At 48.3% G+C, this 256,800-nt stretch overlaps 10 protein-coding genes and 2 long non-coding RNA genes across 26 annotated transcripts; 6 read left to right on the plus strand and 6 right to left on the minus strand.

Moving 5' to 3' along the window:
- Positions 1-2,350: 2,350 nt before the first annotated feature.
- Positions 2,351-7,334, minus strand: PIGM (phosphatidylinositol glycan anchor biosynthesis class M). Its single transcript, XM_004002659.6, has one exon. The coding sequence runs from the start codon at positions 7,208-7,210 to the stop codon at positions 5,939-5,941; it is 1,272 nt and encodes a 423-aa protein (XP_004002708.1). The 5' UTR covers positions 7,211-7,334; the 3' UTR covers positions 2,351-5,938.
- Positions 7,335-7,487: 153 nt separating this feature from the next.
- LOC121820658 (uncharacterized) lies at positions 7,488-32,881 on the plus strand. 3 transcript variants are annotated; one of them, XR_006061312.2, is made up of 4 exons: positions 7,488-7,764; positions 12,117-12,366; positions 12,900-12,926; positions 32,591-32,881. It is a non-coding gene; the product is annotated as an uncharacterized LOC121820658 (long non-coding RNA). The 3 variants fall into 3 exon arrangements; XR_006061313.2 differs by lacking the exon at positions 32,591-32,881 and having other exon boundaries at positions 12,900-15,787; XR_009600562.1 differs by lacking the exon at positions 32,591-32,881 and having other exon boundaries at positions 7,488-7,735; positions 12,900-15,787.
- On the minus strand, positions 13,863-49,985 carry KCNJ10 (potassium inwardly rectifying channel subfamily J member 10). Its single transcript, XM_004002660.5, has 2 exons — positions 49,855-49,985; positions 13,863-18,959 (listed from the first exon to the last, which is right to left on the minus strand). Exon 2 carries the CDS (start codon positions 18,957-18,959, stop codon positions 17,820-17,822), a length of 1,140 nt encoding a protein of 379 aa, XP_004002709.1. The 5' UTR covers positions 49,855-49,985; the 3' UTR covers positions 13,863-17,819.
- Positions 49,986-59,624: 9,639 nt separating this feature from the next.
- On the plus strand, positions 59,625-68,879 carry KCNJ9 (potassium inwardly rectifying channel subfamily J member 9). Its single transcript, XM_027976976.3, has 3 exons — positions 59,625-59,790; positions 62,105-63,018; positions 65,879-68,879. The coding sequence occupies exons 2-3, from the start codon at positions 62,163-62,165 to the stop codon at positions 66,244-66,246; spliced, it is 1,224 nt and encodes a 407-aa protein (XP_027832777.2). The 5' UTR covers positions 59,625-59,790; positions 62,105-62,162; the 3' UTR covers positions 66,247-68,879.
- A 615-nt stretch (positions 68,880-69,494) lies between these two features.
- Positions 69,495-76,508, minus strand: IGSF8 (immunoglobulin superfamily member 8). Its single transcript, XM_027976987.2, has 7 exons — positions 76,297-76,508; positions 72,960-73,337; positions 71,702-72,163; positions 70,994-71,401; positions 70,376-70,789; positions 69,914-70,044; positions 69,495-69,750 (listed from the first exon to the last, which is right to left on the minus strand). Exons 1-6 carry the CDS (start codon positions 76,349-76,351, stop codon positions 69,929-69,931), a joined length of 1,833 nt encoding a protein of 610 aa, XP_027832788.1. The 5' UTR covers positions 76,352-76,508; the 3' UTR covers positions 69,495-69,750; positions 69,914-69,928.
- Positions 76,509-102,639: 26,131 nt separating this feature from the next.
- Positions 102,640-127,752, plus strand: LOC101118148 (sodium/potassium-transporting ATPase subunit alpha-2). Of its 2 annotated transcripts, XM_004002661.5 has the most exons (23): positions 102,640-102,757; positions 107,950-108,054; positions 108,239-108,298; positions 109,720-109,923; positions 110,625-110,738; positions 110,988-111,122; positions 111,811-111,928; positions 113,898-114,166; positions 115,041-115,239; positions 115,365-115,474; positions 115,602-115,736; positions 116,800-116,989; positions 117,105-117,280; positions 120,382-120,518; positions 120,966-121,116; positions 121,194-121,362; positions 121,593-121,747; positions 122,016-122,139; positions 122,343-122,488; positions 122,690-122,820; positions 124,559-124,660; positions 124,755-124,846; positions 125,795-127,752. In XM_004002661.5, exons 1-23 carry the CDS (start codon positions 102,746-102,748, stop codon positions 125,821-125,823), a joined length of 3,063 nt encoding a protein of 1,020 aa, XP_004002710.2. In that variant the 5' UTR covers positions 102,640-102,745; the 3' UTR covers positions 125,824-127,752. The 2 variants fall into 2 exon arrangements, with proteins under 2 accessions (XP_004002710.2, XP_060271165.1); XM_060415182.1 differs by having other exon boundaries at positions 124,755-127,752.
- LOC101118398 (sodium/potassium-transporting ATPase subunit alpha-4) lies at positions 125,861-167,233 on the plus strand. The gene is made up of 22 exons (XM_015092330.4): positions 125,861-134,107; positions 134,291-134,350; positions 136,510-136,713; positions 137,462-137,575; positions 139,741-139,875; positions 140,137-140,254; positions 141,733-142,001; positions 143,460-143,658; positions 143,901-144,010; positions 144,190-144,324; positions 149,233-149,422; positions 149,563-149,735; positions 155,641-155,777; positions 156,135-156,285; positions 156,572-156,740; positions 158,341-158,495; positions 158,650-158,773; positions 160,000-160,145; positions 163,641-163,771; positions 163,865-163,966; positions 166,541-166,632; positions 166,916-167,233. Exons 1-22 carry the CDS (start codon positions 133,958-133,960, stop codon positions 166,942-166,944), a joined length of 3,093 nt encoding a protein of 1,030 aa, XP_014947816.1. The 5' UTR covers positions 125,861-133,957; the 3' UTR covers positions 166,945-167,233.
- Positions 146,857-182,763, minus strand: LOC105612162 (uncharacterized). Of its 2 annotated transcripts, XR_009600577.1 has the most exons (4): positions 182,578-182,763; positions 181,896-182,047; positions 181,627-181,724; positions 146,857-151,629 (listed from the first exon to the last, which is right to left on the minus strand). It is a non-coding gene; the product is annotated as an uncharacterized LOC105612162 (long non-coding RNA). The 2 variants fall into 2 exon arrangements; XR_009600578.1 differs by lacking the exons at positions 181,627-181,724; positions 181,896-182,047; positions 182,578-182,763 and adding an exon at positions 169,701-169,878.
- Positions 170,718-179,910, plus strand: CASQ1 (calsequestrin 1). Its single transcript, XM_004002663.5, has 11 exons — positions 170,718-171,164; positions 173,501-173,585; positions 174,346-174,446; positions 174,653-174,764; positions 175,106-175,179; positions 175,545-175,675; positions 176,737-176,782; positions 177,143-177,197; positions 177,418-177,518; positions 178,317-178,391; positions 179,330-179,910. Exons 1-11 carry the CDS (start codon positions 170,886-170,888, stop codon positions 179,459-179,461), a joined length of 1,191 nt encoding a protein of 396 aa, XP_004002712.1. The 5' UTR covers positions 170,718-170,885; the 3' UTR covers positions 179,462-179,910.
- A 72-nt stretch (positions 182,764-182,835) lies between the features above and the next one.
- PEA15 (proliferation and apoptosis adaptor protein 15) lies at positions 182,836-193,111 on the plus strand. The gene is made up of 4 exons (XM_027977051.2): positions 182,836-183,024; positions 189,247-189,420; positions 190,731-190,886; positions 191,034-193,111. Exons 2-4 carry the CDS (start codon positions 189,249-189,251, stop codon positions 191,096-191,098), a joined length of 393 nt encoding a protein of 130 aa, XP_027832852.1. The 5' UTR covers positions 182,836-183,024; positions 189,247-189,248; the 3' UTR covers positions 191,099-193,111.
- A 351-nt stretch (positions 193,112-193,462) lies between these two features.
- Positions 193,463-233,534, minus strand: DCAF8 (DDB1 and CUL4 associated factor 8). Of its 11 annotated transcripts, none has more exons than XR_006061319.1 (15): positions 233,322-233,534; positions 232,345-232,417; positions 219,751-219,825; positions 216,606-217,267; positions 215,504-215,644; positions 214,360-214,454; positions 209,764-209,874; positions 202,830-202,902; positions 202,298-202,355; positions 201,678-201,785; positions 200,177-200,307; positions 196,642-196,761; positions 196,116-196,232; positions 194,958-195,438; positions 193,463-194,905 (listed from the first exon to the last, which is right to left on the minus strand). XR_006061319.1 is itself a non-coding variant. In XM_027977041.2 (15 exons), the coding sequence occupies exons 4-15, from the start codon at positions 219,797-219,799 to the stop codon at positions 195,322-195,324; spliced, it is 1,782 nt and encodes a 593-aa protein (XP_027832842.1). In that variant the 5' UTR covers positions 219,800-219,825; positions 220,923-221,078; positions 232,345-232,417; positions 233,496-233,534; the 3' UTR covers positions 193,463-195,321. The 11 variants fall into 11 exon arrangements, 10 of the variants coding, with proteins under 10 accessions (XP_027832842.1, XP_027832839.1, XP_042112353.1 ...); XM_027977041.2 differs by adding an exon at positions 220,923-221,078 and having other exon boundaries at positions 193,463-195,438; positions 233,496-233,534; XM_027977038.2 differs by adding an exon at positions 220,923-221,078 and having other exon boundaries at positions 193,463-195,438.
- Positions 233,535-245,301: 11,767 nt separating this feature from the next.
- On the minus strand, positions 245,302-252,134 carry PEX19 (peroxisomal biogenesis factor 19). Its single transcript, XM_027977056.3, has 8 exons — positions 252,053-252,134; positions 250,553-250,662; positions 249,958-250,123; positions 249,412-249,497; positions 249,041-249,202; positions 248,138-248,314; positions 247,928-247,972; positions 245,302-247,759 (listed from the first exon to the last, which is right to left on the minus strand). The coding sequence occupies exons 1-8, from the start codon at positions 252,120-252,122 to the stop codon at positions 247,676-247,678; spliced, it is 900 nt and encodes a 299-aa protein (XP_027832857.1). The 5' UTR covers positions 252,123-252,134; the 3' UTR covers positions 245,302-247,675.
- Positions 252,135-256,800: the final 4,666 nt, after the last annotated feature.

Here is a 256,800-nt window from a genome sequence, read left to right on the forward strand (position 1 = left end):
TCACCAAATTATTGTGGAACTTAATGAGGTCTCCTATAGAATTTATTATATTAATGTTTGTCTTTACTGTTAACTCTTCAAGAGTATGGACCCTGTCTTACTCATCTATTATTAGACTTGGCATAGGCCTGGATCTATAAATAATCACCAAAAGGATGGAGAGCAAAGGTTAAAAACTCCCTTTGTGAAATCACTGAGCTTCAAATATTCACACTACAAATTATCTTTAAATAGTCACTATGTCATTTCGTCTTATATAGCAGACATAACAATTAGCAAAGTGTCTGAGCAGCTAGAAATATTCCCATTTTGTCTGGTTTTTGTTCAGGGTAATGAATATGAATGCTTGTTTTGACTAAATGAATGGTTCTCCTGGATCAGCACTGAATAAATGCTTGCGCTATTATTCTGATGATTCTCAGCTAGACAGAGGACATGTGCTTCCATCAACATAACACCAACCCTTGAATGACCCCTCAACACAATGGAGAAAAGAAGTGCTGTGTAACTTAGGGGCTAGAGCCAAATCGCCAATGTGTAGTGTCAGCCAAGGTATGACACGAATGCACAAATACAAAACTGTCAGGTCAGAACCAGAAATCTGAAAAACCTGTGCATACATTCTCACACATAACTACTATCTTCTCAGAGAACCAGATCAAAATTAGAAGGAATATAGCTTATATTAACAGATAGACTCATTGGAAAAGACTCTGATGCTGGGAGGGATTGGAGGCAGGAGGAGAAGGGGACAACAGAGGATGAGATGGCTGGATGGCATCACTGACTCGATGGATGTGAGTCTGAGTGAACTCCGGGAGTTGGTGATGGACAGGGAGGCCTGGCGTGCTGCAATTCATGGGGTCACAAAGAGTCGGAAACGACTGAGCAACTGAACTGAACTGAACTGAACTGAAAACAATTATTTAATACAAATCCAGGTTCTTTTCCTATATTCTAGTAAATTGGGAGAAAAAGACAAGTCTAGATTCTAAAAAGAGTTCCTTCTTTAAAGGCTTGTAAACAGATGTGAAACCTGGGGAGGTGATGGGGAACAGCTTGTCCTAGGCGGGCATAAGCACTTTGGGTATATTAACTCATTTAATTCTTACAAACAATTCTATGAAGATTATATTATCATCCCCAATTCACAGATGGAAAACTAATTTATCTAGATAGAAGAAATCTGTCCAAAGTTACACACTGGGATTTGAACCTAAACTATATAAATCTGTGTTTTCTTTTGTTATACCCTTAGTATAGGACATGAGTTTTAACCATATGAATGCACTCTGCAGAAGGTACATTGTAGAACAAGAGGAATTTAACAATAATTTGGAAATCTTTGATTTATAAATAGAAGACTAACATGTGGCTCAGCAAATCAACTTCTTAGACCAGGCTATGGAGGGAAAGGACATTACAAAGTCAGCAGTAACAAAGAAATTATACAATTTGGTGAGAGGGTTTGGATGTGGGAAGGGGTTATTAAATGTCTGGAATTACTAAAGTTGGGGAATGACATAAACTTTTGCCAACTGCAAGAGAACTGCCCCTCAAGCAAATAAAAGAGTAAGGACAAATTGATTGGCAAGGCAATTGTTGAGAGTAGTGCTGAGTTTCATTTATTTTGCCAGAATCTCCACCTGTTGCATCTAGACACTTTGGAAAATCCCAAAGCCTAATATAGTGGAAAGGTTATGACATGTAGTCTGGCAAAATGTGCTTCAAATTCTAGCCCTGTAATTTATTTCTAAGCCATTTAATCTTTGAGCTTCTTCATTCATCTATAAGATGGAAGCACAAATATCAATTCTAAAGTGTTGCTGTGAAAATTAAATGAAACCACATATGGCAGCAAAGGTACCCCGAATCATTTAGCCATGAAAAGCCAGAACTTATCATCAAGATATAAAATCAGTTAATCACTTGTTGGAAGAGAGAAGTAGATATCAAGAATCTACACACGGGTAATTCCTGGCGGCCTAGTGGTTAGGATTCTGTTTCACTGTCGTGATCCAGGTGCAATCTCTGATCAGGGAACTGAGATCCCTCAAGGCTCATGGCCCAGCCAAAAAAATCTAAACATGTAATCTTTTATTTGGAAAACTTAGGGATGATTACTGCCCTGCATTTTCTTAGGAGGAAGACAGAAAGATCTGCACAAAAGAATTGTTCGGTCGACTTTGATAGAAGGTAAATCCCTTAGTTTACACTTTGCTTTCAAGAACAGGGAAAGATCCAAACTTCCTAATTATGGATTATTTCTCATCTCTTTCAGAGAATCTTTGAGATCCAAGAATGTCTATTCTTTAAAATTAAACACAAAATAATTGGAGAAACTTGAAAATGGACAGGATGCAAAATTATATTAGGTAACAATATAATAGTTTTACAGGAAGAGTATTTTTACGCAATGCATGCTGATGTACTTAGTGGTAAAGTTCAATGATGTTTTCAACTTTGTGTGGTTCAGGAAAAAATTGTATGTAAATAAAGCAAGCATGGCAAAAGTTGTTGAACTTAAATATGGTAGGCATATGGATAATGTTTAAAACTGTTCATGGTAAAGCACTGGGTATGAGGAGGGGGGAAACAAACAAGAAATTGCTTTTAAGGTCTGTCCCACATGAAGGTTTCCATCTTTTCCATTTCTACTCATTGCACAGATGGTTGAGGTAAGGGTGGTACAACAGAAAACAGCTGGAGAAGTAATATATTCAGTAATATATTCAACAAGTGAATTAACTAAAAGACAAGTACTGCAAAGCTTTTGAAACCATGTTGTCACTCAGAGTCATTCAGCAAGGTGATGAGAAGTCAGTAACTGAAGAATATGGTTTTAAGAAAGAGGTCCTTTCCAATGGACCTAATTCAGGGACTTTAGGGATATTTAGGGACCACATTTTGAAGACATTAAGGCAAACACAGAAGAAAATAAGTCATGCAGTCCCTCTGTTTAGAACACACACCATCTTGAGAAGCATCCTTCACATGTTAATAATTAATGTTTATCTATAAATGGGTATATTGATCTTAAAGGGTGGCATAAGAACAAAAAGTATTATATAGGAAAAAATCCAAAGTGCTGTTCAATTTTAAAGTGTTATAATAGGATTAACAATGAAACCAAAGGACTTCATATGAGAAGACAAGAAATTTTACAAAACCAAAAAACAAAAACAAATGAAAAAAATTTAAAAGCCCAAGAGATCAAATAAGATCTTTTCTTGAGTTAATTTACTAAATGACTTGTAGCATAAAAGAACACTTTCAGCATCTTCTAAGAAATTCCTGTAGTTCTTTGGTAGAGAATTTCTTGTAAGGCAGGATTTGCTGATGAAATTCCCTCCAAAATCCCAACAGAACCCCACTGATTTCTAAGAATGTTAAGGTAATTTAAAATGTGGAAAGTTTACTCTTATGATGCATTTATAATGTGAACATTCATATGATAGAGTATTATTTAGCAATTTCAATGTAAATATGAAGAGTAAGGCACAACAAAGAATGTTAAAGTAAAAAAGAAATGAATAAGTAAATACACTTGTGACTATTAAACATACCAAAAAACCAATTATATTGAGATGTTGGAAATCTATTTCTGATACCCTTTCCCTCCCAGTTCTACCAGGAAAAAAAATTTTTTTTAATTATTATTATAAAAGGATGAAGAAAAAAAAAATTAAGACTGCTATGGCTGGAAGGCCACTATTGAACAGTCATATACAAACGTTAATGTTGCATATGAGACTGTTACAAGAAAGGTCTCTGTCCTCAACAATTAATTCTCTCCACTACTTTCATCCAAACAGCAGCCCATGCAAAGTCACCCATTCTCCCCTTCTTCTTCTTTTTTTAATATTTATTTGGCTCCATTCTGCCAGGTCTTAGTTTCAGCACATGGGACCTTTAGTTGCGGCATGTGGGATCTAGCTCCCTGGCCAGGGATGGAACTCAGCCCTGCATTTGAAGGACAGAGTCTTATCCACTGAACCACCAGAGAAGTACTCTTTCTTTTTAATGGTGGGTTGTAAAAGGTATCTATTTAAGAAGTGCTGCCAATAATAGCATTCTTAATTATGACCTGTCTACAGACATCTTATTTTCAGACATTTTTAGGCTTGAACTGACATGAAATATACTACTTCCTCTGCAGTTTTTTGGTTTTAGTGAAAGAACAATGTTGTCACATTACTCATCTTTTACTATCAAAATCATAAAACCAAACTCACTCATTGCTAATACATTTAGAGTGTTAGGGAGTCCCCAGTCTAGATGGGTTGTTTTTTTTTAGCTTGCTTGTTTGAAACTCACAAAGCATTTTTTTCCTAGAAAATTAAGAGTAATAAGGAAAGTGCATCTGGCTAAAGCCCATTTTCACAATCTCTCAGTCAATTTCCTGGTCTAAAAGACTAATGGCTATTAGAATGCTTCTTATACTTTTTAGGAGCCTCCTATGCAGGTCTGCATTTCTATCATAAAATTTTCATAAGTGAGGTATTTTTAAGCTGGTAAATGCCTATTAATGATTTTTTTATCACCTAAAATCTCTAATCATTTTAACAACACTGATAATACTTGATTAACTTATATTCTGTATCAAAAGTCTTTTCTAGCAATTAGAAAATTAAAAACAGAGACAAAAGAGAGTTCTAAAATGTCATAACAGTATGTGACCTCAAACATCAAAAGCAAGATGCTATTTTAAAACGTTGAGAAGTTTAAAGATGAATGAATTTATCTTTTTAAAAATATATATTTATTTATATTTATTTGGCCGCACGGGGTCTTATTTGCAGCATGCGAGATCTTCATTCTTTTGTTGTGGCACATGGGCTTAATTGCTCCGTGGCATGTGGGATCTCAGTTCCCTAACCAGGGATCAAACCCAAGTCCCCTGCATTACAAAGTGGATTCTTTACCACTGGACTACCAGGGAAGTGCCAAGATGGATGAATTTAAATTTAATCCTTTTTGTATAAAACCAAACAGTAAATTAATACCACTAGAATTAAGTGCTGAAAAACTAAGTTATAAAACAAATACATGAAACATAACTATAATTTAAATTCTTCCATTCTTTATCTTCTAAGCCCCCACTTTTAATACAGAATTAACTTTCCCAACCTCAGTAGTATTACTTAACACTTTATATCTAAAAGCTATACTTTAGGAACATTTTGAGTTTTCACAGTTATCAGGAAAGCCTTAGAACAAAAAAGTGGGGGATAAAAGACAGTTTCAGACAGTACCACAGTATAACTGTAAAAAATACTGGCTTAGATTTCATATCTTGACTGTATTCCTCTATCCTTTCTACAAAAACCTTTTAGTATCTGATTATTTCATTAGCCCTTCCATTTTCAAACAAGAGGACTGCAAGGAGATCCAACCAGTCCATTCTAAAGGAGATCAGTCCTGGGTGTTCTTTAGAAGGACTGATGCTAAAGCTGAAACTCCAATACTTTGGCCACCTCATGCGAAGAGTTGACTCATTGGAAAAGACCCTGATGCTGGGAGGGATTGGGGGCAGGAGGAGAAGGGGACGACAGAGGATGAGATGGCTGGATGACATCACAGACTCAATGGACATGAGTTTGGGTGAATTTTGGTGATGTACAGGGAGGCCTGGTGTGCTGCAATTCATGGGGTCGCAAAGAGTTGGACACGACTGAGCGACTGAACTAAACTGAACTGAACCTTTACTTCCCATCATGTCCCGGATGAATGAGTCCTGAGATTTCCCAAAGGGTAAAACTCAATCATTGAGCCCTCTATAAGTAAGCAAACATTCATTAAAATTTGTTGGAATAGTTTTATGCTCCAAACTGAACTTTCACTAGAGTGCTTAGGATGTTCAAAAAAAATTTCTCCAAAGCTCTCTCTGATCCATTCAGAACAATCAGAATCCAAGTCGCAGAAGGATTGGAGCATATCAGTCATATTTGGTTCTGTCTGTCAGGGGTTCCTCCTTGTAATGGGAAATGATTTGAACGAGGATGGAACAGTTGATAAGGAGGAAGAACAAACCGGCTAACCAGATAAACAGAAAGGTGTTCTTTCCTTGAAACTCAAGAACATAAGCAGGAGCCAGCCACAAGGCCTGCCCGATGAACCATAACATCAGGAGAACCACAGCTCTTCTCCAAGGTATTCTCACTAGTGGCATCACAAGAGGCAGGAGGCAGAGGTACCAAAGAAAGTACTGGGAGGTGCAGACTTTGTTAAATGTCACAAAAATTGATGTATGAAGAAAACAGCAAAAGACAAGGTCTCTGTAATAGGCGAAAGACACTGCTGAAAGTAAGATGAACTGCGGCAGGAATGCGGCAATTCCCAAGGAAAAACTCCATTTGCTCTCTGCGGTCAAATAAAGCATGTAGAAGTACGGAGAGAAGTTGTGTCGGATATCCCGCCTGGTCAGGTGATAAAGGTAGGCGTGCTCCAAAAACTCCCAACCATATCTGTAATAAAAACCGAAGCTCAGGGCAAAAAACGTGAGTCCAGCAACTGCTACGAAGAGCAGCACAGCCCGATGACACAACCTTTTCAGGAATTCGTACAAACGAGCCTGGAAAGAATATCGGGATTGACGGAGACCTTCATCACTGTCGCGCTCCGGAAGCAAGTGGAGGGCAATGGGAAGGATATAGGTCACCGGATACATCTTCAGGTGCACTGCGAAACCATAGGATACAGCGGCACACGCGACGAGTCTTTTTTCTATTAGGTACAGGGTCATAAGCACCAGGGAGGCGACAATCGAGTCCGCATTGCCTCGGCTGGACACCGCCATAGGTAGGGGATTAAGAAGCCAAAAGACACAGTACCCGCAAGCCTGGCGGCGACCCAGCCCCTTAAGAAGCAGTAGCCGGTATAGGAGGAAGGCGGTGAGGAGGTCGAAGCTGATGAAGAGAAACTTTCCAAACAGTTCATTGAGATAGATGTTGGGAGTGAGTAGCCACCCCAACAGAGGAGTGTACCGGTATGTCGCCCTGAGGTAGGGGGAGCGCCCCTCCGTGACGAAACGCGCGGCGTCCGTGAAAACCTGGTAGTCGATGTCTGTATACCTCACTAGCAGGGTCCGGTCCTGGAAGACCCCATAGAAAATCAGGGCCACTCGGGCAAGGAAGGCCACAACAAATACCCCAGCGGGGGGAACCCGCAGATTCAGGAACTTATCTCCCCAGTGTGTGGTCGGGCTCATGATCTGACGGCACCACAGCAGCTCAGTTGCCAGCACTCAAACTGCCCGGGAATGTTTAATCCTCGCTTCGGTTCCTCGCTTCAGAATGCCTGCACATCTATCAGCTAGGCGGCCAATCGAAAACAACTTCCGGCAGGAAGATCCGCCCCCGTCCTGCTTCCGGCCACATACCAGGGGCTGGATTCTCAGCGGCCCCTGCGGCAGAACTACCTTCTGCAGTGGCTGTCTCGCTTCCGGTCCTTCTCCGGCGAAGGCGGGATTTCCGGTCTTTGGGATTAGGCGACTTTCGCTTGCCGGGCCGGCTGGCTCAGGGTGGACTTCTACAGAGCTGGAAGTGTGTTATTTGTCGGTGGCCGTGTACTTCCCCCGCCTCAACTCCAGTTGGGAGAGACTGACTCCTAGAGCGGAGCAAACTTCTAGCCACATCCCTCTGGCCTGGGCGGGAGACCCGAGAGTGAAAAAAATAGGAGTGAAGGAAAAGTAAACCTGTGATGATTTCTCACGCTTTACGTCTCCTGCTCGAGGGTAATTCGGAGGCCGGGGGCGGAAATGAGGTGGGTTGTGGGCTACCAGAGAGCCGAGCTGGGATGAATTGAAAGGCCCAACGTGTGTGCAATATTTGGGACATAGTTATATTTTGAAAGTATTGTTTATCTAAATTTGAATTGAACTGGTCAGCCTGTATATTATCCGACAGCGCTTGGTGGAGGAACGGGAAGGGAGAACGGGAAGCTTCGTAGGGTTCCTAAAATATGTCATGCCCTCGTACTTCAGTGTCACTGTATTTGCTGTTCTTTCTGTCAACGTTGCCGTCTCCTCTTCAGTCACTACGTAACCCTTCAAGCTTCGGCTCACCTGTTAACTCCTGAAAGCATATCCTGGCTCTCAGCTCACTTTTTCATCAGGCACTGTGATTTAGATGCCATTCCGCTAAGGGACTTCCCTGGTGGCTCAGACGGTTAAGCGTCTGTCCACAATGTGGGAGACCCGGGTTCGATCCCTGGGTCGGGAAGATCCCCTGGAGAAGGAAATGGCAATCCACTCCATTACTATTGCCTGGAAAATCCCATGGACTGAGAAGCCTGATAGGCTACAGTCCATGGGGTCGCAAAGAGTCGGACACGACTGAGTGCCTTCACTTTCACTTTTCTTTCTTTTCGATGAGGATGTACAGACAGAGGCCAGGGGCCTCTAAGTTCTAGAAAATCATTCACACAGAAGCTCCTGTGTCCAGTGCCTGCTGTCCCGTTGCTCTAAAATTCCCTTTTGAAATCACTATCCCTGTAATGTACCATTTGTCAGTGATAACTGTTTTTTGGTTTCATTTTCCTAGTTTTCTGTCAGGACACTTTGAGTTCTTTGAGAACAGAGATGATCTTGTTCTCTGTACCTCAGCGAATATCGCATTACCAGACTTAGGGCATTCGGTTCACGTTGAATTGATTTTCCAGGTTACTCATAGCAGAACCTCTGGAATGTCATCTTTGGGGATGCTTCCAACTCCCAGTCCTTTTGTCTTTGAAATATCCGTTATTTCAAGTTCTACCCCGTTTACTCATCCCACTCCAAAACCCTGTTCCCATGAATTTCTCACCAAGGACTCTAACCCATGATCTCTTGCCCTTCTGTGGGCACTTATTGAACTTATAGTCTGCACTTTGGAATTTCATCATTTATTTTATATTGTATTCATAACCCTTTCAATGAGATTGTAGGGTTTTTGAGGCCAGGGGTTATATCTTATCCTTATTTTTTTTAATTACTTGTAACTTATTACAGTCTTAGGCACATGGTACATGTTCAGTAAATGCTGACTTTCTTGACTTTACAGATTGATCCTACTTCCTAGGGGAAGTCTCCTATACTAACATAAGGAAAGTAAATGACTCCATCTCGTCTGAACATGCAGCTCCCAGGACTACCCTCCATGCATCCCTCATACAATTTACATTTATTCTTTGGATGAACTGTCTTACTCTCACACAGCCTGTATTCATATTCTGATATCTCTTTGTCATTATCTGTGCCTTGCTGCTGCTGCTGCTAAGTCACATCAGTCGTGTCCGACTCTGTGCGACCCCATGGACGGCAGCCCACCAGGCTCCCCTGTCCCTGGGATTCTCCAGGCAAGAACACTGGAGTGGGTTGCCATTTCCTTCTCCAATGCATGAAAGTGAAAAGTTAAAGTGAAGTCACTCAGTGGTGTCCGAGTCTTCGCGACCCCATGGACTGCAGCCTATCAGGCTCCTCTGTCAATGGGAGTTTCCAGGCAAGAGTACTGGAGTGGGGTGCCATTGCCTTCTCCAATCTGTGCCTTAGTATAAATATATACCTTATATTAATAGTTACTTCAATTTTTTTGGCTCTGCTGGGTCTTCGTTGCTGCGGGAGCTTTTCTCCAGTTGTGGAGAGCAGCAGCTACTCTAGTTGCAGTGTGCAGGCTTCTCATTGTGATGGCTTCTCTTGTTGCAGAGCGCAGGCTCTAGGGCACATGAACTTCATTCAGTATTTGCGGGATCTTCCCAGATCAGGGATGGAACCTGTGTCTTCTGTGTTGGTAGGCAGGTTGTTTGCCACTGAGCCACCAGGGAAGTCCCAATAATTACTTTTAACCTTTTTTTTTTCCTTGCAGTTAAGTTTCTTGCATCATTCAAATGATGATGATGATGACGATTTCTAATAGCCAGCTTTGCTGACAACTTATTTGCAGTATGTCCATCGTCACAATAAATGCTTAACCATGTAAGATAGTCCCACATTCACAAATGAAGAAATCAAGGCTTATGGAGGTTAAGTAATGTTGCTCAGTCACATAGTCAGCTAGTGGCAGAGCTGGAACTCAAAAGCAGATGGCCCAGAGTATGCAAATAGAATGTTGATTATGACATCTAATTTCCCCCTCTCCCTCCCTTCATCAATCTCTTGTTTGAATCTTTCTGATATTTTCTCTCACTGTGATTTATCTCTGATATTCTTTTCCTCTGCTAGTGATAGATAAGTGAGGGCTGGTCCCAGAAGGTAGAGGATATGGGAGGTAGATGTCTGAGTATTAACTTAGTTAATCCCCCAGAGGGAGAAAGGGGTTCCTTTGGTTGGATTGGTTTAGATAGTGTGGCAGAAAAGCCTCAACCAGTTTGTCCCTATAGAGCTTAACCTAGTAAACATAAAACACATCAAATCTGGGAAATTAAGGAAACAGTAAACAGCTAATCAAAAGAAACAAGTTTGGCTCAAAGTGAGATGTAGATAGTGTTTGTGGGACTTAAGAAGGGAGTAGATTAGGGAAGGCAATTCTAGGCAACATTCCTATTTCTAGGTGAGACAGAAGTATCACGGCACTGAGGGCCCCATATTGAGCTTTTTGCATTGGGCATAGGAGTTGTGTCTTCTCACTTCTCCCTGAAAAAGCTACATTTTTTCAAATGCTCCACTGTTTGTTACCTCTTGAACTATTACTTAAAATCCTTCCTAATTCTCCCTCTCATTGTCTGTCTCTTGCTTTCCAGTTTTTTAGAACGAGTGGCTAGGGAAAACACACAGACACGCATACCTAAGCCCCGGCATCGTTAGTGAGGACCTTGGCCTTGGTTACTGCGCTGTGTGTGCCCTCATTTGCTTTTTAGGTCCACTCTGTCTATTCGTCCCTGTTCTTTCAGCGTCACACAGTTTCCCTGGCCCCCTGATTTCTCATTAGAATAGGCCAGTGGCAGGCATTAGCAGGACTTTGGCAGTGGCATGAGTTCCTCTACCTAAGGCCAAGGCTCCTGCTGAAATTATAGCCCTCTCCCTTGGCTACAACTCGCACCAGGTTTCAATGGCAGTCCCTTCAGATTTAAGGCTAGTAAAGCTTCCTTAGAGAAGGGCATGGCAACCCATTCCAATATTCTTGCCTAGAGAATGCCATGGACAGAGAAGCCTGGTGGGGTACAGTCCATAGGGTCACAAAGAGACATAACTGAAGCGACTTAGCAGGCACACACACGAAGTCTTCCTACTGTTCCAAGTCCCTGGGTGCTTCACCAGCCCTGAGCCTCCCCATACCTCTGCAGATAATCGCTTCATTAAATCATGTCCAGTTAGCCCTTTGAGTATAAGCATCTGCTTCCTGCTGATGCCCTAATTCAATCCCCTTCTTTTTTTGTCTGGATCTTGCTTATATTTCCTGCTTTGTAATTTCTTTTGAGTCTGTCCCTAATTCTTTTTGTGCTCAGCATCCTTCACCTTAGTCCAGACTTCAACAGCTCAATTTGATAACAGTATTGACACTTGTATTACACTAGGATCTGTGGCAGTTGCCTTTCCCCTAAGGTTTTGCCAGTCTCGAACTGGTTCAGTGTCTCCTGGTTCTCAATTCTGCAGCCAGATTGTTATTCATAAACAGTATTTTAATTAGATGCTTTCTTTTCTCAAACATCTTCAATAGCTCCCAAGCCTGTAGAAAAAAATAGTAAACTATTTAACCTGATATTAAATCCTTCCATTATCTTGTGTTTTAAACTTATTCACCGAGAAAGCCCTCTATTCTAGGGTGTTTTTTATAATATAATTTTTATTTTATATTGGGGTGCAGTTAATTTACAGTGTTGTGGTAGTTCCAAGTGTACAGCAAAGTGGTTCATTTATACACACATATATTTTTTTTCATTCTTTTTCAGATTCTTTTTCCATGTAAGTTATTTCAGAATATTGAGTGCAGTTCCTTGTGCTATGCATTAGGTCCTTGTTGATTATATCTTAGGTTTATTAACCATTCCTTAAATATACCTTTTGCCTTTTTAACTGTGATACTTTTTTTCATGCTGTCCTACCTACAAAGGTTACTGTTTCTCCTCATTTATCTATTACTTGTCTTTCAGTATAAGAACAGACTTGTCTCCCTCTTTTCTTTCCATCCTTCGTTCTGCAGTTCTGAGCATCGCACCTGCAGGTGGGCTTCCCAGGTGGCACTAGTGGTGAAGAACCCACCTGCCAATGCAGGAGATGCAGGAGACGTGAGTTCAATCTCTGGGTCAGGAAGATCCCCTGGAAAAGGAATGCAACCCCCTCCAGGATTCCTACCTGGAGAACCCCAGGGACAGAGGCGCCTAGAGGGCTACGGTCCACGGGGTCGCACAGAGTTGGACATGACTGAAGCAACTTGGCACGCGTGCCTGCAGGTGCATGCTAGATGCCCAGCTGTACTGGCGACCCAGCACTGACAAGAATCGCACTTAAAGTCACACGGCACTCAAAGTCTAGTGAGTGAGGCAGATCTTAGATAACGGACCAGTAGCAAAATTGCAGCTGTGACAAGTGTAATGAAAGGAGTACATGATGCAGTCACAGCTTTTAACAGGGTTCTGTCTACTGAGAGTTAACATGGGAGTTTGAAAGCAGTACGGAGAGTTCCCCAGAAGGAATAGCAGGTATAAAGTCAGAAAAAACTGTGTGCACCTTGATGGTATGTTTCGTGTCTTGTTTGTCTCTTGAATGGTCCATTTCTTGTAATAGGAACTCAGTTTTTGCTGATTTTTCTTGAATCCTATGTCAGATGTGCTCTAACCACACCTCTTAGATTGATACCATCCCTTGCCTAGTGCCCATCCTTGGGGAACGTTTCCCACAGAGATCTCACTGTTTAGAATATACTGTTAATGGTGTATCTGGCCCTAGTGTATGCTACATTTATTTTATCTTTTTTTCTTCACAGGTTGACAAGTTTCTTCAAATGTTATGGGTCTGTATATTTCATATATAAGATATATGAAAACCTGTTTTATGTGTGCATGCATGAAATCACTTCAGTTGTGTCTGACTCTTTGTGACCCTGTGGACCATAGCCCACCAGACTGCTCTGTCCATGGGATTCTCCAGAAAAAAATACTGGAGTGAGTTGCCATGCCCTCCTCCAGGGGATCTTCCCAACCCCAGGGATCAAATCAGTCTCCTACGTCCCCTGCACTGCAGGCTGGTTCTTTACTTCTAGTACCACCTGGGAAGCCCCATGTCCCATGACTCATCCCTAAAACCTAGTGTTTCCCAAATGTTGTAGATAAGTATTTATTGATGATGGTAAGAGACCCAGTCTTCTCCCTCTGTCCTTCCTTTTCTGGGGAACAAGAGTCAGTAACCATGGGGGTCTGTTTTTTCAATTCAGGACTGGGTATTAACAACCAAGCCTTTTTCAGGCTATTAATAGATAAGCATAGAAGAGAAACCCACTTCTTTGAGAATTGGGGCAAGAAATACCTAATGATTAAATGCATGGGCATATAGAGCCTTGAGGACATATAAGGAACTACTCCATGGTAGCGTGGGAGGGAAGTTGCATTCGTGATCGCTGGCTAAAAGGGGCAATGCCTGGGTTCCAAAGCAACTTGACTTTCCTGGATTAAGCTGAGACAGTTTTCAGATTTCTCATTCTTAACTTTTTTGTAATCCTTTTAAAACTGAGTGTAAAAGGTATTTGCTAGAGGGTCCTAAAGTTAATGAGGGGAGGTGTGGGAAAGGAGTTGGGGGACTGATGATAACACTAAAGGAGAAAGACCTGACCATGTTGTCAGTGGCTCCTCCAGCACAGCCTGGTTCCACCCTCCTTTCCCAAAGGAAGGCCAGTGAGTTTAGGCCTTAATAACAGGATTGGTTTTGAGTTCTAAAAGAAGCTGGAGCGAAGAACAGAGATTCAGCCATTTTATTTAGTAATAGTAACTTGTTCTGAACAGACAAAAATAAACAACAACAAAAAAACAACCCCACATATTTTTCCTAGGTACGTTTGACCTGGTTTAGTCTTTAATGCAGTGAATGGAAAAACCATCCCTAGATATTTCTGCTTTCAATAGAGTTGGCCATGACTGAGCCCGAAGCCCAGGCTAACTTTACAGCAAAGATAGTGTGTTATGTTATGTTACAAATAAGCTAGGTTAACTAGCAAGGGTAAAGGAGCAGGGTAGCAGCCTTGGGAGGGGGCAGTGTCCTTGACTAGTAGCAGTAGTATAACCGGCTTCTTTTCTCTGCTCAGGTCTCAGAGAGAAATCCCTGATGGTCTTACTAGCTGACGCTGGGTTAGGGGGTTAGGCGGGTAGGCGGGTAATGAGGTAAAGCACAGAGTGGGGATTTCAGAAGCCTCTCCCATCAAAGCTAAAGCACCACGCCCTGCCCCATGCCCAGGTGCTGGAATTGGGACTCTTCCAGCACAGAAGGCATTCTCTTTGGGCTGCTTGCAGCCACACAGAAAGCTAGGCCTCTGCCTTGAGAATATCTTGGGTCCAGCAGCTCTTTAGTCCTGGCATTTAGATTCTAGGCTTGAGGCTTCCCTTTAGTACCTCTGACACACCAAAGTGCTCAGCTTCTCAGTTTAATAGCCATCACCTCCTGGGGCTGGAGCTGCAGTTGCCCCACCCCATGACAGCAGGGAAATAGAGAGGGGAACGGGATTCTTAAGTCCCACAGGGACAGGACATTGGGTGTGCAAGCACGCCGGCCACGCGGTAGGCCGTCCTAGATTTCCATGGATGGAGTGTCTCCCCTCCTCCTGGTCCTGTCAGCAGCACAGGGTTTATCAGAAGCCTCAGTGGACACCTCTTTATTCTGAAGAGCAACTTCCACCCCTCCCTTTCCCATCATCAAACCTGAAAGCCTTTGTCAGGCTTTGCATGTTGACATCAGGATCACTGGCTGTAAGTTCTGGGAACCTGGGAGTCCTACCTCCCAAACGAGAGCATGATACCTGCCCCCATGCTGAGCTCTCTGAATACTTTCTTTCTGTACATTCTGTATATTTGGTCCTATGTACATCTATATTACATCTCTCTATATATGTGTGTGTATGTGTATATATATATATATATATATTATCTCTGTTTCTTTCTTAGATAAACCTTTCATTTATTTATCATAGCTTAATTCCCCGAGCCTCCAGCTACTTCTTGTCTGCTAGCCCAAGTAAGACTCAAGGGTTTCATCGATTTCACTAGGTCCCCCCAGTACCACCCTTTCTCATCTTTGCACCGAGTATCCTCCCACATGAGTCATGTTGCCCATCCTCTGAAATCTCCTCCCTTAAGATCTGTGCCCAGTGCTCTCCCGACAGTCCAGGTCCATCGTTGGTGTGGTCAGGGATCCCATTGCTCACCAGACCTGGCTGCTTCTAAAGCTTGCCTGATAGCCGGAAAGATGATTTCAGCTCAGAAGAGATGGGGGCTGTAGGCTAGAAAACCACTTAGGGTTGAGGGCAAGGGAGTGTTGTTCTCTGATGGGGCTTATAAGCCAGGTTGTATCAAAAGGATGGTATGATTTAAAGTGCAATTTAGAGCAAAGTCAGGGATTGTGCAGGAGAATGAAAAAGGGTAAGTCAGAAAGTGTTCATTTTGTTATCCAAGAATCTGAGGAGTCTGGAGGCTTGGAATAGACAGCGAGGGAATGGGAAGAGCATTTCTCTCAGGAGGGAAGCCGCTGTGCAGAAGAAACTAGATGGAGGATAATTTGCAAATAGATAAGAAGATACACACACATGTACACACAGCGCAATGCTCTTTGCCCTTACACATGGAAAGAAATCAGGTGAGCCAAACATTGAATAAAGTGTAGAGCCCAGAAGGTGACTCTTTGCCTTGTTTTCTGTCTCAGATTTTCAAGTTGTTCTGGTTCTTGTTTGCTTGAGAGCTAGGGAATAACAGCGGGGTTTACAGTAAGTGGAGAATGAAGGGTTAGTTGAGTTCAAGGAGAGATCAATATAAGAGGATCTTGGGCAGTTGTAGTAAATGATAACCATGGGTCCACTCTCCAGATTTTGTGGGTTTCTCTGTAAGGCTCATCTTTACACAGATGCAAATACACATTCTGTATAAGTGTGTAACTTATAACAAGTGTGTGTGTGTGTGTGTGTGTGTGTGTGCATTAGTTGCTATAGCCCACCAGGCTCCTCTGTCCATAGGATTCTTCAAGCAGGAATACTAGAATGGGTTGCCAGTTCCTTCTCTAGCTCTTCCTGACCCAGGGATCAAACCTGGGTCTCCCAGATTGCAGGCAGATTCTTTACCATCTAGGCCACCAGGGAAACCCATAATAATTGGCTGGTCTACCTTAAATAATTTGCCACTTGATTCATATATTGACTCTATGCGAATCCATCTGGGGTTGGGGAGAGTGTTCCTTGGTACCTAAATGAGAACAGGGAGCATTCTTGGGATTTGGAGCTTTTGAGAAAGTTCTGGCATCCATACAGCCTTCATGACCTCATACCACAGTCCCCATCAGGGAACAAGGAACGGCCTGAGTCTGATCTTGTAAAATATGCCTTTTAACTTGCCTGAAACTGGCTTCATGGCAGAGGAGAGAAGAGAGAAGACTGATCCTCATTTTATAATGTCTTGGGAATGGCTGAGGGAGACCATAGTTATTTGAACAGGAGGTGTAATTTCCTCCCCTCCCAGCACTGCCTAACAGAATAGCTGGCACTTTTCAGAAGGGCACTGGGAGGGGTAACAGTGAATAGTGTCTGCCAGCCACAGAGTTCTGCCTCTGCTCAAACCTTAAAGCCATGCCGATTCCCAGAAGCTGTCTACAGCAGTCTGGAAATCTGAGAATGTACTACTTGGATTTGGTGGGTTGGTTTAACTTTCCTGCGACTCTGTGCCCTGTGAGTCTAGTTTTAGTCAAGCATCAGTGTTAAGAGAGGAAGGCCGTTGCATTTTCCATCCCTTCCTTCAGAGCTGGGGTTAAGGGGAGAGTGGGCTAGGAAGGAAAGAATCAGGGAAGCCAGGGACAGAGTGATCAGGAACACTATTTCCAGACCTTTCCCTGGGGCCTGGGCATTGGACTTTTTCTAGGGGAATGAATTGGGGAGGGTCATCACTTTATGGGACACAGGGAAACAGGGCTACCTGGAGGACAGGTTCAAGGTTTGAAATAGTAGCTCTGCGTTAGTCACCCCACAGTGAAGAATTCAGTATTCAGGCTGGGTACAGGTGTGGTGGTTGTGTCTTTATGCTTTATATTCCCTGGGAGTAGAGGACATCTGTGTAGGAGCTGGGTATCCAAAGAGAGAGTCCAGTTTAGAAACTAGAAAGGAGAACAGTGGGGACCAAGATCCTAGGTTAGAGTCAGGAGTTGCCAACAGAAAGTAAACTACACCATGAAAAGCCCTGGCTTCTCTCCACAGGTTTCGGTGGGGAAACATTATTCTGCAGACTATATTTCTGAGGGCATATACCCCATCAGAGAGAGTCTTGCCTTAGGTAACATGGTGAGTGGGAAGATAGGGAGGGGGCTCCAGCCTCAAAGTACCAGACATTGGTGGTAGTGGGAGGTGGGGGGGAGTCTATTCATCCAGCCGCACGGTCCTTCTAATGGGAGTCTCCAAGCATGGCTGAGGCCTTCTAAGCCACTTCAGCCTAATCTTCCCTCTCCTTCCCCATCCTGGCTTAAGGGAGTTGTGCATCTTGGGCCCAAAGTGGGGTGAGGTGAAGGGAGGAAAACGTGGACTCCAGGTGGCCTCTGGGTTAAAGAAGAAGAAGTGGAGAAGGATGTTCCTGGGGCTCCCCAGTAAGCCTGGGTAACAAACATCCCTCACCCAGGAGCCACAAGAAGAAGAGAAACCAGAGGGATGGGGAGGTGGGACTCCAAGCCGTCAGACATTGCTGATGCGCACGCTAACAGCACTGCCCTCCTTCTCAGCCTGCTCCCTTAATGACTCCTCCAATTTGAGCTTTTCGGGGTCTCCATAGCGTACAGTGCTGTCACGGAGGCCGCTTGGAGAGGCTACTTTCACCACTTGGTCAAAAAGGCTGAAGTCTGCTATGTATTTGCCACTGGCTGACAGCGAGATGGCGGGTATGAACTCATAGCCCCAAAGGATCTCCTCCGGCAGGTAGGAAGTGCGCACCTGGCAGGTGGCACTGGTGGATTCCACTGTCCCACTTAGGATGAGCACCAGCTCGAAGTCGCCCTCACCACTGCGGAGGGGGAGGTCTTTTAAGGGACTGGTCTCATCTACCACGTGGTAGAAAGTAAGGGGGAGGATGAGGAAGGGGCTGTCAGAGGCTGTATCCACTTGGAAAGTCACATTGACCTGGTTGAGGCGGATGTTCTCCCCCTCCTTGGTCTGGTGGGTCTGAAGCAGTTTGCCTGTCACCTGGCAGCCAATGAGGAGGCTCTTCCGCATGTTGGCCACTCGGATCATAAGGCAGGGCTTCCCATTGTGGGCGGCTACGACCGCATGCTGGCTGAAACGGATGGTCTCCGCCCGCTTCTTGGGCCGGGCAATCTTTGCCAGGAAGGTACCTGTGATGAAGATTTCCAGGATGGTGGTGAGCACCAGCTGGGCAATAAGAAGCACAATGGCCAGTGGGCACTCCTCACTGATGTAGCGGAAGCCATAGCCAATGGTGGTCTGGGACTCGAGGGAGAAGAGGAAGGCCCCGGTGAGCGTGTGCACCTGGACCACGCAGGGGGTGTGGTTGGCCGGGGGACCCAGCTCCAGCAGGTCCCCATGGGCCACGGCCACCAGATACCACACCACACCAAAGAGGAACCAGGTGCCTGCGAAGGTGGCAGAGAAGAGCAGGAGCTTGTAGCGCCACTGCATGTCAATGAAGGTGGTCCACAGGTCCTTGAGGTAGAGGAAGCGCTTGTCAGCGATGTGCTCCATTCTCACGTTGCTTCGACCATCTTTAGTGAGGACTCTCCTCCTCCGGATCCCTGGGCCCATTAGGGGCCGGCTTTCCGTCTGAGTGGTCTGGCTGTAATACACCTTGGCAACCGAAGTCATCTGCAGAGAGCAAGACAGCATAATGAGAGTTACTGCTGAAATCCAGCCAACTCCCAGCCACCCCCTTCCCAACGGGAAGGAAGAAGAAGTATTCATTTCAGTGCCACTGATCTGTCTCTTATTAGCAAATGTTTACTGAGCACTTGCAACATGCCAGGCCCTGTAGTGCAAGATGCTGGAAAGTCAAAAATGAATCTGACAGCTGACAGCAACCTTGCTCTCCAAGAATTCACAGCCTAGTGAGAAAGATACTTGTTCAACAAAGCGAACAATTGCAATGTAGTCTGATATTTTTAATTATTAGGAAAAGCAGAGAAGAAAATACGTTCCCAGTTCCTTGAAGGTGGCAGTGGGACTAAAGAGGGCTCTACTGGTCTCCTTTCACCACAAAACTGGTTCTGTGAAGATCCCTAATTCTGAAATAGGATCCCTCCCTACCGTCTTGAATGACACTGGCAAGGAATACTATCCTGTTGTTATCCTTCCAAGTCAGTCCCCCTGAACACACATATGCCCTTAATTTCTCCATTCTGTCCTCAACCTCCACATCAGTGCTCACTGGTGATACTAAGATACTCTTCTAGCTGAGAAGATAGCAGAAACTACCCATTCTTCTACCCCTCAAGATGTTCTCTAAGCACCCAGCCAGTTTCACTATTTATTATTGTCATTATCATTATTATCATCATCTTTTTTCATTATCTAGGTTGGGGTCTGGAGTGGTGTCAGAAAGAGCATAGACAGAACTGAGTAAAAGTAAACAAGCGATGGTGTAGGAAAAACATCAAACTGAAGCCTTCTGGCAGCACTGGGCCATTTTCCCAAGGACTGGGAGAGATGCCAGATTGTAGTGGCAAAATTGTCTTGACTGAGTGAAGTAGAGAGTGGGGAGTGTATATTAGCTTGTGCCTATGTGTGCTCAAGTTCAGATTCAGGAATGCTGTTTGTCCTGATAGTAGAAAGTGGGACAAGTCTCTGAAATAGGAGACAACTCATTTAATACAAGGTGCTTGGCACCTCTGCCCAAGGAATAACTTGGTTTTTTCCTGCAGAGAAAGAATTATAATAAATTGAGCCTTTGGACTTGAGATCTGCCAGCCAGACCTTCTGGGAAGGAGCAGGTGATCTCTGGGGAGTTTGTCTCTTCTTGGAGAACACAGAGAGGCTCATCACCTTCTTCATTCTCAGAAGTCTGTCCCATTGCATTTTATCCTTCTGCACATTGCCCCTTAGCCTGTGTTTCCATGGCCTTATTGCTAGAAAACTCTAAACTATCTAGGTCCATTCATATATTCACCCGGTCAATCAGTTCAGTTGCTCCATTGTGTCCAACTCTGCGACCCCATGGATTACAGCAAACCAGGCTTCCCTGTGCATTACCAACTCCCGGAGCTTGCTCAAACTCGAGTTTGAGTCAGTGATGCCATCCAACCATTTCATCCTCTGTCATCCCCTTGTCCTCCTACTTTCAGTCTTTCCCAGCATCAGAGTCTTTTCCAATGAGTCAGTTCTTTGCATCAGGTGGCCAAAGTATTGGAGCTTCACCCAAGTAGACACAAAATTGGAGATCACCAACAGACAAGAATCCAAGAATATTCAGAGACAACCAGCAGCGCATTTTACACTGCCCACTTGGAACTCATCCACATGAGACTCCTCAGCCAGACATGGCTATTTTGGAGAAGGAGACCCTATAATTCTGAAGTTTGAAAAAATCTTATTTAGGGCCCAAGTAAAGCCCCACTCAGTACTCAGTAGTAATATTAATAAAAGAAACAATCACCACAAAACTTGCATCTGTGTGCCATTCACAGTTTACGTGTTAGCATGCTTCTCATTTGACCATGAAACTTGAAAGAAGTGAAACTTCTATAGAAGATTTTGAAGAACAGGGGAATCTAAAACAGGCATGCTAGAAAGTTGTGGATGAGTGAGCATGATTTTAATTTTCAAAAAGAAAATTTAAGTGCATTTCACAAATTACAAAGAGGGAGACCATAGACAAGACTCTAGAATGGAATGTTAAGATAGTGAATACTTGGACAGGGTTGGGGAAAGGCAGTTATCAGTAGGACCCAGCATGGCGTTACTAAGAACAAGTCAAATGACACTAACCTAATTTTCTTCTTTGACAAGGTTACTAATTTGGCACATCAGAGAAATGCAATAGAGAAAGTGCATCTAAGCAAGATTTTTTTTTTTAAGATCTCTCATTATGTCCTTGGGGATAGAGACAAATGAACAAAATGCATCTCTAATTGGTGGCTTAAAAATAAAAAATCAGTGTTACTGGTGAGTGGATCATGAGAGCCTGAAATAAGCTTTCTAATGATGTGCCAGAGAGCTTTATCTTTGGTCTTGCCCTCAGTCAATGTTCTTAACACTAATTTTACTCAAAAATATAGAACACATGGCCATCGATTATGCAGATGACACAGAGCTGGGACAGATCAAAAAGAAGTCAGATGAGTGGGCCAAATATAACAAAAAGGATAAACACTGGATTACATATTTGGGTCTAAAAATTACCTGAGCAAGTTCTGCAATTAGAAAGGTGTGATTTCATAAGCAGAACCATGAAAGTAAATGTAAGCATTTTAGCAGAAAGTAATCCAATGTGAGTTACTTACGTGTTTTGGTTGCCAAAAAAGCAGTGCAATTTTAAGTTCCTTGAGTTGAACTAAAGTATCTAAGGATTCAGTTGAGTCTGCTCTGTTCATCTGCAGTATTGAGTCTCAAGGAACAATTGGGACATGAGGGTCTTCGGAACCAAATCACATGAGAAGTGGTTGAAGGTAATGGAGAAGTTTACTTGAATGCACTGCCATGTGAATAGAAGTTTGAATTTGAGCTCCAAGAGGAACAACCGGGACCACTGAGTTTAAACCATCAAGAAAAAGATTCCAGATTGATATGAAGAGCACTGTAACAAATGTAGAAAGAGCGTCTCAAAAGGTAGAGAGTACCCTGTCCCTGGAAGTGTTCAATGCCGGGTAGGATGAGAATTTTACAGAGATTCTATAGAGGAGACTAGAGCTTTGGATGGGAGATTTAAAGACTGTCTTTAAGTTTCTGACTACATTCATAGAAGATCAAGATGCCTGCCTCCTCCCCGTCTCTATCCCCTCACTTTATACCCTGACATCCAGAGATCCTGCGCTGAAGTCCTAACTTTGTGTTGAGGAGAGACCCCGTCTGGGGAAATGGAAGCTCTTGGGGCTCAAGGAAAGTCTTGCTTATTGTTCCCAACGTAATAGCCTATGATTATATGTCATTTGGGGGCTTCCCTAGTGGCTTAGTTGGTAAATAATCCGCCTGCATTGTGGGAGACCTGGGTTCGATCTCTGGGTTGGGAAGATCCCCCGGAGAAGGGAAAGGCTACCCACTCCAGTATTCTGGCCTAAAGAATTCCAAGGACTGTATAGTCCACAGGGTTGCAAAGAGTCAGACACAACTGAGCGACTTTCACTTTACTTCACTTCTATATCATTTTACAGTTTATGAGACATATAATTTGACCCCCACACCATGAGGTAAGTAGGAAACGCATCATTAAAAACTAAGGTTCAGAGACGTTTACTCCAAGTGGATTTGGAGCCAGAACCCGTCTTCTGGCTCCAGGACTTTTAAATTATAGCAGCTGCTTCCGTATATCCCAAGTTCATTCTCACCATCTCATGTTCTCAGGAGGCACCTCTGTGGTCTCCTGTATAGAGAAGCACAGCCGAGACAGAGAAGACAGGGCCCAGAGCTTCTAGAGGCCAGTGTTAAGGCTACAGTTTCTTGGGCAGTGGAGGTTTTGGCTACTGGCTAGTGGTGACTGACGCCTCCAACTGTGGGCCTGCTGCTGCCAGCCTTTGTATCTGCCTGCTCCAGCTGTTATATGCTGCTCCCAGCTATTGCGCTACCTCCCACCGCCAGGCAGCTTTGTTCTCCACAGTAGTAAGAATCAGAAGCGTATAAACAAATCTGCTACACTCCACCCCCAGGGCTGGCTGGGCCCCGGAGAAGGGGGCAGCATAGAGTTCTGGAAATGATTTGTTGCTGCCCCACCTGAAACATACATGACTGTCTCCTCTAGAGGGTGCTGTTTCCCCAGAACAGTCCCAGCAAGATACCAGGGACAGTAGCTGAAGAATTCTGAAAACAAAAGCAGCCTCTCAGCAGTCAGACACAATCACCTTCTTTCTACTCCAAAAATTAAGCTAATGAGTCCCTAAAACAAAGGCCAGTCATACCTACAATGATGTCTGGCATGTTCCCTTAGCAAACAGGTCTCCCTCCTGATTCACACCTGCAGATGGATCTAAGCTTTATTTCTTTATCTAAGAGCTCATGAGTCATTTACCCTCCAGAATGGATTTATCAGAGCCTTTCTTGAGTACCAGACTGCTCTGCAGTATGCACACTCCTCCTGTGATTAAAACTGATTCCTGGCTCCCCACTGCTCTGAGCACAACATTCAAGGCTCTTCGTGATCTGGTCCTTGCCTCCTCCTTGGCTTTGGTCTGGCCACATTTCTGCTCATATCCTAGACTCCAGCTCCATAAAGCCGCTCACATCTACCTTTACCTCTGGATCTGCTTTCGCTCTGCCCCGCTCCTTGCCCACCAGGAGGATGACCTTCAGCTTATCTTTCAAAATTCACTCAAGTGTTATTTGCACCCTTGGAAGCCTGCCTGACCATCGAAGAAAGAGTTCCTCTCCACCCCCCGCCTCCAGCAAGAGTTTACTAAGCATAGTTTGTACACATTCCTATTTTCAAACATCATGGTGTTTTGCAACGGTTTACAATTGTTTGCCATCTGTGAGTTCTGAATTTAAGGTCACAGACTGTGCACATCACCTGTTTCACTAGTACTGAGTGCAGTTTGTTAAGAAAGTCTGAGTAAAAGGAAGACTAGAACCCTGATTTGGACAAACAGAGGCCAGGTCTACCCCACAAGGACCCAAGTTTACACGTGCACAGATGTTTACAAATTCTTTTTTCAAAAGGTGGGATAGAGCAAGCCCCAGGCACAGGTCCCAGCTCCCTCTGGATCTGCAGTTCCCTTTCCAAGAGGATGAAGGAGGAGAACATGCCTATACACAGCTGTGGGCATTGGGGAGGACTCTGCCAAACGGCATGACCAGAAAGGATGCTTCAGCCCCCTCCCTGAGGCAGTGGAGGAGGGGCAGGTTAGAAATGTGTGCCTGTCAGGCTGGGAGTGGGGTGGGCGGGGAAGCAGCCCTGAGCAAAGAGCTTTATCTGTCCTCTCTGGCAAGAGCAAGCCTAATGAAGAAGCTTTGGGATACGAATCCTAAATGCATCCATTTCCACGTGTTAATGGATTCTCTTTCTTCTACTTCTGCCCCTCTTTCGTTTCCTAAATAGTTAACAGTGCCAGGACTTCCCTGGTGGTCCAATGGTTAAGACTTCGTGCTCCAGTAAAGGAAACCCTCAGAATGGGAGAAAATCATTGCAGATGAAACAACTGACAAAGGATTAATCTCCAAAATATACAAGCAGCTTATGTAGCTCAATACCAGGAAAACAAACAACCCAATCAAAAAAAAAAAAAAAAGGGTGGAAGACCTAAACAGACATTTCTCCAAAGTAGACATACAGATGGCTAACAAACACATGAAAAGATGCTCAACATCACTCATTATCAGAGAGATGCAAATACAAGCTACAATAAGGTATCACCTCATGCCAATCAGAATGGCCATCATTTAAAAATCTACAAACAAATGCTGGAGAGGATGTGGAGGAAAGCAAACCTTCTTGCATGGTTGGTGGGAAAGTAAATTGATACGGCCGCTAAGGAACAACATGAAGATTCCTTAAAAAAACAAAAAGCAAAACTAGGAACAGAACTACCATATGACCCAGCAATCCCTCTACTGGCCACATATCCTGTGAAAATCGTAGCTGAACGGGGCACGTGTATCCCAATGTTCGCTGCGCACTTTTTTACAGTAGTTAGGACATGGAAGCAGCCTAGATGTCAATCAACAGTTGAATGAATACAGAAATTGTGGTACATATATACAATGGAATGTTACTCAGCTTTTAAAAAGTATGCATTTGAGTCAGTCCTAATAGGTGGATGAACCTATAGCCTATTGTACAGACTGAAGTAAGTCAGAAAGACAAATACTGTATATTAAGCATATATATGGAATCTATAAAGATGGTACTGATGGACCTATTTGCAGGGCATCAGTGGAGATGCAGGTATAGGGACCAGACTTGTGGACACGGTGTGGGGGAGAGAGGATGAGACAAATTGAGAGAGTAGCATGGAAACATACATTACCACATGTAAACTAGATACCCATGGGAATTGGCTGTGTGACACAGGGAGCTCAACCCAGTGCTCCATGACAACCGAGAAGGGCTGGCTGGGGAGGGAGCTGGCAGGGAGGTCCAAGAGGGAGAGGATGTATGTATACCTGTGGCTGACTCATGTTGATGTATGGCAGAAACCAGCACAATATTGTAAAGCAAATACCTTGCAATGAAAAATATTTTAAAAAGACTCTGTACTTCCAGTGTAAGTGGCACAGGTTTGATTCCCTGGTCAGGGAATTAAGATCCTGCATGAATGGTGCAGCCAAAGATTGTTTAAATAGTTAACAGTGCCATGACCTCCAAGTTAACTGCATTGAAAATGTTTGATAACATCTCAAACTCTGCTCCCTCCTCATCCCAATATTCATCAGGCGCCACATGCTGTGGATTTGTTACTTATGTCTCTTCCCCCTCATTTCATTGTCTGAGTTCAGGTCCTTAATACCTTTTGGCTGAATCATCAACCTCCTACTCATCGCCTGTCTCTACTCTTTCTCTCCCCAAATGCTTCCTACACTGCTGCTGGATCACTCTTCCTAAGCTGCGCCTCTGATCACGAACCAGTGCACTCACATCAGTACTTCACATAGCACGTCTGCTCTCATGGCATTCCTGTGAGGTATGGAGGTTACGATCCTTTATGAATGAGGAAACTGAAGCTAAGGGAGAGGATGTGATCGGTAAATCGAGGTCTTTGGCCTCCCAAACCTTTCTGCCTCCAAACTCCATTTGTCATTGTCCTGTAACTCTCTCAGATCCTTCCCCAGCTCAATCCCTTCTACTCTTGGTGTAGGTTTGACAGATGATGTGTCCACTACGTATCAAAGAGAGGCCAAACTCAGTCTGGAGCATTAGCAGAGTCTGCTTCTGTACCTTCTTTCCAGCCTTATTTCCTGCCTCTTCTGTCCTTGGCAAACTTCAGACAAACCAGCAGTCCCCTGCTCCCTATTGCACAAACCCAGGTTTTCCTGCCTTCAAAGGATTGTTCATGCTCCTGTATCTTTCTGGTCTCCCTTTCTCCTTGTCTTCGTATAGCCAAGATATCTTTCAGAGCCCATTTCAAATGATTCCTCTTCCATGAGGACTTCTCTGACCCCCATAGCCTTACGTAAAGCCTCTGGAAAAAAAAAAAAAAAAATATATATATATATATGTGTGTGTATTTTTATATTCCATCTATATCTTCTATTGCACATCTACTTGGTATAACATGTATCTTCTACTACCAAGGAGCTTATTGAAATAAGGATCCAGGTACGGCATATTTCGATTAGCCTGACATATGATTAATACAATGTTTGACACACAGTAGGTACTCAAGAAGTAGTTTCAGTCAGTTCAGTCACTCAGTCGTGTCCGACTCTTTGCGACCCCATGAATCACAGCACACCAGGCCTCCCTGTCCATCACCAACTCCCGGAGTCCACTCAAACTCATGTCCATCGAGTCGGTGATGCCATCCAGCCATCTCATCCTCTGTCGTCCCCTTCTCCTCCTGCCCCCAATCCCTCCCAGCATCAGGGTCTTCTCCAATGAGTCAACTCTTCACATGAGGTGGCCAAAATATTGGAGTTTCAGCATCAGTCCCTCCAATGAACACCCAGGACTGATCTCCTTTAGGATGGACTGGTTGGATCTCCTTGCAGCCCAAGGGACTCTCAAGAGTCTTCTCCAGCACCACAGTTCAAAGCATCAATTCTTCAGTGCTCAGCTTTCTTCACAGTCCAACTCTCACATCCATACATGACCACTGGAAAAACCATAGCCTTGACTAGATAGATCTTTGTTGGCAAAGTAATATCTCTGCTTTTCAATATGCTATCTAGGTTGGTCATAACTTTCCTTCCAAGGAGTAAGCGTCTTTTAATTTCATGGCTGCAATCACCATCTACATTGATTTTGGAGCCCCCCAAAAATAAAGTCTGACACTGTTTCCACTGTTTCCCCATCTACCTGCCATGAAGTAATAGGACCAGATGCCATGATCTTATTTTTCTGAATGTTGAGCTTTAAGCCAACTTTTTCACTCCCCTCTTTCACTTTCATCAAGAGGCTTTTTAGCTCCTCTTAATTTTCTGCCATAAGGGTGGTGCCATCTGCGTATCTGAGGTTATTGATATTTTTCCTGGCAATCTTGATTCCAACTTGTGCTTCTTCCAGCCCAGCATTTCTCATGATGTACTCTGCATATAAATTAAATAATCAGGGTGACAATATACAGCCTTGATGTACTCCTCTTCCTATTTGGAACCAGTTAGTTGTTCCATGTCCAGTTCTAACTGTTGCTTTCTGACCTGCATATAGGTTTCTCAAGAGGCAGGTCAGGTGGTCTGGTATTCCCATCTCTTTCAGAATTTTCCACAGTTGATTGTGATCCACATAGTCAAAGGCTTTGGCATAGTCAATAGAGCAGAAATAGATGTTTTTCTGGAACTCTCTTGATTTTTCGATGATCTAGCGGATGTTGGCAATTTGATCTCTGGTTCCTCTGCCTTTTCTAAATCCAGCTTGAACATCTGAAAGTTCACTATTCACGTACTGCTGAAGCCTGGCTTGGAGAATTTTGAGCATTACTTTACTAGCATGTGAGATGAGTGCAATTGTGCAGTAGTTTGAGCATTCTTTGGCATTGCCTTTCTTTGGGATTGGAATGAAAACTGACCTTTTCCAGTCCTGTGGCCACTGCTGAGTTTCCCAAATTTGCTGGCATATTGAGTACAGCACTTTCACAGCATCATCTTTCAGGATTTGAAATAGCTCAACTGGAATTCCATCACCTCCACTAGCTTTGTTCATAGTGATGCCTTCTAAGGCCCACTTGACTTCACATTCCAGGATGTCTGGCTCTAGGTGAGTGATCACATCATCATGATTATCTGGGTCGTGAAGATCATTTTTGTACAGTTCTTCTGTGTATTCTTGCCACCTTTTCTTAATATCTTCTGCTTCTGTTAGGTCCATACCATTTCTGTCCTTTATTAAGCCCATCTTTGCATGAAATATTCCCTTGGTATCTCTAATTTTCTTAAAGAGATCTCTAGTCTTTCCCATTCTGTTATTTTCCTCTATTTCTTTGCATTGATCGCTGAGGAAGGCTTTCTTATCTCTTCTTGCTATTCTTTGGAACTCTGCATTCAGATGCTTATATCTTTCCTTTTCTCCTTTGCTTTTTGCATCTCTTCTTTTCACAGCTATTTGTAAGGCCTCCTCAGACAGCTGTTTAGCTTTTTTGCATTTCTTTTCCATGGGGATGGTCTTGATCCCTGTCTCCTGTACAATGTCACGAACCTCTGTCCATAGTTCATCAGGCACTCTGTCAATCAGATCTAGTCCCTTAAATCTATTTCTCACTTCCACTGTATAATCATAAGGGATTTGATTTAGGTCATACCTGAATGGTCTAGTGGTTTTCCCACTTTCTTCAATTTAAGTCTGAATTTGGCAAGAAGGAGTTCATGATCTGAGCTACAGTCAGCTCCCGGTCTCATTTTTCCTGACTGTATAGAGCTTCTCCATCTTTGGCTGCAAAGAATATAATCAATCTGATTTTGGTGTTGACCATCTGGTGATGTCCATGTGTAGAGTCTTGTTTATCAAGAAGTAGTTTATGAGTGAATAAATGAGGAGGAGGGTACTCCCAAGTCACTCCAGCCACAGGGGCCAATGTAAGCATATTGAGAATCCTCCTCCATGAGGACTGAGGGCATATGGAAGCTCTTGGCCTGGGGACAACAGATAGAACTTCACTCTGGTTCAGGGTCTCTCTTCTTCTGGGGCCTTCCCACTCCCCATTCTCGTTTGTATCTTCTTTTGATTTTTTCTTATGATGATTTTTCTCTTTCCTGTATCCACTGAAATGCCAATAACTAATTATCAGCACTATTAGATATGCAAACAAACCAAACATCCTCATCTGTAATGATGCACCCGCTGCATAGGCATATTTATGCAGTTTCAGGTGTGTGTTCGTGCATTTATACAATGAACATTTACTAGGTGCCAGATTCTGAATAGGACACTGAAATTATGGAGGTAAGTTGGGTATAGACTCTAGCCTTGAGGATCTTACAATCAAAGGAGGCAACCACAAAGCAGGCAAGCTGTGATAAGTGCCACGGGGTGAGAGGAAGATTCCTGAAGTCCTGGGGGACTTTGCAGAGGGAAAGGTGACATCTAGCTCAAGGTGATGGGGCTGGAAAGACAACCAATATGTATTGATGGAGCACCTATTAAGTGCTAGGCACTGGGCTAAGTTGTGGGGGATATTTTAACGTTATGTAAGTGCTATTATCCTAATTTTTTTTACCAGGAAACATAATCAGTAAGTAACAAGCAAGAGTTGAGATTTTTCTCCACACCTGACTGTTTCACCCAGGGGAGATTATGTTAGAGAAAGGTGGCACAGGGACTGAGCCTGAAGGCAAGATTTGGACCCTTAGAGATTGGAGTTTTGGGGTGGGGTCAAAGAGAAGGCCCCTCAGGGAAGGGAGCAGTAGGAACAAAAAGTATAGCGCTGAGGCAATCCAGGGCCAGCAGGGGAGAGGAGCCAGTCATTTTGGGAGACGTGTTGAGAGCACATGAGACTTAATGGGACAAATGGGAAAACAGCGATGGGCTCTGATCCCATAACACCCTCCTGCCTTGGGGTCAGCTTCATGGATTTGAAGGCCGGGCTGTTAGAATGAGGGGCAAGAGCCGCATGGCCTGGGCATGGAGCCCGGCGCCCCCCACAGGGGTCAGATGCGGGGGCCTGGCCCCTCCCTGTAGTGCACACCCATTCAGAGCCCCCGGGAGCCTCCTTCAGGGAAACAGGAGAGAGAATGAGGGCCACTGTCATTTCCTGAATGCCTCCTTTAGGCCAGCACATCACATTTCATCCTCCCAGCAATTTGGGAACAGAGTTTTGTTTTTTTCTTTTTTTTTAAGGGTGTTTTTTTTTTTTTTTGATGTGGACCATTTTTAAAGTCTTTATTGAATTTGTTACAATATTGCTTCTGTTTTATGTCTTGGTTTTTTGGCCACAAAGCACGTGGAATCTAAACTCCCCAACCAGGGATCAAACACACACCGCCTGTGTTGGAAGGCGAAATCGTAACCACTGGACTGCCCAGGATGTCCCAGGCAGAATTTCCACTCTTCAGTTCCTTATGGAACCGGGGTTCAAGGAGCCCCAGTATATAAGTAGCAGAGCTGAGATTAGTATCTAGTTCTGGCTGCAGTACAAAGTTCTCTCCACTATAGCTTCAGGTTAATATTACAGTGACCCTGCCTTTGCTGAGCAGATTTCACACTCAACCAGCGAAGATGGGCACCTGGAGCAGGATGGCGGCTCGCAGGAGCCAGCCAGGTGTGAAGAATGCGCAGCAATCACCCAGGGTGCGTCTGAGGGTTGGTGGTCATGCTCTCTGTTGTGTGACCGCTCCACCCTAGTGTTCCTTCTAGGTTCGCGTGACAGGTCTTTATCCTCCCCGTTCCTTCCCTTGCACTCTGCTCCCAGCTCTCTTCTCATCTCTTCTATCATCTGCACTGCCCTGCTCATATTTCATACTGGCTGTTTTACCAAAACGTGTCTCCCCTTATCTGTCCTCCTTTTCACTTTCCTCTCTGTCTTTTCACTCCCCCGACATCTGTCTGGCCCATCCCTTCTTCTCCTCCACCTTTCTTCTGCCTCCTGTCTTGCAACCTGGACATGTGATTTTGGAAGATGGTGATATGGAGGAATACTGTGTGTGTGTGTGAGTCGCTCAGTCGTGTCCCACTCTTTGCCACCCCATGGACTATAGCCCACCAGGCTTCTCTGTCCACGGGATTCTCCAGGCAAGAGTACTGGAGTGGTTAGCCATTCCCTTAACCAGGGGATCTTCCTGACCCAGAGATCAAACCCAGGTCTCCTGCATTGCAGGTGGATTCTTTACTGTCTGAGCCACCAGGGAAGCCCGAAGGAATACTGTGCTGTCCATCAAATCACAGCTCTGACCTCCAAAATCTGTCACACTATATCCCCACCCACATCCCCAAGCCAAGGTGCCCATGTTAGTAGAGGCATTCTAAGCCCCACAAACTCCCGTTCACCCTGTTTCTTCCCTCCAGAGATGGCTTCCTGATGCAGGGATTTGGAAGTGGGATCAGAAAGGTAGGCAGTTTCTAGGAAGATAGGAAGAGTTCCCACTATCCAATTATTCTACATTTGAAGGTACAGGAATACCTGAACCAATCACAGTGGGGTATAGATAAATGAATGGGGGGCTAGAAACAGGAAGTCATAGTGCCAGCTCACTCTGTCCCAACAACTGCCCATCATGCTCAGGTGCTGTGTGCTGGGAGAGCCCTGTGCACAAACAGTGGGGTTGTGAGCATGATCAGGCTCAGAGCTGGAGGCTGGGTGGGTCTCCAAGCCCATACACATCTTAGACAGCTGAGTTAGGTGTGTGTCTGAGCCTATGTCCTGGAGACGGAGCCAGGTATCAGGAACTCATAGGTAGGCAGTGGGCTGGACTGGGAATAAGAGCTTTCAGTACCTGCCTCAACTCTGCCTCTAACTAACAGTGATCTTGAGTAAGTTTTTAAACTTCTTCGGCCATTATTTCCTTAATTGTGGAAAAAAGGGCATCAGATTACCTCCATACTTCTCAAACTAGGGTGCCAGGAGGTGCTCAAAGCCACAGGATTAAATTTAAGATACCTTCCTAAGATATCAATTTCACTCAAGGATTCTGAGGGGAAATCTTATTTTACCATTAAACATAGTTAATATTACAGTTAAGTGTTAGTCGCTCAGTCGTGTCCAACTCTCCAACCCATCGACTGTAGTCCGCCAGCCTCCTCTGTCCATGGGATTCTCCAGGCAAGAATACCGGAGAAGGTCCCTTCTCCAGGGGATTTTCCCAACCCAGGGATCGAAGCCAGGTCTCCTGCATTACAGGCAGATTCTTTACTGTCTGAGCCACCAGGGAAGCCCCAGTATTCAACAAATGATGTAAAATGGAGTGAAAATTTTATGGAATTTAAGAGACAAAACAGATTTCAAGGATATCCAGGGTGTGGGAGCTTATGACCCACCCCTGTATCTTCTGGGATAAAATTCCTTCTGCCTTTTAGAACCTGTTGCTGGGTCAATTTGGGATGCACTGTGCTTGAGAGTTATCAAGGTCACATCCTGCTTTAAAAGTCCATGTCTAGCCTGAGACCCTCCCCGTGCAGATGGGTCCCATCCCTCCCACTGGCCTTGGTGGAGACAGGAGACTACTACTTAGCCTCCTCTCACCAACCGTATTATCTCTGTTTTGGATACCAGCTCCAACCTGAATAGCGACCTTGGAGGCCTCCAGGAGGAGATCAGCTGCACAGTGGGGACTGAAAAGAAGCATTTCTAGGCTTCCAAGTGTTCCAAATGCGAGTGAGGGGAAGAGAAGAGAAAGGAGACGGTGTCAAGGAAGGCCTGGAAGAAAAGCACTGCAGGATTATGTAAGCCCTCGAGGTTGGGAGAGGAATGGAGCTGGGTTTGGGGTTCTTTTGAAAGTTGACATCTTTGTTCATTTATCTTCCTCCTGTCCTGCCCCAAAGAAAATAAACAAATAGAAACCCAGCCAGATGCACACAAATCTTGAGGTGGGGAAAAAAGGGCCGTGTGTGTGTCCGGGGCCTGCCTTGCCAGCTGAGTCACCGCAGGCTCTGCCTCCCACCCTCCTGTCTCCTTCCCCTTCCCTCCCATCCTCTAGCCTCGGCCTGACACAAGGCCCTGGCCCAAGGAAGAATAGGCTTTTCTTCCCTTGTGTCAACGTTTGGAAAGTTCTCATAGTCTGATCAAAAGAAGGGATAAAAGCCTTCAAAGCATTTCCTGGGAGCCTGTGACCTCCATCTGGCCCTTCTGACCCTCTTGTGCTTTCCGGTCAGAAGAGGGAGGAACACAGGGGTGGATCCCTGTCAGATGTTCTCCTCTGTCCAGACGCCACCCCAGTCAGTGTGGGCTGATTAGGGCCACAGCCCCTTCCTCCACCCCAATTCCCTGGCAGTGACTTCTGTCCCATACGAGAAGAGAGCAGCGTTCCTGCAAAGAACTACCGGGGCGGGGGGAGGGGTGTGGTTCCTGGGGGACCTCCATCCCCCAGCTGGAGAGGGAGAAGACTTCCTGGCATGTGCAGCTGGTGACGACTGCCTCTTTGATGCACCTGCCTCCCCTTGCCCCCAGCGTGCGCTCCCTCTGTGAGTCACCACCCGGCCACAGCGTCTGCCCCTACCCATTGTTTGGGGCCGCAGGGCTGCACATCCTGGTCCTGTGTGAGGAGCTTGGCACCATCCAGAGTTCAGCTGAGGACAAAGGACGCGCCAGTGCCTCCTCAGCCCCAGCTCCAGCCATCCCGGGAGCCTCCTGGCCTGGGTTCTCACCTCAGAAGAAGGTCTCAGAGATATTAACCCACCCCTCCTCACCTCGACTGAAGAACCGGAAAAAGCAGGCGCTAAGACACAGCTGAGGCGCTGAGAAGCAATAGCATTAATACAAATAAGATCTGTTTTCATTGTTATTCTGTTGTCTTTGGTAAGATCTGAGACACCGAAGAGGTCGCCACGGACACTGGGGGAGGTTTCAGAGGAGCTGGGCTGGCGATGACCAACGGGTTGGTTCAAGACCTCGTGTTCATGTGTCAGCCTGCCTGGACTCTTTAATCAGGCACCACCTGGCCTGGGTTCCTGAGATTGTCCATAGAACCCAACTGATCCCCAGTGGTACTAGTTGAGAGGATCACCCTAGTTTGGAAGTTAGAAGTATTCTTCCAGACAGAGCCCCGCTGGGAGAGTTCACCCCCACGCCCAGCTGCACTTAGCATAGAGGGTGCTGGCAAGATTACAGATGGCTGGAGGGGCAGAAGAGAGGACTCCACGAATTCAAGCTTCACCAGGTTACCTGCCCCCCACACTCTGCCCCCTGGTCTGTGCTGAAGCTCACCTTCCCACCACCAGGGGGCAGGGCACCCCAGCCCCAGGAGCCTGCCTGTGCCCAGGGCGGCTGGAGTCTCCCCATTCAGTGCCCTAGCCGCCCTACCGCCACCCCAGCCCACTCCTTTTACGATTAGGTTAAAGCATACGAAATTACCCATTTTTTTAAATGTCAGCAATCTCAAGTGGTCCAAGCCATTAATATTTAATAACAATAAAAACAAGAGAACCAGTCTCCTTCAAACTACCAGGGTCTGCGTTCTGCAAAGCATGTTAGAAGCAATTTCACTTGATCCTCACAGCCAGCTGGGTGGCAGCTAGAGCTCCAAGAAGCTCTCTCCAAGGTCTGAACTTCCAGTCATCACATCCAAGGGCGTTTTGTCAGCCCTTGACCCCAGCCGTCTCTCTGCATCATGTGAGACTGATGACCAGGCTCTCCGTTCTGGACACTCTCTCCTTTGACTGCCCTTTGACTCTTAACTGTGATGTGATGGGGACCCACTGATCTGGAGACCTTGATTAGCTCTTAGTAGCTCTGCCACGTCTAGGCTTTGGGATTTGGGAAAAATCACTTAAACTCTTTGAGTTTCCTTTTCCTTTATCTGCAAAAAAAGAAGGGTCTAATGATGACTACCTCACCAGGGTGTTGGGAGAGTTAGATAAGCACACAGATGTACCAAGAGCACTGGGTGGGCCAGTACAGATGGTGTGGAGGGTCTCAGCATCACTCTCTGAGTTGCTCCTCCAGGCTTTCTCCTCCCTCTCTCTTTTCTTTTTTTTTTTTTTTTAAATTTTTGGCTGCACAACACAGCTTGTGGCATCTTAGTTCCCCGACCAGGGATTAAACCTACATGCCCTGCATTGGAAGCGCAGAGTCTTAACCACTGGACCACCAGGGAAATCCCATCTCCCTGTCTCTTAACATTTGGCCCGTCTCTCTTGCTGTGGCCTCTCGCTGACGCTGAATTACTGATGATTCTCAGGGATCCTCCTTGGCTCTCATCTCTAACCTCTCTGCTCTCACTTCCTCAGCTGTTTCAGCCACTCCCACGATCTCCCCTCACCTCTGCCCCCTAGGTCCAACCCTTACAGGCTCCCTCTAACTGGAGGTAACAGTTTTACCATGTTCAGACTCACGCACTATCCTCAAAAGGGAGCCTTCTGTGCTTCCCCTCTTGTACGCAGAATCACCCCCCCCCACATTCAGCACCCAAGCTGCAACCTTAGAGTCACCCTCCGTTTCTCTCTTGCCCCTCATCCAGCGGCTCACTAGGTCTTATCAATTCTGCCTTTGTGGGCTTCTCTCCGTCTCCTTTGAGGCTGCCCAAGTTCTCTTTCACCTGAAACACTGCAGTGATCTTCTGTTTCCCCGCCCCCATCCTCGCCTCCCTCACCTCCACCTCCTCAGCCGAAGCAGCGCCTTTCAACAACACAGTTACATCCCATCACTCTGGCTTTCCATCCTCAAGGAGTTCCAGAGCTTCTGCAATAAAACCCAAACATCTAGACATAGCATTCTGAATCCTTCCCCATCTGATGCCACCCTGATTTTCACAGCCTCTCCCTCTGGTTCTTTTCCCCTTCGGGCCTCATATTCTAGCCATACAGAACTGCCATTGGCTCTTCAAATGCAGCCTGCAGCCCCACTTGCATGGTCCCCAAGCTTTATCAAGCAGGCCCCTCCACCTAGAATGCCCTCTAGATGCCCTCTACATTCCTGGACGTTTTACCACGTCATCAATTTAGCACTCCTCTGTCCTTGAGAGATGGTGAGCTCTTTGAAGGCAGAGGCTATATCTTAGTTCTCTTTTAAGCAGGTGCCTTTGAACCTAACCTAATTGATTAGTATAGGGAAAGGACTTAGACATGAAGTCCTGGTCTGACTCCTGGCTGGGGATGCCAACCATACTGCAGGTGGGCCACCACTTACTCCACCTCCCGCCCTTCAAAGATATCACCAGTTCATCACAGTCCTTTTTTTTTTCTTACTGAGCCTGAATCTTTCTCAACATGGTGATACAGAGAGCCATTTTCCAATGCAGTTAGCCTTACACAGGAAACCTGTTTATTATCTTGGCAGGTCTGAGTCACAGCCAGAGGTCCCTATCTATTCTTCTTTTCCACTATTTGCCATCCTGGTCTGTGCCATTTACCAGGCACGGGAACTCCAATCAATCTTTTCATCTCTCTAGGGCTCCATTTCCTCACCTAAGGAGGCAATAAAACCTTCCATTGTGTGGTTGGGATTACAGAAGTTAACGTTTGAGAAATCTCTATGGCCCTTATGTAAATATAAGGTATTATTATTAGCCTACTTTGCAGATGAAAGAAAAATATCTACCAAATTAGAGAAACCAAGGCTCCGAGAGGTAACGTAACTTGCTAATGTTTATATAATGGCAAAGCTGCACCCTCTGTTCTCCAAGCCCAGTGGATCTTTACTCATGGTGCCTCTGCACACCTCCTCGGGCTTGATGGTGCTCCAGCTCCCCGTCTTATTTTTCCTTTCTCCAGGGTAACAGTGCTTCATGAAGTAAGACTTACTGTAGCCCTGGAATTGGGAGGCTTTCAGCCCACCTCCTTCATGCTACTTCCCTATAATTCCCAAGGCAAAGCTCCCTCCAAACCATTCACCCTACCAAACGGTAGGAAAGGTGTTCAGTGAGGGATGCCCAATAGAATCCAGTTCCTCCATCATGCCCTGCAGCCCTTTGCCCTCCTGCTCCCCCCACCCCCCACCTTGATGGCTCCAGGCAGCTGGCAGGCTGTTCAAAGCCCAGGATGAGGGGTAAAGCACAGAGCTGTTTCAAAATGCATCTCTGAAGAGAGCACACTGGATTTCAGTTAAGTTCCTTATGTCTTCACCTGAAATTGCTACCTTCTCGCAGGGGCAAATGAAATACCGGGCTCTACCAAAACCTATAAGGACTACAAAGTGTGGCCGGGGGAAGTCTTGATAGGAACTGAGAATTCTCCTGGTGTGCAGGCTACAGATGAGCAGGAAGTTGTCAAGAAGGGTATGCAGATCCTTGTGATTGGCCAGGGGGTGACTGAGGCCTGGAAGGTACCCCCATTAACCGTGGAGCACCTCAGGAAACAAGGCACTGATGTGCAGGTCCAAAGGACGAAAATGCCTTGCTTACCTAAGGTGTCAGGGCGGAAATGGTCTTCCATTCCCCCTCCTGATGGAGCCTTAAAAGAATAAATCACTAAGCAATGATCAAACAAATTTTGTTTAAAACTGTACGGAGCCCAGGATGCCAGGCCCCAGGAGATAAGGTTTCTGGGGTGGAGGCCAGGGAGCCATTGAGCTATCACCAGGTCTGCCACCAGAACCTGGGAGACCAGAGGCCAGGTTGATGGGACTGGCGCCTTAGGGTCCTGGGGCCAGTGTGACTTCCCACCTGAGAGAGAAAAGGGAGGCTGACTACCTCCTGGCTGAGGGGCTCCTTCTCTATCCCCTTTCTTGTCTGGGACCTTAGACATTGTGTGGCTAGTCGGTGGAGGCTCCAAGAGGCAACGTAGGCAGCGGAGGAGGCATGAGCGTTACCCCCAGTGTGGAAGCACCCTCAGAAGCTGCCACAGGGGGCCTTTTATCTGTTCCACTTCTTCCAGGAAGGATCATGCAACCCTTCCCAAGCAGGAGGATCGTTTCTTTTATCCTAAATTATTTATTTATTTGGAAGCTCTGGGTCTTAGCTGCAGCATGTGGGATCTAGTTCCAGACAAAGGATGGAACCCGGGCCTCCCTGCACTGGGAGCGTGGAGTCTGAGCCACTAGACCATCGAGAAAACCCCAGGAGAATCATTTCTGAACTGCTTCCTGACCAGTGCAGTGTTCACCTTTGTAACCTCCTCAGTGCCTAGTACAGAGCTTTCGCTAAGTAGTTTTTGGCTTTAAAAGAACCCATAGGATTGATATTGTACGTCTCTTTTCCCTCCCTCAGGCCCCCTTTCTGGCGTGTGACCTGCTTCATCCTTGGGAAGCCTTTCCTCCAAGTTTCCCATGACAGTGCCAGTCTTTGAACAGCGGAGGGCGCTGACTCGGTCTCCCCATCAGCCTTTACTCCAGGCTGAAGACCTGTCTTCCTCTGGTTTCCCTCCGTGCTCACTCCGCACTGCCCTCAGCCCACCTCCACCAACACTCTCACGCCTCTATATCATGAGGGGGCAGTGCGGCAGCCAGGGTCCACAGTGGGTACACAGGGAGCCTCAATGCCAGAAATCCAGAGTCTTCAGCAGAAAGCAGATCTTTCTTTAATGGTGGGAAAGGGGAGAGGCAGAAAACTCCAGACCTGGACCCCAGACTGGGCCCAAGTCAGACGACTGGGGCCCAGAGCTCCTCCCGGGACCACCCAGGTCCTCTTGGGGAGCCCAGTGCTTCCCTGTACCCATATGACCAAAGGCAAGGGGACTGAGCTTGGGGAAAAGAAAAGTAGGAAAAGGAAGATGCGGTAGAAGTGGAGGCGCCCAGCTCTCAAGCTCCTAGGGTTACAGGCAGCACAGACTGTGCAATAAGCTGCCCTCCGCTGCCCTCTCCAGCATCAATGTTCTCGGCCCTCCACGTGCCCCTCACACACGGCCTCCGTCCTCCAGCCACACTAAGCTGCTCCCAGCGCCTGAACGGGCCACGCTTTCTCTCACCAACAGTTCTCGGCAAACAGCGGGGCCTCTTCTGTGAAGCTCCCTTCCTCTCCCCACTCTCCTAGGTCGATCTCTACCCCTCCTTCAAGCCTCAGTGTGGATGTCAGTTTCTCTGGGAAGCCCTTCTGGATGCCCACAGCCTCGTCGTGAGCTGCTGCCCCTCCTCCGTGTCCCCGTATACCGTGGACTTCCCTGCCCCGGTTCTTACAATGAGCCAGGCCGAGTGCTGCGTGTTTGCACACTGCATCATCCTATATCCTCCCTGGGAGCTAGGTGATGCCATTGCCCTCATATGAAAGGGGGAACCACCCTCGCCCAGGAGGACTACTAGTGAGGAGGAGGTGACTGCAAGGTGAACCCAGGCCCGCTGAAACCGAGGTCGGTGCTTTTCCTCTGACCGCCCTATCGTCATGGCGCGTCGGCACTGGGAGGCCCCCATGGTCATCTTGTCCAATCCCCTCATCCCACCGAAGGGGAAGCCAAGTCCCAAAAAAGCTGAGTAACTTTCCCACAGTCACAGAGCTGGCTTGTAGCACAGAATCAGAATGACCCTGGCTTGCTTCTTCATCCCAGCCTCTCTCTTCCTACAAGATCCTGTCTTGATCCTCGGGTGCTGAAGGGCCAACCTGAGAGCATTCGCCACTGAGGTCTTCCCCTCCAACTACAGCCCCAGCCCAGGGTGTGCAGTGTGCCCCGCCCATCAGCAGGCCTCAGGAATCTAACCCAAACCCTAACCCGCCCTCCCACAACAGCAGCTGGGCCAGAGATAGACCCAGAGGAGCTGGAAGGAACAGCAGATAGGGGGCCCATTAGGAGAGGGCAGATACAATGACACTCTCTGTGGGGTTTGTGAAGCTGATCAAGAGAGTTTCTCTGAGACAGCTGGAAATCACGCGGCCCACAGGGGCTCTGAGCCCCTTTGGAACTGTCTCCTAGATGACCCCCCCCCCGCCCCACCCCACCACCTCTGTTCAATAGGAGACTTAACCAGGCCTCTCTTTCTCCTCAAGGGGAGTGGGTTGCCCACCTCTCTCCATCCTTCCCCTTTGCCTGGTAATCCCTTACACCCAGGAAGTGCTTCCCATTAAGACAAAATTGACATGCTGCTGCCTAAGCGATTTCCTCTTATTTTTACCCTTGATGGAGATGGAAACCCATAGGTACCCTGTGCTTCTGATGTGTATTCAGGACACTGATCCACCTTCCCTAACCCGTGTCCTCGTCACTCCCTTTCCTTCTCAGGTTTCACGCATGAGAAACAATCCCTGACCCTCATACAGAGAAACCCAGGGAAGGCCTCCTGTCGCCCTGGGAGGGAATCTCTCCGTCCTTCCCCAGCTGTCCACTTATTCCTCATCCACAGTCCTTGTTTGAGTAGAAGTTTGGGGGCAGGGTGGCATGAAGATACTGACTAGATGCAGAACTAGATTCAGAGGTGGCTTCCCCCTATCCCTCCTCTGAGCCAGAGTGCTGCTGGAGGGGCTGAAGATTTTGGCCAGGCCCCCTTCTCCAACGGGGAGCACTGGAAGGGGCACTTGGAGACGGAAGAACCAGAGAATAATAAAGACTGGGGCAGAGGGTTCATGCATGGAGGAAGAGGGATGAATCATGCAGCTGAAGCTGAATCTGGTAGCGAGCCGGGGAGCATCCAAGAGGAGCAGTGGCGTAAGCAATAGAAGGGGCCTACTGGTAAAGATTTCGCCAGCAATGCAGGAGACCTGGGTATGGTCCCAGGTCTGAGCCACCACGGAAGCCCATGAATACTGGAGTGGGTAGACAATCCCTTCTCCAGGGGATTTTCCTGACCCAGGAATCAAACCGGGGTCTCCTGCATTGCAGGCAGATTCTCTACCAGCTGAGCTACCAGGAAAGCCCATAGATCCTTATACAGACATAGGATATTAACAGGGAAGGTCAGAATCAGGTGTCATGGACTTAAAATCAATACAGATCTCAATCCCTAAACCCTAGCCCGGAAGGCCATGTGGCTTCTCTCTCCAGTGATCCCGTCAGCAGCAGGGAGTGGGGCTCATGGGAAGGCAGGAAATGAAAGGAGGTAGACTCACTCTGCCCAGAGGCAGTCAGAGGTCAAGGTGACCTTTCAAAGTTCTTTCTAGACTGAGAATCCCATTCAGGCTTTTTTCCCCCCTCTACCACCCATCCCAATATGCCCTGACTCTTCCCAACAAAGATGGGCAAAAGATAGCTCTGATAAAATTCCACATGGAGTAGGTCATCTGAGGAAGTCAAGAGGCAGAGACTGCGTGTGTGTGTGTGTGTGTGTGTGTGTGTGTGTGTGTGTACTCAGCCCCTTCAGTCATTTCCAACTCTGCGACCCTATGGACTGTAGCCTGCCAGACTCCTCAGTCCATGGGATTTTCCAAGCAAGAATACTGGAGTGGGTTGCCATGCCCTCCTCCAGGGAATCTTCCTGCCGCAGGGATCGAACCCGAGTCTCCTGGGTCTCCTGCATTGCAGGTGGATTCTTTACCACCAAGCCAACCAGAAAGCCCCTAGGCAGACAGTGATCAACACCCCCGGCCGCCCACCGAAAAAAAAACCAACAGAAAAACATCAAGCAGCGAGAAACCCCCATTCCAGAATAGAGTCCAGTCTTGCCAACTGGATATATCATGTCAGCTGGTCAGAGCCTTCCCGTAAAATGGGAACATAGTAACGCTGCCGTCTACCTCACAGGGTTGTAAGAGGCTGTGACCCGGAGTGCACTGGGCGGGTGCAGAGGTGGTCGCCCTGGGGCTGGGCTGGGGTGGCTTGGGGTTCATCTTCCCCACACTCTCCATTCAGTATCTGGCTGAGCCCTGGGGCCGGGGGTCCTGGGCCCACAACACCTCTCTGTGGGCGGTGAGACGGGGCGGAGGGGGGGGGAGCGGCGAGGGGGAGCCTGGTCAGAGTTCAGCGGAGGCGGTGTCTGTGGTTAACAGGTAAGCAGGAGCGGTCTGGAGCAGTGGGACATTTCCCGCCTCAGGGCTACATTCTTGAAGTCACAAGTGCAAACTTGTTATAACCTGTGTTGGAGCAGCAGGGGGCAGCGAGGGCATGGTGGGGGGCGGGGGCACCGGCGCTGAGCTGCCCGAGGCTGGTGGAAGGGGCGCAAAGGGGGTGGAGGGCAGGTGTGCAGGTGCATATATGCAAGTGAGGGGTGGGTCGGTGCGCCTGAGTTGGCCTGCTGGGTCCAGGCACCTCCTCCGCTCAGACGTGCGGACGAGAGCGTGTGTGGGGCCGCATACAAGAGCGTGCGCCTGTGTGTCTCTGCATATATGAACCTTGTGGTGGGAGGGGGAGGAGAGGCGGGCAGCCACCGGCCGCGGTGGCTGAGCCTGTGGAGCCAAGGAGTGGGCAGGCTGCGTGCCCCTTCCCCTGGCCGGCCTCATGGAACCTGAATTCCAAGTCGGTCCACAGACTGCCCGGCCCCGCCCCACTGGGAGCCGGGGCCACTCCCTGCCGGGTGCCCATCTCCCCAGCCTGCCCAGAGAAGGGGGGGTTGCCTCCTGCCCGTCCCCCTGGCCTTGGGCTCATTCCCCCGCCCTCACTGGGCCCTCTGGACACTGGGGTGGGTGGGGGTGGTGGGGGGAGGCTCTGAAAGCAGGTGACTGTTTGGGGGAACTCGGGGACAGAGCCCCCATTGTGCCCGCCCCGGAGCCGCCTCAATGGAGCTCCCGGGCACAAAGGGGCTTTGACAATGGGCAGGACATTAGTATGCAGGGCCAGCCCCTCGGCCCTCTCCCTGTCCCACAGCCCAGGGGAGGCAGGGGGAGGAGGGGCGCTGCTGCCAGCCTCGTGGGTGGAGGCAGGGGATGGGGCAGGGCTGAGGCTGTAGAGATCTTAGCCCCCAAGGGCTCCCCTGGGGGCACTGCCCAGGAGACAGGGAAGGAGACTAGACCAGGGCCCCCAAACATGCCACTTGTCAGGGCTCTCCAAGTGGAAAAAGCCAGGGGGACTGGGAGGAGGAGGGGCAGTGCTGTGGGAGACCAGGCTCCTTCCTCCCAGGCTGGACTCCTGAAGAAGCACGTGGGCTGTCTGAGCCCACCCACTTTTTGGCCTCAGTTTTCCCATCTATTCAAGGGAACTGTGTGGGTGGGAGAGGCAAAACCAAGCAATAGGGAGCAAGGTCTCAAACCTCAGCCTGCCATGTCTCAGAGTCGCCAGGCTGCATGTGGGTCCTGACCGTCCAGAATCCTTCTGCTCAGGGTGTGTGCCTGGAGTTCGGGGTGTTTAGGCTTCAGACAAGGTAGTGCCTGCGGCTCAGCCCAGGGGGATTTGGCTGATAGACGAAGAGCCGGAACTAGCTCCCCTCAACCCCTGCCCACCCCCACCATATGTTTGTGTGTCTCCCCCATCTGCCTCATCCCCTTCCCCAGGCTGTGGGAAGAGGCTTCTCCTCCTGGCTAGGGACCCCCACCCCCATCCCTCCTCCACCTCAACTAGCACCTTCAGGACCACCCCTGCCTTCCCAAGGTGCACTGCCTGTGGCACCACAGGACAAAGGGCAGGGTTGGAGCAACACGGAAAGGCACCCCAGGGCTGGGAGACTGAGAGGGAGTGATGCTCGAGAAAGGGCTGCAGGCAGACAGCAGGGAAGGGACAGGAAAGGGACCACGGAGAAGCAGTGTTGCTGGTTACAGACATCCTCTGCCCTGGGTCAGGAACCCACAGGAGAGAGGTTTGGGCCCACTTTACAGAAGTGCTTCCCGCAAGGAACAGTGGAAAACCTGAGCTGAGGAATGTCTTCTCCTGGCTTGCTTTCTCCTTTTGCAGTTGCTGTTGATGTCAGGAGGTCCTCCCTGCTACCCACCTTCTGCTCTGCCCTTAGCCATGGATGGCACACTTGGGATTGCTGGGGGAAAGGTAAGGTCTGTTCCCCTCTCTGAGCATCTTGAGTTTTTTCCCTCCACTGAAACAGTCTGATGGGGAGCGTGCAGGACTAAGAATTAGGACTCCTGGGTTCAGGCCCAACAACCCTATTAACTTTTTCTAGGACCTCGCACAAATCACTTTTTCTGTCTGGTTCAAGAAGCCCACATCTGCAACATGGGAAAGGCCAATTCTGCATCACCCTGCCTTCTGGGCCCATGGGCGGGGGATTCAGGGACAAGGCTCTGGGATTTACCAAGAGCTCATATTATTCAGCACTATGTTAGGCCCTTTTCTAGCCTTACATCATCTAATTCTCAACAATTCTAAAAACTAGACAGTATTTAAAAGTTCCATTTTATAGACAAGACAACTGAAGCCCAGAGATGTTAATAATTTGCCCAGGCTTGTACAACTAGCAAGTGGTAGAACTGAGATTCAAGCTCAAGCAGGTAGTCTGTCTCCAGAGCCCACATGATGAATCATTACCCCATGCAGCCTCCCTAGTGAAAATATTCAGAAGACCATGGGCAGCTGGGAGCAATCAGCCAGGATATTCAGATCACTGAGGGCTTTTCCAAACCTATCTTCATAATAATGCTAATATGTCATTTGCTTTTTATTTTTTCACTTTCATTTTCTCCTGGGTGTTCAGTAGAATTTTCCAGAATCAATGTGATATTGTAACATATTGAATGCAGAAGCAGATATGAGATACCAACTGTCTTCTGTTAAGCCAGATATCACACAGATTTGAGATAGTGAGACAGTGCCACTGACTAAATTTTGTTTTTAAATATAGCTATCTTTCATTAAAAATATGTCATTAAAGTTGACATCCAAAACAGGTTGATTGTTATTTTTGAATGAATTAATACATATTTTAAGTTTGCTTTCCTTTCTAACCTATCAGCAGATATAATCCACGTGAACAAAACTCAATAAATTTTAAGATGTGAAGGGAGTCCTGAGATCAACAAGTGTGAGAGCCACTGTTTTAGACTCAGACATCCTTACCTTCTCCTCTTGCTGTTGCCTGTGGCTTTCTTTCTTTTTTTTTAAGCAGATCAACTAGGGAGATTTGGATGTGGGGAAAAGGTCTTGGGGTTGGAACTAGGATGAGGGCTGAAGCTGAGTATATAATGCTAAAAGGTCAGGCCTACCCCTACTTGAGAACTATCTCCACATGTCTCCTAACCTGCAAGCTCCCGCCCAGAAGTATGCTCAAGACCACGGGCCTGTCTCAGGCTGGACTCTGGTCTCCGCCCCTTTCACAATCCAGATACCCGCTGACAAGTCCAGCATCAGGCAGGGGCAGACCTTCCTGGTGAGGAGAGAAAATTTCTATGGATACCCGTGTGGATTTTTGTGTTTGGGCCAGCAATGCTTAATCTGCTTCCTGTAATCTTAGGATGAAACTGTCTCCACAGAATGGGGAGCTTGGTAGGAGATAAATGTCTCTGGCAGTTCCCAGGAGAATTGGATAATAGGGCCTTATGTATACCCTAGTCTGGGCTTCCCAGGTGGCATTCGTGGATAGAACCTGCCTGCCAATGCAGGAGATATAAGAAATGCAGGTTCGATCCCTAGGTCAGGAAGATCTCCTGGAGGAGGGCATGGCAACCCACTCTAGTATTCTTGACAGAGTTGGACATGACTGAAGTGACTTAGCATGCACAAATGTGCACCCTAGTCTAGGACACTCCTAAGTTTCTAAAGCCTTAAAAGTCAAGATCCTTCCCCAGAATTAGCAACCAGAAAGACTTTTTCCCTAGAATCAAGCTGGTCAGTAGGCACTCTGTGCCCTGGGGTAGAGGGATTCAGGGAGGGAAAAGATGCGCTTGCTTCAGGGAGTCCACAGTCTGACAGGGGTGTAGGCCCCTCCCTAGAAGAGCCCCCGTTATTGAAGGAGACAGGATGTCCCCTCCAATATTACCACTGCCCAGGTTGTCCTGGGCAAAGTCACAGACACAAAGGACAAGGGACAGGCAGGATGCTGACAAGAAGGGGCACAAGATGATAGAGCAGATAGGGAAATAGGAGGATGGAGATTTGCAGGAGGTGCAAGGTTAAGATCCATAGGCCTGTGTGAGGGCCCAGGGTAGAAGGGTGTGGCTCAGGAATTGCCGTGGGATATGCTCCCCCAGTACAAAGTCTGAATAGATTGGGGTCCCTAAAGAGGGGGTGCTGGAGGGGATAGGAGAATGGCTTATATAAAGCAGCTTGAAGACTGTGATTGGGAACTTTAGTCTGAAAACCGATAGAGATGTCTGGGTAGGAAAGGGGCAAGGTAAAACTGATGCTTCATGATGACAATTCCAGTGCTGAGTCCATGAAGTAAAGGGAGAGAATCAAAGAGAAAGAAAGGCGGGAGTCAGGACAGTCCTAAGGAGGCTGCTATGGGCACCCAGGCTAATGGGATGGACAGGCTGATCAGGGGGCAGGGAAGAGGCTGGCTCACACACCTGGAAGGAATTATGGGGGGTGGGGGGAAATGGGCAGGGAGGGGACAGGCAGGGCCATGGAGGGACCAGGGTGAGATGTGGGGACAGAAAGAAGCTGCCATCTTTGGCTGGAAGAAATAAGTTGCCCAGAATGGGGAAAGACACTCTTTTAGGGAAGCTCACCAGCTCAGGTACATTTGTCATATCTGAGCTGAACACAAGACATCTGCTGGGTGGAAACTTATGGAGTGAAAGGGCCAGGAACATGGAGACCCAGGCTCTGGCTGTGGCCAGACTGTTGGAATGAAGACAGGAAGTTCATCTTAAACAACTTGATAATTCTCCCACCCTTCCAAAGTCTAGAAGGGTGGAGAGATAGAGACCCAGGACAGACCTCAGAAAAAGCCCAGGGAAGGGCTGTGGCAGGCCCAGGAGCCAGGCAAGATGATGGAGCAGAAAGAGTCACGTATGGGGGGGAACCAGGACAGCCAACAATGCACTTTTTAGTTTTCACTTGCTGAGCACCATTCCAAGCCCTTTACAAATACTGACTCTGTTAATCCATAACTATAGCTTTTAGCCCCATTGTAAGGATGAGGGAATGTGCAGCTACGAAGCTGCAGAAGATAGATTGTAAACCCAGGAAGTCCGACTCCAAGGCTGTGTTCCTAACTGCTATGCCTCTGCCTCTCAGGCAACAGAAATGCACCCTGGGATGCACTGCGGGTCGCACCTTCCTTCCAGAAGAGGCCTCTTGACCTGTTATAGTAATCCGTGCATTTCTCTGAGTTTCCCAGCTCCCCTCACAAGCCTTAATGATGGGCTTTTTTTGTTTGTTTCGGAGCTTTTTTTGTTTTTGCTAGAGTCCACAGGGTGATCTCCCCCTCTTTTCCAAACTCCATTTCAGATCTCTTTCCTTCTATGGACATGCTTCCTGAAATCTAGCCTAAGTCCTTCAAGTTGCAGCCCCAACCCTTTCCCCAGGTCTTCTGCCATTGGCCACATCCACTCCTTCAATACTACACCTTTTCAGGGACCTGAAGTGCTAATTAAGCCCTCTCAAGCCCATGCTTCTCCAGGCTCCTTCTCCAGGCCACCATTTCAGTTCTCACTTCCCTCCTGCATTCCACAGCCAACCCCTCCCTTCTCCCCACCACCTCAAATCCAGCTTCCAGCTGGCTGACACCCACGGGAGGGTTTTTCCCATAATCCCTTTCTCTCTGCCCTTTCAAGGTTCTGATGGGAGGAGGGGATGAAGAGGGACCACGCAGATCCACAGTCTCCATGAAAATGGAGGCACCACCTATAATAAGCTTGGATGAAGGGAGAAAAGCATTGAACTCAGCCTGTGGAAGAGAAGGGGTGATGTGATAAACTCAGAAAGCTCTGATTCCCAAGAGGTGCCCCTTCCAACCACCCTTCACTGGGTGCTAAAACAGTTGGATTCCAGATCTCCCATCTTTCTAATCTTTCTGCAGTTTCATCTTAACAGTGTGCCTTGGACTCTCCCTTCTCTCTGCCCCTTCCAGGGCCTCACCACCATCCTGGACAGCTTGGCCTCAACCCGGACCGTAGCACTGACCAGTCAGGCAAGAGAAGAATCTAGGCTGGCTGGGGAGGGGATTGAGAGTGGAAGTTTCTTCATTCTGTCCTAAATAACCCTTGGCAGGAAACCTGAGGGGCTCTATGGCCCAACATCTCTTTTCCTCCCCACCAATGCCAGGGGGTTCAGCCTACCTTCCATCTTGTGTGCAGAAACCAAACATTTTACTAAAAGGTGCAAGAGGCCATTTCTCCTTTTTGTAGAAGTGGGTCTTTCTGCCTGACTCACTCCCCCACCCAGAGCCCTAAACCCCTTATTCCATCAATCCCAGCATGGCCCCAGAGGACTTCATTTAAGCTCACCCAGATCCAAGTGTCCTGGCCTTTCTGGTCCCTAGGGAGGACTGGGGAAGGAGGCCCCTGGGTCTTATGCCGTGCCCTTCCCTTCTAGCCCAAACCAGTGTGCACAGAGGTACAGGTGCAGAGATGGGGCACCCGCCATCCAGTGGGGCACAGGGACGAGGTGGGAGATGCCAAGGGCCTGACAACTAACCCTCCCACACAAGCAGACATGTCCACAGACTGCATGTGGGGCAATGTTGGGGAGACAGATTTTTTCCCCCAGAGTAGGGGGCAGCAGTGGGATTTCGCATTGAACCACACAAGGGATGAGACCATAACCCTGCCCCCCAGCTCCCCCTGTCACTGCCATTTGATATCCACTGAGACAAGTTGGCTGCTCTGCTCAGGGTGGAGGGTGGGGGGATGACTCAGAAAACAGCAGCTCCTTTCAGGACCTAGGTTGGCAAGGGCTTTGGGAGGCTGGACTGGCCCAGATCACCCCCAACACCCCCTCTCTCCCTCCCGCGCCACCACCACCAAAGGACTGGAGGACGGTGAAAAGGAGTTGGCACTGCCTGGGCCATGCCTATTGCCTCTGTGGACCAGCCCTGGCCCCCCTCCTTGGCATGATGCCTTCCCTCCCCTCCTCCCTCATTTCCTCCTCCCTGAAGAACTAACTATAAACCAGGACACCTGGTTCCTTCTACACTTTGTCCCTAGTACCCAGCTTATACTCTGCGGAATTAATAAGCCTGCTCCTCAGCACAGGATGGTGCCCACCATCATGCCAGGAACATAGAACAGAAATCCTTGGAGATTAGGGAGACAGTTTCAAGATGAAACTAAATGGAACTCAGTGGTAGCTGCTGGTCTCTCCTCAAACCGGTTTCCTGATAGCCACCCCAAGCCCCCCCACCTCATTCCTAAACAAGCGTCACTCCTCACAGGACACCAAATCTCTCACCATCTCCTTCCCACCCAGAAATGCCTAAAGCAGTCCTGGTGGGGAAAAAAAATTCAAGCACCACAACCAAGGCAGACAGGCTAAAAATCTTTAGCCAGAATGTGTATTGATAAGCAACAGCACCAGGCTTTAAGTCTAGGCCTCCTTGGGGTCCAAAGTTGTATTGGCTTCTTCACCACCCCACTTTCCCAACTGTCTCACCTTGCAGTGGGGAGGGGGTTATTAATGGGGAGGCATGTCTTGAAATGGGAGGCAAGTTGGAGTGGAGGGAAGACATTAAGTGGGCAGGGGGGTCCCAGTTATACCAAGCTACTACATCTCCCTAATCTGAGCTGAATAATACGAGTAGTAGTTACACATACAGCTTTCTTCCCCTGTGTGAATTATGTGTGGGTGTCACTATGTGTCACAGCATGGGGAGGGGGAAAGGGGCTGGGCATGGGAGTGGGAGTAACCTGATGATCCTGGGAAAAGGGGGCGCTGTCTGGAGTGCCTGTGGGGCGTGCATGGTTATCTGCGGTAGTTACTGCATTAGTTGGAAAGCTGTGATGCAACTGCAGGTCTGCCCAATAGGAAGGGGTATTGGGAAAGCCCCTTCCTGGGCTGAAAGCGCTGAGGTGACCAGCTTAGGTAAATTTCCCTTCTTGGAGAGCCCTTCCCAGACGCCCAAGGTGGAAGGCTAAGGAATAGGACCGTACCACTGAGGCCAGTCAGGGTAGGGACCCAGGGACTGGGGGCCCCGGTATCTCTGAAGAGTGAGGTAAACAGGACCCCGGCCTAGGCGGCAGCACTCTTTCATTAGGGCCAGGGTCTTACCTTGGGTCCAGGGTGGAGTGGCCCCTCGGATGGGCAGCGGGACAGACGGACGGATGGGGCGGGCAGGCGTGAGGAACGGAGCTGTGCGACCGGCAGGGCCAGGACTCTTAAACCCGGAGCTGGGATCAGATAAGGGCTGGTCCAGGGGCCGGGGCTGGGGTCGGGCCGGCCGGGGGCAGAGCTGGGCCGGGCCGGGCCGCCCCCTCCCTCCGCAGCGCAGAGCCAAACTTTGCGTGAATGGAGGGACCTGGAGGGGCCGGGCGGGCGGGGGCGGGGGGCTCCGGACAGGCCAATGGGAACGTGGAGCGCCAGGCCCGAGCCGCCGGGATTGGAGGGGCCTGGGCAGGGGGCGGGGCGTGTGGAGCAACGAAGCGGAGCCCCAGACAGCTGCAGGAACGGGGCAGAGAGCAACATCCAAAGACAGAGACCCAGACAGACTCAGGAGAAAGAGAGGGAGACACGATAGGCGAAGCGATAGAAGCCGAGCTGGCAAGGTGACAGAGGAAAAGAGAAGGAAGAAAAAGGAGGCGGTCGTGTCAGGGATGGGGAATAGAAGCGGGAGCTGGCGGGGGCGGGCCTGGGGCCGAGTTAATGAGGTGGAAATGAATTCAGCACCCGCCCAGTGGCCCGACAGGCAGCGCCGAAGGGGCGGGCTCCGGGGGCTCCGGGGTTATATCCCTCGGCACCATTTCCACGCTGTTTGCCGTTTTCTAAGCTCTGAGTGAGGTCCTGCGAACTGCGCAGACATCATTCCCACCTGCAGTGGCTTGGTTTGAGAGAGGGCAGAACACGCAGCCCTAGTGCCTGGGAGGTGCTAGAAGCTGCAGAAAGGGAAAGAGCACTCTACTTAGGTCTTAGGTGGGAGGACAGACTTCCGATAAGGACCCTAAAGAATGCAGAGGATTCAGGTACTGGGAGATGATGGGGAGGGAATTTAAGGCAGAGACAACTGCATTCAACAGTTCTGGGAGGACAGGAAAATGCCAGTAGGCTTGGGAAAGAAACAGCAGCAAAGTGGTCCATTGGACTGGAATATAGAGCGGTGGTTCTCAACCTTATCATCACAAGGGACTTACTTGATTATCTGAATCCATGTTTTGAGAGGTTTTTCTCCACAATCTACCATTCTAAGCATGTATTAAGAAAGAAAACATTTACTTCCCTGTTTCTATACATCATAGATATTTAACTGCTACTGCTACTGCTGCTAAGTCGCTTCAGTCGTGTCCGACTCTGTGTGACCCCATAGACGGAAGCCCACTAGGCTCCTCTGTCTCTGGGATTCTCCAGGCAAGAATACTGGAGTGGGGTGCCATTGCCTTCTCCAATGCATGAAAGTGAAAAGTGAAAGTGAAGTCGCTCAGTCGTGCCGATTCTTAGCGACCCCATGGACTGCAGCCTACCAGGCTCCTCCGTCCATGGGACTTTCCAGGCAAGAGTACTGCAGTGGGGTGCCATTGCCTTCTCCGAGATATTTAACTACTAATCAGTAAACTGTATTATCATATTGAGTTGATAAACATCTTGGGGGGAGGAAAGGAAAGAAACTTGAAATTTTAGCTTAGTTCAACTGCTAAACGCCCTATGATGGATAAATGTCCATTCAAACAGCACCCGTGGGGCAGGGCGCGGGGGCAGAGGGGGTTGTACTGGGCTGAAGGTAAGCGCCACAGGTATAGTGATTGTGGTGAGGGAAGACCTGGACCAAATATAGAGCTGTGCCCATTCACGGTCAGCTCTGAAGGCGATGGAGAGCTATGAAGGTGTCTTGAGCAGGGGGGAGACAAAGCTAGAGCAGAATTTTAGGGAGGTTGATCTGGACGTGAGCAGGATGGTGATTCAAGAGGGAATCTGGCAGCAATCCTAGACTCCTCCTGAGCAAAAAGGTGGGTCAGGAGGGAAGCTGGCAACAATTCTAGGCTTTTCCTGAACAAAAAGGTGACTCAAGATGAAACCTGGCAGCAATCCTAGACTCTTTCTTCACCTCCCTTATCTAAGCACTGCATCTACTTTCTAAATCCCCTAAATCCCGCTCCCTTCCTCCCTAGCGCATCATCCTGCCAGTGGTCCAGGACCCCATCACCTCTCACAGGATGACTGCAGCAGCCTTCCAACACCTACCTTTAGTCACTCTCCACTCTAATAATCCTTCGAATCATGAAGTCTTTCTTTTAAAAAGAAACACCAGTGCCTCTGAAACACAAATCTGACTGTTTCACTTCCCAATTTAAGTTTTCAATGACTGCCCATTGTCTACAAATCAAGTCCAAATTCATAACCATGGAACAGAAGGCCTCTGGTGACCTGGACCACTCCAGTCTCATCTTCTTCCACTGCCCCTACATCCCAACCTACAGTTTCCTCCTCAGACACTCAAGGTTTAATCTTATGTTCTCTTTCCCTGTCCTGCCGCTGGAGCTTTCATGGCGTACATGGCTTAAATGTTTCCTGAGTTATACCCAGATCTCTGTCTTCAGTCTTAGGCTGAAGGGTTACCTCCACAATTCCAGTTCCTTGCTGGGGATTTCCACTCTTAACTGGACAGGCACCAAATTGAACACATCATCTTCCACCCCAAGTGTGACACTCCTCATGACTTCTCATGGCTTACTCTGTGTTTCTCCCAGTCAATCAGATTAAAAAGTTAGAAGTCATCTTCATTCTCACCCTTACCCTGTGCTCCATCCATCGGCACGTCAACTAAATTCTGTCATGTCTCCCTTTGGCCTGTTTCTCTAGGATATTCTTTTTCATTCCATGGCCACTTTTAGGGTCAGGACGATCCCTAGCAGCCCAGGACCTTGACCCGCTCTTCACCTTTCCCTCCAGTCTCAAAGGAAGAGGCAGCCTGTATTCACCATGTCACTCCTTGTGTCCTTGGATCAAAACTCCAAACTGGTGGCCCTTGCTAACAGGTCACAACCCAAACTCGCTAGCTTGACGCTTAGAGTACTCCTCTGAGGAGTAGGGGGCGGAAGAATCAAAGGGCAGAAGCAGAAAGAGATACCTAGTGGTGAAGACGTCTCTGGAGAAGTTCCTTACAAAAGGTCTTCACGTCTGTGTCATTCAGAAAAGTCATTCACGGAAACTCAAGGTGTGGCAGGACAGGACAGTTAGAAGCACTTAGATGTTCTAGAAGAGCAGATGTGTGGAGACTGTAGAAAGTGCGCAGATAACCTGAATGGCATTGTTAAGTTTTCCATTTTAAAATAGTGATTTAAATAAAAGTTTTGTTCTTTCTATGTTTTATACAATTATAGAGATATCTATTATGTATATTGCTTTTTGCATGGTCAGTTTTTAATTTTTGTCTTGTTACAAAAGAGAAGTCTCAAAACAGTCACTAGGAGACCAATATGGAATCAATAGTACAGGCATAGGAAATTCATATGTGTGAGTGTTCGCTATGCAAGATACACATATTACTTGAGATGGGAAAACGGAGAGGTTCGGCAGCTCACCTATGGTAACAGAGCAGAAAGTGTTAGATTTGGAGTCTGAATCCACGTATGTTGGACTCCAAAGTTTGTCTCAAGGTAATACTAGAGTGAATTTGCGTGGTTGAAACATAAAGTCGTCATTATGAGCACACGTTGGTATGAAAAATTTGCCAGGGTTGCAATGTCCAGTGTTTCCCAATTTGGGGAACCGCCATCCTTTGAGGACCTCCCCCCACCCCATTCCTCACTTTAGCAAATTCTATCTTTCTTATTTTCAGTGACTCCTTTCCGACTCACTCCTTCCAACTTTGGCCTCATCTCTTCCTTTATCTCATCCGTAGTAGGGCAGGGGCTTCCTCAGAGCACAGAGCGCAGCAGAGATGAGAAACCTGTTTGGGGAGGAGAGTCCACAAGTGGGCAGCAGTATGAGGGGCTCCTGCTGGGAAAGGCCAGTGGACACAGGACAGGGAACCTTTGGGTCGGGAGGCATGAGGAGGCTCAGAGCAGACAACACTTCACAGTCAGGGGTGCCACCTAGAAATAGCAGAGACATTGACAATGCTCACCACAGGATGCCAAGGGGCACTTTAGTGTTCAGGCCCCATAAGGCTGAACAATTTCCATTAGTAGCAGGGTGCCTACTAGCTGGATAATTCAGACCACAGAGGAGAAAGCCAAGAGAGGGACTGAGCCTTCCCCCTGCCCACCGCCCCCCCACTCCGCAGTCACGAATGGATCCATTATTTAAGATATACCACTTCCTTTCAGTAAATGAGATATCCACAAACTCACACTTATAAGACATAAGTTACGGGATGCTTAATCACACTACCGAAGTGTTCGTCCCAGAATTTCTGTAACTAGGCGGTTCCTCTTGTGTGGCTCAGTCGTTGAGTTGTGTCTTGACTCTGCGGCACCGTGGACTGCAGCACTCCAGGCTCCTCTGTCCTCCGCTGACTCCTGGAATGTATTCAAACTCCTGTCCATTGAGTCAGTGACGCTATCTAGCCATCTCATCCTCTGCCACTCCCCTCTCCTTTTGCCTTCAATCTTTCCTAACATCAGGGTCTTTTCCAACGAGTTGGCTCTTCACATCAGGTGGCCAAAGTATTGGAGCTTTGACTTCAGCATCAGTCCTTCCAATGAATATTCAGGATTGATTTCCTTTAGGAATGACTGGTTTCATCTCCTTGCTGTCCAGGGGACTCTCAAGAGTCCTCTACAGCACCACAGTTTGAAAGCATGAAGTCTTCAACACTCAACCTTCTTTATGGTCCAACTCACATCCATACATGACTACTGGAAAAACCATAGCTTTGACTATACAGACCTTTGTTGGCAAAGTGATGTCTCTACTTTTTAATACACTGTCTAGGTTTGTTGTAGCTTTCCCTACTAAGGAGCGAGAGTCTTTTAATTTCATGTATGCAATCACCATTCACAATGGAAACAGTAGAAGACTTTATTTTCTTGGGCTCCAAAATCACTGCAGATGGTGACTGCAGCCATGAAATTAAAAGATGCTTGCTCCTTGGAAGAAAAGCTATGACCAACCTAGACAGCATATTAAAAAGCAGAGACATTACTTTGCCGACAAAGGTCCATCTAATCAAAGCTATGATTTTTCCAGTAGTCATGCATGGAGGTGAGAGTTGGACCATAAAGAAGGCTGAGTGCAGAAGAATTGATGCTTTGGAACTATGGGGTTGGAGAAGATTCTTGAGAGTCCCTTGGACAGCAAGGAGATCAAACCAGTCAATCTTAAAAGAAATTAATCCTGAATATTCATTAGAAGGACTGATGCTGAAACTGAAGCTCCAATACTTTGGCCACCTGATGCAAACAGCTAACTTATTGGAAAAGACCGTGATGCTGGGAAAGATTGAAACCAGTAGGAGAAGGGGATGACAGAGGATGAGATGTTTGGATGGCATCACTGATTCAATGGACATGAGTTTGAGCCAGCTCTGGGAGATGGTGAAGGACAGGGAAGCCTGGCGTGCTGCAGTCCAGGGGGTCGCAAAGAGTCGGACACGACTGAGCAACTGAATGACAACAATCACCATCCTCAGTGATTTTGGAGCCCCAAAAAATAAATCTGTCACTAGTACTTTTTTTTTTTAAATTAGGACCTTTCTAACTGATCCAATGGACAGAAATTCTATTAACACCCAATGTACTGCAGTAGGAGGGAGGTAACAGGGAATACATGAACAACAAGGGACCAGGAGCCAGGCAGCCCGGATCTCAGTCCTGTCTATTCTCTTGGGACCCATCTCTTACCTGTGAAGTGAGGACTAATTCTGGACTACCTCTAAATGCCTTGACTTTTCAATCCTGGCCTACTTCCAGCCAGTCCTATAAAGCAAGATAGACCTGTGTATGAGAAGGCTCTGATCCTCTTGCTCTCCTGAACTCAGCCAGAGGACAGCAAAGCCCTCAGCTTCAGAAGCCCGCTGGGGCTCCGTGTGCCTGGATCTGTGCTCCACTTCTCCCCACTGCATCCTAATCTCCAGCCACATGCACTCCGGCAAACATAAGCTCCCTCTCCTCTGAATTTTCTAGGGCCTCATCTCCCTTGAATCTATAGAAATTGTTATGATCTATCTGATTGGCCTCCTTGCTCCATTAAGCTCAGATCCTCAACCATCTCCTGACTCCATCATGCTTCTTCTCCCACTTCCAGCCTTTTATGATATTGCTCAAGGAAACCTTCCCAGATTGGTTGATCCCAAGGCTGCCACATACAGTTGCACGGTTTGTGGACTGCACAAAGGCACCTGCTGAGGGGGCAACCCGAGGACTGCGGTTCAGTTTGTCTTTTGTTGCACCATAGCTCAGAGCAGTGTTTACTGGAGGGACTCCCGTTTTTACTTTTTTAACCCCAAAGTACCACTTGCTACATGCCATAAGGAGTACATCTGCCCAGAGAGGGTTCCTTTTTGCTATTTTGTACTGTTTCTTTATAGACCAGCAATGTGGCCCCAGCTGTGACTCTCTTGCCCTCAATATTTTCCAGTTCCAAACCCAATCTCCCATCATCACACTGTACTGACATATTTAATTGGTTCCTTGTAAAGTTGCTTTCTTTATCCCGTAATACTGACAGCTGGGATCTTGCCTATGTTTCTGTCTCCTGGTACCTAAGAAAATGTTTTTTTCCCTCGCTCTGTTCAAGTTCAATGATAAACAAAGAGCTGAGGTTAGATACCAGGTAAAATCCAGGACCAGAAGGATCTGCAAAGCAGGGCAGGGGGTTGTGGGCTTCTTCTTTGTCAGCAAGGCTATGCTCAAGGCAGCCTAGACTGAGGCAGGGGGCTGGCTGATACAGCTTCTGGGGGGCCCTGTCAGCCCTGCCATCTCCCCCTCCAGGAAATGGGGCCAGTCCTATGCAAATACGTTCTTGCCCAGGAGTTTGGTTTCTTCTCCCTGGGCTCCTGGCACAGTGGCACCAACGTGAGTGGCTGCTTGGCAGGACAGAGAAGGGCGGGCTAGCAGTCCTGAGGCTCAGGTGACAAGGCTGGGCCCAGGAGACAGGGATGCTGACGGGGCTCTAGCTGCCCTCCTGATGCCAATCTCAGGCTGAAAACTCGATATTTCCACTTAGAACAAGAAACACAGGCGAGAAGGCTAGGAGAGGAGGGCAGTGTACCAGGAGTGCCCCCTGCAGGTCTCACTAGGTGGCACTAGAACAGGAGAAGGTGGCATTGGGTGGGCAGGGATTTCAGGAGGTGCCTGAGCGGAGGATAATGAGAAGGAAGACCATAGCTAGCATCTCCAGGTGGCGCTAGTGGTAAAGAACCCGCCTGCCAATGCAGGAGACATAAAGGCCGCAGGTTTTTCCCTGGGTCAGGAAGATCCCCTGGAGGAGGGCATGGCAACCAACTCCAGTATTCTTGCCTGGAGAATCCCACGGACAGAGGAGCCTGGTGGGCTACAGCCCATGGGGTGGCAAAGAGTCAGACACGACTGAGGCCACCTAGCACACACACACGCACCGAGTGCTTGCAACACACCAGTCCCTGCCTCGTGTAATCCTCACGACAACATCCCCAGAGATGAACAATACAGGTGTTCTCAGTTCTTAGATGAAGAAACTGTTCACAGAGTTTAAGTAGCTTGCTCAGAGTGACCCAGCTCCTAAGGGACAGCATTGGGACCTGAACCCAGGACTCTGCCTCCTGAGACTACATTACTCAGCGCTCCCTTTTCCACCTTGCCAAGCCATTTCAGGAACTTCTAACTGGCCAGTATCCATTTCTACATCTTCCCACTCCTTTAGCTCACTGTTCCAACTTTAACACAGCTGGAGAATTGATCAACACATAGGCTATAATAATACTGATGTCGTCCACCACTCTGTGCTTTTCATTATTTCCCTGGGGAAAGTGAACATTCAAGTATTTCCATTCCTCCAATTTTTTTTCTTGATTTTTTTTATCAGTGCTCCTAAAGCTATGTCTTTACAGTTATGATCAGTGAATAAGAATACTTTTGGGATTCCCTGGTGGTCCAGTGGTTAGGAGTCCACACTTCCATTGCCCAGGGCACTGATTTGATCCCTAGTTGGGCTTCCCTGGTGGTTCAGACGATAAACAATCTGCCTGCAATGCGGGAGACCTGGGTTCAATTCCTGGGTTGGGAAGATCTGGAGGAGGACATGGCAACCCACTCCAGTATTCTTGCCTGGAGAATCCCCACGAACAGAGAAGCCTGGCGGGCTACAGTCCATGGGGTCGCAAACAGTCAGACACGACTGACCAACTAAGCACAGCACAGGGCACTACGATCCTACCAGCTGAGTTGGTGGCCAAAAAAAAAGAGAATACTTCCATGTTCTGGTTTTTATGTAGCAGTGTGCCAACATGCGTGTTTACATACAAACATCATAACTGCTTATACTGCTTTGCCATAGATGTTGCATTGCCAAGGGAGTGGGGCATTGGGATGTGAGTGGGACCACTTCTCTGCCAATATCCAACTCTGTGACATTCAGTAAACCATTTAACCTTTCTCAGCTTTAGTTTTCTCATCCATAAATGGAGAAAATAGTACTTATCTCATAGGGTATCACCCAGGGTTTTTAAATGAGGTGTGTCTAGCTCAGAGCTGATACTCAAAGAATCCTTAATAGTAGCGTCAGTATTTGGAGAAGGCAATGTCACCCCACTCCAGTACTCTTGCCTGGAAAATCCCATGGATGGAGGAGCCTGGTGGGCTGCAGTCCATGGGGTCGCTAAGAGTCGGACACGACTGAGTGACTTCACTTTCACTTTTCTCTTTCCTGCATTGGAGAAGGAAATGGCAACCCACTCCAGTGTTCTTGCCTGGAGAATCCCAGGGACGGCGGAGCCTGGTAGGCTGCCATCTATGGGGTCGCACAGACTTGGACACGACTGAAGCGACTCAGCAGCAGCAGCAGTGTCAGAATTCTGTGCTAATGCGTCTTTCTCCCGAGCAACCATGTGCTTCTGGTGGGCAGGGACTTATTTCTGTAACTGCTTCCACCCAGCACATTACCTGGCACTTGGGCTCCACGAGAGTTTGTTGAATGAAGAGTTATAAGCCCTAACCTAGCCTTTTCTGTTGGACATCTGGGCTGTTTCTAGACCTTTCACTGTTAACAAACTAGACTCCAGAGCCCTTCTATTCACATTGCCTCATTCAGTCTGCACACCCTGTGAAGTAGGTGGCAAGAGGCTATTTGCACATATCCACGTCCTGGGAAAGATGGAGCAACTGCGGCTGACTGAAATGGGTCACCTCGCAAATCAGTGACAAAGGTTAGAACCCCTGACCCTACCTCCCTTCCTTGGGTGGATCTCTTTTCTCTCTGACTACCTTCCTCTGGATCAGAGTGGCCTCCCCAAAATGAAGACTGTGATGGCGGGCCTGACCAAGAGCCTGACTTGAACCCAGGAAACTGCCTCATGAGATCCTATTACTCAGCACCGCCTTTTCCATCTTGCCAGGCCATTCCAGGAACTTCAAACCTTCCAGCACCCAGAAGCCCGACTGGAGGTGAATCCCCGGGAAACCAAATGCCTAATTCCCAAACACATCAGGGCTTGTATTTTCTCAGAGCAAGGAGCTTCTTAGGAAAGAGCCAGCATGCCAGCTTTTCTTCTTTTTTTTTTTCCTGAGGGGGTGAGGAGGCGAGCATTGAGTTGTCCAGGAGGAGGGACTTTGGCTAAAAATAGCCGTGGCGTGTGGATCAGCCTCTAGTGGTACCCAGGACTGGGGAGGGGAGGGGGATGCTCTAGAGCTGTCGCCAGACCGGTTGCTGTGGAAACAAGAGAGGAGCAGGGGAGCCTGGGAAGTGGGGATGACACAGATAGCGAGTCCTAGTCAGAGCTGCCGCTACATTTAGGGGAAACAGCAGTGCTCGCGGCTCCCACCCTCCAGGGGTGCTTGGGGTGAGGGGGAGGCGGTGTCAGGGGCATGGACGCTACCCCCCAGGGGTCTCTGCTGCCGGCTACTCTCCTCTCCACACGCTGTGAGTTGAGTTGCGGGGGACTTGGGTTTGGGCCCCTATTTCCAAAGCAAGTGGGGATTTGGGAAGAGCTGGTTCCTGAGGGAGTTTTCATCAGATCCCCTTCCAACAAATAAGCCCCCTTGCAGGCCAGCACTCTCAAGTGGGAGAAAGGGAGATTCAGCAGAACGCAGCACTGGGGTCTTCTGAAAAGGGGCACAGCATGCACATGAAATAAGGAGGAACAGGCTGGAGGAACAGGACTCTTTGGAGGGAAGCTGCAGAAATTGAGTCTTTGCTCCTGGGATGGAGGCAACCATTTCACACCTTTCCTGCCCCACTGAGGAAAATGCAGCCCCCACTTAAGGAAGATGGGAGACAGAACACAGTCAAAGTGAGGCTCACCTAGATCCCCAGGGCAATGGAGGGCGAGAGAGTTCTGGGGACTCTGACTCTGGGGTTTCTTCCTCACACATGGCAGAGAAATCTGTCTAAGCAGGCAGACTGGGGGTCAGATGACCTAAGACCTCAAGAGAACATCTGAAAGCCCACCTGGACGGAAGCTGGAATATGTGGGCTCAGGCTCTTTTCTGCAGGACCTGTGATCTCTAAGCCGATCAGTGCTTGGAGATCACTTCTCAAGGATATCCTGGGCTGCGGGGAGAGAAAGGGATGCTCACCACTGGGGGAGGGGAAGACCCTAACCTGCCGTTGCACTGGGACTCGTGGACGTGTCCCCGATTCCTCCTGAAAAATAAATATAGGGGTGCCCCCAAGCTCCAAGCCCTCTTGTTTTGGTTTTTCCTCCTGCCCTCTACCCCAGCAACACACACAAACCACACATACACCCACACCCACACCCACACAACCTCCAAAGATCTACAGAACACCTCACTCCAGAACTTAAATTCAAGAGTGCTGGGTTTGGAGTTACATATCCAGGCAGCGTCTCCCCAGGACCTGGTCAAATGTCCAGACCATCTGTGGTCCTTATGTCACATCTTCCCATCCACCACTCTACTACAACCAGTCCAGGATTCCTTGGAGTGGGAGAAGAGGATGATTCCCAGGAAGAAGCGAAGGTTGAAAAGCCTTGAATCTTTATTCTTAACCTTTCCTTGTATGGGCTATACCTCCTAGGGGTCCCTAGATGCCTACGGAAGGACTCTGGGTCTCTCTCTCTCAGGGCAGATTGCAGTCCAGAGAGCTGCTCACAGGGAAGAATTTAAAGCAAAATCGGGTAGGCTTCTCTTGGAATGTGAGATCTGGGACATATGGAGGGGGTGCTGTTGTCAGGATAGTCAAGGGAGGTGGGAGGCTGGGGCGGGGAGAGAACTGAAGGGAGGAGAGAGGTAAATGCGGGTGCTTCGATCACTTATCTGAGTTAAAGGCTCATTAGCTCAGGCTCAAACTCTGAGTTAAAGAGTAGGTTGCTAGAGGGTTACAAGCCTAATCCTGATGACCTTTGTGCTTCTTTTACCCTGGCTGTCCGTGTTGATCTCACATCCTCCGACCCTCCTGCCCACTTGCAGGCTGTCTCCACTGTGGAAATAACCCAGGGGAAATGGGGCTAACACTACAGCTGCAATGACCAGCGTCAGTCCTCAGGGAGAATTCTCAGTGGGAATTTCCTAAGGTGGGAATGTTCAACCTTTGCCCACTGGAGATTTTTCACTCGCTTTCCACCACTTTCACTTCTTCTTTGTAAGCTTCTTGAGAGGAAGAAGGTGTGCGGGGAGGGGAGCTGGGGGTAGAGTAAGCAAGGTCCAAAAAGGGAGGAATGGGAAAGACTTTCTGTGTCAGTCTCCTGGTGAATGGTAAAACAGCCTAGTTAGCCGGCAGGCTGAATGCGGAGATCAGGGATAAGGGGACTGCCTGACTTTAGCCTGGGTTGGGTGGAAGCGGGAGACCTTTGGGCAGGGAGGGCTCTGCACTGGCGAGGAAGATGAACCACCACCTGCTTTCAAGAAGCTCACAGTGCACAGATCTCAGGAAACTCCCTTCTTGCCCAGGGCCTTCTGCCTGGGGGTGGCCGTGAGGTGCTGCACAGCCCAGTTAGAGGCGGTGGGACCAATATCTCTGTTACCACGCCCCGCCCTTTCCTTCTAAAATAATCAGTCATGCAGAGTGCGATCCAGTTCATACACCCTATCCCACTGGATCCTCATGATTTTGTGAGCTGCGGGTGGGGCCAGCTAGGGCTGTGTGTATCGTTCCCATTCTACCGATGCGGCAAGCCGTGGCAGCGAGGGACTCGCACAGGGCCACCCGGCCCCTGGGCGCAGGCCCGGACGTCTCGGCCTCTCCGGCGGGTCGGCTAATACAGCCCACCTCTCAGCCCCTCCAGGCCCCGCGCCGCCGCCCGGGCAGTGACCTCGCCGCCCGCGGCCACGGCCATGGCCATGGCGCAGGAGAACGCCGCCTTCTCGCCGGGCCCGGAGGAGCCGCCGCGGCGCCGCGGCCGCCAGCGCTACGTGGAAAAGGACGGGCGCTGCAACGTGCAGCAGGGCAACGTGCGCGAGACGTACCGCTACCTGACCGACCTGTTCACCACGCTCGTGGACCTGCAGTGGCGCCTGAGCCTGCTCTTCTTCGTGCTGGCCTACGCGCTCACCTGGCTCTTCTTCGGCGCCATCTGGTGGCTGATCGCCTACGGCCGCGGCGACCTGGAGCACCTGGAGGACACGGCGTGGACCCCGTGCGTCAACAACCTCAACGGCTTCGTGGCCGCCTTCCTCTTCTCCATCGAGACGGAGACCACCATCGGCTACGGGCACCGCGTCATCACCGACCAGTGCCCCGAGGGCATCGTGCTGCTGCTGCTGCAGGCCATCCTGGGCTCCATGGTGAACGCCTTCATGGTGGGCTGCATGTTCGTCAAGATCTCGCAGCCCAACAAGCGCGCCGCCACGCTCGTCTTCTCCTCGCACGCCGTGGTGTCGCTGCGCGACGGCCGCCTCTGCCTCATGTTCCGGGTGGGCGACCTGCGATCTTCGCACATCGTCGAGGCCTCCATCCGCGCCAAGCTCATCCGCTCGCGCCAGACGCTGGAGGGCGAGTTCATCCCGCTGCACCAGACCGACCTCAGCGTGGGCTTCGACACGGGCGACGACCGCCTCTTCCTCGTCTCGCCTCTGGTCATCAGCCACGAGATCGACGCCGCCAGTCCCTTCTGGGAGGCGTCGCGCCGCGCCCTCGAGAGGGACGACTTCGAGATCGTGGTCATCCTCGAGGGCATGGTGGAAGCCACGGGTGCGGGCGGACCCGAGGAGGAGGAACAGGGGAGGCGAGCGGGTGGGCGGAAAACTGGACCTAGAGGAGCCAGGGCAGGCGAAGCAGGGGATGAGGATGGATGGAGGGACGAGTAGAGAATGGATGGAGAGGCTGGTAGAGGATGAGAGAGGCTGAGGTGAGATTCGGGACCTGGGTTGGGAGAGGTGTGTGAACAGAGTGATTCCGCAGAGAGCCGAGAAAAAGCAGGACTCCTCCGAAGTAGCCTGGCCGGGTCCCTGGCTCAGAAGTGGAAACAGGGCAGAGTAATGACAGTAGCCAACCCAGTGCTTACTCCGTGCCCTGCACCGTTCCAAAGCACCTTGCCCTCTGAGCTCATTTAATCCAAGCCCCATGAAGGACCCCGCTGAGGTTATTTCTCATTTTGGGGCTCATTTTTCAGGGAGCAGAATGCCCCAGTGAGAAGTTAAGTTGTCCACAGTCATAAGCTAAATAAGCAGTGGACACAGGCAGTCTGGCTTCAGTGTTTAGGGTGCAGAGTAGGAGGGAAGGTTTAGGTTTGCAATCTTTCTCAGTACTGAGAGGTCCAGGCTTCTGGAATTTGATGGTGAGGGTTTTTCCATGACCTGAATTATTCCTAGCCTGGACCTTAAGGAGAGGTTGATAGCTGCTCGCAGCTCTGCCTGGGTTTCCCAATCCATCAAAAGGCTCAGTTTCCACTGACAAAGGAAACAGATGACCTGAACATTTCGAGCCCCTTTCCAGAAAGAATTGGCAATGTACCTGTAATGTCAGAACTTCCAACTCAGGCCTCCACAGTGAAAGGTTTTGGGAGCAAGTCCCTGGTGGCTCAGACGGTAAAGTGTCTGTCTACAATATGGGAGACCCGGGTTCGATCCCTGGGTTGGGAAGATCCCCTGGAGAAGGAAATGGCAAACCACTCCAGTACTATTGCCTGGAAAATCCCATGGATGGAGGAGTGTGGTAGGCTATAGTCCATGGGGTCTCCAAGAGTCGGACACGACTGAGCGACTTCACTTCACAGGACAAGACCAGTGTAGCAGGACCAGCAAATGAGTCCTTTGATACTTGAGATCCAGAAGAGGGTACTTCCCTGGCAGTTCAGCAGTTGAGACTCTGAGCTGCCAGTGCAGGAGGTGGGGCTGGATCCCTGGTCCGGGGACTAAGATCCTGTATGCTTTGGTGGGGCCCAAAACAATTTTTTTTTTTTTAATGGGGATAGAAATGGGAGGAGAAGATTGCAAGTGGATAACCAAAGGCCCACCAGGTGGCCCTGTGGCTCCTGCCTGTGTTGTCCCCTGCTGGCTTATCCTAGGTTGGTGCCAGCAAACACGCTTCACTCTGAGCCTGTACCACTGTCTGCCTCAGTGTTCCTCACTCCTTCCCCCACATCGTACCCCCCCCCCCCCACTCACCCTGTTTCCTTTCCTCTCATCTCACCAGCTGGCACTCTTGCTGGTACCTGGGAAATCCCTGCCCAACCCTCTTCTCATGTATCGCCAACCCTCACCCTCTTCCTCGAGCCCTCTCTCTCCAGGGTCACTTTTGCTTCCTCTGCCCCTCCTCTCCTGGACATTCCCTCTGCCAGTCAAAGGAACAGAGAATGCCAACGTCCCCACACTGGCTCGAGGTGGGGCTTTCAGTGCTAAGAGCCGGGCTCTGATCAGCTAGTGTTCACGCTTCTGTTCCCCTTTGTTCAAAGGTAGATATGAGTTGAGGGGGATGCGAGAGTCCCCAAATAGAGGAGAAGCATTTGCTGCAGTGGCTGTGGCCACCTCACAGGAAAAACAGGACACACGGCCATGGCAAGGAGTACGGGGGAAGGGTAGGTGAAGGAGAGAGGGAGGGGAGCTTATCGGATTTTTCTAGAGAGACAAAGTTGGAAAGGATGGTATTTTGGGTGAGAGAGTCAGTATCCAAAATGCTTCTGAAAAACAAGTATAATGAGCCAAAAATCCAACAAGATGACATTTAAAAGGAATAAATATAAAGTTCTAGATTTAGGCTTAAAAAAAAATCACTTATGTAAGCACAGCATGGAAGAGCTCTGGTGAAAAAAGAACTGGGGGTTTTAGTTGGCCACAGGCAATGTGATACAGCTTCCCAAAATGTTTATATAATGTGATCTTGGGCCCTATTAGCTAAAGAATCATGGGCAGAAGGAGAGGCAGTGAGCCCTCTCTTATGCATGCATCAGGCCACGGTTGGAGTATTTATCACATCCAAAGTGCTTAAAGCATCCTTTGGCCATTCTGGTTTGCAGTCAAGAAAGTAAAATTTTTGGAAGCCAGGTCACAGGAATGGTGAAGGGAGACAGATATTCAGTCTGAAAGAGAGAAGACATGATGAAACCAGAGACTCCTGCTTCCAGTTACTTGAAGGGGTATCATCAAGCAGAGGAATGAGACTAAGGGAAGCAGATTTTGGCTCTGTACAAAGAACAACTCAAATAGTAGCGCTATTACACAAAAGAGGGGATTCCTTGTGAGGTGGTGAGTTCTTAATCCTAGGAGGTAATCAAGTGCACGCTAAATGCGCATGATTGGGAATGCTCCAGTGGGGGACCCTGCATGGAAAGGCAAGTTGGGCTAGATGATCCCCAAGGTCAGTCTCAAGGTTAAGCTTGTCTGGTTGGCATCTCCAATGGAGGGGAAGGGAGAATGTGGGCCAGAGAGGAAGGGTTGGGATAAATGGAGGAGAGGAGGGGTACAAAAATTGGGAAGGAAGAGAAAGTGGACCAAAGGGGGTTGCGGGCCCTTGAGGAGGGCTACAGGCAAGAGTTTTAGGAATAGGGTTGTGGAATGACACAGGAGAGGTAAGGCTCTGCTGGGATCCCCTTGACCTATGCCCCTCCCCCCAGGAATGACATGCCAAGCTCGGAGCTCCTACCTGGTGGATGAGGTGCTATGGGGCCACCGCTTCACCTCAGTGCTGACCCTGGAGGATGGCTTCTATGAAGTAGACTATGCCAGCTTCCACGAGACCTTTGAGGTGCCCACACCTTCATGCAGTGCCCGGGAGCTGGCCGAGGCCGCGGCCCGACTGGACGCCCATCTCTACTGGTCCATCCCCAGCCGGCTGGACGAGAAGGTGGAGGAGGAGGGGGCTGGAGAGGGGGCTGGAGAGGAGGCGGGAGAGGAGGCGGGAGAGGGGGCGGGCGAAGGGGCTGGGGTTGACAAAGAGCAGAATGGCTGCCTGCCACCCCCAGAGAGTGAGTCCAAGGTATGACCAGATTCCTCCAGACCCCTGTGGCAGGGCCAGACACAGGTACCTGGGCAGCTGAATGTCGTAGGTGGAGAAAGAGTCCGGCAAGGTCCCTATGAATGCACCAAAGCTGGAGAGCCCCCTCAGAATCTCGGGTCTGGGATCCAACTTGGACAGGAGAGATCCTGATTTCAGGAGAATGGAGGGTGAGGATGGGTGAACTTACCCAGCCTGTCTGTGTTTGACCTTCCTGTCTGCTCATAGTTGGATATGTGGACAGAAGGATGGGCCTGTGTGAGCCGGATGAGAAGATGGAAGCAGAGAGAGACAGCCAGTAGATAGATAAATGGGCTGACAAGCTGGTGGAGCGCTCAGGGCTGCCGCTAACTCACAGAGCATCTTTGTGCAAATTCTAAAAAGGCACCCTTTTCCTCTAGACTGACACCACCCTAAACCAGGGTGCACGGCTTGGGGAGCAGATGTGGGCTGCATTTTAGTCTCCACTCTTCTCCTCAGCCAGCCTCCCCGAGTCTGGCCCATCTTGTCTCACTGGATGCAGCAGCCGGAGCTAGCCAGGGCAGAGAAAGCTGGAAGGAGGCAGGCAAAGAGGGAGAGGCTGTCCTCCCACCTCCACCCCCACCACCGTGACAGGCTGGGGGCAGGCTGAGAGGCTGGCGGGGGCAGCTCAGTAGGGTGTGAAGGACCTCATCCATGATGGAGGGAAACCAACTGTAGGGGAGATGCCAGAGCTGGGGCCCTAGGGCCCTGGGGCTGGGCCTGGACAAGGCAAGCTGAGGACGACCATCTTCTAACAGAGAAGGGAGACCTCAGAAGTGCCACTGCAGAGGCGGGAGGGGAGAGCAGGGTTGAGAAGAGAGGAACCAGGGGAGACACGGAGCTCGTGAGTTCACTAGAGCTGGGACACAGGGCCCTCGGGAAACAAGACTCAGTCTTGGGGTACAGTGAGAGGGAGTCATTCACGTGGCTCACTGGGTGCCAGCTGGGTCCGGAGCGCTGACCCGGGCATGTGTGGGGAAGATGGCCAGAGATCCGATTCCTATTCCAGGAATACAGCACGTGCATGTGGGAAAGACAGGGACATATGCCTTTGGCAACTGTTTCAAACCAAGAACCTGGGCAATCTCTCTGAGTAGGGGTGGGAGTGCTCGGTGATCAGAAAGCCGAGGACTGAGTCAGACCTAGAGAGAGAGTGACTTGAGCCAGCAGTTGTGAACTGGGGTGGGCATCACCCCAGTTGGGTGGGCATCAGGGTCAACCTGGAGGGCTCGAGGACACAGATGGTTGAACTGCACTCCCAGAGTTTTGGACACAGTAGGGCTGGGGCAGAGACCAAAACTCTGCATTTCTAACGCGTCAGGTCCTGATGCCAGAACAGGGACCACGCTTTGAGAAGCCCTCCCCGAAGCAGACTGGGGGTTCTGTCAGGAAGTGGGCATCAAGCTGAGGAGGCGCTGAGGATCCTTGGGAAGGAGACTGAAATATAATGGGTGGAGAATTGTGGTGGGGGGAAAGGGGACCCTGAAACCCAGTCTGAAGAGTTTAACTCTGGACTCAGGGACTCACCTGTCAGTGAAAATAGGGTAGCGACAAGCTAGAGATGGGGTTTGGTGAAGATGAGTAGGCATAATAGATAGAGCAAAGCAGCTGGGAGGGCTTCGGGGGGGTCCTGGAGAAGCAATGGGAGCTGGAGGAGGAAGGGCATCAGTGACAGAGGATGGAATCCCACCTGGGACTTGACGTAGGCTCAAACGTGGGAGAAGGTTGAGAGAGAAGCCAGAGTCCAAATATCTGCATGTGGCTGTGGCCTGCCGTTTGCCCAGCTGGGACAGGAGCCCCTGGAGACATGTTCCCATGCCACGTGCATCCCCTTCCTGGCCTCATCCCAGTCACCAGCGAGACCCTCCATCCCAGGATGATGAAGGGAGAGCAACAGCGAGTCAAGAAGGGGCAGAGATGGGGGAGCCTGCGGCTGGGAGAGACGTGTACACACGCACAAGCGCACCGTCCCCAGCGGCGACCTCCAGCCCTTGGCCCTGGCCACATCCCACTCCCGAACGTTTAATAAAAGTCTGAACTCCTTGGGGGGGAGCACCCCACTGTGCTGCATTCCAGGCTGCGCAGCTGGGGTCCTATGAGACGCTGTACCTCCTGGAAGCAGGAAGGAGCCATGCCAGCTCAGAGAGGACGTCTTTGCCTCAGATCAGGGTCATCTGGGCACCATCAGTCAAAGATGAGGTCCCTGCACCCTGGCATCAACTGTTCGCAAAAAAAAAATGTTTGGGGGTGGGGTGGGGTGTACTTTTGGTTCAATTTGCTGAGACGGCTGGAGTTGGATAGACGGGAGGGGGCTGCTGGTGCCCACACTTGCTCCTGTGGTAGTTCACCCACTGCAGAGAACTGAGGCTGGACGGGAGGCCTGAGACCCTGCCGCCCCTCTCCTCACGCTCAGCCACCTCTCAGGGCCCCGCTGTGTGCGGCGCAGGGAGTCTGGAGACCCAGGTTCGAGTCCTGACACTGCCACTACTTAGTTCTATGACTCTGGGCAAGTCGCGTCACTTCTCTGAGCCTCGGTTGCCCCATCTGTAAAAACAACACTTGGCAAACTGGTAATGCTCAATAAATGTTTAAATCACTGAGCTGAAAGAGATCAGAGAATCCTTAGGCAGAGACAAATTCCGGGAGCCCCAAGGGCACGGGAGGGGATGGGGGGCAGCCAGGAGGAGCAGGGGCTTTGTAGGGGCTCCTCTGAGTGCTGTCCGCCCGCCACCCAGGCGGCTGTGTTCTGGGGCTTCCATTCTGCTGCTGTCAGACCGAATAATGAAGATCAGGAGGGAAAGGCTGAGGCCCCAGGGCCTGGGGGGAGGAGTCAGGTCCAAGATCAGCCTGATCAAGAGGCTGAGATTGTAGAGTAGCACAGGAACTCAGAAAGGGGGGTGCTGGGCCCTGGAAGCCCCTGCCCTGCAACCTGGGAGAAGTCTTGAGGCGAAGGCTTGCTCAGCTGGAACTCACCCCCCTTCCCCCCTTCCCGCCCCAAGCAAGAATCCCTACAGGAATCAGCTCTGCACTGACAGCTCGGACAGCAGATGGGACCCAGGTGTCCCTCCTGGGGTGGGTGGCATGGCCCACGGAGGCCAGATGGTGTTTGTAGGGGGAAGAGCGACCCGGGTTGTCCAGAAGAGGCCGTCAGCCCCCAGCAGCCTCCCTGCCACCCGTCCCAGCCTCCACGGCAGGGAAGACACAGCCAGCCCGGATTTTATAAAACAAGTTTATTCACATTTTAGAAAAACTAATTCTAGGACAGGGAACTGCCTCTCTTTGGGCTGGGTATGAGATCATGAACAGAAGGCCAGAGGGAGGAGCTTGGGAAGGAAGGCGTGGGGGATGGGGGGGTCACGTCTCCCACTCTGGGTGGGAGTCGGTCAAATAAATTAAAGGAAGGGCAGGCAGAGGGAGAGGGTATTCAGACACCAAAGGCAGGCTTGCGGCTGGGCTGGAAGACAGTCACATCTGCAGGAACAGGAGAGCAGGCTGTGAGGGGGCTAGGGAGAGCGTGACTCCCTCCTGGCCCTTGCCAGGGTCCCGCAGAGCTGAGAGCGGCTGGGTAGGGCCAGGGAGGGAGCCGTTCATCTCAGGACTGGGGAGGACAGGGCTGGGGGTTCTCACCCCTCACCTGGGGTGGGAGGAATCACCGTTTCCGCAGCCGCTTCATGAAACAGCAGGTGATGGAGCCGAGGATGGTGGCTCCGACAACTAGCGCAACCCCCGCGCCCACCAGCAGGGGCACAAACAGAGTGTCCAGGGCTGGGCGAGAGAGGATGGCTCTGCTCAGCCTGGGGTGTCCCTGCTCTCCACCCACAGTCCCACCCATCTGCCAGCACCTTCTGTCAAGCTGTCCACACCACCTCCCCCACACACACAGTCTTCTGCCGGCTCCCTGCCTTCTCTGCACTCAAGCCAGTACCCACCACCAGGACACTGGAGCAGCTGGGTGGCGAACGGCCGAAAGCTGGACTTTGGGAGGAGAAAGAGGGACCAGAGGGACAGCTAGTGGGAGGATCAGATGCAAAGGAGAGAACAAGAGCGGGGGATGGGGGGAGGCCTGAGCAAGGAGGAGAGGGCGGGCGTCACTCACCATGCGTGTATGGGTAGACTGTGACAGGCCCCGAGCGGGCACTGCCCGCCTGGTACCAGCTGTAGTCAGCGTGCTGCACCCAGGCGCTGGGGGCACAGTGGTACACGCCTTCGTCCTCAGGCCCCAAGCTGTGCAGTCTCAGCCGATGGCTTCGGGGCCCCACCAGCTCCACGCTGACGGGGCCTCCTCCAGGCCGGACCCCCAGCTCCGCCACACCGTCCTGGCCCACCCCGCCCACCAGCTGGGCAGGGGCAGAGCTCAGCTCCCCCTCCTCCGGCCGCTCCACCCACCAGCTGGCAGCAAGCCGCAGCCCAGGGGGGCCGCCCCGCACGGAGACGTTGCAGAGCAGGGAGGCAGTCTCCCCGCGGTACACTGCGCCTCCCGCCAGCCAGGCCACGGCCTCCAGCACCACACCTGCACAACGAAGGTCAGAGGTGAAAGGTCAGGGCACATGGGATTTTCTGAGCCCCCAGAAATTCAGTGTTCCCACAATCTTAGAAGAGGAGTGTGAGGCTGAGACATGGAAGCAGCTGATGGAGAGGGAGAGAGGCTCAGAAACGGAAGGGAAAGGTTCTACAGACCCCGAAACCTGTCCAGGGTCCAGCCTGCCCCGCTCACCTTCTTCTCGGACGTGCACGGGGAGGGGCCGGGAGCGAGCACTGGCGGCTTCACGAAGCCGGGCCCCAGACCCTCGGACGTAGGCCTTGGCTAGGCAGCGGTAGGTGCCCGCATCCCCAGGCCGGGCAGCCTCCAGCCGTAGCCGGTAAGTTCGGGAGGCCACCTTCTCCATGGCAATGTGCCGGCCCTCGTAGCCAGGGCCCAGGCTGCCCACTCCCTCCGTGTCCAACTGGGCCACCAGGCGGCCGGGCCCAGGTGCCCCTGCGGGTGCCATCTCCCAGCCCACAGAGTAGGCGGCATGACGGCCCGGGGGGGGCAAGGCCCCCGACACATTGCACAGCAGCTCCAAGGGCTCCCCTGGGCCGACCCGATGCTCACCAGGCCCTACTGTCACTGCCAGCTGGCTGGCTGGAACACAGGCAGGAAAAGAGGTGTCAAGGAGCCAGGAGAGGGCACGGAGCACCTGTCCCCCCTTGACAAGAGGAAACTGCCCCCCATCTCTCCCACCCGGGGGCCCGACTCTCACCCTCAGCCGCGGCCCTCCCATCTCCACACCCATATCTGAGCAGAGAAAACCCATCATGGGGACAGATGCTAACGGGAAGCAATGCTAACGAGACTGCTCACTCGAGGTCTCGGACCACGGTCCTCTAGGGTCCCTGAGATACTCTGGCTCCCAGCTGGCACTGGGGGACCCCAGGCACTCACACAGTGTCTGAACATCCACGTGCGCCAGCACAGCCCTCTTCTCTGCTATCTGGGCCCAGCTGCCATCCGGATCCTGAATCCACTCGGTGGCAGTGCAGTGGTAGGTGCCTGCATCGTCCGCTTGGGCACCGCCCAGCACCATGCGGTACCGCTCGGACCCCTCCTTGCCCAGCCGCAGCTCCCCGGCTGCCAGTCGTGCGGCATAGGGGGCTCCAGCGTCCACTGCCAGGTCGGGCCGGAGCCCCACCACTTCCTGCAGAGTCGCTCGCCCCACAGGCACCTCGGGCACAGCCCGCCCAAAGGACACGGCCAGGTGTGTGTGCTTCTGCGTGCTCGTCCTCGCCAGGCAGCCCAGTGCCAGCTCCTGCCCCTCATGCACTGTGAGGCGAGGGGGTGAAGTCGGGGCCTGGCGGCCTCGCGGCCCCGGGGGGCTAGCAGACACCTGCAGCGTGTCTGGAAGAACTAGAGAGAGCAGGTGGAGTGAGGGGGCGCTGTTGACCTGTGTGAGCTGTTTTCCACCTACATCTTATTTCCCTAAATAGACCGTGAGATCCTAGAAGGCAGAGACTTCGTGTTGTATCATTGCTTCTGTAACCCAGTGGTGCCAAGCCCAGTGCTGGCACACAGCAGGCACTCAGTAAATACTTGCTGAGTTTCATAGAACCAGCTCATCGCCTACTCACCCTTATGTTTGAGAGTGACCCCTGTTTGAAATACTCAGCTAAGTGGCTCTGTCTTCCTTCCCGGAAGACAAAGAACCTTAAGAGAGCAAGAATGTCACATGGTCTCCCTCTTCCTACCCTGCCTCTACTTTCCCCACTCCTCCCCCAGATCTGGATCCTGAAATCTCCAGGCATGGAGTCTGTTCACCCTATGGGGCTCCCCCACCCTCCAGGGAATGGAAAGCTTCAGGACACTTCCCCGTCTCCCAGGAAGCCGCTTGATAGAGTAAGAGCTGTGCTGTGCTTAGTCATTCGGCTGTGTCTGACCCTGTGTGACCCCATGGACTGTAGCCTGCCAGGCTCCTCTGTCCATGAGGATTCTCCAGGCAAGAAGACTGGAGTTGGTTGCCATGCTCTCCTCAATAAGAGCTGTGGACTGGAATGAAGAGTTCTGGGTTAGAGTCCCAGGCCAGTCACTAATTTGCACAAAGTCAAATTAGGGGACCTCCTTGGACCTCAAGTCCCTCTTGAGTTGCGGCTGGCCCTGACTTCCTGCCTTTGGGAGAGAGTGGCCCCACCCTCTCAGGGCCCAGTACCTCTCAGTTCCACTTTGCCGCTGTAGCTGCCCAGGTAGCGGGCATCAGTGGAGGGTGTGTAGCATTCGTAAATGCCAGCATCCTGGGCCTGCAGGCGGGAGATCCTGAGCACCGCGGCATCACCCTGCAGACGCTGCACCTGAACCTCGCCAGCTGCCACTCGGGGCCCAAAGATGGCGTAGGAGAACCGGGTGTCCCTGGTGCTGACAATGCCCAGGGCAGCCTCTGGGGCCTCGGGCCTGTACAGGAACCACTCGAAGTCCTGCTGGGCAGAGCCCTCGTAGCCACTGACATTGCAGGAGATGGAGACGGCAGTGCCAGCCACGCGGTACAGGGGCCCCTGAGGGACCAGCACTTCCCGGGCACAGCACCCAATTCCTACGGGGAAGGACGAAGTTAGGCACGCCTGGGTCCTCACTGCATCCCCCCAGCACCCGCATCATCCTTGCTGCCTGCTTGTGAAAGGAAAGGAAACCCGAGGACACTCGGTGTACAGCTTGGGCCCCGTTCTGAGAACCAGGAAAGGATGCTGGGAGGCAAGACACCTGGGTCTCAAGGAGGTGGTGGGAGAGAGCCGGTTAGCCTCAGAACACAGAATCATCCCTGTTCCTGGCAGGCCAGAAGCAGAGCAGCTAAGTGAAGGAAGGGGTGTATCTGCTTTCTGATTTAACCATTGCTTGATTCCAGCTGCACCTCCCCTTATTACCCCACTCTTCTGTCTGCGGACCAGGTGAGCCTTCTAGCTAAGGGATCCTGAGACCACATGTCCCCCTCCTTTATTTAAAAGGAGCTGGAAAAACTTTGATCAGAAGGGCTGGTTGGCCCAGCTGTGTCACCTGGGCCAGGGGACTCCAGACAATGGAGCCACTGGCCCGGGCAGGAGAGGGTACAGGCCCTGTCAGTTCTCACCACAGCATCCCTCCCCCCTCTCCAGCTGTGTCATGAGCTCACTGCTTCTCCGCCCTCTGGGGCTGCCGAGGCAGCTGAGGCTCATGGGGCAAGAACCAGCCTCTGCCCTGGGCTCTGGGGGCAGAGGCTCCCCTCCCCCACCAGTGCCTGCCAACCTTCCCCGAAGGCCCAGCTGACACACAATCCTCCCCCCACCCCCTAAACAAAAGCCTTAATTTGCATATAGTGTGCATTCATTTACATACGGCTCGCTTTCTGTAGGGAGGCTGTAACGACCACCACCCAGCCCCCAACCCGCCCTCACGGTTGTCCCCTCCCATCTTTCTCTACTCAGAGAGGCCAAAACTCTTCTTCACCCCACCCTCACCCCTAGCCTGCCCTCAAAGGGTAGCCCTGTGGCCTTGGACGGCTCAGCTTCTTCTTCTGTCTTTCCACAGCCCCAAATCACAGAATCTCAGGACACAAGGAGGGCTGGGTCAACTCTCTACCTCCATCTTACAGATGAGAAAGGTAAGGTATGAGAAGTAGAATGTCTTGGCCAAGTTCCTACTATCCTTGGCTGGCCAGAGGCAATGGGAACACACAAGGGGAGGCCTGAGGGCAATGGCCTCACCAAGCAGAGCATCACTCCAGGGACAGACCCTAACCTTTCTGCAGGGGCGGGAGGAAAACACCTAGTCTGTAGTCAGACTGTCCTCCAGAAGCCCTCCCCATAGCTCCGTCTTCTCCCTGCGGCTGAGTCATGGGGAGACCTCGTGGCTGCTCAGTTAGAGCACAGGCTGGGAGTCTGGAAGCCGAAGCCGAGTTCCAGCTCCATGCCCAATCCCAGCTGTACCCTGTGGACTAGCCCCATCCACACTACACTGGAGGAGAGCTAGGAGCTCTCCACTTTGACAGGGAGATAGCCTGTGACTCAGAAGGGCCCTGCCTCAGGGCATTTCATAATCAGCATGACGGAGCTGGCCTAGGGGCAGACTCTGCTCAGGAGGGCCCCCTCCCATCTTCCTGGCTCCACAACTGCTGATGCTTGGAGATCCCCATGGGAAAGTCACCCTCACCGCCTTGGGAAACCAGCTGCCAGGGAGCTCTCTCCAGGCCCCCTCCTGTGGGTTAGCAGAGAAGGAAAGGAGAGCATAGAGACCTGCTTCGGGTCTCTGGTGTGGGTTCAAATGCAAGCCCCAACACTCACTCAGTGTGTTCTCTGGGGCAAGTTATTTCATTTTCCTCACCTTCAAAGTAACAGTAAGTGCCCGCATCCAGGACACTCAGATCCCACAGACTCTCTTATCTCTCTGCGCCACACTTACCCTGGGCTCCTCTCCGCGCCACGCTGCCCACTGGGGAAAAGAGGCCCAGTGCTAGGTAACCAGGGCCCACAGCTCCCTGCTCTGTATGGCCCCGCCTAGCGCCCCAAGGAGAGGACTCATTCTAGTCCCACAGGGCCCCGGGACCTATGCAGTACAGGGAGGCCGCTTGGCTCTGAGATGGAGCGCTGGTCTAGAAACAGGCGGCTAGGGCTACGTCAGCCTCTGCCTTAACTATGGCAGCTCTGAATCCGGGCACCAAAGCCACCCCCTCGCCGCCCTCTGTTCTGATTTCAAGGGTTGCAGTCTCCTGAGTCTGTGTAGGCAGCCACCGTCCCATCCTCCTCCCCAGGCCAGCCCTACAGGGAGCCCTCCAGTCCACACCCAGAACATTCCCACTGTCACTCCCTCATGCAGCCTTGCAGCAGTGGCTCAGACAGCCCACCGTGAACACCCACCACAACAGACACGGGGTGCTTGGGGGTCTCAGCATCAGTCTCCAGGGAGCCTGGTTTCTCCTGAGGCACGGAGGCTGGGACTAAGGGGGTGTGACAGCTGGTGGGAGGCTACAGAGACAAGTGCTATCTGAGAGACCCGACCCAGGATGAGGCTGACGCGTCAGATAATGAAGTTGGAGAGGGGGATGCAATTAGGGGAGACTTACTTCAAAAGATCGTGGGCAGAACGGGCCCCTGGGCCTCCAGCCAACTCAGGCGATTATGAAGATGGCCAGGCACTGCCCACGCAGGGCGAGTACCTAAGGCCGGGCCTGAAGCTGAGTGTGAGGCAGACAGGAGTCGCAGCGCCCCCCGGACCTGAGTGTGCCAGCAGGGAAGCAGGACCCGGCCCCCGGAGGCCTGGCGGTCCCTGGGGACCGCACTTTGGTAGGTCCAAACTGTGTCCCAGCCTAGGGCCTAGAACTGGGGAGCCTCATCACCCCCGCAAGACTGGCTAGGCCGGCGGCCACAGAGGGAAGCTGGACGCCAGGCCCGGGAAGGCTGGAGGCGCCGCTGAGGGAGAAGGGGCTACCAGGGGCTCCGAAATGCTGGGGTGACGACAGGGCTGAACAGATAGCAGGCACCTGCCGGGCGGGGCTGGGAGCTGGGGCGGGGGGCCGGGCTTACCCAGCATTAACAGCAGCAGCGGCGGCGGCGGCAACTTGGGACCGAGGGCGCCCATCCTGCACAGCCGGCTCTAGGAAGGCTCTGGGGGGCGGCGCGGGCTCTGGGTGACCAGGGGTTCGGGGGGCGCATGCCCGGGTGGGGGTCACGAAGCGGAGCTGCGAGGCGTGGGTGCGCGGAGCGGAGCTGAGCTAAGCGGGAGCTGCCAAGTCCCCGCCCTCTTCCCTCCTCCCTCTCCCCTCCTCCTCGCCACCTCCTACTGCTTTCCCTCCCGCCTAGGCTACTAGGAAGACCGTTCCCGCCCCGCGTTGCCCCGACGCCTCCCAGCCTTGCCCAGGCCCCGCCCCGGCCCTGGGCTGCTGGCCCCAGTCTGGCCCCGCCCCGGTCCCCAACTCCGCCCCAACCCCTTCCGACCCTGGCCCCGCTCAGGTCCCCGGGTTTGTCCCGACAGGGTCCTGGACCTCGGCCCCGGCTCTGCCTGCCCCAGTCTCCGCCCCGACCTCAGCCTAGGCCCAGCCCGGGTGCGGCTCGGGTACTCGGCTCCGCCCAGACCCCGGCCCAGGCCCGCCCCCCTCAGCCCTGGCTCCGCCCCGACCCCGGTCCGCGGGCTGGAGGCACAGGAGCTTGGCCAAGTCCCCACAAGCTCCGCAGAGTGCACAGGTGCCCTGCACAGTCTTGTTTTTCTCCGAGAGTTAGATGCTAGGGCCCTGGGACGGGCGAAGTGACTGTGCCTTCGTATTTAGAACCTGGCTATTTACTCTGGACCTCTAGGCCTCGCCGCAAATCCTGCTGAAACGGGAAAGGGCGGATCTAAACGTAGCGGAACTAGGAGGACCTGAGCTGAAGGGCTTTACCCGGCTCCACAGGGTCACTGAAGACCTGTTTGCCACCCCCTCGGGGCAGAACAAGAGGAAGAGAGTTAGGAGGCTGGGCCGTCTGGGTGCCGTCGCTTCCTGGCTGGCAATCCTGGTCAAGTAGCTTAACATCCTTCCACTTTTCTTGTTGGCAAATTGAAATGAATGACATCCACCCCAAAGGATTTTTGTGACAATTGAGATAATGTACAGAAGGTGTCTGGCACAGAATACACTACATAGGAGATGCTGCTGCTGCTGCTAAGTCGCTTCAGTCGTGTCCGACTCTGCGACCCCATGGACGGCAGCCCACCAGGCTCCCCCGTCCCTGTGATTTTGCAGGCAAGAACACTGGAGTGGGTTTCCATTTCCTTCTCCAATGGATGAAAGTGAAAAGTGAAAGTGAAGTCGCTCAGTCGTGTCCGACTCTTAGCAAACCCCGTGGACTGCAGCCTACCAGGCTCCTCTGTCCATGGGATTTTCCAGGCAAAAGTACCGGAGTGGGGTGCCATTGCCTTCTCCGAAATAGGAGATGGGGGAGGGGTAAATTATTACAAACGTTTGCTAAGAGATTTAGTTCAGACCTAAAGAGGGGGTGATCCTGGGGTTTAGGTGAAGGAGTCTCTAGTTCCAGTGAAAGACCAGGGTGGGGCCAGACCAGGAAAAGGGACAACCAGGCCTGCTAAGCTAAGGCTGTCAGAGTGGCCGTCCATGGGGGGGTGACCCCAAAGCTCATCTAGCGCCTTCATCCTCAGAATTTCATCTGTTCCCACTCATTGCCCCCAACCCTTCCTTTCACTCCTTACTCCCTTTTACAGAGGAGGAAATGGAGGCCCAGAAAGAGGAAGTGGCACAGGCCAGACAACCTTCCTTGATTTTGTCTTCTCAGAGTCTGGCATAGAGTCTAGATCAGAGGAGGTGCTCAGCTGAAGCCACATTAGGAACCCTAGAGAGACTGGAGAAATTCTGAGACAGAATCCTGGGGACCATTGCGGGAACCAGAGGTCCAGCCCTCCCTCTCAATACTTCCAGTTCTGCCCCAAGAATAGGGCAGCAGGGTGCCTTTTCCTTCACACTTTATCATATCTACAGCCTGAGGTCTCCAGACTCATTTTATCTAAATGCATCCACAGGCCAGGCTGAATTATGTGAAAACTGAAATGTGTCGGGAAGCTTTTGGAGAAAAGCCACACTCCCTTTATTTGGGAGTGGAGTGGACATGACGCGTTTCTGATGCTTGAGAGATGAGAGATGTTGCCAAACATCATTATCATCACAGATGCAATTTATGGGACGTGTTGATCTTAAAGATAACAAGGTCTTAAGCTACAAAAATGAGTTTATCCAGGAATAGCAGAGGAATTACAATTCAAGAGACACAAACTATGCTGAACCATAGGCATGTTGGAGAAAAGAGAAGCTCAGCTTTCATAAGCAAAAGCTTTCATCTTAAGGAGGAAACGAGAGGGCAGATTTCTTTTTCATTTTCTGTAAGCGGTGAACAGCTTGTCATTGCTGAGTCAGAAGGAAACCATTTCTCCTGTTTGGGTGGGATCTGTAAGCTATAGTTATGTGCGTAAGAGCCGTCTCTTCATGGCTTCCTGACTCCATTTGGACTTAGGTGTCCTTTGTTCATTTTCACATTTTCCCCTTTTGATCAAAATATTTCCCTGAAAGTGTCTCATTGAGTCAACATTCTATTAGGTGCTTTGTTTTCTGCAGAGGTTGGACAGGAAACAGTTGCAAAATTTTTAAATTATACAAAGCAAAATTGAAAGTGGCTTTGTTTGTATGATGCTTTTAAATCATGACCCTAAAGTAGTCAACTGACAAATAGCAAGTATACTTCTTCCCAATCTTGTATAGTTGAGTTTCTCCTTCTCCGGAGGCATTTATCCATGGGCAACAGGTGGTGTCTGCTAATGCCACCTTGTTTGGAGTCAAGGCTATTGATTGTCTACAACTACTTTAGCCAGGAATTCAAGTGATCATTGTTAGGTTGCAGAATCAGCTAGCTCTCTTAACATTAGGGAGAGATTTATATTCATATGCTCAATGGCATTTTGACCCAAGAGGGACAGGCTCTTGCTAAGGAGGTGGGCCCAGAGTCATGTATGGGCCACATAGCTTCCACTTGAGATGCTTATGAAAGTTTAATGGGGAAAATCAGGAGGAAGCTTCAGATTTATTATAGATATTAAGAGGGGTGATTAAATATCCCCATAAACTCTGGCCTCTCATTTGCCAGCTGTGCAAATATTCACAGACTCATTGAGAGTTTCATTTACCACAGACAAAGCTAAAGGCAGGTGGTGCACATAAACTTATTAATAGTGCCACTAACTGGAATCTGTCAATTGGTCTTTCAGAGCCCAGCGTCAGTGTGTTTGGGGGATATTTAGGGAGAAACCATTCTGTTCTGTAGATTTCATCACTAAAGGCTGCAAAAAAAGGGGGTTTATTTTGTTACAGCAATCAGACAAGATAATACTAGAGGGTCACCACTGTCATGGACATATTGAGGTTTCTGGTACAAATCTGACAATTAGAAAGTTTTTCCTCTTTGGCAATGAATTGGCAAGTATGGGTAAGAGCGTTGTCTTTCCAAGAAAGAGAGGGAAAAGATAAGGCAAGAAGTAACAGTAGAGGAAAGATGTACAGGCTGGTCATATTGGGAAAGCTGTTTCCTTCATCTGTTCAGTTCAGTTCAGTTCAGTCGCTCAGTCGTGTCCGACTCTTTGCAACCCCATGAATCACAGCACGCCAGGCCTCCCTGTCCATCACCAACTCCTGGAGTTCACTCAGACTCACGTCCATCGAGTCAGTGATGCCATTCAGCCATCTCATCCTCTGTTGTCCCCTTTCCTCCTGCCCCCAATCCCTCCCAGTAATTCTTGGAAACCTTTACCTTTAGGTCACCAGTTGGGGTGTAGGTCCAGTCGGGGTTTGGTGCTTTCTTTAGATGTGACACACGGATCCAAGTGCCTATTCCTTGGGAGTTTCATGGCACACGGGTTGGTTAACAGTACTTGATAGTGGCCTTTCCAATGGAGTTGAAGAGAGTCTTTCTAGAGATGTCTTTTCCAGTAGACAAATTCTCCATATTGTAAAGTGTGATGCTTAAGGTCTTCATGCCTGAGGAGCATGCCATGATTGTTTTAATATATGGTTAAATATAGTCTATGGGTTCCAAAAGGAGTGTCCCTAAGGTTCAGAAGAACCAAATGGCAATGCTTTTGGCCAGGCGTCTCTAAAATAAATTTTTAAATTTATTTATTTATTATTGGCTGTGCTTGGACTTACATCATGAGAAACGCTGGGCTGGAAGAAGCACAAGCTGGAATCAAGATTGCTGGGAGAAATATCAATAACCTCAAATATGCAGATGACACCACACTTACGGCAGAAAGTGAAGAGGAACTCAAAAGCCTCTTGATGAAAGTGAAAGTGGAGAGTGAAAAAGTTGGCTTAAAGCTCAACATTCAGAAAACGAAGATCATGGCATTTGGTCCCATCATTTCATGGGAAATAGATGGGGAAACAATGGAAACAGTGTCAGACTTTTTTGGGGGGGCTCCAAAATCACTGCAGATGGTGATTACAGCCATGAAATTAAAAGACGCTTACTCCTTGGAAGAAAAGTTATGACCAACCTAGATAGCATATTGAAAAGCAGAGATGTAACTTTGCCAACAAAGGTCTGTCTAGTCAAGGCTATGGTTTTTCCAGTGGTCATGTATGGATGTGAGAGTTGGACTGTGAAGAAAGCTGAGCACTGAAGAATTGATGCTTTTGAACTGTGGTGTTGGAGAAGATTCTTGAGAGTCCCTTGGACTGCAAGGAGATCCAACAGTCCATTCTAAAGATCAGCCCTGGGATTTCTTTGGAAGGAATGATGCTAAAGCTGAAACTCCAATACTTTGGCCATCTCATGCGAAGAGTTGGCTCACTGGCAAAGACTCTGATGCTGGGAGGGATTGGGGGCAGGAGGAGAAGGGGACAACAGAGGATGAGATGGCTGGATGGCATCACTGACTCGATGGAGGTGAGTCTGAGTGAACTCCGGGAGTTGGTGATGGACAGGGAGGCCTGGCGTGCTGCGATTCACGGGGTCGCAAAGAGTTGGACACGACTGAGCGACCGAACTGAACTGAACTGTGCTGGGACGTCATTGCTGCATGGGCTTTCTCTACTTGTGGCACACAGGGGCTACTCTCTAGCTGCCGTACACGGGCTTCTCCTTGCAGTGGCTTCTTGTTGCAGAGCAAGGGCTCTAGGGTGTTCGGGCTCAGTAGTTGCTGTGGGTGGGCTCAGTAGTTGTGGCTCCCGGGCTCCAGAGCACAGGCTCAGTAGTTGTGGTGCACAGGCTCAGCTGCTTTGCAGAATGTGGGATCCTCCCAGGCCAGGGATCACACCCATGCCTCCTGCACTGGCAGGAGGGGAGCCAGCAGGGAAGCCCTCCTATTGGTTGGTTTTTGGCTGTGCTGGGTCTTCACTGCTGTGTGGGCTTCTCTCTAGTTCGGGGGCTACTCTAGTTGCGATGCGTGGGCTTCTCATTGCGATGGTTCCTCTAGGTGCAGAGCGCTGGGGCGAGAGGGCTTCAATAGTTGTGGTACGTGGGCTTAGTTGCTCCTCAGTATGTGGGACCTTCCCGGACCAGAGATCAAACCTGTGTCTCCTGCATTGGCAGGCAGTTTCTTTACCACTGAGCCACCAGGGAAGCCCCTCCTATTGGGTTTTGCTGATGCCATTGGTGCATTTGACTAGTCCTGAAGACTGGAGATGATAAGAGCAGTGAAAATGCTGCAGAACTGGTCAAACAGCACAGACTTCTTGTTGCACTTAACCAGTAAAGTGAGTTCCCCAGTACTAGGAAGTTTGGGGGTGGTTCCCTCAGGTAGGAATGATCTTTTCCAATAGGATCTTAGCCACTGAGGAGTCAGAAGTTTATCTACATGGAAAAGCTTCAGTCCAGTAAGAAGACATGCAAACCATTGCCAAGACCTGTGAGCTTAGGGTAGCTGTATACAACCCATTTGCCGAATCTCAGATGGTCCATCAGGCAATTTAAAGTGCCTAGAAGTAAAATAAATAAATAAATAAAATAAAAATAAATTTAAAAATAAAGTGCCTAGAAGCAGTGAGGACATATTTTTCCTGGACTGTATTTTAGGAATAAACATCAGCCCTGAATCCAACATCTTCCTATGCAATGCTGCATAATATTGCTCTGATATCATCTGCTAAGAATTCATTACTTGGGAAAGCAACATTAAAGCCTGCCTACTGGTGTTAAAATTCACAATATGTAACACTTTAAACAGCGTGTCGACCTGCTCCTTCACTTTGTCATCAGTAGGCTGTTTAAGCATTTTTGATTCAATTTTTTCTTGACTTGTTAAAGTTTATTAGAGTACCCCACTACTTGAAATGGTTTAGCGTTCTGAAGCAGGGGCTGTTTAATAGTAGCTCCAGCAGAAATTCATTTCCAGTCTGGAGAAGGGTTGGGGAAAGCCCCTGTGATTTCTTAAGTCCCGTCACTGGAATGTAGGAAGACACTGGAAAGATTGGTTGGGTGACTGAAGACTCCTGAAGTGTTTAGTTTATAGCAGTCTTTTTTTCAATGTCCTGGCTTCTTACAATAATGACAGGCCAGGACGATTTTTACTTAAAGGCCTCCATCTGTTGAAGCTGGAGATTAAGGATTTTAATGGTCTTTTTCTTAATATAATCGTCTAGGGTGCAGGCTAATCAGTTTGCCAATTTACGTCTGGAATAGACATGGTTTCCTGTTCTGTTCTGGTTCACTTCACCAAGAGAGAAAGGTCCTGGTTTAGCCTATTGATGAACACAAAGTTGAAGGCTACCCAGATGGATTCAACATCCAGAGGTAGATCAAAAATCTCAAAAACATTTGGTGTTGACTCTAAAGAGGGGCTTCCCTGGTAGCTCAGATGATAAAGAATCCTGCAATGCAGGAGACCTGACTTCAATCTCTGGGTAGGGAAGATCCCCTGGAGAAGGCAGTGGCAATCCACACTAGTATTCTTGCCTGGGAAATCCCATGGACAGAGGAGCTTGGTCTACTGTCGCTTGGAGCTACAATCCATGGGATCGCAAAGAGTTGGACATGACTTAGCGACCAACACTTTCACAAAGATGTGCATAGATTCATTGGTTTCTGAGTGTCAGCCTGAGTCTTATTCCAATTAACAAGCTTGGGGGGGTGGTGCCAGGTGAAGTCGTCTAGCAACTGGTGAGTGTGATTCTATGAGGCAGGGGGTAGGTCTCTCGCTTGCAGTTCTAGAGCTTTTTCGGGGTTATTCCAATTAGCTGTGTTCATTTAGTGTTGGGCTTGGCCTTTGCCAACAAGCATGTGAACTAGCTGGCATAAATCTGAGGAACCTGATTGGTAAGTCCGGATAACTGTATTAAATACCTCTGCAAAATCTATAAGGATCTTCAGTAGCTCTAAGAAAATCCTTGACTATGGCTGTACTTGGGCCTTAGTCTAGAAGACACGAGAAATTAGGGGTTTAGCATTGAGACCCTCAGAGGGACTGATTTTAAAACAGCAGGTTCTAAGAGGTTCCGATGAGGAGAAAGTAAGAAAGAGTGAGGCTTGGAGTAAAAGGGAAATTCAGTGAGAGGGTTGGAATGAGGATGTGGTGGGTACAAAGGAAGTGGGGTACATGCAGCAGAGGAAGAGGACGGAGTCTTCCAGGGCCTTTTAATCTTCCGGTAATGGTTTATTCACCTCAGTCAGTTTAGAAAAGTTATTTTGTAAAGCTTCAGGATGTCAGTTGAGGACTTTCCTGGTGATTCAGTGGTTAAGAACCCACCTGTCAATGCTGGGGACACAAGTTTGATCCCTGGTCGGGGAAGATCCCACATACTTTGGGGCAGCTAAGCCCATGCACCACAGCTACTGAGCCTGCGTGCCCTAGAGTCTGTGCTCTGCAACAAGGCAAGCCACCGGAATGAGAGGCCTGTGCACCTGAACTAGAAAGGAGCCCCTGCTGGCCGCAGCTAGCCCCATGAGCTGTGACGAAGACCCAGTGCAGCCTAAATAAATAAATAAGGTGTCAACTGAGACAAGCATGCCCTTCCGTTTGCTGTATTTTGGAGCCACAATCCTCAGGTTTCGTCCTGAGAGAAACAAACTGGGGAGACTGAAGCTTCGCCATCATGGCCGTTGATTCTAAATTATCTTTGGTGAGGTCAGTCCATTAGATTAAAAATGCATACGTGGAGGGACCATAGTTTTTAAACACAGAAGGGGCCAGGGTCCCAAAGGAAGAGCCATCCTCAGAGTGTTTAGAGGACTGGGATACCATAATCCTAATTTAAACGTTCAGGGGCAAAAAAAGAAAGAAAAAGTACTCACCAAAAGGACAAAAAAACAGATCCTGAATGAAGTCAGAGAATTCAACCGAAAAGAGGGAGCTTAAATCTGAGAAGAAACTCGTGAACCACAGGGAATAAGGCAGCTCATAGGAGCAGAGAGCACGCTGTTCTAGGGGGCTCATCTCCTTTGGGTCCCTTAATGGTCACTGTGAAATGTTGACCTTAAAAATGAAACATCAAAAGTGTGTTAGTTGCTCAGTCGTATCAGACTCTTTGCAACCCTGCGGACTGTAGCCTGTCAGGCTCCTGTGTCCATGGAATTCCCAGGCAAGAATACTGGAGTGGGTTGCCATTTCCTTCCCCATCAAACAACAAGGTCTTAAGCTAATCAAATTAACTTTATCCATGAATAGCACAGGAATTGCAGTTCAGGTCATGCAAACTATGATGAACCACAGGCAAACCCAAAGAGACAAAGGGAAACTTGAGTTTTACTAGGTTTTAGGAAGAAATGGAGGGCTTCGCAGGTGGCTCAGTGGATAAAGAATCCAGCCACAGTGCAGGAGATGCAGGAGACTTAAGTTCGATCCCTGGGTCTGGGTCAGGAAGATCCCCTGGAGGAGGATGTAGCAACCCACTCCAGTATTCTTGACTGGAGAATCCCATGGACAGAGGAGTCTGGCAAGTTATGGTCCATAGGCTTGCAAAGAGCTGGACATGGACGCGACTGAGCATGCACACACACAGGAAGAAATCAAAGGGGAGAAAGAGGCTGTGGGCAGGGAATTTTTATTGGCTCCAAGCAGTGGACAGCTTGTTGCTGAGTCAAAAGGAAGACTTCCTTCTTGGTTCTGGAATCTGTAAGCTGTGGTGAGCAATGAATGCGTGAAAGCTCTCCCTTCATGGCATCCCAATTCCATTTTGATTCAGGTTTCCTTTGCTCATTTTCACAGATGCCTGCACACTAAGGCCCTTTTGGATATTATCTACAGCCTTTATAGTGTGTTGTGGCAGATGGTATCATTTAACAGATGAGAAACCTGAGGTCCAGAGGGCTTAAGCATTTTGCCCTAGGCCACACAGCTTTTAAGTGGCTAAGGTGTAACAATTTGATCTCTGGTTCCTCTGCCTTTTCTAAAACCAGCTTGAACATCAGGGAGTTCAAGGTTCACGTATTGATGAAGCCTGGCTTGGAGAATTTTGAGCATTACTTTACTAGCATGTGAGATGAGTGCAATTGTGCGGTAGTTTGAGCATTCTTTTGCATTTCCTTTCTTTGGAATTGGAATGAAAACTGACCTTTTCCAGTCCTGTGGCCTCTGCTGAATTTTCCAAATTTGCTGGCATATTGAGCACAGCACTTTCACAGCATCATCTTTCAGGATTTGAAATAGCTCAATTGGAATTCCATCACCTCCACTAGCTTTGTTCGTAGTGATGCTTTCTAAGGCCCACTTGATTTCACGTTCCAAGATGTCTGGCTCTAGATTAGTGATCACGTCATCATGATTATCTGGGTTGTGAAGATCTTTTTTGTACAGTTCTTCTGTGTATTCTTGCCACCTCTTCTTAATATCTTCTGCTTCTGTTAGGTCCATACCATTTCTGTCCTTTATCGAGCCCATCTTTGCATGAAATGTTCCCTTGGTATCTCTAATTTTCTTGAAGAGATCTCTAGTCTTTCCCATTCTGTTCTTTTCCTCTATTTCTTTGCACTGATCGCTGAAGAAGCTTTTCTTATCTCTTCTTGCTATTCTTTGGAACTCTGCATTCAGATGTTTATCTTTCCTTTTCTCCTTTGCTTTTTGCCTCTCTTCTTTTCACAGCTATTTGTAAGGCCTCCCCAGACAGCCATTTTGCTTTCTTGCATTTCTTTTCCATGGGGATGGTCTTGATCCCTGGATCATGGAAAAAGCAAGAGAGTTCCAGAAAAACATCTGCTTTATTGACTATGCCAAAGCAAGAGAGTTCCAGAAAAACATCTGCCTTATTGACTATGCCAAAGCGTTTGACTGTGTGGATCACAATAAACTGTGGACAATTCTGAAAAAGATGGGAATACCAGACCACCTAACCTGCCTCTGAAGCAACAGTTAGAACTGGACATGGAACAACAGACTGGTTCCAAAGAGGAAAAGGAGTATGTCAAGGCTGTATATTGTCACCCTGCTTATTTAACTTCTATGCAGAGTACATCATGAGAAACGCTGGACTGGAAGAATCACAAGCTGGAATCAAGATTGCCGGGAGAAATATCAATAACCTCAGATATGCAGATGATACCACCCTTATGGCAGAAAGTGAAGAGGAGCTAAAAGCCTCTTGATGAAAGTGAAAGAGGAGAATGAAAAACTTGGCTTAAAGCTCAACATTCAGAAAACGAAGATCATGGCATCCAGTCCCATCACTTCATGGGAAATAGATGGGGAAACAGTGGAAACAGTGTCAGACTTTACTTTTTGGGGCTCCAAAATCACTGCAGATGGTGACTGCAGCCATGAAATTAAAAGACACTTACTACTTGGAAGAAAAGTTATGACCAACCTAGATAGCATATTCAAAAGCAGAGACATTACTTTGCCGACTAAGGTCCATCTAGTCAAGGCTATGGTTTTTCCTGTGGTCATGTATGGATGTGAGAGTTGGACTGTGAAGAAAGCTGAGCGCTGAAGAATTGATGCTTTTGAACTGTGGTGTTGGAGAAGACTCTTGAGAGTCCCTTGGACTGCAAGGAGATCCAACCAGTCCATTATGAAAGAGATCAGCCCTGGGATTTCTTTGGAAGGAATGATGCTAAAGCTGAAACTCCAGTACTTTGGCCACGTCATGCGAAGAGTTGACTCATTGGAAAAGACTCTGATGCTGGGAGGAATTAGGGGCAGGAGGAGAAGGGGACGACCGAGGATGAGATGGCTGGATGACATCACCGACTCGATGGACGTGAGTCTGAGTGAACTCCAGTAGATGGTGATGAACAGGGAGGCCTGGCGTGCTGCGATTCATGGGGTCGCAAAGAGTCGGACACGACTGAGCGACTGAACTGCACTGCACTGAAGGGGTAACAAGTTCGGGCCTATCTGTCCAAAAGCCCCCAGGCAGTGACCATGATGGCTACTGCTGCTGCTTCCCCACTGCTCCAGGAGTGGTCATTTTTAATGAAGTCTGCCGAAAGTCAGAGGAGTTTACTACTCCCTAATTGGAAGAATCACAGAGGTATAGAATTGAACAGGTTAAAATTTAGGCTTAAGCAACAGAGATATCAACAGCACCAAACTTTCATCTTATCTGAAACCTGTACATCCTTAGGAATTTGGACCTTTTTAAAGTCTCCTAAGTATCTTAAAAGGAATAAACATTGACTTTTTAAAAGCGTAAAAAAAAAATCTTCCCATACCCCACTGTCTTCCCAAGCCTCTCCACCCTATAAACTTTTCATTGAACAAATACCGATTGGAAATAGATAACTGTGAAGGACCTACTGTATAGTGCAGGGAACTGTACTTAATACTCTGTAACGACCTATATGGGGGAAAGAATCTAAACTAGAGTGGATATATGTATACTTACTCACTTGGATTGATTCACTTTGCTATATAGCAGAAACTAACACAACATTGTAAATCAACTGTACTCATTAAATTTTTTGAATGGGCATGCTGTGGAAGCATGCACGCACACACAAATACCAGCTGGGCGACACTTCTTGCTGGGAGAGCAATGGTAAACAGGTGGACGTGTTTCCCTTGCAGAACATTCAGCCAAGCCACAGAGATGTACCATAGCAAGTGATAACCAACCCCCTAGTATGACTGTCATGAGAGGTACACTCAGAAGTAGAGAGCACCCCAGGGCTTGGGGCTGGGAAGAAGCTAAGGGCAGGCAGTCAACGAGGACTGGGCGGGCCTCCCTGTGGAAGGAGGCCCTGGGAGACTCGCTCTTCCTGAAGCCACTCCCCAGGCTGCGAGTTCCAGAGGCTACCAGTAGGGGGAGCCCATTGCCCAGGCCTGAGTAGCCCCTCAGTTGCTTATGTAACCTGGAAACCTGGGGGAGGAGAGCAAACCGCAGGCAGAGGCGCATCACACATACAGACATTGCGCGTGTACCCACAATAACACAAAGAGGCTTCTTACAGAATGACGTCACGTCGCCAACAGAGCGATGCACAGACGCAGCACGTGCGCGTGCGGCAGAGGAGGTATATATCTTGGGGAGTGGAGAGCTTCCCATCTGGTCCATAAAAAATCCACCCAGGCTGACCCAGCACTGAGGCCGATGCCTGCGGTGGGCTGAGCAGAGAAAGGGGGAATGTGGCCTCTCTAGGAGTCTCAGGCCAGCCTGAGTCTTTAAGGGAGGGATCCAGGGGCTTCCCTGGTGGCTCAGACAGTAAAGAATGAGCCTACAAGGCGGGAGATCTGGGTTCAATCCCTGGGTTGGGAAGATCCCCTGGAGAAGGGAATGGCAACCTGCTCCAGTATTCTGGCCTGGAGAATTCCGTGGACAATGGAGCCTGGCAGACTACAGTCCATGGGGTCGCAAAGAACTTTCACTTTACTGAGGTTGCAGAAATGTGAGTGAGCCGGGACATAGTGATCAGTGATCATGGGGGGCTGTCCTCACTATGCCATCCCCAGCCCGCCAGCCCTCCTCGTACCACCAGGCGTGGGCATACTTCAGATACCAGGCCCATGTTTCCCAGGCTTATTTTATTCATTTCCCCTAAGATGAAATATGCACAAGGCACTGAGGCGCCACTGAGGTGTCCCGAGTCCTTGAAATAATTAAGACTCATGCTGTGTCCTGAAAGAGTGTAAGTATAACCTTGTTCAGATGTCACACTTTACAGTCACAACTGTGGAGACAGGGTTCTCAGAGAGGCACATTCACGGACGGGGCTGCTGATATATTTTGACCTCCATCAGGTCTGATCTCATCTAATCGTCCCAGCACCCTGTGAGCTTAGTGCTGTTATTATCCCCACGAGGAGACCGAGGCCTACAGGAGTTTAGGAACATGTCCACAGTTAATGGATTAGTTACTGTCCAAACTCAGGTTTGATCCCTGGATTGTCTGGTGTGAGGAGTTGGTAATTCTTGTTACACGGCTTCTTTTATTTATTCATTTGGCCACACCACGTGGCAAGTAGATCTTAGTCCTCCAACCAGGGATTGAGCCTGAGTCCCCTGCAGTGGAAGCACAAAGTCCCAGCGACTGGACTGCCAGGGAAGTCCTTGTTACATGGCTTCTTAAAGGCAAACGTGAGGGAGGGAGGTTCAAGAGGGAGGGGACGTGTGTATGTCTATGGCTGATTCACGTTGGTGTATGGCAGAAGGCAACACCACACTGTAAAGCAATCATCCTTCAATCTAAAATAGATAAATTATTTTTAAAAAAAAAGGCAGACATGGAGCAGCATGTATGTGAAACACGTACTCTACTCTGGACCCAGACAGCAGCTTGGGGACAGGGTGACAACCACACCCAAGCAAAGAGCGCGCACACACACCCCAAACACTGACGTGGAGAAGCGCCGCCAGCACACAGCCCTCAGCTCCGCTTCTCTTAGGCGTGTATAAATCCCAGTTTGGTGGGGGCTAAGAATCACACACAAGAATGTCCTGTGATTTGTGTGTGTTTATGAAAGCCTTGACCCATACTGCCCCGATGAGCCATGTTTTCCCACCCTCCCAGAAGGGAACGTTCTCTCTGTCCACTTGCTGAGAGGCTCAACTCAAAGAGACAAGACAGAGATGCTGCCTAAAACCTACCTTTACCCAGACGCCCAACTCGTGCAGAGATGAACCAGGACAGATATGCCGATCCAGGGACCTGGGTGCCCCAACACATAAGCACACAGACATCATGCACGCCCAGACCCACTCACTCTACCACAAAGCTGTCTCCCACGACCACACACACTCACACCGGACCCGCCTTCCTCCCTAGCCAGGCATCTGCACCCTCATGGGGAACTGCGTGTGTATCTCCTCCCTGCACCCTCCTCTAGCCCTGGCTGGGCCCACACTCCTTCTCAAGTTCTTAAACCCTATGCCAAGTGGGTGGCACATCTGTTCAAGAACAGAGAAGCCACAGCACCACTGCCAGCCTGGCCCTGACTCCTGAGGAGACCCTGACGTCTCACCCCGATTAGGGCCAGCTGCCACCCACTCTGGAATGCCGTGGATGGATCCCTCTCTGCTGGAATCCCCTTATCCTCCCCGTCCCGCCCCCCTACCGACAGGCCCTTGTTTCCTAGTCCCATAGGGCTGGGTGCCCAGGCCCCACCCCAGAGGCTCCCCCATCCCTCTACTCCATCCCCAGCCAGCTAAGAGGGAGCTGGTGCTGCAGACATATGTCTGGAGGGTGGCACAGGGCTGAGGCAACCCCCGCTGTGTGAGATCACTTCTTCCCCACCCGAACAGCTGGCATGGGGGAGTGGGGGCTGAGTAAGGGCAGAAGATGGCAGTGGTCTGGCTAGACAGATCTGTGCGCTGCATGTTGCGGCTGAGCCTCTGGGGGCGGGGCAGGAGGTGGTTAACTCACTGTCTCTGAGTCAGTGAGCGGGGGTCAGATTTGGAGAACAGGTTGTTCCCAAGTCTGTCCACACCCAGCTCCGAGCAAGGTGAGGAGGAGGCACCAGGAACTGCTGATAGCGAACACCCGCTCTGTGCCCCGCACTGCTCTGCAGACCCTGCACATGCGCGCTCACTCCCTTGGCCCTCGCAACAACCCGGAGGGCTGAGTCCTATTGTTACCTATTTACAGATGGGAGCAGGAGGCCTGGGGAGGATACATCACTTCCCCAAGGTCACCGGGCCAGCAAATGGTAGCACCTGGATGCCAAAGCCAGCTGTTTAACTCCCCAGCTTAAGCTCGTAACATTCCTCTTGCTCCTGCTCCCCTAATGCTTCCTCCTCACACACTTACTCATACACGCACATGTGCGTGTGCACACTCAACCACACACTCTCTCCTGGCGTCTATGCAACCTTTTGAAATAATAGTCTTTTCCCACCAGTGTATTTCCAGCCCCTGACACACAGTGGGTGTTCAATAAATATCTGTTGGATGAATGGAGGCGGTGCTGAGACTCAGGAAAAGAGGAATCAATAAGAGGCAGGTATGTATGTGTGCGGGGTTGGGGTGGGGAAAGAAGAAAGGGGTGAGAAGGATTTCATGAGTGCACTTACACAGCCCTCTAGAATTGCTGGTAGTATGGAAGGCTCGCTTCTACCCCTGAGGCCCGGCATTTCCAAGCGCCCTGGATGGGGAAAGGGGATTGAAAGTGGGGTTCACAGGGTTCCCTGAGTGAACGGAGGCCTTAACTCTTCCCCTCCAATCAGGACAGAGTTTGTGGGGGGTGAGGTAAGGTCTGGGAGGAGGGTAAGGAGCACACAGCCACTTGGACCATTGCATCCCCTGCTTGTCACTATTCCCTGCCCCTGTGCTTCAAGCTTTCCCCAGGCCCTGCCCCCCAAATGCCCTGGCCTCCCGCCATCCACACCTGGACTCTCCAGGAACCTGGCACCCCTTAGCTCTCCTGGCCGAAGAGTGGACAAGTCCCCTTTTCCCTAGGCCAACTGAAACAAGGGTGGAATATTTCCAAAGGCTCTCTGATGGGAAAGGAAAGGGAAAACAAAGCCAGAAATAAAGATTATAAAAACAAAGAAACAGATGGGTGCAGGAGCTCACCGCGGGAGGGAGTGGGCCTGGGGCCCTGATCCCCCGCTTTCCCAGCACCTGTTCTCAGCCCTTGGATGGTGTTCTCCACTCTGCACTGTCATCCCAGCCTCGGTTTATACCTGCCTCTGCATCCTGGCTGTGAGCTGCTCAAGGCCACTGTTGGCTCTTCTTGGCTCTGCCCCCCAGGCCTAGTACAGTGCCTTGCAAAGAGTAGAAGTGCCACAGACACGTGCCAAGCAACCGAGGAAGCGAAGGAGCAAGGGGGTGACCGAGAGAGAAGGAAGCAGGGTTCTTTCTCTCTGGTGACCAGATTGCCTCCATGGTGGGCACCGCTGACCCCTCTGGAGCTTGTCTCACACTGGACACTTCCATCCACAGCTGACAGAAAGCTTCTCCTCCTATTTCAGAGCCCAAACCTGCCATCTCTCAGCAGCAACCCAGCCTGGCTTCCCTGGCAGCCTGGGACGGGCCCAGCTCTGTCCTCTGGGGAGGAACGGGTCCTGCAGATCACATTCAGCTGAGGAACAAACGGCAGGCCTGAGACCAGGACATGGAAAAACAAGGGCAGGAAATCGTAGCGAACATGCATTGCAGATTTGAATTTGCCAAACAACCCTCTGAATTAGAGCTGATGAGAAAATGAAAGCTCAGAGAAGTTAAACTTTTGGTCAGTGAGTGGTAGATCTAGAGTTTCTTTTCTTTTTTTGGTTATTTGGTTTTATTGAGCATGGATTTGGTGGGGCTTCCCTGGTAACTCAGCTGGCAAAATCTGCCTGCAATGCAGGAGACCCCAGTTCGATTCCTGGGTTGGGAAGTTCCCCTGGTGAAGGGATAGACTACCCACTCCAGTGTTCTTGGGCTTCCCTGGTGGCTCAGACAGTAAAGAATCTGCCTGCAATGCGGGAGACCTGGGTTCGATCCCTGGATTGGGAAGATCTCTTGGAGGAGGGCATGGCAACCCACTCTGGTATTCTTGCCTGGAGAATACCCCTGGGCAGAGGAGCCTGGGGGGCTACAGTTCATGGGGTCGGAAAGAGTCGGACACGACTGAAGTGGCTAAGCACAGCACAGTGCCCTGAGGCCTGTGTGATCTTATTTCCTGTGATCAGGCATTGAACTGGCACCCTCTGCAGTGGGAGCGTGCATGGGTGCTAAGTTACTTCAGTCATGTCCAACTCTTTGCGACTCCATGAACTGTAGCCACCAGGCTCCTCTGTCCATGCGATTCTCCAGGAAAGAATACTGAAGTGGGTTGCCATGCCCTTCTCCAGGAAATCTTCCCAATCCAGGGATCAAACCTGCATCTTTTACGATTCCTGCATTGCCAGGCAGGCAGCTTCCTTACCGCTAGCACCACCTCGGAAGCCTCTGCGGTGGGAGCATGAAGTCTTAACCACTGGACCAGCAGGGAGATCCAGGATCTAGGGTTTCTTATCCAGGCATTCTGACTGCACAGCAGTTCCTGACCATGTTGCCAACCAGCCTCTGCATGGGACAAACCACCACACTGAGAAGAAGCTGACATCTACAGGAATGACAGGGGAGCAGGTCCAGCCGGCTAGCAGGACAGGGTGATAGGAGTCCAGATGCTCAGGACTGCCTGCTCTGGGGGTAACAAGTCGCCGAGCACTGGCACTCAGGATGCCAGCTCCTGAACTGGATATCCCTGGGGGAAGGCAACTGGACGGAACACACCCCCAAAGAGGGGGATCAAGCCAGTGACCTTCAGGAGTTCAGAAATATGAAATAGAACTTCTGTATTCTGAACATAGTCAAAAATGTCAGGGCTGAGATTCCAGAATCAGACAACACAGGCCTGGATGCGCCTGGATCTCCCGGCTGTGTGGCCTCCATCCCATCTCTGAGTTTCTCTAGTCTTGATTTCACTGTGTGGAATAGGAGAATTAGTACGGTCTTGACCTCTTGCTTTTTGAGATTGTTGTGAAAATAAATGAGAATGTAGGAACCACGGTGCCTGGCTACGATCAAAGCTAGGGCTCCTGTGGCTCCTGCAGCAGATGGAGGCGGGAGATTCTTCTCGGTGAACCGTGTCCTTCCCTGGCTCCCACCTACTCTGTTCTCTTTTCCCTGCTATCTTTTCCCTTCCACTTCCTGGACTCCTCCTGAAGAGGGTAACCTCCACCCCTGCTTCAGTTTCCTCACCATGCACTCCTTAACCCTTCACAATTTTATTTGCAAACTCTACCCTCCTGGCTCAGACAGTAGAGAATCTGCCTGCAATGCGGGAGACCTGGGTTTGATCCCTGGGTCAGGAAGATCCCCTGAAGAAGGAAATAGCAACCCACTCCAATATTCTTGCCTGGAGAATTCCATGGACAGAGGAGCCTGGCAGGCAAACAGTCCATGGAATTGCAAAGAGTCGGACATGACTGAGCAACTGACACGCACACATACCCTCTATGGAAATGTTTTTCTGAAGATTATACCAGTAACTTCCACGTTTCCCCAGTGTGGCCATCTTTCATTTCCCCTTGGCCTTCTGTAGCATCTGAAGCTGCTAGTTTCTTGCCCTTGAAACTTTTTCCTCTGTCGGTTTCCAGGCCTCCTCCTGGGTCTCACTCCCCGTCTCGCTGGCTTATCTACTTCTCCGTCTTTGGATCCTCCTTCTCTGTGCTGGGTGTGACCCACGCATCTGTCCACGACCGCTGGCGCTCTCCTCCACTCCCCTGGTTCAGCACTCACCTCTGTGCAGGTGACTTCCATGGCCTGTCCTCTCTCCCAAGCACCAATCCCCATTTCACCACTCACTGGGCACCTTCACCTGGAAAGCCTGCCAGCAGCATCTCACGCTGAACATGCTCCAGGGCAAACATGCACCTTCTCTGCCACACAGCCTCCTTTCAGCCATCCTCCGCCTCCTTTTTCGGTTGTACTGGGGTCTTTGTTGCAGCATGTGGGCTTCTCAAGTTGTGGCACCAGTTTCTAGAGTGTGGGCTCAGTAGCCGTGGTGGGATCTTAGTTCCCTGAGCGGGAATGGAACCTTGTCCCCAGCGTTGAAAGGGTGGATTCTTTACCACTGGGCCACCAGGGAAGTCCCCATACCCTTACGGTAGTTAATTCTGCACTAGCATCCACTTCCATCTCCAGCTCCTTCCTCCCATACAATCAATTGCCAAATCCTGAAATTCTACCTCCCAAAGTCCTTCTCTCATCATTGTCATTGCAACTCTCTTGCTCCAGACCTTCACACCCCTTGGCTAAATTTTTGCCATAACCTCGTTTCTGTCTCTCCCAGCCCAACACCCCAGTTCGTGTGCACACACTGCAATCATTGAACCATCTGAGAACATCCCTCCTCCCTGCTCAAACCTTTGAAGTGGCTCCTTGTCGCTATAACAATATTTTTCAAACTTGCTTGGTGGTAAAAATACTGAATCCCACTCCTCACCCCTGCCCTTTTAGATGAGGATTTCTAAGAGATGTGACTGCTTTCCTGTATTTGTAACAAGCACTCCAAGCGTTTATTATCATCAGGGCCTTTAGAATGGCATTGAGAATGGCACCTAGCTGGTCTTCAAGGCCCTGCACGAAATGACCCCCATCTCCATTCCCAGTATCGGCTTCCGTGTTTCTTTTCTTTTTTAAAAACATACTTGCGAGCTAAGTCGCTTCAGTCATGTCCGACTCTTTGCGATCCTATGGACAGTAGCCCACCAGGCCCTTTTGTCCATAGGATTCTTCAGGCAACAATACTGGAATGAACTGCCATTTCTCCTCCAGGGGATCTTCCCGACCGGGACCCAGCCTGTGTCTCTTTTATCTCCTGCACTGGCAGGCGGGTTTTTTTTTTTTTCTTCTTACCACTAACGCCGTTATTTATTCGGCTGCTCTGCTCTGGGTTTTAGTTGTGGCATTCAGGATCTTTAGTTGCGGCCTATGAACTCTTAGTTGCGGCATGTGGAATCCAGTTCGCTGACCCTGAACCCAGGCCCTCTGCATTGGGATCGTGGAGTCTTAGCCATTGGGCCACCGTGGAAATCCCTTGGCTCCCATGTTTCTTGGCGCGCTGGGAGTTCCAGGCTTCTGTGCCTGTGACCGTGGTGTTTCCTCTACTTGGAGCATGCTCTCTCTGGGTCTCTAAGCTAGACCCTACCTGTCTGTTGAGGCTCAACTAGAATGCCAGCTCCCCGCTGCAAGCCTCCTAATTCTTCCAGATGAGAACCATCTCTTCCTTCACCAAGCTTCCCTCCCCCTCTAAACTGAACAGTGTGCAGCCAGCTGTACTGTTCCTCTCCTGTGTCTCCTGGGGGCACTCTTCACTCTCACCACTGCAACCTAGAGGTTTCTGCACATGTGCTCGTGGGGATGAGAACCCAGAGCAGATCCTTCTCTGCATCCCTATACCATGGAAATGACACATTCGGGTTCTAGAAACAAACTGCCTGGGTTTGAATCCCAAATGCCCTGCTTGGGTTAGCATCTTGGGATCTTGGGGTTTCAGTTTTCCCATCAATAAAAGATTTGTTTGTAATTTAAAAGTTATTAAACTGAGGAACTCATGGAAAGTACACAAGTGCTTAGCGAGGTGCCTCATTAAACTCCTAACTCTAATGAGCTAGAGTTCTTAGACACAATTGGTTCCAACTCTGCCTGCACATTGAATCATCTGGGAGCTTTTAAAAGACACTAATGGCTGAGCCCCATCTCAGACCAGCGAAAACATGATCCTTGGGGTAAGGCCCAGGCATAGAACCTTAATATAGAGCTGGGAGTGAGAACCTCTTCGCAGTCCACCCCCTCACTCTATTGATGGGAGGTAAAGGACTTATTCAGGTCCACACTGCTAGCTCATGGTGGAGTGAGTCCTATTCCGCAAGCCTCTGCCCTCCCTCTGGTCTAGCCTCAGTGATGTCTAGGGCTCCGTGGCCTAGCATCTTTGGGATAGGGGAATTGCCTAGGTCCACCCAATCTCATTCAGCAGAAATGGAGGTGAAGAAGTATGAGGAGCTAGAGGAAATGAGGTGTCCCCAAGGGCTCAGAGCTGCCCTGGGAGCTCAGGTCAAGGGATGCGGTGGAGGGTGGAGAGATTTGGAGTCTGAAAGGCCATGAGATTCTGACAAAAGGACCATGACATGGCGACCTTGTTCGCCTTGATTGCAACAGTCTCTCTAGCACCTGTGTGCAGGGAGCCTGGCACACAGTCAGTGCTCCAGAAACGCTGGGAGAGTCTGAAGGGGGCAGTGGCCTGACTGGGAACTCGCCCCACTGGCTGAGTTGTCTGTGGGGGCATTCACATTCCCCAAGGGGGAGGGCTGAGAACATCAAGAGAGAGCACAAGGGTGAATGGGTCAGGACTTACAGAGAAACTGAGGCCCAGGAGAGGCCGAGCTCCCTGAGGTCCCAAGGAGAGCTCGTTGTGCAGAACGAGGCTGCTGCCCTGCGTCTCAGGTGTTTTCAGGGCCTCCTGGCCCATCTGGGGGTCCAGAATGCCTAAGAGGGCAGGAAGACAAACAGAGCCGTGTCCTGGGCCAAGTGGAGGGGGCCTGGTTAGGGAAGGAGGAGGCTGGGGGCGAACCAGGCTGCCTCTTGATAGGGGGAACAGAGAGGCGGGGAGCTCTGGGTCAGATCTCTAGCCAAACCAAACCTGCCCCAGGGGGCTGGGGGCCGCTCCCTCCCTACCCAGATGGAATCAAAGGCAAACAGGAACCCTAGCGGGCCCAGCTGTGACCCCTGCCCCCTACACTCAGCAGGGCCCATTAACCACATCCTTCCCATTACCTCTCACAGACTTTGCCCAGCCCAAAGAAGCTCTGGAAACAGACTCATCTGGGTTTTGTGGGTCAAATGCCAGCCAAGAAATGTCCGGTTTCTCCAACCTCACCCTCAACCTGGCTCTTCTCCCCCAAAGATAGCCAGACCCCTTCCCTTCTCACGCAGGTACTCTGTAAGAAAGCAGGGTAGTCTTTGCTCAGACCCTGAGCCCTTCCTTCCCTCTATGCCAAGAGCTGAAGGGATCAGACCCATTTCTGAGAGTCATACTAATGAACAAAATAGGAGCGCCTGCCCCTTGGATCGCCTTCTGAACCCTGGTCTCCAACTGATTGTTGGAGATACAAACACAGGTAATTTTTCCTGTTTACCTGGGTGGAGCCAAGTGCTAAGAAGGAAGTAGCCTGGAATTTGGGGATCAGAGCTGTAAAGAAACCTCAGAGATTTTCTAGCTCTGCTCATTATTCAGATGAAGGATGCCTCTTCCCTAAGGTCCCTTGAGTGGTTCCACTGGCACCAGCCTCACTGGCCTGACGTGCAGACGTGTCCCCTTTGCATTGGACCATGGTCGGGGCTGCAGGTAGGACTGTGGGAAGACAGGCCCAGAGCAGCTCTGGGCCATCATGCTTAGCGCGGAGGTTGACACGCATCTCTCAGGCCACACTCTGATCCTTTCCTGCCCCTCCATATGCCTTCCACTGCACTTCCAGGACACAAACATGGAGCCATCCTAACCCAGAGAGCAGCAAAGAGAGCCAAAAGAGGTGGGCAGGGAGCAGAGGCGGAGAGATTGAGGAAAATTCCTCCAGGAGCTCTTACTTCTTGTCCATTTTCTGAATTCTGTATAATGTGGTTTTACCAACATATATAATCCAGAGGAAAAATTTAAAATGACAGAAGCGAAGAGAAACAGAGGAAGAGGTTTCTAAGATGCATTCTGAGTGGTTTGAAAAGACAAGAAAGAGCACAGAGGCACAGATGTAAACACAGAAAGAGACAGAGAGAAAAATCCAACACAGCCCTTGGGATCCAGTGGGGGAACTGAGGCAGCAGCAGGACCTGGACAGGCTCTTTGCAGCTCCGAGCCCAACCTGCGCACAAGATCACTGCAACCTGTGGGACCTGCGAGGAGAGAGGGCTGGGGAGGAGGGGAAAGAGGCAGCTTTCTGGGACAGCCCAGGCCTGCCCTGCTCCCCATCATCCTGTCACCCTAGCCAGCCTCTCAGAGCGAGGAGAGCTTGTTCACTCACTCCCCCAAAAGGCCCCAGAAGCCTGGCAGTGGTGACAAGACCCTGAAGAGCAATGGGGGGGAGGGGGAGCAGCGGGGAGGGGAGGGAATGACGGAAGCAGAGGAGAGACTGCCTGGAGCGGTCTGACAAAGGGAGGCGAGGAAGAGCAAGCAGGACTGGGGAGCCAGGCCCAGATCGGAGGGACTGGGGCAGAGAAGTGGGGTGAGGGGTGGGCGCAGGGCCAGGGGCGGCAGTGATAGCACCTCCCAGTGCTTCCTGCCTCCCACTCACCCTCCCTCGCGCTCTTTCATGATCTTGAAACAACCTTCAAGTCTGGGCTGGAGGCCCCAGGAGGCCAGTCACTTAGGAAACAAAACTGTTTCTTGGAGACCTTGAAAGCCCATCTGCAGCTGAGTGGCGTCCCCACCCCCTCCCCGCGCACACACACATTCTCCCATGGACTCTCACGTACACCCGCCTGACTCCACACGTGCTCCGCACCAGCCACACACGCACATCAGGAACTCAGAGGACAGGGTGTTACCACACTGACGACACCCTCTCCTCAGGAGTTTACTCGGCTCCTTCCCACAGGCTCTTCCCTACACACAGCAGCCCTCCATCACTGACTGGCACACGTCTGCACACACACAAGAATACACCCTCCTCTGCCTGTCTCCTGTCTCGCTCTCACGCACACACCTCCTTCCCAGATCCTCCCATACCAACAGAACACTTGGTTCAGGACCACACAGCCTCTCCTTCGTGGACCTGCTTTCTGATCTAAGACTTTCTCTCAGATCCAGCCCCCAGCCCACTCCCCCTGGACTTCCCACCTCCAACTTTCAAGTCTTTCTTGCTCTGTTTCCCTCTTCTTACCCCAAGGGCACTGGTCCAAGCTGGCACCACTGGCTGTGTTCAAAGGAAGCAGGAGCCCAACCAGGCACCCCAAATCAAAAGACCAGGTGGCGTCTACTCTGGTTGATGTCCTGGAGTTGGAGGTCTGCAGAGGAGGAGGAGGAAGGGGTGACCTCCCAGAGCCTCCACACTGTCCTGGGCAGGGAGGGAGGCCAGGGACACCCTACACAGGCGAGGGATGGGCCCTGGGTCCTGTGCTCCTTTGCTTTGTCTGAGTCCCAGATATGCACGTAGCAGCGCCCTTAAGACTGCGTGTATGTGTGTGCGTGCTAAGTCGCTTCAGTCTTGTCTGACTCTGTGCGACCCCATGGACTGTAGCCCGCAAGGCTCCTCTGTCCATGGATTCTCCAGGCAAGAACACCGGAGTGGGTGGTCATGCCGTCCTCCAGGGGACCTTCCCCACCCAGGGATCCAAGTCTCCTGCATTCTTTACCACTAGCTAGACTCACCCAACTGCAGGGCTAGGCAGGGACCCTCCCCCCTTCACCAGGTTTCTGCGGGCAGAGGAAGGGCACAGCCCCTTCTGGTGTTGGGCCTGGCTACAAGGGCCAGAGCCAGGACCTTGGAAGGACTGGGCAGTGCTGGGAGGTGCCAGCAGGGATGAGGATGGGGTGTGAAAACCCTGAGAACCCAGTGCTGGAAGCTGGCCTGCCCTATCTCACCTTGTGTCCTGCAGAGGGCAGGGCAGAAGATAACCCAGGCACTCTGACCCAGGAACCGATGAGTAGCTGCTTCCTAAATCCCAAGTCATCTCTGGTCCACCCAGGGCAAGGCTGCCCCCACCTGTGGGTCTCTCTTTCACTGACTTCTTCAGGCGGTCCCTCCTGTTGTCTAACCATGAGCCTTCTCGCTGCATCTCCAATTACTTCTCTCACTCTGTCTACACACCGAGGCTTGAACTGGGATCAATTTTCTCCTTGTTATTTCCTCCCACTACCTGATCTCCCCAGGTCCAAAGTCAAGGTCGGTGGAGGGGCCAGTGCAGAGAAGGGAGTTGCCCCCTTCCACTCACCCTTCCTGCTGTAACCCAGGAAGAGAAGGAGGCCAGATGCTGGGCATGACCTACCGGATCCCTGTAATGGAAAATCCCAACCGCTGGCCCGGAGGGGGCCAGTTATTTGGGGAATTCAAACATGAACCCTGTGCCCTGAGAGTGGACTTGCTGGAGGAGAGGTCGATAATCCCTCTGTGGGGCGTTCCCTCTGGGCCAGCAAGGACCAGTCCTGCCAGCAGACACCTCAGGCATCTGGCTAGAGGGCCCCACTCCCGCCCTCCTCTCCTAACTTCCTTTGAAGCTTACTCGCCAGGGCTCAGACCTGACCCCAGCCCACTGGCTTCCCTCCACCAGGAGAACCCTGTCCTCTGACAGCCTCCACGAGAAGGCAGGACTTGTTTTCTCTCTCTGCCCCTTCTGATTTCCCTTTCTTCCTTTGGCCCCCGGTTCTTTGGCTTTTTTGACAGATGAGCAGCGACACCACGGGGTCCTGTCTTGGTCACCTCCTCTGCCCCTGTTTCTGGCTGGTGTCAGCTACCAGAGCCCTCCCGCCTCCCCAGGCACTGCCTCAGATTCTCCCAGGCTTCCCTGCAGAGAGGTCCCTATGTATCTCCCCGCCATCCTGCCTGCTGCAGACTAGTCTTCCTTTCCCTTCCACCCCGCCCCCCAGTAAGGAAGCAGCTGCCCTCCTTTCTAGTTCACAAGTCTGGTACTTGTTAGCATGCTGACCTCCACATCCCTCTTTGAATCTCCCCATTTGCCTCTTTATGGGCTTCTCCTCAGGTACCCAACAACCCCAGGCATAACTTCAGCCCAGAGCTCTCAGTTAGCGACTAAGCGAGTAATGTGTCCCATCTGTAACCAGGGTGAAGGAAACCCAGAGAGAGATCTTCTCTGGAAGGCCTACTGGTCTGTCCAGGAGGCCCGGCCTGCCCTTCCACCAGCCACCTCCCAGATCCTGCGAGTTTTGATGCTCAAACTTTGGAAAGGTGCACCTGGAGGGCTTGGGGAGACCCTCTGGCCTCTGTCTGCAAGCAGACTCCGTGCTGCTCCTGAAACTGTCTCTGACTCTCATATCTAAGGGCCGGCCTGGGGCTCCAACGCTACCTTCCCCTGGCTTCGGCCATCCCACCGCCTAACAGTGCAGGAAACAGTCTCCGTTTCTTTCTCTGGGAGGTTACAGACTCAGGAGACCTGGGTTCTGATTCTGTTTCATAAGCTCAAACTGTTCAGTCTCCCTGGGCCTCAGTTTCCCCATCAGGAAATCGAGAGGAAGATGTCGCACCTCATGGGCTCCGGTCCCTACAAGTCCGAGAGGACTTGTCCCCCGGCCCCGTCCCGAGGGGCGCGTTCCCCACAGGGCGCAGCCTCCCCGCCGCTGCTCTCGGCGCTGGTGCCAGGCCTCGGAGGGTGAGGGGAGCCCAGGGGGAGCACCCAGCGGGACAAATGGACCTTCCACGGGCCAGTTGCTTAAGGGGCGGGAGGGGAGGAGTCCTCAGAGATCCTGTTTCAACAAACGTTTCTTTCCCGAGAAGGGGAAGGCGGGGGAGGGGGAGAGGGGCCTATTTAAAGCTACCCTGTTGCTCGCTGTCTCGGTCTGTCTGCCGGGGCCTCTGGCCACTGCCCCAGACTGGTGATCTGGGCTTGGGTTCCTCCTGGCGACCTCTCCCGTCTAGGTTCCTCAGCCACTCTGCCCCAAGATGGGCCGCGGGGTGAGTATCTCCAAAGAGCAGGGGTCACGCTGGAGGGAGCCGTAGGGCTCTCTGGATGTGAGGGAGGCTGGAGGGAAAGGATGAGGTCAGGATGGGATGTGGAGGGAGGAGCAGAGGGCTGGTTTGAACTTGAAAGGAAGAGTCTTCCAGCTATGGCTCTATGTACAGACCCGCAGCGTTCACCACCCGAGCACTGCGCTCTCCTCCTCCTCCGCGGCAGCAGCCCGCAGCCCAGCCCCGCATCTCCTCCAGCGCTCCCTCCTCCCAGCCCTCGTCTGTCCCTGCGCCTCCCCACCACCATCACATCCCCACCATTCCTCCTCTCTCGCCGCGGCGCCTCCCAGGGATCCGTGGTACTGTCAATCCTCCCCACCTTCACCCCCCCCCCCGGAGGTATCTGTTCCTCTGGGAGTCTCAGCCTGGGGGATGGGGGTCCAAGGTGAGGTGGGAGAGAGGCACAGGGGCCGTCCACTCCTGAGTCACCAAGCAGTTGTGCACACCAGCTCCAGGGGCCCTGAGCTCCCAGGACAGCTGGGAGGAGTGTGTGGAGGAAAGCAAATGTGCCCTGAGCCCCCCCCCCCCGCCCCCCGTCCAGCACCCCTGGGCGTCCCAGGCAGCATTGTCCTCCAGCTCCAAGCCACGTACTTCGCACTTCGAGGACTTTCCCAGAGGCCGGTGAGAGCTGCCGGCACCCCCCTCAGTCCACCCCAGCCTGTGGCATTCTGTGCCAAGGGGAAGATTAACAACCACCAAGGCAGAGGGGGGCAGGGCCAGGGCTTTGAATTCTTAGAAATGAAATTTCCATATGGAGAAAAGGGACCCAGTCTCTTTACGTCCTTCGCCTGGTGGCTTTCCTTTTGTGGAATGCTGGCCAAAGACAGCAGGGAGGGAGAGGGTCTGGGGAACGACAGGGCTGGGAGGGTGCTGAGGAAAGACGGTGCCAGCGGGAACTGTGGGGGCATCTCTGGGGCTGGGAGGGTCAGGCAAGGACATTGTATCACACTAAGTTTAGCAGCTGGGAAAACTCTGAGCTTGGACACCAGGGTTCCTGAGCTGGGGTGGGAGCTATAAATAGAACTGGGGTGTGTGTGTGTGTGTGTGTGTGTGTGTGTGTGTTGGTGACTCATGCGTTCTCCATAGACTGCGGCTGATACAGATATTCCTGGGTGAGCACCTGTGTTTGTGTCCCAGGAGACAATTTTGCAAACGTGCAGGCCTTCAGACGTGAATAGGCATAGATGTCACCGTGTGAAGGCACGTGAGGGTCTGTGAAGAGCTGTCTCTGACGTGTGGGCTTCACAGAGGAAGAGCTCACAGCCGTGGGAAGATGCACTGTCTGGGGACTTTCAGCTGCACCTTGACGTCTTTGGTTTCCTCAGGAAGCAGGAGTCCCCAGCTGAGGCGCAGGACCTCTGACCTCTCCTCTCCTCTGCCTTAGCACAGGGTGGACCCAGCTCAAGAAGTCCTGCTTGAGAAGCGATTTGACCTTGACTTCTTCAGGGGCCTGCGCTTCTCCCCCAGCGCCCACGAATTCTCTCCCATCCACCCCCAGTAGCAAGCCAGGGAGTAGGTCTGGTTCTGTTCAGACTGAGGCTGGGGCCCCTTAGGGCTTGGAGCTTGGAGTTCAACCAGCCTTGAGACCCCCGAAGAGGGAAGGCACCCCCATCCACATCCCCCTTCTCCCTGCAGAGCAAGAGCTCACTGTTACCGCCTCCCCCTGTGGCCTCAAAGGGCAGCGTGGGAGTTGGGGGAAGGGACAGCCGAGTGGGGAGGGAGCCTGCTCCAGCTGCCACCGAAGGGCAGCGGTGGGGGGAGCGATGGCTGATTTCCAGCTGCCCCCACTGTGTCCCGGCCCTGGGCTCTCTCAAAAAGAACTCTCTGTTCTCCTTCAGCATTCAAGGTCCAGAGAGGGGGACTTGTGGACTTGTGGATGGAGGAGGGAGAAAGGGGGGGGGTGGTCCTCGCTTCCTCTCTTTCTTTCTTGCCTGAGCAGTCCTCTGGCCCCAGATCTCCACAGGCTCCTGGCTGCAGAGACTGAGATCTCTGCCAGGATGGGAGAGGGGACAGGGCAGTGTGTCCCCAGCCCTGTGACTGCCTGCAAGAGAGCAGGGTGGGCGCTTAGGGGTTGCTGTTCAGCCACCATCTGTACATGCCAGACATGCATGTGTGGGCTGGCAAATTTTTAAAGCCATACCTTTGATTCCAATTTTCACACAACTTTATTTCATATCTAAGTATGCAGAAATTCTCTGGGCTCTGCTCCTTGGCCCCTAGTCGTAGCCTGATCCTCTGTGCATGCTCAGGCCTTATCCTACCCTAGGAGCTGCAGAGGGTCACAGAGAAGCTTGTTTAGCCTCGTCTCTTGCCTCTTGGCTCTTCAGTGCTTTTTAATCATTCTCAGCCCTGTCCCACCAAGGACAGGATCCAAAGAATTAGATTGGTGAATCCAGGACTTTTCAAAACAGTCAAGTAAATGAGTCCCCCTAAGTCACTGGGGAAAGGAGAGGTATCACTCACAACCCTTCCCCACTCGTTCTGTTGAGTTGCTTCAGTCTCCCCAGGAAGACAACCTTCAGGACGCCAAAAATAGCCCTGATTCGTAGATGCTTCACATGAAAACAAATGCAAGATTTACTGGTCATCTTTGCTGAGAAGAGCATTCTGAGCAACACAGCCTAGGAGAGCTCAGTTCAGTTCAGTTCAGTTCAGTCGCTCAGTCGTGTCCAACTCTTTACGACCCCACGAATCACAGCACGCCAGGCCTCCCTGTCCATCACCAACTCCCAGAGTTCACTCAGACTCACATTTATCGAGTCAGTGATGCCATCCAGCCATCTCATCCTCTGTCGTCCCCTTTTCCTCCTGCCCGCAATCCCTCCCAGCATCAGAGTCTTTTCCAATGAGTCAACTCTTTGCATGAGGTGGCCAAAGTACTGGAGTTTCAGCTTTAGCATCTTTCCTTCCAAAGAAATCCCAGGGCTGATCTCCTTCAGAATGGACTGGTTGGATCTCCTTGCAGTCCAAGGGACTCTCAAGAGTCTTCTCCAACACCACAGCTCAAAAGCATCAATTCTTCGGTGCTCAGCTTTCTTCACAGTCCAACTCTCACATCCATACATGACCACAGGAAAAACCATAGCCTTGACTAGACGGACCTTCTAAATAGATCATTATGCGTTATCTGGGCGATAACGGTGTCCATCTCTCACTGCACTGCCCCCATCCCAGCTCCTGATGTCACTGGTCAGACTTCTGTCTCTTCTAGTGCTGGAATCTAGGTGCTAGATGCATGATCTTTTGTGATCAGGGCAGCTGTCACATTCCTTGGATTGCTCCTCTTTGATGGGAAAAAAAATTGTATTACCCTTGAGCACAATGGATTTCTAGGGCAGTAAAACTACTCTATATACTATAATAGTGGATATATGTCATTATAGTGAACATGTTAGTCGCTCAATTGTGTCCAACTCTTTGTGACCCTGTAGACTGTAGCCCACCAGGCTCCTCTGTCCATAGAATTCTCCAGGCAAAAATACTGGAGTGGGTAGCCTTTCCCTTCTCCAGGGGATCTTCCCAACCCAAGGATCCATGCCAGGTTCAATGGTAAAGAATTGCAGGCGGATTCTTTGCCTTCTGAGCCGCCAGGGAACCCCATATGTCACTGCACATTCATCCAAACCCACAGAATGAACCCTAATGTAAACTATGGACTTCGAGTGATAGTGATATATCCATGTAGGTTCATCCATTGTAACAATGTACCACCGGTGCCAGGTGTTGATGGTAGGGGAGGCCATGCACGTGGGGGCAGGAGATATATGGGAACCTGTAATTTCTGCTCAGCTTTGCTGTCAACCTAAAACTGCTCTAAAAGAAAAGGTCTTTTTTTTTTCTTAGAGCATTATCTTGAAAAAAAAAAGCGGGGTGGCGGTGGGGGGACAAAGCCCTTGATGTAAATCCCACCCAGGTATCCTCTCTTTATGGGAAAGAGAGGAGTGTTTCTATAGAAACACTAATCCCTGAAGCCTTGGCCTGGCACTTGGGATTCAGGGTAAGTAGAGGCGCAGGACAGCACCTGAGCAGCGCCTCGGCAACAAGGATGCCACAGCCTGAAGGAGTTGGGAAAGGAGCCTAGGGAAGAGGGAACGAGCAGGCACTGGCTACGCCACCCCAAGCCCTCCTCAGCCCCTCCTGTTCTATCGCCCAAGACCCCTTGGAAGGAGAGCTTCCTCACCCTCTCCCCACAAAGTCCCCTCTGAGACCCTGGAAGCCTGGGGGCGGTGAGGAGCCCACCGACCCGTAAGAGGAGGGGGAAATGGGGACCTTGGGAAACTCCAGTTAGAATGTCCACCTGGCTTCACCAGAGGACCCAGGAATGTCTGGACCTAGGAGTCCCACGCATCTTCAGTTTCAGATTTATCCTCAGAGACGATCTCTTATCTATTTAGACAAATAGGGCCTGGTCCCCTCCTCACCAAGTTATGCACTGAGGCTTCATGTCCTGTGAACTGCCTTTTACCCCATTACAGGCAGGCCTGCCCAACAGGACCCTCTGAGTGCCCATTTCCTGGAGGCACTGACCCTCCAGCTACTGATTTCTCAGTCTGTGAGCCCTGCCCATCATTTCCACACTCCACCACCAGACCCTAGGGCTCCCCTCCTCCTCTAGACACTTCCGTGCCCTGATCCCTGACTCCCCAAAGACTCCTACCCCCAGATTCCTAACTCTCTCTTCTCCCCTCTGAGTCAAGCAGTCACATGTTGAGACAAAGACATTCCCACAGGGTGCTTCTACCCCCTCGATGAACCCCCCCCTAGCCAGTCCCTTCCAGAACTCCAAATAGTGTAGGATGGTGGTTTTTAAGCTTTTTGTTTATTTTACTTTAAGAGCAAGGTTCTTTAGACAAACAAAATCTGAGCAGAAGCCCAGCTACTAAACAGCTAAGGGTGGGCTCCTGAGTCCTGAGCCCCTCGGCCTTTCCTAAAGTTCAAACATAGAGCCCCAGGACTCTGCCAACAGTTTGCACACAGAGGGCCTGGGGTCCCTGCCACCCTGCACCCTCCTCCTCCCCTGGGATGACACTGACTTTGAACCCACTGGCCTCCACTCGCAGTGCCTGGGCTCCCAGTCCTTCAGTGGGAATGGAAGCTCCAGCCTCCCTGACTCTCCAGGTCCTCCCTTCCTCCTGCAGGCCGGCCGTGAGTACTCGCCTGCGGCCACCACTGCGGAAAATGGGGGCGGCAAGAAGAAACAGAAAGAGAAGGAGCTGGATGAGCTGAAGAAGGAGGTGGCCATGGTGAGCCCCAGCCTACCCTGCCAGGCCGTGGCTGGGAGAGCTGCCCCCGCAGCCCGTGCACTCCTGGATGCCTGCACCCAGCCTCGCATGCTCCTTGCTCCCCTGCTGTGCTCCGAGTGCCCTCAGATGCATTCTAGACACGCTCAGCCTTCTTCCCCAAAGCAACTTGCTTTCCCTTCCCCAGGATGACCACAAGCTGTCCTTGGATGAGCTGGGCCGCAAGTACCAAGTGGATCTGTCCAAGGTCAGTGAAGGGGTGTCTGGGGAAGCACCAAAGAGGTGAGAGAACCTTTTCCCTGAGAGAGCCTCAGGGAAAACGGAGCTTTAAAATTCAAATCCAACCCTCCACGGCTAAGGAAACTGAAGCCCAGAGATGAGGGACTAGTCGGCGGCAGAGCCACAACTAGGAAGTGACCCTCTGCTTCTTAGTCTGTAGCTCCTTCCCTGGCTGCCTGGAAGCCAGGGCTCCGTACACCCCAAGGCCCCGGAGGCCTCTGGGCAGCAGCTCAGCGACACCTTCTCTCGTGGAACCGACAGAGCTGTAGCAGGGAGGGAACCCAGGACTGCTATCACAGTAGAGCACCGGGCGCCCACTATGCGCGTAGCACTGGGGTAGGATTACCTGCTTTCCTGATGCTTACAACAAGCCAGGTGTGGAGCCCTGTTCAATAAAGCAAGGACACTCGGGGAGAGTAACTTCCCACGATTACGCCAATAGTTGATGGCACAGTCACATTACCAAGCCCATCATTTTGAAAAGTAGTAAGTCATTCATCAAAAATGTAGGCCTCCCCTGACTGCCTTTCTGAAAATTCTATGCCCCCTTCCTTTACCTTACCTTATTTTTTAGAAAAACATTTTTCACTATCGGGCAGTAATGTCTGTTTATCATGTATCCCCTCGTGAGACCATCAGCTTCACAGGGCAGGGACTTGTGGGTCTTGTCCATCCCTGGAGCCCCAGCTCTGACCCTATTGCCCGACGTGTAGGTGCTCAGTACACATTTATTGAATAAGAAAGAGGACAGATAGAAAAATTGTCAAGAAGTGGCTTCTGCCTTCAAGGAGCTCAAAGTCTAGCATCCAGTGCCTTGTGGTGAGTGCAGCCCCAGAATCATGCCTGGGATACAAGGGGACCAGAGAGGGGTGTCTGGGCCAGCCTCGGGCTCAGGGTACAGGGCCAGGTGAAGCTTTCTGGGGAAAGTGGTGAGTGGTGACCGAGGCTCTGTGACATTGACGGTCAACAGTGTAGGACCTGCTTGAATCCTTGGTGAAGGGGGAAATCAGAAGGAAGAGAGAGATGAGGCAGGGTGGGGGGCGGGGAGAGGGCCAAGTGAGATGTCTTTTCAGAGAGCCTTATCCAGGCTGCCTCCAGAGGAGATTACTGGGCCCCTGACCAAAATATGTCTCAACCCAAGGTTAACCAGAGTTGGCGGAGCCACAGCCCATATCCTCAGCCTTCAAAACCTCCAACACCCATTGCAAATGCCACCTCCTCCATGTGGCCTCTCCTGATGCCCCCCCCCACCTCTTCCAACCAGGTGGGAGTTTTCCCTCCACCTGGACATTATGCCCCTGTGAGGTTCCTGGCGGGAAATGGTGAAGGGCCAGGTTGGTTCTGGATGTGAGCACACTCAGCTTCCTCACCTTTCCTCACCTCCCCCAGGGCCTCACCAACCAGCGGGCCCAGGACATTCTGGCTCGGGATGGACCCAATGCCCTCACCCCACCCCCGACCACCCCTGAGTGGGTCAAGTTCTGTCGTCAGCTTTTCGGGGGCTTCTCCATCCTGCTGTGGATTGGGGCCATCCTCTGCTTCCTGGCCTTCGGCATCCAGGCTGCCATGGAAGATGAGCCGTCCAACGACAATGTAAGCCAGCACACCTGACCCCTGAACCAGCCTATGACTCTGTCCTCTAGCCCTAAATCTTCAGTACAGTGGGTCGGGGGGAGGCAGGGAGCAAGACCTCTTGTACAATCCCACAGCCCTTCAGCTCTTTGGACTGAAAAGGGGTAAGGCTTCTGAAAGTGAAAGTGTTAATTGCTCAGTCATGTCTGACTCTGTGACCCTATGGACTGTAGCCTGCCAGACTCCTCTGTCCATGGGATTCTCCAGGAAAAACTACTGGAGTGGGTGGCTGGGACCTCCTCCAGGGGATCTTCCTGACCCAGAGATCAAACCTAGGTCTCCTGACCTTCAGGTGGATTCTTGACCGTTTCAGCGACCAGGAAGCCTTCTATACACATCTAGAAACAGCCCCTCCAATGCAGGCACCCATGGTGGAGACAGCCCCTCCCTGTTCTTCACACTTTAGTGGACTTGTCTGCACCCCCAGGTCTTTCCTCTCTCGAGAAGTCCTCGTTCTGGGAACTCCCTACAATTTCCCCATCCCCTCTAGTCTTAGGTGGCTGGGGATCAGCAGGTGGAGGGGGGATGGGAGAGAAGGACTTTCTTCCTCTACTCTCACTTCCAGACACGAACAAAAGCGGCCCTGAACTCTCACCCTGAGTGGCAGCTGGCCCTCCAGGGCTGGGCAAAGTCAGGTCCCTCAAAGCCTTTCTCCTCACCAGCTGTACCTGGGCGTGGTGCTGGCAGCTGTGGTCATCGTCACCGGCTGCTTCTCCTACTACCAGGAGGCCAAGAGTTCCAAGATCATGGATTCCTTCAAGAACATGGTGCCTCAGGTAGACGGCTGTGGGCTGGGCTGTCGGCTGGGGCGTAAGGTTTCTGGGAGAGTCTGGCTTAGCTCTTCTCAACTCCTCGTGCTCAGAGAAGGAGGCTTGGGCAGAAAAGACCCTCCAGTTCTCCACACTGGGGCCTATCTTGTTGCTAAGGGTGCCAGGTGTGTCCTTCTCCTTGGTGGGGTTGGAGGTGCGGGGGGAGACCAGTGCAAGAGAAAGGTCGGGGTAGAGATGTGCACAGCTTCCCCGCAGCAAGCCCTGGTGGTGCGAGAAGGAGAGAAGATGCAGATCAACGCGGAGGAGGTGGTGGTGGGAGACCTGGTGGAGGTGAAGGGTGGAGACCGCGTACCCGCGGACCTCCGGATCGTCTCTTCTCACGGCTGCAAGGTGAGGGCGCCGCGTCACAGCCACTGGCTGAGCCTAAACAGCAAGCTGTCTAAGGCTGCGAGGGGCCAGCTCAGGGCTTCAAGTCCGGGAGACTCAGGTCCAGCTGTCAACACCTGCCCCACGCTGCCCAGACCCACCTTGTCTTATACTAGAGCTGTGTGCCATGAATGCTCTGCACCCTGGGTGGTTCTTTGAGTTTCCTTGATATTCACTTCATAGCAACAATTTATTGAGTATTATTATGTGTCAGATGCTTTATAGACATTCACACAGGCTATCTAATTTAACTCTGCCAGAATGGTGTCATCACCCAGGGAGGTTGCGCGTGGTCACACAAGTCATGCCCCACACAACCCTAGACTGTGCCGTTTTCACAGACTACAGAGTTGGTGGCGCCCCCTGTAGTTGTGCAGCGCAGACATTCTGCTTCCGTGCCCCACTTAAAGAAGAGTAAATCAGAAGCACCGTTGGTTAAGTAACCAGCCCAAGGTCACAGAAGAAGTCAGTGAGCCCAGATTCCAAACCAGAGCAGGGACAATAGCTGAGTAACACTATAAGTATGTGATGAGGGCAAGTGTGATTCTGTCTCCAGTGTCAGGGCGCCTGAGTGTGGCTGGAGTCAGGACGCAGCTGTGTGGGCACGAGCGTGTCTGCCCATCTGATGACCCCACACTGCCTTCCTCCTCAGGTGGACAACTCCTCCCTGACAGGCGAGTCAGAACCCCAGACCCGCTCCCCCGAGTTCACCCACGAGAATCCCCTGGAGACCCGCAATATCTGTTTCTTCTCTACCAACTGTGTGGAAGGTGAGAGATCAGCCTGGTGAGGAGCCCCTGCTTCCAGCAGCAGCTGTGGGAGGAGCCTGAATCCTGGGTCCCCAGGCAGGACTGGGGGCTGTGGCCATGCTTGCTTGTCAGGAGCCTGGCTATGGAGAAGGGAATCAAAGGGGCTAGAACCCTGAGTGTTACAGGGATAATCTCTCCAGAGGGCAGCAAATCAGCTGGGGCAGTGTGAGCCTATGGAATAGTTACCTCCCACAGTAAGAGCTCTGTTCTGTCCACCCCAGGACAGAGCGGGTTCCCAAGCCTTCAGATATGAGTCAAGACCACTATGCGCGTGTGCGTGTGCACACACACACACACACACACACATACACACACACATACACACACACATACACACACACATCCCCCAGACTGATGGCCCCCTTCACTCCTGGTTCCAGGACCAGTTGCTTCATCTCCTGACCCTTGCTTGACCAGCACCCAGACTGGGGAAGGGGTAAGAAAGCACCCGGCCCAGGTGAACACTCGGGCCTTTCCTAAGGCTGCCTCCAGGCCTGGGCTTCACCAAAGGAACTGTTGGCCATGCACAGGCTGCCCGGCGGGCCCTCAGCTCTGGCTTCTAGAGATGACCAAAGGCCAGGAAGAGGCCCCAGAGCTGTCACTGCTGAGTGGCTGGAGTACCGGCCCACCCGAAACCCTACCCTCACTGTTGTGAGCAGTGTCGGGGGCTGACTCGAGCTGGTTGGAGGAAGTGTCTGACTAGACGATGAGCCTCAGAAAGCGGGTCAAACAGGCCTTGTATCCCCCTCCCCCACCCCCCACAGACCTCTCCCTTCTTGTATCTCATTCGCCTTCAGTGTGTTCTGTTTCTCTGGGCTCTTCCCTTCCTTCAGCATTTGGATTCACAGCAAAAAATATCACCACACATTGTTTCTTAAAGTTTTAATGTCCTGACATTCTGAAAGTTGCTCTGCATTTCCCACAATTGATAAAAATGGCTCGTAAAACATGCCACTGATTACCCTGACCTGACTTTGGAGAGAGGAGAGGAAATGAATGGAACTAATGTTTTTGGAGTGCCTACAGTGTGCCAGACGCTGCGTTAGGTGTATCACAGCACTGTCTCATTTCATTATTAAAATGAGTAGGAAGGAATTCACACAAGGATGCAAACCCGGGTTTGGCTGGTTCCGATGCATGCTCTTTCCGCAACAGTGCACTTCCTCCCCTGAGTACCCCTGGAATGTCTACCTAAGAGCCAGTGGTTGCCTAGCTTCTTCTAGAGAGATTTGTACCTAGTGTCGAGAAACAACACTTAGGCCAACAGGGAAAATCCATAAGTGCTTTACTTACGAATTTACTTATGAACACAATATATGTATTCAAAAATATTGTTATGTTTTTAAATGAAAACAAGTGTGAGATTAGGGCTTCCCAGGTGGCAGTGGTAAAGAACCTACCTGCCAATGCGAGAGAAGCAAGAGATGTGGGTTTGATCCTTGGGTCAGGAAGATCCCCTAGAGAAGGAAATGGCAACTCACTCCAGTATTCTTTCCTGGGAAATCCCATGGACAGAGAAGCCTGGTGGGTGACAGTCCATGGGGTCACAGAGTCAGATACGACTAAGCACACACAAGATCTTAGAGATGAGGTTGATTTTACTGAAATAGCCACAGGCAATACTTTTCTTTCATTTACTGAATCTCCTCAGTGTGAACTTTAAGTTTGTTTGCAAGGATTCGCCCCCCGCCTCTGCCCCAGGTGCAAGTACGTATAAGAGAGACTGGCGCGCTGTTGCACTGAGTGCTGGGATTGGCCATCTGTCCTGGGACAGGAAGCCAAGGGAGGTAGTCTCCTGGAGGCACCCTCCAGGATGGGAGTCCTTGGCTCATGCACGCTGTGCTGGTTTTCCTTTCCCAGGAAGCAGGAAGGGACTTCAGTTCCTAGGATCCCCAGGGTACCCGACCTGGTGTCCCTTCCTGTGTTGCAGGCACTGCCAGGGGCATCGTGATCGCCACGGGTGACCGGACGGTGATGGGCCGTATAGCCACTCTGGCCTCGGGCCTGGAGGTCGGGCGGACGCCCATAGCCATGGAGATTGAGCACTTCATCCAGCTGATCACAGGGGTGGCCGTGTTCCTGGGGGTCTCCTTCTTCGTGCTGTCCCTCATCCTGGGCTACAGCTGGCTGGAGGCGGTCATCTTCCTTATCGGCATCATTGTGGCCAACGTGCCCGAGGGCCTGCTGGCCACTGTCACCGTGAGTGGGTCAGGTTGAGGGGCTACCCGGGGAGGGCTCTGCTCCTGTGCCTCAAAAGCAAGAGAGGCTTATAGCTCTTCTGCAGTTTTTTCACTTCCAGCCCCTACAATCACACATTCGATTTCTCATTACTACATGGCTTGGAATGTGGGTCTGAAAAAGTCCACTTTAGTACCTGGCTCAGGGTTTGAGTAGGAAAAGTCTCAGGTTGGGCTGTGTCTTAGTGCTCAGTTTCTCTCCCGGAGCTCTTGCTAGTCACCTTTCCTCACAACCCTCATATTAGTCATCTCTCCACTGCCATCTGGAGCTCGTCCTGGCCAACCCACCTGTCAAGCCTCTCTCAAAGGTCACCAGTCACTGACTAGCAAATCCAGTGACCTTTCCTCAGCTCCCATCCTTCACTCTGCTGCTGAAATGGATACTGCTGCCCACCTTCCTAGCATTCTCTCCTTCGCGGATGGCTGCGACAGGTTGCCGCCCTGGTTCTCCTCGCCCCTGTTCCCTGCAGCGTCTCCTCCTCCCCGCCCCTCACTGGTCGTCAGGCCTCAGTGCTCTGTTCATCTCCTAATGCACCCGAGTGAGCTCTTCTCCTCCCAGTTCCTGGTGCCTGTTCCATGTTGATGACTCGCACATACCTACACCCTGCTCTGACCAAATATCTGCAACTCCTTACTGGACATTTCACCTAAATATACACTCATGATCTCAGCTCAACACGTCTAAAGTGGAACACATTCACGACTTACACCTAGGTCCCTCTCCATGTTCGTGGAGTAGGATCAAGAGAGGAGGGACAGAGCCATGGTCTGGGGTAAGAACAAGGTCATCTCCAGCTCCAGGTGGAGCCCTTTTTACTGCCTACTCTCTCTACCAGGTGTGCCTGACCCTGACGGCCAAGCGCATGGCCCGGAAGAACTGCCTGGTGAAGAACCTGGAGGCGGTGGAGACCCTGGGCTCCACCTCCACCATCTGCTCCGACAAGACCGGTACCCTCACCCAGAACCGCATGACCGTCGCCCACATGTGGTTCGACAATCAGATCCATGAGGCCGACACCACGGAAGATCAGTCTGGTGACTGGGCGCTCTACCCAGAGCGGGGGGGAATGTTCGGAGCACCGGGGTTGGCAGGGCGGGTGGGATGAGATAAGGGCTCTAAAGGGGAGCCAACCTCCTTCTTCTCCCTCCTTTCCTCCCAGGGGCCACTTTTGACAAACGATCCCCGACGTGGACCGCCCTATCCCGGATTGCTGGTCTCTGCAACCGTGCTGTGTTCAAGGCAGGGCAGGAAAACATCTCTGTGTCTAAGGTAAGGTGGGGGTCCCCACAGTCTACCCCCTTTCCTGACACAAAGCTTCCCCTTTCACACCCTGCGGCTGCCCAGAGGATGGCGTGCTCCGTCCTCCACCATGACGCTGAGTTCTGCTCGTTGACAGCGGGACACAGCAGGTGATGCCTCCGAGTCAGCTCTCCTCAAGTGCATTGAGCTGTCCTGCGGCTCCGTGAGGAAGATGAGGGACAGAAACCCTAAGGTGGCCGAGATCCCTTTCAACTCAACCAATAAGTACCAGGTGGGGTTTGGATGCCGGATCGGGGGAGAGGAAGGGATGGGAGTGAGGGGGGGGCACACAAAGTCAAGGGGGAATCCATAGGCAGAGAGAGGCCCTCCAAGCGTCACCTCCTCACACCCCTGCCTCATCCCCCGGCAGCATGGATGACCAGACATCTGGTTGCAACCACCTCCTGTCCCCAGCTCCCAAACCTTCGTTTCTTTACTATAAGCTGCCACCCTCTCAACTCTTCACATCCTCTGGCTCCAGTCGCCCAACCCTTCCATTCCATTGAGTTGAATCATACTTTGGAAATATCTTTAGGGTATCCCCCAGCCTGCCCCTCTCTGTTAAATGCCAGGACAGCAGCCTCAGAACCATAGAGGTGGGGCTTCCTTGGTGGTACGGTGGTTAAAAATCTGCCTGCTAATTCAGGGGACACGGGTTCAATCCCTGGTCCGGGAAGATCCCACTTGCCTCAAGGCAACTAAGCCCAGGCACCATAACTACTGAGCCCGCCCTCTAAAGCCCAAGAGCTGCAAACTACTGAAGCCCGTGTGCTTTAGAGCTCATGCTCCACACAAGAAGCCATGGCAATGAGAATCCGACACACCGCAACTAGAGAATAGACCCTGCTCACCGCAACCGAAGAAAGAGCTTGTGCAGCAACGAAGACCCAGCACAGCCAATAAAGAAATAAATACAATTTAAAAAGCCATATGGCTAAAGCCCCCTGAATCCAGTATGGTGATGGGACATGGTGACGACCCCCGTGATGTCACCTGTGATGATAGAGCCACCTCGCCCCTAGCCCAGGGCCTGTCCTAAGTGATCAGAGTAACTATCTGCCGAGTGGATAAATGTCCTATGGGAAAGTGACCCGCAGGTCACAGGGTTATGGCTATGAGGTCCAAACACCCATGCACACACAGGGCCTCTCCCTATGGTGACAGTGGTCAGTGGCTCAGGGGGTATTTTATTAAGGGAATTTTACCATCCTCTGCTCTTTCCCAGGCCCCGTGCTGGGCGCTGGAGCTTCTGAGACAAGTCTGGCCCCCTCTGTAACTGCCTGTCCTCTCTCCAGCTGTCCATCCATGAGCGAGAAGACAGCCCCCAGAGCCACGTGCTGGTGATGAAGGGGGCCCCTGAGCGCATCCTGGACCGCTGCTCCTCCATCCTGGTGCAGGGCAAGGAGATCCCTCTGGACAAGGAGATGCAAGACGCCTTCCAGAATGCCTACCTGGAGCTGGGAGGGCTCGGGGAGCGCGTCCTGGGTGAGGGGACAGCAGCAGGGAGCAGGGCTCAGGAAGGCCTCCCTGGGGTGAGAGGCGCGGGGGACACCCAGGTGACCACCAGCCTGCTCTCGCTCTTCCCATCTGCCCTCTTCAGGCTTCTGTCAACTGAATCTGCCCTCTGGAAAGTTTCCTCGGGGCTTCAAGTTCGACACGGATGAGCTGAACTTTCCCACCGAGAAGCTCTGCTTCGTGGGGCTCATGTCCATGATTGACCCTCCACGGGCTGCCGTGCCCGACGCTGTGGGCAAGTGCCGGAGTGCAGGCATCAAGGTACCAGCCTTGCTTCGCCCCTCCTCCCAAACACCAAAGGTCCAGGGGACGTGGGGGCTGCTGCCCTGGGGAGACCCGACCACTGGTGGCCTCCTTCCCACTGACCAAGAGGAGAAGTTGTCCATCTGCAAGGAAAGTTTCAGTCCTGCCTTAGACTCTCACTCTGGCCCTTCTGCTCAGAATAACCAGTCTCCCATGCCCATCCTCTCTCTCTCCGGGGCACAGCTCCTTCCACTCTGATTTCAAGCTGGTCAGGCACCCCTGTTTTGGAGATCTGGTTGTTTTCCCCTTCCCAGGCACTGCCCACTCCCTCTCTCTAGCTGTTTGGGATGAGATTAGGCCTTCTCAACAACCACTCCCTCTTCTGTGCTACGTGTGTGCTTCATTCAACAAATATTTATTGTTTACCAAGTATGTACCGGGCACTATTGAAGGTGCTGGTGTTCAACAAACAAAAAGCCCCTTCCCTTTTGGTTACTTTCTTGTTTCCAAGATACAGCTCTTTACCACTCTTAGCCTGTCCAGTTGCCAGTTCTGAGGCCATCGTTTGCTCTTCCTTTTTCAACATCTCACCTACTCCCAAATCAGTTCAACTCAAGTCTGTCTGTTGAGGGCTGAACGGGGGCACTGGAGTTACAAAAACAAACAAGATACAGTGCCTGGCCTCCAGAGCTCATGATCCCTCTGGAGGAAAGATGCCTTGAAATTAATCACAGAACAATTTCAACAGCTAGGGTCTTTGCGCAGCTGCTAAGGGGCAGATACTCTAATAATAAAAAGAGCCCATTGTTTTGTGAGGCTTTATATTGGCGCCAGTGGTAAAGAATCTGCCTGCCAATGCAGGTGACTCAAGAGACGTGGGTTTGACCTTAGGTTGGGAAGATCCCTGGAGTAGGAAATGGCAAGCCGCTCCAGTATTCTTGCCTGGAGAAACCCATGGACAGAAGAGCCTGGCGGGCTATAGTCCATGGGGTCACAAAGAGTTGAACACAGCTGAGCAACTGAACAGCAACCACCACCAGAATATGCATCAGGCACTATTCCAAGCACCAAATCTGTATGATCTCATTTGATCTTCACTACAACCCTATAAGTAGGCACTACTATTTTCCCTTTTTTTACAGAAGGGAAACTGAGGCTTAAAGTAACATGCCCAAGGCCTCAGAGTTAGTAAGTGGTAGAGCTGGGATTTGAACCAAGGCATCTGCTATTTTTTAACCATCACACTCAAGCACTTGTGTGCATATATGTACACATATGCGATTTCTGAACCCTGCCACCACTTTTTGTCTGTAGGCATCACTATTCCCATTTAAAAATAAAAAGCTGAGACTCAGAGCGGTAGGTAGCTTTCCCAAAATAAAATTGCTATTAAGAGGGAGATTGGCTAGAGGAAGCCTGGCCAGCTCATCCGGAAAGCCCATGCTCCCCTTGTCACCAGGCAGCCAGTTGCCATGATCAGAACTGTCGCCAGGCCTGGGAAGGCACGTCCGGGAAACTCAGAGCAGCAGCGAGCAGTTAAGTCCACCTTGGAGAACTGGACAGTTTTACAGAGGGCATGATATTTGATCTGGTCTTCGAAGGGTGAAGAGCATTTGGAAAGGAGGGAGGGAGCGGAAGGCAGGAGCAGGGAACAGTGTGTACCCTGCCGTGGCTGGGCTGTTCAGGGCACGTGGGGGTGGCCGAGGAGCGGCTGGGATGGAGACTGGAGCCGGGGCAGGGGCCAGCTGGAAGGACTTTGCTTAAATGCCAGTCTTGGGCTTTACCCCACGAGCCACTGCGAGTCACAGGTATCACAGGACAGAGCTAGCTCCTAGGAGGCTAGACCTAGATGGAGGAGGGGCCGCACTTGGAGAAGAGTGACCTCGAGGCAGGGATACAGTGTGAGAAGGTAACACAGTGCACAGGCAAGGAAACGGCCCAAACGAGGGCAGCGACAAAGGGGGTGGAGGAGTTAACACTTGAGAGAGGTTTTGAGAACTTGGTGAGCAAACTCAAATCGAGAGGCGAGGAAGATCCAGAAGACAGAGGGACTGGATGGACAGAGGGATAGAATCTCAGGTGGGGAGCAGAGGGGCAGGCTCAGTGAGGGTGGTGGGATAGATAACTAGTTCTATTTGCCCTGACATTGGAAGGGTCTGTAAGATGCCCAGGGGAGATGTTTCTGGGAAAGCCGGAATATGCCTACCAAGGGAGGACAGGGCTTCAAGGAGAGGGTGGTGGACAGCGCCAAACCCCTCAAGGGGTGAAGAAGGTGAGGACTGCAAAGATGCTTCTGTCTTTCAGTTGGGAGGCCCGTATGGCCTTTGGGGATGGAAGAGAAGGCAGTGGGGCCCGAAGAAGCTTCTTTCTCAGATCTGTGGGCTTCACCCCCAAAACCCCCGCATGCAAATGCTGTCCTAAGCCAGCTCTGATGTCCTGATGCTTATAAAAGCCTCTTATCCAGCCTCTCAGATGTTAACCACCCACCCCATCCAACTGCATCCATCCTGCAACAGCAGCAATGAACGTTGTCGCTGTTGAGGCAGGGAACCCCCTGGTGAAGGGATGGCAGAGGCAGAGGAGCATGAGTTGGAAGGTAGAGGGAGGGACAGAGGAGGTCCCCTCCCATCCCTGCCCAGTCCAGTCGGGATGCCAGCAGCCGCCGCATTGAGCAGTAAGAAAGCCACATCCGTCCTGGCTCCTGGAACTTGCAGCAATGAAGGGGCTGCAACCAAAGGGGCTAAAACAAATGGCCGAAGCCTCTAGTTCCTCATCAGTGAAATGAAGGAGCTGTCAAGAGTCTTTCCAACTCTGACAACCTCGTATCCCATGAAATCCAAACTCCTAAACAACCCTAGAGGTTTCTCTTCCAGGGGACCCTCATTAACTCGTTACTCTATCAGAGAGGCTTTCCTGCATTTAGGCAAACGTTCTCTGTATCTCCTGAACATAACCTGCCATCTCTCCCTCTCACCCTCCCTCCCAAACACACACAGTTCAGTCATTTTGGCTGGGGCCACTTCCAGCCCCACTATCTAGTTGGAAGACTTTGGGGAAGGAATGAAAGGAGAAAATAAACGTAATGCTGCTTTCCTTTTCTCTTTTCTTCTTCCTGCCAGGTGATCATGGTGACCGGTGACCACCCCATCACAGCCAAGGCCATTGCCAAAGGTGTGGGCATCATCTCAGAAGGCAACGAGACAGTGGAGGACATTGCCGCCCGGCTCAACATTCCTGTTAGCCAAGTCAACCCCAGGTGAGGCTCTGCAGGACCCCTCGCCATCAACTCAGCCTCTCCCACAGGACGCTCGAGCATCCTGGGCTCTCTGGTCCTAACCTGTGGTTCCCTGGTCCTGAGCGGGTGGCCAGGCTGTGCTGTGTAACCTTGAAGACATCACTTTCCTTTCCTGAGCCTCCATTTCCTCAGCTACAAGATGAGGGTAGTCTCTGCGCTGCCAGGTTGCTATGGGAGCGAGATGCGTGTCACCAGCACCTGGCCTAGCACACTGTGCAGATGACCACGATGATGCCACACGGGGAAGACTGAGCACCATCCCCTCTAAGAGAGAAGTGGGAAAGGCAGGGCCCTGAGCTGTAGAAGGAGAGGAGGACTGACGCTGTGGGGGAGTCCCTGCAGTGGCGAGGAGGGGCAGGGGGCGCTCTCAGGCGCCAGGCAATCAGTGGGCTCTGCCCCTGCCTCCAGAGAAGCCAAGGCGTGTGTGGTGCACGGCTCTGACCTGAAAGATATGACGTCAGAGCAGCTGGACGAGATCCTCAAGAACCACACGGAGATCGTCTTTGCCCGGACGTCTCCTCAGCAGAAGCTCATCATCGTGGAGGGCTGCCAGAGGCAGGTGGGTGTTGGGGAAGGGGCCGGGGCCAGGCGCGTGCAGGGGCTGCACCCCCAGCTCTGGCTGTACCCTCTCCCCAGGGAGCCATTGTGGCGGTGACGGGGGATGGGGTGAACGACTCCCCAGCGCTGAAGAAGGCGGACATCGGCATCGCCATGGGCATCGCCGGCTCCGACGTGTCTAAGCAGGCCGCCGATATGATCCTGCTGGATGACAACTTTGCCTCCATCGTCACCGGCGTGGAGGAGGGTGAGGGACTGCACAGGCTGGGGTGGCGCCCCGGATATCCGAGCTGGCACAGCTGCTTCCCTGCCTTTTACCTCAATTACAGACTCAACTAGGATTTCAGGCATCCACCTTCTGGTTTAGCTCCAATACAAGATCTCCCCCTACTGGGAAGACGGGCAGCCTTGCTTGCAGGAGCCACGGATGGGCAGGGTCCCTCTGGCCTCCCTGAAGCCCTCAGGACCTCCCCACAGGCCGCCTGATCTTTGACAACCTGAAGAAATCCATCGCCTACACCCTGACCAGTAACATCCCCGAGATCACCCCATTCCTGCTGTTCATCATCGCCAACATCCCCCTGCCTCTGGGCACCGTGACCATCCTCTGCATTGACCTGGGCACTGACATGGTGAGGCCAGGGGTTGAAGGAGGTCATGGGGCAAGGCAGTCGTGGGGATGCAGTGGGTAGGGATAGGCAGCAGAGGGAAGAGGAGGTGCAGCAGGGGCACCCGAGCAGGCTGGGAGGGTTGCCGAGAAGAGAAGCACAGGCCTGGAGGATGAGAGGGTTTGGGGAACTTACCAAGTGAATTGTGTCAAAGATTCTTCACTGCTGGTCATCCTCTGCTCCCACCCTCCCCCTTCAAATGCCCTCCCCCACCCACGGCCCCCTTGCACAGGTCCCTGCCATCTCCTTGGCCTACGAGGCAGCTGAGAGTGATATTATGAAGCGGCAGCCGCGAAATCCGCAGACGGACAAGCTGGTGAACGAGAGGCTCATCAGCATGGCCTATGGACAGATCGGTGCGGCCAGACCCTGGGTTCAGGAGGGAACCCCAAGAGGATGCCTTTCCTGGCTTTTAAAGGGATGATCCCCCTGCAAAATTCCAGAACAGGGGCCACCTCCCCAAGGCTCAGGGATGTCCATCTCTGGCCCAGAGGGGCTGGCTCCACCCTGCTACCTGCTCTGACCCAGGCCCTGCCCTTTGTCCTTTGCCCACCCACAGGGATGATCCAGGCTCTGGGTGGCTTCTTCACCTACTTTGTGATCCTGGCAGAGAATGGTTTTCTGCCTTCACGGCTTCTGGGAATCCGCCTGGACTGGGATGACCGGTCCATGAATGACTTGGAGGATAGCTACGGACAGGAGTGGGTGAGTGGGCCGCATAAGTGCGGATGCATGCGCGTAGGGTGGGGCTGAAGGCCTGGCAGGAGTGGTCAGTCGCGGCCGGTGGGATTGGAGGCCAAGGGTTGTATAGGTGCCCAGGGTTTAACGTCTGCCCCGGAGCACAATGAACTCTGGTCCTCCCCTTTCCTCTCACTCTCTCACCTCTCTCTGCCTGCCCTCCCCCAGACCTATGAACAGCGGAAGGTGGTGGAGTTCACGTGCCACACGGCCTTCTTTGCCAGCATTGTGGTCGTGCAATGGGCTGACCTCATCATCTGCAAGACCCGCCGCAACTCAGTCTTCCAGCAGGGCATGAAGTGAGCGCCGCCCACCACCCGTCGGCCCCGCCCACCAGCCCCGCCCACCGGGCCGAGCACGCTGTGGGTGCACTCACTCACCCACACAGGCCCAGATCTGTTGGAGTCTCAGACTGCAGTTGCCCAGCTGTATATCCGTAGCATTGTTGGAAATAGATGAGAGAAGAGGAAGGAGGGCTATGACCGTTTCTGATGAGTTTCAATTTGCTTCTAAAATCTCCTTCACTATGGTCTTCCATCTTCCTTTTCATCTTCTCCCCACACCTCTTCTCTCCCTTCTTCCATTCCTTCCATCTTATACTCTAATCCTCACCCATCCTCACCCTTGGGCCAGCCCTAAATACAGGATCTTCTGTGCTCTCCTCCACTTGGCAGGTGGCTCCAGTTTGTAGCACTTGCCTTGTGATGGTGGTGTTATTCTTGCAGGGCAGAGAGTTACTCGGAGTCAAGTTCAGGGCCTTGAGTTACAGGTGCCAGTCGCTGTGCTAAGTGATTCACATACATCCTCTGACATGCCTGAGGTCACCCAGCTGGGAACGCCTGAGCCCGCAACTGTTACACTGGGTGGCTCACCCATCCCAGAGCCTGGAATCCGGGGGGTACTCAGTGATTTCCTCTGCAATTCCAGCCTAGATGGTGATCAGTGCTGAAGGTATCACCCTCATTTTCTTTCTTTTCTACTACTGCAAGCAATGGACACAATCCCCGTGAGTTTTGTCACAATTTCTTACTTTAAGAAGAAGAAGAAGAAAAAAAAAGATGCCAAAACTCTGGTGAACTTAATAGCCTTAAGATCCTAGGGAGAAGAAGGGGACGTGTCTGTTAGATAAAGAAAGGTAGCCCAAGAGAAGGAGATTGCACTGAGCTAAAATCACTCATGGGGACGAGGCAGGGAGGAGAGGACAAGGAGCAGAGTCCTTACTGTGCAGGGCAGGGCAAGCAGGGAACATAACCATTCTTTATTGGATATCTACGACCAGCAGCTACCAGGGGCTGCAGAAGACACTGAGACGGTATAAGACATCCATGGGTCCTGAACTGAAGGGGAGACGACGCTTTCAAAGGCCACGTGCCTGGAGCACTACCAAGATTATAAGATGCCTGAGGGCAGGCCCCCATTCTCTAGAAGGAAGCTTCTCCAGCACAGGGCTGTGTAGGCTGTGCATCACCCAACATAGGAAGCATTTCTTCAATGAATGAACCTATGTGTTATAGACAACAATCGGTGGTGAAACCAGCAAGAAGAAAAAGTAAAGACAATCTTTCTTTGGTTACATTTATCATCAGAAGAGGAGAAGGCAATGGCACCCCACTCCGGTACTCTTGCCTGGAAAATCCCATGGATGGAGGAGCCTGGTGGGCTGCAGTCCATGGGGTCGCTGAGAGTTGGACACGACTGAGTGACTTCACTTTCGCTTTTCACTTTCATGCATTGGAGCAGGAAATGGCAACCCACTCCAGTGTTCTTGCCTGGAGAATCCCAGGGACTGCGGAGCCTGGTGGGCTGCCGTCTATGGGGTCGCACAGAGTCGGACACGACTAAAGCGACTTAGCAGCATCAGCAACAGCAGCAGAAGAGGGCGTTTGAAGAAGGCATGGGAATACATCGTTGGTAGTCTTTCCTCGGCATTTCTTCCCGCCTCTCTCCCTTCCACCACCAGGGGTCACCCTAGATCTCTGCCCCCGCTTCTCGCCCTCCCCTCAAACCCTATTTACCCTCCTTTCTTTGCCTTTCCAGGAACAAGATTCTGATTTTTGGGCTCCTGGAGGAGACAGCACTGGCCGCCTTTCTGTCTTACTGCCCGGGCATGGGTGTGGCTCTCCGAATGTACCCGCTCAAGTGAGTGTCCTCTCCGAAGGGCCCCCTGCTAGGAACCAAGTTCTGGACCCTCGGAAGCAACTTCTGATGCTCCTGACACTCCTGTTTCCTTCAGGGTCACCTGGTGGTTCTGCGCCTTCCCCTACAGTCTCCTTATCTTCATCTACGATGAGGTCCGGAAGCTGATCCTGCGGCGATATCCCGGTGGTAAGCACTCCCGTGCCTCACCCCGACCCTCCAAAGTGCAGCCCCCCACTCCGGCTACCTACCCCGCCAGGGCTCTGAACGCGGACTCCATCCCCATTATGGACGGATCGTTGCTCCTTTCCCTCCGGGCCCTCCATCCTGGGCTCCCTGGGCCTTGGAGCCCGGACTCTGCGGAACCTCTTTCTCTCAGATTCTGGTCCCACCTAACTGGTCTCTGAGGCCCTCCACCTTCCACCTGGAATCACAGTACATCGGAAACTAGAAGGGCCCTCCGAGACCATCTAGTCCCACCTCCACATTTTACAGACAAAGAGAGGAGCAGAGGTGAATTGATTCGTTCAGGGTCAAAACGGGAGCAGCGCAGAACTGGCCCTACAGCCCAGGCCTCCCAAGTCCCAGGCATCATCCAGGTGTTTTCTTTCCCCCCCAACAAGCATTTTTGATCACTTAGTGGAGGTCGAAAATGGATGGCCTACAAGCCAGATACGGTCCGTGGATATTGTTTGGTTTGGCTGCCCTGTATGGGTGGGTGTTTTTTGTTTGTTTGTTTTTCAATTGGCCTACTATCTAAAACTTAGAGGCCTTCACATAAAACCTGAATTTCTGACTTCTGAAAAATCACAGGTGCTGTTGACCCCAGGCCCCATTTCTGCACAGCAGCCGTGGACAGCTGCCCTTCAGGAACTCATTTATTACTTGAACAGTCCCTGTTGACATTTCTGTTTTCACCCCCATCCCAGTCTGGGCCCACCGGCCCCCGCGCTGAGAGCAGGTCTCTCCTTCCCCCTAACCCATGGCCCTACTCCCTGGAGTCTCCTTCTCCCCTTCCACCTTCCACAGCTGTTTTTCCCCTCCCCAGGCTTCTGTCCCACCTGGCCTCGGCCACCCAAGCCCCTAGGACGTGTATCTAAGCTCGTGCTGCAACCCCACCCCTCATCTCTCTAACAGGCTGGGTGGAGAAGGAGACCTACTACTGAGCCGGTCGGAAGGGAGGAGCAGGCACAGAGAAGACGGGGCCCTGGCGGTGTCACCAGGATGGCACTGGGTAGGGGTGGAAAACACTGGGGTGTGTTTGGCAGGGAGGCCGAGAGAATGAGGCAACTCAGCAGGCCAAGTTGGGGGAGAGGGTAACTTAGCTTGGGGTGATTGCCCCAGAGGCCTAACTAGGAGCAGTCAGCTTAGACACTACATGTCATGATCCCTCCCCAGATCCTGCTCCATTCCACGGGCTGCCTTTCTTATCCAAGGAACTGAGGGGTACCCCAGCCCTCCGCAGTCCCCGCCCCTTCACCCCCACCTCCCACTAGGACAGATCGACACTGAAAGGCAGGGGTCTGTCTAAAGCGGGGGAGGGGAGCTGTCTCCGATCACCAAGGTCCCTTTATCTCCGCAGCCTCACCCCACTTCCCACCTTTACCTCTCATTTGCTTCCTGCTCAACTCTGACCCCTGCTTCCCCTTCAGACCTGGAATCCACCTGGTGAGTGCTAGGACCTGAGGCCAGAAAGGGAACAGGTTGGAGAAGCTGGCCTGCCTGCCAGCCTAGGCTGTTCAGGAAACGCTAGAGGAGAGCTGCTCGGACAGATGGGAGGGTCGGGTATGGTGGAGGAGATGGGCAGGAAGGGAGAGGGGTCAATGACAGGACCTCTGACATAGACGTCCGGGCCCCAGCTCTGAGTCCTGCCCTTTAAAGTACCCCGCCAGCAGACCAGATTCCAGGGCCACAGAGGCAGAGGCAGGACCAGGAAGCAATCTGGGAAGCTTCACTGAGGCTGCACGCTCAAAGTGCCTGTGGCGTTCCCCACAGACACTTGGTTTGTGGTCTGCTGGTCCCCAAGGCCCAGGTGTCACAGAAACTCCAGCTCTCTCTGTCAGCATCCTTGGTAATACCCTGGCCTTTTGAATGCCAAGTCCCCAGAAGTTCTGCGTGGTGCTGAGAGGGGGAGCTGCCATTCCCCGTCATGCCCACCCTGGATGAACCTGCACCACTCCCAGGCACTGCCAAGCCAGCCCTGGAAAAGGAGGTCCCAGGCCATGAGCTGGAATTGAGGTGCAGAAGTTTCCAGAAACGTCCTGTCTTCCAGGGACACACAGAATGAGCTTAGGTCATGGACGTGGTTAGAACCTCTGGACAACAAGAAAGAAAGCATTAGGAGTCCTGCCTTGGTCTCTCAAGGGCTGTTCCGCCCAGCCAAACACCCTTCACACTATGGTCATTGTGCCCACTTTCCCTTGAGACAGGGAGGTGGTTTCAGGTCCCTACAGGAAGATGCTTTTCCTCCTCAGCCTCCTCCCCACCTGCACTCTGCTCTGTTGGCAGCACTGCCCGTTCTCTTAAGCCTGGCTTAGATTAGAAGGCACTGGGAATATCCTGTAGAGAGACACCTAGGTGAACCAAGAGTGTGAGAGAGACATCTAAGGAAAATGGAAGACCTAAGGCAGAAAGGAAGCACTACAGATAAACATCAGGCCTGCAAGCAACCTCCCAAGCGCTGTTACTTCAATACACTGGAAGGTACTTTATCCGAAGTACCTCGAAATAACGAGTCATTGTCTGGGGCTTAGAAAACCAAACGGGAAACCATATGAATTTGGGCCTGATGAATCTGAGATTTATTGACCATGGACAAAGGTTTACCTTGCTCAGTGAATAAAATGGCATTTGTTTAGCAAATTAAGAGCATAAACGATATTGCTAGGGGTGGCACATGTAGTCTCCTAAAACAATACTTTTTGGACACTTTAGGAATATCCATTTAGAAATAGTGAATGCATGGGCTAATTATCCTCTGCTGTGTTTGTTAAAGAAACATCTGCAAGACCTTTACTTGGTGACCTCTTGTAAGACATTAGTTTGAGGCAGTTTGTACGTACTTGAAAATAATAAAGATGCATTTCTTTATGAAAGAAGTCCCTTCCACAAGTCTGATTTTTATACTTACCACTTGCCTCCCTCCCAAACTGTGGTGTTGAAGGGTGTGCTGTGGCAAGATTTGGCTTGTAGAGGAGGCAGTATAGGGAGGGCAGGAGGTAAGGATCAGAGGGAAGCAACCTGGGGACAGATGATGTCAGTGGAGCAAGAGAAACAGGAAGAAGTTAGGTTGCAGGACAATGCGGAAGCGAGTAGAGTGCGGCCGTCCTTCCTGACGGCTGAAACCACCCCAAGAACCATCAAGACTTTTCGAGGACAAGAAAGAGTCCATGAATCTACAGGCCCGAACCCTGAAGGCCACGCCTGCTTTTTCCATGCCAGACCACAAGCAGGCCACTCAATATGAGCAGCAGGGTCGGGATGGCGGGGAGGAGATGGTGGGCTGAAGGACTCTGCTTGTCAACACCAGTCAACAGTCTGTACCGTTCTAGTTGCTGTCTTTGGAGGGGGAAGAATGGAGGGAGAAGCAGATGCAATCCTTGGAATTCATCTAAGTAGCGGACATTGGAGGCTTCCCAGGTGGCTCAGTGGTAAAGAATCTGCCTGCTGGTGCAGGAGACACAGGTCAGGAAAATCCTCTGGAGGAGGGTATGTCAACCCACTCCAGTATTTATGCCTGGAGAATCCCACGGACAGAGGAGTCGAGTGGGCTATAGTCCATGGGGTCACAAATAGTCGGACACAACTGAGTGACTGTGCCACAGCAGTAGACATCAGAAATCTTCTCGGACAGGGTGTGATGGGCAGTAAGGAGGGATGCTTCTGTGCTGGGGGTGGAGGGGTGGATGGGAGGGAGTGCGTTTTCCCACGAGTCCCTAACAACAGGAGAGAGGAAGATGCCAAACTCATAGCCCTGTGCCAGGATCTTGGGATGGCAGTCGGGAGTCAGCTCTTGGCCCCTTTATTACCACGTTAGCAGTGGTGGTGATGGTGATTATTGTGATAGAACTTGTAGGAGAATTAACTTCAGCTTTCTCGGTGCTGTAAGTATGTCACACTTTTAGTTGTATAGTCTCATTTAATCCTGCCTCAGGGCCTTTATTTTTGATGGTCCCTCTGCCAGGAATCGATTTCTCTAGTTCTTCACATGACTGGCTGCCTCACTTTCTACAGATTGCCCCTTAAACATTACCTCTTCACAAGGTCCTCACAGACCACAGCAAATAAATTAACACTTTTGGCACCTCTTTCCCCATTCTCTGTTTTCATTCATGAACACTACCTCAAATTTACACAGATAGGTGGATATAGGTAGTGTATAAAAATATATAAATATAATTCACACACACATATATAGTTTTTTGCTTATACAAAAGCAAAAATGTTTGCCTGACTCCTCCAGAATTATTTCCATGTACACAGAAGTGTTTCTCTCTTCACCACCTTTATTTATCACCTAAAAAAATGATGCCTGACATGTATTGGGCAATTAATAAATATCGGTTGGATGATGAAAAAAATCCTCTTAATCCAGTGAAATGGAGACTATTGTTTAATTTTCAGATGGGAAAATTAGGGCTTGGAAAGGCAAAATTATGTACTCCGTCTCAAAGATGGTAAGCATCTGAATCAGGATTCAAACCCGAGACCAGCTCCCTTACCAGCATGCCGTACTCACTGGCAATGGTGTGAACAGAAAACCCGTGGGCATGGAGGCAGCCTGATGAGTGATATGGTTTAACAAACTGGGGAAGCTACACAGGGAGCCAGGAACGCGTGGACAGTGAACGTCTGACCAGTAGAGGCTGGGCAGATCCAAGTGATTAGAGCCCGAGGAGGGGAGAGGGCATGACCTTAATGATGGGTAGGGGGTTAAGAGTCAACCATCTTAGGGGCTGTTACTGAGAAGATGAAAGACTCTTACTATGGGATGTAGTGTAAAAATCAAGGCCAATGTCTGACCCAGGCAGACAGGTTTTCCATGCCTTTTCCTTTTCCCCTGCAGAATAGTAAATATCAAGATTCATCAGAGACAGAAAACAAGCTAAATACTCATAATGCTAAGAATGCAACATGATGTAGGGCAAATGATTAGATCATTTGGTGCTGGTTTCATGGGATATCCTTTCTAGATTTTGAACGCAGCCCCTCCCCCAGACCTCTAGGGCACTTCATTAGGTGAAGCCGTGGGTCAACTGTGTCTCTGATCCCTGATCCCACATTTATTCTAGGGATTAAAGAATGGGGGAAGTAGGAAACAAGGGACACTCAAAACATTTTCCTAGCTCTTTGGCCCCAGGTAACATTAAAAACAACCGAATGCTGTACTGTCCATGGGGCCTACGTCTATAAGCTTTCAACCATCAGCCTGCTCAGAGCACTGAGGAGCAGATAAAACTGCCAACAATTAGAACTCAAAGAACACCTTTATATTATTTCAACTGTACTAGAAGACAGAAAAAACTTTTATATTGCTCAGCCTATTTTATGAAACAAATAGTTTTGATAGAATTCAATAAAATAAACAAATATATATATATATTTGTTAATGTATCATCAACTAGTAGACCATTTGATTATCATCAAATAGTAGAATTCAAGGACAGTATATTATACAGAAACTAAACATTAACATTCAGTAGAAAAATGATTAAGTAATTATTTCAAAAGATGTTAGAAGGTTATCAGTAAAATTTAACTGATTAAGATGTTTGAGGAAAAAGCATTCAGGAAAATATAATTATGTTCAGAGAAGTGGGGAAGGATGTATAAGTCTAGAAAACTATAATAATAACAACTATAACAAAAGCAATAGCAGCAACATTTGAAATCTTGGATAAGAAGTTTGTATTTATATGGTCTAAATAAAGGGACAAGCTGGAAGAAATAAAAACATATTTTTTTGGTAGTGAATATGGTTAAATACCTAAAAGTATCCAAGTAAGCCAACCAAAAGAAAGCTACAGGAACAACAAAAAAGTCCTATAAGCAATGATTTCAAAATTACAGGCCCAAGACATCGGTTTTTTAAAAATAAAACATCTCTAAGTATTAGAAAATACAGTAAAAGAGCTTCTATTTACAACAGAACCAAAACTCATTATACTCAAGATTTAGCGTTTGTGACATAAGGTACTTATTCAAGAAAATTTAAAAACACAATGAGAATAATAAAAAAAAAATGCATGTAAGGCTAAGCTTGACTGCTGTTTGGGAAGACAGAATATAGTAAAGATAAAAATAAGTTGCTATAAAGAGCCAATACCAATTAAAAGCCTCACTGTGTTTTTATAAAACATGACATGTTAGTTGTGACATTCAGCTGCAAGAGTGATCAGGTAAGAATATCAGAGGGTTTTTTTAAAATAAGTGATTATGAAGCAAATGAGTAGACAACTGTAATTCTAGCGTATCAACCCTGACAGGTTTTAAAACATACCAGACCAAAATGATGGGTATGGAACCTTATAATATTAGGATAAAACCTGAACATTCATTGTCATCAACTTATTTTTAGGAACTGTCTGGGGATGAACCACTCTGTGCTATTCTAGGGCCTGGGTATAGAGCCCAAATAAGCCCAAAAGGTCCTCACTGTCATGGAGAAACAGAAAACTTAACAAGTCAATGGATAAGTGGCAGGATAATTTCAGAGGTCAAGAAGTGCAGTGAAGCCCACAAGTGATGGATTGAGGACTGCTTGTGAGAGCTGCTATTTTGGATTTGGCAATTAGAAAAGGCCTCTCAGAAGAGGTACACTTTTGAACTAAGATCTGTGGGACAGAATGGGGTTTTCGAAAATAAATTCACTTGATTTTATTGTCAATAAAGTTGCCTTAAAGGACCTCCTATGTGCAAAGCTGGGCTAAGTGGTATTGTCACATGGATGATGCATAGATTAACTTAACAGGTTTAACTTTAATTCTAACCTTGCTCTTTGGGATTTTATGATCTACATTAAACACAGAGACCGGGAGAAAATATTTGTAATGTATATGATATGAGGTTGGAACCCCTTGGAACACACCAATAAGGAAAAGAACAATGGAAAATTGGGCAAATAATGACAATTCAGAAAAAGGAAAATGAAGCCCAGAAAGCCAATAAATATGAGAAAAAGCGCTACCTAGAAAATAAAGAAATGGACATTAAAACTGTAAGATTATCAAAGTCTGCCAGTTATGATAGAAAAAATGAAAATGGTCAGGATCATCCGGTGTGGGAAGTGGACATTTCTATATCTTGGTGGTGGAATATGGGTAAGACAAGCCCTTTTGAAGAGCAATCCGGTAGAAATTTTTTAAGATTTTAAACAAGAGTCTTATGATTCAGAACAGGAATCAGTTCTATGTAAACTGAAGCTCAAAGGCCTAAAAGTACTATATATAAGGATGCTGCTGCAGCAATGTTTTTAATAGTTAAAAAATTAAAAGGGAAATATCCTATAAATCAATTAGTAGTGGGAATGAGTGAAAGTGTCTGTAAAAAGTGAGAATCCACTTCCTTATAGATACTATTAGTATACATGTAGAAAAAAGACTGGAGGGATGCACAGCACGCTGCCAACAGCAGTTAACATCAGCAGTGGGGAGTCTAAGTTTAGGGAGAGGGAAAGGGGACTTTCAGTTTCCATTTTGTATGCTCTTAGAAGAGAAGGAAAATTTCAGCCAGTCTATTAAAGAAACAAACTATTACTTGTCCCAGCTGGGAAGGGAAATTTTCTATTTCTGAATACTAAAGGAATGTTACATCAGCCCCTAGGTGGATGTTTTCTGATCCAGTTATATTTTTGAAAAGCATGCCAAACCAAAACACAAAAATGTATGTGACATGAATAACTGAAAAAACGTACAAATAATATAAACATATAGCCACTTCAGATGGTTTTTTGGAAGGAGGCACAACATAATTTTCCATATAAAATAGATATAAAGTTAATACAACCAAACAGCATACTGAGATGTCAATGAAGGTGAATAAAAGAGATAAATATGTCATGAGGAAATACAGGGTATTCACATGGAAAGGGTATTTTCAGTCTCACTGAGAAGAGCTGTACATTAAGTGACAGATAAGACTCATAACATTTAATTCAAGCTATATGTTGAGCACAGGGCTTCCCTGGTGGCTCAGCGGGTAAAGAATCTGCCTGGAATGCAGAAGACCAGGGTTTGATCCCTGGGTTGGGAAGATCCCCTGGAGAAGGAAATGGCAACCCACTCCAGTATTCTTGCCTGGAGAATCTCTTGGACAGAGGAGCCTGGCAGGCTACAGTCCATGGGGTCGCAAAGAGTCAGACATGAGTAGATTCATGTAGAATCATGAGTAGATTCACTTCATTTCATATGTTGAGCACATACTATGTATATCAGATATGCTTTACATGAAGCACCCCACTTTAATCCTTACTCTTGCCAGCTTACAATGTAGATAGTATCCCCCTCTAGCGATGAGGAAAGAGAGGCACAAAGGGGTTAGGTAACTTAACCAAAGCCACACTCCTCTGGTAAGCAGAGGAGAAAGGATTCAAAGCCAGGACTGATTCAAAAGTCCAAAGTCTGACCTAACCTGCTCTCTGATCTCCTATAACCAAAAGCTCAAAATCAAAGTCGGTGGGAAGTGTGCTTCTGGAAAAGCACACTCACATACAGACTGCCTACTCTATTTTTTGAGTCAGCTATCTGGGGTACCTCTGGGTCCCAGCAGCTGGCAGGACCAGGCTGGGACCTTGCGCTAGTCTTGCTTTCAGACTACAATTGTCTCTGCGGCAGAACCTGCTCCAATTGTTGCCAAACCCAGGGACTAAGACTTGTGTATTCTGGGTTAGAACTTGGCAGAGGCCTTTGTGACCACAGGTTTGGGCGTTGCCTTGGAGCCACGGGGGCTGGGGCTGGGGGGCTTCCAGCATACCCTGAAGCCCACTGCACTTCCTACCTGCTCAGGGTCCTGTAGCATCTTCAGCACTGAGGCACATAACACCCTCCACGCTTCATTTCCTCGCTCCCTCTCCTTACCCCTTCTCCTTCCTGTAACTTAGGCCACAGGCTCCTCTCGCCCCTCCACGCCTCCCCCGACCCCATCCAGGGCTTCCGCGCCGCTGCCCTCCCTGCCTGCCTCCCTTGGTCCCCCTTCCATGAGCCGCTGTCCCCAGTCTCCTCCTTCCTCTGTCCCCTCACACTCCTCACTCTCTTTGCTTTCTTCCCACCAGTTGATCTGGGGCAGCCATATCCAGGGAAAACCATGGGGCTTGGAGGGAAAAAAGGGACCGTGACACCTCATGAGCGGAATCCAAACCCAGGGCCCACAAACAGTCCTAAGATGAGTAAAAAAAAAATGAAGAGGAAAAAAAAGAAGAAAGATATGGAGGAGCTGAAGAAGGAAGTAGTCATGGTGAGAACAGCTGAAGAGGGTGCTGGCAAGCTGCCCTCCAAAGTCTCTGCCAGCCCTCAGCCTTCTCACATCTCACCCTGAGAATTCATCACGCAGGCCAGCGCCCCCCCTCTTCCCCAGAAATGTCTCCCCTGGAAATGACGTGTCACCACCCGTCCCTCAGTGGCTCTACTGTCTCCTCAGGATGACCACAAGTTAACCTTGGATGAGCTGAGCGCCAAGTACTCTGTGGACCTGACCAGGGTGAGTGGAGGGGTTCCCTGAGGGAGGCAGAGGCTCTGCATCCCCGACCCTGAGGCTCCCAGGACAAAGGCAGAGCTGGAAACCTAGCCCCTGACTTGAAGGTCAATGATCTGACCCTTAACCTGCACCTCGCCAAGGACACACATTCCAAACAAGATGATAATGGTAACTACTCCAAAGAGAGCTCAGGATTAGAGCAAAGAATAGGACAGACTAGGGCAGCACGTCTCAAACCTGTGTCCCGGGGACCCATTCACGCTCTTACAGATTGTCAAGGACTCCAAGGAGCTTTGGCTCACGTGGGTTACATCTAGCAGGCTTCCCCGGCGGCTCAGCCGTAAAGAATACACCTGCAGTGCAGGTATCAGAGGAGACGCGGGTTGGATCCCTGGGTCAAGAAGATCCCCTGAAGGAGGGCATCAGTTCAGTTCAGTTCAGTTCAGTTCAGTCGCTCAGTCGTGGCCGACTCTTTGCGACCCCATGAATCGCAGCACGCCAGGCCTCCCTGTCCATCACCAACTCCCAGAGTTCACTCAGACTCACGTCCATCGAGTCAGTGATGCCATCCAGCCATCTCATCCTCGGTCGTCCCCTTCTCCTCCTGCCCCCAATCCCTCCCAGCATCAGAGTCTTTTCCAATGAGTCAACTCTTCGCATGAAGTGGCCAAAGTACTGGAGTTTCAGCTTTAGCATCATTCCTTCCAAAGAGCAACTCAGTATACTTTCCAGGAGAATCCCATGAACAGAGGAGCCTGGTAGGCTGCGGTCCATGGGGTCACAAAGAGTTGGACACGACTGAGCAACTAAGCACAGCACACATCTATCATGTATATTTATCATATTAGAAATTAAAATTAAGAAAATTAAAAAGTATTTCCTAATTGATTTGTAAGAGTAAAGCTATTATCTATTAGTATAATTATTTTTATGTCAACTGCTTTTCAAAGCAAAAAAAATTAGTGGTATTTTACATTTTTGCAAATCTAACATCTAGCTTTTTAGTAGAAGACCGCTGGATTCTCACATAGTTTCAGCATTAACTCTGTTGTGGTATCATGTGCCCTGTAGCCTTAGGAAAATTGTACTATATACTCAAGAGAATGAGAGTGAAAAGACAAACAACAATTTAGTGTTATTATGAAAATTGTTTGAGAATTCCTTCATGGTCCAGTGGTTAAGGCTCTACTTGTGGCCAAAAGGAAAAAAAAAATTATTTGGCTTTGTGGATCCCCTCTGCCCAGAAAGCATCTCAGGACCCTGTAGGTCCCCAGGCCACACTTTGAGAACTGCTGGTTTAATAGCAAAACCATATATTACCTCTGCTGTCACTTCACCGCTGCTGCTTCTACTCTGACCACTAATACAATGATCCCAAATAAACAAAAGCCCTGGAAATGTGAGTTCCTCTGAGCTCTAGAATCTCCTCATTGGAGGGTCTTAGGGTGACCCTCTGGTAACCAGAGATGAGCATAGGAGGCGGGTCCTGTTTTTATTTAAATTGTATTTTTCCAGGGCAGGTTGGGGAGTGGCTGATGGGTATTTAAGAGAGCTACTTTCTTCTTCTTCTTCTTCTTTTTATTACAATCCTCTAGCAGGTTTTAGCCTCACTCACTCAGAGGAAAAAGCACCCAAGCTTATGCACCAGGCTGGAGCGAGGATCTACACTTTCCTGTATCTAGCTGATTGTTTGTTTTTTTCTGTTTCCAAGTTAAAGAATCAGAGTGTGGATGTCTGTATGTTATAAGCATATGCTTTGTATCTCCTCATTCCATTAGCCTGGCACACTGTATTATAAATCGTTTATATGCATCTCCTCACTGGAGGTGGAGCTCCATTAGGCCCGGCACCAGTCTCACTCACTTTAGTACTCTACCATTGTACCCGTCCCAAGACAGGTGTTCAAAAGATTTATGAATCAACCCATAAACTGAAAATCCTTCCTATGTAAGGAGGCTAAATAATACCCTTCTGTAATGCAAGTTTTAGAATCCCACTTATGTAGGAAGAACTACCAGGCTGACCTTCGGAGAACTTCACTGGTCTCTAGACTTAGACTGGGGCTATAAATGGCAGGTCTGAGTTCTGAAGCCAGGTTCTCCTTTGTGACAGCTGCTTTCTTCTAATGGTTCTCCCTTCCTCCCTGTTTCTTCTCCACACAGGGCCACAGCCCTGAAAAGGCGCAGGAAATCCTGGCTCGAGACGGACCCAATGCACTGACCCCTCCCACTACCACTCCAGAATGGGTCAAATTCTGCAAGCAGCTGTTTGGCGGCTTCTCGCTCCTCCTGTGGACTGGTGCCATTCTTTGCTTCGTGGCCTTCAGTATCCAGCTGTATTTCAGTGAGGACGCCACCAAAGACAACGTGAGTCCATTCAACCACCGCTGCCTAGTCTCTGCTCAGCCCCTGCCGCTCTCCTACTCAGCAGCCTAGCACTCCTGAAGTCCTCAGGTCCAAATCAATATACTCCCAGGGGCTGCTAAGAGAGCTTTGGTCCCTCCTGGTTTCCCTTTTATCTAGAAAGCTTCTTTAAAAAAAAAAAAAGATCTTGGAAATGCCCTGGCAGTCCAGCGGTTAGGATTCCGCTGCACTGCAGAGCTTCCACCGCGGGGGGGCACGAGTTTGATCCCAGGTCAAGAAACTAAGATCCTGCCAGCCATGTGGTGTGGCCAAAAAAAGAAAAAGAAAGCTTCTGACTCAGCTCCCTGAGATACAGAGCTCTCTCTAGAAACTTGTTCTCCTTTGATTATCCTCCTGACTGATCATCAAAGCACTATGCTGTCCATTCTCTTTCGCAGAATTTTAATCTCTCTCCTTCCTGTCCTTCTCCCTCACGAGCTCCCTCTCCCTGTGAGTAGCCTTTCTGGAGAGGAAAAGATGATGCTCCTCGGATCTGGAGTTCTGCTGGCTCCAAACTGTAGCTCCGGGCTCCTTCAGCAGGAAGCTGAAAGAGCCAGACTGTCTCAGACTCTGCTCAACCCCTGTGCTCTCCCGCCAAGTCCGATGGTTTCCTCCACCTAGACAAATGGCTATTACCTTTGCAAACTGACTTTCTGAGGACGAAGAGGGAGGAAAGACCCTATTGATGAGCCCTTGGTTTCCCTACCCGCAGCTGTACCTGGGCATTGTACTAACTGTCGTCGTTGTCATCACTGGCTGCTTCTCCTATTATCAGGAGGCCAAGAGCTCCAAGATCATGGAATCTTTTAAGAACATGGTACCTCAGGTAGGATTCATATGGAAGGATCTAGTGAGAGAATGTGTTAGAATGCAGCCAAATATATGACTTTTATGTCCCTTGAAGAATTGTACTCTACCATGAGTGGACTGTGTGAGGCTGATAATGAAAGTGAATTCATTTAACTTTTGTCCTGTCTGGCCTTAAAAGTACCCTGAGAAAAACACATCACCTTTGAAGCTGTCTGGTCTGAAATGCATAATCTGAATCTAACGAGCATAATGAAAGTGAGAGTGTTAGTCGCTCAGTGATTTCCGACTCTGCGAACCCACAGGCTGCAGCCAGCCAGCTCCCCTGTCCATGAATTCTCCAGGCCAGAATACTGGAGTGGGTTGCCATTCCCTTCTCCAGGAAATCTTCCCCACCCAGGGATCTAACCCAGGTCTCCCGCATTGCATGCGGATTCTTTACCGTCTGAGCCACCAGGGAAGTCCAATGAGCATAATATGAAACCTCAGATCTATTGGGTTCTATCCCCCCAAAAGTAAGCTGGAGGCACAGGGGGGTGGGGAAGGCAGATTCTTCAAATGTTGATGGTCTTAAAGACAAAGAACAGCTATGAAAGTGATGCAGATTAAAGGAGGCTAAATGGACATGAGAGCCAAATGCAGTATCTAACCCTAGACCAAATCCTATGCTGGAGCAGAAAATAATGCCGTAAAGGATATGTTGATAAAACTGGAATGCAGACAGCAGATGAAAGTATTGTGTCTATGTGAAATTTACTGAGTCTGATAACCATTTTATGGTTATTTAACACCGTAATTCTTATGCTTGCATGCTTAGTCACTAAGTCATGTCTGACTCTTTGCAACCCCATGGACTACTGTAGCCCACAAGGCTCCTCTATCCATGGAATTTTCCAGGCAAGAATACTGGAGTGGATTTCCATTTCCTTCGCCTAATTCCTGGGAAATGCTCACTGAAGTATGTATGATAAAAGATCATGACTTATGTGGGGACTTCCCTGGCAGCCAGTGGTTAAGACTTCACCTTCCAATGTAGGGGGTGTGGTTCGATCCCTGGTCAGTGAACTAAGATTCCACATGCATTACAGTCAAAAAAAAAAAAAAAACAACAACAAAAGGTAAAACAGAAGCGATATTGTAACAAATTCAATAAAGACTTTAAAAATGGTCCACATCAAAAAAGGTAATATTTTTCTAAAAAGATCATGATGTATGTAACTTGCCCTCAAATAGTTTGGGGGAAAAAAGAATTCACATACACACATCCAGAGACTGAGAAGAAATGACAAAGCGGATAGGGTAAAATGCTAACAGGTGAATCTGGGCAAAGGTTATATAGGTGTTCTTGATACAATTTTTATTCTTGCAACTCTTCTGAAAGTTTAGATTGTTTTCAAATAAAGCCTTTCTAAAGAGCCTGGAAAACATGATGGCAGAAGGATATTCCTAGGCACAGGGCTGGAAACTTGAAGAGGGACAGGCTCCAGATTTTCCCAATGACATGGTCGTGTTCTAGCCTTTTAGCCCAGGATCTTCTCCCTTTGATGTCAACAGAACTTAATTCCTTCCTTGGGTAAGAGTCCAGGGGAAAATGTTTTGGTAGAATGAAGTAGGAGTTTGGAGCCTATCAGGGTCTGCTGCCTAGCAAGCCACCCTAAAAGCATAGTGGCTCAAAACAACAAATATCGTACTTCTCACTGTGGCTGGGCGGTTCTGATCCGGGCTGAGTTCAGCTGGTGCTGGCTGGTCTCAGATGACCTCATTCACGTGTCTGGGGCCTCAGATGAGATGTCGTGGACATCTGGGCCTTTCTCTTTATAATCTCTCTTCCTCCAGGAGGCTAGCTTGAGCCTTCATATGGTGACAGAGGGCAAGCCCCAGTGTGCAAGCATTTTTTAGGCATCTGCTTGCATTACATTTGCTAATGTCCTATGGGTCAAAGCAAGCCAAATGGTCGAACCTAACTGTAGAAATGAAAAGATACACCCCATTCCTACATGGGGTGTAAGTGAGAGGAGCATCAAAAGGCCCTGCAGAGAGTGATGGTAAGAATTTGCAATCTACCAAAGTGATCTGCACAAATGATGTGGTGAGTAACCGTGGGAATCAGAGGACAGGAGACCAGGAACTGGATGGGAAAGAGAAAAGAGCTTTGGAAATGAACCCTACACTGTCTTCCCACAGCAAGCGCTGGTCATTCGAGGTGGAGAGAAGTTTCAGATCCCTGTACGCGAAGTGGTGGTAGGCGACCTGGTAGAAGTGAAGGGTGGGGACCGGATCCCCGCTGACATCCGGCTTATCTCTTCACACGGATGTAAGGTGAGGGGGTGTGAAATGCTGCGGAAGGAGGCCGAGTGTGGTCTCCGAGCACGGCGGTGACCTGGGCTCAGTTAACGAAGTTACCGTCTTCCTCGGAAACGTGAGAAGTCACAAGAGCAGATTTGAGGCTCCAGTGGTGTGCAGGTTTATGTTCCTGTCTGCATGTCGATAACGATGATGCTGGTGGCAGAAAGAGATGTGCTATCTGTGTAAGTCTTTTTTTCCATCCTCGCTTTATGACCCTCCTCTCTCCCATCCCAGGTGGACAACTCATCCTTGACAGGAGAGTCAGAACCCCAGTCCCGCTCCACTGAGTTCACCAATGAGAACCCTCTGGAGACCCAAAATATCTGCTTCTTCTCCACCAACTGTGTGGAAGGTGAATGTCGAATCATAAGCAGCCTAGATTCAAAGGCAAAGATTAATGGTGGTCACCTAAGGTGGTCCAGTGGTTAGGATTCCGACAGTCCGCTGGCGGAGGCACAGGTTTGATCTCTAGTTGGGGAGTTAAGATCTCACATGCCAAAAAAAAAGAAAAGAAGCCAAGGTTGAAACAAAGATTTCTAGAACTCTCTATCAACTAAAGGTAGTAAGGAATGTAATAGCCAGTAAATAGTCTACCGTCTTTGTCACTCGTGAGCTGTATGATCTTAAATAAAAGGTCAAAGCCATCATTTCCACATTTGAACAATGATGATACTGAAAGTCACTGGTCCATAAATTTTTATGTGGGTTAAAGAAGATAATACATATAAAATGTTTAGCACAAGGCCTAACACATTTTAAGTGCCCTGTAATTGTAGCTATTTTTATCCTGTGGACTGTGCTCTATGAACTGAAAACAGGATAGAAGGGAAGAAAATTATTCAGCCCTGCTAATTCATTCTTCTCCTGAAGTAAGCCCTAACTTCTCCTCAGCATCCCAAGAGAGGGTACTGACTTTAGAAATTTGAACTTGCCCCAGAGCAAATAGCTAGTATGTTGAAAAGTTGAGGTTTCAGGCATGAGTCTTTCTGATTAAAAAATAAGAGCTATCTCTATAATATGTTGCTTTTCTGGGTGGTTCTGACTGTAGCTTTAATGGTAGGAGTTTCAGTCATTATGGTAAGGCAGGAAGAATTATTGTAAGAGAAGAACTTTGTGGGGCCCTTCATTTCAAGCCGCATACCCGAGTGTTCCACATCCCGTGTGTGAGGTTCGCCTCCTGACTGAGGGCCCAGAAAGCCCCACTGTTATGGCCTGTGCCAGCCAGCAGGGGTCAGACTGGCTCCAGCCAGCAAAGTAGGGAGGGGGCTGCAGGCAGAGTGCTTCTGACAACTGGGCTGTGGTTCTTGCTGGTAGGGAAAGGAGGGCTGTCCTCTGAGTGCCAGGATATCTGGCAGCACCCTGCTCTCTGCCCATTAGGTGCCAGTAGTAACCCTCCCATCTTGTCTCAACTCCAGATGCTGCCAGATGAGTCCTGGGGGCAAATTGAGAAGCCCTGGGTGAGAGGATGGGGGTTTTGGAATGTTGGATTCCAGCAGAAGGGTAACCACTATTCCTGGGGCTCAAGAAACTCTTCAGCTGCCGAGGACAAAATGAGAAGCATGCAGGCAATAGGAGATATTTAGATTAAGTGCAACAAAGACGAATACCTTGATGGTGAAGGCAATTAGGCAATAAAATTGGCTATCTCTGGAGAACTGTGGAATCTGAGATTTTTCAGACTAGGAGCCCCTCACTTGTACAAACGAAACATAAAGAGAGCAGAACGTAATAACCTCTCAGAGACCCTTGTTTTCGACCAGTGACAGTTTTTTCTATGTAGGAACCAAATCCAACAGTCTTCCTGATTCAGACTTCCCCCTTCATCCACAGGATCAGCCCAAGGTATTGTGATCGCCACAGGAGACTCCACTGTGATGGGCCGTATAGCCTCACTGACCTCCGGTCTGGTGGTGGGCAAGACCCCCATTGCTATTGAGATCGAACACTTCATCCATCTGATCACAGCGGTGGCCGTCTTCCTGGGGGTCACTTTCTTTGGGCTCTCGCTTATCTTGGGCTATACCTGGCTGGAGGCTGTCATCTTTCTTATCGGCATCATTGTGGCCAACGTGCCTGAGGGGCTGCTGGCCACCGTCACAGTGAGTAACCAGAGTGGAGGGTGGCTCCAAGGCAGACAAACTGCCCCCAGGGAAATGAAATCACTAGTATGTTCTTTTGTGGCTGAGTCTCTCAAGTGCAAGAGTACTCCAGTGCATATACAGATGCCAAATTATTTAGTTCCCAAATTACGCTGACTTCCTCCACCCGTATTTTCTGGTGCCTTCTCTCTTTAATGAGAAAAGAAGTGAGTTATGATGCAGAAAGCATTAGATTATAAATCACCCGGAGGGAGTTCCAGTCCTGGGTGTACTGGCTGGTGAACCTGGCCAACTCGCTGCACTCCAGGGCCTCAATTTATTAGAATTATAGAATCTTACTGGTAAGGACGTCAGAATTCACAGAAATTCAACCTTTCAACTAATGCCAAATATCCTGTATAAAATCTGTAGGAGATGATGATTTCTAGTAATGGGAAGCCTACCCCCCTTTTATCTGACTTCATTTCATTGCTGGATTGCTCTAGTTAGATTTCATTATGTTGAATAGACATATGATTCTCTGTTTGGTCCTAGTTTTCTTATCTGAAGGAACACAAAATAAGTCAATTCTCTGTCTTCTACAAACCTACCCTTTTTTTGCAGTAGCCATTATGTCCCCTCAAACTCTGCAGGTGGGGAGGTCAAAGAATCCCTTTTCCCTTAGCCCTTCTATCTGTGACATGATCGTCAGATACCTGTGTGGGGCCTGCGCTCCTTTATCAATATCCTTCTTAAAATGGAAATGAGAACAATATCCAGGGTGTGGCTGGACTAGCACAAAAACATCAGGACTCATGATGTTATGTAAATAAAAATTCCACAGTTCAAATTCTGTGCATAACCACAGCCTAAGAATTTATTCGCTTTTAAAATAACCTTGCCACATGCCTGGTTTTCACTCGAATTATGGTTAACAAAAATCTTCTGGTTTAAGTGATTTCTCAAGTCCTTTTCAGCGCCACAACAGTCCTCAGTTTTGTCATTCTCTCCTCTTCATTCTTTCTTTAAACTATTGGTGCAACCCTCCTCCACCCACAGCATCTTATACCACAGTTAAAGGTTAGCCTTCAACGTGGTCCTTGAAAAGACTGGACTTGAGAAAGAGGTGTAGCCTGAACTTGATTGGAGAAGAGGCTGTGGAAGAGAAAAGATGAAAGGATCAAGGGGGAGAGGAATAGTCTAGAAGGAACAGGAGATCATTCTCTATAATACCCTGGTAAAGGAATGCACTCTTTTTTTGAAACTCTGCCATAAAGTACAAACCAAACCAGAATCACTTTCCTAATTTCCTTTACTGTGGCCACAGATGGGATTTCTAAAGGCTAGGTGACAACAAAAGGGAAATAAGTACCAAAAATTAAAAAAGCAGTAAAAACTATCAGGTTTCCCAAACCACATAGTGCTGTGGGTGGCAGAGCTCTCCTCTTCATTTAAACGCTGCTCCCCTCCTGGCCTCAGGTGTGCCTGACCCTGACGGCCAAGCGCATGGCCCGGAAGAACTGCCTGGTGAAGAACCTGGAGGCGGTGGAGACCCTGGGGTCCACCTCCACCATCTGCTCCGACAAGACGGGCACCCTGACCCAGAACCGCATGACCGTCGCCCACCTGTGGTTTGACAAGACCATCTACGAGGCCGACACCAGTGAAGAACAGATTGGTTGGTGACTGGTGGCGTTGGTGGTCAGAGAGTGGAAGGATGTGGGAGATGTGATGGGTAGCTGAGAGGGCGTGCTGAGTCCAGACAGTGAGGAAAGAGCTGGTGAGTGAGAGGGGAGCCAGGAGGCCTGGAGAAGAGGAGATGTCTCTGAGGAGTGTCTGGATGCTGAACAGGAGGTGAATAACCCCCTGCTTTAAACGCTCCCATTCCCTGCCCTGCTCACAGTTCTGTTCTCTTCTCAGGGAATACATTTGCCAAGGGCTCTGACACCTGGTTTATCCTAGCCCAAATCGCTGGCCTCTGCAACCGGGCTGATTTTAAGGCGAATGAGGAGAGCCTTCCCATAGCTAAGGTGTCAGGCCCAAGCGGGTAGAGGGGATTTCAGTGTCCAGCATATAAGCCTAAATCTCTCTTTCCTGGCCCTGGGTGATGCCCCCAGCAGCCCTCCCCATTCTGTCCCTCTCCTTGCTACCACTGGCAAACCCAGGTGCCACGCCTCCCAGGCTTATTATACCAACCCCATCCTGGCAGCGGACAACAACAGGAGATGCTTCGGAATCAGCGCTCCTCAAGTTCGTCGAGCAGTCCTACAGCTCCGTGAAGGAGATGAGAGAGAAGAGCCCCAAGGTGGCAGAGATTCCCTTCAATTCCACCAACAAGTACCAGGTACAGAACCGACCAATGTAGGAAATAGCAGTGGGGGATGGGCTCGTCGTCCGGAGGAAGGGGGAGCTTTACCTTTGCCTTTATGTCTGAACTATAGAACAAGATACAGTGTGTAACTGGCACCCCAGTTAGGAGGCAGGCTCACCTCAAGGGAAAGTGCGTGCATGTTAGTGTGCAAGTTGCTTCAGTCCTGTCCTACTCTTTCCACCCCTGTGGACTGTAGCCCACCAGGCTCCTCTGTGCATGGGATTCTCCAGGCAAGAATCCTGGAGCGGGCTGCCAGGCCCTCTTCCAAGAGATCTTCTCAACCCTGGGATTGAACCTGAGTTTCCTGCGGCTCCTGCATTGCAGGTAGATTCTTTACCACTGAGCCACCAGGGAAGCCCAAGGGAAAGTGGTAAACAGAAAAAGGCAGACATAGATGATAAAGGAAGAGGTGTTCAGCCCTAAGCAGTCTTGAGGCTACATCAGTGTGCAGAGAGCTAGTCATGAAGTCCTCTCTGAAATGTCCACAGGCAGCAAGGGCTGGCTGTGCGTCTCGGTGGCAACTGTGAGACTTGCTGCTGAAGAATATGTTAGACTTGTCAGCCACTTCCTTGAGTACCTTATCTCACAAGTCATCAAATATTTCTTTTCATTCCATGCTTGCAGTTCTAGCAGCTGCCATCATCAGGTAGGCGGTCAGGGCTCTCCTGACTGTTTTTGAAGCTGCTTTTCTAGGGTCATTGTGTCTGTGATCCAGGGAAATGTGACAAGAGAAGGAGAAATGCTGGGGGAGGGACAGTGGTGGCCCTCCCAGTAAACTTCATGAGAGGGACAGGAAACCCAGTACTTCCCTCATATGTGGGAACACTGGCACACTTTTAGGAGGGCTTCTGGTGGAAAGGAGGAAACAGCGGCATCGCCGTTGGGGTGGGAGCTCTAGCAGCTAAGGGTTGATTTGCTTAGGACAGTGAAATTCTCTAAATTCATGCAATACTCATTCAGGTGTGGATAACAGAAAAGAAATGAGACTCCCAAAAGTCAGTTTGGGTTTTGAGTCTTAAAATCACGTAACAGGGCTCACTTCACAACACATGTACTAAAACTAAATAATACAGAGATTAGTATGGCCCCCAGATGACAGGCATTTCGTGAAGTGGTCCATACTTTTATATTTGAAAGTTGCTTAAAAGAATAGATCTTTAAAGTTTTTGTCACAAGAGAAACATTTTTGTAACTAAAAATAACAACATAATAAAAGCTATATAGATCTTTTAAAAACAAATTACCTACACTTTCACATTGAATGCTGAACAAGTAAAAGCTTAAGAAACAGACCTGTAAGTTTTTTGTCTCAACTGGCTTTTCATCAGTGAAATAAGATAGGTCCCCTCGGCCCAGACTGCAAACCTATTTCCATTTTTTCCTGATGTTTAGTGGCCTCACTAACCAGACAGGAATTTTGTGCTTGGCAAGGCCCAATTAAAGCCTTCAACTGGAAAGAATTAGGTACCTCTCTTTCCACAAGATTCAAAATAAAAGCAAAACATAGTTATGACATTTGTTGGGATGTCCAACAAAATAGCAATCTTTCCCCTAGATGACTGAGCTAATGAGTATCAAGTTCAAACAGCAAAATCCTCCTCTATACCAAGTGTGCTCGGCCAGTCTGCAAGCCGCCAACTCTGGTGGGGTTTGCCTGGGGCCCCAAGAAAACCCCTCTGACTTCTTTCTCTCCCTACCCATAAACAAGCTGCCTTATTGGCTTGCTCTGCTCTCGGGGCAGTCAGAGAGAGGCCCTGGTATGCAAGGGACATCTTAGCCTGTTGGTCGTTTGCAAGGCCTGGTCTCTCTCCCTCTCTGAGACTGAAATGAAAGGAAGAAGCTTCTCAGTTCTGACATTTCCAGTTTTTCCCATCTTTTTCATCTGTAATTTTCTATTAAGTTGTGATTTGTGTGTGTGTGACTAAATTACCAGCTTAAGCAGATCTTGCTGTCATCTCCAATAATCTCCTATTGGAGATAGTCAGCAAAGGGGTTTTTTTAAGTGCTCAGAAAATTAAGCTTTTAAATTGTTTTTTTACAGTTTTCTGCTTACATGAGTTAAGGTTTTCCCCCTTTAACTGCTTAAGCATATTTTGAATAAAATAGTTTTTGGAAAGTTTCCCAAGGAGCTGTTGTAACTACATCTTACACCCAGGTTTCCCATCTGGCTTCTCCCTGGGCCAGTGCGGTCTGGCTCCCTCAGCACTGCAGGCTCAGTTCCTCCCAATGTGCTGATTTTGTTACCCGACAGGTTACGTAGCAGGAATTTCCTGTCGATCATTAGAGGAACATCAGAAATAGCTCCTTTGCTCAGATCAGATCACAGGGAAACGAAAAGTGAAACTGATCTCTGTCCTTCAGGCTCCTTTTATGACTATGCCCTCTGCTCCACTACTGAGCCACAGGGACCCCCAGTCCCCTCTCAGGGGACTCGTCATGTTTCCAGGAGATTGGCCAGGGGGCTAGAATGGCTAACCGTTGTACTTCACAGGTTTCAATATATTCTTTTTTTTTTCGATTTGGAGATGTGTTCTGTTTATTGGTAAAAAAAAAAAAAAAAATCATAAACACAAAATAATAGTACATTCAACATATAAATAAAATTACCAAAGGTGCGATTATACAAATTTTACTGGCAACATGTAGAAAATAGTTTATCATTCCCAAAAGTGAACATAAAAATATTCGAAGCCACCACACCTCACTAGGTCTGACTCAGATTCACTCCTTCTTATGGCTGAGTAATATTCCATTGTAGGTATGTACACAGCTTCTTTATCCATTCATCTGTCGAGGGACATCTAGGTTGCTTCCACCTCCTGACTGTTGTGAACAGTGCTTCAGTGAACACTGTGGTACATGTGTCTTTTAGAATGGTTTCTCAGGATACATGCCCAGTAGTGGGGTTGTTGGGTCACATGGTAGGTTTATTCCTAGTTTTTAAGGAAATCACCATATTGTTTCGGAGAAGGTAATGGCAACCCACTCCAGTACTCTTGCCTGGAAAATCCCATTGACAGAGGAGCCTGGTAGGCTGCAGTCCATGGGGTCGCTGAGAGTCAGACACGACTGAGCGACTTCACTTTCACTTTTCCCTTTCATGCATTGGAGAAAGAAATGTCAACTCACTCCAGTGTGATTGCCTGGAGAATCCCAGGGACAGGCTGCCGTCTATGGGGTCGCACAGAGTTGGACACGACTGAAGCGACTTCAGTTCAGTTCAGTTCGGTCGCTCAGTCGTGTCAGAGTCTTTGTGACCCCATGACCCCATGAATTGCAGCACGCCAGGCCTCTCTGTCCATCACCAATTCCCGGAGTTCACTCAGATTCACGTCCATCGAGTCCGTGATGCCATCCAGCCATCTCATCCTCTGTCGTCCCCTTCTCCTCCTGCCCCCAATCCCTCCCAGCAACAAAGTCTTTTCCAGTGAGTCAACACTTCGCATGAGGTGGCCAAAGTACTGGAGTTTCAGCTTTAGCATCATTCCTTCCAAAAGAAATCCCAGGGCTGATCTCCTTCAGAATGGACTGGTTGGATCTCCTTGCAGTCCAAGGGACTCTCAAGAGTCTTCTCCAACACCCCAGTTCAAACGCATCAATTCTTCAGCGCTCAGCCTTCTTCACAGTCCAGCTCTCACACCCATGCATGACCACAGGAAAAACCATAGCCTTGACTAGACAGACCTTAGTTGGCAAAGTAATGTCTCTGCTTTTGAATATGCTATCTAGGTTGGTCATAACTTTTCTTCCAAGGAGTAAGCATCTTTTAATTTCATGGCTGCAATCACCATCTGCAGTGATTTTGGAGCCCCCCAAAATAAAGTCTGACACTGTTTCCCCTGTTTCCCCATCTATTTCCCATGAAGTGATGGGACCGGATGCCATGATCTTCGTTTTCTGAATGTTGAGCTTTAAGCAGCAAACAAATCAGAATGCTTGAAGAGTTTGGTAACTCAAAGTGAATAGATACCCTTACTCTTTTAGGAAAAAAATAAAGACAGTATTAATAAAGATGAAGCAACAATCATAAATATTAAGTAGACAGTCACCAAATACGCGATGACAGAGTTAACAAAGAATTTAGAACATAGGCTGGTTAAGAGAGCATGTTCTAAAGTCAGTCTATTTGGATTCTTCCCTTGATTGCTTCTACCTTCTAGCTATGTGATTCTGGACACAGCTTAAGCTTAGTTTTGTCATCTATAAAACAACTTTATAGTGCCTACCTCACAGGGTAGTGACTGGAGGGTTAAAATGACGATTTACGTAAAGCACTTGGAACAATGCCTGGCACATAGTAAGTGCTCAATAAATGCTACTATTATTATTCATCCTAATCCCATCCTTCAGGCTCAACCAATCATGGTAAAGAACTGTCAATGTTTTTCAATATATTCTTCATTAATACTCTCTCTCTTTTATAAAAGCCAAATGAAGTGGGCATCGCAGATCTTTCACATTTTCTCAAAGGAGCTAAGGTTTGCAGAGGTTATAGACAGACCTGAGGCCAGAAAGCTAAGAAAGCCTTCCTGTTGGTCCTAGAACATAGGTGTTCGGCTCTAAGCTTTCTTTCCTGTTCACTCTGCTGTCTCTGCTCACTAGCCACTCAGGCAGAGAGGAAGCCAGGGAAACAGAGTGCCTGGCTGCCCTTAGCTCCAAGTATGGCTAAGAAGATAACGGAGATTTGTGTGCAAATAATACCAGGCTGTGGGGTCCTACAAAGGAGGAAAGCGCTCGACCAAAGAGCAGATATGACTGCAGGGAGGAGGGCTGTGTTGGGTCAGGGAACAAAGGAAATGGAGGTATGACACAGCTTAACTTTGCTTCTCTGACCCAACCCTCGTGCTCTCCTCCCATCGAAGCTTCCTCTCCTCTCCCTAGGTGTCCATCCACCTGCGGGAAGACAGCTCCCAGGCCCACATCCTGCTGATGAAGGGGGCGCCCGAGAGGATCTTAGAGTTTTGCTCTACTTACCTTCTGAAAGGGCAGGAGTACCCCATAGATGATGAAATGAAGGACGCCTTCCAAAACGCCTACTTGGATCTGGGAGGTCTGGGGGAACGTGTGCTAGGTGAGGCGGCTGTGGGAGAAGCCTCTGCAGAGTGATGTCAAAACTGTCATTATTTGTGGGGTGAAGAATCTAGGAGGTTGGGGCAAGTGGGTAGAGACACAGCAGAATGACTACTGGTCCCCTCTTCTGTCCCTCTCCAGGGTTCTGCTTCTTGAATCTGCCTAACACTTACTCCAAGGGATTCAAGTTTAACACCAGTGAAATCAACTTTCCCATAAATAACCTTTGTTTCGTGGGGCTCATCTCCATGATTGACCCTCCCCGAGCTGCTGTGCCTGATGCTGTGGGCAAGTGCCGGAGTGCTGGGATTAAGGTAAGTGCCGGAGCAATCCAGACACCCCTCACCTATCCTAACCTGGATCAACCATAGGAAATCTTGGACAGAGTAGGTTCTTCATTTAATTGAGCTGATTTCTGCTTCCTTGAGCTTATAAGTTTTAGTCTTAAGAGAGAACTTTATAGTGTGCCTTCTGTAGATAGAATCCTGTCTTAAATTAGAATCACCAGAGGATGAACATAACATTGTAAATCAACTATACTTCAATAAAATTAAAAAGTAAAATAAAACAGGATCTCCAGGGGAGCTTTAAAACTCTGATGCCTTGGCCACACTCCAGACCCCTTCAAGTTTCTGATTGGGAGCCAGGTATCCGTATTTTTCAAAAGATTCCTAGAGATTCCAGTGTGCAGACAGGTTTGAGAACCTAAGCCCTAGGAGAGTGCTTCTCAAACTGATGTGCATTGAATAGCCTGGGGCTTTTATTGGAATGCAAATCTATTTTTTTTTTGTTTCGTAAGTCCAGAAGACCCCAAAATGCTGTATTTTTGACAAGCTCCTAGGTGATGCCATTGCTGCTGGTTGCAAGCCACACTGGAAATAGCAAAGTGCTAGAAGATGTCATAAAAATGTACTGCTGAGTGGATTGTCAAAAGGGTGAAGCCAGGTGGGCTGGGGTCCTGGAGCAGACACTTGTGAGAATGGGAGACAGAGCTGGGGCCCTCGATGGATCTGACTCAGGGTGAGCAGCTGCCGTAACAGAGCAGCTGCCGTAACAGGTATATGTCCAGGAGCAAAAGCTAGAAGCTTAAAATGAAGTGGTCCAAGAGCAAACCCAGTGGAGAGCAAACCCAGAGATGGGAACGTCCCTTCAGTCAGAAGAGGACTTTGGACTTCATGGAATAGCAGCAGCAAAATTCTTCTGATTCTGAGATGATCTGTATTCCACTTTCCCAGGTCAAATTCTACCACTTGTTGCTGCTTGTTTGCTTGGTTTTGTATTTTGGCTGGTATGCGGGATGGTTCCCCGACCAGGGATCAAACCCAGGGCACTGCAGTGAAAGTACCAAATCCTAACCACTAGGCCACCAGGGAACTCCCTCCAAGGTCAAATTCTAAGACTTCTACGCATCTTTATAGATTAGGTATTGTCACCTCTCTGCTCACACTGATATTCTGGAATATTTAGGAGAGCAGGTTGGAGTTGGGGTGGGGCTGGAAGTATTTAAGGAGAACTGGATGCTCTGTGTCAGAGTTGACTTCCCCGTGACCTTTAACCATTGGCAGTTCGTCTCTGAGCAGTCTGGGTCACGCTAAGTACAGTGATTGGTCACTACAGTGGGAACCGAGGAATAGATAGTGGAAACTACTCTGAGTGAATTCCCTGATTGCTACAGGATGCTTTGGGGTGGAACAGGTCTTGATTATAACACATCTGGCCAGGGTAACCATACGTCTTGATAGTCCTCCACAGAGCTACAGCATCATGCTATGGTAGCTAAACGGAGAAGGGGTTCATTGCATTTTCTCAGCCTCCAGGTGGGCTGCTGGGATGAGAAGTATAGATCTTATGCAGGTGGTCGAAAGTTTACTTCATCAGGGAGTTTATGGATCTCTAGCAAGAAGCAGAACTATAATAGTGTCCATAGGTGGGGAGGCCCACCCCGGAGACAAGAAGTGACCTGAGTCAGGGTGCCTGCCGGCGCAGGGCCCGCTCATGGCCCACGAGGCTGAGCAATCCTCAGGTAACAGTCCGCAGAGGATTCAGGCGGGTCTGAAGCTGGCACCTGAAGCACAAAGGCTGGTGCTTCCTGGGCCCGTTCTTGTTCTGGGCACAGGTGTACACTTTAATTTCTTACCTCTTCTGGACATGAAGCTGACAGAAGCTTGGCTGGCTTGGTGAGGAATTCTGCATCACTCCCTTTTCTCCCTATAGGGGAGTATAAGATGTACACAGGAGGCCATCCTTCAAGGAGGATGAAGTGTAGTGGCTAAACAGGGGGTTGGGTTTCCCAGGCGACTCGCTGGTAAAGGACCTGACTGCCAGTGGAGGAGACACAGGAGACTCAGGTTTGACCCCTGGGTCGAGAAGCTCCTCGAGAGAAGGAAAGTGCAACCCAATCCAGTATTCTTGCCTGGAAAATCCCATAGACAGAGGAGCCTGACGGGCTACAGTCCAGGGGTCACAGGGGGTGGGACACGACTAAGCATACAATATAGAGTGTTGTCCCAGCGGTGAGAACCTTCCAAGGTTAACTCCAAAGTGGTGTTGACGCAGAGCTGATGGATGTGATGAAGCTGTTGAAAGAGGCTGGATAACAGCTGCGTGGCAGCAAAATTTTTTTACAGTTGATGGTGGGACTGGTGTTTCTCAGATAGTCATGTGTTCAGGCCTTAGGAATGAATGATTTTTAAAAAACTAAAATAAGGGACTTCCTTGATGGTCCAGTAGTTAAGATTCCACACTTCCCATGCAGGGGGTGTGGGTTTGATTCCTTGGGGAACTAAGATCCCACATGCTGTGTGTGGCATGGCCAAAAAAAAAAAAACAAAACCTGAAATAAAATTATCCCATTATGGAAGGGGAGTCAGCAGGAAGGGATACATGTATATATATGGCTGAGTCTCTTTGCTGTCCATCTGAAACTGTCACAACATTATTAATTGGCTATGTTGTTGTTATCTCTCAGTCCTGTCCAACTCTTTTGCAAGCCCATGGCCTGTGGCCTGCCAGGATCCTTTGTTTATGGAATTCTCCAGGCAAGAATATTGGAGTGGGTTACCATGTCCTTCTCCAGGAGATTTTCCTGACACAGGGATCGAACCCATGTCTCTTATGTCTCCTGCATTGGCAGGCAGGTTCTTTACCACTGAGCTACCTGGGAAGCCAATTGGCTCTACTCCAATATAAAATGAAAAGGTTTTTTTTTTTTTTAATGAAGAATACCAAATCATTAAAAAAAAAAAAAAATTATCCCATCGTATTTGCCACTACCTGAGGCCCTTAACAGTATGAGGCCACTTGGCGCTGGCTATGAATTCAGCCTTCTCTAAGAACTGCAGCTGAGCAGCAAGCACCTGAAGTTAAGGTCACCAGCGCTGGAAGCTCTCTCTCAATGGGTCTGATCTGGGGGAAGAGGGCCCAAGGGAACAAGGAAGGCAGCTTGCAAGAGTACGTGGGAACACCAGAGGTACAGACAGCATCAAGAAGTGAGACATGAAATTCCTTTAGTGCTTGACGAATTCCAGAAACTACTAGATGCCTTTTATTTTGAAGGGAGCCATTCTCTTCGATTATGTGAATGCATCTCAATGTTCTGTGAAATTGTCTCCTAGGAACTCACTCTTGGGGTGACTGACTTTGTTTTTATTTCTCCGGGCTGGCAGAGAGGTGGTACTTCCAGAAACTGCTGTAGAACAGTAGTTCTGGTGAGGCAAGCCTAGGTACGACAACTGTCCTACACGTCATTATTAATGAGCTACTGGGAAATGTTCAGGGTACGGTAAGCCTAAAAACCCATCACTGAGGGCTCAGTCTGAACCACACCTGGAATTTTTGGTTGTGGGTTCCTCCTACATCCTCCCTGCACCCCACAGGACGAGCTTTGTGAGGCCCCAGTGCCCCACAACCGAGCCAGGGCATTGGAAAGCAATGAGGGGGGAACTGCTCATAGCGCACCTTGCCTGAGTCCCTGGTAATCCCAGCTTAGTTAGCACTGCATCCAGCAAGCCAGCAGTGCCAGTATGGAATGAGGACGGCTCATGGGAAAACCCCTTCAAGGCTTATTTCCACGCTCTGGGAGTGAATAGACTGACCTTTCCAGGACCTCTGTTCTTAGTTCAGCCACAGTCAGATAGTTGCCTTCTCCCTCCCACCAAAGCCTGAGAATTATGTGCTTAGAGGGCACTTGGGAACCATGGGCAGCGGTTCCCAGGAAGCGATCCTTCCTTCATTCTATAATTGCTTGTTGATGGATTACTCTGCGCTAGAAATTATGCTAGGCTGGAAACTTAACATGAATCATAGGCATGGCCCCACACTCTCAGTCCAGCAGAGGAGAGAGACAGACAAGCCATCATGCACAGACAATGTGAGGAGGGTTAGGAGAACAGAAGGCTAGAAGACCACACACATGGGCACCTGATCTTTGGGAAGGAAAGGGATAGGACTAGGGCTGGGCCCAGGTACCTGGAAAAGGGCCAGAACCCAGGGACACAAGGAGGCAGTGGGAAGAAGAGGGGTAGAGTGAGGATCAGAATGCACTGGGCTGGAATGAAATTTTGCTAGGGAGATGGATTCTTCCAGACGTCCCTTTTCTGCAATTGTTCTAATGGTAGGTGCTTCTGTCTTTGAGCTTAAAAAGGAAGTATAGCACTATGGAGAATAGTATGGAGATTCCTTTAAAAACTAGGAATAAAACTACCACATGACCCAGCAATCCTACTACTAGGCATATACCCTGAGAAAACCATAATTCAAAAAGACACAGGTATGCCAATGTTCGTTGTGGCACCATTTACAACAGGCAGGACATAGAGGCAACAGAGATGTCCATCAGCAAATGAATGGATAAAGAAGTTGTGGTCCATACATACAATGGAATATTACTCACTCGTTAAAAGGAGCAAATTTAAGTCAGTGCTAGTGAGGTGGCAACCCACTCCAGTGTTCTTGCCTGGAGAATCCCAGGGACAGGGGAGCCTGGTGGGCTGCCGTCTCTGAGGTTGTACAGAGTCGGACACGACTGAAGCGACTTAGCAGCAGCAGCAGCAGTGAGGTGGATGAATCTAGAGTCTGTAATACCGAGGGAAGTATGTCAGGAAGAGAAAAATATTGTATATTAACACATATATTTGGAACCTAGAAAAATGATACTGATGAACCTGTTTGCAGAACAAGAATAAAGATGCAGACACAGAGAAGAGACTTAGAGAAACAACAGGGGAAGGAAAGGGTGGGGCGAATTGAGAGAGTAGCATTGAAGCAGCTACATTACCATATATAAAACTAGTGGGAAGCTGCTGTATAACACAGGAAGCTCAACCTGATGCTTGGTGACAACCTGGAGGAGGGGGATGGGGTGGGAGGTGGGATGGAGGTTCAAGAGGGAGGGAGTATATATACACTTATGGCTGATTTGGGTTGTTGTATGGCAGAAACCAACAAAACATTGTAAAGCACTTATCCTCCAATTAAGATAAAATATTTTTTTAAAAAAGAGGCAGAATAGCTTCTGGAGCGATACATGAAATTCTGAATATAGTGTGCTTGTGCGTGCTGAATCACATCAGGCTCTTTGCAACCCCGTGGACTGTAGCCTGCCAGGCTCCTCTGTCCACTGGCTTTTTCAGGCAGGAATACAAGAGTGGGTTTCCATTTCCTTCTCCATCTGAATATAGTAAATACACTCAAATCCCTGATTTATTCATGGGCAACCGGAGAAGGCAATGGCACCCCAACTCCAGTACTCTTGCCTGGAAAATCCCATGGATGGAGGAGCCTGGTAGGCTGCAGTCCATGGGGTCTCAAAGAGTTGGACACAACTTAGCGACTTCCCTTTCACTTTTCACTTTCATGCACTGGAGAAGGAAATGGCAACCCACTCGTGTTCTTGCCTGGAGAATTCCAGGATGGGGGAGCCTGGTGGGCTGCCATCTATGGGGTCGCACAGAGTCGGACACGACTGAAGCGACTTAGCAGCAGCAGCAGCAGCAGAGTCCAATTTGTCCTATGTTTTATGGTCTGATGGCTTTGACCCCCTCCCAAGGGTTGAAGCTAGCATAGCAAGATTTTTGACTGACAGCCCAAGTTCTCGGGAATGAGCTACTTAAACCCCTGTGGAATAACAGTAGTGGTCTGTTAGCTCTTGGAGAGAGAGGTGAAGGACTGGGGACCTCTCTGAAGATGACTCTGCTCTCTTTCCCTCCCCTCCCAACCCAGGTGATTATGGTAACAGGGGATCATCCCATCACAGCCAAGGCCATTGCCAAGGGTGTGGGCATCATCTCAGAGAGCTCTGAGACAGCAGAGGACATTGCTGCCCGGCTCAAGATCCCTGTCAGCAAGGTCAATCCTAGGTGAGACCCCCTAAAGAACTCAGATATACCATTTTTCCCCCTCCATCCTTAGCTTGCTCCACCAACTAAAGCTTTCTGAGGTTCTTTCTGTAGGTAGGTAAAACATAATAGGAAAATGACCAAGCGACTGTGTCAGTAGGTTTTCAGATGAAGGTGGGCCAAAGAAGAAGGCAGAGAAGAGGGACGGAGGTGGGGGGCAGGGATACAGTGCGCCAGTCTCACGGCTGGGGACAAGTTGAGGGGATGGGGCTGAAAGGAGAAACATGCAGGTTATAGCAAAGATGACTGTGAGGGTACCAGGATGCCTGGTGAATTCTCAATACCTGGAGCTAAACTTTAGAAATTCCCCTTCCTCAGGGACGCCCAAGCCATTGTGGTGCATGGCTCAGAACTAAAGGATATGAACTCTGAGCAGCTTGATGAGATCCTCCAAAAACACACTGAGATCGTGTTCGCTCGGACCTCGCCCCAGCAGAAGCTCATCATTGTAGAGGGATGTCAGAGGCTGGTAAGGGAGACCAAGGAGGCTTGGGAAGTCACCCAGCCTGCCCCAAACCAAGCAGAGCAACATGTGGGCTGGGCTGGAGGAGGAGCCAGAGAGCATCCGATTGTGAACCCCTGAGACAGGCATCTATTTGGGGGCCCCCTGACAGTTTTGCTGTCTCAGGAGGTGCAGGAGAAGGAAGGGCCAAGAAGGCACATCAAGAAACAAGGGATGATGGAATCAAGCTGACCTTTGGGACGGGGCCTGAACCTGATACAGTGTTATTTCACTCCCTCTGTGCTTCCTCCAGGGAGCCATTGTGGCGGTGACGGGGGATGGGGTGAACGACTCTCCAGCGCTGAAGAAGGCGGACATCGGCATTGCCATGGGCATCGCCGGCTCCGACGTGTCTAAGCAGGCCGCCGACATGATCCTACTGGATGACAACTTTGCTTCCATTGTCACGGGTGTGGAGGAGGGTGAGGAAGCTGGGTGCCCAGGGTAGGGGCTTACTTGGCCCTCAGACTCAGGTGAGAGCTGATGCACATTATTCTCATTTCCTTTGCCCATCTTCCAACCTCCTGTACACACTGGGAAAAATCACTGTAAGTCACAGTTTTGCAAATTGGACTCAGCTGGTCCTTAGACCGTCACTATGTGGAACCTTTATGTGATTGGAGGAAAGTCCAGATTGTCCAGGCAGCTCCAGTGCAGCATAGTTTGTTTTTTTCTCTCATGGAGAGTCAGGAGACCCTACCTGAATCTGCTGTAGGTTTCTACTGTAGGATTCTACTGTAGGTTTCAGGGTGTAGCCATATCCATAAGACTACTCTGTACTTCACAATTTCAGGAGGACTTTGAGGCAACCTGTTGTCTGAATGATGTTGACATATCAAGGTCATTTGGAGCCTGACTGAATGAGCCAAATCAAGTCCCCTCTTTCACAGAGACAATTCCCATTGGTGAAGCCCAGATTTCTGCTTCCTGGGCTCCCTGATTTTTGTCTGGAGCTATGAAGTAAAACCTATTACAATCCACATAATAATAATGATTAACATTATATTGAAACCGTGAACGATCCTCAGTATTGAGACCTTGTATAATCCTCAGTATTGTATGTCCACTCAATTCCATAAACTTTTGTGCATCAACTATGTATCAGGCACTATTCTAGATGCTGGGGATTCAACAATGGGGAGTAAAAAGACACCTCCTTGCTCTCAGGTAACTTAATTTCTAGTTGAATTAAGATAGATAGAAAATCAACTGAACAGTATAATAAAAGAAGACAAGTGCAATGGGAAAAAAGTAAGTAAAGCAGGGAGTGGAAGGAGGGTGACACTCTTTTAAAAGGTTGTCAGGGAAGGATTCAAGACATCTTGCAATGCAGAAGGAATGAAGCTCAGAGAGGTGAGGGGTGCCTAAGATCACAAGTTAGTTATGGCAGAAAAAGCAACTGGAACCCACACCCAGGGTCTTTCCATTTCAGCCTTAATTTTTTTTAATTGAAGTGTAATGGACTTACCACATTGTGTTAGTCTCTGGTGTATAGTGGAGTGACTCAGTTCTACATATACGTAATTCTTCCCTTTGATAATCCTAAGTCTGGTTTTCCATGTCTGTGAGTCTGTCTGCTTTGTAAATTCATTCGTGTCATATTCTAGATTTTACATGTAGGTGATGTCATATGGTATTTGTCTTTGTCTGACTTACTTCACTTAGTATGATAATCTCTAGTTCCATCCATGTTGCTGCAAATCCAGCCTTAATCTTCTTAGGGCTTTTATACTGGCATTCTCAGACATCTCAAAGTATTAACCAGGCCCCAGCCTGCTTGATTTTCAGAGATCAGATGATAGTAGCCATGTTGAATCCAAGAACGCAGAGTATACAAATCTGACATGCTTAAATCATGGCTTTAACTAACAGTCACACAATTTAGAAACAAAACTCGGGCTGCCCAAGACCCTTTCACGGACTGTGTGACACTGCTTTGTAGTGGCCTCTCTGCCCAGGAGCTGGTTTGTGGGAGGTGTGATGTCTCTGTGCTGCTCACAGAAGGTTGACCATCCTTCCCAGGCCGCCTGATCTTTGACAACCTGAAGAAATCCATCGCCTACACCCTGACCAGCAACATCCCCGAGATCACCCCCTTCCTGATGTTCATCCTCCTCGGCATCCCCCTGCCTCTGGGCACCATAACCATCCTCTGCATTGACCTGGGCACTGACATGGTAAGGACCAAGCTGGGACCCAGCTCGTGGAACTCCTGTGAAATGGACTGAGTTGGGACAATCTATGTCAGGCAGAGGGGCAGAGCTTGAGTGGCTTCTCTGAGTTTCCTTCTGAACTGTGTGTTCCCTGTTGCTTCCACCCTCCATCCTCCAGGTCCCTGCTATCTCCTTGGCTTATGAGTCAGCTGAGAGTGACATCATGAAGAGGGCTCCAAGGAACGCAAAGACTGATAAGCTGGTGAATCACCGTCTCATTGGCATGGCCTACGGACAGATTGGTGCGGCTGCAGGAATGAGGGGTGGAAGGGAGTGGGGAGAGGCTGCCCCAGAAGGGTCTTGAGGCCAGTCTTGGTTTGGAAGTTCAGGGAGCTATCTTCTTAATTATGAACTGCGCTAGGCCTTAGCACAAAAAACCGCTATCTCTGATCTGCTCTTGACTTAAGGATCCAGTCAGAAAGGCGCAAACACACATGGAAGAACGGCAGGTTGTTTTCCGAGTGCCACATACTGAGTACAGATAGGACACACTACCGGAATACGAGGCAGAAGGACTCACCAATCTTGCGGACAGAGAGGCCTTGCGGAGGAGCCAGGACTTAGACTTGGGGCCGGAAGATAGGGCTCAGCTAATGAATGGACGGTCAGACGGGGACCAGGCGATACCTGGTTGCTGAAGAGTGAATAAATCAAGTTGGTGGAGTGCTTATTCCTGATAAAGAAGTAGTGGGAAACGAGGCTGTGGACACAGATAGTGTTTATAGTGGGTCCAAGTCTCAAAAGACACTTCTTCGTTCTTGAGTAGCCAGGCACAATGCGGGTAAAGGCAAGAGATATGGACAGAGGAGACAATATCAGTATTTAGAGATGGAAACACATAGAAAAGGCACAGATTTAGGAGCCATATCTATGTTTGAATCTCAGTATCACAACTTACTACCTGTACCACTCTGGATAATGACTGAATCTTTTTCGTGCTTCAGTTTTCCCACTGATGAAACGTAAATGACAATTCAGAATTGCTGTGAGAATCACTGTGCAGGTATCTGCAGTGACAGCTCTGTGGTCAGTAGGCAAACATTAGCATCAGCCGGCTATGGTTTCCAGGCGTGGGGATGGAGGTTTTGACTAACAGAGAGTCATGGAGCAGATGCGAGAAATGCGAGGGGAAGAGAGGACTTGATGAGTGTCCTGGTGTCAGAGGAAGTGGGCAGGAGTCCAGCATTCACTCAGTGGAGAGAGAGAGAATGAACCCCCTCTCAGGTCCTTTCCAGTTTTACGGCTATATAACGCTGGGTTACAGCTTAAAAACCAGTGTCAGACTTTGGAGGCAAGTGAACAGAGATGGCAGGGTCAAATCACTGATGGCATGAATCTTCAACATTACAGCTCAGACACACATCAACCCTGCTATAGAAGCAAGTCCCAGGCGCCACCTCTTCCGTGGTCTGCCTTTTGAGATCCTCCTCTGAGCGAGGTTCCCCTGACCTCTAACTATCACTGACAGGGATGATCCAGGCTCTGGCAGGATTCTTCACCTACTTTGTGATCTTGGCTGAGAATGGTTTTAAGCCTCCTGATCTGTTGGGCATCCGCGTCACCTGGGAAAATCGATACATCAATGACCTGGAGGACAGCTATGGACAGCAGTGGGTGAGTGAAAGGCAAGGTAGTAAATGCTGGCCAATAAGAGTGAAGAAGTAACCAGCAGAAATGGGTTTAGCAGAAGACACCAGGCAGACAGAGATGATCCTCATCTCCAGTCCTACAGGAGCTTTCTAACATTTGACCTCAACCTCGGATCACATCAGCAAACATTCTTCTCTTTGTTTACAATGACTTCATTTCTGTTCATTACGACTGTCTGTTGCCTGTTCATATCGTCCTGGGTCTTTCTGGCTTCCTTGGACCTGGAAATCTTCTTTGTCAATCAACTTTTGGGAGGCTGATTTCCAGGTTTGAATCATCACTGCCCCAGAAATGAGTGCTGGATCCTCTTTCTCCTGTTAGTCTCCTTTTCCATGGGAGTTCAAAGAATAGGATTTTAAATCTGAAAACTTATTTTCTTTGTATATTCTCTTCCTTGTCATTCTAAACTGTTTAAACTTAGAGGATGCCTCTCTGTATTAGTCATTCCTACCAACCAAGATAAATGAGGTCTAAACTGAAGCCCCCTATCCAAAAATATGTATTTAAGAATTTTAGTAAGTATGTATTTGTGAACACTTCCATCCCAATTTCTGAGACAGTGGGAGATGTGACACCAATTTTTGCTAGACTCATAGGACCAGAGACTTCACATACAGTCCACGGAGGACAAGATGGCCTATTCTTCATCCTACAAATGAGGAATCTGAGTCTGGAAATGTTTAGCGACTTGCTCAAAGCCCCACAGTGAATCCCTACAAGAGCTGGACTAGAATTCTGGATTGATTCCTGCCCAGCACTTTCCCATGTCACCACGATGCCTCCAAACCAAGCTAACTGCAGGGTTCTCAAAAGTACGTTAAAATCAAGAACACTGTTGGAACGCTGGCTCGCACAAACAGTTCAGTTCAGTTCAGTCACTCAGTCATGTCCGACTCTTTGCGATCCCATGGACTGCAGCAAGCCAGGCCTCCCTGTCCATCACCAACTCCCAGAGTTGCTCAAACTCATGTCCATTGAGTTCGTGATGCCATCCAACCATCTCATCCTCCGTTGTCCCCTTCTCCTCCTGCCTTCAATCCTCTCCAGCACCAACGAGTCAGTTCTTCGCATCAGGTGGCCAAAGTATTGGAGTTTCAGCTTCAGCATCAGTCCTTCCAATGAATATTCAGGCCTGATTTCCTTTAGGATGGACTGGTTTGATCTCTTTGCAGTCCAAGGGACTCTCAAGAGTCTTCTCCAACAGATTTCCACTATCTGAGCCTCTCGAGGCTGACAGATGTCAGTATCCCCACTAGCAAGGTCCAAAGATGCCCAGAGTCCTCCCTGCTGTGTACCTTGTCAACATCTTCTTAATCCTCGGATCAAGCCCCTTGTTAGTTTTATACCTTGAAACCATCTCCCTGCTACCAAGATGAAGCTTGTCATATGTTTATTTACAATCAACTAATGATAATTAAAATTAATTTGAATTAACATCAAATTATGTCAGCAATGTCTTAAGATATTGCAAAACGGATTGAGAACAACTGCCCTGCCAAACAAATGCCATAAAGGCGAGGTCTATGCCTCTTCCACTGCTGCAATCTTCAGATTATCAAGTATAGAGCTTCCTCCCTAGGAGGTACCCTACATACTGCTAATACCTCTGGCAGTAATTCAGTTGGTCACCGTTCATTCATTTAGCAAATATTTGTTGAGCATCTTCTATGCACTGGAGACTGTTTTGTCCCTGGGATATGGTAGTGAACAAAAATAGCCAAGAGACTGCTCTTGCGGAGGTTATATTCTAGTTAGGGGCACAGGGTGGGAAGGGAGAAAGATAACAGCCAAATAGATAACATACCGGGTTCATAGATTGTAAGCCCAAGAGGAGTCCAAAGAAGTGTTGGAATGAGGATACTAAAGTAGGTGAGATTGAAAGACGAAGATGGTGAACAGAGAGAAAAGAGGTGCTTGAGAGTGAAATCACAGAAAAAATGTGGCTATTGAAAAAGACATCTGGAGATTAATCATGGGAGCAAGCAATCAGGTGGGGAAGGGAGTATACCATTGGAGTAGAAGATGAAGACACTGTGAGACCACGGTATGGGAAGGATCATCAACATGGATATTTAAATCTCCAAAGATGAGGACAGGCGCCATTAGAATGACAGTGAGTCAGAAACTAAAATTTTCATGATGATGGGAGTGGTTTGGTTTCGGTAGCTGGCTGCAGAGGCAGGGGTGGCATGATCTGATGCACAGAAATGTGCTGACTGATCTCATTCCAAGTTCAGTGCTTGGCTCATCAATTTCCAGCTTTTGTTTTCTATTGTTTTGGACTCTATGGTGGTGGTGATAGTTTAGTATCTAGGTCGAGTCCAACATTTGCAACCCCATGCACTATAGCCCTCTAGGTTCCTCGGTCCATGGGATTTCCAGGCAAGAATATTGGAGCAGGGTGCCATTTCCTTCTTCAGGGGATCTTCCCACCCAGGGATTGACCCTGCGTCTCTTGCCCTGTAGGCAGATTCTTTACCACTGAACCACCAGGGAAGCCCTTAGGGCTCTGTATTTCCCTCCAAGTACAACTCTGACCACATCCCATGAAGTTCTATCTGTAGTATCTCATTATTGTTCGGTCCTACACATTTTCCAATTTTTCATTCGAGCTACAAGTTATTTATAAACATGCTATTTTTAAAAAAGACTTTGTTTGATGTTGACCACTTTTTAAAGTCTTTATTGAGTTTGTTACAATATTGCTTTTCTTGTTTTTTTGTTTTGGTTTTTTTGGCGGTGAGGCATGTGGGATCTTAGCTCCCCAACCAGAGGTTGAACCCACACCCCCATGCATTGGAAGGTGAAGTCTTAACCAGTCAAGGAAGTCCCACAAACATGTTGCTGTTGTTTTTGTTTAATGAGCTTTTTCTCCAGTCTAATTTAAATGCACCTCTCCTGTGCTTGCACAGCCCTCTGTGATGTCCCTCTTATAACCAGCCTACTGTGCTGACGTCGCATATTTATCTTCCCCACTGGACTCTTAACTTCCTTCTGTGCAAAATGTGAATGAAAGAATGAATGACTGGACGAGCGAATGCCTCCCACCTGGGCCCACTCTTCGGGTGTCCCTTCCCCTCTGCATGCAGATTCCCTACAGTCCCACCTTCCTTACCTGTTTCCTCAGACCCTGCTTTCCTTTTGAGTCCACCTTCTTTTACACCACTCTTCTGATTAACTTAGTAAATATTTATGAGCCATCCTCCCTACCACTCACTGAACAAAGCACGGGGGCGGGGGGGGGGGGAGGACCCAGATAAAAATGAAGAGGTGCTTGCCCTTGAGGGGCTCTCAATCAGATAAGGAAAACATAAACACACAACACAAAGTGAAAAGTGCTATGACAGAGATATGTGAGAAGGGCTGTGGTTGTGAGAAGGCAGAAGAAAGAAGCAGCCTCTGAGGCATAGCTGAATCCCTCCTGACGCTGATGGCTCCCCTCTGCCCGTCCTTCCCCAGACCTATGAGCAGCGGAAGGTGCTGGAGTTCACGTGCCAAACGGCCTTCTTTGTCAGCATCGTGATCGTGCAGTGGGCTGACCTCCTCATATGTAAGACCCGCCGCAACTCAATCTTCCAGCAGGGCATGAAGTGAGCGCCACCCCCCAGCCCCAGCCCCGCCCCAAACTGCACCCCCTATCTCTCCCTGATCACCTCCCTCACCCCATAAACATCTCCTTTCAGAAACAAGATCCTCATATTTGGGATCCTGGAGGAGACAATCCTGGCCGCTTTTCTGTCCTACACTCCAGGCATGGACGTGGCTCTGCGAATGTACCCACTCAAGTGAGTAAGGGGAGGGGGGCAAGGCAAGGCTTCTCTGGGCACAGGGGAAGCATACGGGAGGAAGTGCGGTTGAGTGGGAAGTCGAGTGGGGCAGGCGGCACTCAGTGATGTAGAGAGGACCGCCTGTGCTCCCAGAAACGCATCTTATTTGAGGAGGGATTAGGGATGAGTGATTGCACTCACCAGACATGCAAATTTAGTGGATTCACCAGTGCTTAACAGAGTGGTTTCTTTTCTATAATAATGCATGGTATAGCTGTCCTAGGCCACGTATTGCTCGGAACTGATGCAATCATAAAATAGTCTAATCTATGCAAGGCTAATTTTGCTGTACTTCTGCAAATATGTTTTCATATGTATGTATGTATGTGAGTGGGCACACTGAAATTCTTACTGTCTGGTACCTTGTTTGGTTCAAGTCCTATGTTTTCATTTTTTATATTAGTATATGCTTGTGAAATTTTTTCATTTAACAGTTTTGTAGAGAAAGAACCAAAACTCCCATTTCACTCCCCCTTCCCCCAACTCTGAATTGGCAGCCTCTATTAATGATTTAGTGTGTATTCTCCCAACTGATTTTCTACGTGTTTATTCATTTTGCTCACCTTTCTGTTCCTTGCAGTGTTTTACACAATGTTTTGCATTGTGTAGCTGCTAAATTAATGTTTACTAAGACACTGGCACTGCCCTTAGATGCTGATAATTCCAGGTTTGAATTTCAACTGTACTGTATATTATCCTATGATCTTGGACAAGTTGGTAACCTCTCTGAGCCTCAGCTTCACAGCAAAGTCTCGATAACACACATCTGGCAGACTGTCCGAGAATTACATGTAGCGATGCATATAACACATGGAGCATGGCACCTGGGGGGCACTTTGCTAATAGTAGCTCAGCTGATGTTGCTAATCATGTCAACATACAAATGCTAGTAAGTGTGGTTGGGCATTAACCATGCTCCCAAACACGGTATATAAACCTTGACCATTGAACTCATCACCTAACACTGTGATTACTTATTCTGTGTGTTTCTCTCTTTTCTCCAATCACTTGAGCTTCTTGAGACCAAAGACCATCATGTCTTCAGTTTCATTTCCGCAGGACCTAGCACACAGAGTAGACATACGGTACCAGCTGTTGAATGGCTGCGTGACTGTATGTATGTAACTGCTTCTATCGGTTGAAGGGCATGTGTGTACACACATAGCCATGGCCTAGGCCTGCTCTGTCCAACAGGGTAGCCACCATCCTTATGCAACTACTGAGCTCTTGAAACGTGGCTAGTGAGACTGAGAAATTGAATTTATAATTTTAGTTACCGAAAGTTAAAAACTAAGGCACTGTCAAGTATTTTTCTATTAAACACAACTTTATTGTTTTGGTTGGACTACATTTTCCACCAAAAATTTAGTGTCTTACTTGAGACACACTGTCAGTGTAAAATACTCACTGGATTTCAAGGGCTGGGGATAAAAAAGGGAGGTAAAATAACTAATTAAACATGTTTATATTGATTATGTGTTGAAACAATAATCTTTTGGATATTTGGGGCTAAATAAAATTTTAAAATAACTTTGTTTCATTTTCATGTGGCTCCTAGAAAATATAAATTTCACATGTGGCTTACAGTATATTTCTATCAGACAGTGCTGGTCTAGGCCATCTCTCTGTCACTCAAGGGACAAATGTGGTCCTGACCCTACCCCTCTCTGGAGTCAGCTCCTTGGTCTATTGAAGAGGTTCAGGAAGGAAAAGATTTCCCCATCCGTGCAATATGGAGGAGGATATATGTTCCCTGGCAAGATATCCCCCACATCTAGTCTCAGACGGACCATCCTGCTTGTGGGTGCAAGAGCTAGAGGACCCGGAAAGCAAAGGGGGCTCTCCCTCAGTGACTCCATGGAAACCAGTATATAATCTCCACGAACACGGAATATGCCTATTGGATGGCATTTATCCCACTCTGTCCTCATCGGCTTTTTAATATTCCTGTCCTGGGCCCTCCACCCTCACTCTCCGGGCTCTGGCCTCCTCAAAAGGTAGGAATCAACTTTCCACACCCAAGCAAAGTTACGTGGCTCAAAATAGCCTGGAGTTAAAATTCTCTTCAGATCCTCCCCACCATTCTACGCAAAACAAAGAACTCTCTCACCCGAAGGAAAAAATGGACATTAAGGTTGGTTACCCCAGCTCCCAGCTGGTCCAGCCTCTGGCCGATCTCCAGAATTCCTTGCCCCAGCCATTTAAGAGATAACTACTCCAAACAATCTTGGAGAAGAACAGGCCCCCTTAAGACAGTAGATTTCCACATGTACGCCTATATATACTTACTCTTCTTTTGGGTTAGTGCAGCAGCTCACTAATCTGACTGCTGCCCCTTCTCGCCTCATTAAAGGCAATCTGTTCCTGTAAAGTGCCGGTCTCATTCTTTTTCTGATCCTCCGAACCTCGCCTTCTCTAACTCCCTTACCCCACATACACAATAAACAAAACACTCGATTCCCAGCCACGCTCTCTGCGCCTGCCTTTCTCAGGCGCCTCTCTCCTCTGCTGACCAGCTTTTGCTCTCTTCAGGATAACCTGGTGGTTCTGTGCCACCCCCTACAGCCTCCTCATCTTTGTGTATGATGAAATAAGAAGACTCATCATTCGTCGTTATCCCGGCGGTGAGGCTCCCCCACACCTTGGCCTGGGAGGTCACTAGGCTCCTGACTGGCTGTCCCATTGCAGATGGTTCCTGCAGCCCCATGGCCCCTCTCCCCAGGTCACTGCCTGGCCTGTGCAGTGCCTGGACCCTGCCCTCTAGTCCTTGACCCCACCACGCTGAGCCTTCCAATCCTTGGGGCCCTGCCTTCCCCGCTCAGGCCTCCCACCCTGTCCTGGCTCATCTTTCTGTTTTTCTCCCCTTGATGCCTTCCCCGGTTCACTCTGGTCTCTTCTCTTCCACAGGCTGGGTGGAGAAGGAGACCTACTACTAACCCCAAAAGAGGAGGAGCTCACACGACATCGGGGTGTTCTGAGGGCCGGGTGGGGGAGGTTTAGAGGCGATGAGCTTGGGAAAACATCCGAGAGAGCGTATTAGTTGGGGCAGAGAGATGCCGAGAGGAAGAACCTTGGATAAGAGAGACAGGCGATCCTAGGGCTGGGTTGATGGCACCATGGGTAGGAGATGAGGTGGGGCTGAGGGGAGCCCAGCCTGTGTCTTCCTGGAGCCCAGCGAGGGGCTCAGTAACCAGTCAGGAGAGTAAACATTTGCATCGGCCCTCAGCTCCTGGACGTGTCGCATCTGGTTTTCGGAGATGCTCTCTCCCTAGATCTTCATTCAGGGTGGCCGGGCAGGGGGAGTCTTTCAGGGGCCCGGCTGGGAAGGGGTCAGAATCAAGCATCCCTGCCCGCTGAGGGTATCCCCTCAAAGTTACTCTCCATTTCAACTGATAGCAAGGACAGGACAAGTCAAGCTGGGATCAGAGAAACGGAGGGGATGAGAAAGGAGCAGGATGCCACACCTTATAGCTGGGTCGCAGCACCCACTCAGGTCCTCAGATAACGTACAGACTCATAGAATCTTCATGCTAGAAGACACCTCATTTCATCAGGAAGGACAGGAGGTCCAGAGAGGTTAAACAATTTGGAAGGGGCTGTGTGGTGCGAGGTGACTGTGGAGGCTACCACTCCACCTCTGAGGATGATCTGGTGTCCCTGCCCTCAGCCCTAGGCATCAGGGCATCTCGACCCCATCCCATCCCTTGGCCATTTTCCCTGGCGTAGCCTTGCAGCAGAGACTGAAACGATGCTGTCTGGATGCCTGTAGCCTTTGCTTCAGGCATAGCACCCGCCCCTCATGCTCCAGCTCAATACAGGTGATGGCCGCTCCCCAAAGCTTAACCTCTGAGCCTGAGCCTGGCACTTGCTGCATCTCAGGTCACTGTGGAGTCCCCAGGAGCTTTCTCTCCTGCCCACCCTCGGCGGCAGCTCTTCCTTCCTCTTCACCCACTCACTGGCTTTTGCTTTGTGAGCTGGTCTACTCTGCCCTGTGGTTCGGTTCACTCTCAGGCTTTTTTTAGAGGAGGGAGTTGGCTATGCCAAAAAGCAGAGAGAGAGAAATGCTGAGAAAAGCTGGGGGAAATCGTAGACTGTCACCAAAAACAAAGCGCATGTGTTAAGTGACTGCACATTATGTCTGGCAGTGGACAAAGGCCTTAGTCACATCATCCATTAATCCGTACAACAAACACATTCTTACCACCCGACTCGGTTTTTTTAGATGATTCTGATTCCAGAACTTGTGCCCTTAACCACTTTTCAGGCTAGTCTTACAATGAAGGCTGGGCCAAAAATCTACAAATGCCTCATGAAAAAGGAGTCTGGCAGATGAGAGGCTGTGGGCTAGCAAAGAGAAGGCCCGTCTGTAAGGGACACCAGCCACTTTCCCCCTACACCGGGCACACCCTCCTCGGAGGTCTCTCTCCCACCTGCTCCCCTCCTCCTCCAACACAAGGTCTCCTGGGGACAGAGCTGTATCAGTCTGGGGTCCTTCCCCGCTGCTGACAGGGCTGAATCAGACCCTGGGAGACAGAGGGGCCAGGTTGTGTGTGTGTGTGTGTGTGTGTGTGTGTATGTGTGTGTGTGAGGTAGGGAGAGGGGAGTGTGAAACCAGCTCCTCAGGTTTCAGTAGCAGGAGCTTCGGGTGTCTGGTGGGTTAAAAATACAGAGGCCCCAACTTAGGGTCATTTGATACCAGTGGCTGAGCCTGAAGGCAGGGGCCTAGAGGGAAAGGACCGAGTAGAAAGTAGAGGGGAAAGCATCAGAAAGGAGGACAGGGAGGAGAGGAGGGCTGCAGCTGCTGGAAAGGCTCCGGGTGTCTCTGCAGAGCCAGGGGCGAGGAGAGGGAGCAGGACAGGATGAAGCAGCCTGGTGACTGCAGGAGAGGAGGGGAGAATGGAGCGGGCCTGGGCCTTCATGCCATCTCACACCTGGGGGCATGAAAGGTCAGATTCAGGATGAACTGAGTCTAATGTCCCAGTGTCTGTCTCAATGTCCCCCCACCCCCACCCCCACCCCCAGGGTGCGCACGGCACGAGGAGTTGGGGCTGGACGTCATCTGGTCGTGGACTTCTGGGTGGGTCTGCCCTTCTCTCCTGTAGTCTTTGCGCGGTGGTAGAGCATGTTGTTTGGCCTCCCTGACTCCAGGAGATGGGTTCTGGGGTCTCTCCAGCTCCAACATGCCCTGCTTAGCGACATCTGGCCTCTCCTGCTCAACAACAGCTGCCTCTCTTGGATGCACTCCTGCCACATTCCTGAGATATTTTCCTGGCCTTCCTTGCTTAGCTGTGTAAGGTCTGCCCCACGGGAGAGGGGAAAAATTCCTCCCCTAACATAATTTCATGGTGCAAAACACATGCTTGCCCCTCCACCATCAGAGATACCTCCGGGCAGGAATGGGGCTTCCGACTTCGATCTGGCTAGCCTCTCTCTGGCCTCTCTTGTGCCTCAGTTTACCTGTGCATGAGCCCTGGGTGGTGATGGGGCCATGAAAAGGGTCCCTCCTTCAAGGTACCCAGAGTTGAACTCATCCACTCTGCCCTCACCCCCAAGCTGGGAGCCGGGAAGCGAGAGGCCCATCCTCCCAGCTCTGCTTTGACGCTTAGTGCACAGGATTAATCAACATCCTTGGTTCAGGGCCCCACCTCCTCACGTTTCCCCAGTGTTAATTTTTTCCCCTTATTCTTTATACCTGGTCCTTTTTGTCTTGTCAAAGACGTAGGAATGAGTAGTCGCAACTTGCTTTCCTTGGAATCATTCATCCTGGGGAAGCCTCCTTTCCACCGTGCCCTAGAAAACCAGTCCCATAGGATCAGAGTAGAGAGTACCAGCAGGAGGCCGCAGCCGAATGACTCTCTCCTTCTCATCTCAGGGCTGTGGGCAGAGAAGCCCCAGATCTGCATTTCCCAGGGAGGCTGTGGGCCAGCACTTCACGCCCCACGCCCCGTCCTTCCCCTGCATTCTCCAGTTAGGAGTGTTGAGTGAAGCAAAGGAAACTGGCTGGAGCTGAGCCAGGGCGCCGGTCCTGGACGCGGCTCCATCTTTTATTCGGGGAATGATCTCATCCTTGGTCTTGGTTCTTTAAAGGGAAGTGCAAGGGGTCTCTTTCCTGCAGCCTGGATTGCATTTGTACTCCCTGCCTTCCTCCACAGGATCAAACAAACAGACTTGACCCAGAGGAGAGCCCCAGGTTTTAGGACTCAGAGGCAACACTGTTCTTGTCCCTCCTTTACGAATGTATCACCAGTCCAACCTCTGACCCGAAATACAGCCCAGTTTCCCTCTCTCTGAGTACCCTTGCCCTCCCTCAACTCTCCCTAATTACCCCCAAGCCTTCCCTCCCCCAGCCCCAGCTTCATTTACCTCCGACTCATCTCATCTTATTTTTAGCTCCAGCTTTTTCCTTTCTTAATATGGTGATGAGCTCTTAGGCCAGTGTGGGGACAGGGGCTGAGGAGCCCTGGACATTGGGTGCGGGGGAGGGGAAGGAGGCTCTGGGAGCCTGGGTGAGAGGTGGTGGAGGTAGGAGGATCCCGGCCCTTGTGGAGCCGCCCTGGCCTCAGAAGGTTATCCGTCTCCCCTGCCAATCCTGGAGACATATTTAGACGGGACCAGGTGGGGGCCGAGGGGTGCCAACCTCAGGGGCAGCTCCGGTTCCCTCCCCGCCCCCTGCTCCTATTCCTCCTCTGACCCTTTTTCTCTTGGCTCTGTCGGCAGTTTCTCCAGGGCCGGCAGGGTCCTCTGTCCACTGCTCTGGGCCATTCCCCACCCCACCCCCACTGTGAGCCCCAACTCAGGATTTGGGACCCAGGGGCCCCTCCCTACCCCAGCTGACCTCTTCTAGACGAGACGTGCCGACCCAGACCCCACTACCTCCATGAGCACTGCAGACAGGATGGGGGCCAGAGCTGTGCCCGGCCTGCGGCTGGCACTGCTGTTCCTGCTGGTGCTGGGGACACCCAAGTCAGGGGTGCAGGGGGAGGAAGGGCTCGACTTCCCTGAGTATGATGGCGTGGACCGTGTGGTCAATGTCAACGCAAAGAACTACAAGAATGTGTTCAAGAAGTACGAGGTGCTGGCGCTGCTCTACCACGAACCCCCTGAGGACGACAAGGCCTCACAAAGGCAGTTTGAGATGGAGGAGCTGATCCTGGAGGTGAGTGATGGGGTCTGCAGGCTGGCAGAGCAGGCTCAGCCCCTCTCTGCACCCCTCTCTCCTACAACGCCACATGGACCTCTGAGGGTGGGGCTGGGGGGAAAGGCAATGCAGCAGGATCCTGCTTCCACTAACAGGACACAAGTGGCATATGACCTTGGCCAAAAGAGAGAGGGATTCAGGAACCCCAAAGTACCCCCTTAGCCAGGCAATGGTAGCAAAAAGGGGAGCTGCAGGGAGAATCTCTCCTCCATGCTAGCGGAGGCTGGAAGTACTAGGTTTGGCTAGGACTGGGATGACCTTGGGGGCACCCCAAAGGGGGTGCAAAAAAGGAAAAGAGACTTTCTTCATGGGAAGGAGAGGAATTGCCGTGCATCCCCAAATCTACTGTCCTAGCCAGAACGTGCCCGTTCTCTACACACTTTAGGGGCTGCACTCCAAAGAGTTCCAAACGGTATAAATAGAAATGTCAATGACATTTTATTTGCATGGCATTGTTTAGTTGCTAAGTTGTGTCTGACTCTTTTGTGACCCCATGGACTGTAGCCCAGCAGCCTCCTCTGTCCATAGGATTTCCCAGGCAAGATACTGGAGTAGGTTGTCATTTCCTTCTCCAGAGGACCTTCCCGACCCAGGGATGGAACCCACATCTCCTGCTTGGCAGGCAGATTCTTTACCACTGAGCCATCTGAGAAGGCTGCATGTCAGTGATTTCATAGCTAAAGGTGTAATGGAGCCCACCATGCCTCCCACTGGCCTCTCAGGCCCCTCTCTCCTCCCCCATCCCATCTGCCCCTACTGGATCAAGCTGGGCACGCGGACTGGAAAATTTTTGTGTTTGGAGGCGGCTTCACCAGGCCTTCCCCAAATTGTCTTTGTGGGAAGACTCTCCTCACCCGCTAGCTGACCTCAGGCATAAAGGAGAGAGGGCCTATTGTTACAAGAAAAAAGCCTGTGTTTATAAATGATTGGAGACTTGGTCACACAGCCCTCCTGGAGCCGGGATGTGTTGGAGTCTCCTTGTCCAAGCTACTGCAGCTCCTCCTCTAGCTTGACAGCACAGAGGCCCCAGCCTGCCCAGAGCTTGGAGTATTTCAGGGCAAGACATCAGGATTGCAGGCTTTCAGTTCTGTGTGCCCCTGCCGCATGCTGGAACCTGCCATCTGATTAATGAGCTGAGTATTTTTATCCTGAGTGCTCAGCATCCCTGGCCATCCACCTGCCAACCGTCTCCCTGCCCTGTCCTCCTGAGAATCTGAGCACAGACTCGGGCACTCAGATGGGTAAAGGTGGGGGGTAAAGCTGCAAACTGTGCCCCATGCAGAGTGCATCAGGGTCGAGAGCCTGGCCAGAGGGGGTGGGGTGGGCGGGGCCAGGGCCAGGGGCCTAGGGCTGACACTCCATAGCCTAAGGACAGGCTGAAGTAGTCGGTGAAAAGCAAAGTCCCGCTCCATTGAGGAAAGCCGGGCCTACTTCACCTGTAGTCTCTCTGTCGGTCTCTTTGCCTCTGAGGGTAACCAGTGTTTGCCCCAGTGACCTCTGCTCTCAGCTCCCCATCTCTCCCCGCTCCTCAGCAACATGAACAGACCCCATCACTACCCTCTTTCTTTCCAAAATTCTCCCCATTGGGAGTCACTCAGAAGAATCCAAGGGACGCAGAACATCACCCCCACACTGAGTATGGCCTTTGTATGGAGGACAGGGCTCAGCTCTGAAGGAGGAAAGGGCCTCAGGCATTCTGAAGATCCCTCAGCACCCTTAAGGAACCCATAAGCACATGAACAGTGCCTTCAAGTTCAACATAATAAGCACACTGTAAATGAGCAATGGGCTTCCCAGGCAACTCAACGGTAAAGAATCCACCTGCCAATTAATCTCCAATTAAAATAAATAAATTTATATTAAAAAAATAATAAAAATGAAAAAAATAAAAAGAATCCACCTGCCAAGCAGCAGATGCAGATTTGATCCCTGGGTGGGGAAGATCCTCTGGAGAAAGAAATGGCAACCCACTCCAGTATTCTTGCCTGGGAAATCCCATGGACAGAGGAGCCTCATGGGCCACAGTCCATGGGGTCCTAGAGTCAGACATGATTTAGCGCCTAAACAACAATAAATGAGCAATAAATGTTCAAGGATTAAATTTGAACCAAGGACCAAAAAAAATGGGGGGGGGGGTGCGGGTAGAAGGGAAAGGAGCGATATCCTGGATCCTGCAACAGCGTCAAGGTCTCATAGTCCCAGAATCCCAAATGACCCAACTCAAAATAATGAGATGGGAACTCGTGGTTATTAAGACTTTCAGGGGCTGATTTTAACCCTAACTCTCCCTTCAGTTAGCAGCCCAAGTGCTAGAAGACAAGGGTGTTGGCTTCGGGATGGTGGACTCTGAGAAGGACGCGGCTGTAGCCAAGAAGCTAGGTAAGGGTAGGAGCAGGAAGCGGAAGGTGGCAAGTGAGGAAAGGCTGAACGTTGCAGGGGTATGGCTGGGGGTTCCAGGCTCTCCGTTATTCCTTACAGAGAACCATGCTCAAATCTCAGAGAGAAGTGGAGCTGGCCTTTTTTGCACATATCTGAAAAACAGGGCTAGGTGCTGGAGGAAAGGGGGAATCAGGGAACACAAGTGCGGCTAGAGAGGCCTCCCGCAAGCTCCGCTTCCAACCCCTCCCCCACCCGCAGAGCTGCGGGCCGGATGTTACAGCACCAGCCGCCAGGGGGCAGCACAGGCTGGAGACGGGACTCCGGATGTGGATGGGGGAGGGGTGGTCAGTAATGAAGTCATCCGGGCAGTAATAGCAGAAGGTTAAAGGGCCCGGGCTGGGAATTAGTAACCAGAGTTCTCAGAGGCGGTAAAAGGAATATTTGTCCTTGGTTATGGCAGATAGAGAAAGGGAGACATCTTGCCAGAGTCTGTATCTCCCTTTGGCCTCCCCCGCCTCTGACCTCTTTCTCTCTGGAGAGCCCCTGGGGCCAGACTAGCCACCTAGGCTAAATCCAGGGGGTTGGGCCTCAGGGACATACGGGCTAAGAGGCAGTGGAGGTGAGCAGGGCTGGGGGCAGGGGAGGTGAAGCACAGGAGAGAGGGTCCAGTGGGATTATGGAATGGGCTGTGGCCCTGGATTTGGATGCTCGGATCTGTGGGAAGGCTGGAATCACGGCCCACCTCTGGCTCCCTCCCTAGGACTGACTGAAGAAGACAGCGTTTATGTTTTCAAGGGGGATGAAGTCATTGAGTACGATGGCGAGTTTTCTGCTGACACCCTGGTGGAGTTTCTGCTTGATGTGAGGACCTCTTGGACCTAATGGCCTTGCTTAAAGACCTCATGCCCGTCGGACCAACTCCAGCCTCACACACAAACACACACACAAAGGCAACAGAGAGCCCTTCCTCCCCAACAGAGAGCCCCTTTCTCCCTGATCTCTCTCCCTGTCTCTGCCACTGAGTTCAGAGACTCACTCTCATTCATTCAATGTCCTTGCTCTTCCAGGTCCTAGAGGACCCTGTGGAATTGATTGAGGGTGAACGAGAGCTGCAGGCATTTGAGAATATTGAAGACGATAACAAACTCATTGGCTACTTCAAGAACAAAGACTCAGAGCGTGGGTAACCACCCTCAGACTCCACTGTCCCCCCCCCCCGCCCCCCACTTCATCTGCCCTCCTCCTTCTCCACTGGCTCAGACCCCTGCCCCCTCACCTCTCTTGCCGGGGTGGGTCCAGCGACTGCTCTGATCCCCCGGCACTCTGCGAGTTTCCCAGACAGGCACCAAGGCATTTCCCTTCCCCGCCCCTCACCACTGTATCTCCTCTTGGAAAGCTAGAGGGATTGGGTCTCAGAATGAACCCATTTGCCAAAGAACTGGGGAGACAGAGCGGAGGTGGAGGTGGTTCCCTGGCAGACCCTGGTTGCCCCAGAGACTGACTCTGCATTCCCTCCTCAGATTACAAAGCCTACGAGGACGCCGCGGAGGAGTTCCACCCCTACATCCCCTTCTTCGCCACCTTTGACAGCAAGGTTCTCCTCCCTGCGGCACCCTGAGTCTCCCTCACTCCTGTCAGCTGCCCTCCAGAGCCCCCTCCCAGAATCGATGGGGGCACCTCCTCCCTCATTACACACCAGTATTCCCCACCCCTCCCCACCCCGGCTTCCCCCACTCCACAGATTTCAGAGGCTCTAACCCAGCCCTCTCAGGCTCAGCCGAAGCCCAGAGAAGTTGAGACACGAGTCCAGTGTCACAATGGCAGTGACGAGGGCCCAGGTTGTCTGACTCCCCGTTTGATACCGGCTCCCCCGCCCGCCCCCGTAACACTCTCCACTAATACTGCTTCTCCCCTGACCGCATGTCCCCTGCTCCAATCCCCCATCCCCTTCCCCAAAAGGTGGCAAAGAAGCTGACCCTAAAGCTGAATGAAATTGATTTCTACGAGGCCTTCATGGAGGAGCCTGTGACCATCCCAGACAAGCCCAACAGCGAAGAGGAGATCGTCAACTTTGTGGAGGCACACAAAAGGTGGGCATGGGGGCAAGCCCCTGAGCAGGGTGGGCTCCTCCTCAGGAGCACGTCTGGGAGATGGGCTGGGGGAAAGGCAGCTGACCAGGAGCCTGGTCTCCCCTGGAGACAAATACCTCTCTGGGGACCAGTGCTCCCTGGCGCACTGATGCTTTTGCACCTAGCCAGAGCCTTACACACAGAAGGTGCCCCATAAACCTGTATAGTTCACTGTGATGTGGCCTGAGACCAGCGTTGAGTGCCTGTGGTCTGCTGGGAACACTGAAGTGCTCTCTTTCTTATTCTATTTAATCCTTTAACAACCTTAGTTAGAGAGAGTCCACAAGGAGTGTCAGAACAGGGATCCTAAGCCAGGTCTGACACATTGCCTATAGCAGTGGTTCTCAACAGGGCTGGAGGGAGTGGTGACGTAGGGGGATGATTCCGTCCTCCAGGGGATATTTGGCAATGTCTACAGACACTTTCGGTTGGAGAGAGAGCTACTGGTGTTTAGTGGGTGGAGACCAGAGATGCTGCTTACTATCCCGAAGTGCACAGGACAGCCCTCCCACAACAAAGAATTATCCGGCCCCAAATGTCAAATGCTGAGAAACCCTGCCCTACACTCACGCATTAATTCTCTTCCTCCACAGCTGGGAACACCCATTCGTCACTGTGAACACTACTTGCTCTCACTCTCCCCCACTAGAGTACGGTTTTCTCCCTCAGGGCAGGAGTATGTTGGCCTCGTTGGAGTCTGTCTCCGCAGCACCTAGCACAGCTTTAGAACATCTCTAGCACTCAATTTGTGAATGAATGAATGAGCATCCAGATGTCCAGTTCTTTCTCCCAAAAATCTCTTTTCCAGTCCCCTTGCCCACCCTCTGCTCTCCCACCTGCTTCAACCATGCAATGATCTGGGCCTGGTGCCCAGAGCTTAGTCTTTTCCAGATGGCTTGGTTCTGGGCTACAAGCTGTCTGTGCCCTAGGTGTGACCCTGTGGCAGCCTCTGCTCACAGGGATCCACTGGAGCCAAGGGTGTCCTTCTCGCCCGCTGAGTAGTGCCCTTCTCTCTCTTCTAGATCAACCCTGAGGAAGCTGAAGCCTGAGAGTATGTATGAGACTTGGGTGAGTGCCCCTGGATGGGGCCAGGCCCTGGGCGAGCATGGGAAAATTCAAGTCCTGGGAACTAGTCCTGCTGTTCCTCATGTCTTGCTTGTAGGAAACAGTGCACCAGCCAAGGTTGAGGGTTTCTGTTCTGAAGAACGTGTCAGGAGCTGGGGGACACACATAACTTGATGACGATGCCAGAGGAGGAGCCCTAAGCTCTGGGGCTGAAGGGTTTGCTCGAGGAGTGTGGGTGACAGGAACATTCCTGCTTCAGAAGCTAGACTGCCACAAGACTCAGGTCCAAGATCTAGGGTCTGTTCTGGGCTCACTAACTTCAGGGAGTATAGCTAAGGTCTTCCCCCCCACACCCTTCAACAGGAGGACGATCTGGATGGAATCCATATTGTGGCCTTTGCAGAGGAAGCTGATCCTGGTGAGGAAGGAATACTGGGTTGGATGTGGGAGGCAGGGGCACTGGTGAGAGGGGGAGATGGGGTATTAATTGGAGCGTAGGCTTTTAACACGCAAGATGTGTTTGCTCAGAGCACAGTTTACAAGCTAGACATGTGGAGCTATGGGAGGCGGGAACAGAGAGCTGGACTCTAGTTCCCTCTGTGCCCCGTCACACCCTTATCACCTGTGTTCCCTCCAAGATGGCTATGAGTTCTTAGAGATACTCAAGTCCGTGGCCCAAGATAACACGGACAATCCTGATCTGAGCATCATCTGGATCGACCCTGATGACTTCCCCCTGGTAAGAAACATCACTGGGCACTGCTGTCCTCGGCAGGGCCTTAGTCTGGGGCATGTCCTGAGGGGGTCTGTTTCAGAGTCCCTGCTCCCATCTCCCAGTGGAGGACCCTACTGCATGCTCAGGGCCACTAAGGGCATCCTCAGAAAGAGGACACAGGGCGGGGCGCGTGGAACAACAGGATTCCCAGCGCAGAGGCTGAGCAGCTAGCTCAGGTGCCCAGGGGCACCTTTCTCTTTCTAGAGAAATCCAGAGTTTGGGGGAGCAGGGGGCACATTAACCCTGCACGTGGGTGTACATAATCACAGAATCAACGCACAGAGACTCCATGTCTCCGGGCGTGGCTCTGTTCCCAGCCGAACCCCCAACACCTAAAACATTCTTTGTTGAAAAGAGAACTAGATAAACAGAAGTGTGAGGACCAGTGGCAGTCACTGACTATAACTCCCTTAGAGATGCAGGAACTGAGGGCCAGGGAGAAGTGACTTGCCCTGAGTCACAAAGTCAATCAGTAGCAGATCCAGGATCAGAGCAGGCTTCCTATCTATCAGTAGTTTTCTTCAGAAGGAAGCGGCCAGTGTTCCCAGCTGACGCTCCTGATACTCTCCTTTTGGTATATCTACTCTTTCTGAACTGCTTAGTTCTACTGATTCCCTTCAGGGACTGTAGCTAGACCCACCGTCCACCCCCCACAGGCTCACAGTGTCCTCTGTCTCCCCATTGCTGGCCCTCACACGCACCCTCCTGGACTCAGGTATTCCTAGTCTCCATTAAGTTTTACCATATGTGGTCTCTCCACAGCTGGTTCCATACTGGGAGAAGACATTTAACATCGACTTGTCAGCCCCACAAATAGGAGTCGTCAATGTTACTGACGTGAGTTTCCTTCAATCATCCCTGGCTGACTTCCACCTCTGCTTCCCAGCGTAGCTAGTTCTCTGCTTTGCTAACAAGGAATTGAGGTCCCTTCCCAGAGGAATCAGACCGGCCCAGTCTAATGGCTGGAAAGAGGGAAAGATTCCTGCCCTGAATACACTCCTGCTTCTATCTGTTGGAATTTGGCTGCTCGTCCTTCAAAGCCCAGTTCAAATCCTCTCTTCTCCATGAAGTCTTTCCAGATCTCCCATTTGGAATCATTTTCTTCCTCCCAGAGCCCATTTGGCATCGAGAACATGACTTTTATACAGCTATTCTGTATCATGTGTGTCTCTTCCAGTAGTCTTTGAGCTTTTAGAAGGCAGAAATCTTCTCTTTCACATACATATAAAGAATAAATCATTTAAATCTAAAAAATTTAAATACACTGGAGTTCTGGGAGTGAAAATTATGAGATGTTATTTCCAAACTGATGGAAAAGTTACAGCAAAAGGTCAAAAAGAAGGAAAATGAGTATCAGGCCTGGGAAAAGGCAAGTCGGATTTTACGGCTTGAGAGTCCAGAGATCTCTGAGGATGATGCCAGAAAAGCAGGTTTTAGAAAGTCTGGAATGCTAGAGATTTTGACTTTATTTTCCAGGCCATGAAGAGTCACCAGTGGTTTTGCATCAAGGGCATGATAGAGAGGTCTGTTTTGTGAAGCTCAGCACAGCCAGAGCTTGTTAAGAAAGACCAAAGGGAGAAGGTCTATTTGCTGACCAGCTGTTCTTTCTACTCCCACTGTCTGTTCCAACCTGGACCTTCATCTGGACAGTTCTCCTGCCCAGGGACAGATGCAGAGAAGGGGACAGAGGGTGTACAGAGGCCAGAGAGTGGGAGGACAGGTCTGGAGACCTGAGTCAGGCTTAGTTCTCATCCCTGGTCTGTGCCATGTCCTAGGCGGACAGCGTATGGATGGAAATGGATGATGAGGAGGACCTGCCCTCTGCCGAGGAGCTGGAGGACTGGCTGGAGGACGTGCTGGAGGGCGAGATCAACACAGAGGACGACGACGAAGACGACGACGACTAGTTGCCGTGGCAGCCGTCTCCCGGCCCCACCCGCTCTCCTCCTGCTCCCCTCTCCTTCCCTGAGCTCCTCCAGGGACACTAGGTTGTCCTCTGCCATGGGGCTTGTTGGGGTCTATATGCTAGGTGCTGAGATTTCCTGACACACCAGCTCAGCTGTCTTCTCTGGCTTCTGTTTCCTGTCCCACTGCGTCCCTGTATCAATTGTTTCTTCCGTCACTCCCTTCATGCTTCCTTGCGACTCCCCCCTTGCCATATCCATGGGTCCCCATCTCTTCTGTTCCCCTCACCTGAGCAACTCCTCCTTACTCTCTCAAGTCCTCTGTCCTTCTGATTGTCCTATCCCTGGCCAGAGGGATGGGAGAGTACTGTGTTTGGGGCTGAACTTTAGCAATCTCTTGTTGATGTATTTGGGTCAAATGAGACCTCAATAAAGGATCTGGGGCAACATTAGCAAGTGTCTGCTGATGAGGTCTCACCCCTACGGCAGGAGGAAGGCAGCTAGAGGGTGGGGGATTTAGGTGTGGGTACCTTCTTAGGGGACTGTGATCACAAGGGGGTGGGGCTCTTCCCTCCGGACAGTTATCCCAGAGAAGCTTGGGTTATTTATCTGCTGCAAGTCAACAACGCTTTGCTGAACACATGGTGTTCCTCTAGCACCACTGTCAGGCTCTGGGAGAACAGAGAGTGCCGAGCCTGTCCCTGCTCTCCGGCTGATTAGTCTCACTGGGAAGTCAAGACAAGCACACTAAACAATTGAAGAAAAATACAAAGCAATATATAATTAAGTGATTATGTGCCACTTGATAGCATCCTCCCTTGCAGCTCTTATTTGAACAGCAAGATTGAGCCCAAATAACACTTCCTCGGTTAGGCCTTCCCAGAGGTGGCCCTTCCTGCAGCTCCCTTCTCTGGGTTCCCACCACACTCTCTCCATTCACCTCCTGCCACCTGTATTCTAGTGTCTGTCCTTCCCACCAGACTGTGAGCCCTTGAAGGAAGGAAGGACCCCAGGCTTCTTCTCTGTGTCTACAGGGTTTGGTACACAAGAAGTCCTTAGTAAATGTTTTTTGAAAGAAGGAACAAATGGATAGAAAAGACTCGAAAAAGAGAGATGAGAATAGGTTTTGATGGCTTCATAATGGAAATGAGTATTTTCTAGGTCTTAAATGAAGAGTGGAATTTGATTGGGGCAAAGGAGTTGGGGAGGAGACATTTCAAGTGGTGAAAACATCAAAAGCACTGGCAGAATGTATGTGCCATGCTAGGGGTATAGAGAGGAGACCACATAGACAAGAAGAGTTCAAATGGTGGCTGTGAGGTTGCTGTGCATCCAGGCCTAGGTCGCAGAGGTGTCCTGTGAGCTAGGGAGGAAGAACAACATGTAATCTGGCAGTGATGAGCAGGATGGATGGGGGAAGGAAGCTGATGGAGATACCAGAGGAAGGGAGTCCAGCTCTTATCAGACTGTTACAGTAATCAAGTAGAGTTAGGAGAACGTGGGCTGGAGCAGTGGTCAAGGGAATACAAAGGAGACCTTTTAGTTTGTACAACGGGAATTCCCCCAGACCTGGGGGCCCACTGGCAATCCTGGCAGGAAGGACCCACATTCTCTCCAGCACAGGCCCAGGCTGGGGTAAGTGTAATGGAGTCAGGAGTAGGCGTGAAGGACAAGCAACTGAACAAGCCCGTAACTAACAGATGTTATAGTTTTCATAGCCTGAGTATAAAGACATTGCTGGACAACTTAAGAGGATGTCTGAGCATGGATGAATGAGACCTAAGGTGAGAGAAGTTTTCACCCTCCACAGACAAATCCAGGAAGTTTTCCTGGAGATGGTGGCAGAAGCATAAAGTAGAAACCACCTATTCATCCAACTTGTACCCATCTAATAAATGTTTAATACATGGTATGGGCACTAGGCCATACAAAAGCATTGCAGAACCTACTCTCTAGCACAGGTCAGTGGAAAGCCCCGGACTAAATGACAGCTCCCATGTTTTAAGCATCCATCCGTGCCAGTCACTAGGGACTTACCATTTCTAAATCTCACCAGAACCCTGTGAGACAGACATCAGTGTTCCCATCTTACCCACAAGGACACAGGCTCTGAGGCATAACCTGCCCAAGAGAGGAGCAGAGCCAGCATGAAGCCTGAGTCCCCTTACCTGGCTGCCTCTGAAAGATCTGGATCTTTCACTGACTGCACGCAAGTCATTCAGTTTTTCTGAGTCTCAGAGGTGGGTCAACAAAACAGGTTTTGGCCCTACAACTCAGAACAAAGGAGACATATGCAAAAGCATGTTAGAATATGTTGCTGTCACAGGGGCAGGGACAGGGCACCCTGGGGAGAGGATGCCATAGCAGAGAGAGACCCAGAGCAGCCAGCCGGAGCCTCTTCTAGGGGAAGTGTAGTCTCACGAAAGGAGGGGCTCACCTGAGGCTTCCTGAGGGGTCCCCTGCTGGAACCCAGGTGAAAGAACCGAGGCTGGTAGGTGAAGCCGGGGCATTCCCGGGGGTGACACAGACACTGATGGGGCTCAGACCTCATCAGCAGGCTCTGCCAGAGTTGAGGAGAGACCCTTTAGGCTGGAGAGGAAAACAGAGGCTTTTCTACTTCTTCCTTCCCGCTTGCAGTCTGCCTGAGAATCTGAGGGAGGAAAGTCCCTAGGGTGGAGGGAAGTGAGAGCGGCTGCTGGGCCTGGGCAGAGGGGTAAAGCAAAGAGACAGAGGGAAGCACGGCTCTGCAAGTCGTCTATATTTGCATGCTGAGCTCATTGCTGCTCTTTTTCTCCCCAGAAAATAAAATTACATCATGATGCAGGGGGGGAGGGGGAAGGCTGGAGGGTGGTAATTTGGGAAAGGTGAGAGGAACACAGGGGGCGGCCGGCATCATCCTGGCGAGAGAAGATCTGTAACTCCAGGACAGGCGAAGAAACCCCCCACCTTGCTTCTGGACTCCACTCCTCCCCCTCTCCCTCCTTCAAGGTGGATAAATCTGAGTGGTCATTTACTACGGCTCCCCTGACCCATAAAGGGAAGAAAAAGGTTTTTTTCAAACACGGAGTCAAGCAGCTAAAAGGATCCAGAGGCCAAAGGCCTTCCAAACTCTAACTTACTCTTTGCTGTCCAGGGTCCCAGCCACTGTGGTCACCGAAAGGTCGTAAGGGGAGGTGTGTGTTCCTTTGGGAAGAATTAAATCTGAGAATGGGTGGGGGGGGGGGGGCGCGGGTTGGCTGTTTAGGGGAAGAGGCAGCGTCACTAGTCCAGTCCTCCCTTACTTCTGCCCCCATCCCGAGTCTTCCAGAACCCCAGCCCCCTCCTGCCTCCCCTCCCCCTCTCCCGCCCCTCCCCGCCCCCCGCCCCTCCCCGGCTCTGACATCACGGGCCGGCCGGGTGGGGTGAGGCGGCGCCGGGCTCGGGCTCAGGCTCCGCGGGCGGAAGAGGCGGCGGCGGCGGCGGCAGAAGCGGCGGCGGCGGCGGGAGCCGAGGAGGAGGCTCCGGACGCTGCTCAGGAACCGGGGACGCCAGAGTGCCCGCTCCCTGAGCGCTCAGCCCCGGAGGCGGTGAGAGGGCCGCGAGGGGACGTGTCGCGGGGAGGGGCAGATCTGGGGTCTGGGCTTGGAGGGGCGTCGATCTGGGACGCCTGGGGACAGATGCGGAGCGTGGGGGCCCCGGACGGGTTCGCTCCGTGTCAGGCCCCACGGGCTCCGTCTCTGTCGGTGTGCTCGAGCGCTGAGTGCGTGCTGGAGGCTGCGTGGCTCCGGCCGCCCGTTCCACGGTGAACGGCAGTTTGGGAGTCGGACCGGGGCCTGGGGATTGGGATGCAGCCTGCTTCCCGCCCAGCCGGCTCGGCTGGGCCAGCTCCCGCCCCTCCCTCCCCTTCTCTGGCTTCGGACTCGCCTCGGCTGGCGGTCTCCCTGCCCAGCCCTGCCTCAGTTCCGCCAGCAGCCGCCCCTACTCCGAGGGCTTAAATTCGGCAGCTGGCACCACGTGCCTTCATCCAGTCTCTGCACCTGGGGAAGAGGTGGGATTGTCGAAGCCTAGTCCAGAGGGAAGGAGTCGGGAACTGGGGGGTGTGGAAGAGTGAAGTAGCTAACGTAAAACCTATTCATTTCATATAATCCGTGTCAAAATTGTCAGGGACACACACACACCTACAAGAGACACGCCAACACACACGGTGACACACAGCCATGTGACTCTTACACACATCAACTGCACACAGCAAATCACAAACAGCCCTGCACTTGGGCATCCAAGCCCCCACCTCATCCCCACTGCCTCCCTTGTGTGAGTCTCCTGGAAGAGTATCAGTCTAACAGGACAGCTGAAGTCCACCCTGATTTTCTGGGTATTTTCTCCCAGCCTTAGGCTTCGGATTGCCCCTCTTTAAAACAATGGAAAAAAAAAAATGGTAGAAAATCCTGGTCACATTCCAGGACAGGGAGACAGGATCTTGAGGGTGAGTGAGGCTGCTTCTTTGAAACTGAGTGAGGGTAGGGGCTGCTGATGGCCTCTCTTGCTGGGTCCAGTTGGAGCTTAGGGTGCTGGGAGTGGCTGGCTTCTGGGCTTCTGAGTGGCCAAGGGATGGAGGAGGGGGTGGAAGAAAGGGAGAGGGAGAAAAAGAAGAAATGAGTATGAGTCAGCCAAGGATGGAGCCCAAATCAGGGAGAGAGAATGAGGGGAATGTGTGTGACAGGCAGACAACATGGAGAGAGGGACACAGGGACGGAGATACAGTCAGGGAACAGGGAGAGGAAGGAAGTGAGAGTCAGAGATGGTCAGAAGAGTGGGGACAGTGCTGGGGAATGGACTACAGAGGCTCAGAAATTAGGGAGGATGAAAGCAGGATGGTGGTGAGACCACTGGGAGTTAGGGGAAACATGCTGAATATGTATGTTTTGTTTCCCTGTGTGTCTGGCCTCCAGGCTGTCAGAGCGATTAACTTTAATTGCTCTTCCCTTTGTGGTTAAACACTCCTTTGGGGAAATTGCCAGAGATGCCCTAGGCTGCTGGCTGCCCTGGTTGCCTACTTCCTCACTTCCCTGACACCTGTGCCCATCATGTGTGCATGTATTGTCATGCACGTATAGGACCAGAGTTACACCCTGCATGCCATCCCCTCACTCTCTTAACAGCGTCACCCACTGTGCAGTGGTAGACATCACTAACCTGTGTGCAAACTTATTTTCTTTATAGCAGGGACACTCACTCCTTCCTAGTATAGCTATAATAGTACAGTAGCTCTGTGTATTAAAATGAGGACACCAAGTCACAGAACCCAGGAGTACTAAGGTATTCTCGGCTACCACCAGGTAGGATAGGATGAAAGCCCATTTAAAGACCAGGGACAGAGGTAATAGATGAGGAAGAGAGAGAGATGGGAGAGAAATACAAGTAGGAAGAGAGAGAACCAGATGATTAGAGAATGGTGCAGCCCCACGCCCTCTCCCCTGCCCTGCCTGGTGTCTCCTCTTGCTCTCATCTTGGGCCCAGTCTTTCTTCTCTCAGACTGAGGGCTAGAAGCTTCGCCCCTGTCTCTGTGCTCAGGCGTAGCCCATTTTGCTTCTTGCACTGAACATTTGGAGGTCCAGGTGCCCTACCTCACCCCCTCATTCCCAGGCTGGCTCTGGAGTCCTAGAGTCCTCTTCTTCCTACTTTATAGATATAGATGCATCCTCTGCACCCCACAAAAGTTTGAATAGAAGCTAAGGGGAACAGTTGTGTATGACTGTAAAGGGATAATTAGGGATGGACTACAGGACTGCTTGAATTTGGGGCCCAGATCAAACTTAACTGGGCACTTGCCCACCCCATCCCTCTGCTTTACTGTGAGTACCACCCTCTCAAGCCCAGGCAGTAAGACTGACAGACCTGAGTGCCTACAGGCCCCCTTCTGCCTGCTGCAGGGATCTCCAGGTCCTTGCAGCTTCCCTCAGCTTAGGCAGCTGCAGCAGATGTGAGGGAGGGAGGGGTAGCAGCTCCTAATCCTAAGGCTTCTTAAATTTACTGAGGATTTGGAACCAAATGCTAGGGAGTGGGAATAATCATGAGTTAATGTCCAAATGCATAGAAATTCTTGGGGTGCTGCCACCTCCTCCACAGGAGGTTACCCCAGTTTTCCAGACTTCTCCAAGTGCCCCCAGGGCCTGCCTCTCCCTCCCCAGTGCCCATGGAGCACCCACCTCTCATGTTCCCGACCACTGCCATCCTAGAAGGTCAGAATATAACCCTTAGCTCTTGCCCCTCTCCCTCAGCATCCTCAGTTGGTTTGACTTTTGTCAGGGCCCCACCTGCAGCCAGCTCAGGAGGAGAGGGAGGCAGGAAGGAAGGTGTGAGGAAGCGGTGAGCAGAGCGCAGAATGATCTGGGAGGGAAGGGGACTGACTTCCTGGCAGCCTCAGCTCCGGTTCCCGGTTCCTGCCTGAGTATCCTGTCCCAAGAATGGCCTCCACCCAGGCCGCCTGGTGTTCCTGGGCAGCCTCTGCCCTGTTCCAGAGATCAGGAGGACTTTCTGAGCTATGGGGACAGGAGAATCTCTATAGGCCCTATGGAATTCTGAATCTTGGGTGAGAAAAGCAACATGGAAAGTGAAGGAGCCAAGCTTCTGCCAAGCCGCACCCATCACGGCCAGACTACAGCTGAATAATGGTTGACCAGGGAGACTTGAGAACCAAGTAAGGAAACTCCCCCCACAATTCCCTGCTGTTGCACCTGCTGCCACACCCAGGCCTGGGCAGATGGCCGTCTGCAGGGAGGCAGGCCACCAGGCTGCCTTTCCCAGCTCCCTCATGGGGCCTTTCCCCTATCGCTTCTGTCTCTTCTTACTCACCATTCCCCACATCCCTCCCATCCAGTGGTGTCATTGTCCTGACAACTGGGGTGGGGGGGCCAGAACTGAGGTTGCCATGGTAACCGCTGAGCTCAGGCTGCAGCCTTCTCATTGTGGACTCTGTGCTCCCTGTCCCCTTTGCCGCCGCCGCAGGATTCCTCATTTGCAGCCTCAGTCTCTCCCTCTCCCTACGCCAGTTTGCTTCCTCCATACTGTAGGCCCCCTCTTACCCTTCCTCTTTTCTCTGGATGTAAGCTTGTGATTATCTGCCTGCTTTCACATACTCTCAGCTGGTCAGACACACACACACTAGACCACATACACTCAGAACCACTCATCCAATGTTGGCACATACACATCCGTTACCAGAACATGCACACACACCCACAGACAGCAGCACCGCCACCTCCCTGCGCCTGTGCCCACACTCAGAGCAGCACCCACACAGGGTTCTGGCGCACACACCTTCCCACCCCATTTCTCTTAGGGGCCTGCTTGCATCCATTCCACTCTCACAGAAAGGTCCTACCCACCGCCCCCAGGCTTAATACACATTAATCCCTTCCCACCTACCTCCCCTGTAAGTCTGTGTTTGATTCAGAGTCCTAAATCTTAACTCCTCCCAGGAGCTACACACACACACACACACGCACACACACACACCTCCCTCCCAGGAGCTACACACAAACACACACACACACACCTTCCTCCCAGGAGCTACACACACACACACACACACACACACACACCCCTCCCTCCCAGGAGCTACACACACACACACACGCACACACACACACCTCCCTCCCAGGAGCTACACACAAACACACACACACACACACACACACCCCTCCCTCCCAGGAGCTACACACACACACACACACACACACACACACACACACACCCCTCCCTCCCAGGAGCTACACACACACACACACACACACACACACACACACACCCCTCCCTCCCAGGAGCTACACACACACACACTCCCTCCTCCCACAGTATGTCTCATTTACAAACTTCTTCGATGTGAAAGCAGGGCGCCGTGATCCTAAAGTCCATCCCATTTTCTAGCTGAGGGCTTGGTCCCAGAGGCTCCTCAGTGGGGGCAGTCTTCTTGAGGGCCTCCCTCCCACGCTGCCCTTTTCCTTTCTGCTCTTTTCTTACCCCCCTTCATTATTATCCCCGTCTCTGAACCCTGTCCCCGTCATTCGCCTGTCTCTGTACCCCACCTCCTGTCCTTGGATTATCAGTGCAGGGGGCGGGGGCTGAGCTCGGGCCTGCTGCCGTGGCCTAGATTTCAGGGCGGAGACGGTCCTGGAGCTGACAGTCGGAGAGCCGTGTTCCTGGCCCAGCCTGGCAGGGCCACCGCTGGGCCCTTCTGTCTGGCTGCACCTGGGTGTGCAAGTGAGCATGCATGTAAGTGCCTGCTTCTCGTGGGGGTCATGCTGGCCCTGCCGCCTGGCTTATTGTGTGTTTGTGTCACGGTGCCTGCCGCCAAAGGAGGCTTGTTTGTTCTGGTCCAAGCAGGGGGCTGGGAATGGGGCCTTCTGGGTCCACACCCCTTACTATATAGTGGCCATGCTTCTCCGCCTCAGTGTTCCTCCATATAAACAGAAATAAGGAAAATGGGGTGTGTCAGCCAGCCCCTTTCTGCAGTATTCCTAGCCCATTCTTGGAGAGATTTGTGGGCAGTTTCGTACAAGGTCGTCTCCCTCCTTGCTCCACCCCTTGGTCTAGCTACAGAGTGTTTACGGCATAACTTATTTTTGTAAATGCTTTACTTTTCTAATTATAAAAGAAATATAGTTCTGGGGGGAAAAAGCCCCTTTTTAAAAACCTACCACTAGAGTTGTATATTTTATCAAATCCAGAAAGTTCATTCTAAGGTCTGACTTTTTTCTGTCTTAGCCATAGTCCCTATCTTAGTGGAAGGAGGGTCTTTGATGTCCTCTCCCTTTTCACCCAAGAATCATGCACGGGGCATGGGGTGAAGGCCTAAATGAGGTCTAGCCTTCCCAGCTTTGGGGAGGTCATGTGGAAGGTAGCGCCAGCAGGATGTTGATGGAAGCAGAAGTGGCAGCCCCCTTCCTGCCAGACTTTCCCAAAGCAGCATCTGAACCCCTTCCCCCTGCCACCCAGCCAGCCTGAGAACTGGGCAGGGGGCCAGAGCCAGCCGCTTGGTATTCTTGGGCGTGGGGGCTGTAGGCATAGCACAAAGGCTAGGAGAGAGGGTTGTGTGGAGGCCTGGCAGCCATCAAGGGAGAAAATGGGCTCTACAAAGGTGGGGCTGTGGCCCATTGCTTTACCCTCCCCACCCCCACCCCAATGACTGAATACAGGGCTGAGCATGGAGGGGCCAGGGGACCATTAGACCAGGCAACTAGGCATCTATCCAAAAATGAGTCACTGGTGGGGTAGTGGGGAGTTGAACTGAGGGACCCCATTTGCTTCTGGAAAAGAATGGGAGCTAGAACATGAGCCACCCCGCCCACCCCAGCCCCTTCTTTTTAGCTTCTTACTGCCACAGCAAGCCTTTCCCTGGTAGTTGTTTCGGAGTATTTTGTTTTGTTTTTTGACAGGGGGAGGGGTTGCAGGTGGGTGGGGCGATCTGGGTGAGAAAGTCAGAAGCAGGTTGCTATGGTAACCGCCTCCTCAGTCAGGGAGCTGTTGCCAGGGTTACTGTTACAGGGAGGAAAAGGAAGAAAAAGAGATGGTGGGAGAAGGAGGTGTGATTTTTCACTCTAGACTCGAGCCTGGTCCCTAGCTTTCCAGTTACTTCCTGTCTGCTCTTGTCTCCCTTGGGTCTTTGTTTACTCCTTCCAGCCCTGGCCTCCCCAGTCTGAGTTCAGGGCACATGCCTGGCAGGGCTGAGGAAGTGGGCAGTGCCAGTGAGTGAACCAGATCCTGAAGCTCAAGTTCAGCGTCCTGTCTCCTTGTTCCCCCAACTCCAGTCATGGCCGAGTACGGGACCCTCCTCCAGGACCTGACCAACAACATTACCCTTGAAGATCTGGAGCAGCTCAAGTCAGCCTGCAAGGAGGACATCCCCAGTGAGAAGAGTGAGGAGATCACTACTGGCAGTGCCTGGTTTAGCTTCCTGGAGAGCCACAACAAGCTGGACAAAGGTGGGGGAAGGGCCACAGGCGTCTGACCGCCAGCCTCTCAGGCTCAGGTCATGCAGCAAGTAGAAATCAGACCTCCTGTACAAAGACCTCCTCTCTGAGAAGGCAGGGTGAGAGGAATGCTCTAGGAGAGGAGACCGGCTCTAGGGCAGTGGTCTTTACATTCTTCATGGTTCCCTTGTCAGTAAAAATATTAATTCAGCAGATGTTACTCAGATCCTATTATCACATATATAATAGAACATTAGAAGTCCAAAGTGATAAAAATTTAAAACCACAAGTTCTATCATTTCCTTGTCTACTTTTAGAGACCACTGCCCTGGAAAGGGCTTTGGGGAGGAACTCGTGTTTAAGATGGCCCTGAAGGGCAAGGGGGATTTCAAAGGTAGGATCCAAAGGAAGACCTGCTAGGCAGAGGGACACAGTATGTTTAGAAGTGGCTGGAAAGGTGAGTTGAGACAGGGCTGTGGAGGGCCTTGAGTGATGCAGCATTTGATAGGTGAGGTGAATGACCTGAGGGCCCTTTCGGAGAGATGAACCTGTAGCATGGAATATAGGGAGGCTGAAGGAGGACATGCTGCACTCAGCGGACTACCGCAGTAGAGGGGAGGAGCCAGGCAAGAAGGCCTTGGCAGTCTCCTAGAGCTGGCCAACTCACAGGCACCATTCCTCTGGTCGTGTCCATACCTTCTTGTTCACAGTTACCCTTCTCACTGGGCCCAGAATCTCCCCCAGGTTGTCTCAGATCCCACCCTTTCAGTCCCACTTGGGCTGCGAGGAAATTCTGATGCATGTTGTGGTTCTGTCGCTAAGTCACGTCCTCTGTCCATGGGATTTCCCAGGCAAGAATACTGCAGGGGGTGGCCATTTCCTTCTCTGGGATCTTCCAAGTCCAGGGATCGAACCTGAGTCTCCTGCATTGGCAGGCGGATTCTTTACCACTGAGCCACCAGTGAAGCCCCCGTTCTGATGCTTACTTGGAGGAAAAAAGGAAGAGGGACAGGGCAGATGATGGGTATTTGGAAGGCCACTTCATTTTCTCTGCTCCCCTCCCCTCCCATGTGGAACCTGGTGTTTCACCTACATCTCACATTCTAAGTCTGTAATCTTGAGACTTAACTGATCAATGACCTGTCCTTCCCGGGAACAGTCCTCTGGCTTTCTGTTCCTGGCTTAGTCACCCCTCGTCCTCCAGGGAGGCCTCCCTCTTCCGGGGGGAGCGCCCAGTCTCCGTTCTTGAAGCCCAGTCCAGTAGTGTAGGGGAAGCCGACAGCTACAGTCTGGCTCTGACCCTGTCTCCTGCCTTCCTCTAGACAACCTCTCTTATATTGAGCACATCTTTGAGATCTCCCGCCGTCCTGATCTCCTCACTATGGTGGTTGACTACAGAACCCGTGTTCTGAAGATCTCTGAGGAAGATGAGCTGGACACCAAGCTAACCCGTATCCCCAGTGCCAAGAAGTACAAAGGTAAGAGGCCATGCCTTTCATGCGCAGCTCTGCCCCTCCCACGGACTACCCGTGGGATACTTGAATTTTGGGAGGACAGAGGCTCTGTTGGCCTACCTGCTGTCTCCCATGACTTCTGTCCCTGGACATGTCCCTTTTTGCCCTCAGACATTATCCGGCAGCCCTCTGAGGAAGAGATCATCAAATTGGCTCCTCCACCGAAGAAAGCCTGAGCAAGGGGGAGGAAGAGGAGGAAGGTTGGACCTTCATCAGACTACTCTTTCCCCATCCTCCAGGGGAGGGGCAAGGGCAGCCCTCCCCCATCTACCCACTTACTAACCCGGTCCTAACCCCTTACTGTGCGCGTGTGTGTGCGTGTGCGCACGCTCTGGCTGTCTGTCTACATGTCTAGCTCATCTAGTTCCTCCTCCTTGTGAGGGGATGGGGGTCAGGGGCTGGGGGTGGTGGTGGGGCTCAGGTTCCCCACTCTAGGGGGAGTTGAGGGCTATTTCTATGCAAATAGAAATAGACACATTCTCTTACTTCCCTTTCCTCCACTCTTCCCCCACCTCCAAGTGTGGAAACAGAAAGGACCTGTCTTTTCCTACATTGAGGAGGCAAGGCAAGAGTGAGGCATGGGAGAGCTGGGTGAATCTGATGAAAAGCAGTGAGAGGGAAAATGAAGAGGCCACCCAACCCCCACCTGGAAGGGGCAAAGAGAAGCAAGGGGCAAAGAAACCAGAGTTTGTGTTTGTACCCCAATGCTGGACTGGCTGAGGAGTCCTGTCTCCGACTGTTCCTCAGGTTAGAGGGCCTGGGCACCAGCAGGTCCCCTTTTGCTCCCCTTTCATAGGCCTAGGGTGGGTATGAGCCAGGGACCTGAAGAGAGACATCACTGGATCCTTCCCTGGCCCCAAAGTTCAAATCCCATGGAGAACCCAGCACTAGATTCCACCCCCATCCCCCACTTTTGGAGAGACTATGCTGGGAACATGCCCCCACCACTGAGCCTGAGGGGATGAAGGCAGAGAGGAGTTCTCTTTTCTACTTGTTTATTCCTACTCAGACTGTTGCACACACTAACCTTGGGAGTTCCTAGAATAGAAATCCTTAGGTTTTAATTCCAGCCCTGTTTCCACCTACAGAGTCCCAACGTGGTTATTGCAGGCAAAGTTCCCTCTCTCGGTGGTCTAGAAGCCCCTCCCCCAAGGTAGAAAGAAGGGAAGAAGCTAACTACAGTGTTTCCGTTGCACTGATCCCCAATTCAGTCCAGGAGGGGGCTTGGTAACCCCTCTCCCTCAATATCCTGGCACCTTGGGCTTGTGAACACCTCCTAGCCAAATCACTAGAGTACAGTGACCCCAGCCTCCTGCCTGTCCCAAGTGAGCCCTCCCCACCCTGACCGTGCTAACTGTGTGTACATATATATTCTACATATATGTATATTAAACCCGCACTGCCATGTGTACCCTTTTTCTGTGGTGTCTAGCATTAACTTATTGTCAAGGCCCGGGTGGGGGTGGAAGGAGAACGCCACACTGAAGGGAGTGGCAGAGTCAAATTGCTATATAGTCGAAAAAGAAAACTTTTTTAAACTTTAATTTCACATGTAATCTCAAGAGACTATTTAAGTGAGGTGGGGAGCTTTTGGGATGTTGGGAACAAAACTTCAGTGGGAGAGAAGGGCTGGCTGTTGGAGAGGGAAGAAGCCAGACTGGCTGGAGAGCACCCTCTACCAGCCCAGCCCAGCCCAGCCCAGCCCAGCCTGTCCCCTCTGGCCACTGCTGCGGACACCTGCCTTAAAACACACACCTCGAGTACTCCACAGTTTTGCCTTAAAGGACCTTCCCAAGTTTCCTCAGCCCTGTCTGGCTTTCTCCCTCAAGGAGAGAGAGATACTTGTAGAATTGGGAGGTGGAAAATGAGCATGAATTGTCCTTCCAAGCCAGGATATGTTATGTGCGATAGAGTCTGAGGAAGAGAGAGAGAGAGAGAGAGAGAGGGAATAAAGAGGCTCTTCAAAGCGAGGCTTCCTTTGAAGAGAGGAGAGGATGAGATGAGAGAAGGGAGACAGGGTTCATTTTCACCAGAGTGTAGTAAATTTCTCTGTAAGGCAAAATAATCTAAAAAGACTAACCTGCCCCCCCACCCGCATACTGCTGTGAGATTGCCCCATTCTCTGCTCCTGTCTGCAGTGTGCACGGCCTTGTTCTAACCCTGGAATAAAGGTGATTGATTGTACTGTACCTAACTGATTTTAGAATTTCTGTGAATGACCAAGATTTTGGAGACTTTGGATGACTGGGAAGGGAGGGAGAGCAAAATTTACCCCCAAATCATTAACTGCCGCCTGGAACAGAGGTCAGGAAAATACCCCTAAATAGTATCACTCCCTTCCCTCATCTTCTAAGTTATCACTGAACTATGAGGCCTATTTCACTCATACAGTCTCCAACTGGAGCCCAACTGCTGGAAACATGGATATACCAAGCTGGACTTCCTAAAATTGTAATAAAACTAAGGTCAGGCACCATACTGAAAGGAGCAAAAACAGCCCATCACAGTGAATGGCTCACATATCACACACAGAGCAGCAGTCAGGAAAAACAAAAAAAAGCTTTACTGAGAGAAAATACACAACAAATTCCAGAGTGCATGGTTTCAGCCCACTCCATCACCCTACCAGCAGTAAAGAACACAGACCACTCACAGTCACCACACATTCCCTACCCCTGGAAGGAAGTGCAGCAGCTAACATCTGGTCTGAGAGCTGCTAGGAAAAGGGACAGGAGGAAGGAGTATCTGGGAATTCCATCCTTTCACTCTTCCCTTCCTTCCTGGCCTGTTCTAGTGGAATCTGACTGTCCCAGGATGCAGAATTCCTAGCTGGGGACAAAGAAATAGCAGCAAAAGCATTTAAGGGCAAGAATTCAACTGGGACTTTCCTATTTATTGACCACTGACACAATCCCAGCCGCCTTAATCAATCCTTAGATTAACTTGTCCTTCAATCCCAAAATATAGGAAGGTGGACAAGGTAGAAAGTCAAACCCAGGAGGTCTTTCCCTATACTCTTCCATTAGGAAGGGAGCTGGTGTGAAGCTGGATAGCTTAAAGAATCAAGCAGATAAAGGTCAGAGTGAGTGTGTCTTCTGTCACACATGGTACTAGGGGAAATGGTCTGCAGTGGCAGGACCCTTCCTGAAGTCATAATTCAGTCAAGCTTTAAAGATAAGCCAGTCTCTGGCTAGAAGAGCCATCCTCGGAACCCTTACAAGACTTAAGGAGAGGTAGGATATCTGGGGCAAAAAGCTGAAAGGGAGTTCCTCAACCCTGCAACCATGGTGGGAAAGCACAGAAGGGCAGAATTCAGGATCCTTCCATTCCGGAGCCTCATAAAACCTGAAGAGTTAAGCCCCAGTCTCCAATGGCCATGCACAGAGGGTAGGCTGACCCCAGGTGACACCTCCACACCATTACTCTCACTCACTCTCTCCTGAAGTCCCTTTATTGCAGTCATAGAGAATATATAGGTATTTAAACTTTGACAATAATTTTAACGTGATACATCCAATTTTGAGTTGCTTTTTAATATATTTATAGATATAAAATTAGGCCTCTAACAGTGATAGGGACAGGGAGATTGCTGCCACCAAACAACTTTTTTTTTTTTTTAAGTAAGAGAAGAGGTAACATCCTTCCTATGCTTCCACTTCTGCCCCTCCTCCCACCTCCCCCCAACCTCCCTCACCAGACCTACTGAGGGGATGATGGGAAAAAGAAGAAAGTGAAGGATACATAATCAAGTGCAAAACACTGTGATAAGTTCAGAGAATGAATGGGGTGGAAAGGAAAGTGAAGAGTGTAGGATGGTTAGGGACTCTTATTAAAAAGACTTCCCAGAAAAACAGGATCCTGGGATGGGGTTGCTCGGGGGTTGGGGGGCAGGCGGGCGGAGAAAAAACAATGCAACTGTCATAGACTTTTAAAAAATAAAGAAAATAAAGTCAAAAACCTAAACCAAAGAGAGTGTGGCATTTCTGCCACCCCCAGTCTGGCCCCTCGGTACTGAACAGCCAGTTGTCCCCCCACCCGCCACCCAAGAAACAAGGGAGACCGAGGAAAAGGAAACCCCACTCCCTGCCCCAAACCAGTTAGCAGAACAGGCTCTCCCTTCCCCCGAAAAGGGCTGGGGAAAAGCCATTTCTGCTGAGTCCTATGCACCTCTCCATGGAGCCCCATTCCAGGGCTCAACTCCCACTCCTAGATACTCTCTGTAGGTTTGCTCCCCTCTGGCTTGTCCTCCTGGGATGTCTTTTTTTTTTTTTTTTTTTTTAATCTAAAGCAAAAAAGTCCAAAGTGCGTTTCTGCTGAATGTTAGGGCCTGGCACAGGAAAGGGCTGCCCAGGCAGGATCGGGTTGGCAGCCCCAGCCCACCCCTCCTGGGTATGAGGCCTCAGGATGGCATGCACTGCACCCGGTCAGGACCCTCCTCCTCGTCCGATGTGTCTGAGGAGCTGGGAGACTCATCAGAGTCGGCGTCTGTGGCCCCAACCCCAGGTTCTCGCCAGCGCTGTAGGATGGGAAAGGCTTATTAGTAATTTCCTTGGAACAAGGTCAAGCCTGTTAGGCCTTAGCTACAATTTATATGCTCTAGCTCAGGGGTCGGCAGAATTTTTCTTAAAGGGCCAGATGGTAAATATTTTAGACTCATGGGCCATATCTCTGTCACAACTATTCAACTCTGCTTTCCTGTTGTAGCATGAAAGCAGCCAGACAATACATAAATCCATGGGGGTGGCTATATTCTAATACTTTATTTACAAAAAGCAGGCACTTGCCAAAACTGCCAGTTTGCTAAATCCTACCCCAAGGTCTCTTCTGGCATGAGAGAAAAAAACAGAAGACAGCCTGAGATTTATTATTTCTTCTCAACTCCTTCCCCACCCTCATGTGTTCGCCTTTTTGAAGACACCCTGGCGCATGCATGGTGATGGAGAACACAGAACAGACACCATCTATTTCCACTAGTGGCTTGGCCAAGGCTACAGGAAGGCTCTGATGGGGATGGGGAATAATGGATAGGAAACCCAACCAACTTCACCTGATTCCTCCCTAAAGCAATGAGGAAGTATGCACTGGGATGTTTCCCCCTCTTGAGAGGGTCACTGCCCTTGGGAGCTCACTTTCCACTTTCACCCTCTTGAGAGGGTCACTGCCCTTGGGAGCTCACTTTCCACTCCCGCTTACCCGGTGATGGCGTCTCTGTCTCAGGTGGTGCATGAGGAACCAGAGCATGTGGCTATCAAACAGGTCAGTGTGGTGCAAGCTATCTTCATCCCGTTCCCGCTTGTTCTTCTTAATCACCTGGAACCGAAGAGGATGAGGGGATTGGGCGAGGAATATAAACCCTAGACTTGATCAGAAAAGGCTGGTGTTCCAGCCCAGTAAAATCTTCTCTTAGAAGCTTATTAAACTGGAGTGAGCTAGATGAGATTAAGAAAGGATGCTCCAGGTTCATCCATTGAGAAGGTGGATGATTTTTCCTAACGATGTCCCCTACCCCACTCTACCATTAACGAGAGGCACTTAAAAGCTGTGCCATGGACCCCTGGACTGGGACTACTCCTAGAGAGGCAATGACAGGAATGTGGAGGATGGTGTTAGAGCAGCGCCTTTAAAAAACTGTACAGCAAGTTATTCCTTCTGATAACAATGAAAACTCCTAATAGTATTTTGATAAGCAGAAAGAAGAAATCCTTGGCCAGTTACTTACATCCTTTAACCCTGTAAGTTCAGTGGAAGTTTCAGCTGTGGGTGCCCAGATTTTGACATCATGGTCTAGGCCACTGGTTGCCAGCACAGGCAGGTGAGGGTGGGGCTCAAGACAGTTTACCTGGTCAGGAGAAGAGGAAAACATAGGCTTAGGGGTACATGGGAAGTCTAAAAATCACTACATATTTTGCACCAATAACTGTCCTTGATAAAAGTTAAGGTAGCTGCTGGGAGGACATGCCCACCCATCATGAGCCTAGGCCAAAGGGCCCTGGACACAGACTGGGTATAAGATCAGGCCTATCTCTCATTTCCCATGTTTAGGTAGGGGTGGCCTCATCCCCAGACATAGCTCCAGGGGTGGGCGGGTGACTGGCCAAGCATATGCTGCCTTCACAAAAAAGCAATGAGGTCCAGATGACCTCATTCTCTCCAGATTCCAAAGCTTCAACTCGCCCAAGGCTGGAAAAAAACATCCCAGTGGCTTTTACCAAGTGGCAAATAAATTTTTTAAAATGAAGAAAACAGCAGCAGCTGCTGAGCCCCTAGAGAAGGCTCAGAGAACAATTACATTCACTTGGCACTGTTTACTAGAACTGGAAGAAGGCATGGGCTGGGAAGAGGCTGAGCCTGAACACTGGTGGGGTAGTGGAGACACTTGTCTGCTTGAGACCCCTGCACACCCCAGGAGACGGCACCCTGCTGCCTGCCAACAGGCTCAGCTGCAGGACAGCAGAGTACAGCAAGGCAGTTTCCTGGGGCACCAACCGCCTCAAGCTCAGCCACCCTCCGGATACTATTCACTGGGCAGGAGGAAGAAATTTCAGAAGCTGAGATGAAGGCCTTCTGGTTTAGGCAGCCTCCTATCCAAAGGCACCCATGCCCCCTGCTGTCTGACTTGGAAACATCAGCCTTCCTCGGCAGAGCAGGGTAGCTACTGTCCCCACCGGAAGAGCTGGTCCTAGTCTAGTTGCTAAAGAATTTTTGGGCTTTTAGTCAGACGAGGAATAGACAGCAAAAGAAAGAAGGTGTGGTCCCGTCCACTCCTCATTTCACCCCACCCCACCCTGTCTTGCATCTGCCATACAGTCCAAGAAAACCACCTTGGCAAACAGCCTCTCAGCTCTCTATGGACCAGCCTCTGCCTCACCTGCACATGCAGCGTGGCTGGCGGGAAGCCAAGGTCAGCATGGAAAACTGACATACACAATTCTAACTCTGAGAATAGACTGACGCTAAGTCTGAGTGTAAAAGTAAAGCAGAAACCACATTTCCCTTTCTCCTTTTATTCCACGTATCAGCTCACTGCAAAGTTTATATCTGAGCTCCTTTAGGAAGTGTGGAAGAAGCTCCACCACCTGGAGCAGAGAAGGCACTAAATAGAAAAACTCCGTGGCCAGAAATATTATCAAGATATGTGATAACACATACAAACCTGAACTCATTCATCCATCTCCAGATAAGCCCTGGATACTCTTCTAAAACTCTGACCTAGCTTTGCTTGACAAGTCAGTAAAATAAAAAAGCACAGGAGGGAAATTCCTTGGAACTTGAGACTTATGGACAAAGTGACAAGAGAACAAGACAGTAATTTACACATAGTACCTGAGTTGGAGCTTGCAGAGGGAGCCGCCAGAGAGCTTCTGGGCCAGAAGACCTGGTCGTTTCACCTGACCTATCTGAAGGTCAGGGCTTATCCTGTCAATAATGCCTGAGCAGAGAAAAGAGCTCTGGCCTTAGATGACTGAGTTAGGGGATGCAGAGGATGGGATAAAGGAGCAAAGTGCTTTTGGGAAACTAAGGATTGTCCTGTGACAACCCTTGGCCCTGAGTGGAAACAATAAAAGGCCTAGATTTTGAGCCAAATACAAAATCAAGAGACTTGGGCAAGGTGGATGAGAATTTCAAAGATCCCTATCTCCTTTATGATATATTCTGCATTCAGGCTGGTGCTGTGACCTCACTGCTGGGAGGTTAGCACAAAAAGTCAGAAGGAGCCACGTGAGGACCACACGGATCATTCAGCTTACACAGAGGCAAGAAAAAAGCAGGAATCTCACTGCAGGGTGCAGTCTTCATACCTCCTGTTCTAGTGCTTCACTCTTATGACCACTAAATTCAGGCCTGGGGCCCGCCCATCCAAAGCAAATGCCCTCCCCATCTGAGCACCTGGATTAATCATCAAATCCTGACACCGGCTGAGCTGACAAGACTGGCCTGTGGAGTGATCTGGGCAAAAGACAAGTACTGGCCTGTGGGGAAGGCATTTAGCCCTGTATTTCTCTAGAACAGAATGCAAGACAATAGTGTATGATCAAGAAAAGATTCACTGGCTTCCTTTGACTTCCTTATGGCTACATGCCCACTACAGAATTCTCATTAAGACCCCAGTGTTTTGGGTCTGCTCCCTACACATGGAAGAGGGCCTATGGAAGAGCAGGAGATGAGGCAGGCAACAGTGACACACCCCTGTAAGTTCTAGACTCTTCTCTGCTCATGTTCAAGCCATACAAGCCTTGGATCTATACTGGCTCCAGGTCCCCGACATTTAGTGGAACCAGAGAAGTCTGAAATAGCCTCGTACCACGATAAGAGACACACAAGAAGAAATGGGAACCCAACTGCAATGAACCATTCTAACTTTTAATACCACTCTCAATAAACCTCATCAAGGGATGGCTGGGTTCTCTTACAGCTCCTCAGCCATTCCTGAGATGCTCTTAACCAGACTATCTTGGGTAGTCAGGACAATGCAGCTGCCCCAACTGCCTCTTTCTTATTGTCTGTAGTCTGAAAACCTTATCATAGAAAGCTACTGAATACTGAATCCTTCCTGACTCTAGGTCTCAAAGGAGGAAAAAAAAATTATGGTTAGCTAGGTATATCTTAGGAGGTGACCATCCTTCACTCCCAACTCAAGATCCTCAGGCTTCCTTTTTTGTCTTATCTCTATGGAGGTTGTAGAACTCAAAGGACAGGCAGATATGATACGATAATGGGTTGTATAGCAGTAAAAAAAAAAAAAGGTGGTCGGGCAGGGGGCGCATATTTTCTCCTATATATATCATGTGTGTTTTTATCAGTGTACAGACTATATATCCTGATTTTCTCAACTGTCAGAAAAAAAAATTCTCCTAGCTTCTATCTGCTAATCCAGGATGTCATCAAGATTACTACTAAGCTACTTACTACACTGTGTAGGATGGTGTGCCCTTAACTCTAACGCTTTTGTTCTGGGAAAAGTCTACACATAAAGATATCTCAGTCAGGCCAGAGATTCTTCCCTAAAATCCCTTTCTCTTCTTAATAAACCATGCTGTAGAGTTACAGAAGACAGGAAAAGGAAAATAATTTCATTAAAACCTCAGCATCCCCATCCCATAGTATAAAAAGACTGTACTGTCTTTTTATTTAGCTGGCTAGATCTCTAAGACATGGTATTATGTTGTCAAAGTAAGAATTCTGCGGCCCTGCTGAAACCTACCTTAATGACTGGAGAGAGTAGGGAGTCAGCCAGCCCAGCAAACCATACTCACCACGCCTCCCTTGTCCCCCTCCATGAATTGAATGATCTGGCAGGATGATTTCTCCCAGAGGAAGATGTGCCCACAGTCACTACCGCTCACCACAAACTCACTCTTGGGGCCATAGAAATTGACGCCTTTTACTGTAATGATAAATGAGGGAATAAACCGCATGAGAGCTGGCATTAGGCCTAAATATTTACCTCACAGGAAATTTATTTACAAATCTAAATCAGCTAAGAGCCAAGAATTTCTTTCACTTTCACAAAACAAATCAAGGGATTATGCATGTAAAATAGACAGAATAAGAATCACACCAAGTCCCAGAGACGATTTATAGTCTCCCAAAGAGGTCCACGGAGCTGAGCGGTTTACAGTCCTCAGCAACAGCCTCTATGGAGCAGCCACCAGCCTTACCAATGCCTCACCTGTCCCAGCCTGAATGGCCACAGCTTACCCACTCTAAAGCAGCACTGTCCTATGCCCTACAATTATCCTTGGTATCTGTGATTCACTGGTACCCTGTCCATGCTTCCTGGGTCATTAGATGACCTAGGACAGGTGGAAGTTTACGCTACAACTGCCTGAAGCACCTGAGGTGTGCTTGCTACCAAGACTGAACAATAGGACTCCACCCTCTGAAATTAGTAAGAAGATCCAGGAGTCCCAACTGCTATGTCTAGTTCCGTATCAATCATAAAACTGAAACACTTCCTTCTGTATGCCCACGGACCAAGATTAAATATAGCATTTCCCCGCTCTTCTCACAGTTCAAGAGAAAAAGGAAAACTAACTGCTCTCTCCCAGTCAACATTATAACAGACATCTGTTATGAGCACTAATAACAACCAAGAGCAGTGATTCCAACTTGTCTGTACAAGAATCAAACAGGTAGCTTTTTAAAACTCCTAATCAAGTTGTACCCTATACCAATTAAGTCAGAATGGATGGGTGTGGGAGCCGGCTTCAGGTGACTTCATCGTATAGCAAAGTTTGGGAACCACAGACAGAACAAAAAGCGCCAACCATCACTGCAAACCTGGGTGAGGTGCTATTGCCATTCCTCCTCTTCTATCTCATGCAAAAAAATTACTTCTTCCTCTTCCTTAAAAGTACAAGCTCACCCCCTATTTTAGGCAATTAGTCTTAGTACCACTAACTAAGGAGGGCTCTCCCAAACTCCCTAGTAAGTCTTTTAATCCTGAAGTTACCTAAAATCATGTTTTCATATATATATATATATTTTTTACATATAAAAAATAAAAAATATAGTCAGTCTAGTTTCCTTACACCCAGACCAAGTCTAACGTCACTGCTGTGGTGAGAAATGCTCCCGAGCCCTCTCTCCTCTAGCACAGGAGGGCCAATGAAAACTCCAGCCCACTTAGGCTTGTCCCTTGGTGATGGGTAGCCTACTCCTTTAGGTAGTTCTTATTTGCACAACCTAAATGAGATACTGTGGTTCTTCAAATCAACAGGCTTGGGGTACAGAAACCTAGAAAGACAGCCTCACCTGTGGCGTTATTTCTGTGGCCCTTATATCTCTTAATATACTGGGCCCCATCACTGTGAGAGGAGTTGAAGAGGTAAATGTCTTCATCATTGTAACTGGCCAGGAGCTCTGCCAAGAACAAGCACACAGCAGTGAAGGCAAAGGCTGAAAAAAGCTAGGACTAGGAGTCGGGGGTTGGGGTGGGGCTTCTTGCCAGTAGTGCCCCCTCCTAACACCCAGGTATAGTGCCCATCTTACTCAGTTGGAACAGCAAGCAATTCAGGTGTCTAGGGTAGACTAGGAACACGCTGCCAACTCAGGGGTAGCAGAATGCTCAGGAAGATCATACCCATTACTTCAGGAATGAGCCAAAGGCGTAAGAACCTGCTCAAGCAAGTGGCCTGGCCTTCAGGACAGGCCCTGCCAAGGATCAGCTGTGGCATTCTGCAAGTGCCTGCCATCTCCAAGGGTCATCTGCTGCGTCCCCCCACTGTGTGCTCACCATCAGCGACGACTCCCCAACGGCTCCACTTGGAGCCACAGCACAGTGGTGAGCACGGGAGGGCACATGCCTCACTGGCTCAGCAGCTCCCTAGACAGAGGGGGCATGCCAGCCTAGGAGCTGGGCCCTGCTCACGTACCTGTGCCGTCGTGGCTGTACACAAGACAGGTGATGTTTGCTTTGGACTCACTGTTCACCTGCAATAAGGAGCAGATACTGACTGATGCCCCACCCCCCCATTTATTATACCAACTTCAGGAAACAGGTTTTCCTTAAAACTCCCCTATATCTTCTCCCAGAGTCTGAGAGAGAGAGACAGAGAAAGGCAGAGAGACAGATAGACAGGAGTACAACTGATGAAACTTGACCAAACTGGGGGAGAGGGCTTTCTACTGGCTGTCTTCTGTATGCTAGCCATTTCATATGTACATTATCTTGTTAGGCTTTACCATTGCGGTACAAGGCAGTTATCTGTATCTCTTTTTGTTGGTAAGAATATTGACGCTAAAGGAGGTAAGGTGACAAAACTGCTCAACGGTAGAGCCAAAATTCAAATCCAGGTGTCTTTTGACTCCAAAGTCCAAGCTCTTCCCACTATGTCAACAAGTCTGGTGGCAGGCTTGGGGTTGAGTCAGGGAAGCCTGGAGCCACTGGCCCTTCATGAATCTTACCAGGTGATGAGGGCAGAATTTCTTGAGGACTCCATTGTTTTCATTCTCATCAATCTTCCTCTGGTCATAAATCCTACAGAAGAAGCAATGAAAATGTCAAAACTTACAAACAACCCTTGAAGAGCTGAAGTTCAATGTAGTGACTAGAACAGCAGTCAGCTGGATGTCAGAACAGATAAAAGACATTTCCCAATTCAGCTTCTGGCTCAGGCTTTTCCTCAAAAATCTTCTCCTACCCCTCTTCCAAACAAAACTCTTTTATCCAGGTACTTCTCATTTCAAGTAGTAATCCTAAATTACATTATTTTGAAGTGGCTTATCTCCTCTCTCAGCTTTTATATCACTTACCATTTATCTACACTGAAATAACATTACAGATCCTTTTCTATGTATGCTGCCTCCCCAATATGGTTTATTACTCATGGGCAGAGACCATGCTTTTTGTAAGTCAGGGGGTCCTCAGTCCCAATCCCTTCCTGAAATTGTATTTGGCTAGTTCTCCCCACAACTATTACAAGCTACCACCTATATCTCAAGACTCCCTCTATTCTTCCATCTTTCCCATCAAGCACCAAACCACCTTCACCTTCCCTCATCTTTCCAATCCAAACTTTAATCATCCGTGCAACCACTGACACAAAGATTAGGTGCCAAGTATTATACCAGGTGCTAGAAATACAGTGAGGAACAAGCCACATCTAGTCACTGTCCTTGCACATCAGTGTCCTCCAATCTCAGGCATCTCATCCCTCCAAGGACCCTGTTTGCTTTATTAGCCCTCTTGCTCACCACTGTCTGCCCATTTTCTAAAAATCCTTCCACTGACCTTTCCTACTCTTGCTTTTTCTGTCCCCCCACCACCCCATTATGCCATCAGTTAAATTATGGAAAAGAGCAATCTGCTCTCAACATTTTCATTCTCTCACCCCCTATTCATTTCTCAATCCATTCTAATCTAGCTTTGGCTTTCACTTCACTACTGAAACAACTCTGGCTAAAGTCATCAGTAACCTAACCACCAATGCCAACAAGATACTTTTTTCGGGTCTTTCTCTCTTCTTGACATTATTCATTACTCCTTCCCTGAAATACTTGCCTTCCTTGATATCCAACCACAAGCACATGGGCTTGTGTTCATCCCTTAAATGCTAATGTTGTTCAAAGGTCTAGTCTTAAGTTCTCCTCTGACTCTATGCAAGGAAATTTTAAAACCTAGAGTTCAAGTATATGTGAATGCCCAGAAATTGTGCTTACATGTATTCTTCCAAGGAGACGGGATCATAGTTCTCATACTCTCAAAGAGGCCAGAGACTCAAAAGGGAGGAAGAATTCTGCACTATACTTTCTTCTGGGGATCAAATCCCATTACCAACATTTTAACTGCCACCTATATGTAGATACATGTGTCTGAGATCTGTGTCTCCAGCCCACACTTGTTCTGAGCGAGCTCTACACTTACAACCACATGCCAAATGAGTGTTGTAATGGAATGCCCCAAACAAAATCATTCTCCTTAAATTAAGATCATTCAAGATTTACCCTTTCCCCCAAATCTTTGTTAATGGCACCATCCTAAATTCAAACCAAAAATCAGGTCCTTTCTTCTCCTATGTCTTTCCTGTCAACAATCTGACTTCCTGGGTGTATTTCTTCACTATATCTGCTTTCTCCACTCTTATTCATTTTTTGCCTACATTATTTGTAGTAACCTTCTAACTGATTTCCTTGCTCATACTGTCACCAGAATTACGTCTAACATGAAAAATGTAATGTAAATTCCATAATTAAATCTCTTCAGTGATTTTGTACTTTCTAGTACAAACTACTCAATATGGCTGCCCACCACTTCCCAAAGATCCTATACATTACACACACACACACACACACACACACACACAGATATGCTTTCTTGAATATACCATGTCTCATCTTGTTATCCTAATACAACTGTTCCCTTTACCTGAAATATTTCCCATTTGTCTTTAATTTTCTTTTGTGAGAAAGAACAGCATAGTTAATGGTTTCCACCATATTGAAGGAGTCTGCACTGAGTTCAGAAACTATGCTACTTACTAGATGAGTAACATTGGGTAAGTTACTTAATATTTTTAATCTTATGTATCTGTTTCTTCAGAATCCTCCTTGAAGGCAGAAACTGTATCTAGTCAACTGTGTATCTAGCACACAACAAATGCTCAGTAAATGCTAGGTGAATAAACAAATGAATCAATATGTTTGTGTTCTCCACAATTCATTAACAAATATCCTGCATAAACAGACTATCCAGGAAATGTTTTTTAAATGAACCAATACAAAAAGAAGACAAATAGGAGACTGCTGTACTACCAATTACTACTCTTCAGCAAATATAGCTGCTAACAATCAGATTTGTTTCCCCTCTAAATCTAAATCAACAGCTTTCAAATATCACTAGGTCATTATTATGTTCCCAAGTCATCAAATTAGTAAAAAAAATTTTAACTAAGTATTTAATATTTTGGTGTATGGAACATTCTGTGTTCCTCAATATCTAAAGCTCTTTGCCCTTCTTTTATCTTCCTCTTTCTTCCATAAGTATTTATTAAGAACCTACTATATTCTAGATATGATGTTTGAGATGAGGGGTTGGCAAATTTTTTCTTAAACGGCAAGGCAGTAATTATTTTAAGCTGGCAGGGCCATCCAGTCTCTATCACAGTAACAAATGGCTATGGCTATGTTCCAGTAAAACTTTATTTACAAAAACAGTGTAGACTGCTAACCCCTGTGCTAGAAAGTGGTGATACAAAAATACAAAAAATTCTCTTATTATCTGAGCATAGGACAGAAGCTTGTCATTCAAAAAAATTTTTTTTGATTTATACTACTTTACTTTATTAAGCAGTTCTACGTATACAACAAAACAGAGAGCTGTATAGGTATTTTCACACACTCCGTGCCCTCACACATGTACAGCCTCTCCCATTATCTAAATCACTCACCGAAATGGTAGTTTTCTTAAAAACTTACACTGACATACAATAATCACTCAAAATCTACAGAGTTTACTCTACATTCTACAGGTTTGGATAAATGTATAATGACATATATCCATCATTAACATCATAGAGTATTTCTACTGCTGTAAAAAATCCACTGCCTATTCCTCTCTCTTGGCCCACCCCACCCCTGGCTATCACTGATCCTATTTCCACAGTTTTGCCTTTTCCAGAATGTCATACTGTTGGAACATATAGTATGGAGTCCTTACATACTGGCTTTTTTTCCCACTCAGTAATATGCATTTAAGATTCCTCCATGTCTTTTCATGATATGATAGCTCATTTCTTTCTAGGGGTGAATAATGTTTCATTGTCTAGATAAACCACCATTTAACATACTGAAGAACATGCTGGTTGCTTCCAAAGTTTGGGAATTATGAATAAAGCTATAGACGTCCATGTATAGGTTTCTGTATAAACATATGTTTTCAACTTCTTTAGGTAAATACCAAGGAGCTTAACTGCTGGATCACAGGGTGCCAGTTTTGGAGACACTGTCAAACTGTCTTCCAAAGCAGCTGTTATCATTTTGCACTGTATGCATTTTCCTGATGGTCATCTTTCCATTCAGTTATCTGAATATCTTCTTAAGTGAGGTGTCTGTTAAGGTCTTTAGCCCGTTTTTGATTGACTTTTTTTTCGCTGTTGAGATTTAAGAGTTATTTGTATATTTTGGATAACAGTCCTTCATCAGATGCGCCTTTTGCAAGTATTTTCTCTCAGTCTGTGGCTTATCTTCCAATTCTCTTGAAAGATACTGTCACAGAGCAGAAGCTTTTAATTTTAATGTCATCTAACCTATCAATTTTTTCTTTCATGGCTGTCTTTATAATGCAAGGTCTTCTAGGTTTTCTCCTATGTTATCTTTTAGGACTTTCACAGCTTTGGGTTTTACTTTCAGATGTATTATCCATTTTGAGTTACCTTCTGTGAAGGGTGTAAGGTCTATGTCTAGATTCAGTTTTTACACGTCGATGTCCAGTTATTTCAGCACCATGTATTGCAGAGACTATCATTTCTCCATTTTTTGCCTTTGCATCTTTGTCGAAGATAGCTCAACAATATTTATGGGGGTCTATTTCTGGGCTCTCTATTCTGTCCCTTTGATCTATTTGTCTCTTTCACCAATATAATGCTGTCTGAATTACTGTAGCTTTATACTAAGTCTTGAAGTTGGGTAGTATCAGGCCTCCAACTTTGTTCTTCTCCCTCAGTATGGTGTTGATCTTTAGTCTCACCTCACAAACTTTAGGATCAGCTTGTTGATATACATAAAATATCTTGCTGGAATTTTGACTGGAACTGCGCTGAATCAACAACTCAAGTTGAGAAGTGACATCTCTACATTATTGAGTCTTCCTGTGCCCAACACTTTAAATCAAATGAAGAATAGCGTGGGCACTGTCTCAACACCCTCACTGCATGTCTCTGCACGGGCCTCCAGGCCCTCACTGACTTTAAGCGCCTCTTCCCTCCTCACCTCCTCTTCCTGCCATGCGCCTTTAACCTAGTGTTCTCTCAGTATCACTGATAACAACAGGGAAGCAAAGGGACTATTTATTGACTCTGTTTTATAAATCTGGGCCTATACCAAATCCTTTAGCAATAAATTTACATGTCAACCAATCACACTGCCAAATCTATCACCACAAGACTCATTTATCTGATATAGTCTCCTTTCCTTCACTCCTGTAAATTCTTACACCAACTCAAAGCAGGGTTTAGTAGCAGAGACTCAAATCGTTATCACCCTTCACTTGCCTACCTTTTTTCTTTCTCCCTACCTATTCCCGCTTTTTGATCATATTCCAAAAAGCATGGCTCTCTAAGGTTTCCCTTAAATGTTCCTTCACAATCCTAATAAATTCAGTATTTACGATGCAAAAGCCTTGAGGATAAGTAAGTGATTTCTCTGTACTCCCTTAGAGGTTTTCCTTCAGACTAGTGAAAGCTAATAGTGTTATGATATAAAATATTCAGCAAAAAGATTTTCAGATTCATACTGTAAGGTGAGCCTAAAGTTCCATCAAAGAAAGAATCAGAAAGGAGGAATTCCAATATACTCAATGAACTGAAGAGGTGCCAGAGAAATTGAGGATGATGAGAGACGAGCTAGGGTGTTGGAAGGGCCATCTGCTCATAGGTGATCAGTTCAGTCACTCAGTCGTATCTGGCTCTTTGCAACTCCATGGACAGCAGCTCGCCAGGCTTCCCCGTCCATCACCAATTGTGCCTCAAAATTTACACGTGCTTCTGTCAAGTAAACAGCCTATGACATGCTGAGAATTTGGCACCCAAAAAGGGATAAAGAACACAGGCTGATAAGAGTCAGAAGATCTGAGTATTTCTCCTTGTGTCGAAACACTGAAACAAATTTCCAGCCCCATTTTAACCCTCATAAAGTATCAGCTTTGGATAAAGGCATTATCAATTGCAGTTATCAATACAGACAATGCCTCCATTTTCCTTCAAACATCAAGGTCCTTGTGGCTGAATTATCTGAATTCACAGACTTTTCAACGAATCCAGAGCTCAAGCAGGAAATCCAAATTAGAAATTTCAGTAAATGCTTTTATTGGAGGAAGTAGCACATGAAAGTTCTAACAACTAAACCCTTTTTTTGATCAACAGCTTCTTATCTTTAAAAAAAAATCTACTGCTACATATTTGCTATTGGTCAACAGAGGAAAGGAATTTAGAAGGCAATGAAAACAGGGGAAGAAGAGAGTAACAAAGTTCCCCAATTCTCTTGCAGGGCTCTTCAATAAATTAAGATCGTTTCTCAGGGATTTCTAAAGATTTAGTCCATCCCTGTGATTATTAATAAAATTAATTACAGAATACACTTATAAAAATGGAGAAGGCAATGGCAACCCACTCCAGTACTCTTGCCTGGAAAATCCCATGGACGGAGGAGCCTGGTAGGTTGTAGTCCATGGGGTCGCAAAGAGTTGGACACGACTGAGCAACTTCACTTTCACTTTTCGTTTTATGCACTGGAGAAGGAAATGGCAACCCACTCCAGTGTTCTTGCCTGGAGAATCCCAGGGATGGCGGAGCTTGGTGGGCTGCTGTCTATGGGGTCGCACAGAGTCGGACACAACTGAAGTGACTTAGCAGCAGCAGTAGTTATAAAAAATACCCTCTCATTTAAAAAGGAAGATCATGTATTTCACCACTATCAGAAAAACATAAAGTCATTCATTTTCCTATAAACCTCTCCTTCCTCCCTTTCAAACTGGTGATCCCTTGGCAACTAAAAAAATATACTTGAGACAGACCAACTGGGTAGGGACGGGATATAACTGTGACAAAGGGTCAAGGAAACTAACTGCAGTCACATGTAGTCATGGACTGAATCCATAAACTGTTTCCCTTAGGATATGCCTCAACAGACAATGTTACAAGAAATGTTCAAAACAAAAATATCACTAAGGGCAAAGAAAAGTGGTTCAGGAGACTAGGAGCCAAAAACTCTAAGTTCACAATGAGAATTTCCAAGTCAAATATATCATTTCCGAATCTGAAACCAGTATTCAAAATTACTAGTGCATGCTAACTTACATATGAAAAATGGTGGAAAGTATTTACTAACTAGAGCACTTGCTAGTAAACCTGGGTTTACGCTAATTACTAGGTGGAGACCTCGATCAATTCATCAAACTTCCTTAAACCTGATAATATCCGCAACATGTCAAGCCATCCCTCAGGGAATGTTAATTAGGGAACAGAATACATCACAGAAGTTTAAACTCTTTGGAAGATGGCAAAAAACCAAAGATGGTGGTTAATGGATTTCTAGGCAATTCATACCTTTCCAAAAGGGACAGCTGGTAGTACACAATGCATCACAATCTCAAACTCTCAAAGACACAAAACAGCCACAGACTCACCTTACAAACTGGTCTCGTCCACCCACTGCAAATTGGTGGGTGTTGGCAGGATTCACATAGATTGTATACAGCCCCACCTTCTTCTCCTTTTCTTTTGTCACCACCAGTTTCCTTCAAGAGTAGAAAAGTACAAATGTTATATTCTCCCAAAGATTCAGACAGTCATGGCAAGTGAGAACAGAGAGTAATGCAGACACAGCTAGTAAGAACCCAAACAGATTTTCATTTGGAAAGAAAGAAAAAAGTGGTTTTGTTTGTACATTGCAACAAGAAAAGAAAAATATAACCCACTGTCTTATACATTTACTAAGTGCTACTTTGGAAATGGAATAAAACATGTAGTACTTTTATGGTGTTCCTCAAGAAGTATAAAATTAAAGGTGTATGAAAGTATATCACTCCCCAGAGTCTCAGCCTGAGTCCAATATGATGATAACCAACCATTCAAGAGACAATACCCACATTTTCCCACCTTTTACTTACAAATATATCTTTCCAATCATCTGGGAGCAGGGAGTGAAAGGAGGATGAATCACAGGAACAGTGGACAGAAAAGACTTTAAGGTCAGAATCTACCTCCCAGATTTCAGAAAAGTATCACTTAAAACACAGTTTTAAAATGCACAAAGAAAAATGGCCCAAAGGGAAACAATATTAGTGTTCCCTTATTTGAAGAAAACTAGGAGAGGAGATTCCTATGAAGACAGCTATTTATAAGGCTGAAAATAATTTCTGAATTATTCTTCTGGTTGTACTACAAAAACAGGTGATTCATGGGACCCCCAAGGAAACCTTATAAAATTTCCATAATTTGTCCCACCTTAAGGGTGGCCCTATGACTACTCTTCCCAGATTGAAGTGTCCAACCTGTCAAATATGACATCATAAGGATTAGTAAATTTATAGAAGACAGGAAAGGAAGGGTTGGACTTTTTTTTTTTTTTTTTTAGTGCCAGATAATATTCTATTATCTGGGTGTACCATAGTTTATCCATTCACCTACTGAACTACATCTTGGCTGCTTGCAAGTTTTGGCAATTATGAATAAGAGTTTTCATTTTTAATTCTAAGCTTTTGTTCATTTCTGGTGCTTAGAGAAAGAACTATAATTATGACAAGTTTCTTTGTAAATGGTGTTAGCATCCTCTCTACATGGTCAAAGTCATTCCAACCTAAACTGTTCTAGGCAAAGAGGAGAAATTTTATTAATATTTAATTTTAAAATCTCTGTAGTTTTCCACTAAAAGAATAGTGTATAGAGGTCATTAAAAATAAATGTTATTAGGGAAAACATAAATACACGTGTACCCAACCCTCAAAAACACAAGGCAGACACAAATAAAGAGTTTCAGGAACAAAATTAGCAATGGAGAAGAGGCAGCTCTGAGTTTTAGATAAGGAAGAGGAAGAGGAGTAGATACTGCTCTTTTCCAGAGTACTGTCTCATCTCCTAAGCAATCTGGATTTTTTCACAGGGAGAGGGTCAGACAAACATAAAGTTTACCATGCAGAAGCAAAATGAGGAAACCGAGGTGAAAGATTATGAAGTTATTACGACAGCTCCACTGTCATCTAATCCTGACAAAGAACTCAATCTTTCCATGCCTCCATATATTCACCTAAAACAAACAATTCTCTTTCCCAATATATAAATACACAGAGTACCCTGAACTCTCCAGGGAAAATGCAGAGGTATAAATATGATTAATAATGGTAGCAGGGGGAAAAAAAAAAAGGTTTGACACCAGAGCAAGGTAGCAGACAAAATCATATGAAACAAATTTACCAAATTTTGCCTTAAAACTTGCAATTTTAATGAGCAGGTATGCTCTAAGAAAAAGGGAAATTATGGATCAAACCAAAGGATTCTTTTGAAGAATATCTCAAACCAGCTTCCACTGGCTAAAGGAATACCCCCCACCCCCAGCTCTAAATCTCTTTTCCTATGACATTAGCCATTTTCACCAGCTTCTAGAGAGTCAGCTATTATGAATACAAAAAGGAAATATTCCTCTAAATTAATCTCATACAAAAATGCCTAGCATATAAGCAGATGTTAAGGCACCAGCTTAAGATATTCTAGCCATGACCTTCATATTCAGTCCTCTGACCTCATTCCAGCCTTTCACTAATTCAACCCCTAAAGCAAAAACTTTTTGAAGACCCACTGTCTCTTATTTTCCCAGCTCAGAATCTGGACCCCCTCCTACTATAAGTTCCTCCTATGTTCCCGCATTTAATTTCTATCCCATCTATTACTGCTTGCATCTGGATTCACTGGTCAACTCCAGTCAGATTTTCTGCCTATAACATCTCATCACACATTCCATTATCTGCCAAAGTCATGTGCTCTGCCCATTACTTGAACCAGATGCCCAATTTCTTGTGGGTTAATAGTAGTTTTCCTCTGAACCTGATTCAGAGGATCTCATTCTGCTTCACAACTCTCTACCAGAGCAGACCAAACAAACTTCTATCATTTTTTCCATCTTTGCCCTTCCCACTCCTCTCTGGAAAACCTGCTAATGTTCCATTATTATCACAGAACCACAGAATTTTAGAACTGAAAATAACAAACATCATTCAGTTTAAGAGCTTAAATGATTTCTCAAAGGTAGATAACTACATGCTAGGACTGAAGGTAGCACCTTTATCACCCAGGCCTGTTCCCTTTCCAGTAGAAGTCCATTCATTCTCTCTCAACCTTCATCCTCTTGAAGTTTTACATAAATAACCAACATATCCTTTCCACAAGCCGAAAACATTTCCATCCTTTAACCAGTTATTTTAAATTCTTCCACTTTGTAGACAACTCTTTCTATACTAATCTCGCTAAAAGCCTGATAATAATCAGCCTTAAGATTATATCACCTAATTAACATATATTTTACTTGTCTGCTTTGTAAAGATCCGTGATACCCCTTACTCAATATTGGTATTCACTTATAAGATTTAAGATAATTTTTAAGGGGGGAAAAGATCTGTAAAGTTGAATACTCTGTGGTCCCATAGTAAACTTCCAGTATGGCATATTAAATATATATATATATATAATTTTTAAAACAAACAATATCATAAATAATCTAGATAATCTATCAACTAGGTCATCATTAAACAAACTGTGGTACACCAATGTTATGATATATATGACATGGTTAAAAATGAGGTAGGCCTTTTTGGTCTGACGTAGAAATATCTCCAAAATGCATTACAATGTGAAAAAGGCAAATTGCAAGAACATAACATACACGCAAGTTTATACATACACACAATTATCCCACACTGGAGGGAAAAGTGTGTATGGATATAGTAAAGATACGTAAATGTACACAAACGGGACTGGAGAGGCACTGAACACTTTTGACAGCAGTTACCAACAGCCAGGAAAGTGGGAGGTGGGGGAGGCATGCATGAGGCAGCGTTTATTCTGCCCACGTGCTTCACTGCTGCATCCGTGCATGTTTTATTACAAGCACAATAAAAACGGAAAAAGTCAACTAATTAGTAGCTGCAATTTAGCCAGGTATAACCACGGTGCCAGGCTTCCCTGGTGGCTCAGTGGTAAAGAATTCGCCGGACAGTGCGGAGACACAGGGCTGACCCCTGACCCAGGAAGAGCCGACATGCCACAGAGAACTAAGCCTGTGCACCACCACTACTGAGCCTATGCTCTTGAGCCCAGGAACCAAACTACTGGGCCCTTGGACACAACTACTGAAGCCCACGTGCAGCAGCGCCCGCGGCCCACAGCAAGAAAGCTACCACACACAGAAGCCTGCACACGCAACCAGAGAGCAGCCCCCATTCACTGCAACTAGAGGAAAACCAGTGCAGCAACAAAGACACAGTGCAGTCAAAAAAGAAAACCCACCGCGCTGCCACACACTATGCTGAGGCACCAAGCACACTTATCAGTAATCCTCACAGAAATCAGAGAGAGACAGTGAGGCTGATTATACCCACAGTGAGGCCGAAGAACCTGATGTGCAGAAAGGTCACATGGGGCACTACTAGTAACGCCCAAGTTAATATCTGACCTAGGGCTGCCTGGATACAAATAAGATGCTATGCTCTTTCTATGGTATCACACAGCTAAAAGCAGATATAATTTACCCATCAGTCTCAGATTCATGTAAAAATGAGCTATGATATGATGAGTTCTACTACAACTACCAATATTTTTAAGAATCACCATTTAATTTTTATGTTTCTATACATAACTGAAGTGAAAATCACACATGAGCATCTCTCTAAGCTGCCAGTAACGTGCTTCTTGTGGGGAAGCTCAGCGGCACCCAAATGAACTAGAAGATCACCCAGTTTTTACAGCTCACAATATAATAAGATAACTGAACTCTGCTTTAGAAATGAAGCTAAGTTGAATAGTACTTTATTGCTGAGAAACAGATAAACAACAAAGTAGTAAGGAATTTCCCTAAACTAATCCATTTCTTGTTATAAACACAAAGGAACTATTCTTTGTGCTTAGTTGAGAATTATCTAGGACATGTGCAATATCTTCAAAACCTAGGACATCTGCAATACTTTCAAGGTCAAGAAATTCAAATTGTGTAAAAATACTCTTGCTACACTTACGAAGCGGGTCGGTCTTGTCTGAGGTCAATGGTGAAGACCACCGCGTCCTCACCGGCAGACAGGAACGTACAGGGAGAGTCTGGTTCTAGGGCCAACTGAAGGAGAAGAGAGAAAGGAAGCGGTTTCTGAAAGATTAACATTAAAGGCTGTCTAGTTCATTCCTTTATATTTATGAAGGGCTGCATTTAAAATGGCTCAGCAAGACAAATAGCTAGCTTTTTTTGTTGTAAAATCCCAGGAAAGAAGGTAATTTAATAAGCCCATTCTCTCTTGTGCGTGAATTACTTACAGCTTGTTTATTCCATACAAGTCAAAAGCACAGGTGATTTGCTACTTTAACTAAGTCTCCAGGGGATCTGAACAGTGACACCAAAGGAAAACACTGCCATTAGGGCTCATTCTCAAAATCAATTCCACACCCTCACTCAGGTGGGGAGAGAAATGGCACCCAAGTTTCATTTTCTATAGCTTAGTTCTAAAAGTTAGTTATCTAACTAATAGTCTTAAGAATCAAAGAAATAGGTAATTTTCACATTTCTTGAGTCATCTGGGCAAGAAAAGCTATATATTTTATATACATTCAGGTCCACCTATATATTTGTGGAGGGTTTATAAAAAGAGAGGATCATCTTTTCATGGCATGGAAGAAAACAGTGCCTACTCTGAGACTAGGCAGTTCTTGGCTCCTCACTGCCTGCCACCATGACTATTTGGCCTATATTCCCAGCTCTAAATAGGGCTTCCAGAAATAGTGCTGTTTATGCACTGAGTGTTGTGAACAGGAAAGTTGGAGCTCTCACATATGAGAAGCCAACAGCTAGCACCTTTGAACTGTTAAAATGTTCAAAATACAGTAAGAGCAAATTTTAAATGCTTGGGAGGCAAAGGGGGCCTCAGGATCTCCAAACCAACCATGGCTCAGCTTAGGAGTTAAGAATAATCAGGTGAATGCTGCATGTGCAAGATTCTGAGAAGTTTTGGGAGACTGCTTTTTCTCCAATCTTATCTACAAGTCTTAGGACTGAAAGAAGTGATGCAGGTGTCCATAACAAAGGGGACACAATGGACAGAAATACTGGAGGGCCTTGGCTGAGATCCATGGAAGAGCTAAAATGTACAACCTTTGGGACAAGGGCTTACTTACCTTGTGGGATGCTCCCTTGTGCTGGGCCACACGCTTTGTATTCTTGCAGCACTGTGTAGCAGACAACTCTGCTACCCGAACCTGTCCATCACGGGCACACATGGCCAGGGTGGAATCACCACTGTTAGGAAGGAACTTGGCCTGGATGTTAATTAAAAAAAACAGGACAAGAGAAATTGAAGGAGTGAATCTGAGAGGTAAACACGTGATGACAACCCCAAATCATCCCCTTTTGCTATACAACAGCTGGAAACTTAGACCTCCTGCTCTCGTACAGCTGGCTCAAGTCCAATTTCTTCGGAGGGTTAAAGGAGAAGAGAAAGAATTTCTAATATAAGAGAGCATTTCTGTTGATTCTGGAAGGTTGAACTGGTTTAGGATAAGTACTCAGGTGAACTAGGACTAAGCCAGTAAGAAAGAAAGGTAAGGGAAAAACAGAGAAGAATCTTCCTTGATTCAAGAAGTCAACAAAAATTTGCTACAAAGATAAAGGAAACCAGAGGGGATACCGGGGAACGAAAGAGAACATGCTTAGGGATAAATGTCTAGTACTAGATGATGGACGGGCTGATAAGTAAAACTTCTAGAGAATAAAAATGTTAACTTTATCAATCAATGGTTTATTAAGTACCAAGCACGGTTCTAACTGCTTAGCTTCTACTGTTATTTAATCTTCATAACTCTGTACGTTATCAGGCCTAAATTAAAGGCAAATCAACTGAAAGACAGAGGTTAAATAAACTTGCCCATAATCACACAGCTAGTTAAGGGTTTGGGCCAAGATTTAAACTCAGTAGTCTGGTTCAAGAGCCTCTGTTCTTATATTATATGCCTCCGAGCACAGCATTAGTGCCTTCCTGATGATTTCCAAACACCCTTCCTATATAACAAGGCTTCTAACAGTTTCTGTGCTCAAGGAAACAAAAGATTACCCCGGGTCTTTCAGTGTATTTAACTCTTCTAAGTCATTAAGGGAGCCAAGGTATGACCAACTCCTGATATCTAATTCCTACCACAACTCACTATCACTCTTCCTTCAGCAGCAGCTCAGGCCTAGCTCATGCCTGACTTTCTCAATTGCCAGTCTGTCCTCTGGCCTCACCTGGAAGACATTGCTCTTGTGGCCGCTCTCAAAGTCCAGCACTGGCTGCCGCCGCACCCAGTCCCAGACCACCACTTTCAGGTCGTCGCTGCCACTGGCCAGCCAGGTGCCGCGCTGGTTAAAGTGCAGAGTATTGACACAGCCAGTATGGCCTTCAAGCCCATGCTGCAGGCGGAAACGCTGCACAAAGACTCTTGCCCCACAAGCCTCATACACAAAGCGGGCACTTGAACCCAGCTCCCGCTCCCGAAGGGCAGGAAGGGCTTGCCAGCGAGGTCGGGGCAGGGCTGATGTCTCTGAGGACACCCAGTCTTCCAGGGCCCGCTCATCGTCTGATGAGTCCTGGTCACGATTGGCCCGCTTGCGCTGAACACGACGACGAGGATGCTCCTCCTCCTCTTCCTCCTCCTCCTCCGAGCGGTCGTGGACTTGGCTCTCATCGTTGACCGAGTAATGGCCGGTGTCCTCCATGCTGTCAGAGTCCTTGTCTTCACCTGAGCTCTCTGTATCTGTGCCTCGACTCTCTGTGCTGGTGCGGTTGGGGCCACCATCGTCCCCGGTCAAGCTCAAGCTCAGGTCTGAAGCCTCCACTTCAATGCCTGAGGATGTCTCCCTCCCCTCCTCAGCACCAGACATCTCCTCTGGACTGCTAGACAGGCTTCCTGCATGTTAGTAAGGAATGGGTAGGTGAGGGGGCAAAATAAGGAAATAAGATAGTGACCACAAGGTCTCCATAGTCTAAAAAAATCATCACATCATGAGACCCATAAACCAAAACTGGTCAAAAATGTTTTCATTACAAATGCTTATAAACAGTACCTTCTAGAGGGAATCCAGAAAAGATTAAAGCCAGAGATATACACAAAGAACTGCAGGGCACACAAATGAGAACCGTAGGACAACCAATGATTATAATAAATTCTCAAGAAGCAAAGCACTGGCAGATTTTATTAAAGCAGGCCTGAGCCTAACTACCTTAGGCTCTGTTTTGCTGGATGGGCATCCATTAGTTACAGCAATTAAACTGAATATAAGGAAAAAGAACAGCCATCCCCAGCATGAGTCGGCTCGAAAAGAAAAGTTTATCACATTCTAGGTCTGCCATACTGGTAGTTATACAATAACTGGGTCACTTTGAGCAATATAATTCCCAACAGTCAGATACGAATTCTCCTATCTAACAGCCAAATTCTATACCAGTGAACGAATTATATACCAGATACGAATTCTCCTATCTAATAGCCAAAACACTCAGGCAATGTTCTGGAGCCCACAGGGCTACAACTTTCAAACTAAGGTCAAGGTGTAAAGAAAGGAGGGGGCAAATGAGAATTTTAAACACTGCTTATGGCCTCCTTTCCTCAGATGACTACAAATTTTATCCTGCCAGAAGTAGAGGCTATGACGAAAGGCTGACCAGCTATATGTGACCCTGGGATAGCTATTCAACCCCAGTACCACACTGATGGTCTAAGGGTTCAAAGCGGGAGTGTCTTCTTGCTTAGTCATCTGGGTAAGAGCAGTAATTTCTGAAGCTCTTTGAAGCAATGATATCTCTTCTCAATGAACTCTTAGACAAAGTCTATTAAGGAAAACGATAAACACATATGTTTTTGGTTCAAGTAGTGACGAAAGGCTGGAAGACACATAAACATCTGTTTTCAAAAAGCACTTCAACTAGAGTACAGTGTGAAAACAGCTAGGAACTGGAAGGAGGAAAAGTGCAGCAATTTGCTCCTAGGAACTACATTTGCTGAGGTTCCTGTGTGCAGTGAGAACGATTAATACATGTGGTTTTTGAAATGAAATTGCATTTGAGATTGAGAGTGGTGAGAAGGGATAAAATTTCACACCCATCACTTCTGGGGAGAAGAAAAAAATAATACATCAAACCTCCTAGCACATATTGTTAAGATTATGATTAACAAACAAAGATGACTTTGGGGGCCTTAACGCTTTAAGATAAGGGCCAGAGCATATCACAAGCTCAGTAAGAGGACCCTAACAGTCAATGACCAGATACAGCTAAGAGTTGGCAATTTTTTTCTATAAAAGGCCCGATAATGAAAATTTTAGGCTTCACGGGCACAAGTACTCAACTCCATGTTGTAGCACAAAAGCAACCATAAATACTATGTAAATAAATGGGGCTTGACTGAATTCCAATAAACTACAAAAATAGCAGCCTGCAGGCCATAATTTGCAATCCCTGATCTAGCTAATGGCCAAACTCCAATTTTATATCTCAACCCCCTCTAGAATCCTGTGTCTTTCAACTAAGCCCAGTGAAAAATCTTAATCACTCTCCTTTACAGAAAATAAATGAGCAGCGGTGGTTAAGAAAATAACAAAAGGGGTAGAAAAACAGCATGTTGAAGATCTCCCCTTCCCTTACTCAACACTTCATTGCTCTACCAATTACATCAACTAGAATTTAGCCTATAATCCTAAGCTACAAGGTGCTAAGGAATACTGGACTCTGTATTGCCCAATTGTAACTATTCTGAAGGACTTTCTCTAGCTTGGAAGTTGGCTCCAAGTTGATGCACTGGTCAATGACCTAGTGGTAGCTATATTCTATTAGAAATTGATATTCTGCCTTCAAAAATGCCCTAATATGCTATGCTAAGTCACTTCAGTCGTGGCCCTAGACACAATGATTTAATAGTTTTTCTTAAGAAAAGAAAAAGAAATGAAGAAAAAGGAACAAAGAAAAAAAGCTCTAATCCCAGTTATTTATAACTATCTCTTATCTAATCTATTGAACTATGATCTACCATGGAAAGAGACCTCTCCTTGTAACCGGGGAGGTCTTGCCTTCCAAACAACTACCTTGGTTCCACCACCAATTCGATCTTCTTTTCCTCTTTTATTAACAGCATCTCCTAGGTTTTGTCCACCCTTACAAACTTTCAGAATTCCAAACCACTTGACCTTTTAGAGGCACAACTCCATTACTGATCTTCTGAAAACAATCAAGATAAAAGTTGAAGGAACAAAAGTACCAGAAACAAAAAGGTGTTTCCTATGTACTTCCAACACTCGGACAGCACAGGAGGAGTTCAATCCCTCCCTTAAAGTCCAGGTCTCCATTCTCTTTGCAGTCGACAGCAAAGATAGCTTCACCTTCATTCTGGTCCCTTACCATTAGCTAAGTCTGTTTTGCCATCTGTGCTGCTCCCTTTGCTGGACATCTTGGATGATATTTACTGTAGCCAGCCTGGATTGAGGAGAGAAAGAAAATGAAAAAATCAGGAAACAATCTGGGAAAGATGATAAAAGGCACCAGGAGATTTAGCGATGTACAGCCTTTGTCATTTTTATAAAAATGATTTTTTGGTGTGTGCTCAACAGGGCTTCTCAGTTGCTGAAAATTATGTCAGATATTATCCCCTCATGTCTAAATTCCATAAAGGGACATATCTTTGGGAGGCCAACTGCCATCTCTTTACCTTAACAAGTCACTGGCAGTGATTTTTCAGATGGGGAAGAGGAACTGAAATAAATCCTGGAATAGCAGGTCTATATCAAGTGACAGGTATTGCAAGCAAGCAGTCTTAATACAAAGAAAGTTAGCTTCAGCACTACCCTCTTAGGCAAAAATCTTGTTGTAAATATTCATCGTATGTATCCACAAAGTTTATACAACATTTGTCTTCACAACATGACGAGGAGGGGCAGAATGAGTATCTTTTTACATACAAAACAGCCAAGATAGAAGAGACTGAGCTCTTGGTATAACACCTTGAGATTTATGGCCATTCAGATGCCTAGTTTCAAACTTACAGGCACAGATACAAATTAAGGATTATCAAAAAGAGAGTCAAATTAGAACCCAGGAGCACCCTACCCCTAAAAAAGAACCTTAAAGTTTTTCTTTCCCTTACAACTAGTCATCAAATGCAAAGCTGGAGAAGAAAAGAGCAACATTTCCATTAAAACCATCTCAGTCCATTTCATAAAATGGCAAACACTATTTCACCTAGTTCCACCAACTTTCACCAGATTTGTCTGTTTAGCAAGGCCGTAACTAGGAACTGGGGTACCTAACTTTATTCCTTTTACATTCCTTTAATACAGTCATTTTTTTTTTCAGGGCTTCACTCCCACCTTAAGCAAATTCCAAAGAGCAAAGAATATTATTCAGACCAGAATTCTGTTAAGCCCTTTCAGTGCTTTGGACAAAAGGCACTGGTAAAAGACAAAGTATGATTATGATTCCAGTCCTTGGACCCAGGCACACTGGCCTCTAATCTTTCAACAGCCCTTTCATTCCCATAACAATTATCCCAGAAGCAGCCCCATCCTTTTCCTTACCCCCTACTCTCTCTACAGAAATCCAAGTTGCTTCAGAGAAAAAAAAAGTATCCTCTGCCAAGAGACAGCTGCCCAAAACTTGCTCACATTAGGCCAGGACGAGGCAGTAGAAATAATCCAAGAGCAGGACTGAGGCTGAATTTGAAGGAGGGACACCTGGAAGGGTGATGACGAAAGACAATGTCAAGCCACATAAAGAAAAACAGAAGAGCTATTTGCAGAGCAGGCTGTTTTATTCCTCCCACTTCAATGATGTGTTTTTGTAGTGTTCTCCTCACACAACACTTTGTTTTTTCCTCTCAGTTGTCCCTGTGTATATTCTTTGGTAATGCAGCAGTATCTTCTTCCCCACCTAGGGCTTAAATTAATTACATTAATTGCAAGTGTCTATGGAGCAGGGAAAAATAGTTGTACTACTTTAAGGTTAAAATCTAAGGTCATAGGCGTACCTTATGGTCAAACACTAACAGAGTTGTTTTTTCATCTCAAGAATCAAAACTGTCAACCACACCATACTTCCCACCTCACTAATATCCACTCCTAGAAAAGTAGTAAAGCAGCTCCAGAGACCTTTATCTCAAAACCCAGTCTCATCAACTTCTACAGAAGCCCAGACTGCTTGAACGTCAGTCTCATAATGGCTCTAGAAAACATTTGCAAATGCCTAATGCTTACCTAGCTCTGAGAACCACTTCTCAGAAAAGGAGAGCCATGGGGTTCAACCTATGCCCAGAAGCTGCAGAGAACGTCTGCCTTTTGGGAAACTGGTTTAAGGTTCTTGCAAGGAGGGATCTTTTCCTTGAAGAAAAAAGCTGACAGAATTTACTCCTAGATTCAGAACAGAACATGGTCTATGTGAACTCTGTTTAATCACTGAGCTGATAGCTTCTAAAGGTCACATTTTAGGGGTCACAGAGTCTAGTGAAACTAGTCATAGGCTGAAAGTTAGAAGTGCAGGGCTCTAGTACTAGCTGAGTTTATGAACAAACTTTGTGACATGACTTTGGATGTGCTGCTTAATCGTCTCTGGGCTTCACTTTCTTTTTTTGTAAAATGGTAATCACAGAGATGGTACAGTTAAGCAGAATTATATGTTAAAACTTCTGCAGAGGATGTTCTTAGAACAGTGATCTCAAAACTGATTATGAACGTCTATCAGTGAAAACTCTGTGCATGAACCCACATTTAATCAATTCACATTAATTACTGAGCTTGATTTTTCTAGGGAAAAAAACCCAAAAAACAAAAATTTCAATGTTCTTTCCCTATACACCACTGGATCATCTTCCATACCCCATGTGAAGTGAAAAAGTTGTGTCCGACTCTTAGTGGCCCCATGAATTATACAGTCCATCGAATTCTCCAGGCCAGAATACTGGAGTGAGTAGCCTTTCCCTTCTCCAGGGGATCTTCCCAACCCAGGGATTGAACCCAGGTCTCCCACATTGCAGACGGATTCTTTACCAGCTGAGCCACAAGGAAAGCCCTCCATACCCCATGGGGTACATACATTCCCATTCTGGGGGACTGCTTCTCTAAAAAGCCAAGAAATGATGACAGTGATAAAACCACAATTACTTTTGGGATGAGTTGTTATTATATAACTGTCTGTCAAAATGAAACTTAAAATCATCGCAACACAATGGCAGAAATTAGAGTAAGTGCCCAAATTAAAGCAGGCTAAAGTGCTATGACTGTTCCCTAGGTCTTAAGTATACGAGTCACTCTAGAATTTCTACCATCACCAAAAAATGCAATCTTATTTTATAATCTGAGTTTGGGAACCGTATCTGACCCAAACGTAAATTACTTTTATTCTTTAATGCACTCCATTCCCAACAAATCCACTGTTTTTACCTTGATCATTTTCCATGTAAAATCCAGTCCAGAGCAAACCAATCTGAGTTCGGAAGAGCTCACTGGCCCAGGTAGCTGGGGGAGTTAATCAGACTAGCTCTACTGCCTGTGCTCTAAAAATAACCATAACCCCTGCCGAAGGGAAGGTTAAAGAGGAAACTATGGGGGATGGTGAAAAAGACCCAGGTGTCATTTTAATTTCTACCCAAGAAATTCTAATGACTGAGATTTTTCCTGTCTTAAAAAGGCCATAAAGTTTTGACCAAATACATGATAAAATATTAGCTAAAAATCAAGAAGAGGGGGAGTTAATCCAGGATGTAAGAGTAGTCTGTGGAAGAAGCACCAAACAGCTCTTGTTTAAAACCATTGGGGCTGCTTTCTTATCCTAACACTGATGCAAGAGCTACACAAGAGACCAGGTATACTAGAACAACAGGACATCCAAATGTAAAAAAAAAAACTCAATTTGTACACTGAATGATATACAAAAACTAACTCAAAATGAATCACAGACCTAAACGTAAAAGCTAAAACAATACAACTTCTAGAAGAAAACAAAGTAGATAACCTTTGTGACAACGGGGTAGACAAATATTTCTTAAGACAAGGCAAAAAAGCCCAAACCATGAAAGAAAAAGTTAATTAACTGGCTATATCAGAATTAAAAATCTACTCTTCAAGACACTGTTAAAAAATGAAAAGATGAGCTATGGACTGGAAGAAAATATCTGCCAAAGACATATTTGACAGCAACAGGAACATATTTACAGAATCTCACACCTAAATAACAATCACTTGAAAAAGATGATCAACATTATGAGTCATTAGGAAAATACAAATTAAAACCACAATGAGAATCCTCTACACACCTATTAAAATAGCTGAAATTTAAAAAATAATAATAATGACAGTTTTCTTTATCAAGTGCTAACAAAGGGTAGAGTAACTAGACTCTCACACACCGCTCAGAGAAATGTAAAACGGTAGTTAGTTGCTTTGGAAAGTGGTTGGTTTGAGTTTTTTTTAAATAAAGTTAAACATACACTTACCATACAACCCAGGAATCCGACCCAGGTACATACTAAAGAAAAATGAAACTAAGAATGAAAAGATCCATCTAAAAATCTAAATGTAAATGTTTTAAGTGACTTTACTTAGATCCATCAAAAACTAAAGTGTTTTTGAGCTAGGTCATGGATAAACAAACTATGGTCCATCACACAGTAGGCTACATCTAAGCAATAAAAAGAAAGAACTACTGATACAACATGAATGGATCCCAAATGTGTTATGCTACGTGAAAGAAGCAAGACTCAGTTACGTAGTATTACTTCATTTACAGGACAGTCTGGAAAAGATAAACTACAGGGACACAGAGTCACTGCTGGGATATGGGGAAAAGGAACTAACAACAAACAGTCATGAGAAAACCTTTTGAAAAGATGAAAATGTTCTGTGCCTTCATCGCAGTGGTGTCACATGACTATGCATTTGTTAGAATTCATAGAATAGGTCAATGAAACAAAGGGCAAATTTTACTGTATGTAAATTATCAATCAATCTGGCCAGAAAAGAGAAAGGGGGTGAGGGGGAGGAAATTCACGCAGTGTTAAATGACAAGATACAACCCAACAATTAAAAATACTAGATTCTCGAGCTTGTGATTATTAACAGAAGCTACCTAATAGTGGTCAATAAGTCACAATAAATGAGAGCAAAATGTCAGGTCTTCTTGCCTGAAAATTAAAACATGGAAGAATTTTTGTTGCAAACAAAGCTGCCTTATCAGAACCCCATTAAATGTAAGATAAATCCTGAACTCATAAAAGTCTTCAACCCTACTGTCTAGGTGACAACTAAGAATATCAGAAGCTTAAAGTAATCCAAAGTAATTATAGTAGTTGTACTATTAATTTGTATACATATGCCTTCTACCTTGATAGAAATTTCAAAGATTTCTCTTTCAAGTTCACTTTAATCCATTTGGAGTCTAGGGTCTATAGAAAACGATCTGATAACTCTACTCTACCTCAGTTTCAATTTCTAAACAATATTACTGTTCCTGATCCCTTTACTAAGACCTGAACTTAGGTTCAGTGAGTTCTCTTGAGTTACATAATCCCAGCATTCTCTTGGGTCCATCCAGCTGTCTCATTTGGCATGTCTCATTCTGCAACATAAGTTCCCAACTTTCTTACATAGACACCCATGTTTAAATGAGACAAGGTCTCAGAACTTCCTCTGAAAGTGAAAGGTGACGGTAGAAACTACTTCAATTATTAGTAAGACAGATATCTGAGAGCCACACAATCCCTAGTTCCTCTTGAGAGGACAGATGTCCCATACCACTCATGACTGAACAGCTGTTCAGGGTTGATCTCCATCCAAAGTACAAATTTGCTTTTCAGCCTTGGGTCCCTACAGTCCATCTGGAATCAACCAGTACTACTTTCTCCATAACCAGTTTTTGCTTTCAAACTGAAATGACTCATTTAAATTCATTCTCTTTACCTTACTACTCTTCTAGTTTACAGTAAACACTTCTCCAAGTCAACCTTCCCAACTCCAGCTGCCAGCCCAACTCTTAACAGTACAGTGTTTATTAATCAGACAGAGAACCTTAGGCTCTGAAATTCAAAGAATGACCCCAATGAAGCTGAAACTCATACTATAAAAAACATGTTTATAGCGGGGCTACTCTCTATTAAAGTAGTTGGAGGTGTTATTAATAAATACACTATACTGTCTCCTCTGATAAGCTGGAATGAGGAGCAGAAACTATCAATGTTTCTGGGATTAGGGAAATCAATCTCTATTCCTATCCTGCAGAATATGCAACAGCACTGGCTAACCATACAGCAGCTTGAGCCTCCCTTTTTTATCTAAATTATAGGCCTCTGGCACCACCCAGTGGCCCACTTGCACTGAGACATGCTAGTAATGCAACAATGTACAAGGCAAGACAGGAGCTACAAATACAAACAAGGCAGTCATAATACCTTTTGTAGCCAATAATCGATTAAGAAAAACAGGTATACAACTACGATGAAAGAGACACAAGTGTTAGTACCATTAAAAAAAAAAAAAGGAAATTCCCATGGTGGTCCAGTGGTTAGGACTTTGCTCTTTCACTACCATAGCCCTGGTTCAATTTCTGGTTGGGGAACTAAAATCCCACAAGCCACATGGTGCAGCCAAAAAATGGGAAAAAAAAAGAAAGAAAAAAAAGAAAGAAAAAGAAAAGATAAATAGAATATCGTCATAGTTCAACAGAATAAGGATTATATTGTTTCAGGGGGAAATAGTTCATCAGTTAAGAAGTGCATGTGTGTGTTAGGCATCAGGAAGATTTGGTTAGAATAACAAGATGGACAGGAAAGGGAGAAACAAGTTTAAAAGACTTCCCCGGTAGTGCAGTGGAAGAGTGAGTGAGTGAGTGAGTGTCAAGCATCAGGAAGATTTGGTTAAGAATAATAAGTGGAAGGGTGTGTGTGTGTGTGTGTGTAAGAGTGTGTGTGTGTGTAAGTGGAAGAGAGTGTGTGTGTGTAAGTGGAAGTGTGTGTGTGGAAGAGTGTGTGTGTAAGTGGAAGTAAGTGGAAGAGTGTGTAAGTGGAAGAGTGTGTAAGTGGAAGAGTGTGTGTGTGTGTGTGTGTGTGTGTGTGTGTGTGTGTGTGTGTGTTGGGCATCAGGAAGTTTTGGTTAAGAATAATAAAATGGACAGAAAAGGGAGAAACAAGTTTAAAAGCTACCAGAGGACTTCCCTGGTGGCACAGTGGGTAAGAATCAGCCTGCCAATGCAGGCGACATGGGTTTAACCCCCAATCGAGGAAAGTTCCACATGCTGATGCACAGCTGAATCTGTGCGCTACCACCTCAGCCTGCGGCGCCTAGAACCTGTGCTCCGCCCCAAGAAGCCCTCGCATGGCAGCAAAGAGTAACCCCGACAGAAACGCTCCCATGCAGCAACCAAGACCCAGTGTAATTAAAAATTGTAACAAATGAATAATTCTTAAAAGACACACATGAAATATTTTCTTTAAAAGCTATCACAAAGTTGCCAAAGTTAGAAGCAATGAGACCCTGTATCAGGTCTATGGCAGAAGAAATGAACAGAAGGGGATCAATGTGAGAAGCACTGTATAGAGGCAGGACTGACAGTGTCTAGCTCAGTGAGCCAGCTGCTTTTCTGTGGAATCACCTCAGGAACTGAGGGAAAATGCTGGTTTCCTCCCTATTCAAGTATCATAAAAGATTCAGCTATCTCTTCAGTTAAGCCCATTAAAACTATTTCCATAAAAAACTTATTAGGTTACCAATTAATGATAATCTGAGATCTATGTGTAAACAATTAAAGAATGTTTTCATTCATATTATCATTTGGACAGACCTTTTATATTTTAAATACACTTTTATAAGCAGCACTGAATTCTACCTTTCAGCTCAATTTGCTTCATCACTTGGCATTGAAGAGCCCTGGTTTTTAAAGACAGCATATGGTATAATGAAAAGAAAAGGGCTTTGGTGTTACTCAGACTTGGGCTTGAGTTTTACTTCTACCACCTACCTGTGAGTTTGTTTCTCTTTTTGTAAAATGGGACAATACCATTATCCTGAAGAAATGGTTTAGAGGATTAAACATGGTATTTGCAATTGGCTATCTATACGTGTCAGGCATTTATATTATTTTTCTAGCTTCTCATCTCTGGTTCCAGACTGCATTTTCTAGAGAAGCCTAGGCATCTTCACCACTCGACAATGATCCTCCAAACACTGTACACAAATTAAGACATAGTTCCAAGTCTATGAAATCTGCTTACGTGCTATATCACTGGTCTTTTAAAGTATTCAGAGAGGGACTTCCCTGGTGGTTCAGTGGTTAAGACTCTGGGCTCCCAATGCAGGGGGCACAAGTTCGATCCCTGGTCAGGGAACTAGAGCCTACACACAACTAAGAATTTGCATGCCATGACTAAGACTGGCACAACCAAATTAAAAAAAAAAAAAGAATTCAGAGAGCTCTGTTAATACCTTCCTTTGAGCACATTCATGTTCTATGAACTAGGGTAAAACAATATACCCAAAAGCCCACCACATTAAGTCTCTTTAACTTCTCCTGCCTTTTGAAGTGTCAGAAGATAGCCAAGGTGAAAACTTCAAATCAATCATCACAAATGATAAGGAGGAACATAAGCCCTACATCAACTATACTAAAAACAAGGAATTCTGTTCCTCCACTGGAATGAATGCCTTCTCTCCCTGTTGGTAACACCAAATGCCCTGTGTTTATAGTTTACTGACTTTAATTCTACTAACAGTATTTCAGAGTATGTTAGGAATGTGCTAAGTGCTATCTCCAGCAGCAGCAGAGCTAAGGAACTTTTTATAATAACATTTAAGCCCATTCACCTCAATTTAAATAATTTTAAGGAAAATCACTTAGGAAATTTCACTGTTTCTATGAAATGTTTTATATTTAAACATTTGTTACTAACATTATTAAACATAGTGTTACTATGAAATGACTTGTATTTACATCTGAATCCAGTCCCCATTACCTGTTTTTGCCTTTCACATTTCAAATTTTTTTCTTAAAATTGTTCAAAAGTATACCAGAGAGATAAAGGGGTACAACTTAAAACAATAAGGAGAGGCTAAAAACATCAAGACGTGCCCTCCAATCTGAATGAAACTAGAGGCGAGAGTATAATGTGGGTCCTGAGTAAGGTTACAAACATACCTGAAAATGTGGCAATGCTTAAAACACCAGAGGAATATAGCCTCTTGGCTACCACTAGAGGTAAATCCTATAATAGCTTTCCAGATGGCTAACTTAAAAAAAAAAAAGACACGTGAGGCAACATGGATGCTTCACATTAGAACTTGCCCAGACCTCCTTAAATAGTATCCTCAGAGGATAAGAGCAAATATTTAACCTCTTAGATATGATGAAAATTTCTGCAATAACCCAATCCATTAGACATACTATGTTTCATTAATGTCACCGTTGTCAAATTAATCACTTATCATGCCCTATTTGCAAATTCAGGACAGCTTTAGTTCATTGGCTTGTCTTGGGCATATACCTTCCTTGGATAAAGGTAATACTTGAGAAACTGAGCTTTTGGCCCAGAAACTATGTTCTGTAGAGGCAGAAATTTAAAAAACTGCTATATAAAGAAGTGACAAATTCATAAAATGCATCACACTCTATTCTTTACCTTTCAAGACTTTCTTCTCACTCTAAGAATAACTGAATCAGTAAACAAGAACAGGTAACCCCCTTTTCTGACCAATTCTAAGAGTGATGAAGTTTACTCATGAAAATGAAAGATGAAAAGTTTTCAGTATTACTGTAAAGCTAATCTAAAATCACTGCCTTTGGGCTCTGAAACTAAGATATGCACAGTCATTACTTCCATGACTGCCGCTGATTCAATTCCTTCAGTTGCCTGGGTTCCAAATGGGTGAGGGCAAATAACAGATTATCTTGGCTCACCAATAATCTGCTTTAAAAAAAAAATTAATTCAATCTTAAAAACTGACACCAATGTGATGCAATAAAAAGCTGTTTGGATAACTCTTTTATAGAAACTCTGAACATTTACTAGATATGTTTAGAGTAACTTTTCCACAGTAGAAATAAACCAGGAATAAACCTATCTGAAAACAAAGGTCAACCAGTCACTTCATTATTTAAAAGCCTTTAACTCATCTGAAAGAACACAGGACCTAGAGCATGAAACTCTGAAGACCTCAGTCTCCCAAAACAGGGCACACTTCTACAGAATGTCTTCTACTAGAGTACGTCTGCTTTTGAAATGCCAGTACTATTTTTAAAAGGTAATAAAAAGACATTTCTTTTAAGTTTTCTCTGAAGACATGTTTTTCTCTTAGGTTGATCATAATCAAAACTAAAGGTCATGGAGACTGATTCTTATACATTTAATAAGTTGCTGTATAAAATGCCCTGTCAGGTTGGTGGCGGGAACTAAGATCATAAGCATAACTAGCTTCCTACTGCAACCACGGAAGAAAATACTTACTAGCAAGATGCAACAATTCTTATGCAATACCCTGAAATATAAAATATCCTCAGAAATACAAGAATTTTAGAATTCTGGTCCACAGACTACAAATACTGATTCACTGTATACACAGGTGTCACCTGGAACATAAAATGTGAAGACCTTCCTGGTAGTGTTGATGGTGGGAGAAGGATCTTACCCAGCATATACAGTAATAAGGAACAAAGTTATGGCTCTTTCAACATATTTCCTTTTCTCCTCCCACACCTGCTCCTGCCCTACTCAACACAGAACTCAAGATCTCAAAAAAAAAAAAAAAACAACAAAAAAAACCCAAAAATACAAATAATAAAGTGCATGTTACTATCCTTCACCCCAAGAGTTTTTACCTTTCAAGAGAGAGCATTTAGACCCTAGATGGTAGTAATCAAAGTTGGTTAACTTTAAGTTGATCATTGGCTTGAATAAATACAGTTGCTTTCATCATAATGTTATCAACATTTTCTTAATTTTCATGTGCCCTTACCACACTCAAAAATATATGTCATGTCAATGTATGGCAAAACCAATACAATACTGTAAAGTAATTAGCCTCAAATTTAAATAAATAAAAATTCTAATAAAATTTAAAAAAAAAAAAAGTGAAATGAAAGCCAACAAGAGAAGGTTAAAAACTTTTCATCTCTGCTGTCATATTATTAAGATGGCCAAGTTGGGGAGATGAAATAAACTGCATTCCTGACTTCCTAGCCCAGATTCACTTCAAAAAGAAAGGAGACTTTTTCATGGTCCAGGGTTGTTTTTTTGGCCATGGGGATCCTAGTTCCCTGACCAGGGATCAAACTCATACTCCCTGCAATGGAAGTGCAGTCGTAACCACTGGACCACCAGGGAAGTCCCTCATGGTCTAGTCCTTTGATAAGCTATTGATGAGGATCACTGCAGAGCCCAACAGCTTGGAAAAAATGTATTCTTTCTGTGGCAAAAACAAAAAGGCATAAGCGGTAGCTGGAGCTGAGGTGGTGAGCAACATTGAACCAGGTAGGGAAGGAATTATATAAACTCTGATTAGGTGTGCTAAAAGGGAGACCAAGAGGTAGGAGCAAAGAATAAAGGAAAGTTACTGATGCTTAGTTTAAGAATGAATTTAGAAAGACACTACATCAACATCTAATATTCCTGCTGTTCTCTGGTCTTAAACTCCCACCAGAATGACCTGAATCACGATCAAAAGGCAACCCTAGGTGGGCACCTACAAAGAACACATCTAAGCTGGCCAATTAAACATGAATCTGAAAAAATTACCAGGAAAACATGTTCAAAACTAAAATGCAAAGAGGAGGACACTAACGTACAACTTATTTAAAGCTATATCAATGATGTATAAAGAAAAATTTTTCAGTGTCTATCTTGTGCTAGGCATAATATAAGACCTTTATATGAGTTTCCTCACACAATACCGACAATGACTCTAGGACATAAGCTGTATTATCCCACTCACAGAGATGTGGACATTAAGAAAAGACTCAGAAAAGTTTAAGGACTTGCCCAAGGTCACATGGCTAATAAATCTTAGTACAATATTTAAACCCAGACCTATCAAGTTCTAAAGACTGTATTTTTATCTGATTGATACACACACATCCTGCCAATTACCTTATTTCAGCTCCTAATAAGCCATTTCTACACAGAACACCAAGTGGAATAAAACTCACCAGTGTCACACTCAACCTCTTCCTACTACAAATCATAAACATATTAAGAATCAGCCAGGTCTACCTTCCAGAGCCACTCAGCTCTTCCATCACATCCCATGAAACTCAACCATAGTACTATTCTCTGCTACCAGGAATCCAAAATCTTTACAAAAATTACATTTGCCAGTAGTATGTCCTAACTCCCTCTGTGGCACTGGCCCATGCTGCTGAATGCATAGGATGATTCCTCTGCTAAATAAGAACTCCTCAGACCAGATATAAAAGAGCACCAGTGTTTTGTGGGGTCTTTTTTCCACTCAAAATTTACCATGAAGTCCTGAAAAGCAGAATTCTAAGGTGGATGAACTCAGACACCAACAAAAGGCAGTATCACTCAGGATTCACTAGCTTTTAGTTAAAAGTGGCTAAATGTTCCCCTAAATAGCAAGAAATGACAATCCAAAGCCCTAAGAGGCAAAGAGAACTGATTTGACAAAGGGCTAAAGAGAACTCTGGCAAACTAATTCCCAGCTTTTAACAGTGTAAGAAATACGATCTGCACAAAGGCAAAACAGGGAGGCAAATGAAGATACATTCACTTCTAGGCTTAACTGGAGTCATGTGAAGATATGCAGCAACCATTTAGGATAGAAAGTCAAGAAGCCTAGAGTCAATTAAACTTGCAAAAGTAATTTTACCAGAGGTGGAACAAAGCCAAGAACAATACCCCAACTCTCTGGAAACAGTGGCAGGAATTTTATGACTTTAGTGGTCAACACTTGAGCACCAGGGTAGGGTATGTCTTGAACTCGAATTTAATAGCCTTCAACTCCTACTCACCTTTCCTCCTTTATCACTGAAGTAGGGTCAGGCTGAGCTCCTGAGAAAATAGGTCTGCAGATTCACTGAAGGACTGAGAAAAGTTAAAGTTTAAATGGCAAAGGTGTCTCTTCTACTAAACATAATAAAAAAATTGTAACATAATAAAAAAAAGTATTAATACATGCTAGTATTTTTCAGACCTCCTCGAACTATTTAGAACCACAGAAATTTATCTGTTACTAAAGAAGTAACTTTCAAACATTGTTACAGAAATGAAATGAACCAGGCAAGTCATCTCCCAGTTCTGCTAAAATGTAAAACTCATTGGAAAGTAAAAGCTGAATCTTTTCAAAGCTAACCCATAAGCAAACCTCTCAACAAGCAGCCACAGGGCAGGGGGGAAATCCCGCAGAGAGCGTGATCGCGCTGGTGCCGGTTTGTTTACAGACTCCAGCAGCAATCGCATGAGTCAGAAATTCAAACCACCAGATGCTTTCCAACTAACAGGGACAAACGGCACCGTTCTAGGGTGTCCTCAAAGATTTAGGGGTGAAGGGAGGCAGACTACGAGAATTACATTACAAAGCGGACAGGAAAAGACGGCAACAACTGACTCCCGGGTTCTTGAACCTCGGCCTTCCGTACAAGGTGCTGGGCCCGAGAACTCGAGATGGGGGAGGGGGGCACACTGCGCGGTGGCCCCGAGGTTACGGGAGAACTCGAGGGGCGCCGCGTCCCTCAACCTAAAGGTGGGGGGGGGGAGCGCACACAAATGGGTCACCCGATGAAGCAAGAGGTCCTGCAGATTGTGGGGCAGGCTCCTAGGGGCAACCCTGGGGCTGACCTGAGGGAAGGGCAGCCAGTCCTCCCAGCGGTGACTCGGGTCATGGGGAGAAGACCTGAGCCCTGGGAGCTTGGGAAAGGAGTCAAACCCATCCTGGAGGGGTCTGGGCCAGGGGAGAAGGGGTCAGGCCAAGCCGGAACGAGACACGGACCGGGTAGGTCAAGGGGGGGGGGGATGTCCGGCTGGGGCAGTTACAAGCACGGGAGCCGGCGAGGCTCAGCAGCCCGCTTCCCGTCTTGGGTCATCCTTCTGCCAGCGGCTGCTCCAACTGTTCCGGGCCCAGCCGCCCCGTCCACTGCCGCCACCAACGCCGCCGCCATCTTACACTGGCCAGCGGCCGCCACCACCACCGCCTCCGCTCTCTGCGCTTGCGCCTGCGCCGCCACGCTTTCCGGCCCCTTTGCGACGCTGTGCTGGAGAAGGCTGAGGGAAGAGTGGTCGCGCGAGCTCTCGGCTCCCAACCCTCCTCGAAGGACGCATAGGGGGCGGGGCTTAAAGTCAACGGAAAACGGAGCGAGGGGCGCGTGCGCATTACTGCGAAGGGAAAGTTGCTTTTCGTAGTTTTACTGGGGTTCACTTTCCTTGTGATACTCAAAAGATAGACGGCCTCCCAGAATTGTGTTGGAGATCAACTTCATTTCTAACAGGCTGGCAGGCAACCTTCTGAACCTCCATTTTCCCCCGTTTTTGAATACTTGGAACAAGCAGCTGTCTCTAGATTTCTTCTGAAACCCCATTTCCTTTGAGGACCTTGTTAAGTGGTTTCTATACCTCTGAGAGCTATTTACCCCTGGGAGCCTCTATCTTTTAAGAAGCCTGAGGTGCAGCTAAGCTATTCAAGAGGCTCTCTGAAGCAGGGTAGTGCGTTGAAGACTCCCAAGAATGGGACTGGAGGTATTCACTCTGCCTACTTCTGACACCTGAAGGAAGCGTGCAGAAGATCCGTGAAAAGGTTACACCCAGCTGCCAGGCCGGGGGTGAGGGGTGGGGCGAGGGTGACCAGAAGGCCCAGGGTGCAAGGCTCCTTGTCATCTCTTCTACCGCTACATTCCTATTATAAGTCATTATTATAATACGTGGACTTTTGCAACAGATGCCAAGCTGGTTTGTCTACTTCCATTATTGCCCTACTAGTTAAATAAAGGCAGTCAGACTGACCTTTTAAAATGTAAGCCCAGAGCACTCGCTCAAAAGCTTCCCATCACACAATAAAAATAAAAATGCTCAAAAGGACCTCCAAGGAAAGCCCTACATGATACTGCACCTATTTCTCTGATTTCATCTTCTCCCATACTACTTAGCTTTAACCCTGCTCTAGCCCTTTGGCCTTCTTGTTGTCACTCTTGACCAAAGTATGAAGAGCCCCAGGGCTTTTGCACTTGTTCCCTCTTCTTGGAATGTTCACCTACCCGATCTTTACTAGACTTGTTCTGTCCACTTAATCAGATCTCTACCCAAATACTCCTTCCTCAGAGAGACAACTCAACCATTCCAGCTATAATAGTATCCTACACTATCATCATCCTCTGTCTTTTCACTCTGCATTTTATACCGTTTTTTACATATACTATTTAACCTCTAATTATATATTTGTAATCTATACTACTAGAATATAAGCTCTATAAGGGTAATGGCTATGTCTTTTTCATCTTCATAACCCCATTACCTAAGAGGACTTAGAACACAAAGTTAACTATCTAATGCCTTAACATTCTATTCATTCTTTCATTCACTCCATCAACAACTGTTCAATTCCTGCTACATGTAAGGCCTCTTCTTACTGAGGTAAGGTACTGAGGCTGCAGGAGTGAATAAAACAAACCAAGATTCCAACATTCGTGGAACTTACTAGTGCAGGGTTGGGAGTGTAGGGGGAAAAGAGGGCCATGCAGACAATATTAAATATTAAATGTAAAGAAAAATAAAGCAAGGTAAAAGTGGGTTACCTAAGTAGGTGTGCTCTTTTACATATGTGGTTAGGGAAGGCACCTCTGCTGAGGTGACATTTAATAGAGATGAGGGCTTCCTTTATAGCTCAGTTGGTAGAGAATCCGCCTGCAATGCAGGAGATCCCAGATCAATTCCTGAGTCAGGAAGATTCGCTGGAGAAGGGATAGGCTACCCATTGCAGTGTTCTTGGGCTTCCCTTGTGGCTCAGCTGGTAAACAATCTGCCTGCAATGCGAGAGAACTGGTTTTAAGCTCTGGGTTGGGAAGATCCCCTGGAGAAGGGAAAGGCTACCCACTCCATGATTCTGGCCTGGAGAATTCCATGAACTGTACAGTCCATGGGGTTGCAAAGAGTTGGACACAACTGAACAATCGACATGACTGAGCAACTTTTACTTCACTTCACTTCAAACTACTATCCACATAATGATGATTCCCATGTATTTATTTCCAAACCGGACTTCTCCTTCAAGTTTTAGACTGACACACCTGACAGCCAATGGCACTTTTTAAAACACAGCTTTATTGAAATGAAATTCACATACCATACAATTTCACTCATTTAAAGTGTTCAATTGAATGGCTTTGGGTACATTCACAGATATATGCAAACATAACAACAGTCAATTTTCAATAATTTTCATCGCCTAAAAAAACCCACAAGAACCCAGTTTCCTTTAGGTATCACCTCCCACCCCCATCTCCCATCCCCCTCCAACTCTAAGAAACCACTAATCTGTTTTATCCCTATAGATTTCTCTATTCTAGACTTTCATATGAATGGAATCATATAGTATGTGGCCTTTTGTGACTGGCTTATTTCACTTAGCAATGATTCCAAAATTCACCCATTGTATAGAATGTAACAGTACTTCTTTTAAAACAAATATTCCATTGTATACTTTCAACCATTCATCTGTTGATGGATGTTAGTGTTGTTTCTACCTTTCAGCTATTAGAAAAAATGCTGCTATAAAAATGTATATACAAGTTTTTGTTTGGACATATGTTTCATTTCTTTGGGGCATATACTTAGGAATTAAATTGCTGGGTCATATGGTTAACTCTATGTTTAATCATTTGAGGAACTGACAGTGCTTTTTGAAGCTGTTGTACCATTTTACTTTCACACCAGCAATGTATAAAGGTTCCAGTTTTTTCCCATCTTTACCAATGTTTAATAATTTTTTGATTCTAGACATCCTAATGGGTTTGAAGTGATTTTTGATTTGCACTTCACTCCTTGGAAGGAAAGTTATGACCAACCTAGATAGCATATTGAAAAGCAGAGACATTACTTTGTCAACAAAGGTCCGTCTAGTCAAGGCTATGGTTTTTCCAGTAGTCATGTATGGATGTGAGAGTTGGACTGTGAAGAAAGCTGAGCACAGAAGAATTGATGCTTTTGAACTGTGGTGTTGGAGAAGACTCTTGAGAGTCCCTTGGACTGCAAGGAGATCCAACCAATCCATTCTAAAGGAGATCAGTCCTGGGTGTTCTTTGGAAGGAGTGATGCTAAAGCTGAAACTCCAGTACTCTGGCCACTTCATGCGAAGAGTTGACTCATTGGAAAAGACTCTGATGCTGGGAGGGATTGGGGGCAGGAGGAGAAGGGGACGACAGAGGATGAGATGGCTGGATGGCATCACTGACTCGATGGACGTGAGTCTGAGTGAACTCCAGGAGTTGGTGATGGACAGGGAGGCCTGGCATGCTGCAGTTCATGGGGTCGCAAAGAGTCGGACACGACTGAGTGACTGAACTGAACTGAACTGATGACTAACGATGTCAAACATCTTTTCATGTGTTTATTGCTCATTTTTGTTTTTGTTTTTTTTTTTTGGAGAAATGTCTATTCAAGTCCTCTGCTCACTTTTTAAAATAGGTTGTTTTTCTTTTGAAAACCCACTCCAGTATTCTTGGGCTTCCCTGGTGGCACAGCTGGTAAAGAATCCGCCTGCAATGTGGGAGACCTGGGTTCAATCTCTGGGTTGGGAAGATCCCTTGGAGAAGGGAAAGGCTACCCACTCCAGTATTCTAGCCTGGAGAATTCCATGGACTACAGTCCAGGGGGTCGCAAAGAGTCGGACATGACCAAGGGACTTTCACTTTTCTTAAAAAACAACAACAACAACTTATTTATGGCTGTGCTGTCTTCACTGCTGTGCGGGCTTTTCTCCAGTTGCGGCGAGTAGGGCCTAGTCACTCGTTGTGATGTGCAGGCTTCTCACTGCAGTGATGCAACGGCTTCTCGTTGCACTGCACAGCTCCAGGGCTCTTGGGATTCAGTAGTTGCGGCACCATGGGCTCAGTAGTTGCAGCTCCCAGGCTCCGGAGCACAGGCTCAATAGCTGCTCTGCAGCATGTGGGATCTTCCTGGATCAGGAATGGAACCCGTGTCTCCAGCACTGGCAGGCAGATTCTTAACCACTGTGCCACCAGGGAAGCCCTCCTTTGCTCATTTTTAAATTGGGATACTTGTCTTTTTATTATGGAGTTATAAGAGTACATAGTTTTTCTAGATACAAATCCTTCATCAGTTACGTGATTTAAATATTTTCTCCCATTCTGTGAGCTGTCTTTGGCCTTTTTTGATGGTGTCCTTTGAAGTACAAACTTTTCAATTTTGATGAGGTCCAATTTATCTTTTTCATTGCTCATGCATTTGGGGTCCTATATAATTCTTGGGTTTCCCTGGTAGCTCAGACAGTAAAGAATCTGTCTACTATGCATGAGACCTGGTTGGATCCCTGGGTTGGGAAGATCCCCTGGAGAATGGAATGGCTACCACTCCAGTACTTTTGCCTGGAGAATCCCATGGACACAGTTATTACTTTTAGCTGTTTGAGTTAATTTTTTTATATGGTGTGACGTAAGGATTGAATGTATTATTTTGCATGTGGCTATCTAGTTGTCCCAGGGCAATTGTTGAAAAGACTGTTCTTTCTCATTGGATGGTTTTGGCCCCTTTGTACAACAAATCAGTTAACCACAGATACATAGATTTACTTCTGGAGTCTTAGTTCTACTCCACTTGTATCTCTGTCTTTTCTATGTGCCATCACCACATTTTTGTGTTTTTGCTTGCTGCCTGCAGGCTTCCTCTCATTGTAGAGAGCACAGGTTCTAGGTGCTCAGGCTCAGCAGTTGTGGCACACAGGCCTAGCTGCCCCATGGCATGTAGGATCTTCCTGGACCAGGGATTGAACCTGTGTCCCCTGCCCTGGCAGGTGGATTCTTAACCACTGAACAGCATAGAAGTCCTCATCATATTGTTTTGTAGCAGTTTTTCAAGATTAGTTTCTTCTTTTGAGTCCACTGTGATGCCATAATGAATTTTAGGACTAGTTAGTCAATTTCCACAAAGCAAGCTGGGATTCTGATAGAGACTGCATTGAATATGGAGCTTAGGGAGTAGAACAGTTCCAAACTGACAATGGTTCAGCTCATGATTTTTTTTACTTTATGGTGGTGTGTAAGAGATAAACGTTCTGTAAAAACTGTACTTTGACTTTTGATCTTTTCCTGGGCTAGGGATATGTGGTAGGATATTCTTTCAGGATGTTGGGCAGCAACAGTGAGCCACAGCTCCCAGTCAGCCACACAATCATGAGGGTAAACAATCAATACACTTAAAATCATTCTTTTTCACTTTCAGTACATGAGATATTCAACACTTTATTATAAAACAACAGGCTTTGTATTAGATGGTTTTGCCCAACTGCAGGCTAATGTAAGTGTTCTGAGCATGTTTAAAGTAGACTAGGCTAACCTATGAGTTTGGTAGGTTAGTGTATTAAATGTATTGGCTTCAGATATTTTCAGCTTACAATGGGTTTATCAGGACATAACCCCATGGTAAATCGAGGAAGATCTGTAGTGACATTTTAACAATGTGCTCTGTGAACATATTTAGATCTTTCTTAACAATATTTTGTAGCTTTAACACTACTTCTTTTGTTAAATTTATTCTTAAGTATTCTTCTCCCTTAATCCCAAGTATTCTTTTTGATGCTTTTGTGAGTGGAATTGTTTTCTTAGTCTCACTTTTCTGGACTGTTCACTGCAAATCATAGGAATATAATTGATTTCTGTATATTGAACTTAAGTCCTGCAACCTTGCTGAACTCATTAGTTCTAATAGTTTTTTAGTGGATTCTTTAAGATTTCCTATATCTGCAAATACAGTTTTATTTTTCCTTTCCAATCTCAATGTCTTTTCTTTTTCTTGCTTAACTGCCCTGACTAAAACCTCTGACTAAAGCCAAAGCCTTTGACTGTGTGGGTCACAATAAACTGTGGAAAATTCTTCAAGAGATGGGAATACTAGACCACCTGACCTGCTTCTTGAGAAACCTGTATGCAGGTCAGGAAGCAACGGTTAGAACTGTACATGGAACAACAGACTGGTTCCAAATAGGAAAAGGACTATGTCTAGGCTGTATATTGTCACCCTGCTTATTTAACTTCTATGCAGAGTACATCATAAGAAACGCTGGGCTGGAAGAAGCACAAGCTGGAATCAAGATTGCTGGGAGAAATATCAATAACTTCAGATATGCAAATGACACCACCCTTATGGTAGAAAGTGAAGAGGAACTAAAGAGCCTCTTGATGAAAGTGAAAGAAGAGAGTGAAAAAGTTGGCTTAAAGCTCAACATTCAGAAAACGAAGATCATGGCATCTGGTCTCATCACTTCATGGCAAATAGATGGGCTAACAGTGGAAACAGTGGCTGATTTTATTTTTGGGGGCTCCAGAATCACTGCAGATGGTGATTGCAGCCATGAAATTAAAAGACGCTTACTCCTTGGAAGGAAAGTTATGACCAACCTAGACAGCATATTAAAAAGCAGAGACATTACTTTGTCAACAAAGGTCCATAGTCCAGGCTATGGTTTTTCCAGTGGTCATGTATGGATGTGAGAGTTGGACTATAAAGAAAGCTAAGCACCGAAGAATTGATGCTTTTCAACTGTGGTGTTGGAGAAGACTCTTGAGAGTCCCTTGGATTGCAAGGAGATCCAACCAGTCCATCTGAAAGGAGATCAGTCCTGGGTGTTCATTGGAAGGACTGATGTTGAAGCTGAAACTCCAATAATTTGGCCACCTGATGCGAAGAGCTGACTCATTGGGAAAGACCCTGATGCTGGGAAAGATTGAGGGCAGGAGGAGAAGGGGATGACAGAGAATGAGATGGCTGGATAGCATCACCAACTCAATGGACATGGGTTTGGGTGAACTCCGGGAGTTGGTGATGGACAGGGAGGCCTGGTGTGCCGTGGTTCACGGGGTCGCAGAGTCAGACACAACTGAGTGACTGAACTGAACTGAAAACCTCTGGCAAAATATTGACTAGAAGTGGCTACAACTGATATCCTTGTATTGTTCCTGATCCTTAAGTATGCTGTTAGCTGTAGATTTTTTGTGTAGTTGTACTTTACCAGATTGAGGATGTTCTCTTCTAGTCTACCCAATGGCACCTTAACATTCCCAAACTGAACTCAACACTTGCTCTTTGCTCTACTTCTGTCACAGTCAAATCTCTCAGTTGACATTATTATTCTCCTGTCTTAGATTGGAGTCCCTAGAAACAGAGTCCAAGAAAGGGATTCTGTGCAAGTAGTTTATTGAGGGAGTGCTCTCAAGTAAAACTGGTAATGGAGTGAGTGAAGCAAGATAGGACAAGAGGAAAAGTTAGGCAAAGATACAGGTTCAGCTGATAAGTTTAGCCTCCACTGGGAACTGTTGGCACATAAATGGCTCATCTGTTTCACCTTGAGGAAAGCAGCAAGGAATTTTGTACCTTAGTATCATTTGCTGACAACAGAATTACTAACTACATATCATCACTGATAATGCAATCCCTATCAGAATCCTGACTGACTTCTGAACAGGAACTAATATCATACCATTGACTCTGGTGTTATCCCTGGGAAGGAACAACAAATTTCCAGGAAATTTCCCGAAGTGGCTTTTGTTGGCAAATAGTGATTCCCAAGAAGATGTAGCAGTGAGCTATTAGCAGCCAACACTCACTTCCTGGTAAAGAGGCTCTGGACAGAGTACCAACAATGTCTACTATATTGGGGCCATTTGTGTTGTACATTAAGTTCTCTATATCTAAGCAGTTTCTCCGTAAGTCAAGTTAGTCACAATTTCTGGAAACACAAGGGGGACTGCAGTTGGTCCAGAAATTGCAGATGACATTCATCATCTTCCTTCAATGACACCTATTTCAGAGTCATCTTCTTGTTGACTACAATTTTTGTTAGTCTAGATGGCTTACCTCTGGGGTGATCCAGACCTTCACCCCTGAGCGTTCTGGGCCCCTGGAGATCATGCCCTCCCAGGCTGTAAGTGTTTAGCTATTTACAGTTAAAATTGAGCACAGGAGACCCAAAAGTTAACCCAGGGATTACATGTGCATCAAATACTTTTCTGCTTGTATTCATACTGTAAATGTGATCCTAACTCCTCGTAACAGAGCTAATTATCCCAGACAGTATGGCAACTTCTTTTTCTGCCTGATAATCTGCTGGCATTAGGAGCCCAAAGTGACCAGATGACAGCCATACCTTTAAGTTTATTAAGATTCTTACACTGTGCCTGGTAGAAGCATCTCCACTCTGGGAAACAGAAGCTCCAGACCTACAGAATGTAAAGTTGCAAGGACAAAGTACAAATGCCTCAAGTGGCTCACGGAAGCGATATTGAATAGGGTCACACCGATCTCCACCCCTTGGTTCCAGAACCCATGAATTCTACCTTTTGTGGATAAAGCACCCTATTATTGTCATGTAGGTTTATACTGTATTGTGAAGGACAGCACTCCATCCTTAATGGCACCACAAATGCACCTTTAAAAGGCCATCCCGCTACTCTACCAGGCCAGAAGCTTCTGGGTAAAAAGGTATTTGATAGAAGCAGTGGGCCCCACTGTCAAGTGCCCATTACTGTACTTGCTTTGCCATTAACTGAGAACCTTGTTCCAAGGCATTCTTATGGAGGACCCAATGCCAGCAAATGGCTCAGGCACTTACAGGCAAAGCAAAATATATATCAGTCCTGATTAGAATGTTAAACTATTGCTTTTTCCAGAATGGAAAAGGTTTGATGTAATCAACTTGCCACCAAATGGTGAGCTGTTCTCACTGAACAGTGGTACTTAACAAGGGGATCAGCACTGCTCTTTGATGCTGACAAGATAGACATTTAGAAACAGCAGAGCTCAGTCAGTCTGGGTAAGAAAGGAGTTCATGTTAACAGGCTGAAAAACAGCCTCCATTTCTGCCACCACGGAGATTCTATTTATAAACACACTATACACGAATCAGGGTAGCTGAAATCGTCCCAGCTAAATTATCCTATCCATACAGTTTATTTATTTAGTGAATACAAGTCCCACTTCTGCTGAATACAAGTCCCACTCTTACAGATCCACTTAAACACTCTTTACCAGACCCCATTTTCAGATCTTGCTCCTTTTGGGCCCTTGACCAACCAGCCCACTGACTTGAGTTCATTTCTATCTTCGCCTCCAGCCACTTCTTTCTCCAAAGTAAACTGCCTGAAGTCGTACTAATTGAGAGAATTTCCCCTCAATCACTGTCTCTCAGGATTCAGGACCACTCAGGAAAAGGCTATTGAGAAGCAGCAGTCCTTACTTGGCTTAGTTTGCCCTAACATGATCAAACTAAGCCATCCACAAACCAGACTTGGACTTTTTCCTCCTCTGTCAAATGGTTGAAGGAATTCTTATGTTGCCATAGGTATGAACTACAAGAAAGGTTTTAGTGCAACAGATATAGGTAATATGAAGGCCTGGGGCCCTTTTAATTACTTATGCCAAGTTTGCTTGGGCTTCTTCCAAAGTGAACAATTTCCACTGTAAAATATAGTTATTGTATCCACCCAATCTTATGACTTGGCATGTCTGACAATAACATGCTATTTATATGGGCAACTGGTCACATAGTCACTTGATATTTTGTGGTCAGACACTGAATTTCTTTCAGGACCTAACAGTATGCCAGGAGATGCTTTGCAATGGTGAAACTTTCTCTACTGCAGAAACCACCACCTTACTCCAGAACCCTAGAGATCTGTGCTGGAATTCTCCTACTGTGGATTGCCAGACAATTCACACATCTTTTCTTACCACAGGTACCTCTAGTACCATGGAACTTTCCAAGTGTTATGACCCAACTTGTATGGTAGTCACTCTCCAGTAGATGTGTCCAGCCTCTTCTCAGATGGCCCACAAGGGAGTGTTTCTCTCGTGGACTCAACATGTGTTTGCAGGTGAAGCATCTTGTTATCTCTACAAGCCAGAGATGAAGCTCATCCAATGTAAGATTTGTTGTGTTCAACCAGAATGCCAAGTCCTAGTTGTAAGGGCCAGAACAGACCCTACAGTTGTAAGGGTCAGGACTACTAACTGTGCAAGTTTACAGCAGTCCATTTTAGCCCACCGTATCTCACTCAGTGTTTGCAAGGGCCAGATGGTGAGACTAAACGAGGATATGATGGGGACCAACACCTTGTACCCTTTTTAACTCTTAAAGAGTATAACTAATTGCTGCCATTTTCCCCAGAATGCAATAGTACTTATTTACTATTTTTGGCAGAGGTGGTGGTGTAGTTTTAGGGGTTCTACTTGGGCTTTCTGCCGACTGCCAAATATGTCCATTTGGATCACCTATGGCAACTGGAAAAATGACTATAGATTTTTGGACCCACTGTGAGACAGACTTGGGCAAGCACTCCATTTATTATCTGATCCCATATTTTCCTACTGTAATTGGGTTGGGGTGGGGGGATGCAGGGATAGGAGGTGTGTGGCAGTACTTGTATTCCAACTAAAAAAATGTGGACAGTCTTCTTTCCTGAGTGTGTGGTTAACTAAGTAAATGATGTGGTCAGCTGAAGAGTTTAGTCTGAAGACTGTCTCAAGCCTAGAAACTGGGCAAGGAATTGTGAACTTTCATTGAAGTTACTGACCTCAGTCATCTGTTCAACCATTCTTGGCTACTCTTAATTATATGTAAATTGATTTATCCTCCTTGACTGTCTATCTATGGCCTCTAGGACTCATTTTCCATTAGTCTCCTCCTCTTTGACCATGCTGCCCTTATGGAAATTCATTCACTCTGCTTCTGAGAGTGAAGTGTTGCCATTTGGTCTCTGCTTTCAGAGGCAAATGCTAGGATCCTATCATCCCCACCACTACCAGGGAAACCAGTTCTTAAACAACATCCTCTTCCATCAGCCTCCACCCAGAGACAACCCTTCTTAACTTCTCAAACATGCTGGTGACCCCTTCATCAGGGCCTTTCCTTTATAAAAAATTTTCCCAAGACCTTCCTGAAAAACAGGCAGCAGGTGGATTTTCCAGTGAAATAAACATTCATTCTTGCATGCATACTTCTGCTAAGACTTTTGATCACTTCTCATATGGTCTATCATCTTTACCTGATTTAGTGTGGGCCATCATTTCTCCTAAGCTCCCCAAAAGCCATCTCAATAGCATATTATAAGTGTCTCATGGGATCCCTGGGCTGTGGGTTCAATCCCTGGGTCAGAAAGATCCCCTGGAAGAGGGCAGGGCAACGTACTCCAGCATTCTTGTGCCTGGTGAATCCTATGGACAGAGGAGCCTGGCAGGCTATAATCCATGGGGTCACAAAGAGTTAGACACGACTGAGGCGACTTAGTACACACACATGGGGCCCTTACCAGGGTGTTTCAAAAATCATAGGAAATTGACCCCATTATCACAGTATTAACTTGATTCTTAATTCATTAAACCATCTAAACAACCACGAATTTGTTTTCTAATGTACAGAATTTTGGAACAAGGGGGCATTTCCTTTAAAGTCTGACAGTAGCATAAACACTTCATGCACAACTGAAAGCTAGGCTTTGTAATGGTTATTTTAAGTAGCAAAAGGAAGGCTAGAAAAATACTAGAAACTTCCTTACAGTGACACATTCTTGCTAAAGAAAAAGTTCATTAAAAGCAACACTCACATGGAACAAGTATAGAAATGTATCTATTTGGCTGATGCAGCTGTGGAAAGACTGAGGAGGGCCCCAGAGCAGAGCTACTCAGGTGGTTAGAAATTTGTGCTGGTCCGTGAGTAGTTTACCACTCTGTGACAAGAGGAGTTAGAAATTCAGTTTTTAGAAACTTTTTAGCATTTTATTTTTTCATATTTATTCATTTAGGCTGTGCCGTGTGGCATGTGGGATCTTAAATCCTTGACCAGGGATCAAACTGGTGCCCTATGTATTGGCAGTGTCGAGCCTTAACCACTGGACTGTCAGGGAAGTCCCTACATTCTGACATTGCTATAATATCTGAATGCATAAGGAGTGGCTTTATCAGGCAGAAGGGATTTGGTCAATTTGGTGTTGTCAGACTTATATGGTGGGTAGCCCACAGTATGAACTGTGCATATGGAAAACATACTGGTGGGCAGAGGACAGGATACCTGTAAAACAAAACGCCTGGTCCTTTACCAGGGACCTTTACTAGTTTGAGAAAGACTGCTCTATCTTTCCATGAGCCCTAGAATAGTTCAAATAGTATTTTTGGAACAGACAGTAACCTGAGGCCAATCTATTCATGTTCAATTAAAATCAAAATGAATGTCTCAGGAACAAAACTAAGGTGGTACCTGTTTAGGTTCCTGGAGTAAGTCCTGGCCAGGCCGGCAGAAGTGAGAATGTGTAAAAGGAAACTGGCACATGGGTCAAGGGGCAGGGCCCTTTTGCCCTTCCCACCCCACTTCCCATCCTTGTTCAGTTTCTGGCTGGAGCTATAAGGAGAGAATTTTGGCCATTCATGTCCTGTGACCATCAGCACAGGTCTGCTTGTACTCTCCCATCTCTTGCAGAGGCGAGGAGTCTCAGACTCAGGCCTGGGCTCTTCCATACTCTAGGGTACAATAGCTGGACCTTCCCAAACAGCCTGAGGTCTTAAAAATATTTCCTTCCTCACCAATACCACAGAACGTGTGGGGGATCTTAAGGGGGAAAATGTCTTAACCCAAGGGAAAGTGTCATGTCAGGTGATCAGAGTGCCACAAATGGTGTAAGTAAAAATTTGCTCTGGTAGCTATTTTCTGAGTGCTGAACCAGGACAGCCAGCTGGTCTGAACCAGAGTATCCACCAACATGTGGTACCCAAGATCTACAGATCCACTGGCTCCCATAGTGAAAAGCAAGGTCAGCTCCAGCAAAAAAAAATTTAGAAAACATGTTAATAATACATTACTAACATTAACATAATAATGTAAAATGTTAAAATACAATACCAATTGAAAGGCTTCAAAACCAGAGAAAATGAGGAAAGATGGTCATTCAGTCTACTCTGCCAACTGAGGTGCAGACTGAGCTGGGAAGAGACATGATGGCAGAACCCAGCAATGTTAAGCCAACATACCTCACACAGCAGCTTAGAGAGGCTGAGGAAGATCAGGAAAAGAGTTGGATGAAATACAGGCTACTGTCCTCACTCAGAATATTTATTCGTCAGGAAAACGGGCGCAGGCTGCAACCCACCTCCCTTTCCCCAAGCTACCTCCCTGAATCAATGGGCAGCATTCAAAGAAATCAGAAGTGAGAATGTGTAAAAGAAAACTGTATGCAACTGGGGAAGAACAGTCATTCATTTCCTAGACATGACACTATAATTATACACGCCTGCCAGCGAGACAGCAGGGCTGGTGAGAGTGGTGCATGGACTGGAACAGGGGAAACAGGACAGGCCCTTTTTCCTCACAGTTTGGGCTCAGAGAAGGGTTGGAATGAAGAGGTATTTAAAGTAGAGAGATGAGAGGTGAGGTAGGGGGTAAAGGAAAGTCAAGGGCTGAGTTCACCCAGATCACATAGCATTATAGAAAGAACCAGGGCAGCTGCTTGAGTCCTCAGGCTGGACAGGGAGCTGAGGACTCTGTACCTGGAGAGAGGAGAATTCCAGGGCTTCTCTTTCAACCTGTGATTAGATGCACTTACTTTGGAGAATTCACAACAGTCTGACGGCAAGAGGGTGTGGTGACAGACCTACAGCCCCAGCCCAGGCTCAGTTTCTCTGCACTCATTCCCAAAGGCCCTGCTTAAGAGAAGTATAGAAATACAGAGTCTTAGGACTCTGTTCCTGCTCCCCAGGTCCAAGAGAGAGAGGAGAGGCAAGGCATGAAGACCCCGGGTACAAAAGTGAACATCAGTGTGGCCCTGTGTAACATTACTTTGGGAGAGGGAAAAAGGTGCCTGCCCCAAAAGAGTTGCCTTCTTTTACTTGGAAGGTAGCTGGGCCTTTGCTAGCAGCAGAAACCACAATGGAAAGGGTTCACAGTAATGATCTGCAGAACAGGCCTTATTCCTACAAAGAGAAAAAGCCTCAGCTGGTATGGCACAATCTTGGGTGGGATGACAGATGGCAGTGGGCAGCCACTCCGGTAGACGACACTCCTGCCTCAGTTCTCAGTAGTTCTGCTGACTCCAGACGTTCCCCCATGGCTGGGAATCAGGGAAGAAAGCGTGCTGGGTTTCACATGATCAGACACTGTTCACCATTGGCACCTGGTGGGCCCGATAGATTAAGGGCGTCCAGGTCAAAGTTGAGGCCAGGAGGCTGGAGAAGAGATGAAGGGACTCAGATAACTCCTCCCATTTCAAAAAGTTAGAGCTTTTGAAGGTCTGTCCCCTGCAGCCACTATTATTACCTTGGGTGGAATCACTAAAGGTTACAGAATAATAGAAACTTGGGCTCAGATTAAAGTCTGCAAGATGGTATACTCACCATCTCCCCAGCAAGCTCTTTTGGAGGATGGCCCAAATCTTGTAGCTGGAAAATAAAGAAAGAGGAACACGAGGTAAGACCATGCTTTGTGGCCTCCCCTGTGCTCCCTCCTCCACTTTGGTTTGGCAGTGTGGCCTCCTTTCAGGATCCGCCTGCAATGAACACTCAAGCACACAGAAGCAGCGGGCACACAGCAAACGGAGGCCTTACCTGCTGCATAAGATCCAGCACCACCTCAAAACGAGCCTTCTGAGTGGCCTCAGTGTCTGTGGGGGTCTCTGCCTCAAACTGCTCACATATTTTGCCCATGACACTATGTTGTTCCTGATATTTTTCAAATTGCTCTGGAGGTAGAGAGTCTCGGTGAGCCTGCAACCATTCTGGATACTAAGTAAACAGAAAATGGGTGGTGAAGAATTAAGTGAAGAATGCATAAGTAAGGGGAATAAAATACAAAGAACACAAAGGGGCCAGAAACAGAGGAGAAGGAAAAACTAAATAAGTTCAGCATGAGAAGCAGCACTGACTTCAATCAATCATCACCTGGCTATGCTACCATTTATGGTCACCATTTATGACAAACTTTTTCTGTGACGAGCCAGACAGTCAATATTTGAGGCTTTAAGGGCCACATATGGTTTCAGTCACATACTCCTTCTTTTGTGTTTAACAACTTTTAAAAGTCTCTCCAGTAACACTATAAACCCTTTGATGCCAGAGACCATCATTTAAACTACTCTTACAATTGTTCACAGCATAAAGTCAGTAAACCATCAGTGACATCTTGTTGGAGAAATGAATGAAATTGGAAATGCAAGAAGGAGTTGATCAGACAACAACAGAGTCTTAGACTAGTTTACAGAAAACTATTAGCTGAAGGATTTCTCCTTCTACCTTAAATATTCTCAGTAAAGTAGCTTTATTCTCTTGGAGACACAACTCCTCCCTAACTCTCCCCTTCCAAATAAATAAACAAAGGGGAAAAAAAAAAAAACAGATGAACCTGTACACTTGAGTTACTCTGTCTTTACAGTTTCTAAATAGACAAAGTAGCCCATGGGAATTGATACAATGAGGAATAAGGAGGAAAAGCATAAACAGAAGCTCACAAACCTTTTCTGTGATTTCCTTCAGTGATGGGTACAGCACATCCTTGGACAGTAGGTTCTGCATGATACTCTGCATGATGGGGAGGATGGTCCCTTCCCCATCCCCTTCGTCCATGCCCAGCCCTTCCATGGCCTTGGTCAGTTCCTCTTCTGACATGCCAGAGTTCTAGAAAGAACAGAAGAGAAATGAGCAAGTATACCACCTTCTTGGGACACTAACCAACTTTTCAGGTGGGAAAGAACTATTTAAACATGCCTGTAGCAAAATAAGCAAGAACAGACTTGAGATGACACCCAAGAGAGTCTGTCTTTTGAGGCTCTGCCGGTGAAATCTCTGTGAGTGGGACCCATGTGGTTCCCCATCTTCCCTCTCACCTGAAGGTCAGTGGCATTCTTGGCTAGTCCACTTAACGTCTCCTTTAGGCAAGAGGTGAATTCTTGTTGGGAAGTCGCATCACTGCCTGGGAGAGATGAAAAGAGCCTAGGTCATTTAGGATTTTAACTGCTTGCTTAAGACTGACCTGGTTACCAGCTTGGACATGGAGCATTTACTAGTGAATTGCTACACTCCAAATCTTTGAATACGTTTATCTTCATAGTTATTTTCATAAATCTACATGGACTGTGTCTCAGTTTGTTCTCTACAATGACACCCACATTAACACTGATCTTTAAAATTATCACTTTTCAAAATAAATAAATAAAAATGAAATTATCACTTTTCAATAATCTTTTCTGTTACTTTCCAACCTATCTCACCCCTTTCATTAAACAGGGTCTCCTTTTTCCTTCCATCTCCTCCCCCATCCCATGGCAGTGGTATCATAATTACTGTCAACTTTTACAAAAAATTTTGGTGTTGTCAAGGGACAATAACCCAAGAGGTTTGTTCAGATATTTCGCACTGTTTCTCTTCCTTACCTACTCTCCCAGCAGCCTCTGAAAGCTTTTGGAACTGCTCTACCAGGTGGGGCTCTTCCTCAGCCAACTCTTTCATTGCTTTCTCAAACTCTGCAGTGGCTTGGGAAGCCAGCTCACTGTCAAACAGTTCCTGGAAAAACTTCTCCTGGGAGGCGAAGAGGGCATCCTGCAGGGGAGAATGTGGCCAAAGCGCATCTCTTACTTGGCACCCCAGTGTACATGGTTTCTGACAGAAGCCACAGGCAGTGGCGCTGGGAGGTGCAGTGCTTCCCTCCTACCCACCTCCATTGGGCATTCTGACTACTTCCCTTCATGAGAACAGCAAAAAGGCCATCTGGCCACTAAGGGAAGGCTATGGGCTGGTATTCCCAATCCAACCATTTAAATCTGTTCTTTTCTTAAGGAACTTCCTTGAGATCCCTGTACTCAATCTCAAGTCCCTGTTTCACAAGGACTGAGGCCTGCAAGAGCACTCACCAATGTGAGGCCAAGGCACCCTCCCCGACTCCCCTCTGGCCCACAAAGGCCTGCCCCACCTCTGCTTGGAGCTGCACGCCCACACCCTCCCCATCCCTTAAGTGGGTGGAATTTATACTTTGGCAGTGTCTCCTGGCGATCTCTTCTGGGGCCCTGAAGCATCAGGGGCCGTGGTGGTAGGAGGGGGTGCTGGGGAGGGTTTGGCCTTATCGAAATCATCAAGAGCACCTTCAGAGACAAGAGACACAGTGTATGTGTTGGTGATGGATGAGAATGCAAGGCTAGAGGGGTTTCTGAGCAAAGCATTAAGAAAACAATCTTTCAAGCTGCCAACCTTCCTAAAATGCTCTCCTTTTTTTTGAGTCTCCCTCTCCTGACCCACTCCTCAATAAGCTTCTCCCTCCCCCTCCCCATTACCTAACATACTGTAATCACAGGGGAAGAAGTCTCTTAAGGTGTAAAAAAACATCTCTCAAAGCTGTAAGAGGACAGTTCATCTACACAATGCCTCTTTGCCATACTTTAATGGTTCCTAGAAATCCCATACAGATATTCAAGAGAAACAGAGAACACAGATGTCCTTAACCCCCCTAGAACTCACTCTGGAGCCCTACAAGGAATAATCTTTGGCAAGAGAGCAGAAGCCTTAAGATGTTTCACCCAGCTTCCCATGGGTCCTGGTACAAACTGAGGGACTCCATATTATACTCCACGGGAGGGCCCTGAACTCTCTTTTCTCTTTCAATTTAGGTCTCCCTCCCCAGAGTTGCTAGAGCTCCCTGTGGTCTCATCTCTGCAGACTCACACAGTCACTTAGCACTTCTCACCATTTCTGTTCACCTTTCCGCCTGCCCACTCTGTGACTGAGCAAGAGACAATAAATATTCACCTCGACCCTGAAAAGCCTGTGTTCTCACCACCACTATATTTGCCAGGCCTAGGGGGAAAGACACCAGCCCCACTCTGGACAAGAAACCAAACCAGACAGGAGTGGATGGCAGGGCTGAGGAGGAAAAGTACAGCCACCTTCTTTCCAGAGTGAACTGTCTTCCCCTGAGGCTGTCTCATCCTGTTTTTCAAACTAATGGGAAGGGTTTGAGCTCTGACATGATGAAAGAACTGGAAAGGGGCCTGGTGGATGAAAGGACTGGGAGAAAAAAAGGAGTGTCTTTTCTGTTAAGGAGGGCAGGACAGTTAACAGAAGAACGCACTACAGGCTTCCTAATAGTTAATGGAAGCAATTCGTGGTTGTTCGGTTCGCTGCCCCCTGAGGACCAAATGCTGCTGCTGGTGGGGAGAAAGTCAGACTTCAGAACTTACTAAAGTAAGGGGAGTTTGGAGAGGGAGCGTGAAACGTCCTCTGGGTTAGCTTCCCCTCCGGCAGGGCGATCAACAGTGTGGGCCGTTCAGGGACCCAGAGAGAACTCCTCAACTACCGCTGCAGAGGAAGGAGAGGGTGACCCAGAGATTTTCTCGAGGGTCGCAGTCAGACTCTCCGCCCCCGTCCAGCCTTTGGAGAGCCTTTCTTACTCCGCCCCAAACATCGCAGGTTTACTTAACCCCCTGAATGGATCCTTACATCCGCCCTCTTTGGGGCTTTCCCATGACGGGCTCTTACTTTCCAGAAGCTCTTCCAATTCCCGGTCGGCTTCGGCCCGGACACCACCGTCCCCCTCAGCCGCGGCCATCTTGCCACCTCTGACTTGCCGTAGGAGGTGGGACTCCGAGGCTCCGCGCCCCGCCCCTGTGCCCGCCCCCTCTGCTCGCGCAACCAATGGTATTGTTGGTCCGTGCCGGGCCGCCATTTTTAAAGGGACAGGATGCTCCGATTCCCGCCCCCGCCACCCCTCTTCTTTCTACTGGCACGCTGACCTAACAGAGGTGAGTTTGCTCTTACCTTCTGCCAGGTTTTTTTTTGTTTTTGTTTTTACTGGCCTGGCTTCCTTTCTTTCAACTTCCCACATTACCTGGCTTTCTTATTATTTTTTTCCAGAGCTGTGGGTATGCCAAATTGGCACAAACTGCCCACGAGCCACCAGAAGCTCTGCGTTTGTAATCAATAAGGAAGTTACGGTATACCCAACATGGTAGTTTTCTCTCACTTCAGTATTTTACTCATATGTCATCTTCTCTGAAATGCCTTCTTTGGCCTCACTAAATAAAACTGCAACCCTTCCCACACACATACATATACAAATCCTGCCCACTTTCCCTCCATTTCTCTCAAAACTTACCTCTATGTGACATACTATACGTTTTACTTATTTATCGTTTTTATCTCCCGTTAAGCCCTTTGCAGTTTAAGCACGATGATGGCAAGGATTTTCATCCGTCATCTTCACTGCTGCATCCCTAGCTCCTGGGCTGGGGATTAAAATTTGGGCATTCATTGTCTACTCTTTGCTCTCTCAGATCCTAAAGAGGCATGTTTCTCTGCAGAATCTACTGGCTATCTCACATTTCCTGTACCCCATTAAAACTATCACAGGGCCAAGAACTTAGAACTCGATATTAGTCTAATCAAATCGGGTAGAAAAGCGACTCTTGGACTTTGGATTAAGCAAAAAGGTACTGTAGAGTTCCTTCCCTGAACAGAAAAACATCTACTTGTGCTTTATTGACTACGCCAAAGCCTTTGACTCTGGTTCACAACAAACTGTGGAAAATTCTTCAAGAGATGGGAATACCAGACCACCTGACCTGTCTCCTGAGAAATCTGTATGCAGGTCAAGAAGCAACAGTTAGAACAGGACATGGAACAACAGAGTGGTTCCCAATAGGGAAGGGAATCCACCAAGACTGTATATTGTCATCCTGCTTATTTAACTTATATGCAAAATACATCATGAGAAACACTGGGCTGGATGAAACAGGAGCTGGAAACAAGATTGCTGGGAGAAATATCAATAACCTCAGGCATGCAGATGACACCACCCTTATGGCAGAAAGTGAAGAAGAACTAAAGAGCCTCTTTCACTTTCTTTTTTTCTTTCACTTTCTTGATGAAAGTGAAACAGGAGAGTGAAAAAGTTGGCTTAAAACTCAGTATTCAGAAAACTAAGATAATGCATCTGGTCCCATCTGCTGCTGCTGCTGCTAAGTCGCTTCAGTCCTGTCTGACTCTGTGCGACCCCATAGACGGCAGCCCATCAGGCTCCCCTGTCCCTGGGATTCTCCAGGCAAGAACACTGGAGTGGGTTGCCATTTCCTTCTCCAATGCGTGAAAGTGAAGAGTGAAAGTGAAGTCGCTCAGTCGTGTGCGACTCTTAGTGACCCCATGGATTGCAGCCTACCAGGCTCCTCCATCCATAGGATTTTCCAGGCAAGAGTACTGGTCCCATCACTTCATGGCAAATAGATGGGAAACAAGGGAAACAGTGAGAGAATTTATTTTCTTGGGCTCCAGGATCACTGCAGACAGTGACTGTAGCCGTCTGCAATCGGCTTGCTCATTCGAAGAGGACACTTGCTCCTTGGAAGAGAAGCTATGACCAACCTAGACAGCATATTAAAAAGCAGAGATATTACTTTGCCACAAAGGTCCATCTAGTCAAAGCTATGGTTTTTCCAGTAGTCATGTACAGATATGAAAGTTGGAGTATAAAGAAAGCTGAGCATTGAAGAATTGATGCTTTTGAACTGTGGTGTTGGAGAAGACTCTTGAGAGTCCCTTGGACTGCAAGGAGATCCAACCAGTCAATCCTAAAGGAAATCAGACCTGAGTATTCACTGGAAGGACTGATGCTGAAGCTGAAACTCCAATACTTTGGCCACCTGATACGAAGAACTGACTCCTTGGGAAAGACCCTGATGCTGGGAAAGATTGAAGGCAGAGGGAGAAGGGGATGACAGAGGATGAGATGGTTGGATGCATCACCGACTCGATGGACATGAGTTTGAGCAAGCTTCTGGAGTTGGTGATGGACAGGGAAGCCTGCGTGCTGCAGTCCATGGGGTCACTAAGAGTTGGACATGACTGAGCAACTGAACTGAACTTCTCCGACCTATGGCCTTTGCTCTACACAAAAGTCAATCATGTGTAGTTGGGGGAGGCTCAGATAAAGACAACTCCAGACATCCCTTCCCTTCTCTGGAATTGTTCTATTTAGATCTGCCAGAATGCATCAACTGCCTAGACAAACCTACTTTACCACTTAGAGGGCATCTACTGGTGTTCAAGATCCTATGTGGGGCACCGTGGAGGACAGAGATAAATCAGGACCAGCCCTTGCTATTAAGGTAGTTGACTGGGCAATAGGCTGGAGGTAGGTATAGACACAGACACAGTAAGTATGGCCAAGGTCATTGTCTTACAAGAATTCAGGATAAAGTATCATAAAGTTTAAAAGGGAGAAACCACATCTAAATGAAAAAAAGTCACTTCCTGACTTTCATCCTTAGCTTCCTAAACACGCTCCAGTACTATGTCAAGCACCAGATTAGGTACTTACTCTTTCCTTGACATATAAGGCACATACTTTTAAAGTCATACCTGTGCAAAACCTGCTGTGATCGTCCAAGCACACGTACTGTAACTTGGGAAAAACACTCTGACCAGAAGTCAGAAGACCTAAATGCTAGTCTCAACTCTGTTATTGCTTTGTTCAAAACCTTTCTCCACTCTAGGACTCCTATTACAAATATGATTTTTTAAAAAAAAATGAAAGTTGAAACTCTTAAGGTTGTTTTCACATCTAAACTTCTGTAATCTAATTTTTCCCTGATTAATCTTTCTCCCCAATAGCTGTAATATCTATTCCAGGTTAACTCCAAACTGCTTACATGTGTCTCTCTAATACAACTGTAGTTATAACAAGCACATGTTACAAGTATTTCTATTGGCTTCACATTAATATAGTAATATAAGTATGCTAATAAGGAAAGTATCAGATAGTAAATGAATGGAGTTGAAAATCGGCATGATTGTTCTACTTCTTAAACTTGCTTTACTATTTTTTATGAATTTGTTTATTGGTTGCACGGGGTCTTTGTTGGTGTGAGCACTTTCTGTAGTTATGGAGAGCGGGGGGCTGCGCTTCAGTTGCGGTGCATGGCTTCTCTTGTTGTGGAGCACACACTCTAGGTGTGCAGGTTCAATAGTTGTGGTGCATAGGCTTCATTGTTCCGTGGCATGTGCAGTCTTCCCAGACCAGGGATTGATCCCGTGTCTCCTGCACTGGCAGGCAGATTCCTATCCACTGTACCACCAGGGGAAGTCCATTAAACTTGTTTGACTACTGAAACGCCTAACGCCTCATCTCAGTATTTACTCATCTCCTGCCTCTCATGTATAGTGAACACTGCTGCAAGAGTATTTTACAGCGTTTACTTTGTTTGTATCACTCTCTTGATTAAGGACATTTTTGGTTCTCCACTGTTCATTCAGTTCAGTACAGTTCAGTTGCTCAGTCGTGTCTGACTCTTTGCGACCCCATGAATCACAGCATGCCAGGCCTCCCTGTCCATCACCAACTCCCAGAGTTCACTCAAACTCATGTCCATCGAGTTGGTGATGCCATCCAGCCATCTCATCCTCTGTCGTCCTCTTCTCCTCCTGCCCCCAATCCCTGCCAGCATCAGAGTCTTTTCCAATGAGTCAACTCTTCGCATGAGGTGGCCAAAGTTCTGGAGTTTCAGCTTCAGCATCAGTCCTTCCAAAGAAATCCCAGGGCTGATTTCCTTTAGGATGGACTGGTTGGATCTCCTTGCAGTCCAAGGGACTCTCAAGAGTCTTCTCCAACACCACACTTCAAAAGCATCAGTTCTTCAGCTCTCAGCTTTCTTCACAGTCTAACTCTCACATCCATACATGACCACTGGAAAAACCACAGCCTTGACTAGACGGACCTTTGTTGGCAAAGCAACCAGAACACTGCCGCAAGGGTATTTTACAGCTTTTTCTTTGTATTATTCTCTTGATTAAGGACATTTTTGGTTCTCCATTGTTTATTAACCAGCTTCAAATTCTTGTCTGGTATTTCATATTTATCCATTGTTTCCCAGTTGGTGATGGACAGGGAGGCCTGGCGTGCTGCAGTCCATGGGGTGGCAAAGAGTTAGACACGACTAAGCTGAACTAAGATTATGTAAGCTTCATGAGGATTGTCCACTTTTTTCATATCCCTTAGTTCATTATGTTGATATGCAAAACTAATTTTATAATTTAAGTTTTAAACTTAAAAAAAAACTTACTGAAATGATCAACTTGCCTAGGTTACAGTAAGAATGTTTGTAACTTGAGAAACTGTTATAAAACTAGTATGCAAATTTTTTGAGAAGGCAGACATATTTTGGGGATACTATGTTTAAGAAAACATCTTTTTTAAAAAAATTTTTTAATGTGAGATCTTAGTTCCCCAACTAGGG

The sequence above is a fragment of the Ovis aries genome, chromosome 1 (assembly GCF_016772045.2).
Source record: "Ovis aries strain OAR_USU_Benz2616 breed Rambouillet chromosome 1, ARS-UI_Ramb_v3.0, whole genome shotgun sequence".
NCBI lineage: Eukaryota > Metazoa > Chordata > Mammalia > Artiodactyla > Bovidae > Ovis > Ovis aries.

Excerpts from the sequence above, each read along its gene's own strand:
- PIGM (XM_004002659.6), bottom strand. The coding sequence starts at position 7,210 with ATGAGCCCGACCACACACTGGGGAGATAAGTTCCTGAATCTGCGGGTT.
- KCNJ10 (XM_004002660.5), bottom strand. The coding sequence starts at position 18,959 with ATGACTTCGGTTGCCAAGGTGTATTACAGCCAGACCACTCAGACGGAA.
- KCNJ9 (XM_027976976.3), top strand. The coding sequence starts at position 62,163 with ATGGCCATGGCGCAGGAGAACGCCGCCTTCTCGCCGGGCCCGGAGGAG. Across the intron at positions 63,019-65,878 it reads GGGCATGGTGGAAGCCACGG|GAATGACATGCCAAGCTCGG; the intron begins GTGCGGGCGGAC and ends CCCTCCCCCCAG.
- IGSF8 (XM_027976987.2), bottom strand. The coding sequence starts at position 76,351 with ATGGGCGCCCTCGGTCCCAAGTTGCCGCCGCCGCCGCTGCTGCTGTTA. Across the intron at positions 71,402-71,701 it reads CGTGGATGTTCAGACACTGT|CCAGCCAGCTGGCAGTGACA; the intron begins GTGAGTGCCTGG and ends CCTGTGTTCCAG. Across the intron at positions 70,790-70,993 it reads CGTGCACGTCCGAGAAGAAG|GTGTGGTGCTGGAGGCCGTG; the intron begins GTGAGCGGGGCA and ends TTCGTTGTGCAG.
- LOC101118148 (XM_060415182.1), top strand. Across the intron at positions 117,281-120,381 it reads GCCGGAGTGCAGGCATCAAG|GTGATCATGGTGACCGGTGA; the intron begins GTACCAGCCTTG and ends TCTTCCTGCCAG. Across the intron at positions 121,748-122,015 it reads TTGACCTGGGCACTGACATG|GTCCCTGCCATCTCCTTGGC; the intron begins GTGAGGCCAGGG and ends CCCCTTGCACAG.
- LOC101118398 (XM_015092330.4), top strand. The coding sequence starts at position 133,958 with ATGGGGCTTGGAGGGAAAAAAGGGACCGTGACACCTCATGAGCGGAAT. Across the intron at positions 142,002-143,459 it reads GGCTGCTGGCCACCGTCACA|GTGTGCCTGACCCTGACGGC; the intron begins GTGAGTAACCAG and ends TCCTGGCCTCAG. Across the intron at positions 144,011-144,189 it reads AGAGCCTTCCCATAGCTAAG|CGGACAACAACAGGAGATGC; the intron begins GTGTCAGGCCCA and ends CCATCCTGGCAG.
- CASQ1 (XM_004002663.5), top strand. The coding sequence starts at position 170,886 with ATGAGCACTGCAGACAGGATGGGGGCCAGAGCTGTGCCCGGCCTGCGG. Across the intron at positions 173,586-174,345 it reads GGCTGTAGCCAAGAAGCTAG|GACTGACTGAAGAAGACAGC; the intron begins GTAAGGGTAGGA and ends CTCCCTCCCTAG. Across the intron at positions 174,447-174,652 it reads TGGTGGAGTTTCTGCTTGAT|GTCCTAGAGGACCCTGTGGA; the intron begins GTGAGGACCTCT and ends TTGCTCTTCCAG.
- PEA15 (XM_027977051.2), top strand. The coding sequence starts at position 189,249 with ATGGCCGAGTACGGGACCCTCCTCCAGGACCTGACCAACAACATTACC. Across the intron at positions 189,421-190,730 it reads CCACAACAAGCTGGACAAAG|ACAACCTCTCTTATATTGAG; the intron begins GTGGGGGAAGGG and ends GCCTTCCTCTAG. Across the intron at positions 190,887-191,033 it reads CAGTGCCAAGAAGTACAAAG|ACATTATCCGGCAGCCCTCT; the intron begins GTAAGAGGCCAT and ends TTTTGCCCTCAG.
- DCAF8 (XM_027977026.2), bottom strand. The coding sequence starts at position 219,799 with ATGTCCAGCAAAGGGAGCAGCACAGATGGCAAAACAGACTTAGCTAAT. Across the intron at positions 202,903-209,763 it reads GGACGAGACCAGTTTGTAAG|GATTTATGACCAGAGGAAGA; the intron begins GTGAGTCTGTGG and ends CTTCTTCTGTAG. Across the intron at positions 195,439-196,115 it reads GACAGAGACGCCATCACCGG|CGCTGGCGAGAACCTGGGGT; the intron begins GTAAGCGGGAGT and ends CCCATCCTACAG.
- PEX19 (XM_027977056.3), bottom strand. The coding sequence starts at position 252,122 with ATGGCCGCGGCTGAGGGGGACGGTGGTGTCCGGGCCGAAGCCGACCGG. Across the intron at positions 248,315-249,040 it reads TGAAGGAAATCACAGAAAAG|TATCCAGAATGGTTGCAGGC; the intron begins GTTTGTGAGCTT and ends CTGTTTACTTAG. Across the intron at positions 247,973-248,137 it reads TGCTGGATCTTATGCAGCAG|CTACAAGATTTGGGCCATCC; the intron begins GTAAGGCCTCCG and ends TTTATTTTCCAG.